Source organism: Mytilus edulis, chromosome 3 (assembly GCF_963676685.1).
Source record: "Mytilus edulis chromosome 3, xbMytEdul2.2, whole genome shotgun sequence".
Classification (NCBI taxonomy): Eukaryota; Metazoa; Mollusca; class Bivalvia; order Mytilida; family Mytilidae; genus Mytilus; species Mytilus edulis.
This window is the reverse complement of record NC_092346.1, coordinates 55,876,396-56,103,656: the sequence shown is the minus strand read 5'-3', so window position 1 is coordinate 56,103,656 and position 227,261 is coordinate 55,876,396. Positions and strand designations below refer to the sequence as shown.

General features: G+C 32.3%; 8 protein-coding genes and 1 long non-coding RNA gene across 19 annotated transcripts; 6 read left to right on the top strand and 3 right to left on the bottom strand.

The window, feature by feature from the left end:
* Positions 1 to 7,895: 7,895 nt before the first annotated feature.
* Positions 7,896 to 11,449, top strand: LOC139514894 (muscarinic acetylcholine receptor M2-like). Its single transcript, XM_071304485.1, has 2 exons — positions 7,896 to 8,898; positions 11,216 to 11,449. Exons 1-2 carry the CDS (start codon positions 7,896 to 7,898, stop codon positions 11,362 to 11,364), a joined length of 1,152 nt encoding a protein of 383 aa, XP_071160586.1. The 3' UTR covers positions 11,365 to 11,449.
* Positions 11,450 to 20,963: 9,514 nt separating this feature from the next.
* On the top strand, positions 20,964 to 22,939 carry LOC139514893 (muscarinic acetylcholine receptor DM1-like). The gene is made up of 2 exons (XM_071304484.1): positions 20,964 to 22,183; positions 22,750 to 22,939. The coding sequence occupies exon 1, from the start codon at positions 21,097 to 21,099 to the stop codon at positions 22,147 to 22,149; it is 1,053 nt and encodes a 350-aa protein (XP_071160585.1). The 5' UTR covers positions 20,964 to 21,096; the 3' UTR covers positions 22,150 to 22,183; positions 22,750 to 22,939.
* Positions 22,940 to 27,314: 4,375 nt separating this feature from the next.
* Positions 27,315 to 90,347, bottom strand: LOC139516906 (uncharacterized). 2 transcript variants are annotated; one of them, XM_071307332.1, is made up of 44 exons: positions 89,986 to 90,347; positions 85,626 to 85,713; positions 84,625 to 84,717; positions 83,422 to 84,084; positions 81,845 to 82,012; positions 79,797 to 79,885; positions 76,830 to 77,005; positions 73,693 to 75,021; positions 73,330 to 73,562; positions 71,514 to 72,478; positions 70,401 to 70,507; positions 69,893 to 69,992; positions 69,249 to 69,367; positions 67,212 to 67,337; positions 66,483 to 66,712; positions 58,917 to 59,038; positions 58,555 to 58,640; positions 58,045 to 58,145; positions 57,538 to 57,630; positions 55,628 to 55,814; positions 54,288 to 55,267; positions 53,713 to 53,943; positions 53,221 to 53,289; positions 51,492 to 51,668; positions 50,972 to 51,067; positions 50,009 to 50,165; positions 49,437 to 49,457; positions 48,050 to 48,190; positions 46,667 to 46,851; positions 44,270 to 44,400; positions 41,026 to 41,239; positions 40,340 to 40,500; positions 37,825 to 38,004; positions 36,831 to 36,996; positions 36,028 to 36,126; positions 35,664 to 35,720; positions 34,730 to 34,876; positions 34,070 to 34,267; positions 33,004 to 33,257; positions 31,865 to 32,039; positions 31,271 to 31,330; positions 30,662 to 30,844; positions 29,405 to 29,455; positions 27,315 to 28,758 (listed from the first exon to the last, which is right to left on the bottom strand). In XM_071307332.1, the coding sequence occupies exons 1-44, from the start codon at positions 90,195 to 90,197 to the stop codon at positions 28,591 to 28,593; spliced, it is 9,588 nt and encodes a 3,195-aa protein (XP_071163433.1). In that variant the 5' UTR covers positions 90,198 to 90,347; the 3' UTR covers positions 27,315 to 28,590. The 2 variants fall into 2 exon arrangements, with proteins under 2 accessions (XP_071163433.1, XP_071163434.1); XM_071307333.1 differs by lacking the exon at positions 49,437 to 49,457.
* Positions 90,348 to 90,372: 25 nt separating this feature from the next.
* On the top strand, positions 90,373 to 106,148 carry LOC139516905 (serine/threonine-protein kinase Nek2-like). Of its 7 annotated transcripts, none has more exons than XR_011663043.1 (10): positions 90,373 to 90,505; positions 94,751 to 94,856; positions 95,428 to 95,645; positions 96,282 to 96,519; positions 97,123 to 97,332; positions 98,123 to 98,294; positions 98,852 to 98,906; positions 100,453 to 100,523; positions 104,293 to 105,191; positions 105,236 to 106,148. XR_011663043.1 is itself a non-coding variant. In XM_071307331.1 (9 exons), the coding sequence occupies exons 2-9, from the start codon at positions 94,758 to 94,760 to the stop codon at positions 104,604 to 104,606; spliced, it is 1,371 nt and encodes a 456-aa protein (XP_071163432.1). In that variant the 5' UTR covers positions 90,373 to 90,505; positions 94,751 to 94,757; the 3' UTR covers positions 104,607 to 106,148. The 7 variants fall into 7 exon arrangements, 5 of the variants coding, with proteins under 5 accessions (XP_071163432.1, XP_071163430.1, XP_071163431.1 ...); XR_011663042.1 differs by having other exon boundaries at positions 90,429 to 90,831; XM_071307331.1 differs by having other exon boundaries at positions 104,299 to 106,148.
* Positions 106,149 to 114,669: 8,521 nt separating this feature from the next.
* Positions 114,670 to 124,546, top strand: LOC139516902 (salivary peroxidase/catechol oxidase-like). The gene is made up of 13 exons (XM_071307325.1): positions 114,670 to 114,873; positions 115,839 to 115,944; positions 116,552 to 116,748; positions 117,684 to 117,848; positions 118,045 to 118,081; positions 118,820 to 118,932; positions 119,912 to 120,016; positions 120,380 to 120,478; positions 121,086 to 121,578; positions 121,810 to 122,025; positions 122,947 to 123,113; positions 123,387 to 123,507; positions 124,280 to 124,546. The coding sequence occupies exons 1-13, from the start codon at positions 114,705 to 114,707 to the stop codon at positions 124,350 to 124,352; spliced, it is 2,061 nt and encodes a 686-aa protein (XP_071163426.1). The 5' UTR covers positions 114,670 to 114,704; the 3' UTR covers positions 124,353 to 124,546.
* Positions 124,547 to 140,645: 16,099 nt separating this feature from the next.
* LOC139516900 (uncharacterized) lies at positions 140,646 to 152,140 on the bottom strand. The gene is made up of 3 exons (XR_011663041.1): positions 152,051 to 152,140; positions 143,952 to 144,138; positions 140,646 to 140,914 (listed from the first exon to the last, which is right to left on the bottom strand). It is a non-coding gene; the product is annotated as an uncharacterized lncRNA (long non-coding RNA).
* Positions 152,141 to 162,731: 10,591 nt separating this feature from the next.
* Positions 162,732 to 175,906, top strand: LOC139516901 (centriolar and ciliogenesis-associated protein HYLS1-like). Of its 3 annotated transcripts, none has more exons than XM_071307322.1 (9): positions 162,732 to 162,886; positions 168,174 to 168,296; positions 168,755 to 168,850; positions 171,125 to 171,201; positions 171,677 to 171,861; positions 172,423 to 172,478; positions 173,136 to 173,218; positions 174,061 to 174,279; positions 175,025 to 175,906. In XM_071307322.1, the coding sequence occupies exons 2-9, from the start codon at positions 168,188 to 168,190 to the stop codon at positions 175,157 to 175,159; spliced, it is 960 nt and encodes a 319-aa protein (XP_071163423.1). In that variant the 5' UTR covers positions 162,732 to 162,886; positions 168,174 to 168,187; the 3' UTR covers positions 175,160 to 175,906. The 3 variants fall into 3 exon arrangements, with proteins under 3 accessions (XP_071163423.1, XP_071163424.1, XP_071163425.1); XM_071307323.1 differs by lacking the exon at positions 162,732 to 162,886 and adding an exon at positions 162,993 to 163,024; XM_071307324.1 differs by lacking the exon at positions 162,732 to 162,886 and adding an exon at positions 162,999 to 163,054.
* Positions 175,907 to 183,644: 7,738 nt separating this feature from the next.
* Positions 183,645 to 197,282, bottom strand: LOC139514363 (large ribosomal subunit protein uL4m-like). Of its 2 annotated transcripts, none has more exons than XM_071303483.1 (9): positions 197,128 to 197,282; positions 195,044 to 195,116; positions 194,628 to 194,805; positions 192,245 to 192,296; positions 191,548 to 191,665; positions 190,157 to 190,314; positions 187,632 to 187,690; positions 184,933 to 185,006; positions 183,645 to 183,801 (listed from the first exon to the last, which is right to left on the bottom strand). In XM_071303483.1, exons 1-9 carry the CDS (start codon positions 197,203 to 197,205, stop codon positions 183,665 to 183,667), a joined length of 927 nt encoding a protein of 308 aa, XP_071159584.1. In that variant the 5' UTR covers positions 197,206 to 197,282; the 3' UTR covers positions 183,645 to 183,664. The 2 variants fall into 2 exon arrangements, with proteins under 2 accessions (XP_071159584.1, XP_071159585.1); XM_071303484.1 differs by lacking the exon at positions 197,128 to 197,282 and adding an exon at positions 196,943 to 196,963.
* Positions 197,283 to 197,367: 85 nt separating this feature from the next.
* Positions 197,368 to 217,963, top strand: LOC139516899 (DNA-directed RNA polymerase II subunit RPB7). Its single transcript, XM_071307321.1, has 8 exons — positions 197,368 to 197,435; positions 202,694 to 202,803; positions 203,478 to 203,637; positions 204,687 to 204,737; positions 205,722 to 205,787; positions 206,380 to 206,451; positions 214,805 to 214,838; positions 217,745 to 217,963. Exons 1-8 carry the CDS (start codon positions 197,424 to 197,426, stop codon positions 217,756 to 217,758), a joined length of 519 nt encoding a protein of 172 aa, XP_071163422.1. The 5' UTR covers positions 197,368 to 197,423; the 3' UTR covers positions 217,759 to 217,963.
* Positions 217,964 to 227,261: the final 9,298 nt, after the last annotated feature.

Here is a 227,261-nt window from a genome sequence, read left to right as displayed (position 1 = left end):
CTACTAAATATTGTCTGCTCTAACAGCTACTGAAGATTTGATGGAAAAAGTATATTTCTTTTAATGTTCCGATATTCATATGCAAGTAGGTAGTAACCAAAAGCCATATGGCTTATGTTAAGACAACTGTAATCAATAGAAACAACAAGAGTAGAACCACACTGAAGAGTACTTTAACCAAAACAAGAGGGTTGATTCAAGTGTGTTGTGGCACTGTTATATTGCTGAAAAATACTGAAAAATTATGTTAAATCAAATTCAGTGATGTCATTATTCAAGAATACTGGAAGATGTTGCTATAAGAAATGGAACGTATCCTTGACACATATATTCTTTAACCTTTAATAAAACCACAGTAGTGTGTAAAACTCAACTTTATCATTTAGAATTCTTGTTTCAACAGCTTCTTTGTAAATCAACCTATATTCAAAACAATTGTAGAATCTGGATGATTTATAGCATGAAATATTGTAAAGAAACCTGTCTATTGAAGATAGATTATTGACCTCTAGATATTTTGTTGCTGTGTCTAGTTGACATACACCCTACATCTCTTTTAAACAATTCTGATTGGTAGCACAAGCCTTGGAATATTATATCAACTTGGAGGAATATAAGTAATTCATATGCAAGAGCTGCTGAATAATTGCTACATAAGAAGGAAAAATCATGATAGGAAAATTAAAGTCATTTATTTTGTTGTTAAGCTAGGTCCTCTGACAACCTTCATTGTCAATTTAGAACAAAGTTTTGTAAACAAGAAATTTATAGAAAATGACCACTTAATTGATATTTATGTCAACACCGAAGTGTTGAATACTGGGTTGGTGATACCCTCGGGGACGAAACGTCCACCAGCAGTGGCATCGACCCAGTGGTGTAAATAGTTATTAAAGGTACCAGGATTATAATTTAGTACGCAAGACGCACGTTTCGTCTACATAACACTCACCATTGACGCTCATATCAAAATATTTATAAAGCCAAACAACTTGTCAAGTACAAAGTTGAAGAGCATTGAGGAACAGTTGTGCCAAATACGGCTAAGGTTATCATGTTTTAAACAGGAAATTTATAGAAAATGACCACATTGTATTGATATTCATGTGACTACTGCCTGGGCTTGTGATTCCCTCGGGGACGAAACGTGCACCAGCAGTGGCATAGACCCAGTGGTGTTAATAGTTATCGAAGGTACCAGGATTATAATTTAGTACGCCAGACGCACGTTTCGTCTACATAAGACTCACCAGTGACGCTCATATCAAAATATTTATAAAGCTAAAACAAGTACAAAGTTAAAGAGCATTGAGGATCCCAAATTCCAAAAGTTGTGCCTAATACGGCTAAAGAAATCATGCCTGGAATAAGAAAATCCTTAGTATTTCGAAAAATTCAAAGTTTTGTTAACAGGAAATTTATAGAAAAAATGACCACATTATCGATATTCATGTCAACACCGAAGTGTTGACTACTTGGCTGGTGATACCCTCGAGGACGAAACGCCCACCAGCAGTGGCATCGACCCAGTGGTGTAAATAGTTATCAAAGGTACCAGAATTATAATTTAGTATGCCAGGCGCGCGTTTTGTCTACATAAGGTGTCAGACCACCAATAAAAAATCCCTATCTGTTCAACCAAATTTTGCAATTTTCACAGCTTTCTAAATATTTTACCTTAAGTTTAACTTCATAGAAACCAGGTATATCCTAATTGTACATGTATCAGCTTTCTAAATGCCAATTTTCACCATACCTTTAAAGCCTTCTAATAAAATAACTGACCATCAAACAGAGGTACTTCAAAACAAAAACCTGGTTTTCTGGAAATCTAAAATTAGTATACTATGGAGCGCATTAATCCTCAATTTTTAATGCAAACTCATAGACAAGTAAATTTTGGCTCAAAATGATCTAGATATATTTCTCTTTCACCAAAAGTTTCATTTCTGCAAATTTTTTGGTTAGTTTAAGTAAACAAGGACATCAAATGCACTATTTTGTGTCAGAGTAGGGCTACTTTTACATACGTTCTAAATTGGAGGGAGTAATTGGTGGTCTGACACCTTAAGACTCATCAGTGACGGTCATATCAAAATATTTATAAAGTCAGACAAGTACAAAGTTGAAGAGCATTGAGGATTCAAAATTCCAAAAAGTTGTGCCAAATACGACTAAAGAAATCATGCCTTGGATAAGAAAATCCTTAGTATTACGAAAAATTTAAAGTTTTGTTAACAGGAAACTTATAGAAAAAATGACCACATTATCGATATTCATGTCAACACCGAAGTGTTGACTACTGGGCTGGTGATACCCTCTGGCACGAAACGTCCACCAGCAGTGGCATCGACCCAGTGGTGTAAATAGTTATCAAAGGTACCAGAATTATAATTTAGTATGCCAGACGCGCGTTTTGTCTACATAAAACTCAGCAGTGACGCTCATATCAAAATATTTATAAAGCCAGACAAGTACAAAGTTGAAGAGAATTGAGGATCCAAAATTCCAAAAAGTTGTGCAAAATACGGCTAAGGTAATCTATGCCTGGGATAAGAAAATCCTTAGCTTTAATATTTATATGTATATATTGAGATAAACACAGATGTGAAGTACCGTACCCGACCAAAGAACAGAAAACAGCGAAAGGCCATGCACCCGGATGCTGGCATGTTTAATTAACCACTAGATGTTGAAAAAAAATCACAACCATCCACAAAATAAGAAAAAAGTAATGGAAGTAATTTTTGGTATCGGTTTGTCATCCAAAATTTCTCAATTGAAGGTCGTTCCAACATTCCGATGATGTCACGTATTTATCTCATATTGGGAACTTCGATTTCGACAAGTGCTTAGGATTTCGGTCACTGTGTTCCAAGACTATTTCACTGGATGGGACATTTCAACGAATTGATGGAACATCTTTAAAAGCGAAATAAATGGAACGTTTTAGCGCCCATCAATAACCCTATTAGCATTAATTTTATACCATTTTAGCGAAATATACAAATAAATATCAATGTCTATTAAGCTATAGATTGTTAGTTTATTTGTACCTTCTTTACAAGATAAAATTGTATAGTAATGACTTTTTATACCCAGGCAACACAATATCTAAATGTCATATCCATTCATATGTAGTATTGAAAGTAAATACTGAATCTCATCTTTGAGGTCTGTGAACTCAACTGTTATCTGTTTTCTCTGGTCTGGTATAAAGCCACCAATATTATAGAGAAGATTACTAAATATAAAGAAAATATTTTGTGAATGGAAATATTTTAATGAAATCATTATACCAGAGACATATATATATATTTCAATACTTAGTCTATTCCATCGTGTATCTTTCCCCGGTATAGTGTAATTTTTCTCTTGGTTTGCATAAACAATATTGATTTTAAAGTTTAAATAAATGGTAGCATTCACCATTTATTTAAACATTAAAATTAATATTGTTTATGCAAACCAAGAGAAAAATAACAATTTACCGGGGAAAATTTAACTTGAACTTTAAATAAAACCAGCAATCTTTACTCTACTAAGTAAGTTTGTCGAGGCAAGGTTTTCATTAAAATTGACAATTGTGTAAAGACGTAGTAATAGTCTTATCTATAATTCTCTAAAATAATTGAATATAATTCTGTTTAATAACATTAACGGTACCAATTTTTCTGCACCAGATGCGCATTTCGACAAATAATGTCTCTTCAGTGATGCTCGTGGCCAAAATATGTAAAATCCAAAGCTTATATAAAAGATGTAGAGCTATAATCCAAAAGTTCCAAAAAAGTATAGCCAAATCCGTGAAAGGAATCAGAGCTTTGCATGAGGGAGATACATTCCTTAATTTATAATATTTTTTAACATTTTGTAACAGCAAACTAACTATTTCTATTGTTTCATTTTAAATTGGCAATTATAGACAGTGCAGACCATTATATTTGTAGTGTTTTGTGCTATTAAGTTGATCTTTCTTTTTAATTACATTCTTATTACAAGTACAGTTCTAGTTCTATTGTTTTACAATACTAGTATAGGGAAAATAAACTCATCATAGATACCAGAATTAAATTTTGTAATTACGCCAGACGCGCGTTTCGTCTACAAAAGACTCATCAGTGACGCTCGAATCCAAAAAGGTTAAAAAGGCCAAATAAAGTACGAAGTTGAAGATCATTGAGGACCAAAATTCCTAAAAGTTTTGCCAAATACAGCTAAGGTAATCTATTTCTGAGTTAGACACTCAAAAGTTTTGTAAACAGTTAATTTATAAATATGACCATATCTATGATAATTCATGTCAGCACAGCATTGCTGACTACTGGGCTGGTGATACCCTCGGGGAATTAAAACTCCACCAGCAGTGGCATCGACCCAGTGGTTGTAAATAAACTCATCATAGATACCAGGATTAAATTTGTAATTACGCCAAACGCGCGTTTCGTCTACAAAAGACTCATTAGTGAAGCTCGAATCCATAAAAGTTAAAAAGGCCAAATAAAGTACGAAGTTGAAGAGCATTGAGAACCTAAATTCCTTAAAGTTTTGCCATATACAGCTAAGTTAATCTATTCCTGAGGTAGAAAAGCCTAAGTATTTCCAAAATTCAAAAGTTTTGTAAACAGTTAATTTATAAATATGACCACATCAATGATAATTCATGTCAGCACAGAAGTGAGACTGAGACTTGATAGCATAATGAAATGATATGATATTGTTCTGATGGAAGATGTTTTCCCTGATAATTCGATTTATCCGGGAGGTGTTTACAGTTCCTGAGATGTTTGATCATAATAAAGTTTTCCTGTTATGTTTGTTTTCACTTCTTGATGCGTTGTAATTGCACAAAAATAGTATACTTTGACTAATGTATATGTATGTTGAGCTCCGTTTACGAATGCGTTTGTATATATTAATGAATACCATCACGGTGTATTATTGAAGCATTTTTTTGTTACTGAAAGGGTTGTAGTGTGATCTATTCTACTTACCGGGTCCTTAATTTGTCCTTATATCGTAATTTTCTCTATCTAACGTTACTATTTATCTTTACCAAAAAAGCTCAACAGATATCAAATGTTCAATTAAATCCCAAATTGGTAACGATCATCATCGGCTGGTCACATAGAAGATAATGGTACAATGTGAGTTACTGTCTAATATTACTTTGATTGTATCGCTGTTGCGCAGTAAGGAAGTAAGGTGGATATACAAGTCAGTCCTTCTTATCGCATTCAAATTTGTGTCGTATCTTAAATTGGAGATTCATGAAACTTGGTTTAAAGACCGCCCCCCCCCCCCCCCCCCCAAAAAAAAAATTAAAATAAAACATCAATTCCCATGAATTAAACAAGTGCATGTGTAACGGGAGTATCGTTAGGTATTGTTATTATATATATGTAACATACAAGTATAAGCAATAACTCACAATATCTTTAGTTCGCACCAAGATTACTGGATGACTGGTGTTATTGCCCTTAAATGACAGTGTTTGATATAATTATGTTTTTTTTTAATCTTACTGTAACAGAAAAAAACCATCAGCAATTCAAGATGTTGAAAACGACTTAAATGAATGAGTCCACCCACTGATACCTTAGGGAGGTTGATTCCCGCAACTGATGATGCCAATGTTAGTAGTCCTGCCTATCATATGTTTGTGCCAAATGGCTGTGTTCTAAAATCAAACTTGATAAGCAATTTGTTTGGCATTGAGTCCCTTATAAAATTCTAAATCTGCATATTATGACTATATCAAAGTATATGATAACAGTATGCTCTATGGCAGCTTACAAGTTCAGTGATTCAAACCATTATTAATATTTTCAATCATTAATACATATATTTCCACAAAAATTAAATAAAATAATTTTTCTTCAAAATTCCCCGCTGCTCTATTCAAATTTATTCTATGACTTATGTAATTGAAAATGAAATTTCAATAACTACTTCAACATATCTATACATTAATTCGCAGGTTACCGCGTGAAATTAATTTCGGTTATCACCATGAGTTCTGAAATGAAAGAGACCTTTTTATACTCATAATTATATTTCACATATTTCAAGATATTTTTTTAATACATTCCGTATATACAAATGGTAGTCACAGATAAAAGACTTTTCATCGGAAATTAAAAAAAAAAAAGTCATTGAAAAACCCGGAATGATTTTCTGTTATTAATGGTCTACAAATCACCATCAACAGATCCATGACGAAGTCGTAAGCTTTTCCAATGTTCGAACACTTATTCTTAAATCTGCCTCTGCTGGTGATGTTTTGTGAGGTCTCAATCCTCCCATAATCCTCTAGCCAATGTAGAATAAACAAACACACCCAAAAATCAGTTTAAAACACACCTTTCCATTCGTTTGATCAGGGACTTTCTATAAGTATAGTATAGAAAGTCCCTGGTTTGATGTGTTTGGGCTTTTTATTTTGCCATTTGATTTGGGACTTTCCGTTTTGAATTTTCCTCGGAGTTCAGTAATTTTGTGATTTTACTTTTTGTAAGCTTTTCAGATTGCAAAAAAAAATACCCAGAACATTGGCAATCATACCACACCTTTTTTCATATATTTTTATTTAAATCAACGGATTGTTATTTTTTTTCAAAAGAATGAAAAGAGAGAGGTCATAGGGTAAACATATATGTAGATAGGAACTAAAGACAAAATGAAGAATATTTTATAAAGAAGACATCCTTAAGATAGCTGAATTCTATGAACCATATATCTCTTTGCGTTTATCCTTTTAAGCATTTCGTGTAGAGGGTTGGTTTTGTATTCATTAACAGCTTGCTTTGACTGTAATTGTTGCGATCGAGGGGTTCCAATGTGCTATAAATTGCATAGAAGATTGATTTTTTTTTATCTTCGTGACCTCAAAGACACCTGTCTTTTTCTTGTGTTTTATGATGTTGTTATCTACACTTATCTATTGTCATGCTGATATTTAATTCATGATATGAATATACTTGAAAATTCTGCAAAGTTTTTTATAATAGAAAATGTAAGTATGTTAGAAAAAATCTTCAAATAGCAGGTTTTATGCAAGGAAGTAGTAGGAATTTCCCAATACATCTCCTCCCTTTTCTCTCCTTTTTTCCTTAAATTCCGTTCAAGTATCGTAAATGACGATTTCATGTCATACATTTATCTCAAATAATGATCAAAGATTGAACCGAGATAAGCCTGTTCGTCAAATCAGGAAACATCAAGTGTTTTATCTCTGATTAAATGAATTAATTTCATGGGCCGATGCCAGATTTGCCTAAAGTGCTCCTTATTTGATAGACTGCAGGCAGTTGACTATATTAATAGATCTTAATAAAACATTTGTCGAGGATAAACTCAATAGATTGTCAAGCTATATGTATTTCCACTATTTTATGCATAGTAGATGCGTATAGAGAATGCAACTTTTAAACTGTTTCTGATACTACAGATAAACATGATGTTGCATTGTGAAAAAAAAAAATAACGTATTACATCATATTTCTATCTCGCCAAGTTTGACAAAAACAGTTTAAATGTTTCTTAAGCTCTCCATGGGACATAGTACATTAGTAATACTCTTCCCAAGTGCTCTTAACATGTCCGTTTTTAATTTCAGATTTTGCATCAATTTCGTATGGCAATATTAATTATTTAGAATCATAACTATTCGATAGAAGAATTTTCATAAACATCAATCTAAAACAAAATCTTCCTTAAATGAATAAAATTAATTATAGACTTTCTTCGATTAGCGAGATGGCATTTAAACTGCCTTAAATGATTTTATCAAACTACATTCATCAGGCCCATGGGAGAGATGAATTTCATAAATACTAGAAGTCTTACATGGAATCTGGACATATTTGGAAGCTGTTCAGTTTGTCGATGGTGAAATGTCAACGTTGAAGTACACATCTACAGAGATGGGCCTGAACGTTTCCACCAGTCTCTGTATAGCAACAAATAACTCATTATGTAATACATTGACGGAGTATGAACAATTTACTAAATTGCAGTTTATTTTAATTGCTATTTTTGCAGGTATTCTTGCGTTCCTAACCCTAGGTGGAAATCTTTTGGTGATGATATCTTTCGGAATTAACAAGAAATTGAGAATACTAAATAACTACTTTTTAGCAAGTTTATCTGTTGCAGACACTGCTATTGGGTTGATATCAATGCCTTTATATACTGTATATGTTGTTCTTGGATATTGGCCGTTCAGTTCTCTGCCATGTGATCTCTGGCTATCAATGGACTATGTCATGAGTAATTCATCAGCGTTACATTTAGTTATCATATGTGTAGACCGATATTTTTCAGTCAAGAGACCATTGACTTACAGAGCTAATAGGACATCTAAAAAAGTTTTAAGAATGATTATTTCCGTTTGGGTCATTTCGAGTTTACTCTGGATACCATTGATTTTTGCAATGCCTTACATAGAAGGCGAGCGTACCGTACCAGAAACTGAATGTTACATTCAATTTCTATATTCAAATGCTTATGTTACCATAACAACTCACATCTTGGCGTTTTGGCTTCCGGTTTTTACTATGCTTGTTTTCTATCAAAGGGTTTACAGTGCTGCATTAGAACATGCTGCCTTTAAGTCGAAATATGCACGTCGAACCGATGCTCCAGCTAACAAAGCTACAAACAACTGTCGCGGCAAACTTGATAGACATGCATCAATTGATAGCACAGTATCTACTATAAGTGGAGTATCTTATAGAAAAGGTGGAATGCTTCCTCCTGACAGAGAAGGCGATAAAGCTGCAAGAACATTGACCGCCATTCTATTAGCATTTATTATAACATGGACACCATATCATGTTAATGTGATTATATCTTGTTTTTGCTCGAACTGTGTACCGAATGCAGTGTACCATTTTGGTATGTACAAATGTAAAAATATAGGATTAAAAGACATAAATTAACCACACACCATTTTAACAATTTTCAGCAATTTCTAACTTGACAGATATTAAACATAATATAAAGCAAATATTTAATACTAATATACTAAACAATGAAAAAGAGTTATCACACTAAGCAAATATTTTAGCTACTCACTATTTGAATGGTACAGTTTGCATTAATTATAATATATACCACGCTATTTACGAGTTAACATATTTAAACGACGCATCCGCAGAATGAGTTCGTTTAAATATGTTCATGAGGAAGGCGTGGTGTATATATTTTGTAACATCATTCAAAAGTGGCCTGATGATTTTTTGGAATATTAAAAAACCAGGAGTGTCGTTTTAGCCCTCTGCTTAGCTCGCGCACGAGAAAATGGATCCTGTTGGGAATACGGCACATCAGACATTTTTTCTGAATTAAACGACTCGGGCTACTCTAAGGCACATTCAATTTGATTTTTTTCGGGGTCTGGGAATTTTTAGAACAAAATGGTCCGGCTCTTTCTTTAGAAAAAAATATTTTCCCCAATGAAATTTATGAAGTCAGTGACGGAATTCCCAGTAAGTAAAAGTCCTTTTTGTTAAAAAAAAACGAAATCCTTCTACCGTGCATTCATTTAACTGCCAATCAGGCATAACAAAGAGGCGGAGTTTCAATCATGGTTTAACACAAAAAAATATCAGTTTAAACCATAGTTCAAGTTCCGCCTATCTACATGAAGTTATAAGGCAAAGTATGTCATGATTCTTTTTAATGGAATAACATATCAATCTTTTATTAAACCATAGTTTTTCAAAAACCGAACTATTAAGCAGATTATCACGTAAAAACTTCAAAGGAAAAATGCCGTATTATGTTACAATTGAATAAAAAAAACATGCTTGTATTTGTTTTAGATTTTTTTAAATTACATCCCAAAATGAAGAGAACTTATAATCTCTGGTATTAACTGCATGATGGTTTGGTTTTGAAATAATTTATATGTCCTTTTTTTTATGAGAATGAGGAAATTTTCGAAATTTAACAAGCTTTTATTCCCTTTTTAATTGTTTTTGATTTAAGCATTATCGGTGAGTCTTTTGTAGACGAAAACGCCTCTTACATACCAAAATATAATCCTGGTATCTGTGGTGAGTTTATTGTTTGATACGTTTTAGTACAATTACAATATTCGTAAAGCTGTTTTTGGTGTACTGTTCTAAATTAATTTTAGTTATTTGTTGTTATTCCGTGGTTAACATGCCGAAATGGACTATTAAATTATTATATTATTTATTTATGTATTTCTCTGTCTTTGATATTCTTGCATTTATTTGTACTGTATTTCCGTCATGCAATGTTGTAATTTTAGCGGTATGTGTACCATTGCCATTAAGCGCAATGTTTGGCTAGCCAGAACCAGGTTAAAGCCACCTTTTTTTCTTAATATGTCCTCTACCAAGTCAGGAATATGGCAGTTGTTATCTAATAGTTTGTTTCTATGTATATGTATGTTGTTTTCCTCTTATTGTTAATGCGGTTCCCTCGGTTTTAGTGTGTAAACCGGATTTGTTTTTCTCTCAATCGATTTATGACTTTTGAACAGTGGTATACTACTGTTGCCTTTATTGTGCAAATTGTTGATGAAAGCTAGATATGACCCCTTGTCCTCGTATTATTTGATTCAGACGTTTAGAATCTTTGTCGACCCTACAGTTTAAATGTTTATAACTCGTACGATATTGACAAAAACATTGAAAACAACACGTTTAATAATTTCTTGCGTCCGAAGCGCTTTTCTGGATTTACCTTCATCAGGAACGCTCAATGCCAAACATTTAAAATCCGAAGATGTATTAGTACCGAAACCGTTGAAGAGCTATATGTCAAAAATACCTAAAATAAATAGCTAAATCCATCTAAAGCTAACTTTGCCTGAGTGAGTTGAAACCTTAGTTTCTTAAAAATTAAAAAAATTATAAACGGACAATTTTAGTAAAGTTTGTTAAATCACGACAGTACCGAAATACTGACTACTGGGGCTGATGATACCCTCGGGTAAGACAAGTGGCGTCACAGACGAACTTATCTGTCAATAGACAACCGGAGCTTGAACCAAATAATGGTCTTGTCCATGCTTTCAGGAAAATGATGAACATTTAGAATTTTGTATCAATGAAAAGCCGATAAGTAAAATGAACTTTTTTTTTAGAAAAAGCGCAATATTAGTTATATTTTAAAAAGGTCTGACAAAAATTTACCTAAACAGTAGTTTTCATTTCATATTTGTTCTTTTCTATTTCAGGTTACTGGCTATGCTACATCAACAGCACAATTAATCCGCTTTTGTATGCCTTATGCAACATGAATTTCCGATGGACATTCATTAGAATTCTGACATGCAACCAAATATATTCTATTAAAAGTGGTATGGTTAGAAATGAAGTTCAATGAGGATCAACTATAATAACTTCTTAATCATAGAACTATACTTTATCGCAGAAAACAATGTTAAGATTCATTGCCATTTAATATAGTACAGCTAACAGTTTTGCAGCTTCAAGAGAGTACTGTCATAGCTTGTTTTAACAATAGAATTGCCTTTTTTCTGCACATTTTATCAAAAACGCACGAAGAGAGCTCAACCATTTGATGTGTTCATGCAAAAAAGAATAAGGAGGAAATTTAACTGTGAAGTGTTTTGTCGAGTGTTGCTAACCTTTCTTCTTTCTTTTCTTTGGTCATTGTGTGGTCAGCCTTCGACATAAGATTTTATTAAGGCTTCAAATTCTTCTGACCTTAATTTTTGATGATAAAAAAACCAGGAGTTAGCGCAGAACATCAATTTGATAGTGTTTAACGATAAACCTATTCTGAGCTAGAATCAGAATTACATCAATTGTAAAATTGGGTATTACCTTACATAGAAAAAAATTATCAATTCAGATGTTTCAGTCCTGTGCGTGATTTCTTTAGTATCATTATAAAGTGGCTGGAAATGGAGTATTGGCGATAAATAATTTATTTAGATCTATTAAGGAACAAATTGGCCGTTTGATGTACAGGAACTTGGTTATAAACGATATATATATTATTTTTAATAATTGTAATTGCATTTGTTTTTTGTATTTCCTGTCTATTTGCATGATTTTTATTCAATTATTAGTTAGTTGTCACCCGATTATTAGTATGTTTTATTATGGCACGGAATCAAGTTCACAATTATTGATTTTAGCATATGCTAAATTAGTTTCAGAATATCCGAACTTCAATGAAGCATATGATGAAATGTTCAGCGCATACACAAATTCTTGTCTGGAAATGAGGTCATAAATATTGAATTTATCATACACTAGCCTAAATTAATTTTAACATATGCTTGATACAATTTAGCATATGCTAAAACTTATTTAGTATAGATATATATTTAAAATGAAATAAGCATGACTTTTTTGTGCTAAAATGAATTTAGCGTATGCTATCCTCAATATTGCATTATATACTGAAAAGTAAAATTACAAAAATATCGAACTCTGAGGAAAATAACAAACGGAAAGTCCTTACATAAGATTGCAAAATCAAAAGCACAAACACTTCAAACGAATGGATAACAACTGTCATATTCTTGACTTGCTACATGCATTTTCTGATGTGGAAAAGGGAAATGCAGTTTAACATGATATGCCAAATTTAAGTAAGCAAATGCTAAAATCAATAATTATGACCTTGAATCTGCGCCATAAAGAATGAAGGTGATGTTTTAGATTCATTTGCCGTTACGGTAGCTAAAAGTGGACACTTGAGCTTGATCATAAACTGAATTTCCATCCTCTTGGTTGATTAAATGGATATTTACACAATGAATTGGATATAAACATAGCATTAATTTTGATGAAAGACCCCTTGTTAAACATCGAAACGAAAGCTAACATGCTGCCTACATCATTCATAGTTTCATGATTTTGTTAAGAGATATCACAATTGGCCAAATCCCAATGGGTATACCAAATACAGAATCAAAGGAGAACATATGATTTAAAAGCATTATATCGAACACATGGTATTCATGAAATGATAAAATTGGTACATTCTTTCAAAATGATGCTATTTTCATTTATAAATGAATGTTATGATAAAAACTCATAACTAAAGTGTGGAAATGTGTGTGTCTCTATTGTGTACCAAAGTGGTTGTTTTACAAATATTTTTGTTTTGATTAAAAAAAAAAACTGTACAAAAATGTAAATGAGCCACAAGGTAACATACATATATATTTTGTTCACATCTATGACTTTGTAGAAAATGTTTTTTTTTAGCTTGTGGAAGTTAAGTAAGGCAACAGTAGTATACCGCTGTCCAAAAGTCATTAATCGATTGACAGAAAACAGATCCAGGTTACAAACTAAAACCAAACGAAACACATCAACTATAAGAGGTAAACAACGAAACAACAGAAATACTGAAATGCAATAAAAACAAACGCCAACATACATAGAAACGGCCTTTTTGTGAACAATTGCCATATTTTTGACTTCGAACTGGACATTTGAAAATAATATGGTGGGTTGAGCCTGATTTTATGGCTAGCCAAACCATCCGCTTAAAAAATATATATCTAAAATCAGGCTCAACCCACCATATTTTCTTCAAATGTCCAGTACGAAGTCAGAAATATGGCAATATATATACGAGTCTAAATTGAAAATTACGTTCAAACCTATGATTGCGTTGGATAAAAACCGCAATTTTCATACGTGTGCATGTAAAACAAATTTCGTTGTAGAAGGGTCTAAATACAGCACAAACAACATTTTCCAAAAGACCAAAAAAGTGAAAAAGTATATTTAAGCAAAACATATATACGTCTGAGCGAGTGACAACTATACAACAGATTTATCCATCGGATCACCAGCAGTGATGGTGATACATGGCTGTGTAAATTATGTATATACAACTTGTCTAAACATCAACCCAACAATGTTAGATCTGTAAATTTGCTTTCGCAAATTTTTGTTTTGTTCTTCCCTCGCCGGGATTCGAACCCATGGTACTGAGATATCGTGACACCTAATCGCCTGCACTGTAGCCGTCCCGCTATACCACACGACCACCTGGGCTTCATAAAAATGAAGCTTCCGGTGGCCGGGTGTTACCTTTCCACGTCAGTTTTAATCTAGCGTCGTACTACAGTACATGATATATAAGGCATGAAGATGTTATTTCAACATCAGCTAAATTATCTATAGTAAAGGATCCTACAAATTAATGTAAGATACAGTCACAGAAAATAATTATATTTATAAGTACGTCTGAGCCAGTGACAACTCTACAACAGATTTATCCATCTGATCTGTTGTAGAGTTGTCACTGGTTCAGACGTACTTAACTCGACTTAACTGAGAATGAGACATATGTGAAATATACCGAAAATACAACATTCAAACCACAAACGATATTAAAGACATAGCACAATATTTAGCCGTACTTACAAAAAAAACCAATCATAACCAAATAAATAAATGTTCGATTGGTATCTTTCGTCCCTCTTCGATGCATAAATACCGAGACACGTATTGTAATTTTAGCGATATAATTTAACATTGCCAAAAAAAAAGCAGGAGGTTTGGCTAGCCCCAAAACCTAGTTCAACCCCAAATGTTTTCATAAACTGTTCTGTATGAAGTGAGGAATATGGCAGTTGTTATCAAATAATTCGTTTCTATAAAATTGAGAATGGAAATGGAAATGTGCCAAAGAGACAACAACCCGACCATAGAAAAAAACAACAGCAGAAGGTCACCAACATGTCTTCAATGTAGCGGGAAATTCCCGCACCCGGAGGGGTCCTTCAACTGGCCCCTAAACAAATATATACTAGTTCAGTGATAATGAACGCCATACTAATTTCCAAATTGTACACAAGAAACTAAAATTAAAATAATACAAGACTAACAAAGGCCAGAGGCTCCTTACTTGGGACAGGCGCAAAAATGCGGCGGGGTTAAACATGTTTGTGAGATCTCAACCCCCCCCCCCCCTATACCTCTAGCCAATGTAGAAAAGTAAACGCATAACAATACGCACATTAAAATTCAGTTCAAGAGAAGTCCGAGTCTGATGTCAGAAGATGTAACCATAGAAAATAAACAAAATGACAATAATACATAAATAACAACAGACTACTAGCAGTTAACTGACATGCCAGCTCCAGACTCCAATTAAACTGACTGAAAAATTATGATTTCATCATATGAACATCAGGCACAATCCTTCCCGTTAGGGGTTTAGTATCATACCATCATAACATATATGAGAAGAACATAACCCGTGTCATGCCAACAACTGGTTTTTGAATAAATGTGTTTAGTTCCGATGCAAAGACCCTATAAGTGAATCAATATTAACGCTAAAAAATATGCAATCTAAATGACCTGACAACAGCATCGTAACTATATCCCTTCTTAATAAGTCTATTCAAAGGTTTTGTTAGTTTTTGAGGTGTATTTTGGCGTTTGTGGTATTCCTTTTATTCCTTTGTTTTCCTCTTTATAGTTAATATGTTTCCCTCGGTTTTAGTTTGTAATCCGGATTTGATTTCTCTCAATTGATTTATGACTTTTGAACAGCGAGTATACTACTGTTGCATTCATTTTACCCTTACATTTATTCCATGCACAAAATGTATTTGATCAATTACTAATAGTACTCTTAAAACAGACCAAAACACAAAAACTCAACTTTAACTAATGAACCAATAAAATGTGGTCAAGATCAGATAATACATGCCAGTACACCTTACATTTGTCCCATACACAAAACATAGCAGACATATTGCTTATAGTACTTGAAAAACACCAAAACAGAAAAGCTGAACATTGAGCAATGAAGATGGAAATGAGGTCAAGGTCTGATCCTAGACTGACATATACACCTAACAATCATTCCATATATAGTTCAGATCCTGCTTAGATACTAGTAGTATAGAAGAAACTAACATAAATCTTGATCACTGATCCATAAAATGAGGTTGCGGTCTGGTGAATCTTGTCTGACACATACGAATAAAGGCAACAGCAGTATACCGCTGTTCAAAACCCGTAAATCTATGGACAAAAAAAAATGGGGTAACAAACTAAAACGCATTAAATATAAGAGGAGAACAACGACACAACATTAAAATGTAACATACGCAGACACGGACTAAGCATTAGACAAAATCCGATGAGAATAACAAATATAACATCAAAACCAAATACATGAATTTGGGATAGAAAAGTACCGTGACACGTCTTATAGTAATGTGAATTCACACTCAAATATAAGAGAAAACAAACGACTCAACGGAAACACAACGTTAAAATGTTACACACAGAAACGAACTATAATATAACAATGGCCATTTTCCTGACTTGGTACAGGACATTATTAAAGATTGTAAATAATCGCTTTATAAAAGGTAAAATTACTTGAATACCGATCTCCGAGGAGAATTCAAAACGGGAAGTCCGTAATCAAATGGCAAAATCAAAAGCTCAAACACGTCAAACGAATGGATACAACTGTCATATTCCTGACTTAGTACAGGCATTTCCTTATGTAGAAAATGGTTGATTAAATTTGGTTTTATAGCTAGCTAAACCTCTCACTTGTATGATAGTCGCATAAAATTCCATTACATTCACGATGTGTGAACAAAACAAAATAGTGATCCTATTACTCATAATAAGCGAGTAATTCACAAAAAACAAATATACCTCTTTCAAGCATTTTTGGAACCATGAAAATGAAGTGGATATATGACAGAAGATTACTTTGTGACCCACGGTTTCTATAAACAAGGTATGAAACATCGAGGTCTACATCACAAGAAGGTAATATCTAAAATTCCTATTTATTTTCAAAATCAGTCTGTTCCTGTTGTATCCTACAATACATAAATACACTCTGACATATGACTGTTCCCACTCACCTTTTAATTACAGATCCTCTCGCCATGTTATTACTGGGGATCTAAACTTAATTCAACATGAAAATCTCCGAAAGGTGATTTCACATGGTCCTAAGTTTATAGAACCCCAACACATCAATTGGAACCATAACTTCAAAATAATTATGGATTCCATTGAGGTATACGCCAGAGCATGGGCTAAACGAGAAGAAGTTGAACTGGACACTTTCTCAGAATGGATCAAAACAATCAGGTCTCTGATAAAACGTCGCTTTCATAAGTTGAAAAATTGTGTGAATGATCGACCAAAATAATGAAATATTGAATTTAGAAATCAGTTCAGAAAAAAAGGAGACAAACAGGTATCAACCAAGTATCATATGTCATATATCAAAATGAACGTAATTAAAATTGTTGCATTGTTGTATATACATTTAGTCGACTCGGAGTCGAAATAATATGAATCCTGATAGGATGACATGTCGCATGTGGACAGTTACCTTTTGAACTAGCAAATTAAGGTAAATGTATCGGTCTAGTATAAAACAGGGTTCATATGCACATCGCACCAATAACCATCTCGTCTTTAATCTCATGTAATATTTGCAACTAGACATTGAAAACATCTCGTCCTTCTCTTTATTTTGAACAACTTTTAGAAAAAATATCAATGAAGTACTATAGTAATCTTGATATTAAGTTGTCACCAAAATCTCTCAATTTGAAGCTCGTACATTCATTCCGATGCTGTATCAATCCCAATAACATTGAAAACTTCGCCATTTCGACAATTGCACGTGATTTCGATCATCTTTTTTTTTTATACTACTGTTTCACTCAGTGTGTGCGAGTGGGGGATGTGTGTGTGTGGGGGGGGCGTGGGGTGATTTTTAAATAATTGATAGGACTTTTTAGCTCCAAATGATAACTCCGGATTTTAGCGTGAATTTTTATATCATTAAAGCGAAATGTTAAATTGTCAATGTCTATATAAGCTATAGCATTACTCTTTACTTAGCTTCCTTACAATATAGATTTGTATATTAATGACTTTAATAACAAGACAGCACAATATTAAAATGCCATATCCATTAAAATATAGTACTAAAAGTAATTACTGAATACAATCAATCATCTCATTTTTGAGGTCTGTAAACTCAACAATAATTGTGTAATAAAAGTCTCATCTATAATTCCCTAAAACAATTGAATAGAAATTGTTCAACTAATTTTATTGTTACATATTTTGTCATTGTTTGTTGAACTCATCATGTGTAGTCGATTAATGTTGTAGTGTTTTATTGTATAAAATTGATATTCCCTTTTTTATTACAATCTTATGTTTATTTCAAATTATATTACCATAACAAAATTAAAAAAAGATAAAAAAAAATCCTTTTTGATTTTTGAAAAATTTGATTTCTTTTTCGGGAGGCGTTTATAATTCCTGATATTTTTCACCATAACACGCTTTTTCAATTTTGTTTGTGTTAAATACTTGATCTTTTATAATTGCACAGTTTTCATTAATATAAGCTGCTTAATTAGAAAATTCGTGAACTTGGACTTATCTTAGATTTTTTTAAATTTAGTTTTTAAAGAATGCAATGCATAGACGAATTATTGAAGCATATTTTGTTTCCGAAAGGGCTAGTGAGCTTGAGAGGTATTCTTATTTCGGTCGTCCTTTGTACGTCTATCGCTTTCCATATGTCTAATGTAATAATAAACATTTATAAAATATCTCCTCAATAATCACCTGTCCAATTAAAAACCAAACTTAGTAACAACCATTCTTGGTCGGTCACATAGAACATAATGGTACAATGTGATTTACTGTCTAAGATCGTCTAATATTACTGATGAAAATCGTAAAAGATAATGAAGATCTGACAGATCAGAAATCTTCCTTTGATTGCATCACTGTTATGAAATTAGGGGTATTTATAAGTCAGCCCTTCTGATTTCTTTAATAATTTGTCGTATTTTTCTTAGAAACTACAAATCGGAGATTTATGAAACTCAGCATCAAGACCTTCCACCTCAAAATCGCATGCATTAAACAAGTGCAGGTGTAACGGGGATATCGTTAGTATTTGTAACATATATGCAATAACTCAAATAACTTTTGTTCGCACCAAGATTCCCGATGACCTTCTAAAGGAGTTATTGCCCTTAAATGACAGTGTTTGATATAATTATGTTTTTTAAGTCTTACTGTAACAGAAAAAAACATCACAATTCAAGATTTTCAAAATGACGAATGAAACCACCAAATGGGACCTTGGAGAGGTTGATTTCGATAAGCAGTTTATTTGCAGTCAAATTCCGTATCCAATGTTATAACTGCAAATTATAATTGTTTCTAAGTATCTGATCACCGTATGTTCTGAGTCCAATGATTTTAATCTTTATTAATATTTTCGATGTAAAAACATATATTTTTCCACGAAAAATTAAATAAAATCTTCTTTCTTTAATATTCCCTGCTGCTCTATTCAAATTTATTCTATGAATTATGTAATTGAAAATGAAATTTCAATAACTACTTCAACATATCTACACATTAATTCGCAGGTTACCGCGTGGATTCAATTTCGGCTACCACCATGAGTTCTGAAATGAAAGAGGCAATCTTTACCAATAAGTCGAACACTTATCCCTAAATCCGCCTCTGTTTGTGATGAATGTGAGATATCAATCCTCCCCTATACCTCTTACCAATATAGAATTAAGAAACACACGGCAATGTGCACAGTAGAACTCAGTTTAAAAAAAAAACACCATTGCAAGATTTTCTGATTGCAAAAACCTACACAGAACATTTCTTTTGTAATTCAGGATCCGTAAGATTGCTGAATTCGATGAACCATATATCTCTATGCGTTTATCCGTTAAGAAATTTCATGTAGATTGTTGATTTTATAACTAATTTACAACTTGCTTCGTCTCGAATTGTGGCGATCAATGGCTTCTCCTGTGCTACAAGATGCATAGAAACTTGATTTTTTTTAAAACATAGCTCTAAGATACCTGTCTTTTCTTATGTTTTATGATGGTATTGGGCTGCATATGTTTTATCTATACTCGTTCGTACTCGTGTTGATATTTAATTCATGTGATAATTATTCTTAAAAACTCGGGGAAACATCTGCAAAGTTTGTTTTAATCAAAAATATAAGTATGTTAGAAAAACTACAAATAACAGCGTTTATGAAATAGTGGGAATTTCAGACAAGACAATTTATTTTCATGAATAATCACTCAATACATCTTTTCCTCTTTTTTTTCTTCTTTTTCGTATAATTCCATGCAAGATTCCTAATGACGATTTCATGTCATACATTAATCTCAACCATGATCGATGTTTGAACCGAAATAAGTGGTCGCATGAAACTTATATGTCAGAGTATCGGACTTTCTAAAAGTGAAACGTTCAACTGATGCAATTTCCATGCTACTGAGTAAAAGCACTATTGGATTCATGACACTTACTAGTGTTTCATGGTCATGCAACCCCCGTTTAAGCAGTGAAAATCAGATTGAACGTCAAATCAGTAAACATCCAATGTTTTATCTTTGACTAAATGAATTAATTTTATGGGCAGATGCCAGATTTCCCTAAAGTGCTCCTTATTTGATAGACTGCAGATAGTTGGTTATGTTGATGGATCTTAATAAAACACCACTCGAGGATAAACTCAACAGATCGTCAAGCAATATGTATTTCCACTATTTTATGCATAGTAGATACGTATAGAGAATGCAATAAAACTGTTTCTGATATTACAGATAAACATGCTGTTTTAATTGTGAAATAAAATTAATAACGGACATCATATTTCTGGCTCGCCAAGTTTGACACACACAGTTTACATGTTTCTTCAGCTCTCCATCGGACAATTCATGTTAGTCACACTCGTACCAGAATGAGATTATCTTAACATGTGCGTTTTTTTAAATTTCAGATGTTCATCCATTTCGTATGGCATTACTAATTTATTAGAATAATTCCTATTCGGTGGAAGACTTTTCATAGACATCAATCCAAAACAAAATTTTCCATAAATGAATAAAATTAATTAAAGAGTTTATTTGATTAAAGAGCTGAATTAAACTGATATAAATGATTTGTTTACCAAACTATGTCCCATGGGAGAGATAAATTTCATAAATACTGGAAGTCTTCCGTGGAATCTGGACATATTTTGATGCTGTTCAGTTAGTCGACGGTGGAAATGTCAACGTTGAAGTACACATCTACAGAGACCGCTGAGCTGGGTGTTTCCAACAGTATTTATATGGAAACAAATAACTCACTAGGTAATAAAACATTGACGGAGTATGAACAATTTACTAAATCGCAGTCTATTTTGATTGCTCTTTTCGCAAGTATTCTTGCGGTCTTAACTCTAGGTGGAAATCTTCTGGTGATGATATCTTTCGGAATTAACAAGAAACTGAGAATACTAAATAACTACTTTTTCGTAAGTCTATCTGTTTCGGATTCAGCTATTGGGTTAATATCAATGCCTTTATATACTGTTTATGTTGTCCTTGGATATTGGCCGTTCAGTTCTCTGCTATGTGATCTCTGGCTATCAATGGACTATGTCATGACTTATTCATCGGCATTACATTTAGTTATCATATGTGTAGACCGATATTTTTCCGTCAAGAAACCATTGACTTACAGAGCTTATAGGACATCTAAAAATGTTTTAAGAATGATTATTTCCGTTTGGGCCATTTCGAGTTTACTCTGGATACCCTTGATTTTTGCAATGCCTTACATAGAAGGCGAGCGTACCGTACCAGAAACTGATTGTTACATTCAATTTCTACATTCAAATGCTTATGTTACCATTACTACTCACGTTTTGGCGTATTGGCTGCCAGTTTTTATCATGATTGCTTTCTATCAAAGGGTTTATAGTGCTGCAATAGAACATGCTGCTTTTAAGTCAAAATATGCATGTCGCGCTCAAATTCCAGATAGCAAAGCAACAAACAATTGTCGCGGCAAACTCGATATACATGCATCAATTAATAGCACAGTTACTACTATAAATGGCATATCTGATAGGAAAGGAGGAAAGCCTCATCATGACAGAGAAGGCGATAAAGCTGCAAGAACATTGACCGCCATTCCATTAGCATTTATTATAACATGGACACCATATTATGACAGAGAAGGCGATAAAGCTGCAAGAACATTGACCGCCATTCCATTAGCATTTATTATAACATGGACACCATATCGTGTTAATGTGATTATATCTTGTTTTTGAACGAACTGTGTACCGAATGCAGTGTATCATATTGGTATGTATAAATGTAAATAGATAAGTTTTTTAAGAAATAATTTGCAATACCTCATTTCAACAATTTTGTAACTTGACAGATACTTAACATAATAAAAAAGCAAATATTTAATACGTATGTACTGAATAATGAAAAGGAGTTATCGCACTAGCTAATGTTATACTAGTAACTAATGTTTATGCATCGTATCAAAGAAAGCATGCTCGTTTTTTTAAAATTTATAGTCATTTTAGTACTGGAAGTTTATCTAAAATTCTAAAAAAAAAACCAAAACAATGTAACATGCTATATCCACAACACAGTTCATCCGCTCTTGTATGCTCTATTCAGCATGTACGTGTTGCATCTCATGTGCGTGTAAGCGTTTTCAATACATCAATAGTTATTTCTGAGTCCTTCTTGTGACCCCAAGTTAACTTTTTCATCATAGGACATTTTTAAGTTTAAAGTGACCACCAAATAACAAAAAGAAACAAAAAATAAAAAAACAAGTTAAATTTAGTTATATTTTAAAACGAGTCTTACAAAAATGCTTTCCTTTTTCATATTTTTTCTTTATATTTCAGCTTACTGGCTATGCTATGTCAACAGCACAATTAATCCGCTCTTGTATGCCCTATGCAACATAAATTTCCGATGGACATTCATTAGAATTCTGACATGCAACAAAATATATTCTGTTAAAAGTGGCATGGTTAAAAATGGAGTTCAATGAAGACAGCTAAAATAAATTCATAATCATGGATTTTTTAGCCAAAAAAAGTCGTCGATTTTAGATACAGACAATATTTTATTGTCTGAACATTTTGACATGTGCTTTCGCAGCACCAATACCTCGTTGTTTGTGTTCGTGTATTCCAAACTGCAGTTTACGGTGTAATGTTTTGTAGACTGTTGTTGTCAATTGTCTTTTTTCTTTAGTCATGGTGTTGTCAGTTTTCGACAAAAGATTTTTGTATAGCCAGTCAAGGTTGTTAAAAACGTCAATCGTTATGGTAAGATCAGCCCTCTATATGTTGTGTACAAGTTATCATTTTGTACAAATTATTATCTTTGTTCAAATTTCAACTTGTATTTTGACTTTGTACAAACTGTAATTTGTACAAAAAGTACATGTTCAAATTACAGTTTGTACAATATATGACTAAAATTCACTTATAACTTGTACAATAATGTATAGAATGGATTTGATATAAAAAAAAAAAACCACATTGATATTAACTTGAAATATGTATTTAATAACCACGAATTAACCTGAATTTAGAAAATACAAAAACACTTTAATTTGTTTGAACATGTGAGAGTATTATGGCATCGGGAAATGCACAACATTTTTTCTTTCTTTTTACATTTACATATTTAAGTGCTGCATCAGAATTCAATAATTACGTAATATCTTCGATATTTCAGTTTGTGCATGATCATACTGAGGAATTGGTTTAATGACACTATCCCCCACAGCAAGTTCTGCTAATTTTCGTTTTGTTTTCTTGGATAGATATTCAGCTTGCATCTGTTGACAAGACAGCGAATGCATCCTAACAAGTATGATTTGTGTTTCAACGGCAGGGTCATCCTGATTGAAACTGGAGCCAATTTCTATCATACTATCAGAACTGTCACTGTGGACAATTCCTATTATATTATCAGAATTTTCACTGGGGCTTACTTCTATAATAGGACCAATTTTTATTATTCTATCAGACTTGACAAACGTCTATTCACACCAATGATTCTTCAGCTTCAACATTCGCTAGTAAGAAAGCCATTAAAACAGATTATCATTGTTTTTTTTCTTCTTCATTAAAATGCAAAGGAAGGCACATCACTTCTTAATGTAAATATGAAAGTGAAAAGATTTTGTGCAATTCCTGATGCCATAATTCACTCACCTGTTCAAATGAATATCATGTTCTTTTTATAACCCTCAGACAGATGTGTTATAAGTATTTATATATGTCCTCTTGTTTTCTTCAAAAGTAATGAATAATTGATTATTTTATGCCTCTTAAGGCAAGTTCAGTTTCATCGTATCAGCCAAATTTTATTGGTGGAGATATCCATAGTACCATGAAGATCCACAGACCTTCTACTTGAAAACTGGCTTTTCCTATTCAATTAAGATAATAGTAAAACACACCTTGACAAAACAAGGTAGAAAATGGTGTATTATAATCAATCTTGTAAGGTTTCAAAAATGATTAACAAGAATGTGTCCCAAGTTCACGGATGCCCCACTCCCACTATAATTTTCTATGTTCAGTAGACCGGGAAATTGTGGTAAAAACTCTTCTTTGGCATTGAAATTAGAAAGATCATATCATAGGGAACATGTGTACTAAGTTTCAAGTTGACTGGACTTCAACTTCATCAAAAACTACCTCGACCAAAAACTTTAACCTGAAGCGGGAAAACGGACGGACGAACGGACTCACAGACCAGAAAACATAATGCCCCTTTACTATCATAGGTGGGGCATAAAAAACAACACCAAAGTAGTATCCATAACAGGTTATAAATATTCTGACATCATTCAATGAAGCATAAGGGCAATTAACAATTTATCAATAAATGGTGATGAATATCTTCCACTTAATCTTAAAAGGTACTATGACCACAATGGGACAGGGTTATGTACTAAAATAATTGCTTACATCCACTTTATTTGAACTTTGGTAATCATACCACATCACCTTATTTTCATAAAATGGTAAGATTATATGCAAAATTTGAGTTCTGGCAAAGAATCAGAAAGAAACTAATGATAGGAAACTACTTTAACTTGTTAGTGTAGTGAGGTGCTCTGTGTTAAGGACTTGTCAATTTGAAATTCAGAATAGCAGTTAACATAATGTTCCACTGTTTCAGTTTCTGCAAGTGCATATCTTCTTTTTCAATTAGATGATACTGATAATTTAAACCACAAGAGACAAGGTGGTCAACATTATCTTTAAATATGACAAAATTCTATTCAGAGGTAAGATTTTTTTTTTTTAAATCACACTGTTTTAAAACAAATACAACAGAACTGATTTTTAAAGTATTTATCTAATCAATCAAAAATAACAATACATGTATTAATACATTACATTAATGCTTCAGCACCATTAAAAAAAAAAAAAAAAAATAAGGTACCTTCACATGATTTTTCTTATAGCAAAATAATAAAGATATCTTGACTTTATGTAAAAATTTCACATAACAATTGTGATTTTATAATCGTTACTTCCAGAAAGAAAATCTTTAAAGTGACCATTTTTTTTTACACTGGAATCACTTACAGTTTATCATCTTGTAACAGAAATTAGCAAAAAGATGTTTTTTTCAAGTCCAAAGGTTGTAATTTACTGTGTCTGAATCTATTAAATGTCTTCTGTGTAATACATTCAAATACATATACTTTAATATTGTACTTGGTTTAAATCATCTCAACAAAAAATAACATACAAATGGCATAACTAACAATTAATTTAATTCAAATCCTTTAGATGATAACATAGTCATGAGTAATAATATCAAATGTATGCCAAAAAATAACTTGATCTGCGACCCCTCATTTTACACTACTTCTACTGCAAAAGTATTTGCAGGTAAGACAAAAAATTAAAACAGCTGTTGTATTTTTGAAGCAAGAAATAGTTTTAAAAATTAAATATCCAGGGTAACTACGTTACGACAGCATAAAAGTACAAAAAAAAAAATATGAAAAGAAAATCTGAATGAAATATATAGAGATTAATACATGGCCTTTTCCATATCAGCCCGAGACGGAGTCGAGGTGCTGATATGGGTCGAGGGATGATACCCAGGCTGATATGGAAAAGGCCATGTATTAATCGCTTCATCATATACTTCCGACAAGAGTTTTATGTAAGGCAAATAAACTAATGCAATAACTAAAACAGTCAAACATTTTATAAAGAAAATTAAAATTATGAATCAAATATACTATAGTTGTCCAACAACAGCATCATTAACTCCTTGTATATTTATGGTAACATTTCCTATAGAGGCATTTTGAAACATTGAAAATTTGGAAGAGTTTTACGATCATTACTACTCCATGTTTGTTGTACTATAAAATGATTCATAATTGTCAATGGCATTTGTTAGCAAGTATTAAACTATCCCCACAAGAGTTCCCGTAAATTTTGACGTCGTTATAAAAATCATCTGACGTCACAATGGAAAAGTAAACAACCGATACCGGAAACACCGGAAGTAACTTGCACGAGAGGCACTGATATGGGTTTTTTGCACGAGAGGCACTTGATATGGGTTATCAGCCCGGGTGGGAAGATATGGCTTATGCACTTCCGCCCATTACACATATGCAAAAGCTATCATATTAATGCTAAGTATATGATAAAAAAATATAAATAAATCTGACATTATTTAATCAGATAGCTTCTGAAAAACAAGAATGTGTCCAAAGTACATGGATGAACCACTCACACTATCATTTTCTATGTGCAGTGGACCGTGAAATTTGGGTCAAATTCTAATTTGGCATTAAAACCAGAAAGAATATATCACAGGGAACATGTGTATTAAGTTTGAAGTTGGACTTGTATAACTTTATCAAAACTACCTTGACAAGAAACTTTAACCCAAAGCAGGACAGACAGACCAACTGATGGATGAACAGATGGTGGGAAGGACGTAGAGGCATAAAAATACAACAACCAAAAGGCAAGGCAATATGATGACTATGCACACAATAACATTCTGTCCATATTTTCATCCTCTTGATCGAAATATTTCGGTTAATTAATAATCTCTTTTCCAATTTCTGCATAAAACTTCTTTCTCATTCAATCATACAAGAATTGAGGTGATTTTTTTCTATTTCATCTTATATGCAAAATATAAATTCATGAAAGTTCACATATTCACTTAATACTTAAAATATGGCACAAAAAGTGAGGGCATTATGATGCTGAATCAGCAAAGACCAAGGCTGGAATGAATAAAAAAAACTTCTAATTCCATAACTGGGGCATTGAAATAATTTTTGCATAAGGATCCTTAAATTTGTTTTAAAATTTCTATAACCTGACTGGTTTACCTGCATTGGCAATTATTAATATCATTTTTTACTGTGTTAAAAAAAATACTAAAACACAGAAGATGGAAAGCCAGCAATGTATTCTATCATAAGGTGTTCAATATATTGTAGAAATAATATTTCCTGTACAATTTTTGTATATGCATAAATCATGACAAGGAACAGCAAAAGGACAAAGAGTCATGAATAACAATGAATATACCTGTAAATCAAATTTGTTTTCTTTTTTCACAAAATAAAAACTAACTGAAAAGCATCTCAAACCTGATTTGATATAATAACATTCTCCAAATCATACATAAACTTTGTAAAATATAACAGATATAAGCACTAACTTTTATACTGAATCTTCTTGATTCTGAAAGCCCTGTTTTGGGTTTAATACAATCAACAAACTTAGCACTAGTTTGTAGTGTATTATTGTATACTGTATATACAATCAACAAATATATCTTTATATTTCTATACTATCTAACAAATACATGTATCTTTTTATAATAGATTTATAGAGATCAGTTTATTAAGAACTATTTTTAAAACAATTAAAACCTTAAATTATTTTTTTCCAGTATAAGCCTTACATTTAATATCAAATTATCTGTGACTCCATAAACAAATTTTCATTGTCCATTAGAAAACAACGAATAAAGTTAAGTAAATTACCTTGGATCAACTGAAGTTCTGATCTTTTTATGTTTACAGCACTTCAGTACATTTATTCGTCTTCCAATGATTGGAAGGAACAATTTGGGTAAAAGTTTCTGGTTTTTGTGGTCATAAAACAAAATAACCTTTCAAACAATTTACACCAGAAGTCTTCCATCTGTTAACAAATTTTCTTCGTATAATATAAACAAGGGTAAACTTAATGCTCCCTCCGCTACGGCTGGGTCATAAAAAACATTTTAGGATCTATAATTGGAAAGAGAACTGCTAAGATTGAAATCAGATAAATCTAAAGTAGATCAACCCGTATTATGTTGTTTCACTTGAGAAGTTTTAATTCAAACAGTAATCAATTTTTCAAAAAGCATCTGTAACAATCTACATAAAACTTGTCAACTGTAATTAAATGGACAAAAGTAGATGAATAGATTCTGTCGAAATACATTGCATAAATTAATTAAAAATCATGCCATAATCATAATACAAAACTATCAATGTAAAATGTATTAATCAATATTATATAACTATACTCAAAACCATTTTATTTTAAATACAGTCTGGTATTCTTAGTTGTAGACTGATATCCGAGCTTAAAACTTGTCAAGAATTCTATATATTTTCTATAACATTGGGATTAACAACCATAAACACAAATAAACCACATGTTAAAAGATCATGTGTTTTTCTTCTGTTCAAGCCATTTATTACATATGTTTTTGACAGCAGTTTGTCCCATCCTCTGAGCAGCTCCTGCTATCCTCTGGACATCCTCTACTCTCTCTGCTTTAACTGCCATTAGATAAGCTGACCTCAGTTTACCACACAGAATATAAGCATTGATCTGTAAAATAAGATGATAAACAATTTATATTTAATTAAATGATACCACAGGCAGGAAAAACCTAACTGCAGAGACACCCTGTGCATGATTACCAAATAGATTGACTGTCATTAATTACATTACTGGTAGTTTTTCCTGTCTATATTATTTAGAGATTGATTTTTTTTTTATAGTAAAAATCAATTTGAATTAGGATTACAATGTATTACTAAACCAATCACAATTAGTTCAAATCACCTTATTCAAATATGGTCATAAAAAACAAATATTTTATATTTCACCTGGGAAGACCCTTGTTGAAACAAAAAAAAAAGATATAATTGACTGATAAACCTACACTTCTCCATAGAAGAAGCAATTTCACCCCCCCCCCCCCCCCACACACACACACAACAAAGCATACAATACATTCCATCTACTCTAACAGACACCCTGTTATATTTTTTTACTAAATTAATTTAAAAGAAATACAGAAAAAAAATGCCTCAAAAGAAATACAGAAAAAAAATGCCTCAAAAGAAATACAGAAAAAAAATGCCTCAAATTGTTGGGCCTCCAGGAGGTGATGCCTTTAGACATCATTGGGGACAAAAGTATAGTAACATTCAGAGTTTAAAAAAATAAAGCTATAACACAAATAAATTACCTTGTGTGAATCTTTTCTCAGAAGTTTAATTAAGTTTTCTGCCTCTTTTGCCTGAAAAACCAAGAATATTATAGTAAACCCGTACAAAGTGACAATTACAACATGGTAATACAAATTCATTATCTTTTTCTTACCAACAATTATTTACAATTTTGTTTCAAGTTTGGAGCGATACTTGAAAAATATCTATGCATATATCATATATCTACATTCATAAGGAGGAATAGGTCCCCTGCTCCCACTTAATCAATTTCTGCAAACAGGATTACAAATATGGGTAAAGGTGACTCAAATAAATAAATACAATATCTGCAAGCATGACTAAAAATTATGCAGAAAACTATTTCAGAAGTGGGAAACCTTAAAAAAACACCTCACAAATGATACGGCTCATTAGTATATATTCTTATATTCCAATTATCAACGGGATATCTGGAAACAGGAAGGATGATAATAGTGGGGAAGATTTGTAATTTTTTAAGAATTTATCCAAGGATTAGCTGTTATTAAGACAATAAGACATGTCTTGCCTGTCAGCATAAAATTCAGAAGGGCAATCTGATAGACAGCAACATTGCTTATTAATTCAATTGCTGGATCATGGTATAGTGGGCAGGGCCTGAAATACCCAACAAACTGAGATGTACAGAAAGTAATATAACTTAATAGAAACATGTTAGTTTATTATAAGTAGTTCTTATCAATCTAACTTTAGCAGAAAACTTAACATTGAAAATTGATAATTAATTTAAAATCACTGAACCATGTCCTAGAGGGCAGGCCCTCACAATAGTTGTCAAACTGATATGTACTAATAGTAATACAACTTCATTAAATTATCAGTGATCTATCAAAAGCAGATCTACCAAACTAACTTAAGCATAAAATTTAACATTGAAAATTGCTAATTAATTCAAAGTCACTGAATCGTGACCTAGGGAGCAGGGCTACAAAATAATCATCAAACTGATATGTACTTATAGTAATGCAATTCTATATTTTTTATACTGAATATCAATGATCAATCCAAAGTAGTTCCTATCAAACTTGAGCAGAAAACTTAACAATTGTTGAAGCCATGGTCATGGTCCTTGGAAAAGCAATCCATATGTCTCACCTTCTGTGACTTTTGTTGCAGGCTAGACAATAATATCAAATTTTATGAAACTCTCATGTTAGCTTTAAGTAAATATAACATAACTATCCTCTCCCCCTCCCCATTAAAAAAATTATTAAAAACATATTTTCTATATGTACCTCATTTGGATTATCAGCCACCACAAGTATACAAGCTCCAATCATTTCATCAATCATGTCATCTTCTCCCATTCCTACCTTCACCAGACAGTCGAGCAGCTGTCTGATGTGATCATATCTCTGATGTTTAGCCATCTCTCTAGCAGTATGTGTATAAATAACTTGTCCTCCAAGATTACATTCCTAAATAAAACAAAGTTCAATATGGAAAATTAATTGATTATGAATAAATTCCCTGCATGGTACTGATATGTTCTCTATTTCACATATTACATGTAAAAGATGTTTTCAGAGAATTTACTTTTATTTCGTACGTGAAATCTTATTTCGTAACCAGATGCTCCACAGGGCGCAGCTTTATATGACCGCAGAGGTCGAACCCTGAACAGTTTTGTTGATGATTTTATGCTAAATAATGATATTTTTTTCCAATCCGTCTCCCAGCCCTTATACCCCCTCCCCCTAAATCTGCCATTGCACCGTTTGTTTTACATGTTCATATACCAAACACAGCTTATATACAAAATATCAAATGTTATTTCATGTGTTGATATACCATAAATACAACATTTCTTAGAGGATCTTTTCAAAATGACCACATGCTTGTACCTTTATAATTCTGAGCCCAAGCTCAAAAGCAGGAGGTATGTCATTGCCACTCAACAGGATCTGTAAATATAAATTAAAAGATATGGTATGAGTGCCAATGAGACAACTATCCATCCAAGTCACAATGTATAAAAAGTTAAAAATTATGGGTCAAAGGATGGCCTTTAATACAGAATGCCTTGGCTCACACCATACATCAAGCTATGAAGAACACCAAAATAACTAAGAGTAAAACAATTCAAAGGTAAGAGTAACCTATACATGTACTCTAGGCCATGTCTTGTACATTTCTTCCCATTTACATTTAACATTTAGAAACCTATATTAGGTCATAAAAGACCTTTGTGTTGTGTAAGAGTGGTCTTTTTCTAATTTTGTGCTATTTTCACATTTCTTGAGCGGTGTATGAAAGATGTTTCTCCTCACTAGTGAAATATCTGTTCTCAGCAAGTATTTAAATATTAAAATTTAATTGTCTCGAGTGGAGATATATTGTTAAACTTCTGTTGCAGTGATGGAATCTATATCTCTTACACCACACAGAGGTCTTTTCTCATAAGTTTATTTAAATTCTGCAATAACTAGTGCTCTTACCATGTTGACAAGGTCTGTCCTTGTTTTATTAGTGCCAAACATTGTAGGTAAGGTTGATGATTTTGAGTTAGCTATATACTTAGTGGCTATAGCTGCAGCATTGGAGTCTGTGTTCTTCAGACAATGATGTAAAAACTTTGTCACTTCTATCTGGATACTAATTGTTTTTAGATGTCTGAAATATATATTTTTGAAAAGTTTACATATACATGTAATACTGTTTTTAACTGATTTGATTTGATTTTTTGGTGTTAAGGGGGTTCGCGGGTATAAATAGATTTTTTTTTCTAATATAGGATTTCGCTATTTTTTTCTATAGATAAACTTTATCCTATCCCTAATAGAAAAATAAAATAAAATATGGGGTCACCGTTCATTTAAGCTCACAATCTGCCTTCGAAAGAAGCATGTATTTCTGTTTAGGTCATTTTTTTCTGTTGAACTAATAGGAGAAAAAAAGGTAATACTGAAATAAAAAAAGAACTAAATTACAGAAATCGCTTAAATTTTATAATAGATTAGTTTAAGTACAGCATATTTGAAAAAAATAATAAAAGTATAGGTCACCGATGAGTTAAAAAAGATATTTCAATTTTAATGCAAAAAAATTGCATTTTTTTCACCAAAGGGAGATAATTTGGAGCTTTTTCATTGATATAAACATTTTTAAAGTCATCTGGGGCCAAAACGAATTGATTTTTTTGGTTGATTTTTGTACCATATCATAAAGTAGCAACTAATAATGTAATAAATAAAATTTGCAATGAAAAAAAAAAAGTTTAAATATTTGCTGACTTTTTTGTACCCTCGAACCTCCTAAACACCAATTTTAGCATCTGGCCCTTTCCTTATGTTTTTCACTATATTTTTTTTTATGAAAGCTGATTTCAAAAGTTTAATTTTTTACCACAAAATAAAGAAAGAAACAATAAATGTTGCATTTACTAAAATTCAATGACTTTATAAAGCTGACTATTGATTGGAAGAAGATGTGACATAACCTTGATATGACCTCCCACTTGTATAAAGGTAATTTCTAGTATCACATGTCAGAGCTAGTGTGACTGATCCTGATTCCTGTATGCATTTGAAAGTGGCACACTTTTTACTATTTGTTTAAGACACTCCCATTAACTTACTTGCCAACTTGTTCCTCAGTCTGGATGAGTACACCTGAGTCAGTGTTAGATTCATTTGACCTTTCCCTTGACCCTGACTTAGGACCTTGAGGTAGAGGTCGACTGACACTTCCCCACTGTGATGGATCCATGTATGACTGAAGATGATTATGAGCTTTATACAGGAATGATATTCTTTCTGCAAGGTCAATGTAACTTTCAGCTCCCCTCTGATAGAAACATGTGATACAAGTCATGGCTGCTCTCACAAAATCCTGAAAATGCATTGATTTTTTTTTTATGACAGTTTTAGCAACATGTTTATTTCAAATTATGCTGAAATATGAATAATCTACAAATTTACTGTTTCAATAACATGTTATTTATGTTAAGACAAAAAAAAACACATTTGTCTGAATGAATAAAGAATGTAGAGTGTACACCTGATAAACAATTTAACCCCAGTCATATTTGCTCTAAATGCTTTGGTTTCAGAAATATTAGCCAAAATCTACATTTTAACCCTATTTTCTATTTTTAGCCATAACGGCCATCTTGGTTGGATGGTCAGGTCACCGGACACATTTTTTTAAACTAGATACCCCAATGATGATTGTGGCCAAGTTTTGTTTAATTTGGCTCAGTAGTTTCAGAGGAGAAGATTTTTGTAAAAGTTTACAGGCGACGGATGATAGACACCAGACGACGTACGACAGACGTCAAGTGATGAAAAAAGCTCACTTGGCCCTTTGGGCCAGGTGAGCTAAAAAGAAGATGTGGTATGATTGCCAATGAGACAACTGTCCACAAGAGACCAAAATGACACAAACATTAACAACTATAGGTCACCGTACGGCCTTCAACAATGAGCAAAGCCCATACTGCATAGTCAGCTATAAAAGGCCCCGATATGACAATGTAAAACAATTCAAACGAGAAAATTAACGGCCTTATTTATATAAAAAAATGACGAAACACATATATGTAACATATAAACAAACGACAAAATCAACTGAGCATTTTGCATGTACCAGTACTTGTTGTAACCTTGTCATTTAGAAAAGAACAAATTTATTGGTTGACATACCTTCATAACTAACTGGAATTCATAAAGAATGTAGTGTAATTTCTGTTTCAATAGATATTTACAGGTAGATTTCAGGTAAAGATTCCATCTTTCCAGAGAAGGGTCTGTCATTACCATCTGGTCTACCAATTTAGCCCATTCTCCACAGCTAATAGCAGGTACCAGTAATGCTTCAACAAACACTTCACTTGAACATTTCTGTAATAAATTTCAAATATGATAATTGTTAGAGGGATACTAACCAACAGCATATAGAATCTTGATATCATCAAGATTTCAACAACCAACACATTGCATAATAAGCCCTTGGATGGCATCTATCATGTAACACATCTTTTCAGAACATAACATACTTTCAATTCTGCCAAAAATATAGTCCAAATAATACCTTCATTTTAATTTTCCATTAAAATCTTGACTGATATTGACCAAGGCAGTTTGAGAAAAAATATAAAATAAGTTCAACACCAAGAATACCAAGACTACCCTTTGTTATATACATCAAATATATTGGGAGTAATATTAGTGATCAAGAAGAGCATTTTGCCCAAAATAATTTAAGAGGCAAAAAGAATAAAAAAAAGAGACAATTTTTTAAAATATGGTATTGCTAAATATTCTGATATAATATATATTGTAAAATGAATAAATAACACATACATGATCCAATATATACTGCACAGCTTTCATCCAGTATCCATTTCTTCTGTAGAAATCTATGATGATATTGAAGGATGCATATGTTTTCAGGTAATACAGACATTCTTTGAATGGAATAGAATCTGTGGCTGTTTCTTCTGTAAAATTCTGAAATAAACCCCCAAAAAAACATGTAATCTTAAAAATATTTTTAAATACTAACCTAACCACTATGGTTTAGTTTTTTCCCTGCTTCATTTATTTGCGTCATTATTCAGTCATTGTGCTACAGTACATGCACATTAGTGGTTAACAGTTTTTATCTTAATTTTACAATTGAAGAACAGTCACAATTAAATAATGTAAAAAAGAAGACAAAAGACTTTCTAATTGGGAATTATTTTCTATTTTCAGAAAAAAGAAAAAAAACAGCAATGAAAAATTCTGTTAAATTTGAGATTGGGATGAAACATTTAGATATTGTGCTATTTTTCTTACTAAACTTCTGGTGGGTAAAGACCATGAATATTAATAATGAATTGTTTCATGTGGATTGTTTGTTTTATTAGACAGATATAACTATTACAAATGAATATCGATACAAATTGTTTGACTAGAAATATGTTCCTTGTAGCTACCATAAATGGACATTGATTTAAAAAAAAAATGAAATACACTTGTCGTTGGTCCATGTCTGTCATATTTATAGTCTACCATACAGTATGGGGTTTTTTCATTGTCGAAGGACATATGATTGCCTATAATTGCTTACATCCACTTTATTTCTACTTTGGTAGATAGTTGTCTCTTTGGCTATCATACCACATCTTTTTATTTTTTATATTATACATTTGCTTTTCCATATTCTTCTGAAAAAAGATCATTTAACTTTTATAAAAGCATTACGTTGAAAGCAAATATGGTCTTTACAGAACAATTTAAAATTTCTACATACCATGGAAGCACTTAAGAGATTTTTCAATGAACCAGGGCTTGACATCAATAACTGAAGCTACAAAACAAATGTTAAAGATCAGAAAATCATCTAGATATACGTAACAAAAAACAACAACAAAATAATTAGCAAAACCATATCTAAAATCCTAACCCTTGATTTACAGTATAAAATTGTTTATTTCTTCTTCATAAAATACTATTCTTTAACTTTTTTTACTTCTCCTGTATTGACTTACTTAAAAGAGGATATTTTTTTTCAAACATTAGTTCTTGAGGGATACTATGTGAAAATGACATAATAGTCACAGAGTCATGCTTATGGTAATGACTTTTTTTATGATCATGAGCAATCAAATATTTACCTCCCCTTGTCCTGTAGATGGCATGGCTTCCAGACAGTCTATAATATCCGTTATAATTTTTGAAGGCTGCAGCTGAATAGCATTTCTATCAGAAGGAGGCTGAAAAATACATATGTATACATAAGTTATAGCTAAAACTATATTTAATAGATCTACAAAAAACATTTCTGTCTCATGTTTGCATTTATACAACAGTATTATACCTTCAGATGAACCTATAAAACTATGTTCTAACTGCAGTGCAAACTCAGTATTATAATTTTCAGCTGTGTACAACCCTCATTAGTAGTCAAGGTCATTAAACATTCCTAGTAGTAGCAGTATTATACTAAAATAAAAAAATAAAAAATGCAAAATAACCACTTAATGCTAGCTATGATCTGTTTGTCATCTAAGATTTATTTCAGTGTCCTTGACTGTGGATCATGTATTTGCCTGTTGTGTTTAGTACTGTTTACCAAATTTGGAATACAATATAATATCTCACAATGTAGTGTGGTTAGAATACACTTTATCACTCTCAACCAGCAATTAGTACCAAATTTGTTTTTATTCAAAAACATAAATTTTCCATTTATAGATTGAAAACAAGGGAAAACTTCTGTTTTGATTACAACAACAAAAAAGAATTGATAAAATTTTCTTTATACACATATAATTCTTACCATTAATTTTGCTTATCCTATGAGTCCAAACTTATGTCGACAAAATCCACACACTCAGTGTTCAACAATGATAACTAGTGAGTACAGTTATTATACAATATCATTTTTTTTAGAAAATCCAGATAACTGGGAATCTACCTTTAAACATCTACTAAATTTTTCCCTGGCTGCCTGTAAATCTCCAGACTGTAGACAATTCATTCCCCATTCTGCCCATACACCTGCTGGATCTAAACCACATTTGGTAGAAACTTCCACTGCTAACTCTAGTCGTTCATCTTTTATTAAATTATCTCTTAACCTCCTAAAATACAGAACAACTGTTTGAATGAAGGCCTCAGAAAATAAGTTTTGTTTAAATATAAATTTGTTTAACCCTTTCCTCCATAATGACGCCTATTGACGCCACCCCTTTACTCCATAATGATGCCTTTTGATGCCTGTGTAGTGCCTCAGTTGAAACATCTTGCCTAATGAAAAATCTGAATCAGACTTGATAAAATTTGTAACTTATATAAAATGGATATTCATGAGAATATCTGACAGGAATTTCATTGATGAAATATTCGTTTTTTCGCAATGCATTGATACTTTAAACCTGATGGTTTATTTTTTTTGGAAAAAATCCTATGCAAATCAAGTACGTAAAAAAGAAAATCCATAGAGGAAAGGGTTAAGAAACCTTAAGCATGAAGTGACTGAAGTTACAAACCTCTCAGGATAACAATTTAAAAGGAGGAAAAATGCATTTATCGACATTAAACCAAAAATAAATAGTGTCCTCAAATAATGATATTTAAACACTCCTTACTTGAATAAGAAATCATATCATCAACAAGTCTTAAATAAACATTACGAACCTTGAAAAAAGAGTCACCAAGAAGGATTCTTTAAAACATTCCTCATCACGTAAGAATGAGGTGGTAAATTTTCAAGAGATTGATTTTTTCTTTAATTACTATGAAAATAAAAATGCTATAATATCTATCATAAATTAATTTCTAAGGAAAATAAGAATCAGGAAAGAAAAAAAACAATTGAAATCTTGCAAACAGGTTTGATCCTTGAAATGGCAAAATCTAAACTCTGCAAAAGTAAAAAAACTTCACGTTGTATTTCAAAGAACATTCACCTTACAATCTCAGGTTTAGTCAGTTCCTGTAATGATGGTAGATCTGTGAAGTTATCTGTTACCAGTATTGACAATAAATCTATTCGACTCTGATAGACATCACACAGTACAATACCATCAGAACCTTTAGTGCTTTTACTGAATGTTATCTTGGCATGGAACAGCAGTGTCTTCATCATACTGAAATATATGATTGGTTAATAAGCATGGGTATAAAATATACAAGTGACAGGATTTCATTGTTTGCACAAAAAACTAGAGGCTCTCAAGAGCCTGTATCGCTCACCTGACTCTACTTGGGTTTTTGAAATCATATAGAAAAAGATAAAATTTGGCTACATTTCCCATAGGGTCTTATGTTAAATAAGTTCCCCCACTGGCAGCCATCTTAGATGTTGGATCTGTGAAAAAGTAACAACACTTGGTCAGCATCTCATAAGGAACATTCATGCTATGTTTGGTTTCATTCCATTTAGTGGTTCTCTATAAGAAGGCATTTGTATGTATTTCCTATAGGGTCCTATGTTAAAACAAGTCCCCTGCTGACGACAACACTTGGTCAGCACACAGGTACTCGTTTCAGAATTTTTTTTCCCTATATACCTTTATATAACACAAAGTACTTAACTCGCGATTTTGAAAAATGAAGTTGACCAAATTCCGTTATATGCCAATTTCTCGGCTGTCAACCCCACTAAAAAACTTGTTATGTCGTAAATCTTAATTGATTTATCTTCACACAGGTGTAAAATACGCCTACTTTTGTTGTTGGAATCATCCGTAACAGTCCTACCCAAGTTGGTCAATCGTAATTATTTCGTCTACCTACACAAAATTGGCAATAAACGTCTCGCAGTAAACGATTGATTATAAAAACTGTTTCAGAAAAAACTGTTATTTTTAGCCTGAATAGAACTTATCCCCCAGTTAGTAAAATTGTATAAGATACCTTGAAAAAAAACCTCACAAGTGTTATTTGTAGTATGTCTAATAAGTTACGAGTTTCCTTTTTTAGAAACAAATTTTCCCATGACGTCAATGTCATTCAGACTCTCTCTTGACTTTACGTATAAAAGTGAAACAAGATCAGATAACTCAGATAATCATTTAGACTTTCCCATAAAATTGACCAATCGGAAACCAAGATATATAAGGAGATGTGACGCGTTTATTGCCAATTCTTCAGCTCTTGGCAAAATTATTACGATTGACATACTTTGGTAGGATTGCTTCGGATGATTCCGACAACAAATGTAGGCATGTTATACACCATTGTAAAGATCAATTTAGATTTACGATATAACAAGTTTTAATGGGGTTGACAGACTAGAAAGCTGCATATAACGGAATTTCGTCACCGCCTGACATTTTTCTAAAATGCAAGTTAAGTACCTTGTGTTAAGGTATACAGGGAAAAAAAATTCTGAGACGAGTGCCTGTGGGTCAGCACCTAATAAGGAGCATTCATTCTATGTTTGGTTTCAATCCATTCAGTGGTTCTCCAAAAGAAGTCAATTGTATGCATTTCCCATAGGGTCCTATTTTAAACTAAGTCCCTCCACTGGCGGCCATCTTGGACAATGGATCGGCTACAAAGTAACAACACTTGGTCAGCACCTCACAAGGAACATTCATGCTATGTTTGGTTTCATTCCATTCAGTGGTTCTCTAAAAGAAGACATTTGTATGTATTTCCCATAGGGTCCTATGTTAAACTAAGTCCACCGCTGGCAGCCATCTTGGATGATGGATCGGCTACAAAGTAACAACACTTAGTCAGCACCTCATAAGAAACATTCATGCTGTGTTTGGTTTCATTTCATTCAGTGGTTCTCTAAAAGAAGTCATTTGTATGTATTTCCCATAGGGTCCTATGTTAAACTAAGTCCCCCGCTGGCGGCCATCTTGGATGATGAATTGGCTACAAAATAACAACACTTGGTCAGCACCTCATAAGGAACATTCATGCCATGTTTGGTTTCATTCCATTCAGTGGTTCTCTAGAAGAAGTTCAAAATGTAAAAAGTTAACGACAGACGATGACGATGGACGACTGACGACGAACGCCAAGTGATGAGAAAAGCTCACTTGGCCCTTCAGGCCAGGTGAGCTAAAAAGCAAGAAACAAAAGTTATGAAAATCCAGCTCTCTCATGTAAACGAGTTACAATACAGTAAAAAATAATTTTCTTGAAATTTAATACAAATTCAAGTTCATAGATTTACTTATTCATTGCTTTTTAAAAGAACAGATATATGTTTCTCAGGTTAGTGTTTCAGTGCAGAGTGCACAACAATAACTATCGGAATTCATAAATTCCCTGTTCAGACTTAAAATACTCTTTATCTGATTTTTTTTACAGAAACTCATTAATTCAAAGAAACTGCTTTGATTAAAGAATGAAGATAAACATTAATTAACATACATTACATACTTTGGAAGCAAGCTCTACACTGCATCTAGTTAGATGAAAAAAACTAGCTAAAAGATTGTAAAAGCTTTCTGGTAACTTTACCTTAGGAGCAGGCTGTAATCCACCTCCGGGTTAGGAATACCAGGAGCTAACTGCTTCAGATGTTTTGATAAATCATCACACATTTCTAACATCAACTTTCCACTTAGTTTAGTATCTCCATGGAGGCCAAGTATAGATAAACATAATGAGGTACTAGGAGCCTGTAATTTTAAAACAAAGTTTGAATGTCAAGTATAGCTTATGTAAATTAAAGCAACATAGTGATTAAATGTTACATGTATCTATGAAAATCAATTATACATAGATTATATCACTGCATTAAGTGGGATTTGATATTTCTTAACTCTTGGCAAATAAATTTTCAAATATTTTAATTTAATTGAGAGTGGTGAAATATCTTATAATCAAAATATTCACACAAATTTTAAATTTCTTTTTCGTTGTTTGTTTAATAAATAAACACAAAAATTGAGATCTGGATTCTTATAAATCAATTTATTTTGCTGCATTATGAAACTGTAAACCATGCGATTTTCGCAACTAGAAAAGATTTGGAATATGTAAAAAATGGTCTTCCTTTTCAAAAATGAATAAACGCATAAGAAAAAGAACAAAATCACAAAAAAAAATCACCACAAAATTGCTAGATAAGGGTTATATTTGAAATAAAACAGCTGCTCAAAATGTTGGTTTACAGTAATGTCACACAACCAGAACATACTGACCTGTTCAAAATAGAAATCTTCTCTTGTAAATTCATTAGCTTCATCCTCATCAGTCTCTAGTTTCCACAGCATCTCTGTGTGTTGTATAGTGTCAGCCATACTAAGGGGCTCTTCTATAACATGTAGTCCAGGACTCATGATTCTAGATAAACTAGACTGTGCAGAGTTATCTCCCCTCTGTTTATACATTTCTTCTTCTACAACTTCCTGAATTCTAATATAACAAATGCACAAAATTAAAGTGACTATATTAGTATTTAAAGTACTGTTGATCCATTCATTTGTGTGGGTACCAATTTTCGTGGATTGAAAAAAAACCTCATTTTCGTGGATATTTGATTTGGTGGTTTTGCCAGTCTGCATACATTTCTATATAACATTTGTAATTCATTAGGCATTGAAATTTGTGGTTCCAAGGTCAACACGAAATCCACGAAAATTGGTATTCAACGAATAATAATGAATCCACAGTATGTTATGACAGCATCTTAGTACTGACCATCGAGCTATTAAATGATACCCAGGGGGAGTAGCAGTCCACCAGCAGTTGAATTTGAGCATTTTCTTTATTGATAAATGTACTAACATTGATTTTATTTTAAGAAGTTTAATAAAACTAAATATGTTATATTCAGGTATAAACACTTATATAAATGGTCTTGCATCCTGTCCATACTTATATTTTGGCATTGTACATGGTCATGCTTTTCTTAGACTGCTTAAGACGTCTTTATATAAATGTCTGAGGTGTACTAATTGGCACTTTAGTCTGAAAGATCATGGGTTATTTATAAATAGAAATTGAGCTTTAAAATAGCTTTCAGTAACAACTGTGAGTACTCTTAGATTAGTTCTATGTGCTTATTGTTAATTATAAGCATATCTAATTAACAGCACAATTTATGATGTAGCCTACTACTTTAAGAAAGTTAGAGCTGGCCTGTATGAAGATAATTAAATTTGTAATTTGTATAGTATTGTCAATTCTCGCATAAAAGTTCTCTCCCAAAAAGTGATGTCTCTACATCTTAAATTATATCTTACAGTCAAACCTGATTATACCGGACCCTGAATAAACCGGTTTTCTGTCCATTCCGGCCGAAAATGAAAGTCCCATGTTTTCCTCTTCAAAGTCTTTGTTAAAATACCCTTAGTATACCGGACCCTGTGTATTCCGAATTCCGGTCTAATTATGAAGTCCCAATACTCTTAATTACATTAATTATTACCTGTCAAAACCGGTTTGTCTAATTAATTTCAATGACCGATATGCAATCAAAACATATTTGTTTATACAATATGGCTTTTCAGGATAATCAATTAGTCAGGTGTTAAACTGTGAACTTACAATCGTACAGGAGTGAGCTGTATTATTTATTAAAACATTATAAACGTGTCAGTTAAACGAAAAAAAACACCGAATATATCTTGGATTGAAATTACGTGTACTTGGATAAACAAATTTAAATTGCAGAGTAAGAAATTTTCATTGTGATTTCGAAATCCTCGATTCCCTGTTGTGAATCTCTAAAGACATGACCTTGATAATGAAAAACACCCAGATGACAACAATCAATGGGTATTGTACACTGTACGACAACGTTTCGATAGTGATGAAATTACGTTTGATTATATTCTGGCTTTTTAATCGGCCATTTTAACATTTCAAATTAATAATCATGGAAGTAAATCGAAACTCTCGTCTCACAATCCAAACAACGCGAGCATTATGATGCAAAGGCAAACAATGAAAAACGAAGTGAAAGTATTTTAATTTATCAGATATAATTCACACAGGTATTTGGGGCATGGACCCCCCTTTTTTGGACCTCACTAAAAGAAAAATTGTTTGGTGTTTTTTTATTTATTTTCAATTTTCTACAATGTATGAACATATATCAAGTCTCAACAATCCATTGCTAGTCGATTGCAATAACTTTTTTACTATCCATACGAGCCCCAAGTGAAAATTAAATTGATTGTTGAGACTTGATATATGTTCATACATTGTAGAAAATTGAAAATAAATAAAAAAACACCAAACAATTTTTTTTTTTAGTGAGGTCCAAAAAAGGGGGGTCCATGCCCCAAATACCTGTGATAATTCACAATCAAAGAGAACTTTTACAGGCAAAATATCGGACGTCACAAGTACTTAACTTCCGGTCAAAACGGAAACCTGAATAAACCGGTTCACTGTCCAAACCGGCCCTCTTTCATAGTCCCGTAGCCGGCCGGTTTATACAGGTTTTACTGTAATTTGTTTTGTTCGAAGTATCTATCTGATGAGTCAAACCTGTTCCAACTGATTATTTATTTCTATGTTGTGCTATTTTATTACTGTTCCAGGTTAGGGGCTGGTTAAGCACTATCAAACATGTTAAACCCTGCCACATTCTTTATATGTGGTTGTCATTGGTTGCTGTATGCCATGTTTACTTTTTGTTAATTGAACTAATATAGATCAGGTTTCTGATTTTTCTCTTTTGAATTGTTTAACATTTTTTTTATACCTAGACTTTTATAGCTTGCTATAGGGTATGGGTTTTAAGCAATAATAGATTCTTTGTCCAGTGGTCTTGTGACAGTTGTCTCACTATCAATCATACCACATTTACCTATTTCTATATGTGAATTACATATGAAAAGAATAAATGAATTCATGTTATTTAACACATGTTCATGTGCCTGTGTCTGGAATCTTGTCTGTTTACTTCTTTACCTAATTAAGTCTTTTAAAGTTTTTGTTGATGTTTAGATTTCTATGACAGTTTCCGTTTATTCAATTATTAACTTTTCTACACTTGTGGCAATTTTGAACTCTTTGTATGGTTGAGTTAATTTCTTACATAAATACTTCATATCCAATAGTATACAGATACAAATGACTAGGTAAAAGGAATTTTGTAGATATCTGTTTTATGAAAATGAGGTGTTTTAATTTGTTCTTAACAATGTAATGTCCAACCACTATCCCAGGTTAGGGGATGGGAGGGCCTCTTCAAACATCTCCTGATTTCTATGTTAATGGATTATAATTACTGTGGGTTCATTGTTATTCAATGGATGCCAATTTTCATGGTTTACATGGGTACAGATGAATCACAAATTCAAATGTTCAACCAGCAAATCTCCATGAAAACGCAAGTTTTCTTCAAACCACTAAAGTTGATACCCACAAAAATAAATGAATAAATGAAAAAAATATTTTAAAGTGATTGTGTAAACAAACAAGCTATCATACCTGTCTCCAAATATTTGTTTGTAACAGTCATCACAAGTTCTCACACTGATATTCTTAACCATAGATTTCTTGGTAGAACATGTGCCACACACCACACGGCCACATCTTCTACAATGATGTCTTCTATTGAACTGTAAATAAAAGGACAAAGGGATAATACCAGTGCATGTCTACAAATGTTGGTAGGCAAAAATGAACCAGATGCTCCGCAGGGTGCAGCTTTATACGACCGCAGAGGTTGAACCCTGAACAGTTGGGGCAAGTATGGACACAACATTCAAGCTGGATTCAGCTCTCAATTTGGATTGTGATTAAATAGTTGACACAGCATAGGTTTCTGACACAGAATGAATGTGGTCTAATGAACTTAAAATTTTTGTTTTGCCTTTGAGCAATTCACTATGCTGTTGAATATTAATCCTCTCAAAAAAATGTTTGAATAAATTTTCTTTTTATTTATGAAATCTGAAATGAAAAAAATTGACCCCCCAATTTTTTTTTCACATCCCCCTTTCCCTTATTTCAAAACTGATCTCAAGTCAAATTTCTAATGAAGTTTGCAACAATAACTACTCATTTAAATACATCATAAAATATTAAAATGTAAAAAAAGTGCTTGTTATTACTGAATGGTAAAGATTGTTTTAATCTATCAGTTGGTAGTAAAAGTGAATATACATTGTATATTGTATAAAACAATGATTTAAGTTGATTCAACTACTATTCTGGACAAATAAAGATAACTCCAATTGAAATCCAATTGGAATTTCTTGCTATTGCACAATATTGTGCAATTAGATATTTCTTGCTATTGTGCAATACTGTGCAATTGAAAATATTTGCTATTGCACAATACTGTGCAATTGAAGATTTCTTGCTATTGCACAATACTGTGCAATTGAAGATTTCTTTCTATTGCTGAATACTGTGCAATTGAAAATTTCTTGCTATTGCACAATACTTAATATAATAATTTTGGATCCTGATATGGACCAACTTGAAAACTGGGCCCATAATCAAAAATCTAAGTACATGTTTAGATTCAGCATATCAAAGAGGCCCAAGAATTTAATTTTTGTTAAAATCAAACTTAGTTTAATTTTGGACCCTTTGGACTTTAATGTAGACCAATTTTAAAACGTGACCAAAAATTTAAGAATCTACATACACAGTTAGATTTGGCATATCAAAGAACCCCAATTATTCAATTTTTGATGAAATCAAACAAAGTTTAATTTTGGACCCCGATTTGGACCAACTTGAAAACTGGGCCAATAATAAAAAATCTAAGTACATTTTTAGATTCAGCATATCAAAGAACCCCAAGGATTCAATTTTTGTTAAAATCAAACTAAGTTTAATTTTGGACCCTTTGGACCTTAATGTAGACCAATTTGAAAACGGGACCAAAAATTAAGAATCTACATACACAGTCAGATTCGGCATATCAAAGAACCCAAATTATTCAATTTTTGATGAAATCAAACAAAGTTTAATTTTGGACCCTTTGGGCCCTTTATTCCTAAACTGTTGGGACCAAAACTCCCAAAATCAATACCAACCTTCCTTTTATGGTCATAAACCTTGTGTTTAAATTTTATAGATTTCTATTTACTTATACTAAAGTTATGGTGCGAAAACCAAGAAAAATGCTTATTTGGGTCCCTTTTTGGACCCTAATTCCTAAACTGTTGGGACCCAAAATCCCAAAATCAATACCAACCTTCCTTTTGTGGTCATCAACATTGTGTTAAAATTTCATTGATTTCTATTTACTTAAACTAAAGTTATTGTGCGAAAACCAAGAATAATGCTTATTTGGGCCCTTTTTTGGCCCCTAATTCCTAAACTGTTGGAACCAAAACTCCCAAAATCAATCCCAACCTTCCTTTTGTGGTCATAAACCTTGTGTTAAAATTTCATAGATTTCTATTCACTTTTACTAAAGTTAGAGTGCGAAAACTAAAAGTATTCGGATGACGACGACGACGACGACGCAGACGACACACCAACGTGATAGCAATATACGACGAAAATTTTTTCAAATTTTGCGGTCGTATAAAAACTTGATATCTGTTGAACTATTTGCCATGGTTAACCACTATCTGACACACTTGTGAAATTCATTATAGTGCTAAACATCTTTACTTGATACAAAATGCACATATCTTAAAAGTTACTTACAATGTTAAGTCCCTTAGCCAAATGAACGCCTGAATGCATAAAGTGACTACCGGTAAGAAAATATCAATCAATCATTCATATAAGAGCACCCATCAAAATCCAGGATAAGTGACATATTTTAATTGTATCAAAAGTTCATGCCATGATGAATAGGAGTTTTTAATTAAAATGAGGGCTTGAAATATTAATGTTAGTATTAGTGGAGCTCCTTACCATGCTGAATCTCTCTACTTTACAGACCATACATGTATCTGTCGAGTTATCTGGTTGCCATTTATCAGGACTTGGTGGTTCTAAGGGCATGACAAATTTAGTAGCATTGAACTTTGACTTCTTTGTGGGTGATATTTTGTTATGTGACATTCCTGATGGTCCACTGATGGAAGCTCTTGGTGAAGCTGAAATATAAAGTGATTATCATATATACATTCAAACAAGTCACCATCTAGAAAAGAAATATTGGATGGATTTTAAACAAGATAACAATCTCTTGATGTAGTGGGTAAATAACAGACATCAGTTATTGCTGCTCTTCATCTCGATGATCAGAGAATGTCTTCAACAATTTGCTAAAGTGCCTTATACCTCCTTAATCTTATTGAAAGATGAAGACACACAAATTAATTATTATCATGAATTTTGTCATCTCTTAACAAAAAAATTCTCCATTCAAACATGAGTGAAAAAATCTTAAATATTTTCAAAAGAAATCCAAACACATAAAATGCATACTATCAAACGTTATTAAAATACTATTAGTATATTTTTTATTTGTATATTGTGTAATTCCATATTATAAACCTTTTTACAAGAAAAAAATGTTTTAGCACTCAACATTTTGTGACTTTTGTAATTTTTTACATGTATTTACAAAAAACACCTATCTTTAAATGGAGAGATTACTCATTGAAACATAATCTATAGTTTATACATTTGTACCATGATATATGCATGAATCTACAGATTGAATAAAGATCTTTCTGAAAGTGATGATGGAAATGTTTAAATAATTTTGTGTCATCTGTCAGGAACTGGTGGAGGAAGCCATTTTGGTAGATCGCCATCTTGGTTTTGTGAGTTGTTTTGGTTTTTCTTTTGTTGACTATTTTGATGTTATGTCTTCACAATGGCTGCTTTCAGGGCCAGATTGGTCAGCTTGGCAGCCCACTAACCAAGATTATGGAGTACTGGTCGAAGAGTCTCGGACGTAGTATTAACGATGACAGGGAGCATAAAAAGGACCACTATCGTGGGACAGTAAAATGGAGATCCGTTATTCAACACCTCGGATACAGCCCTCAGACGTCAGACGACATAACACTCCCCCATCCATAATGGGTTTTGGAGAGTATGCTGACGCGGGTTAAGCGGATAATGCCTGACGCATTCTGACTCTGTACAGCGTTGGATTGGTTTTTGTCATCGAAAGTAGCAAGTCGTTGACCCATCGATCAGTAAACCCTCATCGAAATAGCCGGTAAAGGAGAGCTGACCCAGGACGTCCGTTCAGCTGTAATGACTGAGTAGTGACTGCTGAAAGTGATAACCCTCTCATGGTTTCTTTTAAACTAATTACAATTTTTATCAATTGCTTACCTGATATATCAATGCTCCTCCTCTGGCTTCTGACAGACTCTGAGAAAACCGATGTCTTTGTTGGAGTGGGAGGTAAATCTGATGGTCCGTCTAATCTGTCTGAGGAAGCTGTTGACATCACAGATTGACTTCTGTCTTTCTCTAAATACAAAAATGTTAGAAATTTAAAATAAAACAATATTAAACCCACAGCTGTTTATTTTGTCACTATACATATGATATAAAGTAAAGAGGAAGGAAGATTGATGTGAATGAATATTTTTTGTGCATGTTTACAAATCAAAATAACTGGTAATCTGTCTTACATTTTTACAATTTCTTAAATAAATATGATTATATTACCAGTTTTCTCACATGAAATTTGAATAATTGTTGAATCACTAAAATCTGAATTTAAGTCATATATCAAATCAGAAATTTGAATTCATTTAAAAAAAAATGTTCCCCTACAATTTATACTGTAATTTATTATATAGTAAAAAATGTTTTTCCTTTTATTAATATTGTGAATAGGAAGCTTAACTTGTAGCTGTTGGTAATAATTGGCAAAGCACTAAATAAAAAAATATACTTTTATTTGATAATAAAATTTAGAAAAAAAAAAGAAAAGAAAATGCAAACATTGCATATAATGGCCTTACTAGCAACATCACAAATAGATTTATTATCAGATAACTTTTACATGAAAGACCTTTGATAATAGCTAAGATAAGAATATTTTTTTCAGTTGTGCTACTTTTGGAATCAGTAAAACCAAAAGTTTTTTTATATGACAAAGCAAGTAAATACAGCATATTTTGGCATTATGTATGGCAGACTTATAAGAAAGCTAGATAATTTTTAACTTGCTGCAAGATTTTTAATATGTTTACAGAAATTATTTTAACAATTAAAGCAAATAAATTTGTAAGACAAAGATATGTATTGCCTGCTTTACAAGAAAATCAATAACAATTTAACTTCTTCTCAGAGCCTGAAGTATCCATTAGCTAAGACTTTTAGCTTCTATCTGATAAAACTCATAATACCACTGATCATCAGATTTCAAGTGAACAAAAGGCATGACATACTTTAATGCTATGAAAACTTCTTTAGGTATGATTTCACTATAAAGATTTTTTTGTGCATGCCTTGCCTATTTTGAATAGAGGAAAGATTACATTGAACAGTTTGAACCAAACAGACTACAAAGGATGCACAGTAAGGTTATTTCATTTAATAAATTTAAATGGAAAAATGAAGAAAAATGAGAATTCAATTATGAATGTATGCTGTAGTACTGTAGAAAAGTAATATCTTTGTCTTGCTCTGTGACAGTTGTTCTAACAAATACACAGCTAGTAAAAAGAGATACATGTTTAATAAAGAAGATCATTTTTATACTCACTTCTATATACAAGACAAAACTCTTTGAAAATCAATATAAAATATTTTAAGATTCCAATTAGTTTCATATTATATTAAGTCTACCTTATACCTCTACATACTTGTTAAAGCAAAATTATAGCTCATTTAGCATATACTGTAAAATTTAACCCAGTGACATTAGTGTGCATGCTTTAGCAACAAATTCAAAGACATATATAGTTATCTTTTTTTTTTTTTTTTTTGTTTCAATTCCATTGGTGCCCTTATGCAATTAATTTGGAAATCAAATTGTGAACTGAACAATTTTAATAATCAAATTAATGAACTTGACAATACATTAATACTAAGAAAAGTTTTCATCAATAATGTTTGACATTTACTAGATTTTTTAAAACATCACACTATTCTTTTTTCATCATCTACTGGAATTACATAAATTACTAAATGGAAATTGTGTTCTTGTTATATTGTGTGGTATAAAATACTTCCTATTATAAAAGAATTTTAGTCTACATTTGCAAATTTTCAGTATTCCACACCAATTAGTGAATTGAGTTGTTTCTCTGGTCACAGCAATGAATATAGTTATACCTAAAATAGGGACCACAACAACTGTAAAATCTAAAGCTTTCTTAGCATAAGTTGTAACAAGATTGTTAAATACATCTTTCTTGAGATTAATTGCAGACGTTTCAAAGTTGTCTAGTTCACTTTGGATTGCACTGTAAACCTTCCCAGCCAATTCAATCTACAATGATAATTCAATAGTTATTGAAAATAATTTTTCAACTCTTTATCATATTTTCAAATATGCATCAAAATATATAGATACAAGTTTTTTCCTTTGTTTATTCAGCTGAAATTCTTAATTTTAACAATAGTTTTTTTTCTGTTTTCAAAGAATGTTTTGTTAGAAAATAATATGAACTATTTAGTTGTTAATGTCTGTGTCATTTTGGTCTCTTGGGGACAGTTGTCTCATTGGCAATCATACCACATCTTTTTTTATATTTAATAACAAAATATCACTATTTCAAGATTGAAACTTAACTAACTGACATTTTGATCAGAAATGCCAAATTTCTATGCCAGCCTTCCTCTCAATTATGCTTTTAAATGTAAAAAAAAATGTCTTGACAAATATGTGCTTCCTAAAGGTTGTTATAAACTCATTAAATCCTTTGTTTTCATTAATATATGACTACCAGATAACAACACATTAAGTCGCATCATTGTAAATTTCATTGCTACATAATTCTTAAAGAAGGAAGAAAATCTCTGCTTAAATAATATGAGTATCCATCAGAGCATGCACACTATTGAGAAAAGGTACAATTTGAAATTTTATATTTAAGGAGGTATAAATGTTGCATTAAAAGAGTGTGTGGAATTTTCTTGCTGTGTAGAAGACCCATTGGTAGCCTTCGGCTGTTTTCTGCTCTCTCATCAGATTGTTGGTTCTTTGACACATTCCCCATTTCCCTTTTCAATTTTATGATATTGTATTACAAAATGCTAACATATTGGTAATTAACAAAGTGATATACATGGTACCTTCATATTCATCAAGAGCTGTTCTAGCAGAAGATGTGGAGATTTCACCAGATGGTTGTACCCATTGTGGATGGAAGTGGGTAAACATAGGAGAGCCTTAAAAATATGCAAGTTAATTCAGACAAGTATACAATCAATAATTTTTTAGTTAAATACCTACAAAAGTCAGTACAATATTTGTCCCACAGTCATTAAACTGATCCCTAAATTGGAATACAAATAATTTTTTGTATTGCTTGTTTACTAACACCTGTAATCATGAAATTCTTTGATGAACAATGATGTTAGAATATCTGTTTACTGCAAAGCTCATCTTCAAAATTTAAATTTTAACAATGCTGATGGAAAAAAAAAAGATGACTGGAAATAAAAAATATAACTGAGTGAGCATCGATGTTGGATTGCAGGATACAAATTTTGAAATAAGTAAGTAAATTCACAAAGGACAAATAAAAGTTACTTCCACTTCTATATCTGCTTTAGTAATATTTTATAAAAAGATTACATTTAAATACATTACCTTTGATCCTATTTTGATCAGTTTATATTCTTCTAGTTTTTCCTGAGGTATAGTGAGATATTTCAGCATATAACTGACAATAAACAAGATTTCTCTCTGATTGTTAAGTGATTCCAGCAGTTTATTACAAATCTCAAAACAACTGCTTCCATCTTCTTCCCTCAAATCTTCTAAAATCTTGAAAATATATAAAGTAACTTGTCAAGAAAATGTTCCAAAGTACTGAATACAATGTATCAGGACATCGTGAGTCTTATTTTGGCTATTTTCACTGTAGAAATTTTAACACAAACATTTCACTGTCAATTTAACATTAAGTGCATTGTACAATACCAGGAAATGCAAAAAATGAAGCACAGTAAAGATTACAGTGACCAATCTAAGGCCTAAAATGTGAACAATCAAAGTGCTGGATAGCACCTCAGGGAAGTTTGCAACTGAAGATGTGTATTATTTCAAATATCACAGCTTTGATGTCTTTAACTAAACCATTGTCTCTTCAGTAATTTTCAAAAATCACTTTTTTTTCATATGTTTGTAATATAAAATTTTGATAATTTATATTGCTACCTTAAACTGTAGACCTAAAAAAAAATCAAATACACAGAGAGCGCTGTTAATTCCTTTCTGTGCCTATGCCATGTGAAGGACCTGTGATTTTAGTTTGTTTTTTTTTATTGATTTAGGTCCTTCATATTTGTTTTTAGTAAATTGTTTTGTTACTGATTAACCCGTTACTTTTGTCGTCTGAAAATTGTTCCACATGTTTCATATCAGGGCCTTTTTATAGCTTACTATATGGTATGAGTTTTCCCATTGATGACGACCGTATGCATGGTGGCCTATAGTTGTTAATATATATTACTACTTTGAACTCTTTTGGATAGAATTGGTTCATTTGTCAAAAAATACCATATCCTTTTTTTTTAAAATATATATTACTCCTTTGAACTCTTTTGGATAGAATTGGTTCATTTGCCAAAAAATACCATATCCTTTTTTTTTTGCATCAAAACCTTCCAATCCGGCAAACAATGTACTTCAAAGCCGATATTAACCTATACTCATCCTTGGCGTGAAACATAATTTAAGCCATATGATTATCCGGTATTTAAACATTCCCTTTAACTTGTGTATTAATCAATCAAACCATTATCAATTGTCAAATATCTGACGGCTTATGGTCCAAACATAAGAGCATGTTGCAGAAAATATTTATGAATGAAATGCTGTCTCGCGTAGATTTCTTTTGATTTCTCTTCAGCCCATGACAGATCCGAGAAGTAGATTTTGTGATACTCATTTTCAAAATGTAGTAAAATTCATCTGAATTGTCGGTGAACATTCATTCCTTTTTTATTCAAGCTGTAATCTTTTCAAAAGAGTAGTAACTCAAAATTTCAAAAGCATCTTACTAGAATAGTATTCAAACACTAGTACTACATTATCTCAGGGCAAATGTGATTTGCGATAGTCTGTCTTTAATAACAGAAGTTGAGGCCGATGCCTAAGGAAAGTATTGCTATAAAAAGCTATAGCAAAAGACCAAAAAACTGAATCAAAAATATATTGATAAATGGTCTTATTCTGTCCAATATATCTGCAGTGGCAGTACATCTTCAGTTCTTATTTGTTAAGTTATTTATTTATCTTACTAGTATTTTTTTGGAATCTTTTATAAAATATAGTTCTTTAAATTTAAAATTTACAAAAATATACATATACTTACGAGAAAAGCTTTAGTAGTATCCACAGTTTTCCCATTCAGTAAATATAATAACTGTCTTTCAACAACAGTCTGAAATATTTCAAAACAAGGTGTTATTACTAAATCAGACATTAGGTGGATTACAAGGTTTCACTAATGTTCAGTTTTATTTGTAAGATAGGATTGAAAATATGAAATAGGTAAACCTTTAACAGTATGAAGTTTGAGGAATAAATTCAACAAGTTGATATTCTCTTATAAACAAATACAGCATATAAACTGTACTGGGCATACACTAAAAACAAAGGCTCAACAATTATGAGGTATTACCATTTACCTTTAGAAAAAATGTATAAAATCTTTACTTTTTATTGATAACAACCTTAAATCCACCTAAAATTCTAATACATGTATTAAATGGTAATGGTCCTTCCAACATGAATTATTGTGTGGCATAGCAGGAAATCCAATTTAAAAATTATAACTAAACAGATATTAGCTAATTGAGCATACCATACATTGGTCCTTTTTGAAATTTTTCATATGGCACCACTTTTTAGCTGTTTCGTAATCTTTGGCTTTTAATAATACTGTAAAAACTTCATCAGGGGCAATCACTGTCATTATATTTCTCCAATCATTAAACCTTTCCAAAAAACTGTAGTAGTCTCCCTTATCTCCAGGATGATGGAAGTCAGTGGACATTGACAACTTTACTTGTAAAGTTTTTGCACACTCAGTTATCTGTAAAAAGAATTGCCATATCTATTACAGTAAAATCAGTTTGTTATCTTTTTACTTTTAGGAAAACTAGTAAAAAGTGAATTCATATTAAAAGTATGTGTACAGCTAAATTGCAACTGAAATAACAATAATTCTCTTTGATCAAAGACTTAAACAAAAAGATAACAGTTTGATGCTTCAGGGATTGAAAATACAACCTCCCACACTTGAAAGTCAGTGTCATTGTCAATCTGTTTCTTATATTTCAACTTTTAAAGTTTTTTACACAAAACATTTCTTGCATGGTTTATATGATTATCCCTGTACATGTAATATTCAATTACAGTAACTAGTAGAAAACTCACCCTTATATAAATATTTGTTTCCTTTAGTTTTGTGGCAACTGTTTCTTTTAACTGGTTATCAATATCTACATTATCAAATGAATGAAACAAATCCTGAACTACATCCAATGGAAGCTTTTTATATATCGATAAAAGTATATGACAAGCTTTTGTGCAATCATTGAATCGTTTTAAAGCACTGCAAATCTCATCTGCTACCAATTTGCTTGGAGATGGTGATTGAGAAAGGCGGTGGAATATTATACATTCTAATGATATCTCTGTTAAAGCTGCATACTTTGGATCATTTTGTATTACTGTGGATGGAAAACTATGCAAAATTTCCAAAATTTTCAGCCATTTTGAACCTGTTATTAAAGAATTCAAGACTGATTTAACAACATCTTGGAATGGTTGGCTGCAATGCAGGCAAAGCATACAAGCTTTCAATTTATCGGATATTGAACTAGTGATAAGTTTTAACACTGGATCACGGCTCTTAATTATCTCCTCATCCTGTGAACCAGCAATTGGAACAATATAGTTCAGTAGATGTTGTTTCAGAGAGGGATAACTGTCTGTTAGTTTTTGATAACGGTAACTTCTGATATCAACAAGACTAATTTCAGAAGGTGCCCTTCCTCTTAAATTTTCATCTCCAGAAAAATGATCTTCTGCAAACTGTGGATCAAGGTCATCAAGTTCATCATCACAGACTAAACTAACCAAGGTCGCCACTAGAGGGCATTCTAACTTGACATACTCTAATGTTGCTGGAGTAAGAGAATGTTTTGGAGCATATTTACCAAAACTTTTTGTGCTACTTGTCACTGATTTACTTATAGACAAATCAATATTCTTTGGTAGTGAAGTCATTCTTTTATGTCCTTTTGTAAATATCTGATTTTGTAAGAGATGTGTATTATCAAAAGCAACTAGAAATTCTCCTCTCACTGACTGTTCTTCAACTTTGAATGGTAATTCTTTTCTCCCAGTTTCATCTGAAAGTTATGTTAAATCACTTACTAATAATTATATTTTCAATGTCTTAAATTAATACTTCAGATACAGTATGCTCAGGATTTTAACCTAATTACGGTTCAATATCATTAAAAAAGAGTTGTAAGATTACACAGAGGATATTAGGGATAACTTAGAACTGCTTAATATTATAGGTTTTATTGCCTATGAACCACAAGAAATTTTATTGGATAAATCATTTCCAGATTTATAAATTTTTCTTGAAACTATGATACTACAATTCTATTCCTGTTCTGTCATCATATTGTGTGAAAATTATAGCTGACAGAGTATAAAAGTTAAGAGGGATTTTAATTTCAAAATTTCAATATAATGTATACCAATATTTTCTCCTGAGTATGAATGCACTCTATCTATCTCTAACAATTCCTGGAGTGACGTCTGCTGCTGTCCAGTCATGTGACCTGCTATTATGTGAATAATTCCCTCATTTTCTGCACTAAACTCCTGAACTTGCTGGTGACTAAAATCATGTTTATACCACAATAAGAGCTGAGGAATAGTAACCTGACAAAAAAGAGAATAATATCTATAATACTTATATATGGGTCATTTTCAAAAAATGTTGAATTTTCAGTACACCATGCTATTTTTTTTTTATTGCTAATGGAAATTTAAGTTGTTATGGCTTAAATGAAAGCTTGTTGGATTTGTGATTCAGAACATTAATAATAAACACACCTTACATCTATTTTGATAAGATTAAACTACATTTAAGTCCGATTTTGCGGGTATTTGTGTGCGTACAGTGTCAGAAAACCAAATTTCAAATGATTTTTTTCCGATTTTCTGATCGCCTTGAAATCTGCACAAGGGACTTTTTAAGAACGTTAATAATTACTCTAACGAAAAATCGTAGCTTCTTTTTTATTGTATGTAACATATTATCTACAAACTAAATTCAATCAGCGTACGGGAGGTTCATGTCTATCCTGTTACCGCTACTTAAATCAGTCATTAAATTATTCTCCCTATGAATATTGAATCAGTCAGTGTTGATTTCAAAAGTGCAAAGTAATCTTTACATTTAAAACGCCTCGTTTCTTAAACGACAGTGTAGAGAAAAGATATTTCAAGACATTTAGTGAAAAAAAAAAGAGTGTACTTTTCTTCATGTCTATGCTGTTACCAACAATTTTCATTAATTACACCAACAGTATGCTTTTAAAAAGTGCAAAAACATGATGGTAACCAAATTCACAATAGAAAACCATAATCACTTCACCAAAGGGAGTAGTCATTTCAAAACAGCAATCAAAAACGAAGAAATTTGTCTATCCTGTTATGTCTATCCTGTTACTATGGTTGCTATGGTTACAGGAACAGGATAGACAATTGTAGACAAAAACGTCGTTATTTTTTTTATCTTAACATATAGGTGCAAAACGAATGAAATATTTCATTGTTTGAACTCATCTTAAGTTTATAACGTCTTAATCTTCCCAATTAAGCATTTGCAGGTGCAATACTGACATCGGTAACAGGATAGACAAAAAGGTAACAGGATATACTTTTAAGGAATTTACTTGATGTTGGGTTTATTTGAAAGGATGAAAAAATGCCGAACAATATAAATTGCTATCTTAGACTTGCATTACTGGTGGTAATTTTTACAACCTTTGAAAACAAATTTTATGGGGCATTTTTCAGTACAACCTGGAAAATTGGCAAATAATCTATTATTTTACAGAATGAATATATATAGAAGTGTATTCTTTTGAAAACCATCTAATTGGCTACGTAAAACAAGCTTAACATTTTATCTAAACCTTTTCTTAATAACCCAAAATTTCTTTTGAAAATGGTAACAGGATAGACAAAATATTGTACCACCGATCATAAAATGTTTCAAGAAATTCTTGTTTGACATCATTAAGATTGTATCTTTTAATATGTAGAGGGTCGTTGAAAAAATAACTTTTAATAAATTTTTCAATTTCAAAATTCAACATTTTTTGAAAATGACCCATATATCAAAGTTTTGTCAAAAAAGAATGAATTACATATTTTTTAGATTCACATATTAATGGCAAGTGCAAGGGTCCCTTGCAATCAAGTTTTGTTGGTTCTATCAAAAAAAAAAATTAGTTTGCTGGTGAAATAAACAATGTATACATGAGATGCATGATAGAACATGGTGACAAAGAAGTAAATTGAGACTCAAAATGATCAAATATTTACTTTTATTTCAAAAAAATCTCATGGCTTATGGCAACTGAGGATATCTTACTTTTCTATTGTCTTTGTTAACAGATACACCATCATCAAGGTAACCTCTCATAGCTAACTGTAACTGAGACTTCAGTAATTCTGGTATCAGTATCTACAGCAAACAAATTAAACACATTTAAATAAATGACAGACTCTGAGACATAGATTTTATTATTAACCTATGCATTTCACCCTGAATGTGTCTGTACTATATTTAACCTGGCAATTGTGCACTCAGAATCAAACAATAATAATTTATTACTTCTTGATTTACCGGTATTGATTGATTGTTTTTCAAGCGTAAAAACTTTTTGAGCATATGTTCTTAGCACAATAAAAGTTCACATTAAAGCTGTCACAAATATAAACAAAAATGTGTCCATAGTACACGGATGCCCCATCCGCACTATTATTTCCTATGTTCAGCGGACTGTGAAAATGGGGCAAAAAATCTTATTTGGCATAAAAATTAGAAAGATCATATCATATGCAACATTTAATAAGTTCAAAGATGATATGCACTAACCTGAACTGCAGGTGACAGATTTGTACAGTTGGTGGTTACAAACAGTATTCTAGGGTCTGGAGAGGGAATATATCTGTTCCAAGGATCTTCAATGTCTAGTTCTAGAAAACAAATATATTCCTTAGCATTAATGAGTAAACAAAGTTAAAGATACCACTTAATTAAACATTTTGTACTTTGTTTAGAGAAATGTCGTTTATCAAGAGTCCCAAATTCCTGAAAAATGTTTAGACATAAAACAAAATGTTTGAACTAACACATTTGATAATATTGTATCATAAAGGGAAGATTAGAGGTTGGCAAAATAGTTAAGACCACAGATTCTTGCAAAATTCGGGAAATGTCATTGTGCATTTAATTTTTTTGTAAGTTTTTCATTTAACTGTTTATTATATGGTTTAGTACATACAATTTTTTTTCACTGTTTTGCATTTTATGTTGACTTATTCACAGCAATTTAAACAACTTCTCAATTTCTAAATAATGCTGTCATATTCAAAATATATTTACCTGATATCCTGTTTTCCAGCAGACCATTCCATTTAGATGGGGGTAACAGTCCATTTCTGTTTATCAAATACTTCACATCAAATAAACTAAATTGAAAAATATTGAGTATACTGATATTCTGATATGAACACAATGTGCATATTGATAAGACAATTGTAATAATGTAACTTGCTTTCAAATTTTGCTTTTATTATTATACCACAATTTTTTTTTTTAAATCTCCCATAATTAGTGCTTGTAGATGATTGACCATTCCAAATGCAAACATGAACATTTATATTCACTTTATTGTATTGTTTTGTATTCTGTTCTTATTCCAGTTTCCAACTGAGCAAGGATGTACTAATGAACTTTAAACAAACCTGACAATACCCATCTGACCAAGATGGTAACTGAATATATTGAGATGTAACAGCTGATCAATCAGATTTAAATCTGTAAAACACATAGCTGACTTATCTCCCCCTGTGTCATTGTCTTCTTCCTGTTAAATTACAAGAATAACTACATAACTTTAAAGCTATATAGATTCTACCAAAGCATTGAGTGTTATACGATATTTATCCACTCGAGACAGTTAGATTTTCAAATTTAAAACTCAAGGCTTGCTGAGCTTGCCAAGTGTTTTAAATATTTTTTAACATTTAACTGTTGAGAGTGGATAAATATCGTATTACACCAGATTTGGTGGTGGAATCTGTTTCTCTAATGATTTTCAAACAATATGCAGGCACACTTATTCCTTCTTTCCGAATGATCCACCATCACAATAGAAACTTCAGCGAAAAGCAAGAAAATTCAACGTTATAATCCGATTTTAACCAATCAAAAACTGACATCAAAAGAACCACACTTTGATTATTTTTTTTTGTACCATGGGTGCAGAAAGGGATAAATTGACAAAGAATTAGAGAAACAGTTTTAACTGATCAACTCTTGGTGTATATTAATGAATAATATGTTCATCAATACCAACAAAACTAAATGTTTGGTTATTGTAACAAGTCAGAATTATCAACCCAATCTTTTTAACCAAATTTAGTAATAAATTCAGAAACACTACAAAATTCATCATGTGGGAAATTATTAGGTGTTAAAATTGACAGCATGCTTAGCCGGAAAAATCAAATTGATCAAATTTGTGCTAGCATTTCATCAAGAATATACCTTCTTTCTAAATTAAAGAAATTTTTAGATATTATTGCCAGGAAAGCATATTATAATGGGCATATTCTGCCTCTCATCGATTACTGCTGTATTGTTTGGGGAGAATGTAAAAATGAAGGTATAGTACGAATATTAAAACTTCAAAAAAGAGCAGCAAGATTAATTCTTGATGCAGACCCATTATCCCCAACAGCTCCCTTATTTAAAGAACTTGGATGGATGACAGTAGAAAACAGAATCAAATACCACAAATATTTATTGCTATTTAAATGTATGTGGAAAGAAGTACCACAGTACCTATTTCAAAAGTTTCAACTTATATCTGTCAATAATCCTTATGCCTTAAGGGGTGTTACTCAAGGTAATTTGATACAATACTTGAGACAGTCCCAATATTCAGTCTGAAATGATTGCAACTATTACTCTTAGAATGTATGATTATAATGATTTGTATATTATATCTATTTACTACATGCAATCTGTAACTGTTTTATATCTTTTAATCATGGTATATGTACATTGAACTATTATGTCTATACAATTGTGTTTATATGATGTATGTTTGCTTTTTTCTCTTATTATTATTTTAAACAAGAATGTGTCCAAAGTACACGGATGCCCCACTTGCACTATCCTTTTCCATGTTCCATGGACTGTAAAAATTGGATAATAATCTAATTTGGCATTAAAATTAGAAAGATTATATTATAAGCAACATATGTAATAAGTTTCAAGTTGATTGGACTTCAATTTTATCAAAAACTACCTTGACCAAAAACTTTAACCTGAAACTCCTACTTTCATTTTCTATGTTCAGTGGACCATGAAATTGGGGTCAAAAGTGTAATTGGGCTTTAAAATAAGAAAGATCATATCATAAGCAACAATTGTACTAAGTTTCAATTTGATTGGACTTCAACTTCATCAAAAACTACCTTGACCAAAAACTTTAACCTGAAGTCGGACGAACGAACGGATGGACGAACGAACGAACGAACGAACGAACGGAGCCACAGACCAGAAAACATAATGCCCCGCTACTAACGTAGGTGGGGCAGAAAACATAATGCCCCGCTACTATGGTAGGTGGGGCATAAAAAATATTTTTTTTTACTTGTATTGTATACATGTGTATGAGGGCCTCAGGGAAGATTAGTAATTGTAACTTACTGTGTTTACCCTCTTTAAATAAAGAATTTATTATTATTAGAATCATATTCAAAACAGTGTGGCTGTGGCCATTGATTGACGACCTAAATTATCCCATTGACTGGGACAGATTAGGTGAACGTATGTCTGAAACGACCACTGCTCACTATTTACTTATTATAGAATTTAAACCGTTGGGTCATCAAAGGTTCTTAACGTCTTTAATAATAAAATAATTCGAAAAATTAATCAGGAATAAACTTTATATTTTTTTATTTATATTATTGATATCAATCAAAACATCGTGTTATTTCTGATTATTTTTCGAATAACTTTATTTATGTGTTGAGAACCTTTGGTGACCCCACAGTTTAAGTGTCATTAAAAAGTACATAGTGAGCAGTGGTCGTTACAGACAAACATTCACACAATCTGTCCCAGTCAATGGGATAATTTAGGTCGTCAATCAATAGCCACAGCCACACTGTTTTGAATATGATTCTATTATTATCATCATTATATTATTCAATTATTTAGGGGTCATCCATAATTGTCAACCATTTCCCAAAGTGTACAAAACGTACACTTTTTCAGGCCCCCCACCCTCCCTCAAAAAGTGTACATCAACCATTTTCAGATTTCAAGAGAGGAATCAATCATTCTTAATAAAAAGAAGATCCTGTTTATTATATTTTAGTTTAATATAGAAATTTGCATTGAAAATAAACTAAAACATATCTGACTGTTTTATTTGATGACATCTATCTGTGATGCCTGTGTTTTGTTAGAATAAAGAGTTCAAAGATTAGTGTTTCCCCTATCACACAGTGGTAACTACAATGAAAAAGGGCACCTAGAGCATGCAAAAGATTAACAAAAGGGCACATAAACTATGCTTAGAATCAAAGAAAGGGAAATGCATGGTTATATTGCATTGGTAAAGTATGGACTGACAGTTGCTGATGGAATCAGAGCTCAAGACAGCAATCAATAAAAGTGTTATGTTTAAAACATTTTTAGTTTTTAAATTTCCCGCCTGTATTTCTATTTAATAAAATTAACGGTACATTTTTCTTGCACCAGATGCGCATTTCGACAATACATGTCTCTTCAGTGATGCTCGTGGCCAAAATATTTGAAATCCAAAGCTTATATAAAAGATGAAGAGCTATTATAATCCAAAAGGTCCAAAAAGTATAGCAAAATCCGTGAAAGGAATAAAAGGTCCCTGTAAATATGCCATTCATGGCACTATTATCGTTTATGTATATATACTGTAACGTGTACATATATTGGATAATTTTTAAGGTTAAGGTTCAACTTCATATGGAGGTGCTCCTAATTAAAGGAGGCTTATAATAAGAAAAATAAGTTTACTTCCGTTTTATTGGTTTACTGTTTTGGAATACATTACAAGGAAATTAATCGAAGGACCAGTTTAAAATCTTTTCACAAAATGACGTCTTGTCAAAATCAAAACATTCAAAGAATTTAGTGTTTGAAACTTTCCATCAGTTTTGTGTATCTCCCCCCAAGTGTACGTTTTGTACACTTTGGAAAATGGTTGACAATTATGGATGACCCCTTAAACAAATAAAGGTTCAAAAACACATTTATGACATTATGCGTAGCTTAATTGAGTCTATATTTATAGCCAGTCCAGTTTTATTAGTTCTAATTGAAGGTTAGATACGAAAACATGAAAATCAAAAGCCAATTCCAGACATTATTCTTCATAGTTTATTGTCAACATAGATTATGTCTTCTTCTTTTCTAAACTCTTAATAATAAATGAACCCATTCCGAAATAAGTAAAAAGTTATCTTAATCAGTTTCATATTAAGGTCAAGTAACAGTAAATGAACGCCGTCTAGCGGATTCCGCGAAATATTGTGACGTTACGTCCCTTTGACCAGATTTTGCAATATCAAAATTGCACCCGGTGACTTTTCCATGGGACAACGTCAACGGTCAATTTGACGGAAAGTATGTTACTTCTAGGAGAATGAACTTGTTTTTCTAAAATTAAAAATTGAAAATGAATATGAAAACAGTCATGAAGACAATCTTCATAATGAAAATCTGGTGTTTGACTGGCGTCAGGGACGTAGGGTGGTATAGAGTTTGTACATCTGTCGACCAGTTAAAACAAGTGTGAAAACTGTTGCTCACTACTATTTCTACATAATTGTGATGAGAAAAAACAGTGTGGTCTCGGAAGTATTCTATATGTAGTATGTAAAAACTTTCCTTACAAAAACCCTATATTCACTGGGAAAAGACATCGTCTAGCAGAAAATAAGCAGTTTGGGACATTAATACTAAAGTTAAAACTTAGTATTGTACGGTAAGACTATATATCCCATATCTTGAAAATTATCACACCAGTCGGAACAAGTAAAAATATTTTCAAATTAGAAAAAAGAAAATGAACCACATAAACTGATACTGGTCATAAATTTCGCCGCTGCTGTCAGTCAGTCATAGATGGCACTAAACTATAATACACTTAAATTAATTAACCTTGTTCACGGTTGGAACAATAGTTTAATATTCATACACAGTTTTTAGACTATAACAAATTAAAAATAAACAAAAATGATGTTTCACGATCATTAATCCATCGCTACATTTTGTATTCTAACGTTTTTTTTTGTAATGGTGTTTTCTTTCACATCCGCAATTTCGATGTTAAAAATAGGACACTGGCAAATCTTTAAATAGATACATGTACAATGTATAAATAGTACATGGTTTGAAGATTTATACATGGCAAATTAGTATCCTAATAGTATTGATTCGTATGGTTGTCTCCTCAAAGGAAATTGTTATATCTAATATATAAGGGTAAAAATTAACCAAATAAAAAAAAATGTACCCTAGCTGAAAGTAGCATCTCAAATATAAAATAGAACTGTTCTCAATTCTATTTCACTCATAAAACTTGAAGGTTGAGAACGAGATCATCTCTATATCATACTACTACTATATATACCTACTGAAAAATATGCACAGTGTCACAGACTTTCAGTACCTAAAGTAAAATGTAAATCCCGTAAGTAGTCAGTACTTAAATAAGACAGCAACCAGACAACAACACAAGGCCAAAAGAAAATTAAAAAGGAAAAGACATCTTATGATATGCATTTTTTGGGGGGAGGGGCAGGGGTCCTGATCCCGAAATCCCGGACTTTAAAACATGAAATCCCGTGGTCCCGAATTTATAGAAATTTGAATCCTGCCATCCCGAAATTCGAAAAAAAGAATAGCCAGATCCAGAAAGGATCAATCCCGAAATCCCGTGCTTAAAAACACCCGATCCCTGAGTCCCATTAAAGGCATATTAAACATAAATATGTACATCTGTTTTTATGTCATATCTCAACCTCCGTATGTTTGGTTTCCTTGTTTTCTGGAAAATACACTGTACTACAAAGACTGTGCAATGTCTTGAGAGAAAGCGAAATTCAGAGAGAGAAGCACATTAATTTGTTGTCACATACAATTAGATCTCAAAGGGAGTTGCAGAATAACGGATACTGGTGAATGTCAAAATTGAACAAAAAAGTTTGCAAAATTATAAAGAATAACAAAGGGAAATAAAATAATTATTTAATACAAAATTGTAGACCATGTACAGAATTAAGAAATCATGTAATGATAGAAGAATTTAAAAAAATCGTTAATTGAAGATTTTACAGAATAAGCGTTATATTTAAAGATAAAGAACATTAAGGTCCACACTTCATATGAACCCTTAAAAAATCGTTGGATTCTCTCGGTGTTGCTGGTCAGTAATGAATAAAAAATCACTGGTCAATTTAAAGGTTGTTGTAAGTGATGCAATATATTCTTATTTTCCTATTCCCCTTATGTAACTTCCAGTTTTATTGAAGTTTACATCAATCAAAGCCTTGGTTTAATTTAGTTTCCTGTTATTACTACTCCCCCCCCCTTTATTTGTTGCATGATGTGTATCATGTACTGATTCTATATATACTTCGAGCATACATATGTACATTTATGGAACAATAACCATTTATAGTAAACTTTTTAAAACGTTTTTGTAGACTTGTATACAATAAATTTTATACAGAACAAAAAAGATATTAACAAAGATGTCAGTTTGTCTGCGTGTTTTACTTGTTAACTTGCAGATGTATAAATAACCACACGACACTCTTTCAAGAATTTGTAGAATCATTGATATAATGTTTGTTTATATATGCGATGTTAAGCAGCAGTATATGGACAGAACACGTTCTGTCGTGATATAGTACCAAAACACAAGCTATTACATGTTCCACTGCTAAAGAAACCGTTTTTTTTTTCAAAAGTGGCCAAATCATATATCGGAACGGAGAAAAAGTGTAAACAGGTGACTTACAAGATAGTCTAAGAGATTTATGAATTGGTTACCCAAAAATGACAAAGTTCAACTATCTCTCATTAGAGCAAATGTTAATAAAGATCAAAACCCTGACCACATGCAAACAGACAGCAAAGTGAAAACGTTCTAGGATTCAAACTGTAGATGTTTTGCGGAATAACTATAAAGGGGGATGGACGGACGAAAGGCCAGGCAGACAGACGTACAGGGGTAGTTGAAGGGGCATAAAAAAATAAAGTTTCAATTACATTTCTTATTGCGTCAACTTGTAGACAGTAACCCTGATGATTTCTATTTTTAACTTTTTACCATTTTTGCGTTCATGTACTTACAATGTATTTTTGTCTGAATTAGCAATTGTTTAAGATATGTATCTTTGGCTGTTGTCTGCTCTATGGTCCGGTTGTTGTCGCTTTGACACATTCCCCATTTCCTTTCTCAATTTTATATTGATAATGAACATACATGTATCATACTTTTTACAACGTATAATTTCTTTTTAAAATGTTCCATAAAAGAGGGTCTAATTGGGGTTTACGGAATACAGAATAATGGGCAAAAATTGCAGAATAAAATGCAAAAAAGAAAAAGTGTATAATGGGGTGCTAAAATATAAAGAATATTGGTAATACTAAATAAAAATTAATGATAATTATCCAGACTCTTATGATTAAAAGAATCTATCAATACGAAACACATTATCATCGTGAATAATCATCACGAAGAACGTTGGAAATTATTAGCATGATAACTTGATGTTATGTAATAAAAATTACGACGTCACGAATTTTGATGGTTTTTTTTGCCAAAATAATGGGTTTGCGTCGCTTCTACAGGGAAAACGAAGTCGGTGACCATATTTTTTTTTAGTATTATCTAATTTGTAAGACAAAGAGGAAGAAAATATTAATTTAAAAAAAAATTCTATGGAGCGTTTCACGTGATTTATACTGGAAACCGAAAATTGTAGAAGAAAAATATAGATTTACCCTATATATTTAATGTAATTTAGTACCCTCTCGGACCATTTTAAAAATGGATTTTTCTTGGAAACAAAGTCGGTAACATATACTTTTTTTTTTACATTTTCTGATGTATATTTTCAATATCTAATTGAGTTCTAATTTTTTTTTTAAATCTATGGACTAGTTCATTTACTGATCCTTGACCTTAAACTATATGATAGTTACTGAAACTTTTTTTCTTTTCAAACAATATTTACCAATTTTGTTACAGCATCATCTAACAAGTATAAGCACATATGAATAAACATGAGATTTTGTAAGTTTCCAAAGAATGACACTTTTTCTTCCTTTGATTGAAGTTTATCGAGATCTGCTCCATTCAACTTCTGTGTAGAGCTGATGAGGTCAGCAAACTCTGCTGTCTTTATCATCATTTTTGCACTTGATATTTCAAATATTCCTTTTGCATTGTTCTGCTTAGCAATGTCTGAATAATAAATTCAATCACATTAATACATTATAAAAGGATTTTCTGATCTATAACCATTACTCAGTAAAAAAGAAAAAAAAGTTCTAAATAAGATTATTCTGGTCTTATTATATTGTTGGTTTGGTGTCTCACTGATGTTTACACTGCACTTGCTTTGTTTTATGCCTGTAAATGAATGGAATTATGTAAATTCAGAAATTATTGCGGTTTTTAGTATTGCGAAAAAATACAACAGAGTTGTAAACAAAATAATTTAAACTCGCATTTTGATATATTGTATATGAATTTAACAGGATTTTTCTCAAAATCGTAAAAATTATAATAATACTTTCCATTTTATTTCTTACAGATGAATCATAATCACAAATTTAATCATTCATGTGAACATTTTTTCAAAACTATCCTGTACCCTGGAATGATCAATGCAGCACATCACAATAATCCCTATTGATGGAACATTATAAAGCTGGTCTGTACGCGGATAAACTATACCAACCTTTCATCAGGAATACCAGTTTTGTCATGATTTCTCTAACCACTGGTTCAGGATTACTGACAGTATTTCTTCGCTTGAATGGAACTAGTTGATTCATTACCAAGTGTGACCCTTTTACAGTTACCTCTAGAAATAAAATCAATTTTCATGCATTACAGTACCATCTGGTTACTGGTACTTCTTTTTGTACATAAAATTCAAATTTTAAAATGAGCTTAATTTTGATTCAAAGTGTATACATATTCATGAATAGAGAATGTATTGTTATAATGATATTGATTCATCATTTTTGTCTTTTTTCCTTTAAATTAACTAAACCAGGTGCTCTGCAGGGCGCAGCTTTATACGACAGCAGAAGATAACCCTGAACAGTTGGGGCAAGTATGGACACAACATTCAAGCTTGATACAGCTCTGAATTTTGATTGTGATCAAATTTTTGACATAATATGAGTTTCTGACACAAAAGAAATGTCAAAATCTTACAAATTTATTGCGCAATATTGTACAATTAAAGATTTCTTCTTTTAACTTTTCATAAATTTGGAAATTGAGAAATTTGAAAAAAAAAGAAATGAAAACAACTACCAACCCCCTTTTTTTTTGCAATTAGTCCAAAACCTGACATTTTTTTATACATAAAATACAAGAAGTGTAAGGGAGGTAAATCCGAACATACCCAACAATGTATGTTAAATGTTTTAGAATTACCTCCCTTACACTGCTTTTAAATTGTCTTAATTGTCCATTGACCAGAAATACCTAGTTTTTCCCCTTTTTTGCCCCTTATTCTGAAACATTTTGAGCCATAACCTCCCAAAGTCAATACTAACCATCCCTTCATGGTATGGAAACTTGTGGTTTAATTTCAGAGAGATTCATACACTTAAACATAAGTTATTGTTTGAAAACTACAAAAATGATTATTTTGGGCCCCCTTTTAGGCCCCTAATTACTAAACTATTGGGACCATAATCCCCATAAACAATCTCAACTTTCCTTTAGTGGTATTGAACCTTCTTGCCAAAATTTAAAGAGATCCATGCATGTTATTGTCTGTTAACTAGAAAAATGCTTCTTTTTGGCCCTTTTTTGGCCCCTTATTCCTACATATTCAGGAAAATTAACCACAAACTGAATCCCAGCCTTCCCTGAGTTATATGAAAACTTGTGGTACAATGTCAGAGAGATCCATACAGTTACAAACAAGTTATTGTCTTGAAACTAGAAAAATGCTTGTTTTTGGCCCCTTTTGGGTTCTTAATTCCTAGACTGTTTGCCCAATAACCCCTTAAAATAATTATGGTATTAAACATTGTGGTACAATTTCAGAACAATTGAAATACTAATACACAACTTTTTGTCCTCAAACTAGATAAATGCTGTTTTTGGTCCTTTGGGCCCCTAATTCCTAAACCTTTGGGACCATAACCCCCAAAATCAATCCTAAGCTTCCTTTTGTGGTCATAAACATTGTGTTAAAATTTTATTGATTTCTTTTCACTTATTCAAAAATTATTATCCGGAAACCATTCGTCTTCAGACGACGCTGACGACACCGTCGACGACCTGATACCAATATACGGCCAAAATTTTTTTAATTTTTGCGGTCCTATAAAAATTTAGTTGTATTGAATCAATACATTTTAGGACCACCTCTGGGTGTGAGATTTTCTGGCTGTGTTGAAGACCCATTGTTGGCCTTCGGCTGTTGTCTGCTCTTTGGTCGCATTGTTGTCTCTTTGACATATTCCCCATTTTCATTCTCAATTTTATTTTAATTTGCCTCCAACATGTTGTACCAAAACCAAAGTTTTGTAAAAAGTTAATTTATAATTATGACCATATTAATAATAACTAACTGACTAAGGACAATACAGAAAAACTGACCACTGACAAACATTTGCATTTGGTCTGAGTTTTTGATCAGCATTTATACATTTATACAATTTTGTTTCTGCAATGCTGTCCAATATAAAATGATATTCAAATGCATATTTATATATCAAATAGTGTCAAATGTTCTTATGGTACATACTATTGAGCCTAAACCCTGATGTTAGTGCCGGCAGCTGTTTACTGGGGATCTTTGGACAACAGCTGTGTACTATTATATGATTTAAGTTTAAACTCAGTTTCTTTGCCACTCTTTCTAACCTGAAACAAATTAGAAAACACATAAATTCTGATATGTTTGGCTCAGCCTAATGTAGATGGGAAAAAAAACCACAAAATAAAAGAATCTGATCTATATCCATATTGGTTCTACAGTGTTGGTATCATGATTTATTATGCAAACATGAAACCTGTTTTAATGCTTTTGGAAATGAACCTATACAATAATTGGAGCCAGAAAAAAGTAGTTCTCATTAACTGACAAGTAAAGTTGCAGCTGAACAGTTAAAAAGTTTAATTAAATAGTTCTTTGTTAGTTTTGAATAATAACTCTTCACCATAACAGTGTTATTTTCTTTAAATTTCCATTTAAGTTATCTAAAACATGAGTTATGAAGAATACAATTTTTCTAAGCAAAACATATGCATTATTTGATACATTTACTGTAGATGATCAACTACTTTTGGTAGGCTTTCATTATAATGTTTCAAAAATCAACACTAAGTAATAGGCACAACTTGCCTGACTCAATTTTTACATTGAAGTGTTTTAATAGATAATATTACTTGTATGGTGGTATCTTCTTTGAAAACATCAGTCTTCCTAAAGTAGAGATTGGTCCTTCATCTAACATCTTAAAATAATTCTTTGGTAACACAAAATTTTCTGAAATAATATGACAGTACATAATATTGTAACAATGTTAATAACATTCAATGAAAATAGTACAAACAACAAAGGATATATAAAGCCCCTTATCATCACTAATGATAGGGATTTTTCTTTAAATTTGTATATAATTCCTGACCTGATAAATACTGTAGTGTAGAAGATGTTTATACTGAGATGAGGGGTATTATCAAATAAGGCAGCAACCCAAGGACACAAAACCAAAAACTTCTGTTATATATTTCAACTGTTTATTACTTAATTATATAATAATATGCACAATAACTGTTGGCCGTTTGACAAAGGAATTCTAAGATTCACAGCAGCGGAAATTAAACAAAGTGTGAAAAGATACTGTATACATGTGCAGAACAATTACTGTACAAACAAAATTGACTAACTTACCCTTAGATGTTGCTTCACTCTCTGCTACAACTATAGCTAAACCTTTTAAATGGTCATACAAATTTTGTAAGTAGTCTCTGTTGGTTACATTTTCTTTAGCAGTAGTTCTATCAAGCATACAAAAAAATACATTCCTTTTATTATATTAATTTTAACATATTTCAAAGTTAAAGATTGAGATTGTCATCTTTTTCACTTTTGACAAGTGTCTTGGATTGCCCTGCCCACCTGTCATTTTGAAATTATTGTTTTCCTTTTAAAATAATTAAAACCAACTTTCAAAGGTAATAATTCCTATAAGATTCATCCATATTGAGTTACATATAGATCATATTTATTTGTTTGTAAAAAGATTATCTTTATTTATAACTAAACTTTTCTAAATCAAACAGATTAAAAATCATTTAAAGACAGTAACTCTAAGAGGGTTATTTGACGATATCTGCCAAGTTGATTTATTTTTATATCTTCTTTTTCTTGGCTTATTTTCTGCTTAAAATTTCCCTGTTTTAAGATTCATAAAATAACAAAAAAACTCTAAATATTTGCCAAAAAAAAACAACATTTCAGGGGCAATAACTCCATATTTAGTTCTACCGATTTTTCCATTTTTCTGAAAATTTTGAAGGAAAAAAAATATTGACCTGCTTGTCAATTCTATCCATGAAAGATATTTTGAGATAAAAGCTTTATTTTTAAAATTTACTAAAAATTGACAATTCAGGGGCAATAACTCCTACATCGAATGTCCAATTTTTTTGATAATTTTGCAGATGTTAAACCTGGACTTTACTTTTTACTTTACTCCTTTCTCACTGCTTAGTTTAAGAGATATCAGCTGAAAGTTGCATTTCGAAATATTCTATATTCAGCAACAGTGGCCATGTTTAATGAATTTCAATAAAAAGATACTAAGAAACAAAGTTTGATAACATTAGGCATGATTAGGTAAACAGATAAATGAACTCTAATGGTTTACTTTTATAAATTGTGACTTGGATGGAGAGTTGTCTCATTGGAACTCATACCACATCTTATTATATCTATCTATTGTGATGAGTTTTCTAATTCATTTATAAAAAGCTTTATAAATTTATGTTACTAAGTTCTTACCTTACAAACAAACGATAAAGTCCACCTGGTGGCAAATCATTCTGTAGTACTCCAATCAAGTTCTTCATGGCATTGTGGATAACTGGTTTATCAGAAGGAAATGCATCCCCACTTTTTGAGGGAGATACTCTTGGACTACCTCTTGAATTGGGACTTGAAGGAGATGCTCTCAGACTACCTCTTGAATTAGGACTTGAGTACGGACTAGTCTTCGGAGATTTATGTATCTGCCCTTCTAAAGGAAGTTTCCCATATATCTGAAACACGTGTTCAACTTTATCTATGGAAAATTTCAAATCTGTAAGAAGTTTAGCATACATGTTGGCATTCTCAGAATAGATTGGAATAGTAGCTGTTTTCAGTAAAGCTTGAATGCTGTGTTTATAGAAAGTATGAAGAACATTATTTATACAAAACTGTTTCTGATGTCCATCAAGATCCAAACCAAGTTGAAGTAAAGTTTCGAACTGCTCAGTTATTTCCCATAAATCTTTCAATCGATGTGATACTTTATCTCCTCTCTCTGAATGAGATCTTGTCTTTCTATTATCAGATTTTTCTGACCCATTGTTTGTTCTCCTTGACCTTATAGCATCAATCATGTTATTGCACATTTCCCATGATCTACACCCAGTACATAAAAGGTCAAATAATATCATAGATGGACAGTTCTCTTGTTTAAAACATCTGTCTAACTTAGATGTTTGAACAACCTGACATTTTGGATGAGGTATTTTGGGTAATTTTTGAAGAGATAACAGTTCATCTGCAACACTTGATACAGATACAGTAGCCACACCAGCAGCAGCAACAGAACCTAGTGCTTTCAAACTGAGTTGACCTGGATTGGCTGGTGCCGTCCTTTGTAAACCTAAGTTGAGACTGTGTAACTTTTTAACAGCAGATGTATAACGCTGAGCAAAACTGACTTCAACAGCTTCTGGCCTATCTTCAAGTTTCATCAACTATCAGAAAAAAAATTGTAAAATAAAACAAGCAACATTGTAATTACTTTAAACCATTTAAGCATAAAATCTATTATTGTAACAATAACATGAATCAGCATCAAAACAATACATAGCTTTGAGGGGGGTCTCATTGGGGGGTTCTGATCCCGGATCCCGCTTACTGTTTTGTCAGATTCCTGTATCCCGCTTACACTACCTGTATGTACATTTATATAAGCAATTCTCATTTTTTTTTGTAATTTCCCGTGTCCCGCTAGACTTCATTTCCCGTTTTCATGGCACAATAATTTGACTTTCACATGTCACGCTTATAAAATATCGACAATTCTGCTTCACGCTTAGACCCCAATGAGACCCACTTTGAGCGGATTCCTTTTAAAAGATTATAAATTATTTCTTCTTCCCAGAATGTTCAAGGTAATGCCTTTAAAACTAAAAACACATAAACATTCATCTTCAAAAATCAAGCTAATTTTTTTTTATTGTTTCTTTTCGTCTTTTTTTTTCAAATCATATAAACTTCACAAATATCCCCATTATTTCAGAAAAGAAATCAGGAAATGTTTTGAGTGGAGGTTGTCACTTTGTGTGATTTTCCTTTAAAGTACGAAACAGCAATTTAAAACTATCTCACATTACCTTCAAACAGAGTAATGAAAGAAGTTTTTAAAGTTAATTGCAATTTTCAAGGATTTTTTGTGAGAATATGCTTAACTTAGCCAATATATTAACCCATTCAATATCATAAAGAATCTAGACTGAGAAATGCAAAACTGACCAATACTATATCATGTATATGGCACCTAGTTTTTTCAATAAAAGGCTTGTATTATCTTGAGCACTATTACCTTTGTAACTTGTGATGCCTGATTATAGTTACATCTTTGTACACACATAATCAATAAGGTCTCAGGAGATGACAACATAAGGGAGATAATTCCAGCAGGGAATTTACTTTTGGACAGACTACGACCTCTACTTCTTGACCTTGCTCTCTTAATGACACGTCCACCATCATTTCCACTGTCCCCTGCTTGGGACTCACTCTCAAATGGAGGTAAAGGACTAGGTGTTTTATATACTGAAAAATCAAACAATTTTCATTTGACAAAAATTACAACAAAAGTACATACTATTTTTTCTTCTGCTTCAGTTAATGAACAATTTATATCTATAATTAATTGTATATTCATTGAGATGTTAAAACTTACATTTTTGACTCCTCTCTGATAATCTTCTTTTTCTTTCTTTTTGTCCAATCAAATCTGTACATATTTCTTCTTCATGTATTCCCATAGAAACCACAATTGGTTCCAGCAGAACTTCACCTGGTTCCCTTGGTATTTTCTCATGACAAACTAACTGATATTTCCAATTAGCTTCATGAATATAACGTCTTAATGAGCTTATCCTTGTTTGCAAGGATTCCTTAGTAACGCTACACTGTACAATGTTTGTTAATGGTTCCTCTATAGAAACAATGATTTTATTGCAAGTTTGTTTTTTACTTTTAGGAGACTTTTTTGAAGAACTACTTTTTTCAGAGTATGAGCCTCTAACATGAAACAAGGCTCCTTCCAAATCTAATAATGCATCCTTAAGCATGTCCAGAATATCACGAACCAAATACTCATTGTTCAAAAATCCAACACTGATCAAACCAAGTGAACTATCTGTACTAAACGTACTGTCATTTTCACAAGCACGGTTTTCTAATGGTGGTTCTGTTATTCTATTATTGTACATGCCTTTACTCCTTTTTGAAATTTCAGTTTTGTTTTTGCCCAATTTCTGCAGGTTATCTGAATCTGTAAATCCATTATAATTAGAGGTCATTTTTTTAATCTTATCCACTTTTTTGGGATGTCTTTCCATAAATGGTTCATCATAAGAGCCTGCTATTGAACTTTTAAGCTCATCATTTGTGAGATCAAATACTTTTTTTTCATTTCTTGGGGAAGCAGGCTCTGGTGATGTCAAACTATCTTCAGAAAAAGTACTAATGCGAGAATTCTCTTCTGCATTATTTCTCCTATAATCATCTTCCTTAAAGTCTTCGTCACTATCAAATTCTTCATAAAAAGCTGAGTCCTGAATACATTCATGATTAACAAACAAAAGAGAATAAATATCTTCTATGATTTCTACTCTGTAGGTAAGAGGTTGAAGTTTTGAGAGGTATTCACGAGCCGATATCAATTTTTCAGTAACATTTTTAGTATAAATATTCTGAAAACTTGATTTGATAAATTCACTTGATGTTTTAGACTGAACACTACTGGCATCAGAATTAGAAAGTATACTGTGACTGCGATAGTCTTTTCTCTGAATAGGATTGGTCATTTTACCATCTGAATAATCAATACAGAAATAAATTGCATCCATCACATTCTTTACAGCACAGTAACCGCTAAATATAGATATATCTCTCCAACGCTCAATGTTTATATCTAATGACTGGTCTGTTTCTTTATCAGTAGTTTTTTCCTCTTTGTCCTCTGCAAAGGTCACAGCTTTCAACCTTGATCTTGTCCCTCCTTCTTTAAATATACAAAAAAAAAACTAGAGGCTCTAAAGAGCCTGTGTCGCTCACCTTGGTCTATGTGCATATTAAACAAAGGACACAGATGGATTCATGACAAAATTGTGTTTTGGTGATGGTGATGTGTTTGTAGATCTTACTATTACTGAAGATTCTTGCTACTTACAATTTTCATCTATCTATATAGACTTGGCCCTTTAGATACAGAGGAAAGTATTTTGAAAAAATTTACAAAAATTTACCAAATTAATGAAAATTGTTAAAAAATTATTATAAAGGATAACTCCTTCAGGGGTCAACTGACCATTGTGGTCATGTTGACTTATTATTAGATCTTACTTGAACATTATTGCTGTTTACAGTTTGTCTCTATCTATAATAGTATTCAAAATAATAACCAAAACCGAAAATTTCTTTAAAAATCACCAATTAGGGGGCAGCAACCCAACAACCTGTTGTCCAATTCATCTGAAAAATTTTAAACAGATAGGTATTGACTTGATAAACAAATTAACATTGTCAGATTTGCTCTAAATGCTTTGGTTTCAGAGTTATAAGCCAAAATCTACAGTTTACCCCTATGTTCTATTTTTAGCCATGGTGGCCATCTTGATTGGTTGTCTGGGTACTGCACACATTTTTAAACTAGATAACCTAATAATGATTGTGGATAAATTTGGTTAAATTTGACTCAGCAGTTTCAGAGGAGAAGATTTTTGTAAAAGAAAAATTGTTAAAAATTGACTATAAAGGGCAATAACTCCTTAAAGGGTCAACTGACCATTTTGGTCATGATGACTTATTTTTAGATCTTACTTTGCTTAACATTATTGTTGTTTACAGTTTATCTCTATCCATAATAATATTCAAGATAATAACCCAAAACAGCAAAATTTCCTTAAAATTACTAATTCAGGGGCAGCAACCCAACAACTGGTTGTCCGATTCATCTGAAAATTTCAGGGCAGATAGGTCTTGACCTGATAAACAATTTTACCCAATGTCACATTTGCTCTAAATGCTTTGGGTTTTTGAGTTACAAGCCAAAAAACTGCATTTTACCCCTATGTTCTATTTTTAGCCATGGTGGCCATCTTGGTTGGTTGGCCGGGTCACCATACACATTTTTTAAACTACATACCCCAATGATGATTGTGGCCAAGTTTGGTTTAATTTGGCCTGGTAGTTTCAGAGGAGAAGATTTTTGTAAAAGTTATCGACGACGGACAACGGACGACGGACGCAAAGTGATGGGAAAAGCTCACTTGGCTCTTTGGGCCAGTTGAGCTAAAAATGAGACGAAAGACATATAATCTTCATTGGATTCGCTGAAAGATATATGTAAACAGCTTCAGAAAAGGTATAACTTCAAGCGATTGAAATTCTACATTTAGTCAAATTTTGGGAAAATATGTGACATCTTCCCCCCTCTTTTTGCAAGATTTTAGTGCAAATAAATGCAGATTGTTGCCATGGATACACCCAAAAGAAACTATATTTTACCACTTTATATACTGGATATAAAATCTATGGAAGATTCTGATTACATACATATGCACATATATGACACAAATAGTAAGCTTAATATTGCAAGAAAGCAACGACAAGGGGATGGTAAAATTGAGGAGGGCAAATTTTGATATATTTTCCTAACTGTTTATTGCTACCTAAACATAATTCAATGAAATACAAGAATATTAAGTTCAACAATGTAGTTAATCTCTGATTCTTAATTCTTAATTCTTAAAGCGAAATAATTCAGATACTTTTATATATATTGAACAATTTTTAAATTTCATATCTTACTATTATCATTTTCTAATGGACTTTTCTGGAGAATGTCTAAGACTTCCTGCTGATTGAGAGAGGCAATTCTTGTAGACTGATGAAGTACATACAAGACAGAATGGTTTTCTAACCCTGTAAACATGTCTGCTGCTCTCTGATGCTGATTTGTTAAAGAAACTTCTGCCACAAGTGGTCTGAATAAAAATTAAAATATTATACCAGGTGCTCCGCAGGGCGCAGCTTTATACGACCGCAGAGGTCGAACCCTGAACAGTTGGGGCAAGTATGGACAAAACATTCAAGCATGATACAGCTCTGAATTTGGATTGTGATCAAATTTTTGACATTACATGGTTTTTTTTTACACAAAACAAATGCCAAGATTTTACAAATCAATTAAAGATTTCTTCTTCAAACTTTTTAAATCTAAAATTAAATAGTTGACACAGCATAGGTTTCTGACACAGAATGAATGTGGTCTAATGAACTTAAAAGGTTTTTTTTGCCTTTGAGCAAATCACTATGCTGTTGAATATTAATCCTCTCAAAAAAATGTTTGAAGAAATTTTCTTTTTATTTATGAAATCTGAAATGAGAAAAATTTAACCCCCCCCCCTTTTTTTTCACATCCCCGTTTCCCTTTTTCAAAACTGATATCAATTCAAATTTCTAATGGAGTTTGCAACAATAACTACTCATTTAAATACATCATAAAATATTAAGATGTAAAAAAACTGCTTGTTATCACTGAATGGTAAAGATTATTTAAATTTATCAGTTGGTAGTAAAAAGTGTATATACATTGTATATTGTATATAACAAAGATTTAAGTTGATTCTGGACAAAGAAAGATAACTCCAATTAAAAAAAATTCTTGCTATTGCACAAATAGGATATTTCTTGCTTACTATTCTGGACAAAGAAAGATAACTCTAATTAAAAAAAAATTTGCTATTTCACAATATTGTGCAATTAGATATTTCTTGCCATTGCACAATACTGTGCAATTGAAAAGACTTGCTATTGCACAATACTTAATATAATAATTTTAGATCCTGATTTGGACCAACTTGAAAACTGGGCCCATAATCAAAAATCTAAGTACATGTTTAGATTCAGCATATCAAAGAGGCCCAAGAATTCAATTTTTGTTAAAATCAAACTTAGTTTAATTTTGGACCCTTTGGACTTTAATGTAGAATTTGGAATTTGAAAACAGGACCAAAAATGAAGAATCTACATACACAGTTAGATTTGGCATATCAAAGAACCCCAAGGATTCAATTTTTGATGAAATCAAACAAAGTTTAATTTTGGACCCTTTGGACCTTAATGTAGACCAATTTGAAAACTGGACCAAAAAAACTTCAATAATCAAGAATCTAAGTACATTTTTAGATTCAACATATCAAAGAACCCAACCGATTCATTTTTTGTCAAAATCAAACTAAGTTTAATTTTGGACCCTTTGGACCTTAATGTAGACCAATTTGAAAACGGGACCAAAAGTTGAGAATCTACATATACAGTTAGATTCGGCATATCAAAGAACCCCAATTATTCAATTTTGATGAAATCAAACAAAGTTTAATTTTGGACCCTTTGGGCCCCTTTTTCCTAAACTGTTGGGACCAAAACTCCCAAAATCAATACCAACCTTCCTTTTATGGTCATAAGCCTTGTGTTTAAATTTCATAGATTTGTATTTACTTATACTAACATTATAGTGCGAAAACCAAGAAAAATGCTTATTTGGGTCCCTTTTTGGCCCCTAATTCCTAATCTGTTGGGTCCTAAACTCCCAAAATAAATACCAACCTTCCTTTTGTGGTCATAAACATTGTGTTTAAATTTCATAGATTTCCATTTACTTAACCTAAGGTTATTGTGCAAAAACCAAGAAAAATGCTTATTTGGGCCCTTTATTGGCCCCTTATTCCTAAACTATTGAAACCAAAACTCCCATAATCAATCCCAATCTTTCTTTTGTGGTCATAAACCTTGTGTCAAAATTTCATAGATTTCTATTAACTTAAACTAAAGTTATGGTGCGAAAACCAAGAAAATGCTTATTTGGGCCCTTTTTGGCCCCTTATTCCTAAAATGTTGGGACCAAAACTCCCAAAATCAATACCAACCTTCCTTTTATGGTCATAAACCTTGTGTTAAAATTTCATAGATTTCTATTCACTTTTACTAAAGTTAGAGTGCGAAAACTAAAAGTATTCGGACGCCGGACGACGACGACGACGACGACGACGACGACGACGACGCAGACGCCAACGTGATAGCAATATACGACGAAAATTTTTTCAAAATTTGCGGTCGTATAAAAACCTTATTTAGTTGATATTTAAAGTAAAATAATACTTGTATCATTCTAATGCTTTCATAATTTGTTTTGTAGGCATTAATTACTGTAAATTATCATGATTATTGTGTGCATTAATTATTGCGATTTTTCAAGCATGGACAAAAATACAAGTTAAATTATTGCGATTTCCAAAAAAACTGCGTTCAGATCTATGTTTCAGTTATCAGAACGTGAGTTCTTATTATTGCAACCCATCCAGTCGCATTATTCGCAATAATAAAAAGATCACAATAATTTCTGAATTTACAGTACTTAAGATTGTCTTTACATTCATGAAAATATATACAATGGTTAAATGTTTGGGATTTATGTGAATCAAAATGTTTGAACAGGATGTTATCTTTGTAAAGGCAATTCATTTGGCACTGAAAACAGGATTCATATCGGAATATGATGTGAAGGAATATTTAACTCCTGAGTTGATCAGCCATTTGCTAAATCAATAATCACTAAACCTACAGAACTACTATGTTTAATTAGTCAATTGTAATATACTGCTCTGTCTGAATCAAATAGATCCAAAATATCTGAAAAGGGCTCAATGAGATAGGAAGTGATAAATGTGACAGGGTTAGCATTATTTATCAAAATAAATAAAATTTTAAACATACTTTGTTTTATCCAGACACCATTGTATTAGATCAATTTGATAAGCAAGTTTACTACATCCTGTCTGTAATGCTGGATGAAAGCAGGAGGACTGAAAACATAAACCAACAGAAATAAACTTCATAACAAACAAGTGAAACTGCGAGCTACTGCTCACTGATGATACCCCCGCCGCAAGCGGATAATTTTAATAGTGTAAAAATATACAAGTGTTCGGTAAACAGGAAGTTGTTGAGTCATGAATCTGAAAACGCATTACATGGTAAAGCTGACTTGTATAAATCCAGAAACCAAATTTCAGAAATCCTTGTATAGTAATTCCTGAGAAAAATGTGACGAAAATTTTCAACTTGGCTATCATATGTAAAATCATACAAGTGTTCGGTAAACAGGAAGTTGTCGAGTGATGAATCTGAAAACACATCACACAGTATTGCAGACTTATATAAACCCTGAAACCAAATTTCAGAAATCCTTGTATTGTAGTTCCTGAGAAAAATGTGACAAAAATTTTCAACTTGGTTATCATGTGTAAAATAATACAAGTGTTCGGTAAACAGGAAGTTGTCGAGTGATGAATCTGAAAACCCATCACACGGTATAGCTGACTTATATCAAGTCTGAAACCAAATATCAGTAATCCTGGTAGTGCAGTTACTGAGAAAAATGTGACGAAACATTTTCAACTTGGCTATCAGGTGTAAAAATGATACAAGTGTTCGGTAAACAGGAAGTTGTCGAGGGATGAATCTGAAAACGCATCACACAGTATAGCTGACTTATATCAAGCCTGAAACCAAATTTCAGAAATCCTGGTAGTGTAGTTCCTGAGAAAAATGTGACGAAAAATATTCATGGGACGGACAGACTGACTGACAGACTGACGGACTGATGGACTGACAGAAGGACAGACAGAGGTAAAACAGTATACCCCCCTTTTTTTCAAAGCGGGGGTATAAAAACTGTCAAATTGATAATAGACTTTTCTTACATTTGTGTTTTTGTAAAACAATCGAGAGCCATTACTCCTGAATAGCAAAACCAATCTTGACCTCCTGTCATGAGAAACAACATATAAAAAATTCATGAATTCATAATTTTTTTCACAGAAACAAAATAAAATGAAATTTTTCAATCAATCCATCAATGCTGAAAGAGAAAGTAAAAATCATCAGTTTTTTTTCAAACATGGCCTCTATCTTGTTATCAGTAACAACATAATTTGAAAAATATTGAGCAATCTTTAATTTTGGACTGAAACGACTTTAAATGCCACTTCTCAATCAATCAAGGACATCTGAATGGAAAAAAGTGAAAATCGTCAAGATAAAACATATTGTCATAAGTAAAAACATATAAAAACTTGAAAAAGCATGGATTAAGATTCTTAAGTACCTGTTTATTGCTTGGAAACAGCTACATCCATCTGTCTGCCCATACATCAGCATGCTGTCAACCAGACATGCTACCACATTTAAGTAATCATACACTCTTTTTACATTAAGTTTTTTCTATAATCCATTAGACATCTACACCAAACATTTAAAAAATACTTGCCATTCAACTAAAAAAGACTGTATTTTTTCGTTGTGCTGTCGATCTTTATGATAAACAAACCAACTTGACGTAAAAGAACGGAGCAAACTGATAATGTGACATGCTTTAACTATTTACAATAACGTATTCAAATAGGTTTGTATGATTGTATATGATAACTTTACTTATTTGTATAATATGTATACAAACAATGGCTTATATAACACATTTTAACAACGAATTGTTTGAGTTTCCTTGTTGTGATGATTTTCAGTTTCACAAGTGTGTATTTTCCTGTAAAATGCTTATATTCTGACGTCATCGTTCTATGACATCGGGTAGCTCATTCATAAAAAAGCATATGACATGGGAGTACAATTGGAACTGCCCAAGCAATATATTCATATTTTACCAAGGGTGTGTACTCAAAGCATTTGAAGGAAGTCATGTTAGAATTTACAATAGACTGGCACCAATTCCTCAAAAAGAATTCTTATTTTTGAACAATACTTACCTCTTCACTCCACAATGCATCAAGCAGTTGTTTAGCAGTTTGGCAAGAATGGCAATATGACCAACCATGCAGGAGTAAAAGTGGCTTCAGGGGCTGAAATTCTGCTGGTTCTAATAACATTCTCAATAATTTAAACTGGCCTGTCTTTATCAAAGCTATAGAAGTATCCTGAAATGTATTCAAACGAAATCAAATCAATTGAAGGTTGATTAAAGCCTTATGAATTTTTTAAGCCTCGGTCACACCTTACTGAATAGCACGAAAGGACGCCTAACGGATGAAAATAAATGTTGTCCATTGACAAAATTGTTATCCGTTGGGAGTACGTTGATGTACTGACCGAATAAACGGACTTGTAACGAATGCCTAACGGACACACACCAGAAATGCAAAGTACGAGAAACAGAAACGTACCGGACAGAATGGATGTCGAACGTACATCCAACAGACGAGTACCGCATAAAACGGACACCTAACAGAAGGGTATCGGATAAAACGGATGAACAAGTATACGGAAAAATTAAAGGCGACAATAATAATACATGTAAATCGCATTAATATTCAAAATGTTTCTGTGTAAATGGTTGTTGGTTTGTTCTTCAAAATGCCGCCAAAGGACAATGTCTGGCCTGAATAAGAGCTGCATGATTGTGAAGACGTGCCCTTACTCTAAGACTGATTATGAATTATAAGAATTCATGAACCTTAAGAGATCTGACATACCAATAATTGCCATTTCTGACGCGAAATTTTCAATTGGCATTTATCCGTTTTAGATTCGTTCATCATCCGTTTTATATGTTATACGTCCTTCTCTCATTCGTTCAACATCCGTTTTATCTGTTAAACGTCCGGTAGAAGTCTGTTGGTGAAATTATCTTTCAGACCTCCAAGGGATATGTAACGGACACGTAATGGACGAGTACCGTACAAAATGGACGCCTAACCGACGTTCAACGGACATTTTAGCCGTTAGACGTCCGTTCAAAGTTTTGAACATGCTCAATATTTTCCACCGGACAGAATGGACGTCGACGGATAAATATGCTTCACAGACATGCAACAGATATGGACGGACGTCTAACGGATAAGAACGGACGTTTAACGGACATGAATGGATTGAAAAAAAGTTATCCGTTAGGCATCCGTTCGAGCTATCCGGTAAGTTGTGACTGAGGCTTAAGTACTGAAGCACAGTGTATGTTAGATAGAACAAAAAAAAGTTATATTGTTAATATACTTTTATGAATAAGTATTTTACAAATGTCTAAAACTTAAATATGTCAAGAGTAGTTTATCTTTAAAATTGGATAATTCAATAAATTGATGAAAAGATCTTCTTTTAATAAACGTGCAAAATATCCTTTGGAAAACACTGAGCACAATATCTGACCTAGCAAAAGGTTGTCATGTTGTATTGGATGTAAGATACATACTATCAAAATATATTGTTATGTTAATAAAATGCAGCCATTATTTCGTTTAAGACACTCAAAAATTGATATTGTCTTTCGTGTCATGAATTTTCATCTACACTTTATCTTTTCATAATTATAAAATGCATAAATTACACATACCACAACTATTTTTAAAAAATGCTGCTGTTTCTTTACACACATAAGGAATAGCAATCTCATCTGCTGTTTCTTTTCTCTCTGGTTTACTACTGTTAACAGACATTTTTGTTCTTCAGAAAGTTCATCTCCCTGGTAACTAGCAGTAGTTAAAAAGTATTTTAGTTCAAGGTCATATTCAACCTTGCAAAACTCCTCTGCTAAATATGTATTTTCTCTACCAATGATCACAGATAAAACTTTATGTCTGTCTATTAGATGGTCATCTGTTACAGACAGTTCATAGATTCTAGCAAAGAGCTCTCTAATGGGGAGATAGTTCTGGTACTGCTTACCTTCAGGGTTATATAAAGAGATAATTTTGTACACTTTTTCTACTTTTTCAATATTTTCCTGTTGATTTTTCTGCTGAGAATTAGAAATCTTATCCAAAAGTATGTTGACTGCTTTAATGTATAACCCCTGAAGATTTTCATTGTTTTTCTTGTATTGTGAATGCTTTGAACAAGCATATATTGAACATATGACAGAATGACCTAATAACGGGTTTTCAAAAAGTTTGTCTCTGAGAAATTTTAATAAATCTGTGGTCAGTGATACTGGCTGATCTGTTGATTCATCATCATAATATGTTTTAGACACAGCTCTCTGGTAAAGATACAAGTCCTGGAAAAACATTAAATTATATTGCAATAGATATAAGCATGATAATAATAATATTTTGGCTAAATACAACATAAAGAATCTAACACTCATGGTATATGGAACCATCAAGCTAGAAAGGTGAATAATTAAAATATAGAACCAGTAATCTGCAATCTGCACCTTATCACTAAATGAACACAACTCTAAGATATAAGCTATGACAACCAATGATGAAGTTTGGGGCAGTCACATTTAAAAAAGGAAGGTTTAAACTAGATTTTAGCAGAACTCAAGCTAAATGCTACTCAAGTTCTATTTTTTCCATAGAAATGGCTTTTCATTCATTTTAAAAAATACATGCAGGCTTTATTTTAATCTTACCTTTATAATTTGTTCTGACGCATCGACACAAGCTTCCACTAGCAGGCATATTAAAATTAGGAATGTTTAAACTAGATTTTAGCAGAACTCAAGCTAAATGTTACTCAAGTGCTATTTTTTCCATAGAAATGGCCTTTCATTCATTCAAAAAAATACATGCAGGCTTTATTTTAATCTTACCTTTATAATTTGTTCTGATGCATCTACACAGGCTTCCAATAGAAGGATCCGAAATTCACATGATTTTTCTAGCAGAACATTATCTTTTTCCTCCTGAAAATTATTCAATTGTTTAGTATGGAAATGTCAGTTTGGTTTTTTATACCAATTTTACAGACAAATGTTTAATCTTATTAAGAAAAGATAAAGAAATTCTGTGCAGTTAAGATACTATTACCATCTAAGTAATACATAAAAGTCTATTGTTTTTATTTCATTGGTTTACACAATCATCACATATAAGTTTATAACATACATGTATTTTGAAGCATAACAGTTTGTGTTTGTATAAATCCTTCAAAATGACTTTCATTCATATCATTATTATATTATTGTACAATTTTCCCCCCTCTTTTCATTTTAATTAAAGTCACAATAGACATTTCAATATTTCTTACAGAAAAAGATCTTTTATACAATTGAAAGACACATATATTTTGTTAAGTAATGTATTAAAATGGATAAAACTGCACAATACCTAAAGCTTTGTAGGTGTAAATCTTGATTTTCCTGTTTTAAAACCCTGTTTACCTTAAGCTTCTGTGTGTCCCATTAACATCAAAAGTGAATATCAAATGTGCTATGCAAAAACAGCTAAACTACACAAACCATTAAATGTTGATACAAGTGCCAGCATTTCCATAAATATACAGTTTGTATTTGTGCCGAAGAAAATACAAACAAACACAAACCCTCTGTTAAGATGTATTAAAAAATGAAAACCATGTTAGAAATGGCTGCACAGGTAATAAGTTGTGAAGTAAAGAAATCAATGTTTAAGGCATTAAAGATTTTATGGTTTTTGGCTCAGAAAAAAGAAACCATTTCAATGATTGTGGGAAGCACAAAGGCTAAACAATGTGTAGGTTGGTTTATTCTATTTTATTTTCAATATCAAGATCTATGATCAATATTTGTATATATAATTTTATTAATGTCATGAATGTTTTAAGTATCAATACCTTTTCTTTGTCTTCCAGTAACAATTTATATTCCTGAAGACACAACCAGGACAATTGATGACTAGATCCAATATCATGATTTGCAATGCTGGAAAGAAAGAAAAAAGACATTTTACAAAAGGTAGCACACTTTTTAAATGATAAGGATATTTACCTTTTCAAGATTTCAATTGTATGATTTGGCCATTGATAGAACAGTTTAGAGATCTTTAAATATTGGATTGATGGATGATTATGAGCCAAGAATATCACGAAATGTTTGGAAGTACAAATATATAAACAGAACAGCAATATTATTGTTGTTCTGTATTTTGACAGTTGTTGAAAGAACTTCAATGATCAGCTGTAGGGCAAACACTTAATGCAAGATCAAAAACAAATCTAAGGTAAGGCCACACCGAATTAATCTGTTGTTCTTCAGATTCCTTCTTTGAGTAACAAAAAATAAATTCTCTCCAAACTTTAGTTTTTCATAGGCAAATGATTTTTTTCTTCTAGTGAACATCAATATTTGAAAACAAATTTGAAGGAAACATTAAATTGAAAATAAAATTGAGAATGGAAATGGGGAATGTGTCAAAGAGACAACAACCAAACCAAAGAGCAGATAACAGCCGAAGGCCACCAATGGGTCTTCAATTTAGCGAGAAAATCCCACACCCCAAGGTGTGCTTCAGCTCTGTATTAGGGCATAAACTGCACCTTTATCCTGAGAAACATGTCATTAAAAATCATTAGATTAAAGGGAAAATTCACGATTTTTTACTTATGGTTTAAATATGTTCATTATGACATAATATATATATTCACAAAGTTTTATCGCTATATGTGCAGTAATAAAGGAGAAATTCAATAATTAATGAAAAAATATCAACTACTTCCTGTAGGTCGTGACGTTTTCTCCTGATTTTTGCATGCCGGGATTTAAAATACAATCATTAAAAGTCTTGGTTTTTAATCATATTTTAACGTGATCGTAAGCGCGCCGATGACTTATGCTTTATCTAATAACCATCCGATAATAAGAAGATAAAACGCACAGACGTTCAATTGTACTCATTCGTGAGATAAATTATCTATGTTAAACGTATATATTCGAATTATTTTTGTAGACAACACAAAAAGTTATAAATTTATTTTTAATAAATGCATTTTCGGACTGATAAGGTGAACAAATTAAAGTACAATAATCTGTAAAGACAATATGTTGGTGTACTATTATTGACCTTTTACTATCTCTGCTATGGCTAGGTTTATACGATGTGTGTATTCACGGTTCTGTGGCAATACTCGTAGATGACTTGTTGAAAGGTAAATTGTTATTTGCACTTCAGTATTTAACCACGCCTCTAGGGCACACCTTGCCAGGTGTGACTGTCTATTCGGATCAGTGGTAGCATTTAATACACACATTAAAAATACATATTCAAGTTGGTGACAAATAAAAATTGGTCGCCGTGGAATTATTTAATTATATTTGGTGCTATTATTTATTTGAATTCAAATAAGTTAATTTACTAAGAAATACACAATTTTCGGTTAAAGACGGGAAACTTAATTCATATGTCAGAATGAAATGATATACAAGTCTGGTCCTTGATTTATGTCTCATAAAAAAGGGGGACTTAGAAATTAGAAATAGCTTTACTAAATCATTTTTATTTGTCTTTATTAGGCGAAAAAATGTACGAGAACACTTACATTTAGACTTTTGAAAGCCATGTATTAATTAATATATGAAACTATCTGAAGATAACTCTACCGAAGCGGAATATAATATGTACGAATAAAGAAAAAAATATTTTTGTAATGGAATCGAAAAATTACGAATAGATATTCTTTTCAAGTGTGATAAACGTCAACCAAATTTATTCATAATGGGGAATGTCCTTATTAAAATCTGAGACAACTATAATAATCGTCGTCTCCCAACGTATATATATACTTAAATAACTATTTGATCAACGATGTTTAAAATTAAAAGACAACGAATTTAATGTTATCTTTCCCTATATTTGAATGTTATTATAAGTCTGTTCAACTTGCAAGAATACCCCTAAAGCGGACAAATATCCGACAAGCAGTTTATTCTTTAAATTGCTGTCATTGAATATCAAGAAAGAAAATAAATCCCGAAATTGATACTCAATAGTTTTCCTAGAAAATATTCACATTCCTTGGGGATTATTAGTACATGTACGTCCAGTTGCATATATTTTACATGAATGTTGGAACAATTGTGATGATGACGAATTTCGTCCTTTATTCGAGAACAATTTAATTGATATATAAATATGTGAGTTTACTATGTTCTTAACTTCGATGAACCAAAGCAAGTTATAAATTGACCTGTATTTAAATCAAATTGTTTCTTTTTTTTCTTCTTCTTCTTTTGGTATACAATAGTCTATCGAATTCGTTGATTACATACTGTTGGCATACATGGACTAGTCTATTTACAAAACTTTTACCACAATTTACACAAAATGTATGTTTCTTTCTTATGTTCAATGTATACATGTATACATATTTTAAATTGCGCTACTGACTATAGTTCCGTAACTTTCTACCAGGCGTATGTATACACGAATCGTCGACAAGTGCGCACATTTTTTTAGATCAATAATTCTGGTATGTTCCAATCTGTCCTAAACTATTGACAACGAGTATATATTACATTTTCCCAAATTAACCCTTGGAAAAATATGTAAATAGATTTGTATTTCTTCAATTATTTTTTTTTGTATTATTTTTTTTTTATAAATAATATTCTTTACACCAGAAATGTTATTTATAAACAAGCGTATGAGTTCAGTAATGACTAGTATATTATATCACTTTCGGACACGCAAGACAAAAATGTATATTATACATGCACCTGATAGTTCAAAATGGAAAGTTATAAGTAACGGTCGTGTACACTGATCAATACCTACAGAAGTGAAACGATGCATGAACTTGCAAGCCCGCCGGACAGGAAATCGATTGAATACCTGGACGTGTCACCTTACACCCCTTCCTATACCTTTGGGAGTAATACCTTTAGCCATGCTGGTGATCAGATAAGGGAAGATCCGAATTTATTTAAATAAAGTTTATTACTTGAAAGAATTATGAACGAATTAGATTTTCGAAAACAATTTCCACGGAACACTTATTTATCATTTTATGATTTGAACTTTGACTTTTTAACTAATTACAATATTATCAGTTTAAAAATAACAGACTATATGGTTATTTAAAAATAGAAGACCATTTTCCGTATCAAGTTAGTCAGTCAGATAAAACAACCGTACGATTGACAAGATATCGACACGCAATTACGACTACATCGTTTACTGTAGTTTTGTTCCTTTGTGGTTTATTGACATATCGGGATTTTTCATCGGAGAAGGTGACAAGATGGCGGAGAGTAGAGAACTGATACTCAAAATTTAAAATCGATGGTGATCTCTTATTTAGCGGAATAAAACTTTAATATCTATAAATTTGAGCATTTTTATACAGAATGGACATAATATCAATTTTTGATTTTTTTGCGAAGTTTCCCTTTAAGGGAACATGCATAAATTTCGTAATATTTGAAGATTGAAAGTTGCAAACATATGAGTAGCTATAAGGGTGTCGAAAAACCAATGCAATGCTGGTTACAAAAAGTTTCCAGTACCTTCATCATGTTCATGATCATGATTTAGTCCAAGAAACAAGTGAGTTTATTTTCATTTTCAATTATATATATAATTAGAGATCACAGATATATTGTCTTCAAAAGCAAATAAAAAAAAAAGTTTAAATTTACAAATTGTTTGACAAAATAACAATACATGTATACAAATTTGCAATAAACATGAAAAATACCATATATGTTTTTAATCATTGTTAATTGAAATTATTACACTTGCTGTAATTCCATAGTTAATAGATTTCATTAATATGGGCAAAACATTAAAAATTTGGTTTAACAGGCCCAATAAAAAAGGGAACAGACCATTAGTGCAGAATGCACAAAGGGAAAATACGCAAGTTGAAAGAACAGGCTTGTCCCTCATCTTGTCATACATTTCCACACTGCTCATGTTATCACATCAAAACAAGACGCAGAGTCGATTGTTGGATGATGTCATTTCCGCCAATTGATGATCATCAACTGGTGTAACTCATGCATGGACTCATTATGATTATAAGGGGTTTTCGTTCTAATTAGAATGCATTGAGGCATCACAAGTTCAATTGAAACAGCATGCATTGTAACAATTCATATGACATTCCATAACAGATGATCTGACGATAAAAGAAATCTCAAAATTGGCCTAGGGTTTTCCAGGTTTCATAATTTTGTCATAACTACAGTCATAATTACCTACGATTAAATGGATAATTTATTATATCAGTTAATATTTTCCTGATGTCTGCTCTTAACCAAGCTTTCTCATCATTTAATCTTGCTATACATGAACGTGCTAATTCCCACTGGCCAAGGAAAAGATTGTTGCAAAAACATTTGAAAAGAAGTTTGATTGAATGTTCTGTTTCTTTCCCAACAGGAAAATGAAACTGAGGAGGATCTGCCATTGCTTCTACATTATTTCAAGATTTGGTTTCTGGTTCCTGGTCTATAAAGTGATTATGGGTGTTTGCATCTAATAGTTTGTTTTTCTAAATGTTCGTCTACCATTTTGAGAGTCACATGAGCATCTAACCTTTAACCCTAAATTTTATATCTAACTAATGAAAATCAAGAACAGAAATTCTTCTTCTCCAATCACAACAACGTTTACAGATTGCGGGAACTTCAAACACGGAAGCTGACAGCAATGTATCTGTGCGAACAAAGCTAAGAAATGGTCCACAAAAGTTTACACAGACCCCTCTCCTGAAAGGTTAATGATGGTGATTTCTCTAAATCTTAATTTACTTGCGTAAGGTTAAACTTCTGAAAATTCGTGTCTGGACATGTTCCAAGATCACCGATTCTATTTTGATCTACAGAGTTTGACGGATGTTTACGTTTTTAACCTTTTAGGCTTTTCACGATGTGCCATAAACAATTAGATACACAATCTTCACACTGAAAAAACATGAATGGTACTGAAGATTATGAGTATAAATCAAACATAAAAAAAGTAAAAATGACTCAGGATTTCAAATTTGATGTTGATTTATCAGGTGAAGACCATAATCGTTATTCCAGACATTCAGTAAAGCAGTAAGTTTATCAATCAAAATTAAAAAGTATCCTCCTCAAGCCATACCCCATGAGCAGACTTCTCCAAAAATTCCTTCCCTGGTCTCAAAAATAGGTATTTTTCTTGTATAACAATTAAGGGGCATCGTGACCAAGTGGTCTAAGTAGTTACTACTGTAATCACTAGCCAGTCAACACTAAGGTTGTGAGTTGGGACCCTGCTAGTGCATGTGCACTCGACTCTAATCTTAATTGACTAGGATTGTCAGTTTTCCTATGGAAGGTCTGGTTTTCTCTGGCCACTACAGCTTCCTCCACCAATAAAAACTGACCCTCATAAGATAGCCTTAATGCCTTAATAACTATTCAACAACTGTCTAATGGGTACTCCTACTTCTACCATTTAGCAGCCACCATCAGTAAACTAATTTAGTAATTATTTTTCCACTTTTGGATGCGCATGTAAATTTACTCATTATGAGAGCTTGTAAAAAAATATGATGACATACAATACACCTTATTGTGATTTTTCAATCATTACTGGACATCACAAAGCCAGAAAGGTTCCCATATGATTTCGACATTGTAATACAAAATATCTGACAATGAAAAAGTGAGTTTTGAATGACGTCAAAAGCTCAAGCGGTATTTCTAAATACTAAAATAGCCATAAGATGTATAATTGAGATATATATCTATGTTGAATTTTTTAAACACATTTAGCATAACTTACAGTTACATTTAAGTATTTATTATAAAAGAATTCTTTCACTTTTTTGTGTAAAAATGTATATTCCAATACAAGTTCCTGCAGGCTGATTGAATTTATAAATGATTATAGTTTACATTGTACTTCTGTAGTTTAATTATTAATAGAAAATGAGATGGCTATTACAGCAAAAAAATGAAAGCATGTGTTACTTATTGCATCAACATAGAACAAACTTCAACCATTATTTGTTTATGAAAGAAGATGACGAGATTATTGAGGTTTTTTTCTTCAGCAATACAAGCAAATGTACAAAATATATTTGGTTAACCACCCTATGTAAACAGCGTTGTTTATGAAATATGCCATCACACTTTCTGTGTACTGTACACGAGACCTCTTAACTTCTTGTGGGCCATTTAAATTTTACATGCAGTCATTTTGTGCTGAACTGAAACGTAGTCTATTCACCACAAAGAATTTACATATGCAGGCTTTTACAGCTTGAGGGTTGATCTTGTTATATCAGGCTTAAACATAATGAATACTTTTTTCTTGTCTGCTTGCATAGATAAGGGTATACCATGTATTATCATCATGTATGTAAAATTTAATTTTGAAAAATGATTTCTAAAAATATTTAACATGTATAAGAGGATGCTTTAACAAAAATGTTACAGAATAATATTGGATGCTTTAACAAAAATGTTACAAAATAATATTGGAGCTAATCTAAAAATCTCCAAAAATAAAAAAATAAAAATTAAGGGTTTAAAAATGCCAATAGAATTGTTTATGGGTTAGAATGAAAATTAAGAGTAGGTACTATATTTTTGTAGACGCATGAAACATTTTGATTTAATTTATAATTTTTTTTGCCTAGGCAAATCAGTGTATCTAAAAATAGAGAATCTTCATTCAGCTTGTTTATGATCTATAAAATATTCATATAGGGAATTATGGGTCCAGTATGATTATAACAAAAATCTAGGTACTAGGATTTTTAAGAGCATTTTTTTTTACATTTAGCTATCAGTGAGTCAACACATTTATACTGTGCATCACAGTATGTACTATAAATGTCACTTATCTTGTTACACTTCAGTGCTGATCTCAAAAGAACAAAATGAATCTATTTAATTTTCTAGCAAGTATCACAAAGTGAAAACCACTTTTTTCTCTGTTATATATGTTAACATACAAACTACAAAACAATCTTACCCATCCTGGCAGATGGACAGGGTTTTGTAAACAATACAATTATTTAAATTTGGCCCTACTAAAATTTATTTTCTTCTTCATTCACAGTTTTGTCATTTAATGTGTAATAAGACCTTTAAGTAAATATTTGTGTCTCACAATTGTTTGTGGATTGACCTTTGATGTTAATTATATTATAATTGCTCAAAATTAATCCCTACAGGGCTATCATTATCTTGTTGATAAAATTATGTAATCTAATATACTGGAGTCAAACAATGTGACACCTTATCTAAATCTAGGAAATAAAGGAATATAGCTGAACTGCTTTGCCCTGTAGGAAAACACACAATTTAAATGTCAGCTTGTGAAACACACAAAAATAAGGATGAAAATTTAAAATTTGTAGTGGTGAATCCCAACAGGTGACAAGGGCAGCTTGGGAAATATAAAGGAAATACATTAGTCACTTTGTGTAAAGTAGGATTACCTATAAACAAAATGATTTATTACAACATATAAAATGTTGTAATCAGTCTCAAAGTTATTACAGATTTCATAAACATGTAATTTTGGACATTTCATTGGATTTGCTTTTGAAGGTAAGTTTTCTACATTTTGCATTTAAAAACAAGTTTGATGTACATGTAAATTATTTTGGATTCAAAAAATATATACATGTACATCATGATCATTATACAGTCCTAAATATAAAAATCTGCAAAGGGTCCAATTTAACCATTAGTCAACAGTAAAAAACATACTTTTATTGAATACTTGGTAACAAAATGTTTAAAAAAGTATGCATTTTTTTCTTTTCTCATTATCATGATTATATAAGCAACAACTTAGAAAACAGTCAATCCTAAGGATGAATATACAATCATGTACAGGGTGTTAATCCAAGGTAAAACTAGATGCCTGGGTACTAAACCCTTACACTAATTATTCTTGAAAAGGTAAAATGTACAAAGAAATAAGCAATTAATTAAAGATTATATAAAAGTACCAAATAATTGAAATTTACATAGATAATGAAAGAAAATCGAACAAGCCTTGTAAACAGAGTTAGAATAATTTTATGTTCAAAGATTTGACTCAAATTCTCATATTTGATTTATAACATATTACATACCTGCCAACTTTTCAAAATGCCCATGGGGGTTTTGCGTGCAAGATGGCTGTCCTAGTCCTAAAAAACCTTCAAGGGGGTCTGCATATACATTTTAATGTTGTTTTTTGGCTTCTACATACTTTTATAAGCCTATAGTCATTGTAAAATTATTTGTTTTGTTTAAATTGTGGGCAAAATTGCTCTTTCAAAATTTCAATTTGGGAGCCTCCATGGGGGAAATCCCCCGCAAATAGTGACAGTTGGCAAGTATGACATAATAAAATGTTTATCCAAATTACAAAAAAACGTCTAAAATAAACTTTTAAGAATCCATGGACTATGATATAATATCACGATTTTGAGTGTTAGTCTAGACACCATCTAATTAACCAATTGAGATAAGCTAGCCACCACAAGCAAATGAATTTTTCTAGGTCTGTTTGATTTCGTTTATAAGAAATAAATTAACCTGTATAAGAATGAGTATTTGTGGATCATCTCAGACGGACAGCCAAACCAAATCAAACCCTTTATTTCACTTTCAGTTTTGACATTCTTTTTCCCTATTATAACTGACAATGGCTAGTAGATATGTAACCCATTTCAAGCTGAGGGGTTGAAATGAAGTTCATATGATTGAATCTAGATTCACATGAGGTTGAATTATTCACTTGCAAGTAAAAAATATATCAGAAATGATGCTGTGCTTATTTTGACAAATTTTGGCCAAACAAACTGCTTTTAACGAAATATAATTAAAAATTTTAGTTCTATTAATCATGTTAATACTCATGTTTCTTCAAACAACATGAACGATAAGAATCGTCTTTATTTTTTTTGTCTAATTCATAGCTAATTCTCCTTTAAAAAATAAGATTATCATCCTTCAACAAGCGTTTTCTATTTGTTTTCTCTAGTCAAAAGATGCCTTACAGTACACTGGATGACTTTGAACCTTTGTCAACAATTGGATCTGGATCCTATGGAACTTGCAAGAAAATTAGACGAAAGAAAGATGGCAAGGTAAGTAAATAATCTATGTCTAAAGGAAAGTATTGAATAGAGGCAACAAACCAAGCAAAAAGAAACCCACGACTACCAATTGGTTTTCAATGCAGGAATAAAATCCTGCAATTGGTGGAGGGCTTCAGCTGACCCCAAGCAGATATGTGTTCTAGTTCAAAGAAATGGAAGCCATATAATAAACTTTAAACAAACAAATGAACCAAAATTAGAAGAAAAAAACACCCTAAAAGGGCATATAATGTGATGGAGTTAAACATGATGAATTGTGAGATATCAACCTTCCCCCTATACATTGTACCTATAGCCAATGTGAAATTAACAAACATACAGCAATACAGTTAAGACTATGCATTGTGTCCACTTTATTTTAAATGGACATTCTTCAGAAAATGAAGTCCAATTATTAGCTTGAAAATCAAGTTACTAACGTTATAAACAACAGACTAAACATAGACTTGTATACATTCTTTTACAGCAGAATTTCATAGAAGTTATCCATTTACTCTAGTGTACATTATTGGTTTTTTTCTATTTTTAAAAAGATGTAAACTTTATTCTATGTTTATAGATTTATGCTTGGAAAGAGATGGATTATGGATCCATGACAGAATCAGAAAAACAAATGTTGGTGTCAGAGGTTAACCTTTTACGAGAACTAAAACATAAACATATCGTTAGATACTATGATAGGATCATTGATCGTAGCAACACCACCATTTATATAATCATGGAGTTCTGTGATGGTGGAGACCTGGCAACACTTATATCCAGATGTAGAAAAGATGGGTATGTGTTTCAGAATAATCAGTTATTTTAAAAATTGAATGCAAACAAAATATTTTTTATATGTATATGGAAAAGCAGTGTATGTATTTGAAAATTTAACTGTCTCCAGTGGATAAATATTGTATCATTTTGTGGTGGAATCTGTTTCTCTAATGATTTTTAAAACAATATGCAGGCAAATTTATTTCTCCTTTTCGAATGATCTGCAAAAAGATGTGTTCTTTTTACGTGACATCATCAGGCATGGTCACCTTTATTCATGACGTCACAATAGGAAATTCAGAGGAAAGCCAGAAAATTCGACTCCATAATTGGATTTTAACCAATTAAGAACTGAGATCAAACGAACCACACATTGATTAATTTTTTTATACAATGGGTGCAGAAAGGGATAAATTGACAAAGAATTAGTGAAACTAATTTTCAACATGCAGATGTTGCTTAGAGTAAAATAAACGTAAAACAGTTAAATGGTGTAAGTCAATATCTGCTGACATAATAAGCATGTTATATATATATGAACATGAATCATATTTCAAAATTCATAAATAAAATTCCTTGACAGATGGACAATTTTTAAACAGGGATCTTTTGTTAAAAAAGTTTATAAGTCATTAAGTGTTTAATTTTTTTCAGAATATATATGGAGGAACAATTTGTATGGAAAATGCTCATTCAAATGACTCTAGCTTTGCAAGAATGTCATCGACGCAAAAATGGAAAAGCAGTGCTACATCGTGATTTGAAACCAGCCAATATATTTCTAGACATTGATAAAAATGTCAAGTTAGGAGATTTCGGACTTGCCAGAGTGCTACATCATGAGACAAGTTTTGCTAAAACATATGTTGGAACTCCATATTATATGTCGCCTGTAAGTTTGAGATCAATGAATATGCTGTTCTTTATTAAATTGGCTACTTCGAACTAAGTTTCAAGGCTCATAGGACCATCTTATATGTTCATATGTAATAGGACTATCATAGAGGTTATGTTTATATGTAATAAAGATGTCTTTCAAGTTAAAGGTCTTTTTTGCACATTATACTATAAATTGAAAATCAAATGATATTCCTTTCTAAAGATCTTGTATATATCTATGCCAATGCTAGCCAATTTGTATATATAACTCTAATTTCAAGGAATTTAGAACTTAAAAAATATATACCAATAGCCTTCTCGATGTAGAAATATATTTGATTACATCAATTACAATGTACAAATATGTGAGGTGACGATTGTGATTTCTTAAAAAAACTATCATCATCATGTCACAATAATCATAATGATTAAAACATTGCAAAATTTCTTAATTTACAATATAACAATGAAGATGACTTTAAAAGACTAACATCTAACATGTATGCTCCATAGTCATGATAGTATTTGATGTAATATTACCTTATATAATAGTTGTAAATAAAACTTTTATTTGAGTATGAATTATGTCATAAACCAACATTTTTAATTTTGACAGGAACTTGTGAATAACATGTCATATAACGAAAAGTCAGATATATGGTCGATGGGATGTATGTTATATGAGCTGTGTTCCTTACATCCTCCATTTACTGCCAGTAACCAATCAGAACTCAACAAAAAGATTTGTATGGGAGAGTTCAACAGAATTCCAATCAGATATTCAAGTGATCTCAATGAAGTTATAGCCAAACTACTTAGAGTTGAGGTATAGAATAGCCATTTTATTGTAGATTTTTTTTTGTGGATCGAGGAAAAAAATATAAAGATGTTTTATTTTGTGATTTTTAAAAAATTCAACATACAGAACTTAAAAAAATTTAGTTTTCCACCAACAATTAAATTTGTGGTTCACTTGTACCAGGAGCATATATATTGACAGGTCTTGACACTACCTAATTGTTGCTGATTTCATTGTAGGGTCATAGTTGATAAAGATACGATACAGAAACAGTCATGTGTTAAAAATGTACTCTCTATTATCCTAATAATTTCTGATAATATCAATTAAATGTCATTGAAACTAAGTTTTAAATTAATGCCAGTGTACCGTACTTGTAATCTGTCACTGCAAAATTGTTATAATCACATTCATTTCAGCACATAAAGGTACAGAATGCAAACCCGGTAATAAAAAGATTGTGCTCATGGCATTTCTAAATTCTGTAACCATTATAAAACACATCACATCAAATAAAACACAATTATTTTGGCCACTTTACATAACAAAATATTTCTACTTTATGATAAAACTATTCATTCATGATTAGAATTATGTGGTTAATTTATTGAACAGTTCTGATAGTATTTCAGTCAAACACTGCCTAAACCTATAAATCTTGCATAGTCTCTGAAAGTCTAATATTTTATCAATTTTATGCTATAAAACCTATCAGGTTCATTTCCTGTTAGATATACTGTTCCCAGCTTATACCATTCAATTCTATGAAAATGGATATTACAAAAAAATAATTAAACCCTTTTTTTTCAATCATTAGGTTCATAGAAGACCAGGAATTGAAGGTATTTTACGTGATCAACGAATACAAAGACAACAACAGTTATTAGAAAGACAACTCTCCTCAAGTAGAGAATCAGAATCATCCAAAAGTTCTGAGGATATTGGAGTTAGAGAAAAAAGAGTAGAAGCCAAAGAGAAAGAACTTGAAAGTAAGATAACTTATTGTTTGGGGGAAGAAAAGAAAGGCTTTTCCATGATTCATATGCCTAGTTCAGTCTAGACAAATTTCTATTTTACACAGGATTCAAAACTGAAAAAAGGTTTATTTTCTGTTGTATCAATACACAATGCTTCTTGAAACTTTGTGGCACTTGGCAGCAAGATAAATATTATGCGATAAATTATTGCCTTTCATAATGTTTTTTGCCATTTTATCTTTCAGCACTGGTTAAGCTTTTGGTTAAAGTTCAGGTTTAAAGAATTTTGATACCAATCGATACACAAACTATATTTAACAGGCTGATGAGACCTACAAGTCATGGTTCAGTGATAAAAGTTCATGATTAAAATTATATTAAAGCTTATTAATGTTATTCTTACATGACAACTTTCAAATACTTTGGTTGCATACCAGTGGTAAAATACAAATATACTGTATATCAGCTGATCATCAACTTCATTATTTGTTTAGGCTGTTACATGTACTTGTTTATTCATACATTCAAATTTATTCCCTGAATACATTTTTTATATTTCTTATTTTCAGTTAGAGAAAAAGATATTTCAAGAAAAGAAAAAGAGTTAGAAGAAAAATTAAAAAAGTAACTATGCAGATAGTTTTAAAAAATAGCTAATTTATGTTCCATATTTGTTGTGTCTGCATGGAAATATGTTCATATTTCACATCCAATTTTTTATGGAAATATTCTTTATAAAGCACAAAGGTGTCAGTATTCACCTCAGAAACTTACAAAACCTTTGTATAGACTTATTAAGAAGGGATATAATTACGATACTGTTGTCAAGTCATTAAAGATTGCATATTTTGGCGTTAATATTGAGTCACTGATAAGGTCTTTGCATCGGAACTAAACACATTTATTCTAAAAACAGTTGTTGGCATGACACTGGTTATGTTCTTCTCATATATGTTATGATGGTATGATACTAAACCCCTAACGGGAAGGATTGTGCCTGATGTTCATATGATGAAATCATAATCTTTCAGTCAGTTTAATTGAAGTCTGGAGCTGGCATGTCAGTTAACTGCTAGTAGTCTGTTGTTATTTATGTATTATTGTCATTTTGTTTATTTTCTTTGGTTACATCTTCTGACATCAGACTCGGACTTCTCTTGAACTGAATTTTAATGTGCGTATTTTTATGCGTTTACTTTTCTACATTGGTTAGAGGTATAGGGGGAGGGTTGAGATCTCACAAACATGTTTAACCCCGCCGCAATTTTGCGCCTGTCCCAAGTCAGGAGCCTCTGGCCTTTGTTAGTCTTGTATTATTTTAATTTTAGTTTCTTGTGTACAATTTGGAAATTAGTATGGCGTTCATTATCACTGGACTAGTATATATTTGTTTAGGGGCCAGCTGAAGGACGCCTCCGGGTGCGGGAATTTCTCGCGACATTGAAGACCTGTTGGTGACCCTCTGCTGTTGTTTTTTATTTGGTCGGGTTGTTGTCTCTTTGACACATTCCCCATTTCCATTCTCAATTTTATCATTCAGTGGCCATCTCTAATATGCAAAGTGAACAGTGCTGTTTATAAGCTCCCTGCAAAAATTTCAAGGGTAGCATACATTGGATTCTTTCCATGTTTTTCTGTGCACTCTTCTGTCAGTTAAAAACAAAAACTTTGATAAAAGGGATTAATTTCTAGTAGGACTTTATGACTTTACAATATAACTACCTATACTGAAATGCAAGTTAAGTTTAATTTTCATAATCTTTCTACAGAAATGCACTTTTAATCGTCTATAAATGTTAAAATGGGTTCTTAAATGATAAATTATGTTAAGGACCTTATAATTTTCCAACATACTACCTTCATGAAATTCATGTCATTTCTGTTTCCGTTGATGCAGCAATAACCTGTTGAGAGTTGTGACTCTTGAATTTAGCCAAATTATGAAAGAATAGTTTCTGGATGATAAGCTAGTTCATCTTGAGCTAAGACCTTATTACTGTATAATGTTCCTTTCAACACAGATATATGATTAAAAGTTTAATTGTGACTATTATCACATGTATCATCTAGAGTTATGTCCCATATATTAAGAGCAATTTGTTTTTTTATGATATAGTTGAAAATTGTTGCAAATGTTAAAAATACCTTTATTTTATCATTTCTTTTATAGATTAGACCAACTGATGAAAGAATATAAAAGAAAGGGCAGTTGTATAGATATTAACTCTGCAGGGGATGCAGGTAGGAAAACTGCCCCTCCTGCTCCACTTTCCCCTATAGTCCCACTCCTCAAAGTACCCCCATATCTCATTAGACGTAATTCACCATTCAGATCACCACTGGATAAACTAGACTTTAATAGAGAGGACTATTAGTTTTTGTGCTGTGGCTTTGTGTGTTGCTTTGTATTTTGATTTCTTACTAAGGACTGGTTCATTTTAAGGGAGTTAATACAGTTTTAGAGCAGATAATGCATGGATTAACATTTTTAAATTTCATTGTTTCAAAAATTGTAAATGATTATGTTTAAGTTACTGAATCAAATTGAGATTTTTTTTAAAGGAAAGAGAAAAATTATCTATTAAAATGATCAAAAAATCTATTTCAAATTTTAAATGAAACAAAAAATGTAAAAATTTAGCAGTGTTAAAAAAAAAATCATATATATGGAAAATTACAGAAAAGTTAGAATGTTGAGCCTAATAGTTTTGATAAATTATCACTGTAATGGTTTTTTTTTTATTCTATGAAGTATCCAAGACTATTGTTTCTCTAAATATATCAGAATCATGAAAATTAAAATACAATGTGAAACTGTATTGACTCTCCACATATGATACCCAAGCATGGAACTCATGAACCAAACAATTTAAGCAAATTGTACTGTTTCTATTAAATTTTTTGTCCCCTGAATAACATATTGCAGGGGACATAGTATGATATTTATGAAAAGTTTTAAAGAATCCCCCAAAATTTTGGAGTTCAGACAAAATGAATGCATGGGTAGGGGACATTGTAATTTTGTTCTTTTATTGTTAAAGTTTAACCTATCTATATTCGTGATTATTGAGCACCATCTATGGGATTCATGTATGAACAGTCTTTAAGTAATTGTCTCTGTGTATCTGCTATCTTATTGCTTAATTTACTGCATTGTATATCTTCTGCTAGCATAACTTTGCTTTTGTATGATTTTTACCTTGTAACTGGTTGCCTTTGTGCCATTTGTTTTTTGTTAGCTTTATTAAAATCATTTTTATACAGACATGAGAAATTGAACTCCTAGGATTAATCTTCCTTATATTAACATATCTTGTAAAGCCTGTTTCTAGAGAAATAACATGTAAAAAATAATATTTTAAAGATGAAATCAGTGGAAACCATTGCAGCAAAAAAGATTTTAGAAATTTTTGCCACTTTTGTCATTGTCACTCTTACATTTATCATCATACTTTTTTGTTGCTGCCAAAAGATTAAGCCGTTCCATAGTATGGATATGTCATAATTGTCTAGATTTTTGGAGGCAAATGTTCATAATTTACATTTTTTTCACTAATATTAATGTCTTCAATTATGCAATGAATTAGATTCAAGAGTTGCTACCGTAGGCCAAAAACATTGCATATGTAATGCCTTGACAGAAAATTATATGCTTTTAATTTCTGCTCATTTTGTATAACTTAACTATGCATTATTTCTACTCCTTTTATACTTTTACTACGCATTATTTCTGCTAATTTTGTATATCATTCTACCCATCATCTGAGTTCAACCATTTTGTAATCATCATTGTGTATTTGTATTGCTTTATATCCATAGTGCTTTCATGTGTTTTAAATAATACTGTTTCTAATTCATTACTTTAATAATGTGCCTTATAAATAACATCATCATTATTTGTGGCATTATGTATTGTCTGGTATCATGTATTGTCTGTTTGCTATATACCAAATGGAAGAGCCTTTGTAATATACTTTTTATGATTGAAGTTGAGGGGTTCAAATCCTAATCAATACAAAAATTACAGTCCTTGTGGTGAAATTATATATATAAAGGCCAAGTGTTTGGTATGTGCAATTTTTTGTTATTAATGTCTTTTTTTAGAATCTGACATTTTTAAATAGATCATTTAATGGGAGATAACGCTTCTTTTTTCTAATTTTTTTTATCTTATTTAAATTCCATAAGCAATAAAATCTAACACTAAAATGTATGTTAATTTATATTGTTTATCTAGCAAAGAGTGCTGGAAAATAGATTTGTGAATTACTCTTTAAAATATATAAAATTTTAATTTACTCCTGAAGTTTGATCTTTATTTGTGTACATGGAATTGCTTTTATTCTTGCTGAGATATGATAAAATTGTCAGATTTTAAAGAAGACTGATACTTGATTTGATCTCACCATATGTGTTCTCTCTACATTTGTTTTTGTGCCATTGTGTAATTAATATTTAACCCTGATTGTTATGTACATGTAGTAATATATAGTGTTTGCTAGTCATGAGGATATTGATAAAAATGTGTACTGTTTACTAGGAAATTGTTGAAAAGTAAAATGTCCTTTAATTCAGTGAATTTTTCATAGATTCACATTAAATGAATGAGGAAACAGATAATTGCATAATATATATACATTCCTTTTTAAAACTAAGCGATTCAAGATTCAAGGATTTAAGTAAAAATCAAGGCTTTAATACAAAGTTCTTGTAAGGACTAATTAAACCTAGTAAACAGTATTCTTTTTTCTTTTTTGCACTGCTTGCCAAATGAAAGAGTTCAGGTTGCAGACTAAAATTTATAGATGCATAATTTAATATAGCATTAGTAGCTTTCATTAATATTGAGAGGACATGTTACAAATGTTGATTTATTTATAGTAGTTTATGCAATCTTGTCTGCATGCTGTGGGAATGTTTACAATGATACCATTATATACATGGCTTTGTACATAAAGGAAAGTTAAAATAAAGAAAGGAAATTGATTGAGTCTTACCAATTTTTATCAATATACAAACAATGTACACAAGATGTCCTCTATCACAACATGACTGTTTTGCAAATAACCTCAATATTTTACCTTCACTTTCACAAAGAATAACTAATACTTGTCAAGAAGTAGTTTATTACAACTTTTGATAGCCAGTCATTGTCAAATGATTCTGTCCTCATTTTCCTTGTGCAAGTGGTCAGGATGAGGTCTGCTACCCTCTAACTATACAGGATAGGTTAACAATATTTGGAATGTGATGCTTGTGTGTGATATGTCTTATGATTTGACCTCAATTTCACAGTGGTCTGGTTTAGTTTTCAGTTCCTGTAGATAATAGGTCAACATTGTTTTATATGTGGATTGGTTCCAAGCAATCTCCTTGCAATTTGGGGTCATAAAAAGTTTTTTGGGTCATTTTAGGCATTTAAGTCAGAAATCTATCATACATAATAGGTTGAAAATATCTTGCATGTGAATTCATTAAAAGAACATGAACAAGTGCAACTGACAGATTTCATTCAAAACAGTTGGACTTTCATATTGCTCAGTGGCAGATTTTTCCTGGAAGTTAAGAATAATTTAAGGGAAGAAAAATGTCACATCTTACCACCGATCAAGTATACAATAAAATTTAGGTATGTAATAAAGTATATTGATAGTCTCTTATAAATTATTGCTTACTAGATTAATAAAATGAGAACATTGCATCTTTAAATGAATGCTATTATTTCACTTCGCACAAGTTAAACTAGTAAGAGCTATAAACTGTATAAAACGATTTTTATTATCATATGGCAGCTGTCATGTCCCCTTTCTGTTATCAGTAAATCATAACCAATAAAGATAGAGATCTTTATGGAAGATATCTGACCTTTTTAAACAGCATTCCATCCTAGTTGAACACAGATAAAACGTTCTTAATCTCTAAAAACTATATTAATAATGTTCCAGTTGAACAAAACGTTATCATTTTACATATAATATTTAAGTAAAAATATATAAAATGTGCTTTTTAGTTGCAGATTTGTCAATAGACAATCCACATTCCTCATGCCTATCCAAAGGAAAGAAAGATCCTGATACACCAAAGAAAAAGGTTTCCTTTGATATGTATGGCAAGGAAAATCTACGTCAACGAGATCAGAGAGTTTCAGAGCTATTAACTAAATATAGTGAACCTGAAACCTATGACAGTCTTTATACTCAGGAACTAGTCAAGCGACATGAACTCAAAGACAGATTATTCAAAGCAAAGTTAAAAGCTTTAGAAATAAGAGGACTTGATTATGATGTTCGACCTAAATCTAAAAACTTACTGCACTTTAGATAGCTGTGATATCTAGTTATTTATTTATTTATTATGAAAGGTTGTTCCAAAGAAATTGTTGTATTGATAGGGCTCAATAATTTTTGGTGGTATTTATTTATTTATTTTTATTACAACAAAAATACATTATGTATGATTGGATGGGTTGCCAACTGTCACTTTTTATATTTTGAAACATTTGTTTTCATTATAATTTTTTGTGACAGATTCTGCTAAGATTTCAGCACAATATTGCAAGAATTTAAGAATGGGAAGATTTGGGAGTTTTTCTTTTACCTTTTGAAACAAAAAAGGTTCCACTTAAAGTTAAAAAAAGTCATGTATATTTTGGTGTTGAACAAAGAAAAGATTAATTTTTTGGCTTAGCTGATCCTAAAAATTTCATGGGAAGAAAACAAATTCTATAATACCAATAATCACAACTTTTAATCTGATATCAGGTTTCATTTTAAAATAATAACATATTGTGCTATTTTTCTTGCCTGCGATAAAAGTTGTGGAAAGTGAAACATAGTAGTGATTGCTTTCCAGTGACGACATCAGCAATTGTTTAGTTTTCTGATCAAGTTAGTTTAATAAAAACTACATGTGCTAGATCAAATATATTTTGTATATATTTGCATTACTATCAGTACATATCAGTTTGGCATTGTCCAGTGACTTTCAATTAATGATGCTGGCCATCAGATTTTTTTTTTTTAATTTGATGCTGCCAGGCAAGACATATCCATGTGTCAAGAGTTTATATTTTATATGAAAACATTGTGCTGAGATTTTTATACTTTTTACCAATATCCGTCCTTTTATATTTTTGTTTGATTTACAGCATTAAACCAAATGCTACAATCCCAACATTTTTCAGGAACTTATACATTATCATATTTAACTAAGAAAAACATAAACACATGTAAAATCCTCTTAAAGTTTTATATACATTTTCAGTGAAATGGTATTTAAATTAGATCTTGAACCCTACTAGTTATGATATAAAATTTGAGCATAATTTAAGTTTTCATATTTTTCAAAATTTGGAATCAAACTCCCAGTCTCTTTATAATTGATAAGTTACAAATGGATTTATTAAATAAACCATAGAAATATATATAACTTCTTCTTGTGAACATTATTTGATTCAAACTCATATTTTTAAAGCCAATTAAATAAAAACTTATAATTAATAACATATTTCTTTTATAATTTAATTGATAATATTTAAGTAAGAAAAAATATATTGAAAAGTAGGCTGGGTTAAAATATAACAAATTCATTTAAACAAATCTTTTTTGTTTGTTTTTGTGTGTGGTTTTGGAATATTGCCATATAAAGCTAGGGTAGGTATCAAGGCAAGTTTTATTGTTTGTTGTGTATATGTTTGTTGACTGCCTTGTTACAACTCATAGTGCTAGACAGAATAACACATACATGTACAATGAATAGCTGGACAGGGTGACACATTTTTGTTACATTGTTTTATTTTATATACAAATATTTTTTACAGATTTTTAGCAAACAAAAGTGATAATAAAATTTTTGATTTTTTTCAAACTAGTTTTGATTTTTGTGGCATGAAAGTGGATTGAAGTTGTTTGATTTCCACATCCATGTGAAACTGTATTTGTACTATCAAATTAATTTGACCTTCTTTCCATGATTAATGGGCTGTTTCATGTTTTCTTAGATGGCCTTATCTCAGGTACTGAAGGATTTAGACAATCTCAATTTGTAAGCAGGTTCATTTTAATTATGAACATATTATAAGCTTTATAAGGTGGTACCAAACACCTTGACTAATATTAATTTGGCATGTTTTATTTTTCATAAAATTTTGACAACATGTTTACTTTGATCCTTTGACAAAAATTTGAAACAAACCACTATATCAGAAAAAAGTCATTGGTCAGAAGTTTGGCAAACACTAATATTGATCATTGAAAAGCTTTATATTTCCTTAACAATAGAACATGACTAAACATTCAGCTAATTTTTACAGAGTTATCTCCCTGTAGTGTTATGTACCACCACTGTCTTTAAAGGTAATTTGAGATTTTGTCTTCATAGTGGTGGATCTATAATGGGTGTTCCTGCGGTGGAACTCCCTTTCAAAACTGGATCTATTTGACCCTACATCACTTTGCCGTCTTTTTAAAACTTAAAAAATAAAACTGATGTGCTATATGTTACCAAACTTTACTTAATTGGTAATCTAGATTCAAACATTGTATTCCGGGATTTGATCCAACAAAAAATAAGGCAATCGTTAGCTAAAAAGACGAAAGGATGTATTGCGGTTTTTTGTATTATATCTCAAGCTGTAGAGTAAGTGCAAACGACATTGAATAAAAATAAAAAGCAGGCCAAGGTCATTCTACAGTTTTCAGATAAATTGTACCATCCTCTTAGGAATATGATTGTTATTTGTTGGGGCAAATTTCGGTTTTTGGCCTATCTCAACAACTACAACAAGTTGAGAAAACCAAGGATTTGTATAGTATATACTATACAAATCCTTGAGAAAACTGACGAATGTGGATGTAAAAGTAATCAACAGGTACAGCGGCAATTAAACAATTGACTTTTCCATTTTGGAGTTATTGCCCCTGGAATGTTATTTGTGTTTACCTGGCCATGAGGCTTTGTTAGCTATTGCTATCACCTAGTGTCCATCGTCATCATCCCATTTTCAAAGGTCGTTTGAACTGCTGAGCTTTGGTACTTATTTTAAAACTACATGTATAACCGATATAACCTGTAAAACTGACTAAGATCTATAAAAAAAAGGTTACCATGACCGAAATAATTGATTTATCTCTTATAGGAGTTATATATATTGCTGTTGAATGAAGATTTTCACCTTTTGTGCTGAAACTAGTATGTATGGAGAATCCTTTGATAGGGAAAATGTTCAGCAATATGAGAGCTACAAGTTATTCCAATAGACAACATTTGACCTACAAGTTATTCCAATAAACAAATTATATCTACAAGTTATTCCAATAGACAACATTTGATCTACAAGTTATTCCAATAAACAAATTATATCTACAAGTTATTCCAATAGACAACATTTGATCTACAAGTTATTCCAATAAACAAATTATATCTACAAGTTATTCCAATAGACAACACCGTCAATTTTTCCTATAAAGGAGATATATCCCTTTAAGGATGATATTTACCCATGTTTTGCAGAATTTTGTTTGGTCATCCGCGATTTCTTGCATTCTAGGTCTTCTTTTTCGTCTCTCTTGTTCCTAAAAGTCTGTTGTCAAAACCCACAATTCCGAGACAAACTTTTGAATAAAATTAAGAATGGAAATTGGGGAATATGTCAAAGAGACAACAACCCGACCAAATAGCAGACAACAGTTTTGTCACTATTATAAGTTTATGTGTGCTAATTATTTTTATCCGTGCATGATAAAGGAATCCCAAAAATTACAGCCGATTTCATTGAGTGTGTGTAGGGAAAGGTAGAATCCTTGGTTAGCTTGCTTGTTAGCTGAACCGTGAAGTCAATATTAGATTAGGTAAAATACCCTCCTTTAAGAGTAGACTAGTCCGCCAGATAACCAATCTGTCTGTCTGTAGGACTAGACTACTTCGAAAGGAGGGTAGTATACCTTACCTAATAATGACTTCATGGTTCAACAAACCAAGGATTCTACCTTTCCCTACACACTCAATGAAATCGACTGTAATTGATTCTAGTTATTGAATTATATAATTCGTTATCATGAATTATGTGATTCGTTTTGTCGGATTGAAATCTTTAGGACGAATCTGTGAAATAAGCTTATACATTTGTAATTCGTGAAAACAGAATTTGATATATCGTTATTATAGATTATAATAGTTCGTGATAAAGGGACTAATTTCGTTTTCACAAATTTCGACGAGTAATTTATTCAGCGCTGATCAGTTTTTGTCGGAAAACAAATAAATATTTTGGATTGAAATTTAATTGCCCTTGCACAGATGATACATGTACTTTTTTCCATTTTCATAAAATAATTTCTCCTCCAGAGCATATGCTAAGCGAGAAGAAGTGCAACTGGACACTTTGTCAGAATGGGTCAAAACAATCAGGTCTCTGATAAAACGTCGCATTCATAAGTTGAAAAACTGTGTGAATGATCGACCTAAGTCCATTTTCAGTGACAAAGAGGCTGTGAAATGTCTATCATCTCTTCAAGATAAGTATGTTGTTGTTCCTGCGGACAAAGCTTCAAATAATATTGTCTTTGTATGTAAATCGTATTACTACGAGTGTCTTATAAAAGAATTAGGAATAAATGAACACTCAGGTAATCCCACATACAAAAACATATCATTTGACAAGGATGAGATTTTGGCGAATCATAAGTCCTTCATGGCTTCTATGAACATTGCATTGAACAACAAATCGGAGGACTTACCTTGTTTGTATTGGATACCTAAACTTCACAAAATTCCGTACAAACAACGGTACATTGCCGGCTCATCTGCTTGTTCTACTAAAGAATTGTCCATTAGATTGACTAAAATTCTGTCCGCAGTTAAAGAGGGTCTTCAGATATACTGTGTAACTGTTTACTCACGTAGTGGTATTAACCATATGTGGATTCTGAAAAACTCTAAAGAACTTCTGGATAATTTTAAATCTCGGTCTTTTTCTGAAATTAGTTCTATTAAAACTTTTGATTTTTCAACCTTGTATACAACCATTCCCCATGTGCAATTGAAAACCCGTCTAAAAGAAATAATTCACAATGCTTTTCATCATAAAAATGGTAGCATACGCTATAAATTTATCACTTTGGGATACCATAAGGCATATTTTATTAATAAGGAACAAAAGGGTAAAACATACTACACAGAGGAACAAGTGATCAGTATGCTGGAGTTTCTTATTGACAACATATTTGTTGAATTTGGAGGTAGACTTTTTCAACAAATTGTCGGCATTCCTATGGGAACGAACTGTGCGCCTCTCCTTGCCGACCTCTTCTTATTTTCATATGAATCGGAGTTCCTTCAGACACTTGTCAAAAACAAGAAGATCAAAGAAGCCAGGTTATTTAATTTCACTTTCAGATATATTGATGATGTTCTTTCCATTAACAATCCGAACTTTTCTGATTGGATTCCATTAATATACCCACCAGAACTAGAAATTAAAGAGACCACAGACACGGCTTCCTCTGCCTCATTTTTAGACTTATACCTCGAATTTGACATACACAGTCATCTCAGTACCAGAATCTATGACAAACGAGACGATTTTAATTTTGAAATTATCAATTTCCCCCACCTTAGTAGTAATATACCAACTTCACCTGCATATGGAATATACATTTCCCAACTTATTAGGTATTCAAGAGCTTGCAGCTCCTATTCAGACTTTGTAAAACGTCACCAGTGTCTGAGCAGAAAATTGATGAACCAGGGGTATGTCAAAGAACGTCTCGTCCTTTTTCTAAAAAAGTTCATCGGAAGATACCCAGAACTTGTTGATAAATATTCCGTATCAACTTCACAAATAATACAAGATGGTCTTGAAGTATAGATTTTGCGTACTGACGTTTGTTATCATCTTAATTACGTATTATAGTATTCTTTTATATGTCTTTTTTAGATATTCATTTGAAGTGACTCTGTGGTTACGTAAAACAACATACTTTGAACGGCAAAATTATTTCATTTATTGATATTACTTTTACTTAAGGATCTTGACATACTATGAATGACTAAACTATTTTATTCAATAAGACTACTTTTTCTGTTTAGTCTGTTTTTTATGATATACATTTGACGTGAAACTGTACTTATGTATCCCATCATACTTTGAACCACACCATTATTTTATTTATTATTATTACTTTTACTGTTAAATCTGGTTTTTTGTTATATCTACTTTACGTGAGTCTGCATTTATGTATGCCGTCATACGACAAAATTATTTTTATGTCTACCTGTGCGAATTTCAAACGCGCAATTTTACACCAGTAATGAAAACCTTCTATCATTTATGGGTAGACTTTACATAGATAAATTCAGCCGTATTTGACGTGAAACTGTACTTATGTGTCCCGTCATACTTTGAACCACACCATTATTAGGTCTTTCCACTTTTCTGTGGAAAGACCTATTGTTTTTCTTCTGATTTTTTTTTTTTTTTTTCTTCCGCCTAATTTTGTTCTTCGATAAACATTTGTTTCGCAATATGTCGCTTAGATATTTTGTATATGATATAGAACAGTTTATGCGCTTTTGAAATTTACCCTGCGTAAACGAATACTTTTCTTTGTAGGAGTTATCTCCCCAAACACTGTTTTCCTTGTTAGCGCATCTCCTTCGCAACCGTAAAAGATTATGACAAATTTATTTTACAAAATTGCTCGTTATATCCTTCGCATGATTTGTCCTATTTTGACCGAAGCGATATGACCGCTCCATATGAGAGTTATTTCCCCTTATGCATCTGATATAAGTGATATGAATTTCTATCTTATAAATCATAAGTGATAGAGACCTAGGATCTTTTGATTTGAGGTCCTTGGTCCCAAAAAATGAAAATTAGGTCAAGGTCAAAGGTCAAGGTCATATTCTGATATTTGAATTTGGCTTATTTTCACTTATATCCAAAGACTGTATAAGATATCAACAAATTATTTTTACTAAATTGTTAGTTGCGACATGTCGTAAGATGTAAATTTTGATTGCAAGCGTACGTTGAAGGTAAAAGGGAGTTTTCTCCCCTCTTGTATGTAAAAATACGCGTTTGGTGATATAACTCATTAACTAAATATAATTAAGACCTATGGTCTTTTGATTTGAGGTCCTTGGTTTATGACCTTGAAATTGATCTCAAGGTCATAGCTTAATTTGACATTCTAGATTTTGACCTTTGATTTTATTCTATATGTATACATGATAAATATATACAACTTTTAGAAAAAGGTATCAAACCATTTAACCTTGAAAAAAAACAACCGGAAGTGACCTTTTGTAAACCGGAAGTAGCTATTTTTTTGTACTTTATTAATATAAAAGTATATAGAACCAGATATTTTTGGAATCAGTGTCAAGTAAATATTCAAATATAATCGGAAGTAACATTTTTCAAACCGGAAGTGACAAATTATCTCCCTTATTTAAAAAAAAATGTATGGAAACAATATATTTTTGGAATCAGTTTACTAGGAGCTATCATTTGACGATTGAAATGACATTTTAAACTTAGTTTCACAACTTTTCATATCAAAATACATTATTTTGATGGAAAGACCTGCAATTGTTCTCTGAACAATTGGTTTTTAATTTTATTTATTATTTTTACTGTAAGTCTGTTTTTTGTTATATCTACTTTACGTGAATCTGCATTTATGTATGCCGTCATACGACAAAATTATTTTTATGTCTACCTGTGCGAATTTCAAACGCGCAATTTTACACCAGTAATGAAAACCTTCTTTCATTTATGGGTAGACTTTACATAGATAAATTCAGCCGTATAAGAAAAGCAAAATGAGAATGTTAAATTTGATGTATGCCTTTTTGTGCTACGTTGTTACATTTGTTGTTTATGTAGTGATATTAAGATGATAACACAATATTGACTGTTGTACCCCTATTTTTGACATTTTTACTCTTTGAGTATGTTTGTTTTGTTCATGCATCGTTGACAATGTAATGGAATTTGATGCGACTGTCATACAAGTGAGAGGTTTAGCTAGCTATAAAACCAGGTTCAATCCACCATTTTCTACATTAGAAAATGCCTGTACCAAGTCAGGAATATGACAGTTGTTATCCATTCGTTTGATGTGTTTGGACTTTTGATTTTGCCTTTTGATTTTTGATTTTCCTTTTTGAATTTTCCTCGGAGTTCAGTATTTTTGTGTTTTTACTTTTTTCTCAGAATGAATGTATTCTATAAATGTTTGTTTTCCAAAATGAATGTCCTTTTCCAACCAGATTGTGGTTGGTTGAAGGAACTGTTTTCTAGACACTTAATGTTTTCTTGTTATCATTTAAGGCACCCTACTCAGCTGATACATTGCTTAGTTTGTGATTTTTTTTCTCATAAATCCCATTAATTATTCCGGCTTATTGGATGCAAAAGTGACTGGGCTGCATGGCTTCTGTCTGATTTGATTAATCCAAGGAGAAGGTACATTTTCAGACATATGTAATGAAGTCCTGTATTTCGGATTTGTTTTAAAATAGAAAAGCATTCAACTCATATTGAAATTAGGACTCAGTATTCTTTATAGTATGAAGAAAATTATATAATAGTAAAATACTTTCAACTGAGTTGAGGGGCAAGATCGTGTCAAGAATTGAGTCATTCGAAGAATACAATTGTGAAAGTAAACAACGAGAACCAAAGTTGAATGTCATTGCACAAATTGAATGAATTGTTATCCCTAACACACGAAGTTTATTGATATGACCAAAACAGCCTGACATACAATTTCAAAACCAACTTGTATTGTTTTGTTGTTGGATTTATTCTATATAATACAGATTATATTAAACTATAGAATATCATACTAACGAAAGGATTTATTTTTTTTAAATGTTGACTTTGTTAAATTTTATTTATCTGATATGAGCTACTTCGTGACACTCAGTTCTTTAATCAATTAATTTGATCAATAGTATACTTATAAGTTATTTTTATAAAGATATATATATAGGCTTTTAGTTCTATAAACACACCAGTCCTTTATTTCCTTATTTGGAACATGAATAAAAGGGGATAATACCCCGATATAGATAGCAATCCAACAATACAAATTCAAAAACACATCTAGAGGCCAACATATGTAGTCACACGTTATTTTATGCGGTTTTGTTACACTAAATAATTAAATATCTCACCAATTTTGGAACTAATGGTGACAAAAGTTTTGTTTCGCCTTCGACAGCGATGGTGACGGCGACTGCAGTGTAAACTATTCAGTTGCACAAAGCGGTATATTTCAGAGTTTTCTTAAATAAGAAGACATGCATGGATGTTTCATATTTTGAATACATTTTCCTTAATGATACGAAATTTCATTCTGTCTTATGTCCGATGTCCTTGTCCGGTGTCCTTGACACTGCTTAAAAGGCACTTATGAGAAAAGATAGTATAGAGAATGCAGATTAGTCTTAATTAATAAATGATAAACTACAAGGGTTGACTGGGATATCTAAATATGGTTAAATATGGTCTATCTCTTGACCTCTCGCATCTGTCAAACCCCTGCACAGGATGAGCTTCGTGAAAACTTGTAGCAACGATTGGTCCGGATGGGGACGTAAAATCCGATGCCTCATTCAAAAAGTGTGCCACGTTATCCGCACGCTAAAGAATCTTTACAACAAATATGAGGGGTCCTCAGGTGGCCTGTTGCAAGACTAAATTTCTGGTTCTATCAAACATATTCTCATTTTCTAGTTGCAGACGAAATCTCGCTATGATATCCACAAATTTCGACCAACTTTCGGAACCTACCTATTGCATTTTCTGTATACTTTGTTTTCGTCGCGAATTTGCACGAACTATTTCTTACTGGGCGCTAGGTTAACAGCAAAAAATTAAGATTATATCCCTATTATTGAATAAGACCTGTTAAATTATAAACTCATTAAAGATACCAGGCTTAAAGTTGTGTACTTCATCTACAAAAAAAATCCTATCAGAGACGCCAAATAATGTACGAATTTAAAAAGCATTTTAGACCCAAAATTCCGTTCAAGGATTTCAAAATTCACTTAATGGAATATTTTCCAGGGGTAGATGTCTTTAGTATTTCGCAAAATTCAAAGTTTTGTAAACACTCTAAACATTAAAGTCATTCCCGAATTTAGCAAACTTTTGTCACTGAAGTGAAATACTATACCCCTAAAAATTAACGGATGATAATCTGGGCTTAACTTTTATACAACTAGGGGATTTAATAAGTCTCACCACTAACTCTTTGAACAATTAAACTTTACGTAATCATTGAGTGGGCGAAATATATATATAGTACATATATAAAATAAACCGCATATATATGTAAAAACAATTCCATTTCGCTTTTCATATATTGAGATCATCAAACGGTCTGTTTTGACTAATATTTTATAATGGATGTTCGATTCGGATTCATATTAGTGTTTGTCTTGCTTCTCCAGACTGTGGATGCCGAACTGAAAAAATCGTCATTGACCAAGATAGAAGATGTATTAGAATCAGTATTTTTTGGCAGAAGAAAACTTTCAGAATTTCGTAAACTGAATCCATTAAGTAATAAAGGTATGAATAAGATAATGATTATGATCGGTGCTTTGCTTTTGTGCAAATTGGCATTTCGTTTGTGCCAAAAAAATATTTCATTTGCGCCATAAACCATTTCTCATTGGCGCCAAAAAAGAAACCTTTCATTTGCGCCAATATTACAGGAAAATACATGTAAAAATTAAAAAAAAAATAGATTTAAAAAAAAAGACATTGATAAAGCCAGTTTTTATTTGCATAATTAAACACATTACTCAGAAATCAGTCATTATAAAACCATGCGAGTTATGTTAAACCCTTGTGGATTTTATTTCTATTAGTGTTGTTATTTTAATTGATAATGTTTTCAGGATGCCGATATTTATTTCTTTATCTCAATTTGTAAATTTAAGTTTTGACAATTAGTTTAACTAACCATTGATATGATCAAACCATGCAGTTTATATTTTCCCATTTTATTGATAAGAGTATTTTGTTATTTTGAAATATAAATCGATGCGAAGATATATTTTCCAGTTAATGTAATGCAATAGTTTATTCTTTATTCATACAAGTGTGTTCGTTCCACCGGGAATGGAACCCTACGGATTATAAGTCAATGATTTTTTTGCACAAAAAATAATAAGCCATGAAACGATTATACTTAACAAAGTTCAATTGAAGTGAATGGAGGCAATTATAGACAACCGTACGGCCTTCACAAAGACGTCCAATTTGATTTTGACAATTGCACAACCGATAACAACCCATAGGCGGATCCTGGGGGCCGGCACCCCCTTTCATGGGAAAAATTTGGTTGATTATATAGGGAACCACCGAAGCATGCCTGGAGCGGGCCCCTTTAGGTCAGTCAGTGCGCCCTCCCCTTTATGAAAAGTTCTGGATCCGCCTATGCAACCGAATCACACATTAAAAATCAAAAAGTAACCACAAGTCGAAGAATATCTAGATAAACTGTTTTTATGTAACACGTCTTATTTCAGATGCCAACCTGCAACACCAAATAGCTCCAGTTAAATCTGGTCGTTCACACCAAATGGAGTCAGATGCTATAATTAAACATGAAGCTACAAGACATTTAATGGAAAAGTAAGAAACCTTTCATAATAGTGTATCCTATTTGCGAAATATTAAGAAACAGATAAATAAATAAATCACTGACTGCAAAATTACCAAAGGTCAGTTTATATTGGCTATAAAACTATCATGCCTCCGGGTAAAAAAATAAGAAATATAGGGTTAATATTTCATCTATATATAACGATTTCATAATATATATTTACCAAAGTCATTTTTGTCCATTGTCTAATGAATTATAGAATTTTCAAATAGTTATCAAAGGTACCAGGATTATAATTTAATACGCCAGACGCGCGTTTCGTCTACATAAGACTCATCAGTGACGCTCAGATCAAAATAGTAATCAAGCCAAACAAGTACAAAGTTGAAGAGCATTGAGGACCCAAAATTCCAAAAAGTTGTGCCAAATTCGGTTAAGGTAATCTATTCCTGGGACAAGAAAATCCTTAGTTTCCCCAAAAAATGAAAGTTTTGTAAACAGGAAATTTATAAAAATTACCATATAATTGATATGCATGTCAACACCGAAGTGCTGACTACTGGGCTGGTGATACCCTCGGGGAAGAAACGTCAAATCTATGCCATATTCAAATAATTTTGATTCATTTTCGACCAGAACAGGGAAGACAGCAGCTGAGCTGATGGAAGACGAAGTAATTAATACTGCCTTCAGAGAACTTGTATGTCCCTCATCAACGGTCAGATGCACACCGTCAGAATACAGAACAATGGATGGGTCCTGTAACAATAGGAATAATCCAGAATGGGGCCGGTCCTTTACTGCTCAGAGGAGATTCCTTCAACCGGTTTATGGCAAGTCATAATTTAAATAATACTTTATTTGCGAATTAAACTAAAACCAATTTTGGTTTTATCAAATACATAGATAAAATAAATATAAGAAAAACTCGACCATTATAGTATACATGTTAAAACACAGTTATTACTCTCCTTTCCTCAGTTCTAATGACTCTTTAATAAAAGAAACAACTGTTTTCATGTCATTTAAAAGTCAATGATCTGTACAGTTAAAATCACTTATAGTTATACCTTATCTTATAAATAACAAGAGCCCCAACGATTCTTGTGGTATATTGATATGGTCATCAATCAAAATAGATGTGACTACCGGATTGGCTGTGCGGGATGCATAAAAATATACTGCTTCTGTTGGTCAGAATGTTGACCAACCTTTCAGAGGCAACCTTAGTAAGGAAATAAGTTTTTACCTCATTTTTTCAATCAATTTGTTGAAATAATTTTTCGCATATAACACTTGCCACTGGACGCTATACACACAAAACAATCAATGAAATAATACCAGATATGTTACTGCCATCGTTACCTGTCTAACCTCAGAAAGAGCTCAACCCAGGTTAAAGAAGCGAGTTGGCTTCAATCAGATTGTAATTACAGAATAAATCAACAGTTTATATATTTACTGTCGTGCACATCTTACTATAAGTTCTACAGTAAATCTAAAACTTTTAGACAATAGACAATATTTACTAGCACAAACACATTTACATTAAATGGTTATGTCATACAGAGTTAAAGCTTTGATCCTTTGTTGAGCTCTTTGTTATATGGTTAATTCTTATGAGTGAGTTATCTCCTCAACATCAAGTCCATCTATTTCTTCTGCACGATATATTATTTCTCGCAAAAATAATTAGAAGCAATATTCATGAAAATTACGTTTTTATTTTGTCATTACTTTATCAATATTTTTTTATTGTTGTCTACAGCTCCCGGTGACCTGCCAAGAAATTCAAGAAACCTTCCTTCAGCAAGGAAAATAAGTAACGATATATTCAAAGCCACAGAAACTCTCCATGATAGACAATATTCTGGACTTGTTATGGCATGGGGACAACTCATAGACCATGATATTACTAAAACCCCAACAGCAGGTACGAATTTACACTATAAACAACAACATAATACAACATATTTTTGAATTACTGTAACTTTTACACTGACCAAGCCTATCATAATCCAAATGATAAATAATAGTTTGTACAACAATTAAATATATATTATATATATATATACATACACACACTGACGCATAAACAGATCATCTTGAAATTAATTTTATTCTTTCAGGAGATATTGACTGCTGTGACACAGCAAATGCAAACAAGTAAGTAATACAAGCCATGTTATCAACTAAACTATGAAGCTGTCAACCACATAGCTGGCGACACAATTATAAATTTATCAATTTCATCAGAACTTAATTATAAATGGAAAAACTAATAAGAAGACATTCCTGACAGAATCTGAGTCAAGACTGAAAGACTAGGAAATCGCTAGACGCCCGGCAAAGGGCAGCATTTCCAGTAGATCTTGTACACTTTCTGGTGTTAGATTCTCAGTCTGCATATGATATGTAACAACTGAAAGGATGAGAAAGGAATAGCTCATTCCCTTGTAACGAAACAATACTAAACTAACAACATAATTTTTAGACTTGATGTAGACGTCAACGAGACAGCAAACCAACAACACACACACACTAAAACAACATAGGTTCAGTAATGAATTAAATGTTTACAATAACTGACCGGATAAGTTTTATTTATATCCTGGCGAAGACCGGTCGATAAAACTGCTACCAAGAGATTGTACTTGTTTTTGTCAAGCAAGTCTCGCCATTTTCAGACATGCAGTTATTATCAATCAAAATAGGCGATGAATAGAAAACTGCATGTCCAATTGTCAAACACAGCAACAATCACGTTTCTGCAGTTCACTCATCTTACTATTTAAAAATCAGCTATACTAGAAATGCAAAACAAATACATGTATAAAAAAAAAATAAAGATCTCTGAAAACTTCATTTGTGTGATGCTATTGCATTTGTTTATCTGCTTTACAGTCCAATCTGCTTCCCTATTGACGTACCTGAAGGCGATGAACGTTTTTCAAATTGTCTCAATTTTGTTCGATCAGCAGCAGCAACATCTTCGACAATAAATGGATGTTTGAATGGTATGTACAGTGAATTAACTTCAAAATAAATGTGAATAACCATTACCGGGCTATTCCACACTCCGGCACCGGAGTCTTTCCTGTACTAGGAAGAAGAAGGAAAAATAGAAGATAACATCATAGGCTTTACGTACTGTTAGTGGGTCCTTGATATACTTAGTATTATAAACTTTGCACAGAACGTTGGAAGTCAAACAACACCAAATGCGCTTTCAGAAACCCCAGTTTGCTGTCAATTTTACAGCTTATTTGTTGTTACCTCGATGTTTCCTGAAAAATAAGAAAATATAACTCCAAAGCTTTCCTATACATGCTATATAGCCATTCAAAAGTGTTCACACAAAATATTCATGTGAAATTTTTGTGTACCCATACGTTTAAGTTACAAATCGATACATATATATACATGATACAAAGCAAGAAAACAGAAAATTTATAAAATATACCAATATCGTCATGATTTATTGCCATGGTAACTCCAACCAAATATGTGTTTTGACTTTTAGAATGGTTTTTTGTCTTAATACATTACAACAAATTCAAGATTATGTATAGTCATAATTTGGAATCACCAAATTTCGGACCAAAACTGGCTTTACTGCATCTGCTTCTTTCTCATCTGACAGAAAGTAGATTGAAAGGTCGATTTCATTTGTCGATAAAAACCAGAAGAAATTAGCTCATCTGGTAAGAACGAGTAGCATGAAGAATAGTCCGGGACTGCGCTGAGTGACGGCACATTTTTGGAGGTCCATGGGATCAAGTCTGTCAGATTGCAAGGCAAATTTTGACTACCCTTAAAACTATTTATTTCATTTCATTTTTTTTTAATCAAATTCTTAAACAATGATATTTGTAAAAGAATGTATGTCGAAAACAGCTTGCCTGTGAAGAAAAGAATATTGACATTACAATCGAACCATGCTATGAAGTAAATTTCTTTCAAAATACTTTGAAAGTCTGATCTGAATTTTTACAGATAAAAGAGAACAAATCAATGAACTCACAGCCTTTATAGATGGTGGAATGTTGTATGGGGCATCTGATGACGAACTTTCACTTCTCAGGGATCAAACCAATACATGTACGTTATTTGCCAATTTTTGTATACCACTTCTTGAAATACATTTCCTATTTAGAAAATCTTAAAGTTTTATACACATTTGTTAAGTTTGCCAAGTCGCATTCCTGTTTTCCCCCCTGTGTTTTATCTCAACAAAAACCAGTTTGACCCATGTGTTTCTTTATAAGAATGATAAAAGCACCTGGCCTATATATTTTGAGCGATTTGATAGACAGGACAGGACAAGACAAAACAATATTTTGTCCCAACTCTTACAAAATATTCACATAATTTTACAACTTCACATAATATAATACAAGAGCCACCCTAAGCAGAGTTATGAGAGACTAATAATTGTGCTTCTTTTCCCATATATCTTTATAGATTTGCTGAAAACAAAGGAACCTGGAAACTTACTACCCACTGGAACAAGTTTTTGTCTGATAACAGACGACCAAAATAATGATTATTGCCAGCACGCAGGTTTGTTTATTGGTCTTATGCTATATAACAACATTAGCACATATAATTTCATTAAATCATTTTGAAAATTACATATTTTGAAATGTTATCGCTATTCCAGCGAAAAAAGACTAAAGGATACTTTTCATTTTGCATATAAATCATACTGTTTGCTTTCAAGCTTGAATTGTTTACATTTTGTCTTTTCGGGGCCTTTTGAAGCTTGGTATGCGGTATTGGTTTTGCTGAAGGCAGAACGATGGTATATAGTTTATAAAATCGATGTCATTGGCAATCATACCCCATCATCTTATCCTTATGTTGATATCGATATGTCGTATGTACAGTCTTGATTATTATGAATGTGTACTCTCTTGCTCAGCAGTGTACTCAAATGTTCAGCAAGGTCTAGATCACTCACCGATAGAACACCATCAGCCGACGACAGTAAATTTGATTTGCATTCATTTGGACAAACGCTTAAGTTTTCAGAGACAATTTGATATATGGGAGTGCAAAAATCACTCCCGTTTTATCATAGGCAAGATATGCACCTCCACAATCATTGTTAACGTACATAAATTTGCATTCAAGAAGCTCAAAGTTCTATTTTTTCTTCTTACAATAGGAGATAATAGAGTAAACGTTATTCCAACGCTTGGTGCTGTGCATACTCTATTGGTTAGAGAACACAACAGAATAGCCGAGGGACTAAACAATCTAAATAGACAATGGAGTAACGGCAAGGTGTTTGACGAGACCAGAAAGATTATGGGAGCTATTATTCAGCATGTGACGTACAATGAATGGCTTCCGATAGTCATCGGTGATCAGCACATGGACCAATACAATCTAAAATCTTCCGAAAGAGGCCATGTCAGTTCATACGATTCTAATTTAGATCCTTCTATACGAAACTCATTTGCTGCTGCTGCCCTGAGGTATGCGCATTCTTTGATCATGCCAACACAAGCATACCTCGACAGAACCTACCGGAATGAAGAGAGTTTTAGTCTCGAGACTCAGCAGTTAAATCCACACATGGTTGTTCAAGAAAATGGTAGACGATTGGAGGATCTTGTGAGATGGACCACTTACAAACCATGTATGACATCAGATAGGTAATGATATTGTATGTATATTGATACAAGTATGCAGCGTGAAAATGTCAATATGGTACAATTTTTTTCATTTACTATAAGTACTCAATATTAAATTAAAAATGCTTTTCTGTATAGCTTTTTACTTTTAGAATATTAAATCTTTTTTATCTTAAATTCCTGTTCATTGAATTTGGAACAGTTTCAAGCATTGGTGTACGTCCATTTAATCCTTGTTTCTGGATATTGTAGAATGTTTGAAGATGGAATACGTAATAATTTATTTGGCATATCAGATTTGCCTGCAAGGAATGTGCAACGCGGACGAGACCACGGACTACCTTCTTACAACGAGTTTAGATCATTTTGTGGCTTACCACGGGCTAACAATTTCAACACTGGACGAAATCGTGGTGGGTTACGTGACCATTCCCGAGAAAACGCAAGACTATTGGAACAAACATATCAGTAAGTAAAATAATTAGTTGAATGTTAGTTTAAGTTTCTTGATTAATATATAGTATGATCATTTTACATCAATGTTGTATAAAAAAAATTTACTTGAAGTCAATGTAATGTGTTAGTAAACACTGTTATAAATGAGAAAGGAATTGGTGCTCATCAGAATTTTACACTGTGTTATTTTGTTCAACCACAGAAAAAAAGTACATATTTTGATATTTTCATGTCTATTTTCGGTGTGAGCCAAGGCTCCGTGTTGAAGACCGTACATTGACCTATAATGGTTTACTTTTATAAATTGTTATTTGGATGGAGAGTTGTCTATGTAACAAAATAGACATAAAAAACTCAAAATATGTACCTATTAATAACATGGTTTCCTTAATAAAGTGTTCCTGTTTAAGGAAGCTATATTGACCCAATGGTGCCAACTGGTAAAGTTAAAGTCATCCCTTCGAAAGTTTTACGAATGCCATCACGGGTTTGTTGTGTAAACTCTTCGATTCATAAAGTTTCCTTACCATGAACATTATAATGGTGCCTGACAAAAGCCCTAATGGAAATTTTGAAACAAGGGTTTTAATATACATGTATGTTCTCTATTGGAATTTTTAAAACAAGAAAATACATAGTTTACAACCATAGCATATACACTGGGTATACCACATGACACAATGTATCAATAGTTTAAGCGAAACTTGAATTGATATACACAATTAAAACAGATGCACTGATGAATAACTTTGGAATAACAGATTATATCTTAGATAAAGTATGAACGTGGAAACCTTTATTTGTCAACATTTTTTTTTACCTCAAAACAAACAAAAAAAGATATATTTCATTTTCCTCATACCAATAAACTTTAACAAAATTTCAGGTATTTTTTTGTTTTAAAATTAGTATCAACTTATTTCCTACTTTTAGATCGATTAATGATATAGATCTGTTCGTTGGTGCTATCACAGAAAGACTTGCACCGGGTGCTGACGTTGGTCCAACATTCGCATGCTTGATTGCCAAACAGTTTGATGTGTTAAAGAGAGGTGATTCGTTCTGGTATGAAAACCAAGGACAACAAGGGTTTTCTGAAGGTATTTGTTGATTCTTTTCTGTCAAGATAAAAACCGCAATAACTCATTTAGTTGTATAAAGTTGTATGTTTAATACAGTGTCTGCTCTATGGTCTGGTTGTTGTCTCTTTGACACATTCGCAATTTCCATTCTCAATTTTACAGTAGTTTCTCCTTTTCCCTTTTGTGTGTTTAATTTTGTTTGTATATTAGGTATCTGTGTTGGTTTCATATTAATGGAAGTATTTATATTTTGATTTTAAATGCTATATAACAGTTCATTTTGATTTGCAGCAAAGGTTAATGCCATAAAGAGAGTGAGACTTTCCAGTCTGCTGTGTGAACATTTTGGTTTAGCTACCATCCAGCCTGACCCATTCAAAATAGAAAGAGAAGGGAGATGTCCAGGGTCATCGTAAGTATATTAAGTATCTGGTAACTATAACCAAGGGCCGCGATCCAGCGATTTTAAAAGGGAGAAGGGGTTCCCAACCAAGGAGAAAAAAGGAGGGGGTCCAACTGAATTCCTGGTAACTATAACCATCGTTATGTTGGCGAGTACTTGTTAGTACCAGAGGTGGTGGATTTTGGTCCCATTTAGGATATTTGTTTTGTAATTATAACTCATCTAAAGAAGGCGAATGAGGCGAACGTGTGATACATAAAATTCACCAAATGCGGTGGTAAATTCGTTAACATATTGCACATTTCCTAAACAAGTAAGCTGGCATGATGCAGCAAAAAATGATTTCAGAACCAGTGTACAGCATATAACCTGAATAGAAGGGTACTGCACAATAAAGGTCCAGTTTATAATGCTCTGTCAGCAAAATACTCATTTAGTGTTTAATTGAAAGTATTGCATACAGATGATTCAGTTTCGTTCAGTGTTTTATTGCCATATAAAAAAGTATATACAAATGTCTGGGAAAAAAAGATATCTATGACAATGTGCTTGGTTTCTACAAAATGTATCAGTTATATAAAAACAAATCTTAAACCAATGGAAAAAACCATTTTTTTTTCGGACACTTCTCTTCTTTGAAAATCTGTTTTTCTAGAATTTTTTATTCAAACAATGTATCTAAATAGCACGCCCCTCCCAAAAAGACAATTGTTGATAACTAAAAGTTGAGAGCTTTCATACATTGTAAGTGTAACCAAACATGTATAATTTGTCATTGCAGAGATATAGAAGACAACTGTATGGTTAGATGTTCAGAGATGAGACTCTTAGACTTGAGGCCATGGAGAGTGTAATCGATGGTTCAACAATGATTCTATGTACCAACCTTATCGCAGATGTATTCCTCGTTTTCATTTCATGTATCTACCTCCTACCAGATTCATTACTCATGTATAATAAGTATTTTATTTTAATATTTTTTGTATTTTTTTTTAATAAAGAAGAAAGCGTACTTTAAATTTTTTTAATGTATGCTTTATAAGATTTATACTTCTGATACACACCAAAGAGACAAATATATAGTTGAACCTGAGATCCCGTCAGTTGCGGATCTAGAAATTTTCATAAGAGGGGGCCCACTGACTGCCTAAGGGGAGCCCGATTCCGTCACGCTTCAGTGATTCCCTATATAACCAACCAAAATTTTTCTGAAAATCATGGGCGTCAAGTTGGTTACCTATTCCCTATTCCCTATTCGTTACCTATTCCCTATTCCCTATTCGTTGCCTATTCGTTACCTATTCCCTATTCCCTATTCGTTACCTATTCCCTATTCCCTATTCGTTGCCTATTCGTTACCTATTCCCTATTCCCTATTCGTTACCTATTCGTTACCTATTCCCTATTCCCTATTCGTTACCTATTCCCTATTCCCTATTCGTTGCCTATTCGTTACCTATTCCCTATTCCCTATTCGTTACCTATTCGTTACCTATTCCCTATTCCCTATTCGTTACCTATTCGTTACTTATTTGATTTTTAATATCCTTCCCCCTTTTTAATTATGGCATGGAATAGTTTAATATGGCTGCCGTTACCATGGAAACGGCACAATTGTGAAAAAAATGAGCTTTTGGCTTTTGGTGAACTGTTTGGATATGCTTCAACTCAGAATCATCATATTTTAAAACAATGTAGGTGCCCACTATATACAGGTGTTGGATGATTTTGGCGATCATTGGAACTACTATGTTGCCATGGAAACTACACCAAAATTTTCAAAATTCTAAAAATGCTCAAAACTTCATGAAACTTCACAGTAATGATGAGCAACATTGGAGTTGGAATTTCCAAAATAGGTCTTGTTACCATGGAAACAATGCAAAAAGGTCAAAAATTTCAAAAATAAGAATTTTCCGCAAACTGGATGAAACTTTACAGGAATGGTAACTGGCATAGGCAGAGTTGGATTTTGAAGTTAGAATTTTCAAAATGGCCGCCGTAACCATGGAAACAGCAAAAATATCAAAAATTCAAAATGTTCAAACTTAATGAAACTTTGCAAAAATGTTACTAGACATCTGTAGATGCTCTCTTTGACTTTGGAATTGTCAAAATGGCTGTCGCTCACCTGGTAATAGGGGGAAGGGGTGCCTTCCGTTATTGCTAGCAATTACAAATCTAGTTGTTAATAGTCTTACATATGGTAATAGTTCTGAATTGGTTGAGGTAAAATGATCTTTTTATGACCTATTTATATGTGTTTGTGCTCAACCGATCCTTTTACTTCATGTTCGATACGCATTTGTTTCTTACTTGTTTTTTATACGTTCTACCTTTTAACTGCTTTATGTCCGTATGTTTGAAGATGGATCTTGGTTCGACGGGATGAAATCACCGTGTTAGCGCTTGCGTAAAAACGAAGATGTGGTATGATTGCCAATGAGACAACACTCCACATTAGACCAAAATGACACAGAAATTATCAACTATAGTTCACTGTACGGCCTTCAACAATGAGCATAGCCCAAACCGTGTAGTCACCTATAAAAGGCCCAGACATGACAACCTCATACAATTCAAACAACAAAACTGACGGCCGTATTTCTTATACAAAAAAATAAACGGAAATATGTAACACAAAAACAAACGATAACTACTTAATTTCAGGCTCTTGTCTAGGGACAGGCACATACTTACATAATGTGGTAGAGTTAAACATGTAAGCAGGGTGTACATCGTTTCGGAGCATGCTATTACCTTGTTTAATTCGTTCCATCACTCGCTTATAATTCGCTTATAATACGTGTATCTTACGTTGCACCTTTTAAAACATGATTTTCAATTGTTTTGTTGTCTCTGGTGGAAGATTTGGGCTCTTAGAGGTGATATAACTCTATAAGTGCATTTGTATCCGTTCCAGCGGTCGGATAATACCCTGTTAAATATTCGTTACTAATTCGCTTTTAAAAAGTTTGTTGTACGTTGCACCTTTTAGAAAAGGATTTCCAATTAAATTCATATCTCTGATGGTAACAATGTGTTCTTAGAGATGAAATGACCCCATTAGAGCGCATGTACCCGTTCCAGCGCTCGGTAAATAACCTGTTACCTATTCGTTACTTATTCGCTTTTAATGCGCGGGGTATACGGTGCACCTTGAAATAAATCGTTTTTTAATTGTGTTCAGGTCTCTGGTGGTAAGAATGTGTTCTTAGAGATGAAATGACCCTATTAGCGCGCATGTACCCGTTCCAGCGCTCGGTTAATACCCTGTTACCTATTCGTTACCTATTCGCTTATAATACATATTTTTATACGTTACACCTGTTAGAAAAGGATTTGCAATTATGTCCATGTCTCAGGTGGTAACAATGTGTTCTTAGAGATGAAATGACCCCATTAGAGCGCATGTACCCGTTCCAGCGCTCGGTAAATAACCTGTTACCTATTCGTTACCTATTCGCTTTTAATGCGCGGGGTATACGCTGCACCTTGAAATAAATCGTTTTTTAATTGTGTTCATGTCTGGTAGTAACAATGTGTTCTTAGAGATGAAATGACCCCATTAGAGCGCATGTACCCGTTCCAGCGCTCGGTAAATAACCTGTTACCTATTCGTTACTTATTCGCTTTTAATGCGCGGAGTATACGGTGCACCTTGAAATAAATCGTTTTTTAATTGTGTTCAGGTCTCTGGTGGTAAGAATGTGTTCTTAGAGATGAAATTACCCTATTAGCGCGCATGTACCCGTTCCAGCGCTCGGTTAATACCCTGTTACCTATTCGTTACCTATTCGCTTATAATACATTTTTTTATACGTTTCACCTGTTAGAAAAGGATTTTCAATTATGTCCAGGTCTCAGACGGTAACAATGTGTTCTTAGAGATGAAATGACCCCATTAGAGCGCATGTACCCGTTCCAGCGCTCGGTAAATAACCTGTTACCTATTCGTTACCTATTCGCTTTTAATGCTCGGGGTATACGCTGTAACTTGAAATAAATCGTGTTTTAATTGTGTTCATGTCTGGTGGTAACAATGTGTTCTTAGAGATGAAATGACCCCATTAGAGCGCATGTACCCGTTCCAGCGCTCGGTAAATAACCTGTTACCTATTCGTTACTTATTCGCTTTTAATGCGCGGGGTATACGTGGCACCTTGAAATAAATCGTTTTTTAATTGTGTTCAGGTCTCTGGTGGTAAGAATGTGTTCTTAGAGATGAAATTACCCTATAAGCACATTTACCCGTTCCAGCGCTCGGTTAATACCCTGTTACCTATTCGTTACCTATTCGTTACCTATTCGCTTATAATACATTTTTTTTATACGTTTCACCTGTTAGAAAAGGATTTTCAATTATGTCCATGTCTCAGGTGGTAACAATGTGTTCTTAGAGATGAAATTACCCTATTAGCGCTCATGTACCTGTTCCAGCGCTCGGTTAATACCCTGTTACCTATTCGTTACCTATTCGTTACCTATTCGCTTATAATACATTTTTTTATACGTTGCACCTGTTAGAAAAGGATTTTCAATTATGTCCAGGTCTCAGACGGTAACAATGTGTTCTTAGAGATGAAATGACCCCATTAGAGCGCATGTACCCGTTCCAGCGCTCGGTAAATAACCTGTTACCTATTCGTTACCTATTTGCATTTAATGCGCGGGGTATACGGTGCACCTTGAAATAAATCGTGTTTTAATTGTGTTCATGTCTGGTGGTAACAATGTGTTCTTAGAGATGAAATCACCCTATTAGCGCGCATGTACCCGTTCCAGCGCTCGGTTAATACCCTGTTACCTATTCGTTACCTATTCGTTACCTATTCGCATATAATACATTTTTTTATACGTATCAACTGTTAGAAAAGGATTTTCAATTATGTCCATGTCTCAGGTGGTAACAATGTGTTCTTAGAGATGAAATTACCCTATTAGCGCTCATGTACCCGTTCCACCAGAGACATGAACACAATTAAAAAACGATTTATTTCAAGGTGCAACGTATACCTCGTGCATTCAAAGCAAATAAGGAACGAATAAGAAGCAGGGTATTAACTGAGCGTTGGAACGAGTACATATGCGCTAATAGGGGTATTTCATCTAAAAGAACACATTATTACCACCAGAGATATGAACTGAATTAAAAATCCTTTTCTAAAAGATGCAACGTACAACAAACGTAATATAAGTGAATAGGTTACGAATAGGTAACAGGGTATTTATCGAGCGCTGGAACGGGTACATGCACGCTAATAGGGTCATTTCATCTCTAAGAACACATTGTTACCACCTGAGACATGAACACAATTAAAACACGATTTATTTCAAGTTGCAGCGTATACCCCGCGCATTAAAGGCGAATAGGTAACGAATAGGTAACAAGATTATTTACCGAGCACTGGAACGGGTACATGAGCGCTAATAGGGTAATTTCATCTCTAAGAACACATTGTTACAACCTGAGACAGGGACATAATTGAAAATCCTTTTCTAACAGGTGAAACGTATAAAAAAATGTATTATAAGCGAATAGGTAACGAATAGGTAACGATTGGATAACAGGGTATTAACCGAGCGCTGGAACGGGTACATGCGCGCTAATAGGGTCATTTCATCTCTAAGAACACATTCTTACCACCAGAGACCTGAACACAATTAAAAAACGATTTATTTCAAGGTGCACCGTATACCCCGCGCATTAAAAGCGAATAGGTAATGAATAGGTAACAGGTAATTTACCGAGCGCTGGAACAGGTACATGCGCTCTAATGGGGTCATTTCTTCTCTAAGATCACATTGTTACCACCTGAGACATGGACATAATTGAAAATCCTTTTCTAACAGGTGCAACGTATAAAAAAATGTATTATAAGCGAATAGGTAACGAATAGGTAACGAATAGGTAACAGGGTATTAACCGAGCGCTGGAACGGGTACATGCGCGCTAATAGGGTAATTTCATCTCTAAGAACACATTCTTACCACCAGAGACCTGAACACAATTAAAAAACGATTTATTTCAAGGTGCACCGTATACCCCGCGCATTAAAAGCGAATAAGTAACGAATAGGTAACAGGTTATTTACCGAGCGCTGGAACGGGTACATGCGCTCTAATGGGGTCATTTCATCTCTAAGAACACATTGTTACCATCAGAGATATGAATTTAATTGAAAATCCTTTTCTAAAAGGTGCAACGTACAACAAACGTACTATAAGTGAATAGGTAACGAATAGGTAACAGGGTATTAACCGATCGCTGGAACGAGTACATATGCGCTTATAGGGGTATTTCATCTATAAGAACACATTATTACCACCAGAGATATGAACACAATTGGAAATCCTTTTCTAAAAGGTGCAACGTACAACAAACTTTTTAAAAGCGAATTAGTAACGAATATTTAACAGGGTATTATCCGACCGCTGGAACGGATACAAATGCACTTATAGAGTTATATCACCTCTAAGAGCCCAAATCTTCCACCAGAGACAACAAAACAATTGAAAATCATGTTTTAAAAGGTGCAACGTAAGATACACGTATTATAAGCGAATTATAAGCGAGTGATGGAACGAATTAAACAAGGTAATAGCATGCTCCGAAACGATGTACACCCTGCTTACATGTTTAACTCTACCACATTATGTAAGTATGTGCCTGTCCCTAGACAAGAGCCTGAAATTAAGTAGTTATCGTTTGTTTTTGTGTTACATATTTCCGTTTATTTTTTTGTATATGAAATACGGCCGTCAGTTTTGTTGTTTGAATTGTATGAGGTTGTCATGTCTGGGCCTTTTATAGGTGACTACACGGTTTGGGCTATGCTCATTGTTGAAGGCCGTACAGTGAACTATAGTTGATAATTTCTGTGTCATTTTGGTCTAATGTGGAGTGTTGTCTCATTGGCAATCATACCACATCTTCGTTTTTACGCAAGCGCTAACACGGTGATTTCATCCCGTCGAACCAAGATCCATCTTCAAACATACGGACATAAAGCAGTTAAAAGGTAGAACGTATAAAAAACAAGTAAGGAACAAATGCGTATCGAACATGAAGTAAAAGGATCGGTTGAGCACAAACACATATAAATAGGTCATAAAAAGATCATTTTACCTCAACCAATTCAGAACTATTACCATATGTAAGACTATTAACAACTAGATTTGTAATTGCTAGCAATAACGGAAGGCACCCCTTCCCCCTATTACCAGGTGAGCGACAGCCATTTTGACAATTCCAAAGTCAAAGAGAGCATCTACAGATGTCTAGTAACATTTTTGCAAAGTTTCATTAAGTTTGAACATTTTGAATTTTTGATATTTTTGCTGTTTCCATGGTTACGGCGGCCATTTTGAAAATTCTAACTTCAAAATCCAACTCTGCCTATGCCAGTTACCATTCCTGTAAAGTTTCATCCAGTTTGCGGAAAATTCTTATTTTTGAAATTTTTGACCTTTTTGCATTGTTTCCATGGTAACAAGACCTATTTTGGAAATTCCAACTCCAATGTTGCTCATCATTACTGTGAAGTTTCATGAAGTTTTGAGCATTTTTAGAATTTTGAAAATTTTGGTGTAGTTTCCATGGCAACATAGTAGTTCCAATGATCGCCAAAATCATCCAACACCTGTATATAGTGGGCACCTACATTGTTTTAAAATATGATGATTCTGAGTTGAAGCATATCCAAACAGTTCACCAAAAACCAAAAGCTCATTTTTTTCACAATTGTGCCGTTTCCATGGTAACGGCAGCCATATTAAACTATTCCATGCCATAATTAAAAAGGGGGAAGGATATTAAAAATCAAATAAGTAACGAATAGGTAACGAATAGGGAATAGGGAATAGGTAACGAATAGGTAACGAATAGGGAATAGGGAATAGGTAACGAATAGGCAACGAATAGGGAATAGGGAATAGGTAACGAATAAGTAACGAATAGGGAATAGGGAATAGGTAACGAATAGGTAACGAATAGGCAACGAATAGGGAATAGGGAATAGGTAACGAATAGGGAATAGGGAATAGGTAACCAACTTGACGCCCATCCCTAAATCCGCCTCTGTCCGTATTGCTAAAATATCACACAAAATATTCTGAAAATAAGTTTATGACTGTTTTCCCCTTATATAATTAAAGATATTTCATACCCCTGAGATAAACATTGGCGTTTCTCCCCTAAAAGATAATAAAACACATCATTTAAAGAGAGTGCAATATGAAGGTACTCCACGGTGGACAAAGCGATATCTGTATAGTATACAGATACAGCATAGCGATATCTGTAGGGCTGTATCTGTATAGTAGGACACCCAATTGCAGGATAAAATAAAATCCGAAGTTGAAGACAATGTCATGGCAAAAGAAACGATTAGCGATAACAAGTTAGACATCAGTTCAAGAAACATTACATAAAAAGTAAAAGACTAAGTAACATCACCACTAAATATCGAAAGTGCTAGCAGATTCTACTCCACATGTGGCACCCTTCGTATTGATCATGGCATGGAAGTATTATATTGACAATATAATACTTCCATGATCATGGTAAGCGCAAAGTAGGTGGTAAATCTTATTAGATTACGTCACAATAGAGAAAAAGACAGCGGGATTGTGATTATGACAATTGACACATTTCCCTGGTCATTTGTGAATCAGATATTTTACATATTGGCGCAAAAGAAAATGTTTTTGGTGCAAATGAAATGACAATTGGCGCAAAAGCTAAGCATCGCAAATATGCTCACAAAACATGATGACATGATGGCATCCGTAACCTTTACTACGTCCACTTTACCATTAGGAACATTTCATGTAATTATATATATAGCTTCTTAGTAAACAGTAACTCTCCGTCAAGGAAATCGTGAAGGTCAAGATATGAGGCAGACTTAATTGTTTGATTTCGAGGGGTTCATTTTTTTTTTTACAAAACATGGTTTATCACTTCATGACCAAGATATTGGTTAACGTTGGCCGTTCTTTTGATACAGTTGGATTAAATTTTTTCCATCAATATTTGAGCTTAGAATATAGAATACTATATAGTGAAAGGGTTTTGAGGTCAAACGTATTATACTATTTCAAGAGGAAAGAGACTTAGATTGTATGTACAATCTTTTTTTCCTGATTTACACCACGCCTAAAGTAGGTTTGCTAAAGCAGTCTTTGATTGCTGATCAAAATTGAAGTTATAGTTTGGAAAGAGGTTTCGCGGATTCTTTGGCAGACCCACCAATAACGTTAATTATTTCTATAGACATTAAATTGTAATTTTGGTATACAGTACAGCAAAAGAAGACCTTTATGTCATCTTTGGCTGAAATCCCAAACGAACTTATGGTTGTTCTGGATTTCCTCTTTAATAAAGTGTTTTGGGGGTATCAGTTCAAATTGATTTTTTAATATCCAATTGCGTTATCAAAACAGTTTATGTAATGTGGTTTACACACAAAACGAATTTGTTCGTGTCTTTATCTGGTCAAATGTTAATATAGTAGCTACATTTTGTTTTTCATTGTTTGCATGATTCAAAGGATTTCGTTTCAGCAATGCCCACTCTTTGTTCTTTTTTGTCAAATTAACAAAATATAGATAACCATCAAAAGAACCAAACATGATAACGATTTATGTGCTTGTTTTCACAATCGTATTCAATGGTCAATGGTCAGTTAGCCAACGCTACGCACAAGAAAGAGGACGATAAGCAGATACAAATAATGAATTTTAATACTAATTTGTATTATGTATTATTATTGGGTTGAGAACCCTCCCCATTGGTTGTATTTGCCTGTACGTTATCTTCGGTGATTTTTGTGTTTGTGTATATATATACGACTTACTCAAGTAGAAAGCAAACTTGGCTTTTTTTTATTGGCAAAATATTCTAATATCCAGAACATTGATACCTTGGAATTGAAATCTGTTGTAAAGCTTAAACACAGGCAGGTCAATCAAGCCTAAAATGTGTATACCAATGACCTTATTTTCTTATGGTATGCTCCTCTGGATGAATTCTTGTAGCTAGTGATCATGAATTTCGTTTACTTTTTATTTCACAGCTGAACTCAAGATTTATTGGTGTTTTCCTAACATCCAGTGGCAAACATTACATTGATCTGAACTCCAATGTAAAACTCGAGTCTATGACTTTTAAAGTTTGAGCCAGACTTACTTTATTAATAAACATTGTACAATAACAATTTTATTATCAATTATTTGAAAGTAAGCCATCTGATATCTGATATTTAGTCAAATACATATCAATGTTAATCAACACAAAAAACTATCTCATTCAGTCCCCTTGAGTAACTGGGTGAAAGTGGGATATATCAGCACTGCAAGTCACTTATAAAGTATCTGTGATCTTTAACTTTGATATGATCAATGCAGGTCAATGATGATGTCTCGAGTGATATAAAAAAGAAGATGTGGTATGATTGCCAATGAGACAACTCTCCACACGAGACCAAAATGACACAGAAATCAAAAGCTATAGGTCACTGTACGGCCTTCAACAATGACCAAAGCCCATACCCCATAGTCAGTTATAGAAGGTCCCGAAAACAATTCAACAAGAAAACTAACGGCCTTATTCATATAAAAAATGAACGAAAAACAAATATGTAACACATAAACAAACCACAACCACTGAATTACAAGCTCCTGAGGCACATACATACATAATGGGGATAAATATGTTATCTGGATCCCAACCCTGGGACAGTGGTGTAACAGTACAACATAAGAATCTTTTAAAGAAGTTGTCAAGTACCCTAGATGCATCTTTTTACACATTTATATATATTTAAGCACCTGAATATGATTAAATATAACTCAATGAAGCATAACACAAAGGACAAAATGAACTACTTTTAATGTGCAACTCTCCTACATCCAATGATGCAACTTTGCAATCAGAGGTCGCCGACTATTTGGATATATATAAAAGTTGATGTCCAAGTAGCATAGAGTTCAAACAGTGAACTATAAAATACACGTCATCTATAGCAGGTAGTTAATCATAGCACATAGTTTAATGACTATTGTACATGGTGAACTACTATAAGTCACGTTTTCTTCCAGCAACTACAATGTATCATCATTCTTTCAATTGTAGTTTTGTCTTCTGTATTTTAAATAAGTGACTTTGCTGCTTTTCCATGACTGATTTTTATTTGTGTTATTCCACTGAAGTAATACCTAGACATTAACAATCCCACTCTACAATATTTAAACCTAGAATATAATTCATTACTAAGAACCCAATTTTTCTGGATCTTTTATTGCTGATCATTCTTTCTGTTTTCATTTTTACACTATCTTTCCCCAAAATACAGACAAAACAAGAGGCTGTCACAACGACAGCAAACCGGATTTATTAACATTTATTTGTGTCCTGGCAATATCACAAGAACCATTACTGATGAATGGTGAAAGTGAAAATCGTCAATATCAAATTTGACCTCCATTTTGTCATCAGTATCAACATATTAAAATTTGAAAAGCTTAGATTGAATGGTTCATGAGTAAATGCAACAACGTGAATGGAAACGCCATTTTACGATCTTTCAAGAACCATAACTCCTGAACGGTAAAAGTCAAAATCGTCATTATTGAACTTGACCTCTATTTTGTCATCAGTAACAACATATTAAAATTTCAAAAACTTTGGTTGAATGGTTCATGAGAAAATGCACGGACACGACGGGAAACACCATTTTTCAATCTTTCAAGAACCATAACTCCTGAACGGTAAAAGTCAAAATCGTCATTATTGAACTTGACCTCCATTTTGTCATCAGTAACAGCATATTAAAATTTCGGAAGCTTTGGTAGAACAGTTCATGCGTAAATGCACGGACACGACTGGAAACTCCATTTTTCAATCTTTCAAGAACCATAACTCCTGAACGGTAAAAGTCAAAATCGTCATAATTGAACTTGACCTCCATTCTGTCTTCAGTAACAACATGTTAAAATTTGGGAAGCTTTGGTATAACAGTTCATGCGTAAATGCACGGACACGACTGGAAACTCCATTTTTCAATCTTTCAAGAACCATAACTCCTGAACGGTAAAAGTCAAAATCGCCATTTTTAACTTGACCTTTGTATAGTTGTCAGTAATAACATAATAAAATTTTAAAAGCTTTGGTTGAACAGTTCATGAGTTAATGCGCGGACAACATTTGATTGCCGCCCGCCCGCCCTACATCCCAAAATCAATAACCGACATTTTTGTCACAAAAATCCGGTGAAAAACCCGGTGAAAGTCATCATTATATGGCTTTTGGCCAGGGGAGCTAGAAAGAGGAGGGATGGAGTACTCGGAATAGTAGACTTTACTAGTTCAGCTTTATCAAAAGGTTATGCCATAGTCCCAAGTCAAGAAAGATGAACATTGTTGTTTATATCTAGGTTCATTTAGGTCTTTGATGTTGATAGAGGATGTTTCTTAGTATGTTAAATACACTAAAAATTGTTGTCAAGACATTTAACTAGCAATATTTCTCCACTCCAAACTGTTAAATTACTTTATAAATAATTAAAATTTGACTATTGAGAGTGGAGAAATATCGTAATACACGAGTTACAGTGGTGGAATCTGTTTCTCTAATGATTTTTATCTTTCCTTTTCAAAGATTTGAGGAAAGTTGTGTGACGTCATCAGACATGGTCGCCTTTTTTCATGACGTCACAATAAGAAAATTCAAAAGACAATTAAATTTCAACCAATCGTTTGCCGAGAAGAGATTTTTCACTAGTTAGGAGAAATATTTTTCTCACACCGGTCAGGAAATGTGAAAATAGCACAAAAATTAGAGAAACTAGATATCATTGAGATGGGAGCCATCTCTGTGGGCCCAGCTGTGAATAATGTGCATTAAATCAAAGCGCTGTAAGCGCTGAAGGCAGTTAACCAAAAACCAAGGCAACCGTAATTATGAAAACTGTGGCAATGTTGCCTCAACATTAAACATTCATATATAGAACATTCATGTTTATCTAAGATCATCTAATGATTTATTTATTAAGGCAAATAATTTATATGTTATCAAGGTTTCAAAAGCAATGCATACATCAATGTATATTTTTTATGGTGAGTCTGCAGTGGTACAAATTCCCAATGATTGCAGTTGTTCTACTTGGTAGTTAACCTTGGTTTTATTTGACTGCTAGAAGTTCAATTTGATGTAGTATGAACATGTAATAGTATGAATGGACTGGTTTCCCTGGAAAGAAAACTGAGTTTGTGTTCTATAGTACAAAAGTTATGAGACACGAATCAGACAAATGTTCACTACAACAGGGATCAAAGATGAGGTCTGACTGACTTGCCCATAGACTAGTAAATGTAAATGATTTGTTATTTTGTCCCATACATATAAATATATATAATTTAGGGGTGGGGATCTCAACGGTTTTCAAGTTCTCAAACAGGTAGGGTAGGCAGAGGATTTAGGGGGCAGGGGGCCCGTCCCCCCCCTTTTTGGGAAAAATTTGGTTGCTTTTATAGGGAATCACTGAAGCGTGACTGGAGCGGGCCCCTCTTAGGTCAGTCAGTGGGCCCCACTTATGAAAATTTCTGGATCCGCCACTGGGGGTAGGGTGACCCTAGGGACTTCCCCTACATTTCATTTTATTTGTTATATTGTCCCATACATGAATATATATGGTTTAGGGGTGGGGATCTTATTGGTTTCCAAGTTCTCAAACAGGAAGGGTAGGGTGACCCAAGAGACTCCCCCTATATTTCATTTAATTAGTTATATTGATCCATACATGAATATATATTGTTTTGGTGTGGGGATCTCGACCGTTTCCAAGTTCTCAAACAGGAGGGTTGGGATGACCACAGGGACTTCCCTTATATTTCATTTGATTTGTTATATTGTCCCATACATGAGTATATATGGTTTAGGGGTAAGGATCTTGACCATTTCCAAGTTCTCAAACAGGAGAGTGAACAGTGACCTTAGGGACTCCCCCTATCTTTCATCTGATTTGTTATATTGTCCCATACATGAATATATATGGTTTAGGGATGGGGATCTCGACCATTTTTAAATTCTAAAACAGGAGGGGTGGGGTGACCCCTAGCGACTCTTCCTATATTTCATTTGATTTTTCATATTGTCACAAACATGAATATATATGGTGAAGGGGTGTAGATCTCGACCGTTTCCAAGTTCTCAAACAGGAGGGGGTGGGGTAACTCCAGGGACTCCCCCTATATTTCATTTTTTATTTATTATATTGTCCTATACTTGAATATATGCAGGGGCGGATTCAGACGGGGGAGGGTTGCGGGCTTGCACCCCCTTAAATTTGCAAAGCATGGGTTGTTCTCAACTTAATAAAGAAAATTCCGATAATTTTACCTCAATTTTTTTTTTAGCCTCGCTATGCTCGGCGAAAATTTAAGTTTGCGCCCCTCCTAATCTAAAATCCTGGATCTGCCCCTCATATGGTTTAGGGGTGGGGAGCTCGACCGTTTCCAAGTTATCAAACAGGAGGGGATAGAGTGGCCCAAAGAATGCCACCTATATATCATATGATTTACTTACATTAAGGTATATATAATATAGTTGCATTATTTGTGAAAATAAAGAATGAAACTTTCAGCTACTTTAATTGACCCTTCAAAATTGAGAAAAAAACAAATAACCCCTCGAAATTGCAGTAATATGTTTACACTTTAAAAGCATCTCACATGCATTATCATCATTTATTATTTATAAAGAAAATTTAGACTGTGACCATGAACATGTATATTGTTATACTGTTCCCAGCTGTCACGTTGTATTGGATTTTTAAATTAAAATTTATCAAAAAGTAATTTTTAGTTTCTGAATAAAATATTTTTCTGCTTTTTCTTTCTTTTACATATATCTTTTGGTTTACAATACTAGTGTTTATATTCATTTACCATGCATAGATGTATTTTTTCACCTGCTTGGATTTATTTTGTAAATGATCGTCAAACCCGGAATTACCCTTATCCGCTTCCGGAATCGGATCCGATTTTGTAAAGTTTTGTCTTCATGGCCGCCATTGTTATGTGTTTACAATGTTGTTTTTGTCAATCAGATACGATTTTACTCGAATTTATACAATATTTGTCGGCGATTTTCTGTATAAAGCTAGCGGTTGAACAAAATGAACATCGCCGTCATGAATAATAATGATAAAAATAAGTTTTTAGCTCGTTTAATTGGAGACTTTGGTGAACATGGTGAAAAGGTCTGCAAAGTAATTTCTTATTTTCTTTCAAATGTAAGGCGACTACGTCGGGCGTAGCTAGAAACCAACTATCCTAGTCGAAATTCCGCTTGCAAAAGTGGAAGGTCTCGGACCACCGCTAATTTGCACACCTGCCTCCAAATTGAAAAGCTACGAAAATTTCTTTTTCTAATTTGAAATTGCCGCCAACAGCATGAACAGTTGAATTATATAATAGACTACTGACGTAGTTGTACTACGTATTGATGACAAACAATATTCCTACGACTTTTGTCATTTGGGAAATCTAAACTGCTTGTCTTAAGAGATTTTCGGCGATTGAATATTTCATACAATTGTTCTTTGACATCTTAACTAAAAGCACAAGTCATAATGAACTACACAAGGATTTTTAATAAGCACTACTTCCTATGTGTAACTTTAAAACTTTTGGATAAATCGACGATCATTTAAGGTTTTTCTGGTCATTTTTTTTGTAATCCAGAATAAAAAGTGTTAAAAAAGTGTTCAATTAGTTATATATAACATAGTAACAAGCTAGATAATAACAATGGCAAGTATTTCAGTATTTATTGGGTAGAACACAAATCTAGGGTGATCGCATAATGCAGCTTAACTGCATAAAAATTGTATCTTTACATAGGACATGGGTTTGTCAACTGAAACCAAAGTTTTTTACCTTGACCTTTGACCTAGGAAGTTGCAAATAAATTATGACACACCCTTTGGTGTTGGTTTATATACATGTCAAGTATAAACTTTGAAATGATAACGGTTCTCAAGATATAGAGCTGACACAATCTTTACCATAGGACATGGGGTTGTCAACTGAAACCAGAGTTTTTGACCTTGACCTTTGACCTAGGAAGTTGTACATAAATTATGACATATCCTCTGATATTCGTTTATATACATTTCAGGTATAAACTTTGAAATGATAACGGTTCTCAAGATATAGAGCGGACACGATCTTTACCATAGGACATGGGGTTGTCAACTGAAACCAAAGTTTTTTACCTTGACCTTTGACCTAGGAAGTTGCACATAAATTATGACACACCCTCTGGTGTTGGTTTATATACATGTCAAGTATAAACTTTGAAATGATAACGGTTCTCAAGATATAGAGCTGACACAATCTTTACCATAGGACATGGGGTTGTCAACTGAAACCAGTTTTTGACCTTGACCTTTGACCTAGGAAGTTGTACATAAATTATGACATATCCTCTGATATTCGTTTATATACATTTCAGGTATAAACTTTAAAATGATAACGGTTCTCAAGATATAGAGCGGACACAATCTTTACCATAGGACATGCGGTTGTCAACTGAAACCAAAGTTTTTGACCTTGAACTTTGCCCTAGGCAGTCGTTCATAAATTATGACACACCCTCTGGTGTTGGTTCATATACATATCAAGTATAAACTTTGAAATCATAACGGTTCTCAAGATATAGAGCGGACACGATCTTCACCACAGGACACAGGGTTGTCAACTGAAAGTTTTTTTACCTTGACCTTTGACCTAGGAAGTTGTACATACATCATGACACGCCCTCTGGTGGTGGTTAATAAACATGTAAAGTATAAAGTATGAAATCATAATGGTTGTCTAGATAAAGAGCGGACACAAAGTTAAAGTGTTACGGACAGACTGATCACTATAGGGCGACCCGCCTAAAGGCGGGGCCCTAATATATGTTATTGACTCCTGTGAGTTATTGTTATATATAGATGTCAGCCTTTAGATGTCTTTTAAGTTGTCTAATCAACATAACCCTCAATACACTTTTAACAATATTGTGCCAACAGAAGCATTATGTTGATAGCAGTCACACGCATGCCATAAGAGACATTTTGCAATCCAAAGAAACAAGATTTCTTTTTCACATTACAAAAGTATCATTTTATTTTTAATTTTTCTTTCAACACATAAAAATTACAACTCTTTCGACAAAAAAACATCACCACCTTTCTTCTGGATAAACAGTACGTCCTCCAAATAATTTGCTTTTGTTTTTGAAAAGATTCATGTTATTGTCAACCCTCTCTGTATACCAGTGTCCAAACTTCCATAGTACCATAATTGTTGCTAAACTAGCATAATATCTATAGAATTTAGGATTCAACATGGTGAATTTTTCCATCTGAAAAAAAAGAAGAATAAAAGATTATTCAACAATTAAAATGTAACTCACCAAGGATTAGGACAAGTTTAAGGTTCATACTTGTTATTGATTTTCTAATAAATCCTTTTACAATAAGCAGCTGCAAGAAGAAATCTGTATGGTAAGCCCTTCTTGTTAATATCAAAATGTTGCAAGAAAAAATAGGATATTTCAAAAAGTATTTTAAATAATCATCTGTTCACCAATTCCAAAATTACTTAATTGCACATTATCAATGAAAGCAATCTAAAGTTATGGCAATAGGATGTGTAGTTTCAAAGGAGCTTAGCGTTAATAGAAAACAAGGAACCATTTTTAAACCAATTATGAAAGTTATACTATTCTTCAAATCCCAACAACTGGAAAAAGACAGGTAAATTAATTTATTGTTGATTAATGTCCAGGGACAAATAATTAAAGCATGTCCATTTCATGAAGACAGATATTAGTAAAACAGAGATGAGAGAAAATAACTAAACATAATGTCACTGTACCATATACAAGTTTGTACTTTGGTATAAATTAATTTTGACACAGAAATGGATTGGAAGTGTCAGAAGTTGTTTTTATCTTCATACCTCCAAAAAATATTTTCACATCAAGACAATAAATGATAAAAATATTTTGAGCTGGCAGCTATTCTCTTTTGCATACTTTGTTAATGTTAATTATAAATCAAAATCAAAATGATCTTATCCCAAAAAAAGAAAGTTCATGAAAATGCAGCACAAAAAGTGCCATATTAACCAAATCGAGATGGTACAAGGAAGAGCTGCCCGATTTTTAACAACAACCTATTCTCGAGAACCAGGTACTGTAACCAACATTCTACAGACACTTGGCTGGCCAACACTAGCAACACGAAGACAAGGAGCCAGGCTCATAATCCTTTATAAGATCCTACATGGAGAAGCATCAGTCATTATTCCAGATTACATCAGGAGACCAACTGTAACAACCCAGGCGACAATACCACAGAGACAGGTTTTCCAGAGTCAGCACTTCAACAGATGCCTATAAATACAGTTTCATCCCAAGAACAATTGTTGACTGGAACCAACTACCTGAAAGTGCCATCCAAGCCCTAACAACAGACCCTTCGGGGTCTGTGTGTAGCAATTCCTTGCGTGACTATTGATACCTGATTTTAACCCTGTACAGTTGTTGCAAACATCACATAATTTTATTTGTTTTTGCAGTGGCATAGCTGGGTCATTTTTACGTGTACGCCCGAACCTTGGCGAGGGATATGACAGATGACACCCGCTCATTGTTAAAGCACCTGCTGGTAGTGGGTTCGAAAGGGACTAAGCCCCCGAAAACTATCGAGAACGAGATACCATAATGATTCTTGTCAATAAAAATCATTGATAGCAACATACTTTTGAATCTAAATGGTTAATTTGTTTTGGTTAAATTTTGTAATATGTTAACGTATTCATCGTGTTAAACTGGAAGCTAGCCTAATGGTGATTGGTTTTAGAGAAAACGTCCAAACCAATATTACTTTTAAATAAGTTTAAAGGGTGACGTGAGTGAGCATACAATCGACAAAAGAACCTTTTAATAAACACTAAAAAAAAAATTCTAAGAGGTGCAATATAAAAAATGTTCTGGAACACCTAGGATTTCTTCCCACAAAAAGTGAATCAATTAATCATTCCTTTAAAGGGATTTAAAAAAAATCCAAAATTTTCTTTTTATACTTTCTTCTTGATCTGGGATATTTCACGACAATCTATGAAAGTTTATAATTAGTCATCAAAGGTACCAGGATTATAATTTAGTACGCCAGACACGCGTTTCGTCTACATAAGACTCATCAGTGATGCTCATATCAAAATATATATAAAGCCAAACAAGTACAAAGTTGAAGAGCATTGAGGATCCAAAATTCCAAAAAGTTGTGCCAAATACGGCTAAGGTAATCTATGCCTGGGATAAGAAAATCCTTAGTTTTCGAAAAATTCAAACTTTTGTAAACGGTAAATTTATAAAAATGACCACATTATTGATATTCATGTCAACACCGAAGTGTTGACTACTGGGCTGGTGATACCCTCGGGGACGAAACGTCCACCAGCAGTGGCATCGACCCAGTGGTGTAAATAGTTATCAAAGGTACCAGGATTATAATTTAGTACGCCAGACGCGCGTTTCGTCTACATAAGACTCATCAGTGACGCTCATATCAAAAAATATATAAAGCCAAACAAGTACAAAGTTGAAGAGCATTGAGGATCCAAATTGAGCATGTAAAATAATTAATTGCGTAAAGAAGAGTCCGGCTATCTGTCTATCAGAAAAGAACAGAAAATGAACGAAAACAAATGATTTCAAAATTTTAGCTTTAGACATTAGTCATAGAATAAGCTTCTTCGGCATTTTTATAAAATTCAATGAAGGTTCGACAAGTAGTTAATGTAATTGAGAAATAACAAAATGTAAGCCCAAACTGCGACCACTTATTAATTACAGAAAGAAATACATTTTGTCCTTAAGATACGGGAAAATTAAAGGTATACTTGCATTTTTATTATTGCTCTGAATACTCTTTTATCATAAAAAGTTTCTCACGGTCCAACTCTCGTAAAATTTCACGGAGAGTCATTCAAAAGACTTTATGCACATTCGGAACCAAAATATTGACGCCGCTTTGTCTCGCTTTTGGGACATAAATCACAGGCTCGACAAAAATACAAACAGCATATACAATCCATTGAAAAAAGAAGCACAAGTCTGATGTGCTTTTGATCAGTTTTTCTTATTCTATGTCGAATATTTGTTTTATTTTCAAAATTCAAGTGTACGCCCGGGCGTTTTGACGTAAACGTAGCTACGCGCATGGTTCCTGTAAATACACAAAAGTTTTTGTTATTTTTAACTTGGCGTGTACTGGTTGACACACGCGCACAGTATATCTGCATTATGGAATTTTGGACTGCAGATTAACCACATAGAAGCAGAAATAATGTAGACTATTGAATACTCCCAATATCAAATTCACTGTACTCACTTTCCCCATTTTATTGTGGTACTTCTAAATCTCCTGTCTGCAATGCCTCTAATTTCTTTTTTGCCTTAAATTTACGAGTTCTCTGCAAATCGTTGTAAATAAAATAGAAAACAGTACCAGGGACAGCTATCGATATGAAGTTTCTTTTAAACCACCAGCTATAATGTCTCAAACTCTGTGTGTATCTCTACAATAAGAATAATTAAAAGTTAATTAACTCTGTGTGTATCTCTACAATAAGAATAATTAAAAGTCAATTAAATAATATTGCATGTAATATTGGAATAGAATGATAGAAGGAATACAGATTGATGCACACTAAAGATGATTTTTTTAATAAATAGTAAACATGTAAACATTGATAAACACTTTTAATTGTGTTCTTTTATCATAACAATTGCTGGCAGGTCTTAAAAGATGACCAAAATATCTGATTGGCTGGCTAGCAGTCAAACATTTGATATAATTGCAAAATTTCAGACAAGGGTACAGTATTTCATCTTTAAATTTGTAACAGGAGTTGTTTAATTTGTTTGCATCTGAAATTCAAATCTTTGAAACAATTTGGTGGCAAATGAACTTCAAAATATAGCTTATCATGCTTATGTATGGGTATTGTATTGTATTTTATTTTTGAAATAAATGTAGAATGTGTTGATAGGACTCAGATGATGCCCCTGCTTGCATATCATATAGTTATAAAGGGACATAACTGAAGAACAGTAAAAACCAAGCAAGCAAAATTTGTACTTGATCTGAGTTTTATGGTAACATGTTATGAGTATTGTGTATGAGTCTGTGACTGTCTCATAACATTTGAAACCAGATGCTCTGCAGGGCGCAGCTTTATATGACCGCAGAGGTTGAACCCTGAACAGTTGGGGCAAGTATGGACACAACATTTAAGCTTGATACAACTCTGAATTTGGATTGTGATTAAATAGTTGACTCAACATAGGTTTCTGACACAGAATGAATGTGGTCTAAGAACTTAAACTTAAAACTTAAAAATTTTAAATTGGACATTTACCTATCATAGTTATGGTCCAATATCCAAAATCTAAATACATGGTTAGATTCAGCATATCATAGAACTCCAAGAAATCAATTAATGTTCCATTTTAGACCCTTTATAGACCTCAATGTGGACCAATTTGATATCCGGGCCCAAATATTAAAACACTAAATACATGGTTAGATTCAGCATATTGAAGAACCCCATACATATTCAATTTTTGTTGAAATCAAACAAAATTTCATTTTTGACCCTTTGGACCTTATATTAATGTAGACCAATTTGAAAACGGGAAAATACTGTGCAAATGAATATTTCTTGCTATTGCGCAAAACTGTGCAAATGAATATTTCTTGCTATTGCGCAAAACTGTGAAATTGAAAATTTCTTGCTATTGCGCAATATTGTGCAATTAGATATTTCTTGCTATTGCACAATACTGTGCAATTGAAGTTTTCTTGCTATTGCACAATATTGTGCAATTGAAGATTTCTTGCTATTGGGCAATACTGTGCAATTGAAGATTTCTTGCTATTGCAGAATACTGTGCAATTGAAAATTTCTTGATATTGCTCAATACTTAATATAATAATTTTGGACCCTGATTTGGACCAACTTGAAAACTGGGCCCATAAACAAAAATCTAAGTACATGTTTAGATTCAGCATATCAAAGAACTCCAAGAATTCAGTTTTTGTTAAAATCAAGCTAAGTTTAATTTTGGACCCTTTGGACCTAATTGTAGACCAATTTGAAAATAGGACCAAAAATTAAGAATCTGAATGCAGTTAGATTTGGCATATCAAAGAACCCCAATAATTCATTTTTTGATGAAATCAAACAAAGTTTAATTTTGGACCCTTTTGGACCCTAATTTGTTGGGACCAAAACTCCCAAAATCAATCCAAACCTTTCTTTTGTGGTCATAAACCTTGTGTTGAAATTTCATAGATTTCTATTTACTTTTACTAAAGTTAGAGTGTGAAAACCAAATGTCTCCGGACAACGATGACTACAAACTAACGTGATACCAATATACGACCAAAATTTTTTCAATTTTTGCAGTCGTAAAAAAAAGGCATATAAACTCTAGTCTAGATTGGTAAAAGTGACAACACCAAAATTCAAAAATTTGGTAATAAGCATTATGTAGAAGTTTCATAACATTTGGTTATGGTAAACTTAAGTAAAGAGAACAGAAACAAGACAAGAATGCATCCCTAGTACATGGATACCCCATCCACTTTCATTTTCTTAGTTCAGTGAACTGTGAAAATGGGGTATAAAGTCTAATTTAGCATTAAAATCAGAAAGATCATACTATTCGGAACATGTGAACTAAGTTAAAGTTTCAAGTTGATGTTCAGTGTTCCAGCTAGGCCGTTTTCAGAGGGCGCGGCGCCCGCCCTTTTCCGAGTGGCGCCCTGTGCCCTTTTTACAGTTTCCAGGGCGCCCTGCCTTTTTTGAAGATCGATTGCATATTAATTTGCGTATTGATATGATACGCTAATTACTAAATTTTACCTGGGGAAAAGATTATGACTTTGTTTACCACCCCAAGCTAATCAATGGTTACAACTGGTGTCATAATCTGTTGTTATTCTCAGATCCGGACATCCTGGCATTTACATTTGTCAGGAGGTGATGTCATCCGGAATCCTCTAGATTTTTCATCTATTTGAAGGGGATTACTGATTATTTATATTGCCGATTATTTTTTAAACCAGAGGTTATAGTATGTTAAAAATCAAAATAGAGATATTATATAGTGTCTTTAACAGTATTAAAAGAGTAAAATTACTATATTCAACTGGTTACGATATATATCAATTAAATTAATTTGCAATAAGTCTATGGAAAATCTAGAGGAATCTTATCCGCATCACCTCTCAACATTGTTTACATAACAAAAATGCTAATCATTGATTGGTCAGTTACATGTTGTGATGTCACTGCAGATCTGAGAATAGGTAATCCGTTGATCGGATGGGTCATTATGATCATCCACATTAATTTGTTCAAATAGAATCGGTCAGTCGGCAATTATCTTTGAAGAAATGTGCATACAACAACTTGGGCACAATTTGCGATGTTTACCGTAGTTTCATGGAAGAAACGTAATGACAGAAAGTTGGAAAACCATTATAAACTCGTTGAAGACATTGTTTTACTTGTTTTCTGTAAAATAAACAGAAAATTCAGACGTATTTGTCATTGACTGCCTTCATTTTTGATACGAAAATAACAAAATCATCCGCCATATTGTGATCATATTTACATCATATTTACGTACTGTTTATAATCCTCCAAAGAAGGAGCACACCCGAATAAAGAAAGATAACTCAATCTGATTTTTTTCCTAGCATTAAGTAACCCATTTACATATTCTAAAATGTGTCTCCATACTTCTTGCTTTATAAGAATAAATATGTTTAGGTATTTATTTTGAGTTATGGGAAAAGTTAAAGAGGGTCTTAGTAGCAGTGTTGGTAGGGTGCCTTGGTCATCTTTTTCTGTAGTCTTTATTTTTGATACTATTTTTCACTGTTGCTTTATATCCTAAAATTGTGAATTTACTGAGCACAGCTGTTTTGTGCTGTATTGCCATCAAGCACAGCAGGGGTAGAAAGGTGAAACTGGTAAAATGTGGTAGACCATAGAAACAGTATGAAACAGATCTCCTTTCAAAACATACTGCATATAAAGTTCAACTGTGCCAAGCAATGATAAAAAAACTTGTGTGACAAGCTGCTTGACAAGTTTTTCAGCCTTAAAAGAAGAAAGATAGAGTTCTATATGGGCTAAAGATGTTGTTCTTGTATAACCTGTGATTCAACGAATAAACACAAATGTTTGATTAACATCTTTTATTAAAATATGCCCTTTTCATATTATCATATCGCGCGTTAAATGCCCTTTTTCAGGATTGGCACCCTGCCCTTTTGAAAACCTAGCTGGAACACTGATGTTACATCAACTTCATCAAAAACTACCCCGACCTAACACTTTAATCTGAAAAAGGACAGACAGACGAAGGAACATTTACAAATGCAGAGACCAGAAAACATAATGCCCATAAATGCAGTCAGGATTCTGCTTCGTCAAAAGGATCTCCCCATTACGCCAGTTCATTTTCACAATCGTAGAAATGGAAGCCATTGTAGGGATGACGTGCTACCAATTTTGCTCTTGGAAACTGATAAATTTTTTCACATTGCACCATTACGATCCTGAAATGTCAGTTGTATTTCTAAGACAAATGTATCAACTAGCTAATGAGCATCAGTTATGATCTTGTCTGCATTGATTCAACTTAAAACTATTGTCTGATCAGTTGTCAGGTGGAATTTTCGAATTTTCAAAAACATTTACAGTGTTCCAGCTAGGCTGTTTTCAGAGGGCGCGGCGCCCGCCCTTTTCCGAGTGGCGCCCTGTGCCCTTTTTACAGTTTCCAGGGCGCCCTGCCTTTTTTGAAGATCGATTGCATATTAATTTGCGTATTGATATGATACGCTAATTACTAAATTTTACCTGGGGAAAAGATTATGACTTTGTTTACCACCCCAAGCTAATCAATGGTTACAACTGGTGTCATAATCTGTTGTTATAGGTAATCCGTTTATCGGATGGGTCATTAATGATCATCAACATTAATTCGTTCAAATAGAATCGGTCAGTCGGCAATTATCTTTGAAGAAATGTTAATACAACAACTTGGGCACAATTTGCGATGTTTACCGTAGTTTCATGGAAGAAACGTAATGACAGAAAGTTGGAAAACCATTATAAACTCGTTGAAGACATTGTTTTACTTGTTTTCTGTAAAATAAACAGAAAATTCAGACGTATTTGTCATTGACTGCCTTCATTTTTTATACAAAAATAACAAAATTGGCCGCCATATTGTGATCATATTTACATCATATTTACGTACTGTTTATAATCCTCCAAAGAAGGAGCACACCCGAATAAAGAAAGATAACTCAATCTGATTTTTTTCCTAGTATTGAGTAACCCATTTACATATTCTAAAATGTGTCTCCATACTTCTTGCTTAAGAATAAATATGTTTAGGTATTTATTTTGAGTTATGGGAAAAGTTAAAGAGGGTCTTAGTAGCAGTGTTGGTAGGGTGCCTTGGTCATCTTTTTCTGTATTCTTTATTTTTGATACTATTTTTCACTGTTGCTTTATATCCTAAAATTGTGAATTTACTGAGCACAGCTGTTTTGTGCTGTATTGCCATCAAGCACAGCAGGGGTAGAAAGGTGAAACTGGTAAAATGTGGTAGACCATAGAAACAGTATGAAACAGATCTCCTTTCAAAACATACTGCATATAAAGTTCAACTGTGTCAAGCAATGATAAAAAAAACTTGTGTGACAAGCTGCTTGACAAGTTTTTCAGCCTTAAAAGTAGAAAGATAGAGTTCTATATGGGCTAAAGATGTTGTTCTTGTATAACCTGTGATTCAACGAATAAACACAAATGTTTGATTAACATCTTTTATTAAAATATGCTATTTTCATATTATCATATCGCGCGTTAAATGGCCTTTTTCAGGATTGGCACCCTGCCCTTTTGAAAACCTAGCTGGAACACTGATTTAAAAAAATTCTAATTAAATATTTCGTGAAAGGGCAGACTAGATTTTTTTAGTGGTTGAAGACTATAAACCCTAGTTATCACACACAAAAATTATAATTTTTCGAAGATATGCATTTTCATCATCCAACTTGAAAGACTGTCGTCAAGTACTTTTAGTAAAAAAATAGCTATTCGAACACACCTACTCTGTTTTTGTGATTCATTAGATAGGTATTTTACTTGACCCATATATTTCATCTTTTAGAACTGTGATTTTTTTAAGTTATAAAGTCAACCTGTAGCTTTGATATATAAAATTGACAGAACCTGAAGCGAGACAATGTATGAAATATTCTTGCTTTATACGATATCAAGACAAAATATTCAACTCAAACACACCCATTACATAAAAAGGTGCACTCGATTTTCTCTTTTTGATACTATTGTTACCCATTTTTTGGAATTTTTTCTCGAGTCACACAATGGAAGGGCAGACACGAAAATTACTGAACTAATAGATTGATATGTAAAAAAAATTAAAAAATCGGATGTTAATCATTTTCTCAGGGGTTAAAAAATATTGTAACAGATAACTAGCCCAGGACTTATTGGCAGCAGGATTTTACTAGCCCTGTTCGAAGAACTGCTAGCCCATCAAAATTGACCTGCTAGCCCATGTATGCCTTTCAAATCAGAGTTTGCTGCATAATACATGGTGGGTGTCATGTTTTGAAGGGGACATTATACACCGTTTTAAACTAGTTTATTTTCTGGCAGAGAAAACATGTTTATTGGTTTTATCGTGTAATACAAGTGGTTTAATAATTATATTTTTTGTCCACACATACAAGGGAGACCTTTTATTGGCGTGTTCGGGAAAACACTGGCAATATTCGCAGAACATGGTCTTGGAAATTTCATTCTGGCACCACAGCCGACCTTGCCCAGGGGAATCTTTCTGTCCATGTCACTAGATATGTTCTTTTCCGCTTTTCCCGATCGTATTTTACATTTTTTCTGGATGAATTTTCAGCCTCAATAGTACCCCCCTTCATCTACCGATTTTTTGCTTTGAAACTGACGAAGTTCCTGGGGTGCCCGTTCTAATATATTTTGAAATATTTTGTTGTATTGTTTCGTGCTCAATAGTTGTCCGACAAGACCAATACACAATAAATAAATTTGGTGTATTTATTGTCTTCTGATTGGTTAAAAGTATTAGTTTTATTTTCAATGTTGTCAATTTTTATGGCGACACGCCCACTCGGACATTGTGTATTCATACGCCAACATGTGTGTACGTTGTTATTGTTAATATAAAGAATATAAAAATTTCTTTGAGCCTTATTTTTGATAGAAATTTATTTATAATGAATGGCAATAATTTATTTTGAATTTATTGACCCATAAAATTAATTCAAAATAAATAATAGCCATTCATTAAATAACCGGTACCGTTAATTGAAAATCTCGACAGAAGCAATGTACAATACCCCCTGTTTTGAGAAATCGATTTAGAAAGTGTGAGATATTGCGATCAGTAGATGATACCTGGATACCCTGAGTTACTTGTTCTATTTTTAAAACATGTAACTGTACAACAGGGTTGCGTTCAATATCGTAGCGGCTACGTAGTGCTACATAGATTTTTTGTCTACTGAACAAATAGCTAGCCTTGTAGCAGCTAGGCTAGCTACACGTTCAATAGTCATAAATCTTAGTCCTTAAGCTTAGTAGCAGCTACGAATTTGAACGCAACCCTAGACCTGTACAAACCAGTTCAAATGCTTTGAATCCCGGATGACGTAATTAAAACTAATTGGCTAAGATAGGATAGGGATGAAGGGATTTTCCACTATCTATTTTGGAAACGCCAATAATTTTTTGTTACTAGTCCGTTGGGCATATTGGGTTAACGTTTTGATTGCCCGAGGCGCAAATGATCTAGTCCCGGGCGTCGGGCTAGTGGATTTTTTAACCCCTGTTTTCTACATCCAACTTGAAAGTTACCCATGTCGTTGACTTGAGATCTCATTGTTCTGCTCAACTATGTACTAGATAAATTGAAAACTTATGTAAATGGTGTTTTTAAAATAAAACACTTCGTGATTGAGAAGAAAATTGTAATTTTGTTTGTTTCTATTAACTTTTAAAAAAAATTGTCACTATAGTAAACATTACAGTACACATTTATCGCCTTCTCTAACAAAGAGCTTCGATTCTTTTGTTCTATTTCAACCGGGTTTCCGACTGAATGGGGCATAAAAAATAGCTGGACCTTCCCTATCACTAATCACATCTCTCAGTATACTCATTTCCAAGCATGTTGATTTGTCAGATTTACATAACAAATTAATATGGCCTTTCTGACTCTTTTAATAGCAGTAGAAGTGCATACTTGACATTTAAATTGTTGACTGTGTGCAAAGAAACATATTTCAAATAAAGCTTCACTAAAATTGTGAGTTCACATGAGTTTTTTGAAAGACTAACTTACCGCAACATCCTTGTGGATGTCATTGCCGAACATTCTCTCCGTTTACTTCCGATCAGAAACGGAAACGCCCGAAAACGAATTTTCTATTGTCAGTTCGTCCCATTTATTTTCGTCCTAAGCGATTCGAGCAGCAAGTAAAGTAAGTAAATCTTATTTAGAGTTGGAAAACATTGATATGTACAAACCGGCGAGCATAGTAATCTTGAGTATTGTAAAAATTTTAATTGACTTAATATTTAAAACAACAAACAACAAATAATGTATTATATTCAAATTATAAGTGTAAAGCCAAATTATATCCCTTTGATTGATAAATTGTGCAAATTTGTTCTACCTTTATGAACAATTTATAATTATGGTCAGGTATATATTGATGTCGAGTAATTTACATAGTAGTTAAGGGGACTCTATTCACAAGGTTCTGTGAAATATGGAACGGAAAATATATTCTGGTACATGTACTATCCGCTTAGGGACTTATCATTGTTTACCTTGGAAAAGGGGGGGGGGGGGGGGGGCGAGCTGGTCATTACATATAACATTTCTTGATCCCCCCATAATATTTCACTATTTTTATTTGATCCCCCCAGTAAAAACATTTAAAAAATTTGACCCCCCTCTATTTACATACTTAGATTTTACTGACACCAAAAACACTTGTAATTTCATGAAAATATTGAAAATGAAAACATTTTTGAGGGAAAATGTCTTGAAATAGGGCTCTTCCATATGGCCGTTTCAATGAATATAAGTAGGTAGAGCAAGCCAGTGCTTTTAGTACTTTTTTCTGACTTTTTTCTAATTTTCTATATTGTGTTATAAAAGGAATCTTGATCCTAAGTAACTAAAAAATAACTTTTTGAAACAGTAACAACGACATTATTTGTTAAGAGGAATCTTTTATATGAACGCTGCTTAAACTTAAGCTTTAAGTAAGGCCTTATTGAAACCTCAATTCAGTCGCTTAACTTTTATATGGATAGTTCATGCTTTCAGCTTGAACAATTCAATTACTCATTTATTGTCACATTTCATTCACAAATATGTGAAAGTAACCTTAAAATTTTGAATTATTAGTCTAAAAAGTACAAATTTTGAGGGAGTTAGAGGTACTATAAATGCACCCAAAGGGATCTTGTTATGAAAACAAACGGATACATTGTGGTGTTCTTCATCTCAGAATCATTATCAATGTGTATCAATATTCACTGGGGTAAAGCTGATGACCGTAACTGCATTCACGGTCATCCCAAGATGTCGGATGAAAAAATAGGTCAGTATCTGTATTGTCTGTTACAGTGTTTCTATAACATTTGCGCAGTTGCGGTCATCAGCTTTACCCCAGTGAATATTCAAATGCAGAGTAGACAAATACATGTATTTAATCATTTTTAGGAGAATTTATTGTTGTACACTATGTTTTTCCCAATCTAATTAAAAACCGATCTCTCATCGCTCCTGTTTCTGATATGCCACGCGACATATCCAGAAACAGGAGCGATGAGAGATCGGTTTTTAATTAGATTGTGTTTTTCCATAATGTGGCGTGATTTGTATGTTTGGACAAACATTTGCACAAATCGCTGTAGATTTCGTTTTGATTTATACTTTTAAATTTTATCTCAAACTAATAAGCTGATTAAAATAAAGCTTGGCAGTAAGGCTTGTTAATTTAGTGATCAAAGTGAGTGAAGTACATGTATAACGACCGAATAATTCGGATAATGAAGCTTCAGCTTCCTACATCACCATGCAAAGTCTTGTGATGTCTTACTTTAATAATTGTATATAAATGGTGTTAAAAATATATTTTGATTTGACTGTTGTAAGATCTTGTAATGTTCTTCTAGACATTTTGTCTCTTAAAGTATGTAAAATACTTATTTTCACGTGTATAAAAACTTGACCCCCCCCCCACTTTGAATATATAAAAAAATTTGAACCCCCCTTTTCCACATAAAGAAAAAAACTTGACCCCCCTGTATTTTGACCAGCCCCCCCCCCCCCCCCCCCCCCTTTCCAAGATAAAAGATGATAACGGTCCCTTAAAAAATCTACCTGTGAAATACCATGTCTTGAAAAGAATTACTGTGACAAATTATCGTCAGGATAAAACATCACAGAGGAAGAAATAAACCGTTACATAAGCGCACTCGTTAAAGCACAGATATCCTATTTTAAAATAAAACACATGCATAAAAATAATTCTCTCATGCCATACTCTATGCTCAGTTTAACACGGGTAAGCATTATATTTGTCAATATCTAAAGGAGTAGGTCCGGTAAGGACCGATTTTGGCCTCAAATTTCAGTTTCATCTGACGAAAGATTTTGACCACTTTTTAAACACTTAAGTGTCTATTTCATATGATGCAATTAATTAATTTGAAAGATTTTAACTTATTTAGTCATTAAAAACGATCCGATTCAGGCTCAAATATGAGAAATCTACCAAATATGCGAAAAAATGTCACTTTTCAGATGGTTTTTGTCAAAAACGAAAGTGGCCGCATCCGTGTTCATCCTCAATCTTTATATATGTTATGTATTATCATCAAATACAACTTCCATTTCAATATTTTGGATGAACACGAATGCGGCCACTTTCGTTTTACACGGAAACCGTCTAAAATTTAACTAAAATGCTGGAATTGTGAAGATTTCAGTAATTTAGCATGAATTAATGGTGCTAGATCTCAATATATGTGCATTGTATTGTCAAAAAGAGCCCATATTTATGTAACAGAACCTTTCTACTATCCAATAAATGACTAAAAGTTTACATTTTAACAATTTTGTAAAACTGCTATATTTTGGGGCCAAAAAGGGGTCTTACTGGACCTACTCCTTTACACCAAGTGTTAGTGGGAAAATTGTCATTAAAGGCCAATAACTCCTATAGTTGTCCGAGTCATTTTTTTTTTATAGAACTGTTATTTTGCCGGCACTGGCACTACAGTGATTTTTTTATTTTGTTAAGAGTGAAATTTAATATTTAAGTTTGAAAAGTACTAGAATAAGAAGAATAAGGGCCTCTAATTGACAGATTGACATAACTATTAAAATAGGCACCGTCATCATAAAACGGAATCAAATAATCACTGATATACCGGTAGTTACATAAGAAAACGCGACTAACAATATTTAAGATAAATTCAACCGTTTTCAAAACATCTATCAGTTTTTATACGCCCGGGACGGGACGTATTATGGTATACCGTTGTCCGTCCGTCCGTTCGTCCGTCCGTCCGTCCGTCTGTCCGTCCGTCGTCCACACTTCGGACAATAACTCAAAAACACCTTCACCAATTTCCATGAAACTTAAGTGAATTGTTTATATCTATTGACGTAAGCTCCCTTTCGTTTTGTTTTACTTTCAGATTTTAAGTTTTGGATTTATGGGGCTTTATTCATAAAAAAAGGGGGAATTTTCAACACTTCGGACAATAACTCAAAAAGGCTTTCACCAATGTCCATGAAACTTTGGTGAATTGTTTATATCTATTGATGTAAGCTCCCTTTTGTTTTTTTTTAATTTCAGATTTTAAGTTTTGGATTTATGGGGCTTTATTCATAAAAAAGGGGGGATTTTCAACACTTCGGACAATAACTCAAAAAGGCTTTCACCAATGTACATGAAACTTTGGTGAATTGTTTATATCTATTGATGTAAGCTCCCTTTCGTTTTTTTTAAATTTCAGATTTTAAGTTTTGGATTTATGGGGCTTTATTCATAAATAAAGGGGGATGTTTAACACTACGGACAATAACTCAAAAAGGCTTTCACCAATGTCCATGAAACTTTGGTGAATTGTTTATATCTATTGATGTAAGCTCCCTTTCGTTTTTTTTTAATTTCAGATTTTAGGTTTTGGATTTATGGGGCTTTATTCATAAATAAAGGGGGATTTTTAACACTTCGGACAATTATTCAAAAAGGCTTTCACCAATGTCCATGAAACTTTGGTGAATTGTTTATATCTATTGATGTAAGCTCCCTTTCAATTTTTATAAATTTCAGATTTTAAGTTTTGGATTTATGGGGCTTTATTCATAAAAAAAAGGGGTGATTTTTAACACTTTGGACAATAACTCAAAAAGGCTTTCACCAATGTCCACGAAACTTTAGTGAATTGTTTATATCTATTAATGTAAGCTCCCTTTCAATTTTTATAAATTTCAGATTTTACATTTCCGTGTTATGAATTTTTATGCTGAAAAAAGGGGGATTTTTCCAATTTTGGGACAATAACTAACACTTTCACAAAATTTTATATATGGATGAAAAATTAAGAAAACAAACTCAGTTAAATTTGAGGTAGCCTTAATAGTACCAATTTTTTTGTGCATTTTTATTTATTATTTTTTTTTGGGGGGGGGGGGGGGGTATTTGACAGGGCTCACACTATTTCTAGTTGATCATATAAATTCATTTAAAGCATAAAAGACAAGTTAAAAGAGCAACGGGCGTATCATGCGCCTAAGCGCAGCCCTTTATTTTACTCGGTATCGATCTTAATTCTTATTAAAAATAAAAGTTAAAAATCTTATTGCATCAAGAGTTTGATAAACATTATATAATATGACAAAATCAATCACATTCACGGCTTCAAAAATCTACAATTTTTAAATTAAATTTGCTTTTGAAATAATAGTCAGTTCTTTAAATTGTATGTCAGTTGTAAACAAAATCATAGGTGCTCGAGGACAGTACCCTTGCTGGTCCCCCATAGTCCCTCCCCCTTTATTATTAGAAATCCCCGATTTCTTATAAACATCATTTATTTGTACCATGTGTATACTAATATACTCTATAAAACATCAATGTGCCACTCGAGTATGAAGCGCTATTTTTATTCTAAATATACATGATTACTATCAGGCAATGTGCCACTCGACTATAGAGCGAAGATATTCCGTCTAAATTTATTTTCAAAATAAACAGACAAAACTTGCATTCAACCTCTTTGTTCTAGTTTACAAGACAAAACTTGTCATTTTACCTTTTAGAGTAACAAATTTCTGACTTGGGACACAGGCACATATAGAATGTGGCAGGGTTAAACTAGTTTGCTGGCCCCAAACCCTCCACACAACATAGGACAGTGGTGTAACACTGTCAGTACGTACAACATTATAACACACTTTAAAAATCAGGACTTAACTTATTAGATGGATACAAAGCAACAACAAAATCTAACAAAAAACAAACCTGAGTTAACAACGTTTACATCAAAATTCTAGGAAAGCCACACTAGTAAGGACATAATTGAATATCACAGGAAAAAGAGCCAGTTTGGAGAAATGTGGAAAACGAAAATTTTAACATCCCATTTGATATTCGATATTTAGCAAATTTCGCAGGCAGAGATTTCAGTGCATGATCATCAAGAGGTTTTTTTCAGAAATTTGGAGAAAGCATGGTTTCATTTCTCTACGTCAGCTAGGAATATATTAAGATACCTGTTATTATTATTTTAAGCGGTAGGCCTATATGATAGTTACATGGAATAGTTCAACCATTCTTTTGCAAAATTTAATGTCTTGTGACTGTTCTCCACAGTGGCGGATGCAGGAATTTTCGAAAGGGGGGGTGCTAGCCCAGGGCAAAGGGGGGGTGCAAACATATGTCCCGATTCAAATGCATTGATCGGCCAAAATAAAGGGGGGGTGCGGACCCCCGGAACCCCCCCTCTGGATCCGCCACTGCTCCAGAATCTCCAACATCTCTAAAAAAATTATTTCGAAGTATAAGGTCATCATTAAGTTTAATTTTTGATCATTATCTTTTAAAAAGAGTCAAACTAATTTACAAGATTTTGCCGGGGTCAGTAAAATACTACAGAATTACCACTGTACTGTATTTTTTCCAAATTGTATTGACCAAGTATCTAGAATAAGAATAAAACATTTGTGTGCGTCCAAAACTCTGGGTTTATAGTGACGATCTTGCAAAGGGGGGTTACACTAATGTCCTGACAAAGTCCTGACAGAAATGTAAATGCCTAATACTTTTTTGTTATTGGGAGGATTTACTTGAAATTTGAAATCAAGCAAGATGAGAACTTATATTTAATAAATAAAATTAAAAAAATAAAAAAAAAAATAATTTAAGACTTAGAAAACTTGACCTGACCAACTTGACCTCGAAAATACTATTGTCCTGACAATGTCCTGACAGAAATGTAAATGCCTAATACTTTTTTGTTATTGGAAGGATTTACTTGAAATTTGGAATCAAGCAAGATGAGAACTTATATTTAATAAATAAAATTAAACAAAATAAAAAAAATAATTTAAGACTTAAAAAACTTGACCTGACCAACTTGACCTCGAAAATACTATTGTCCTGACAATGTCCTGACAGAAATGTAAATGCCTAATACTTTTTTGTTATTGGAAGGATTTACTTGAAATTTGGAATCAAGCAAGATGAGAACTTATATTTAATAAATAAAATTAAAAAAAATAAAAAAAATAATTTAAGACTTAAAAAACTTGACCTGACCAACTTGACCTCGAAAATACTATTGTCCTGACAATGTCCTGACAGAAATGTAAATGCCTAATACTTTTTTGTTATTGGAAGGATTTACTTGAAATTTGAAATCAAGCAAGATGAGAACTTATATTTAATAAATAAAATAAAAAAAAATAAAAAAAATAATTTAAGACTTAAAAAACTTGACCTGACCAACTTGACCTCGAAAATACTATTGTCCTGACAATGTCCTGACAGAAATGTAAATGCCTAATACTTTTTTGTTATTGGAAGGATTTACTTGAAATTTGAAATCAAGCAAGATGAGAACTTATATTTAAAAAAAAATAAAAAAAATAAAAAATAAATAATTTAAGACTTAGAAAACTTGACCTGACCAACTTGACCTCGAAAATACTATAGTCCAGACCGATATGAAACGGCTAAAACATAATTTATTATTGACAGGATAGACTTCAAATTCGATACCAAGGAAGATTAAATCATTTATTACAAAAATATAAGAAGAAAAAAAAGAAAAAAAATATTTTAAGAGTTAGAAAACTTGACCTGACCAACCACGTCCAACCGTGACAAATGTCATGACCGATATAAAACTGGTAATTTAATTCTCAAATTCGGTCGGATTGACTTAAAATTTGACACAAGACAAGAGAGTAACATTGAGTAAATACTCATTTGAAAAAAAATAGGGGGGAAATACTTTAAGGGTAAAAAAAAACTTGACCTGACGAACATCGACTTTGTTGTGAATAAATGACCGATATAAAAGTGCTAATACTTGCAACATTGTTGGTATGATTGAGTTCTTAATTGAAACCAAGTCAAATTGTAACGTTTTTATTTTTATACTTGCTGCAATAAATTGGAAACAAAATGTTTCAAAGGAAATAAATACTTGACTTAACCCCTTAAACTTAATACACAAACAACAACATTTTTAGTTCTTACCTTATATTGTAATTGAATTTATATATTTCCTATCCATAAAATACAACATCCAAAGCAAATAAATTTTGTTAAATGAAAAGATAGGGGAAATATGAGTTGCTGAGTGGCTGTGAGTATTGTTTACCCCTTTGTAACACAAATCTACTTAATTTGATTAATAATTCAGATTGACTAATGAAACTAATTATTGAATTATTAACCTCAATTAAAAACTATAAAAATGTATAGTGATTAGCTACCTACCTACTGATTTTAATAACTAAGTTAATTGAAAGTTTTCTTTTTCTTCTTGGTGCAATAACTAATCTAAAAAATGTATTAAAATAAAGGCAAAGGAAGGTGACAAGAATCAATAAAATTAAAACACACCTACATTAATTACTATAATCATAATTTGGAATGTTTTCTTTACAATCAATAAATTTTGTTTTATCTAGTTATTGAGTGATTATACATGTCATATAAAAGCAGGAAATGGGCTTCGTTTTGTTTGAAAAGGATGTGTATACAAGCATATACATTAATATTATATTGGAATCACAAAGAAATACAATAAATTAACACACAATTTTCTCTTACTGAAAAATGATTCAATCAAATTAAGTTCCAACAGAACAATTAAGTCACAAATACCTACCTATACAATAAAATAAACAATACACAATAATAATTTCAATAAAATACACAATACCTTTAACAAGTACAATACAAAGAATAATTATATTACAATACATAATACAACACAATATACAATACAACACAATATACAATACAACACAATACACTATACAACACAATACACTATACAACACAATATACAATACAACACAATATACAATACAACACAATACACTATATAACACAATACACTATACAACACAATACACTATACAACACAATACACTATACAACACAATACACTATACAACACAATACACTATACAACACAATACACTATACAACACAATACACTATACAACACAAACTTAAATACAGAATACACAATATAAATTTGAATTACAATACAATACACATGGTGTATCTTGACTGATGAATGTCCGAAATTTTCTGTCCAACACTGTTTATCTTCATCGAAAAGAGGCGCTAAACCTGTTGGTTGTAATCAAGATATAAGTGGGAATTGTTTCGCTATTATATTCATGCTCACATTTATAATTTCGGAACATAGCCATGAATTATTTTCCAACATAAGTTTGTGTTCTGAATTTAAACTGGCTACCCAAGGTGTATGGTTTGAACTCTTAGCGTTTGTTGCTAATTTTCGCTTTTTCATCGGAAGTCGGCAGGTACCCTTCGGTGACACAGACGGCGATATTAGCTGTATTTCATCCTCATCCTCTAAAAATCGCAATTTCTTTCCCTTTTTAGGTGTTTCACAAGTGTTCGTATCCTGTTCCTTACATTTCAATTTAACTTTTTTCTTCGATTTAGGTGTTTCCGTTGTGGACGATTGTTTTCCTGGTGTTTCTGGCATATCTATATTTTCCACTATTTCCGAATTTTGCGCTGGTATAACTTCGGTGTTATAATCAGTCTTAATGATAGCACAAGTTCAAGTTCATAATTTAATTAATTGGATTAACAAATAGGTTATTAATCTAATCATCACAAGCCCCTAATCAGATTAACTAATACAGCAATAAGAGAATGTTAACATGAATAAACAATACTCACATTCAGCAACTGGGACTGGGCCTAACACTTTTCTTTCCTTCATTTCAACTGTATCTCTCGTGTTCAATGTCGTTTTTAATATTATTGTGATCGGATATTTTAATTTCACTAATTTAAGGTAAGAGGTTAACAAGTTAGAAAATTTATCAAGTCCTACAGTGGTCAGGTCAATATTATTTACCCTTGCAATAATTGTTCACTTTTTTTCTTTTAGTCATTTAAAAATTTAATAAGATAATGATAGTTTTCAAACTTAAAGACATTTATTTAAGTAATTAACATTATGATAGTCATTCTATTTTTTAAAGATACATGCCTTTTTTCGGTGAATAGCCTATGTTGGTCAGGTCAAGTTTTTTGGTCTTTTCAACATTTTTTTTCTTTTTATTTCTTTTAATTTCTTTGTTAAATGTTGCAAACTTCTTTACTACTCAATTTGAATTCATTCATTACAATAACAAAATAGATAGAATCATTTTTATATCGATCCGGACATGAGTCGCGGCAAATGTGTAGTTGGTCAGGTCAAGTTTTCTAACTCTTAAAATTATTTTTTAAATTTTTTTTTCTTATAATTTTGTAATAAATGTTTTAATCTTCCTTGGTATCGAATTTGAAGTCTATCCTGTCAATAATAAATTATTTTTTAGCCGTTTCATATCGGTCAGGACAATAGTATTTTCGAGGTCAAGTTGGTCAGGTCAAGTTTTCTAAGTCTTAAATTATTTTTTTTTCATTTTTTTTATTTTATTTAATATGTGGCAGGCATTACCTGTAAATGGGGACGAAGTCTGTATGAATTATTTTTTTGTAACTTAAATATTTGTTAAAAAAAAAAGTAACGTTTCCGATTTTGGTTCTGTTGTTAGGGATTTTAGTTGTGACGTTATTTAAATTATGACGTCATATGCAATGTAAACAAAGAAACGCGATCATCAGGTAACGCTTTTTCATATCAAGGAATTATTAAAAATGAAATTGGTATTGCGCGTTCCTTTCTATTTTATACTAGACTGATAAACTATATATTTTACTCAAAGTTTCATACAAACGAGACCGGAAAAAGAAAGTACATTGTACATTTCTGCGCATGTCCGGGATTTCAAAACATGACATAGAAAAAATTGAACGATTTTGAGTTCATTAGTACAATGAAAAATTCGGGAAATTTTCCCAAATTTTTTTTTTTATTGAATTTTCTACTGTTATTGGGGACTTCGTCCCCATATTAATATAAGTTCTCATCTTGCTTGATTTCAAATTTCAAGTAAATCCTTCCAATAACAAAAAAGTATTAGGCATTTACATTTCCGTCAGGACTTTGTCAGGACATTGTCAGGACATTAGTGTAACCCTGCAAAGGGACGAGTTTGAGCCAAGTAAAATACGGAAATGGTCGAATGATTATATTCCTTATAACCTTAAAAATCATGAGAATAAAATTATATTTATTAATCAAATGGATCACATCCTCTTTAATATTGATAAAAATAAAAATAAATTTCTATTAAAGAATAACATAATTCCCAGAATGACTGCATTTAGAAAAACTTGCTCTAAGTTTGCCCTGTCGCTTAAGGCATTATTGATTTGTTTACAAATGGAGATTCGGTCGTACTTTTGAATCACAGATTTTTAGAAAATTTACACAGAAACACAGTTAACTAGTTTTAGTATATGAATTAACGGTAATTAACTATTTTTATAAAAAGTATTGCATTTTATCTTAGGAAACTAAAGTTGAAAAGGAAACTAAAGCGGTTGTCCAATAATTCTATAGTCTTAGAACAAGCTCGTGCATGTTTTCCTTGCAAATGAACGTATTGGTATGTTATTGATCTGAATATTTTTATAAGGTTTGAACAGTCATAACTATTGAAATGATAATGTTTATTTCTGGTATTGCAAAGATAAGATTACTGGTTTGTTATAAACTTATATGATACTAAATTGACAATTTTTCTGAAAAAATAAAATTGGTCGGTTTATCTTGATTGCATACCATGTCTCAACCTTGAACATTAATAGATTGTATGTGTGTGTCAAGATTAATAACTTGCATTCAATTCTCCATCCAAGTCACAATGTTAAAAAAGAGTAAATAACTATAGGTCAAAGTACGGCCTTCAACATGGAGCAACACCTATGAACCACACCACTAAATGGCAACCATTGAACAATAGGTTCATACAAATGTAGCAGGATTAATTGTTTAAACAGATGCAAACCCTCACCATAACCTGAAATAGTAGTGAACCACTACAACACAAGATGACTGGTTATACAATGTATGATTGCATTTCGTGTGCCAGAAAAAAACTATAGCTGTACATTGGTGACTGATGTCACATGCTCAACAATGATGTCATTTAATGTATGGTGTGATATGTACATGTATACCCGAATGATGTCAGTGTTCCAGCTAGGTCGTTTTCAGAGGGCGCGGCGCCCACCCTTTTTTCAGTTGCGCTCTGTGCCCTTTTTAAAGATTTCTAAGCGCCCTGTGCCTTTTTCGTTGCGCCCTGCCCTTTTTGAGATCGACGATGTTTGATTTTGTTCATTTTGTCGTATGATCCGCCATTACAGATTAGTATGAAATTCAAAACAGTGTAGCTGTGGCCATTGATTGACACATTAAAATCATTCATTGACTGGAACAATTTAGGTGAACGTTTGTATGTAACGACCAATGCTCACTATGTACTTTTTAAAGACACTTAAACTATGGGGTCACCAAAGGTTCTCAACACCTAAATAAAGTAATTCGAAAAATTAATCAGAAATAACACGATATTTTGATTTATATCAATTATATAAATCAAAACACAAAGGTTATTCCTGATTAATCTTACGAATTATTTTATAATTAAAGGCGTTAAGAAACCCTTGTTGACCCCACAGTTTAAATGTCTATCGTAGGTACGTCATGAACAGTGGTTGTTACAGACAACGTTCACGTAAATTGTCCCAGCCAATAGATGATTTTGATGGGTCAATCAATGGCCACAGCTACACTGTTTTGAATTTCATACTAATGCGTCCTTGTCAACATTAAAAAGTTAAAAATAGATTTACCTGTGTGTCGATAACAGCTGATCAGTGTATACGTAATATGTATGTAATACTAGAATCTATTAATTAACAGTGATTTTAACTCATTAAATAAAAACTATATAACATTCTGAGTTTGTTTTTCTTGTCTTATTTACAATCTCAATGCCTAAGCGTGAACGACGATTGAAAGAGGAAAGTAAACAAATTAAAGTGACGAACAGAAGTTTAGTCGACTTTTTTAGCACTACGTGAGTTTGTTATATTTTTAATTTTTAATAGTAACTTTTTCCATTTGATTGAAATTGATTCCACTGAAATATAATTATTTTAAAAACTCTTGTGTAAAGACGATACTTGAAAAAAATAACTGGATATCTGTTTTTTTTTAATTTTAAATTACTTCTTGGAAAAGACGATAACAGGAAAATATACTTTATAAAAGATATTTTTTTCAGAAATAGTAATGGAAGTAGTGAAAATGAAAGTCCCTTTTGGACACCTCAATGTTAGATGAAGTACCAGAAACATATGCCCTATCTGAAATATTGGAGCTGTCAACACATTTTGAAATAGATGATGACATTCTAACAAATGAATGGACATCATTTTGTGAACTTATAGGGGAAAAAAGCAGTCAAGATAGAACAATCATGGCTTGTATCAAGTTTTTATTAAACAGTAAATTAGGGTTAACTACACTCTACCCTAACATGATTAAGCTACTCAGCACAGCTGCTGTGTTGCCTTTGAGCACAGCAGAGGTAGAGAGAGTATTCTCTCAAGTTAAACTGGTTAAGTGTGACCACAGGAATAGGATGAAGCAGGATACATTACAAAACATTTTGCATGTGAAACTTAATTGTGACAAGCAATGTTTTGATAAATTGTGTGACAAGGTGTTTGACAATTTCTTCAGTGCTAAAGATAGAAAGATAAAGTTCTATCTAGGTTAATGTCATTGTGTTTGTGATTGTATATATATGTTACCTATAATCAAAGGAATAAAACAATGTGGTCCGAGTACACAGTTATTTCGTAGTGCATTTCTTTTAGACAATAAATGAAAATTAAAAAAAACCCACCTGCGCTTTCTCAATAATATTTTTACAGTGTGTTGTACTACTTTTGGGACAAATTATATCAAAATTATAGAAAACTTCATCAGCTCTAACTCAAAATATGGACAATCTTATGTTAAGGGGGTCTTGAAATCTTTTGACAGCTTCCGAAGTGCTAATTTTTGACCTTTTTCAGCTGGACCTAATCACTACTTTACATTAATATTTATGACCCAACTTTTTTTACAGTGTCATTTCACCCCCCAACTTGCTATATGAGGCATAAAACATGGAGAAATAAATTTGGAAGGGGTATAACAAAAATTGGCAAGTAACACACTGTCCACACTAAGGACTATATTCGTGGACAACGAAAATCAAAGGACGATAACTGTGTACTCGGACCTAATAGGATAGAAAAAGTTGACCAATCTTAATAAAACTTGGTTTGACTAAAGCTTAATATATTACAAGACTGCTTACAAAGTTTCATAGCAATAGGCTATATATTATAGACAATATGATTAATTCTATATTCAACTTTGCGTGTTAAATTTAGACGTTAAAATTGAGAAATTTCAACTATCAACATTTGGGGCTTATAAAATTTAAATATTGCAAAAAAATACTTTTAAAATGCCTTAATATATAATATATCATGTATTTAAAGCAATAGAGTACTCATTTGTTATATCAGACTTAGCATAATTTTTCAAAAGTCAAATTTATATGAGCCTGTGCCTAAAAATGGAGGTTTTCCAATGAAGCGGGCCTTACATGAAGATGTAATATTTTCCAGCAATTTTAAGTTTGTGAAGCTTTTTGATTATAAATAATCCTTACATATGTACTTAATGTACTTTAAATGGAAAGAAAACTTACAAATAACATATCATATTAGTTTAAAAGGGTCTTTGGCCAAGTAAGACTAAAATTAATTTAGGGTCAATTTAGGCCGTAGCACATATTTACATTTAAAAATGCATATTGAAGTTATAGGAAATAAAAATTTGTGTCTTTTCTATCATTTCTATACTCAGGTGACATGATACAATAAATCTGAGCACAAAAAGGCTCTTACATTCAACTTTTTTAGTAGACAGTATGGTCTGATACAAAGATTTTTCACTTTTTAGTGAAAAACTTGCATGCAATTTTAGTCTCAACAGGCTTATATTTGAACCACATGCTATCCTACAGAGGTAAAGAAAGATATTATGTGAAATGAAACAGGTACAAAAGACATTGTTAAGTGCTTTTTATACAAATTTATTGAGGTATTTATTATGGACTTCAACTTTTATGTGCCATGCTCCTCACATTTAACTTGATCCAAACAGGGCGTTATACGAGGGTCATTTATACAACACATTTTGCTCATATTTTCTGAGATAATCTTCTTTTCTGTAGATTCAGAGTTCACAAATGAGTAATAAAACTGGATTAAAGCATAGAAACACAAAAATTGACACATGAAAACATGTCAGATAGAAAGTCAGAATGCCACTTATGCATCAAAATTGAAAAAGCTATGAAATGCTTATTTTGACCATATAATGCCAAAATTGGTCATTTTTGCAGAAATTCTATCAAATAAAAGTTTAAATCCTTTAGTTTTATGCTATTTGACAAATTGGCACCATCAAATCATTCAGGGAAGTTGCCAAAGTACAGATTCTATATTTCCTGATTTCACCTCTTAGGTCCGAGTACACAGTTATTTCGTAGTGCATTTCTTTTAGACAATAAATGAAAATTAAAAAAAACCCACCTGCGCTTTCTCAATAATATTTTTACAGTGTGTTGTACTACTTTTGGGACAAATTATATCAAAATTATAGAAAACTTCATCAGCTCTAACTCAAAATATGGACAATCTTATGTTAAGGGGGTCTTGAAATCTTTTGACAGCTTCCGAAGTGCTAATTTTTGACCTTTTTCAGCTGGACCTAATCACTACTTTACATTAATATTTATGACCCAACTTTTTTTACAGTGTCATTTCACCCCCCAACTTGCTATATGAGGCATAAAACATGGAGAAATAAATTTGGAAGGGGTATAACAAAAATTGGCAAGTAACACACTGTCCACACTAAGGACTATATTCGTGGACAACGAAAATCAAAGGACGATAACTGTGTACTCGGACCATGTTTGGTTTACATCTTTATTAAAACATGCCTTTTTCAAATGATCTTTCACGCGTTAAATGTGCCCTTTTCAGAATTGACACCCTGCCCTTTTGAAATCCTAGCTGGAACACTGGATGTTATATTCATATTGGCAGATTGGGGACCAACTGTTTAATCTTTAATTTTATTAGACTGCTGAGAAACATGTAATGCCAGGATGAAAATCTTGCTTATATATACTAATACATAGACAAAGCACAGCCGTTGTGGACACATGTGTCCATCTGGCAGCAATAGGTATAAAATGTCAAATCTTGAATTTTATTCCGAAGGGTGCTGAATTTCAAAGTGTCCGCCTTGGCTTGAATTTTGAAAAAGTGTTGTCTATGCATGTTCTATGTGGTCATTGAAGAAATTCTGTTGGTAGTTACAAAATGTAGGCTAGATGTTGTATGTCTTATTTTATGCAAGCGGAGAGTTTAAATCAAGGATTAGTTACACTTTTTTGTTAAAATTAACTGTAGCTTTGAAATGAATAGATGGATTTACATTGAATAAAATTTATCATACACTGTCACAATAGTTGCTTTTAAGCATAATTTTTTTGATCCCCCAGCTGTCTGCCTGTTAATGAAATTTTGAGCATTTTTTCTTATATATAAGTTACAAATGTACACATGGTACATTGTACAAGTACATGATAAAAATTAAATTTGACCATTTTTCAGTGTTTATTACAAAGATGGATGAGGAAGAGGATGTAAATTTTACTGATGATGAGATAAGGGATGAACTATCAAAGTTAGGTTATGGAAATGTCCCACATCAAAGATTTGAAGAATTCAAAACAGGTTAGTATTAAAAACCTTGAACATGAACAGATACATGAATATAATACTGCATATTTCTATCGTAATCTTGTTTTTTAAATTACAGTCATAGTGGTATCAAACACCTTGACTAAAATTAATTTAGCTCGTTTAATTTTCATAAAATTTTTGACAAAATATTTACTTAATCATGTTAATAGACCATTTGACAAAAAGAAAAAAAAAATCTTGAACCACTCACTTTGTTGGAAAAAATTTATTGGATATATAGCAGTTTGACAAACACTAATTTTGATCATTGAGAAGCATATTATTTAATTAGCAATACAATGTGTTTAAAATGTTGAGGTGATTTTTACAGAGTTATCTCCCTGTAGCATTGTGTAATGTTATGTACCACCTTAAGATTTGTTGATCACATTATTTTATCTTGAACATAATTCAGAATAGATAGTAAGAAAGATTTAAATTTTTTACAGACTTGAGATCCCTTATAAAACATGAACGGAGTAAATTGTCTTCTCAGAATACAAGTATGTCTTCATATATAGCTGATACAACTGGGTCTGTTGCAGGTATGTACATTGTAGCTTTGACTTGCATTGACCATTCTCTTAGTTGTTTATAAAAAAACTAAGCATTAATTTAAAGGGTTATATATCTATATAAATGGACCTTCAGTATTTTTTTTATGATGTTGCATTGCTGATTAATCAAAAATTAATCACACAACATGGTCTATATCTTCATTTATTCATACAAATGCATTTGCCATTTTTGTAAAAATAATTTTTGATCAAAAGTAATTCTATAATGATACATGTATTAAAAACCTTGGTACATTGTATTTTGAAAACAGTGTTTAAAGTTTTTTTGTGATTATGAAGCCATTGAGCTAGTTATGAAATTGATATTAGGCTTAAATTAAAATATTGTTTGTTTGCAGTTTACCGACCGACCCTTGAAAATCCTCCCGACTGTGAAAATTTTATTGCCTTAAATTTGAAGAATTTTTTTTTAATACTTCTATTGACGCGATCCGGACTTTGGGTCCTTTCCGGAAATGATTTAAAGTCTGGGTCAATTACGCATTTCAAGTTCGGTTTTTCTTAGCTTCCCGTCAAGCGTTCATGTGACCATTTAATGATAAAGCACATGGAAATTGTTTACAGGTATCCATGAAGTCACGGAGGAGTACTTTACGCTGTCGTCTCATGTCAATTTTAAGACAAATAACAAACAAAAAAGTTTATTAGTAAACTGTTTATACAGATTCAGGCACATGTAATGATGTGTGATGATATCATTGACGATGATGCAGCGGATATTCATAACTGACACGATAACCATTCTGTCTCAAACAAATCGGGTACAGAATCTGTGGAGCCTGACTTTATTGAACCAATTTCAGTTGTTAAATAATTCGACAGCAGCTTGAAGTATGGCATATTTTCTACAAATCGTTGTGAAGACGACAAAGATAAAACCACTCCTCCGTGACTTAAATCTTCATGGATATCTGTAAACACACCTGTACGGAGGAAGGCCTCATTTGAAATGTTAATGGATATAGATCATGCCAAATCAATAAGAAGCAACCCTAACTACACAAAGATGTAGAGAAAATGAATGGTTAGCTTGAAAAATAAATATACTCTCTCTTTATTAAATCTATCTTCGATTGCAATGAGTATGCTCCTTTAGGATAAGGGGGGCTGCCCCACTCATTGCAATTATTCTCTTTCTTACAATATTAAGTATACCCAAACTGTGTGGCCTGTGTGAACTCAATTAAAACATCTCCTTAGGAGCTATTCTGCCAATTTTTTTATGCATTAAAAACATTTCAGTACAGACCATTTACTTTTAATGGGGTGCTATGGATTTCACCCCAAACTTTAGATTTCTTTGGTTTTCATTAAAGCATGGCAAAAATATAACCTTATCACATATAATTAAATATTGTTAGAAATATGAAAACAGTTGAATGTCTTAAAACTTTTTTTTCAAGTTGCCTTTTTTTCAATTGAGGAAGATTCAATGGTTATTTTTTTTTTATTAAAAATACACTCTTTAATACATTGTCTTATAAATCTTTAATATCTACATTTTTCTAATAAAAATACTCTACTCATGAAAACATTCTAGTCAAGAAGCATATGTCTGAATATATTTCTTTAAAACAGTTCTAGTCATAATGACATTCCTTGTTCCAGTATTTAATAATTATACCATATGTTATGTCATAAATTGGATAATGACACTATGTTAAAGTTTCAGTTTTGGTTAAAAAGTTTTTTATCTGAAAATGCCTGTTCATTTGATGTTGATTTTCAGCATGTCCAGTGCTTGTTGTTTTAAAATGTTTTTTTTCTTCACAAGAAACTTGGTTTAGTGTAACTGCTTGTTTAAACTGTATTTCGGCTGATAAAATAAAATACTTTTCCTACCTACCGACCCTTCAGTCTGAAGGTACAGTCGGAAAACTGCAAACAAACATATTTTTAAGGTTGGCCTTATACATGTTATAGATAGTTAATCAGGATGATTTAAAGATATGAAAATATTTTAATGATGTTATATGTATCTCAAAAAGAGGCAGTCCCTATTAATATGTATAATTAAAGCAACTTATGTTGCATTATGGTAAATTAGTCCTTTAAAACTGTCAAGTTAATTCATGTTCTGATTCATTTAAAAAAAAACAAGTCACTTTTTCTACTTCTATATGTGTAATATGAAATAGTTGTTTTTGTTTGGTTTTTATACAACTTAAAAAAAAAGGAATGTTGCAAAAATTATTAAGATATAAAGTGACCTTGGTGACAAATGCTTTTTTTAATGAACAGGTATTCCATCCAGAAGAAGACATCCATTAGAAGAAACTCAAGTCTCACATGATGCACCTGGTTTCTTGGAATACAGGGTAAGAAATATGGCTTTGACAATTAATTTTTAGATCCATTTCGGTCATAAAGCTACATAACAGTTATGCGTACCCAGTACACATGTTTATCTTACCTCCTATACTTTTCTACGAATATGATTGGTTAAAAGCGTCCGCGTGCAAACAGTGTATATTTGATATTAGGTTAGTAGGGAGGCGGGGCTTATTTCATACAGGGTTAGTAGTGGAGTTACGTCCCTTTATATTCCATATTAGGTAAGAAGGGAGGCAGGGCTTATTTCATACACAGTTCGTAATGGTGTTACGTCCCTTAATAAAACCAAAACGGTACTGAGAAAAAATCTTAAAGGTTTCAACAGCCGAAGAAATTGATACATAAAAAACTAATTATGATTAGTATCACATATTTAAATTTTTCTGCAAAGGAAAATAACAAAAATGTAGATAGCAAAATGAAAGTAAAGAACCAATGTTTTTAAAATTTCTATTACAGGGAACATCAAATATAGGGAAAGAAAACCGATATGCTGACAGTCATAGAAAGCCATACGTAACAGATCCAGCCAGAGGAAACTTTTGTTTGTATGACAGTACTACAGATACATCACAGATACAAATCAGAGATGATATCTCAGAAACAGATTCAGAAAGGAGACTAGTCAAAAGAAAAGTTCTCAGGTGATACATTTCATATGTTTAAATATTGTTTCTTTATAAAAGAGTGAATTTAATGGGAGAGAACCACTTTATAAAAAAGTTGATGTCTAAATTCATGCTAAAAATAAGAAAATGCAGGACTATTTAGAAAAATAATGTTTTCTTAGATATATAAAACATATAAAAGGTATACATTATCATATGGAAGCTGTTAATTTGGAGGATTATTTGTTAAAATGAATTTAAGAAATCATAAGTAAGATGCAAATTATACAGAAAAAAGAGACTAAAATAGTAATTGTCTTACATAATTTGATAAATATTAATGTTCATATACTTGGACCTTGGTATATAGTATAAAAAGTTCTGTAATTTATAAACAATTGCATACAAATCTATTGTCATATGTCCAAAAATAAAATTATGAGCAAGAAATAGAATAACTCACCAATTATAAATAACAATAAATATTTACATTTTGTATCTGATAACAATGGAATATTACAGCCACTAAAGCACTAAATGCATGTTATTGTGTCACCATTCATTCCATTCAATTAATGTTTATTTATGTATATTCAGGAAAAAGAAAGATGGTTCAAAGGTTATTGATGAATCTGTAACAGAAAGTGAAGCAGGTATGTAAACAGGAACAATCCAAAAGTAGCTATTCTTTTTTGATAAGTCAAGTGCATGTGTGAAATAACCTTCAATGGAATAATGTCTTACTTTCAATATTTACCTAACACCTATTTATGAAAAATCATATGTTTGTTAAATATTGTAAAAAAAATCTGGAAAGTTACTAAGACACAGAAAATCTTTTATGTTCTTTCTATGAGTCAAAATTACAATGCTTTATCTACCATAGCATCTGTAATATCTAAATAAGCAAATCATATCACATCTGCCTTTTATGTGAATAAGTCACCAAAGTTATTAAATGAATGCTTTACACAAGTGTGCAAGTTGGGCTTTAAAAGATATATTTGTTGTTTATGTATATTTCAAATATCAGAGATGTTCAGTGGCGGATCCAGAACTTTTCATAAGGGTGACCTGCTCCAGTCATGCTTCAGTGATTCCCTATATAATCAACCAAATTTTTCCCATGAAAAAGGGGGGGGGGGCTCCAGTCATGCTTCAGTGATTCCCTTTATAATCAACCACGAAAAGGGGGGGGGGGGGCTGGATCTGCCTATGATGTTGAAAGCTAGAATAGTCAATACTGCAAAAAAAATAGAAGTTTTTAAAATACATATGTTTATTGACTGTATATTATCATACTGCTGTAGGTAGTTTATCAGATATCCATGACAGATTAAAGGAACTTGGAATCAGAGATGATGAAAGAAGATGTCAATCAGCCAGAAGTGAGGTACATATTTCATTTATGGTTTGATAAGAGCTGAATAAGATTATGAACTGTGTAATGAGGGATAACTTTAATTATTCCTTTACAGTCAGTAAACTGAATTTTAAGTTTTTATTTAACATTGGTCAATCTTTAAAGCTGATGTAGGGAATTTTAGTCAGGTATGAAAGACATGAAAGAGTCAGAATTTCAATGATATAAGACATGTATAGAGAATCATCGTATAAAGTGTTGTCAAATTTGCCATATGATTTGTTTCTATAAGTTGAATTCCTTGGTATTCATATGGTCCAGTTATTGATTCTGATAATAGTTTCTGCTGGTTGATCTGTTTTAGGTGGTAAAAATGATTACTATTTAACCATCATTTTACCATATAGCTGTTGTAGTATTCATCTTAACTTGATAATTTTTTTCTGTTGTTATCTTAAGTCATCATCACTATATGATGGATATGTCATAAGTGTATCAACTTGCCATTGTTATCATGTGGATATGTTGACTTTTAAAGTGTTGAAGATATCAACATCTAAGAAAGTCTTTCTTGGACATTTATAATTTTAGCATGTTCAATTTCAAGATATAGTAAACCTTGCCCATGATACAATAGAGTGCTTATAATATAGGCACCACGATTTTGTCTAACACATAGATCAATTCATCAAGTTCTAAGAATTTTTAAGAAACAAAAAAAATGAAAACTTTCTAGGATTTGCTCAATCTAATTATAATTAAATCTCTGCACTTGCTAATTTTGTTGTATTCTTGGTCTCTATTATTTTCAAAACAAGATAATATAGATATTTTTGTACCAATTTATATAAAGTCTTAGCTTTGTTTTCTAGCCTCCTTACAGACTTGCTCCTGATGATCCTAGACCTGCATCAGTCATCCTTCGAGCACCAGATCAAACCAAACAACTGAGAAAGTCAGACCCTGTAGCAAGATACCAACAGTTCAGACAGTCATGGTCTCATCAAAGGGCTCCTGGAGAGAAGAAACATAACAATTTACGATGGAATGTTAGAGAACAGATGCTATCACAAGATCAAGTCATAGAAAAGGTAAAAAGACACATGTGTACTTTATGAACAGACTGGATTCACTAATTTAAGTGGATACCAATTTTCGTGGTTTAGAGAAAACCTTTTTTTTGTGGACACTTGATTTCATGCCATTCTATGATTACAAGCCTTTAGGCAATTTACACTTTTAAAATTAAACTTTTAAATTTGTTTTTTCTTCATATAATTATCTGAAATTTACAAAATAGGTATTCAACATATAAAAAGGAACCCACATTACATCAAATAAAATGTAAGATAGGGTTGAATCCACAATTGAAACGGATTGTGGAAGGCATATCTTGCAGTAATCGCCACGTTTTTCAATTGCTTTGAACCTTCATGAACTTTACTGCTTGTTTTGAAACTAAGACACTTTTGAAAATTTGTTATTTTTTTGTGTACAAACAGAGTTTTTTTTAAAAGAAAAGTCTGAAAAGTACTTACATTAGACCTATGGTTGTGCACATTTGGCAATGTAGTTGTACTGCCACACTGAAGAATAGGATATTTTGTCAAATTTTCTCAACAACTACACACATTTAGAAAAAGTTTCATGTGTATTTTCCATAAAATATAATCTTGATTGGTTCAATGATTACCTTTATTGTTATAAAGGTTAGGACTTTATATGAGTATTAGCACTAAATAACAAGTAACATAACCAATATTTATGTATTGAGTATTGGATCTATTCATTTTAGTATTTTTGTTGACATAACAAGTTTATCATTTTATTTTGTAGAGGTCTCAGCGAGTATTTGTTCCTAACAAGTATGTTGTACCAACAGATAAACATAGAAAATCACTACGATGGAATATCAGAACGGACTTAGCTCATGGACAAATGCCACCACATGGTTTTTATCATGAATGTTGACGTAAAACTATTTGATTATTTGGCTTCATTTCATTCGTTTTGGACCATGAAATTAAAGCCTTTCTGAAGTGCTCATCAAAATTGGAGATTCATGAACAAAACACCTGTAGATTGTGAAACGAATGGATTCAATTACATGGCTATGAAAAATGATATACTTCATGTTATTGTATATGTAAAAAACAGGGTGTATCATAAATGTTCTTCAATATTTTTACTTTATTTATCTTAGTTATAGATGAAATGTTGTCAGCTTAAAATCTTCTGAAATATACATATTGAATTAAGAAAATAGAAAGGCATTTTATTCAAGGTGTTATAGAAAGGGATGTTACACAAGAGTAAACTGATGATACAATATTTTGTATATTTATATATATGCAGATTTAATTCGGATTATGTTGCATTGATTTGCAAAATCATGCTCAATTTGTTTTCTTCAGACAGCAACCAAAATTGTATTAGAGGATTACATGGAGATTTGGGTAAAGCTTAATTAGAAAGCAACCCGATGACATAAAAACATAATTTTCAGGTACTACCTTTATGTAGCATGCTACAAAATGAAAATAAAGTTGCTTTGGTTGATTGATGCTTGTCCTTAGTTAAATGATGCATTTGTCTTAAGAAACTTAATTTATATATTTGCTTAATCAATTGTAATGTAAATAGTATTTATTTAATAGTATATTTTTATTGTAGAATGAAAAAAATGTAGAAAATATTAAAATAATAGAAATTCTGCAATTTATTATGTTTTTATTTCCAACAGTTATATTTGGTATGTAAAAATTGAGCCTATCACTGAACAATTCTGAACAGTACTGTCCTCCGAAAGTCATGTGAACCTCTTCTTAAACCATCAGTTAAATCTTCTTCCCAAAATATTCAATCAGAGTGTTATAATTTCATAGTTTCAGACCAAAAGAACTTACTTGAAAGAATATGCTTTGATCCAAGTAAATGCAAAATTATATAAAATTTTACCAATGACTACATAACATTACTCTGATTTACTATTGATTCGGAAAGTAAGGAAAAGTAAACATTAGAAAGTTAAGAAAAGAAAATATCTCTGGACATACATCATAATTTTGTATTACATGTATTTTATCACAACTTATGTTCATCTTCCTTTGCTGGGCAATTTATTTAGCATTTGTTTGATGGTCTCTTTAGATATTTTATCTAATTTATTTATTGGAATCCAATCAATACATAAGTTATTGTTTGTTGTAATTATTGGTATAGAGATCTAGAGTGTACCATGGTTCTTGCCTAATATAAATTCTTTAAATCCTATTGGAACCTCTTGGTCAAGATTAAGAACCTCAATAGAGGCATTTTTCTGTTCATTCTGGATTATTACCTTGTATTTGTTCTGAAAATATCATAAACATGTATTGATTCCATATCCTTGTTTTCACCAATTAGTAGCGAGTTGTCAAATGGACACATCAGATGAAATGCATCACATATCTAATGGTATTTAGTTTTATATGTATTTTTCCCAAATATTGTTTTTACAAGTTTTAAAACGATGAAAATAAAAAGTCATTACTAACAAAGTTATGGGTTTTGAGTATAAGTTCCCACATACATGTCCACAGTCAGAAGCTAAGAAATACAGCCAAATTATTTGGTGTGCATGTACTCTTTCTACTTTCAATCTTTCACTTCTTATAGTTGTTCTTTGTTTCTTGGTTAGTTTATGAGTTCAGTGGCACTATTTTCAAAACAAGAGCCAAGTTTTGTAAATTATTTATCATTTCCTTTCTTTGTACTTGAATCATAAAATTTCTTTTGCTTGTTCATATATAAAGGTCCTGAGTTGATGTCCAGCACATTGCTCTCTTAATACTGTTTTCTCTAATGATTAAATAATAGATTTTCTTTTTTTTGTTGAATGAAAATCTCCTTTGATAGTCTTCCACATTACACAAAGATAACAATTTTATTACCACCATATTTTGATTCATTCAGTAAGCTGATAAAGGTTATGACCCTCAAACTTATCCAATCATCTTCTGTGATCACTGGCAACCACACAATGGGTTTGTAAAGGGATAATTTGCCATACAATTAGAGAAAAATGTTTTTTCACTTTCCCATTTGAAGACATCAATGTGCCTTTGTGTATGTTTTTATGTTTAAAGAATGTTCCTTCAGTTATTAAAATGTTGATGCACATTTCTACTGTTGGCATATTAGTTTCTATAAGTCATTTGTCTATCCATGCGCTTAAATTATCATACTCATGATAAAGTCAACCCTTCAATGAAGGAAAACATTATGTTTTTTGTCCGGGCCATAATTTTTTTATACCCTGCTGTAGTGGATGGGGCAGTAATTGTTACCCATGTACGTCTATCCCTCCCGAACATCCCGAAAATTGGTTTCTGTTCACTAACTTTAGTTTGCCTCTGTCAAATACTATAAAACGTATACACAAATGCATATTGCCACAGAACACAGATCAAGTTCGAAATTCGGTGGTGTCACTTTTACTGTTCTTGAATTATCCCCCTATATAAGCATACAATTTTCTGAATTTTTCCTTTTCGTTCTCCAACTTTAGTTTCCCTCAACCAAATGTTACAGTTTTAACTAATCTTTCATCTGTATATGGAAGTTCACTCATGCATATTGACAAGCAGTGGCATCTGTGGCCCATAGACACATTCTTTACTTATTTTTTTATCTTTTCCCATTTGATTATGAGTTTTTTGCATTCAGGTGCTCGTATGAATACAATGTTAACCAAATTATGCTGAAACTATATGCTCTCTCGGATACAGGTTGAAATTTTCATTTATTTTATTACTAAATTCAAAATATGTATTTCTAGCAAGAGATGTATACTTTTAAACTGTAAGAACACTATCAACTAATTTCCACTTTTTGTGTTATATATATTTTTACGTTTCTTCTTTCAATAACTTTGAATTTCTAAGAATTTTATGCGACTGAGGTTAAGCTATCTATAAAACGACGTCTAATCTACCATTTTTTAAAGCAATTGCTTTTATGCCGTCGCGTATGGCCATCTTTGTGACCCAGATCAGAGACTCCGCCCAGATCAAGCCATAGTATTTTGCTAAACAGGCTCCTGGTCAGTCATTCTTTAACACCTATGTATGTTTTCTAATGCAATACATAGCTTGAAACTTTAAAAAAAAGTTAGTGGATTTAAGAAGTTTCAGAATATGTTCTTGTAGATGTATTTTTGTATTTAAAGGGTCAACCGTTTGACTATCAAATAACATAGAAGTCCGAGTGACAAAAAGTACATTTTTATAAATGCGATTCCGTTTTCCGCCGTTCGTACGATGTTTCAACAAAATATGGATTCATTTCAGTTGTTGATTTAGTATTGAAAATTTAACTGAATTATCTCCTAATAAATACGGTTTTTTATGTTTAATTTGTGTTTCTTTAAGAGGTCAGGTGCTCTTGTTCATTCATAAAATTATCGTTCATTCATACATTTATCGTAAAATCAAAATCACTACACAGGTTAATGCGTAGTGTCAAATTATTACCTGTAATCTAAAAATAGACAAACTTTATTTGCGCAAATAATTTAGCGGAACGAAACCCTTGTTGAAAACACATAACAATAAGTTCGTTTTCCTTTTCTGTCAAAACTCCGTAATATTTATCGATCACCTTACTAATGAAATGGACCCGTCCAAACGTAGTAGATGCCATGTCGGTCTAGATGAAGAGATTTTTACAATTTGGAATTTTCTAGTTTATTAATACATAGATTGAAAAAAAGTACGTCTTTTTAAATATCATGATCAAAACTGGGTTTGCATAACAAATGTCAGATGGAACCATTATCCTCTTCTTTTCAGTGAACAAGTCTACTACGTTTGTTGACACTCGACGGTCCACCGTGTTAGCAATTTTATTTCACATGTTTTCGAAATATTGAAGATCATTTTTCGCAATGTTTCCTGAAAATTGATAAATATCAAAGCAACGTAGAGCTGTTTGTTGTTGTTCGTATAATAAAATTGAGAATGGAAATGGGGAATTTGTCAAAAAGACAACAACCCGACCATAGAAAAACATACAACAGCAGAATTAAGGTCACCAACAGGTCTTCAATGCAGCGAAAAATTCCCGCACCCTGAGGCGTCCTTCAGCTGGCCCCTATACAATATATACTAGTTCAGTGATAACGATTTAATGTCATGTTTGTCTGTGATGACCCCCCTTTTCGGGATTGCATGAGAATTGTAGTTATCTCGTACCCACATGCACTTGTTTCTATCCATAGGAAGGTCGACTATCCATATAAAACTATTTATATGGATAATCGACCTTCCTATGGATAGAAACAAGTGCCTGTGCTCGTACCGCATCAGAAGGACACATATCAACTGAGCAATAATGTTTGGAACTTAGTTTTAAAAATGATGACAAAGTAACATTATGAAAATATTTTTATTAAGCTGAAATATACATTTATTCTTTACATGTTTATATGTCTTGTAAGATATTTTATTTCTTTCACGTTTTTTAACATTTGCGTCTGGAAAGTTGAAATATTTTAACTTAATCATTTGTGTTAATGGTTAAATATAAATTAATAATGAAAATTGTTAAAATTAAATCAATAAAGGAAATTATTGCCAAGGAAGTTACAAACACTACCAGGGGATAATCCATGATGATTTCTTTTTTGAGTTATGTTTCAGCACATGTATATTTGACCCCAACTTTAGCCTGGTAATTAACTGTGTTGTCTCCTTGTGAAATATAAAACATATTAAAAATGACTTTCTGCTAAAGTCTTTTATTTATATAAAGTTAAAACCTTCTTACTTTTAACTAGATAACACTCATGTCAGGTTTAATTCTTGTATATATGTGGATGAAAAATAAAAGTCCCCAAACATTAACATGGCAGCAATTGCTTTTACAGCCTTTAAGGCTTTGATTACATAAGAAAATGCCTGTACCAAGTTAGGAGATCATATATGAGAAGAACATAACCCGTGTCATGCCAATAACTGGTTTTTGAATGAAAGTGTTTAGTTCCGATGCAAAGACCCTATAAGTATATCAATATTAACGCCAAAATATGCAATCTTTAATGACCTGACATCAGTATCGTAACTGTATCCCTCCTTAATAAGTTTTGTTAGTTTCTGAGGTGAATACTGACATTTTTGTGCTTTATAAAGAATATTTCCATAAAAAATTGGATGTAAAATACCTGAACGTATAAGAAGTCTGTATGTTGAGCTATAAATACGAATGATGTCATTGTACCGATGATAAAATTTAGTAAATGCTTTGACTAGTTTGTGATATCGAAAACCCTGGTGTAATTATTTTCCAGTTGATCAATGAAGCCAAGACCACTCAAACTATGACAGAAATACATGTACGCCTAACAATCATATATACACATATAGTTAACCTTTTGTTAAAAATTTCTTTGAAATGCAACTTTACATGAAAAGAGTGGTTGTAGTTTGTTGCTGTGTTACATATATGTGTTCATTGTTTTATACATAGTTATTTTTCTTGTTAGTTTGTCATTTAGGGATCTTAATAGCTGACTGCGTTATTGGCATTGCTCAATTGTTGAAGACTATACAGTAATCTATAGTTGTTAATATTGTGTCATTTGGACTTTTGTGAAGAGTTGTCTCATTGACAATCATACCATAATTTAGTATTATAATAATTGTCGGAAAATGAACCATGAACATGAGGTCAAGGTCAGATGAACTCTGCCAGATAGAATTATACATCTTACACGTAGGGTGCCACATGGAGAGCAGGATCTGCTTACCCTCCCGGAGCACCTGAGATCAACCCTAGTTTCTGGTGGGATTCGTGTTGCTTATTCTTTAGTTTTCTATGTTGTGTCATATGAACTATTGTTTGTCTGTCTGTCTTTTTCATTTTTAGCCATGGTGTTGTCAGTTTATTTTCGATTTATGAGTTGGACTGTCCCTCTTATATCTTTCGTCCCTCTTTTATAATCAATCTATGCACCAAACATAGTTTCCTATTAATAATAGCATCTTAGAGATTGATCTAACATGAAACCCAGAGCTTTTATCAATGAACCATGGAAATAAAGTCAAGTACATCCAACAATCATACATACACCTAAAGTTGACATATTGTTAAAAGTATCTTAGAAATTCAATATACAATGGAAACTTACCAGTCAAAAAATGCACCATGAAATTCAGGTTAAGGTCAGATGAACTCTCCAAGACATAATCGTAAACCTTACAATCAATCTATATATCATTCTTTTTAATAAATAAGGCTGTTAGTTTTCTCGTTTGAATTGTTTTACATTGTCATTTCGGGGCCTTTTATAGCCGACTATGTGGTATGGGCTTTGCTCATTGTTGAAGGCCATACGGTTTAGTTTAAACGTATTTATTTATAGTGGATTGGGAAACAAGGCCATACGGTGACCTATTGTTAATTTCTGTCATTTTGGTCTCTTGTGGAGAGTTGTCTCATTGGCAATCATACCACATTTTTTTTTATATACCTTACATAGTTTCTTGTTGATTGTAGCATCTTGGAGAGAGAACTTTTATCAATGAACCATGGATACGAGGTCAAGGTCAGATGAACTGTGGCAGACAATATATGCATCTTGCAATCTTTCCATACACTAAAGAGAAGTTGATTTATATCTGTGAAATAATGATGAACAAACCAGTGGCAGATCTAGAAATTTTTGTAAGCAGGGTCACCCGACTGCCTAAGAGGGGGCCCACTCCGGTCATACTTCAGTAATTCCATATATTATCAATCAAATTTTTCCCAGAAAAGGGGGCCCCCATCTAACTCCGCCTCTGAAAACCATGACAATCAGTTAAAGATTATGAACCCTTCCAGACACAAATTTACACCTTAACTAGAGGCTCTAAAGAGCCTGTGTCGCTCACCTTGGTCTATGTGCATATTAAACAAAGGACACATATGGATTCATGACAAAATTGTGTTTTGGTGATGGTGATCTGTTTGTAGATCTTACTTTTCTGAACTTTCTTGCTACTCACAATTATCTCTATCTATATAGACTTGGCCCTTTAGATACAGATACTGACCATTGTGGTCATGTTGACTTATCATTATATCATTATTGCTGTTTACAGTTTATCTCTATCTATAATAGTATTCAAGGCAATAACCAAAAACGTCAAAATTTCTTTAAAAATTACCAATTGGGGGGTGGGGGGTTGAGGGGCAGCAACCCAACAACCAGTTGTCCAATTCATCTGAAAATTTCAGGGCATATAGATATTGACTTGATAAAGAATTTAACCCCTTGTCAGATTTGCTCTAAATGCTTTGGTTTCAGAGTTATAAGCCAAAATCTACATTTTACCCCTAGGGTCTATTTTTAGCCATGGTAGCCATCTTTGGCTGGTAAACTAGATACCCCAAAGGTGATTGTGGCCAAGTTTGGTTAAATTTAGCCCTGCAGTTTCAGAGGAGTAGATTTTTGTAAAAGTTAACGACGGATGACTACGACGACGGAGAGGGATGACAGGCGCCAAGTGATGAGAAAAGCTCACTTGGCCCTTTGGGCCAGGTAAGGTAAAAATCAATCCGTACAACTTGTATAGTTTCCCTTTTGCTGATAATATCTTAGAAACAAACCTATTGACCTATAATGGTTTACTTTTAAAAATTGTTATTTGGATGGAGAGTTGTCTCATTGGCACTCATACCACATCTTCCTATATCTACAAACCACAAAAGTATTTAAGAAACAAACCAAACCACAAAATATTTTAATCAGTGAACCATGAAAATGACTTTAAGGTCAATTGAATCCTGACAGATGGATATGTGCACCTCCAATCATTCCATACAACTAATTAACTTGACCAATTGTTTAAAGTAACCAAGAAAAACACCATATCATAAAACTTAATGTTTACCAATGAACCATGAAAATGAGGACAATGTGAAATGAGCCCTCTAAGACAGAATTGTGTCTTAAAAACAGTTATAACAAGGAAGCTTAAAATCGACTAATGAACTATAAAAATAAGGTCAAGGTTATATCAAACCTGGTCTATGAAAAGATACATGACATTATCATCCCGCACACAAAATATAGTTGAACTATCATATAGTATCTGAGAAAAGGACATACCCATGAAAAAATATTAGTACTAATGCTCATAGTAAAAGACATATGGACTCAAGTCACTCAACCTTAAAAACTTAACTTTGTTCCAAGAAAACACGAGGTCAATCTCATCCAACTTAAAAAATATTCTTATATACTGGACGGCAAATTGAATTTGTGTTTAATGGCATGTCCTTCAGAATATCTTCGGAAGAGGTCCAGATTCATTTTCACCAGAAGATATTCTGCAGATGCACAGAATAGAGCAAAACAAAAGGGACCTTGAAATATTCTATCAAAAAGGAATAACTTTTTAATAAATATGTAAATTAAATGAAACAAAAAAAATATGACAAACACATGGTAATTTATTCATTATATTCAAATTTAACATCTTCCTTTTGAGCACTATATAATATTTGTAAAAGTTTGCTTTCTATTTTTTCCACAGCAGCTAATGTTAATACCAGGGTCTCGTGTTTCAGCATACTGTACACATTTAAACCTACAAAATAAAAATTAAATTAAATTGATTTCAATGATGTAGTAAATATCTACACTATTTTACACAAGCAGAAATGTTGTGCATGTTTTACTGATTATGATTTCATTTATGTTGAATTTCACACTCAAGGTTTTACTACAGAAGGGTATGAAATAAACTGAATATCACCACTAATGCTGGACAATTAGATCAAAGTCAGTTGAAATCTACTGCAGAGGATTTCTCTTACAATCCTTCCATAACCAAATATAGTTGACTCATTGCTTAAAAAATCTCAATAACAGATCCAACATATATTTAGTAAGAGAGAACATTACAATATCCTCATTCACAAATGATATAATCGGAACTAACATACCATATACTGGCATAGCATTAAAATGGAGTAAAAGTGAATCTTAACAAAAACTAATATACCATATACTGACATAGCATTAAAATGAGGTAAAAATGAATCTTAACAGAAACTTACATACCATATACTGGCATAGTATTAAAATGAGGTAAATGTGAATCCTTACATGAACTAACATACCAAATACTGGCATAGCATTCAAAAGAGGTAAATATGAATCTTAAAATGAATTAACAAAGTAAACATACCAAATACTGGCATAGCATTAAAATGAGGTAAAAGTGAATCTGAACATAAACTAACATACCATATACTGGCATAGCATTAAAATGAGGTAAAAGTGAATCTTAACAGGTAGTAACATACCATATACTGGCAAAGCATTAAAATGAGGTAAAAGTGAATCTTAACAGGTAGTAACATACCATATACTGGAATAGCATTAAAATGAGGTAAAAGTGAATCTTAACATGAAATAACATACCATATACTGGCATAGCATTAAAATGAGGTAAAAGTGAATCTGATCATAAACTAACATACCATATACTGGCATAGCATTAAAATGAGGTAAAAGTGAATCTTAACAGCTTGTAACATACCATATACTGGCAAAGCATTAAAATGAGGTAAAAGTGAATCTTAACAGGTAGTAACATACCATATACTGGCATAGCATTAAAATGAGGTAAAAGTGAATCTTAACATGAAATAACATACCATATACTGGCATAGCATTAAAATGAGGTAAAAGTGAATCTTAACATAAAACATACCATATACTGGCATAGCATTGAAGTGAGGTATTTGGTTTACTGCTAAAGAGAAATTCCTGGGCATTATATCAGAACTGAAATAAAAAGAGAAGAATTTTTGTTATTGTCATGCAGCTGAAAAGCCATGTATATCTACATTTGAAAACAAAAAATAATGTACTGTGTAATATTCCCAACATATACACATTCAGGTATTGAAGAAAATATATATACCGATCTGTTCCAAAAGAAATCCTTCATGCAAAACCCTAGTAACAATCGAATGATTCACTAATTCGAGAAATTAACAGATTCAACAACAAAGTTTACAAACTGAAATCTTTTGGACTACTAAGTCTTGCTTCTTTAGTGTGTACATGGTAATGGTACTCCACAGAAAAATTGATTTGCATAAATGATAGCACACATTACAATTTTACATAAACTTTGTGTAAGTCTAATTTTTTTTAAAAATAATCTGTCCTAGCTATGTTGATACTCCTAATATGTTTTGTCCACTAGGGGTGTTCAATAATCAAAGTGATGGATATCACTCATGGAAAGATTAGAAGAGTAGTTTGAATTATTTCATATTAAGGTATGGTGGGGGAAAATGAACATTTATAAAGCACTATTGCTGAAAATTGCATTTACAGCAGGTCTTTCGAAGAAAACTTGCTTTTCCAGTATGAGGATAAAATGAGCTCAAATTAAATACTATGGGTCTCTTAATTTGCACTATTTTATTTAAACTGCAGTTTATATCTTATCGAAATTATGTTGCCGGTTCTGAAGATGTTTCAAAAAACAAAAAATGCAAAAATTCTTCTAGTAAATGTTACCAACTATCCTTGTAACACATAAATCTGGACCAACAGCTTTTAAAACTTTAAAGTGTCAACAACAAAAAATTGAAAAATGTTGTTTTGGGGTATTTTGTAAGTTGAAACAGAGGTTATATGGCATTGAAGATTAAAAGTTTTAGAGTGCCTATTGATTAATTTTTAAAGTATTTTTCAACACAGGGCATTGAAAAACTTATGTTATTGAAATGTGGATTCTTTCTTGATTGCAAAAATATATATTCACTTCTAAAATAGACTTAATGATTGATGGAAAATAAACTAATAAACAATGGTTTGTTATAATTAAAAGTTTTAAAATTTTTAAACTGTTTCAAGCCAATTCCTGATAAAAAAAATTGTACTAATTTAATTGTTGATTAATTACAGGTGATCATTGGAAATTTATCAAGTAAATTATAGGCCTTACTTAAATACCTTTCATTTACTCATATTTATATTCATATTTAATTTTTTTTTAAGATCTTGTTAATCCATTAATCATTTATCTTTCAGATATAATTTACAGAATCACTTTATGTAATGTAGATCAAAAGTAATTGGCAATAAATAAATCTATCATCCTTATAAATACCAAACATCTAATATACACATTTGTGTATTCAATTATGAGGTCAAATACTTGTGTATTAAGAATTATATGTATATTGAGTGTTCTGTATAATTATGTAAGACTGAGATTGATAGGTAATATTAATGTGGTCAATTTGATTAGCAGTTTAGGAGGTGGGGCATTGTAATTTAAGGTTCACCTTGTCTCTGATTGTTTACTGATAATGACAGTTGTCAATCATACTAGTTGAATCAGTACCCAGTTACCTAATCAAAATGTTTTTCAAAAAGCCTGCACATCAACACACCTTAATGACATACATTTTTGAATGAACTGCTCCAATAAAATACCCAGTTTTTTTCAGTTTATATGTGTAGTATGTCCACATAAATGAGAACCATAGGGAACTATATTTCAGTGTGAATACATTTAGTAACAGTAGCTAACCTGTCCTGTTGTTAGTGAGGCCGGTGCCTAAGTAAAGATTTAGAACAAGTTCTAATCTTTCCAAAAACATACATGGGCCCCAGGGAAGGCATTTTGGAAATTTAAACTACTAGTATTTCTATTTTATACTGATTTATTGTGCATTTTGCTCTGTGTTTGTTTATTTCACACTGTCTAAAGATATAGGGTGAGGATTGATATATCATAAACATGTTTCAACCTATTGCATTTTTATGCCTGTCCCAAGTAAGAACATTTGGTCTTTGTTAGTATTATGTTTTTTTTTAAATTTTGATTCATTTTTATGTTTTAGAGTTGTGTGACGTCCATATTTGATGAACTGGTATACATTATTTTTTACAGACTAGCTGAAGACTGTCTCTGAATGCAGGATTTTTCAGTTGTGTTGACAAACCATCGATGACCTTTGGCTGTTTTCTGCTATTTGGTTGGGTTGTTGTCTCTTTGACACATTCTCCATTTCCATTCTCATTTTCTATACATAGATCAATGTCAAATACTTTTTTTTGTATTATAAAACGGTAGAGATATTTTAAAATTGACTCTTTTTCTATTTTCTAAGTTTCTTTACTGGGTACCATGTATGTTTAAATGGAACCGTCCTTACAATGCAGATCCAAAATAAGATTATGACATTATTTTATTTTGGATGCAAGTCAACACAGAGTATCTGGAATATTCTTCACCAAAAAATATACTAGCTTTTTCGAAAGTGTAAAAAATAACCCATTACAATTAAGCTATATTTTGTCAAAAGTCAAAGTACTACATCACTACAAAATATATCCAATAAAAATTCCATATAATCTGATTCTTTTATTGTAAACCAAACTCACTCATCAACAAAAAGCGTAGAGAAGCCCCAAAACCTGACATCTATCAAGTCTTCTAAAAACTGAAATACAAATCATATACATTTCTTAAATCTACATTTTAAAAATCACATTTGTACTACATTTCCAGATCACGCATTTTAAAAATGGAAAAATCAATGTTTAGTTCTATGTTGTTTTATTTTTATATCTTTTGAAAATACATGTGTCTCTTTATTTTTTTATTTTTTTTTCAGTATCATTGGCAATTATAAATAAATCATCTACTTATTTTGAACAGAATACAAAGGGGACAATGAGATAAAGCAGTACGTTTTGAAGAATATAGGTGACCTAATTATTTCTCAATAAATCTGTTGATAGACCATTAATATTTGGTATGCTTTTTTACATCAATGATCTATTAGCCTTTTTTGAAACAAAAACTAAAGCAATGTATGACACCCACTTCTTATTCCCCAATTGGGTGTTTAAAAGGTATTTCTAATTCAATGACTGGCTATAGAACTTAGTATATTTGAACATTCTATATTAACTCTGACCTAGTTTAGGGTTATTTGCATTCTCCCTTTTTTACTTAGTTGTAGGAAATAAATAGAATAATAAGCAATAACAAAATTTGCAAGGGACATAATTCAAAAATGCAACAGATTAAAATCTAGGAAAAGGATCAAGGGACATAATTCAGTAGTGCAACACATAACCATTATAAGTAATTGAGATCAAGGGACATAATTCAGTAGAGCAACACACAACCATTAAGTAAATGGTATCAAGGGACATAATACAGAAGAGCAACACATAACCATTAAGTAACTGGGATCAATGGACATAATTCAGTAGTTCAACAAATAAAAATTAAGTAACATGGATCAAAGAACATAATTCAGTTGTGCAACCCATAAACAATTAGAAACTGGGGTCAAGGGGCATAATTCAGTAGTGCACCACATAAAAATTAAGTAACTGGGATCAATGGACATAATATAGTTGTGCATCACATAAACATTAGTAACTGGGATCAAGGGACATAATTCAGTAATTCAACTCATCAACAAATAGTAACTAGGATCAAGGGACATAATTTAGTAGTGCAACACACAAACATTCAGTAACTGGGATCAAGGGACATAATTCAGCAGTGCAAAACACAAACATTCTGTAAATCAGAATTAAATTCCTGTTAATATTATGAAAATAAACTTCATAATACTATATTCAGTTTATACATCATTGAAACTAAACTTTCAGGTTCAATCTAACAGCATCACATGCTACCTTATCAACAAAGATTTCATTTACAAAATCCCAGAATGTACAAACATAAGAAACTAAACCATGGCTTCCAAAACGGTCATATATTGCGGACATTTGTATAATGTTTGGTAAAAGTCCGGCTGGGCAAAGCATGAAACGGTCATCTACTTTTTAGTATTGAAGGCTTTCTTAAGAGATGGTCATTTTAACATAATTCACGATCTTTTTGACCCAACCTTTTGCCTTTAACAGCCGGAAATTTCTGGTCATAAAAGTGACATGATGATTAATTACTATCAAAACACCCCCTACTTTAATACTTTCTAATTTTAATCAAGGCTAATTAGTTGTTGGACAGCTGAAATCTACCTGTTTAGGTGACAGGTAAAATATTTTCAGTACAGGACATCGTATAAATTGATTGGTCTATTCTGAGATTACTATAACATAGTAATCTCAGGTCTATTTAAAGTTATTTTCTTACATTTTAGCAGTTTATATCTAATTGATTTAGTCAAAGAGATTAAAATTATAAGAAAAACGTTTATAAACATGATTTGATGTAAAATTCATAAAGGTTTTATATGAAAAATCGTCAGAACTACGTTGTATGAACTAGAAGATGTGTGCGCAGGTGGGAAATTTAATTATGCACCCTACATTTCTTCAAAAATGCTAAAATTATCATTGGTACCTGTATCTCATGTTAATTTCAAGTATTTTGTTGAAGAAATAACATGGAAGGAAAGAGCTTCTTCACTCAGTCGTTAAAGTTTTTGGTCAAGGTAGTTTTTGATGAAGCTGAAGTCCAATCAACTTGAAACTTAGTACACTTATTGCTTATGATATTATCTTTCTAATTTTAAAGCCAAATTAGACTTTTGACCCCAATTTCATGGTCCACTGAACATAGAAAAGGAAAGTGGGAGTTTCAGGTTAAAGTTTTTGGTCAAGGTAGTTTTTAATGAAATTGAAGTCCAATCAACTTGAAACTTAGTACATATGTTCCCTTTAGTATAATCTTTCTAATTTTAATGTCAAATTAGATTATTACCCAATTTCACGGTCCATGGAACATGGAAAAGGATAGTGCAAGTGGGGCATCCGTGTACTTTGGACACATTCTTGTTTAAATCTAATGTCAATCATTGGGATGGCCATCTGATAACCATAATTGCCTTTTGTGACTTAGTCTTAATCGATTAAAATCGGATCAGATATATATGTCCAGCTGGCTCAAATATTTTTTGGAAGCCTTGTACTAAACCCACCTGGTGATCAGCCTTTGGTATTTCTAAGGAGTCAACTATAATCAGTTTGTTCTGAGCATACTTAGCAGATAATGCACAACACAGTCCATGGACTCTTTTCGTCTTTGGTAACATATAGAAAAAAGACTTTGGACCACGAGGACCAAGTGCTTTTCCACCTAAAATTGAATAAGTCATATGATATTACATTGGAATTGCAAATGTGTGAAATTTTAATCTAAATAACTTTCATCAATTCTAACATAATGTACAAATATCATAAGAAATGGTCAAAGTAAGTTAAAATAAACCTACTTGATACAATTATATGTGAAATAAATAACTAATGCATTTATTATATATATTGTTATGATATCAATTCTTTATTTTTTATATCTTTTAATGCAAAATCCTTATCTGACAATGACTAATGTTTAAGTTGTAATTCTTATATAAATTGATTTTTGAGTTTAATAATTTCTATATTTAGTTGTTATTGGATTTAAACTAGCTTTCAGAAACTGTGAGTACTCCTCAGATCTGTTCTTTGTGTATTTATTGTTATATATGTGCTTTGTATCTATCTCATGAGATAAGCCCTTTCAAACTGATTTTTATAGTTTGGTCTCCTGTTGTGTTATAACATGGCTGTCACAGATTTTGAGGAAGGGTTTTGTTTCCAAAAAGTTGCTTTTCACCATCTGATATATTTATTTTACAAAAAAAAAAAACAAGCCTTATATTTTTGTTTTATCATAGTTGTAAAAATCACACAATTGTTTTCAAGGACAATGTACGATAAGGTCTGTTTTTGCCCCCCCCCCCCTAATTTTCTCATTTTTCAATTGTTTGGAAAGCTACCTATTGTGTTAAAACATTCCCTGATGTTTGAAGTTTGTTTGGATGAACTTTATAAACTCTAATTTCACAACTGGGTGAGGTGAGGGAGGTTAACTTTCTGTTATTATTCACATATTGTAATTATTATTAATTTTGCCGCTTATTTTACAACAAATTGTTATTTTTTAGTGCCTGCGCCAACGTGACCCAGGAATTTTTTAATTCCAATGTCATGAGAATTGATTTTGCTGTCTAAATCTCCAAACTTTTTCTTTGTCACGTAGGCGCACGATATTCAATTTAAAGAAACAATGGCCAAAAATCATTATTTTCCTTCTTTTGGTGTTTTTGGTGCCCTTTAACCCCCCTAACCTCAACCATTTTCTAAAATTAACAGTTTTGAAGATCATCCAAACAAACTTCAAACCTAATGGAATATTTTAACATGATAAGTAGTTTTCCAAAGAAAAGTTTAGAAAATGAGAAAAAAGGGGGGCCAAAAATGGGCCTTATCGTACCTTGTACTTTATGACTTCCTGTATTTGGAAAAGATGCTAAATATCTGAACTTACCTTTATAATATATAGGTGACCTGATGCTACCCTGCCTAGCTCTACCAGTCTTTTTCTGTGGATGGGGCTTTTTACCACCACCAGGCATTTCTGCTCTGCTTCTTGCAAATGAATAATCCTAAAGAGAAATGGTGATAAGCTTTCTATCTTGATGGGCATTTTATGTCTTTTATCCTATTAAATCCTTTTAAAATGTTAACTTGCCTGTCCAAAGTCAGAAACTTATTCTGCAGATATTGTTGTTATTTCTTACTGCTTTTTGTTTAATTGCTGATCATTGCAGAACTTTTTTTGAGGTTTCTGTTGAATTCATTCACAAGTTGTCTGAATTCAGTGGTGGTAATACAGACAGCTGTCTATCACAGTCTATGTGTTGCCTCCACCTTTCTCCCATAAAAACATTAAAAATATAAAGAGCAAGATGAAATATTATATATTATTATCTTATTGTTGTGATATTGTTTTCAGTTGAAAATATGATAACACAATGATACCTGGATGTCTCTGCTGCTAAGCTAACAGCAATTTCTTAAACAGTGCAAAGTAATGGTCATTACTATATGTATAGGCATGTTTGAAAATAATACAGCCTGTATCAATCACTTGGTAGTCAAGTTGATTGTCAGACCCTTATAATACATTGTAATTATCTATTTGTTATTCACATATATACTTTTTTGGACTAGTCTATACTTACTATGAATCTATACTTTCTTTGCCAGTCTACATTGTTATGAAGTATATCAATTCTGTAAAAACATACAAGGTTAAAACTGTTTGATTTCATGCATAACTTAAGAACTGAACATGCTGAATGGAGATACACATAATCAAATAGAATATCTCATATCATATGGATTCATAACAGTTTTATTTACTATAGAAGTTTCAAAATACTTTCTATTTAAGCATACATATTTATTCATGAGATACCTTATTTTATTCCCAAATGTCACTTCTTAAGCTGAGTGTTCTTGCATAGAAGAATTTATATGTAAAATTGAGAATGGAAATGGGGAATGTGTCAAAGAGACAACAACCCGACCATAGAAAAAACAACAGCAGAAGGTCACCAACAGGTCTTCAATGTAGCGAGAAATTCCCGCACCCGGAGTTGTCCTTCAGCTGGCCCCTAAACAAACATATACTAGTTCAGTGATAATGAACACCAACTAATTTCCAATTTGTACACAAGAAACTAAAATTAAAATAATACAAGACTAACAAAGGCCAGAGGCTCCTGACTTTGGACAGGCGCAAAAATGTGGTGGGGTTAAACATGTTTATGAGATCTCAACCCTCCCCCTATACCTCCAGTCAATGTAGAAAAGTAAACGCATAACAATACGCACATTTAAAATTCAGTTCAAGAGAAGTCTGAGTCTGATGTCAGAAGATGTAATCAAAAAAAATAAACAAAATGACAATAATACATGAATAACAACAGACTACTAGCAGTTAACTGACATGCGGCGATGCCAGCTCCAGACTTCAATTAAACTGATTGAAAGATTATGATTTCATCATATGAATATCAGGCACAATCCTTCCTGTTAGGGGTTTAGTATCATACCATCCTAACATATATGAGAAGAACATAACCCATGTCATGCCAACAACTGGTTTTTGAATAAATGTGTTTAGTTCCAATGCAAAGACCCTATAAGTGAATCAATATTAACGCCAAAAGATGCAATCTTTAATGACCTGACAACAGTATAGTAACTATATCCCTTCTTAATAAGTCTATTTAAAGGTTTTGTTAGTTTCTGAGGTGAATACTGACATTTTTGTGCTTTATAAAGAATATTTCCATAAAAAATTGGATGTGAAATACCTGAACGTATAAGAAGTCTGCATGTTGAGCTATATTTACGAATGATGTCCTTAAATCGATGATAAAATTTAGTAAATGTTTTGACTAGTTTGTGATATCAAAAACCCTGGTGTGATAATTTTTCAGTAATACATAAATTTCTCTCGTTAAAATCTAAAACATTGTTACATACACGAGCGAATCGTACAAGTTGAGATATATAAACACAGTAAGATGGTGACAAGGGAACGTCACCATCTAAAAATGGATAATTAACGATTAAGCTTTCTGTTAGTGATATAGATATCAAGATCGAGGAAAGGGCAGTGGTCATTGTTAGTATTAGTTTTATTTAAAGTAAGTTCAACAGGATAAATTTCTTTAGTATACATACTGAAGTCGTCATTATTGAAAGCCAAAATATCATCCAAATATCTATAAGTATTATTAAATTTGTTTATCAGATGTTGTTTCGATGGGTCTTTGCTGATTTTTGTCATAAATTGTAACTCATAGCAATACAAAAACAGGTCCGCAACAAGTCGTCAAGTGGTGCACAGTTAGTCCCCATTGATATTTCGATAACCTGACAATATACGGAATCTCCAAAGCGAACAAAAATGTTTTCTATGTACATTGATGTATGACAAAAAAATACTTGGTTTTGTACAATTTGGATACACTGAAAATCTAGGTATAATGCCTGGTTCATGATACAATTATGACATATTGGTAAATATATAAATTCAGATTAGATGAGAAAATCTAGCTTATTTGAAAAGCATAGTTTAGTTGGTTATTATGAAATAATTTAGTTTTAGATGTAAGGCGTCTTCTGATGCTGATGTTGTTTATCAGTTCATAATTTTGTCATATGACCCTGACGTCATCAACGTTTTTTCATGGTTTATTCTGGTTTAAAATGGAATTTAGAATTAAATTTTAAGAAATGACTGTAATATTTTTTGTCTTTTCGAAATAACATAAAAAAATGTGTTGCACACTTTAAAATAACCCCTATGCGGGTTATTCAGTGTGCACCACATTTTAATGTTATTTCTTCATAGACAGAAAAAATATTACAGTTATTCCTTAAATATTTTTTCAAAAATTTACTGTAATGACATTCCTCTTTAATATATTTCAGAAACTAAATATTACTGTTTCTAAGTTAAAGTATCTTGTTTCAGTTTCAAATCATTTTTGACTCATTAAGGCCAAAAGCATAACATAAAACTTTGGAAACTCTATTTAACTTGGATACCTTGGATAGGTGCCAAATATTTTTGGATGTAGATCTACAATACCAAGCTTTTCATCTTCCAGTGTTGCCATTGTATCTAACCATGCTTGTTTGGATGGCAGATGCTCAGATGGATATTCCAGTTGTCTTGATGTAACAATTGGCAATGGTGGTCTATCTGGTACATAAAGGTGTGGATCTGTCATAAAAAGTGTATACATAGATTTAATGTGTGGCAAACATAAAGGTGACACAATTGGGATTTTTTGGTTTCCCTCAATGAAATACTTTTAAAGATGGATTACAAAAAATTCTAGCAAAAGGATGTCATCTAAAGTCAACAATGATCATGATGATGTAAGGCTTATAAATAAGTATGCCAGACATGTATAAAAATTTTTGTAAAATACACAATTCTAACAAACCGACATAATTACCTGATGCTGTTTCTAACTCTCCTGTAACATCTGTTTTGTCTTCTGCCCTCAAACTTCCTGTTGTTGTCACATTCTGTTAAAACCAAATGTGATAATTATCATTAGTTAGAATCATGTGATGCACACAGGCTAGGTCCAAATCCATTTGCAAACTATTGTTATTTATCATAAAGAAACATAGAAATCAAACATGTCAAATATGAAAAATTGTTCAAATCTTGAAAAACAACTGAAGGAGTGAAATATCACTGGTGATATTACTGTTTGATTTTAGGCTAAGTTTTAGTAATTACTCATGATTATATAAAATTTCCTTTTCCTATTGTGAAGCTCAGTGTTCATACTCTGTACCTGGATGTGACCATTTGTAAAGGGGCGCAGGACATATTAGCGAAAAAATTAAAACTACTAGGGGACATTTGAGTGCCAACACAGTGTTCCAGCTAGGTTTTCAAAAGGGCAGGGTGCCAATCCTGAAAAAGGGCATTTAACGCGCGATATGATAATATGAAAAGGGCATATTTTAATAAAAGATGTTAATCAAACATTTGTGTTTATTCGTTGAATCACAGGTTATACAAGAACAACATCTTTAGCCCATATAGAACTCTATCTTTCTACTTTTAAGGCTGAAAAACTTGTCAAGCAGCTTGTCACACAAGTTTTTTTATCATTGCTTGGCACAGTTGAACTTTATATGCAGTATGTTTTGAAAGGAGATCTGTTTCATACTGTTGCTATGGTCTACCACATTTTACCAGTTTCACTTTTCTACCCCTGCTGTGCTTGATGGCAATACAGCACAAAACAGCTGTGCTCAGTAAATTCACAATTTTAGGATATATAGCAACAGTGAAAAATAGTATCAAAAATAAAACAGTAAAACAAAAATACCGAACTCAAATTCAAAATTCATAATCAGGAAGTCTTTACATTTAAATAAAAATGAGAATGGAAAAAACTGACAAAATTAAACCCTATCAATCAACGTGTACAGAACAAGTGAAAAACAACTGCATTTCCTGAATTTGTACTGACATTTTCCATAGCTACATTTTGCTAACCCCTCCCCCCCACCATTACTGTAAGTGTCCTGACAAGAGTACAACCGAAGTAACAGGACATCAAAATCATAAATGAAAAAAAGTGTGTTTGTTATAGTGGTCCTTTTGACTTTAGCCACCACTTTCTTAGATTGAACTATGTCTGTGTAAGGTATTTCGTAAGTATACCTCACCGAACTTAATTTCTTAGAACTAATATGTAGATTGTACATGGGCACATTAGTTCTTAAGAGAGGGGAGGGTTAAAGTGGTCACTTTGTTTACTTATTAATTAAACCATTTCTTTAAGAAAATTGGTTAAAGTCAGTATTATTTATTGTTCCTTTACTATTTCTCCTGAGACCGGTCATGTAAATATTCTTGTCAGGACTTCCGGTTTCTTTCACATGCCTGACATCGCGGCCAGGCTTAATGTCTGAAGGAACAATAAAAATGGCGTCACTCATCAGGTTCAGGGCAGTCTAAAGCTCAGAATTTGAAATGAGCTCATACTTGGACTATCGCTTTAGGAACTGTTACAATTTTTAAAAGCGATAATTATTTGAGACCTCTGAAAAATCACCATAAGGATATTTTAAAGATCACTGTAATATTTTAACCAGTTTGGTGCTAACGGTAGCTGAAAATGGTCTCCTGAAGGTAAAAGGCATTACTGCCCTCACGGAAACGAACTCCAGCTGAACAGTTGAAATCCTATGTGCTATTATGGCATCGAGAAGCAGGATACAGGATTCTCACTAAACAATAAGCGGGATCCGTGATCATACACCCTCTGAAGTGCAGCTCCATTATGATAAGTGGAGCAAGGTCAAGGGCTATGTCCTTGAACACACACCCTCATAAGTGCAGCTTCATTATGATTAGTGGAGCAAGGCCAAGGGCTATGAGCCTATGTCGGACGTCCTTGAAGTTGAAGAACACAACCCCCTTTTCGTGTGACTGACAGCCTCTCAGAATCTACAATAAGGTCTTCTGTTATGTAAATTGAAAGGTCTTCTGTTATGTAATTGAATATCTTACACGTGCTGCAGTAAATGTAAACAAATTCTTAAAATTTTGGCTATTAAGTCTACAAAATATATGCTTTGAACAAAACATTTTTAGTCCAATGTGATTATTTTTTCCTGGTACAGATGTTATGGTTGTAATGTTGAGCACGACAAAAACAGAATTTCTGCTTTAAAACCAGTTTGACTTTACTGGTTTACGAATTATTTTATATTAATTTGGCTTAATTTGTTATAGTGGTCCTTATTTCTTTGGGTACCAGAAAAAGGGGAGATAATTTTACATCGATTGTGAAATTTCAGCAAACAATGTTTTTTCATGTAAGCTCGTAATTCTACACAAACTCTCCCTCTTTACTCGTTTAAATATAAAACTTTCGTTTTGTATTCATGCTTTAAACTTTAAAAAGTGTTGTTAACTAATAAACTATGTGATATGAAGCCACAGGCACTTGCATTTGACTTGTTTCTATCCATAAATTATTCATTAATCAGGTTGGGAACCCTCTATATGGTGATTATACCTGTATAGAGGGATAATCCTTCTATAGAGGGGTAAAATTAGTCCTCTATAGAGGGGTATTTTTGTTTAGACTGGATTTAAATCAAAATAGGGCAGAACGGCATTCTCTACTTATTATGGCAGTAACCTGGAACAGTTGATGCACCAATTGATGTAATTAATTTAATATGCACATGCCCAGTTTGATGCTTATCTGATTAAATATAAAATCTATTGTTCACCATGATTGAAAGCTGTGATGATCAGGTAAATTCTACTCACTTATGCCTCACTGAACAGAATTTCTATTGTTAGATTTAACATGAAATTTAAAGGTCAACTATTCCTTTTGTTCTTGATCAGGTGTTCAGATAGGTTTACAATAGATTGCAAGTTTTGTCACTTTAGCAGAAAACTGGTTATCCCAATTTTTAGTAAAGTGCATATGTTGATTCATATAATGCTAGAGATTATAGCCAATATAACTAGAAAATGCCATTCTGCCCTAATTTGCTTTAAATCAGGTGCAAACAAAAATACCCCTCTTTAGAGGGATAATTTTATCCCTCTAAAGAAGGATTATCCCTCTGTAGAGGTATAATCACCATACAGGGGGTTTGTTCCCAACCTGTTAATTGGAAGACCCACTAAAACAGTAAAAGTCTATCAACGTTTTTTTACGAGTAAATATACGTTGATACTGGGTCTTCCAATGGATAGAAACAAGTGCCTGTGTAGGAAGCTGTGAACATGACTAAGACTAGTCCAAATAATAGTCCGAGATTACTCTGACGTCCAACGGCTGTTTTGCCCGACAAGCTGGGGCCGTGGGACGTCAGAGCTCATTCCATATCAAAAAGTGGATATTTGCCCACCCAAAATAGATGCGCTGCTTCATCGCTTCTGATGCCGACTGACGGCCTTGGAATTATATAAATCGGGCATCAATCTTCATTTTTCATTTATCTCTTCATTTATGTAAGTTTCACCTACCTGCCAACCTTTATTTTTCCATATTTTAACAGTTTTCACAGTGACCCATCGATTTCGGCATTTTGCCTCTCATGTTTAAAGATTATCACGTGACCACGAGAAAACAGTGATGATTTATGCAAATGACCATAATGTAACACCTCGTTCATTTACGATGCAAGTTATCTAAATATCCGAGAGCTTCCGATTGTAACGTGGTCGGAACTAAATGCTTCATACCGATCTCCTGTAAAGGAGGTGAAAAATCGTGGTTGGCTACTAAATGTTAAACATTGATATTTGCATATTTTGAGTCTCGAGACCACGAACTCTCTCGTAACTTGACGTCCATTTGAAAGTAAAAGTCAAAATGCCGAAATCGATGGGTCACTGTGAAAACTGTTAAGATATGGAAAAATAAAGGTTGGCAGGTAGTGAAACTTACATAAATGAAGAGATAAATGAAAAATGAACAGATTGATGCCCAATTTATATAATTCCAAGGCCGTCAGTCGGCATCAGAAGCGACGAAGTAGCGCATCTATTTTGGGTGGGCAAATATCCACTTTTTGATATGGGACGAGCTCTGACGTCCCACGGCCCCAGCTTGTCTGGCAAAACAGCTGTTGGACGTCAGAGTAATCTCGGACTATCCAAATAATTATGACGTCTGGCAAGGCTATTTTAACTTTTTTCTGGGACGCTTTCCTAGATTAAGACCATCAATTATTTTTTAGCACATATACAAATGGAAGCAGGACAAATTGCCCCACTGGCAAAACGCCCCACACCAAATCGCACCACTTTTTCACCAACTCGCACCAAGGTTTTCATAGGTATTGAAGTGGGACAGGGACATAGGTATACAACGGGATTGCATCTTTTTTCATAAGTGGGGCGAGTTGGCACTAATAAATTCATTGTGGTTTATCTATTTGTCCCAAGTGGGGCTAGTTGGCAAACCTTATTTCAGCGGGATTTCAACCCTTTTCATAAGTGGGGTATGTTGTTCAACCTTTATGCAATGGGATTTTACCCTTTTTCATAAGTGAGGCGATTTTTTATAAAGTGGGGCAAGTTTGTGAAAAAGTGGGGCGATTAGGAGTGGGGCGATTTGCCAGTGGGGCGATTTGTCATGGATTCATACAAATTATGACATTCAAAAATCTTAAGTAATTATAATGAAAAATAATGGATGGTACCAGTAGGATTCGAACCCTCAATCTCACCAGGTCTTCAACACTCTTGAAAAATCATGGATGGTACCAGCAGGATTCAAACCCTCAATCTCACCAGGTCTTAACACTCTTCCCCCTTTTCTTTTTTCGGGCTGCATACCATCCATCCGAACAACTTTCAGGTCTTGAGGTCAATATAATGCCACAACTGTTCTATTTGTGCTGGATTTTTTCATCCTGAGACATCTGCTCGGAAATATCTGGCCAGATCCACCTTCAAACGTAGATATCACAGTCATCTTATGACCAGCATGTCATCCATCATGACCATATCAAACTGCCAGGCACCTACATGAGTGGGGTAACAGGAATGACCAGATAACACTGTTATTATCCGAATAACACTTGAAATTTTAATATTAGCACATATTGGTGACTTTTAAACATTAAATATTACATCCAACATGGCGTCCATTGCGATTTCCGTAGTCATCATGTTGGATGTACACACTAAATTTAAAAAGATCTTTATGAACTTATATGCTTTCTGTAAATCATTTTTATGACCATATATTGAGTTAAAAAAAGTCGTCAAAAACATACGCTTTTTATTATAGCAAGCCCTGTCGTTTTTTGTTGACCAACAGCAAACACCCTCTGTCTCAATACTCTCAATATGGTCATTAAACAACAACTCGTTTTTGAATGTTTTGGTTACATTCATGTTTTACATCATAATTATATTTGCATCTTGCTATAGCACCAACCCTATTATACTTTCAATAGATATAAGAAGATTAGGTATGAGTGCCAATGAGACTTAGTACTCTCCATCAAAGTAAAAATTTATAAAAGAAAACCATTATAATATAGGTCAAGGTACGGCCCTCAAGACAGAGCTTTGGCTCACGCCGAACAACAAGCTATAAAGGACCCCAAAAATTACTAGTGTAAAACCATTCAAACGGGAAAACCAAAGGTCTAATGATTCTAATCTATATTAAAACAAAAAACGAGAAACACTTATGAACCACATAAACAGAGAACCACAGAACACTGTTTGAGTTTTAATTTTATTCTGTACTCATAATACTTAAAATTTGTGTTGCATACATTTGTACCAATACATTTGCTTAATTTCATTGGGACTACAAACCATTGCCTTGAAAGCAAAGTAAATTTGGTGTAGGTATCACCAGCGGCATGAAGAACTCATCACAAGAGGGTTTCATATGAAATAAAATTTTAAAAATAAAATCCTCCCACCCGCCCCATTAAAAAAAAAAACTGGATGAAAATCTACTTATTAATTTTAGTTGGCCTCACTACACTGAGTACAGATCTAGTATGAATTTTTGGGGTGTCACTTTAACCATTCTAGAGTTCTGCCCCTTTACAAACGAAAAATTAATAGATGTTTTGTTTCTGTTCTTTAACTTTAGTTTGCTTGAACCAATGCCATTGAACTTACTCCTTTGCACCAACTGTTCAAGGTTTGACCTCTGTGTTTGTATCAGGCTGCACTCAGCAAAGCATTTTATTGGCAATTATTAAAACATCTTAATAGATTTTTAGATATAATTGAAGGATTACAAATTATTTAAGGATTATAAAAAAAATATTACCATAAGAAGAAATATAAGTAAGTTACTTATCTTTGACTGAATACATCAATTTTTGACTATGAATGATTATGGAAAACATTTTGTCTTAGGCCATAAAAAAGAATAGGCTTGTTTGCCCAAACCCTACCTACCCAGAAAAAAGCTGCCTTCTCAAATTCTTTAATTGTCCTGATTTGAAGAAGTTTTTTTTAATCAGATAGGCATAAACACCCGATACTTCAATTTCTTTTTTTGAAAAAAAAAAGAATATGCCTACCTACCTACCCACTGTCTCAACCTCTGGGTAGGGTTTGGGCAAACCAAAATATTTTTTAATTGTGGCCTTATGAGCTTTGTCTGGTGTTGTAGATAGAAAATCAGTCGTAGATTATCCTTACAAAACTCAATGTACTTTAATAGACATATTTTATTGTTCTTTAACTACATACAAATGAATGAGACACAAATTTTACAACTTAGTAATGTCTTCTTTGTTTGTATAATTTACAGAACAATAAAATATGTTGAAACAATTAGAGTACATTGTACTCTTATGTTGTGATTGATAAGAAAGAAAAAAAAAACAAATTCAATAGTAAAGTAAAGTATTAATTGACTGTTCAAATGTATCAAGATTTTTTCCAATGTTTGTTATATTTTTTAGTCCTTTGTAAGTTGTTTCTGCTTTAAAGCTTAAGTCATTTGCACTGTTACAGTATACTGCTTGAGTATTCATTAATATACAATCTAATACAGCTTTGAATGTGTATAGAAATATGAATGTTTAAAGACATCCCTGTATATATATACTAAACGTTACACATTAGTTGAACTATGGCCACATGTGTATTTGTCATTTGGATGGCAGTGAAATTTTAATCCAAATGTTAGTCAAATGTTTTTCCACTGAAATCTTTGCACAGAATGGTTATTACACATGTACTTTTGAAAAGTAATCCTTGTATGATTGGAAAAGATAAATCCTTCTTAAACATGAACTTTAAGTACAAGGAAGTCTTGATAAATTATACACTTGAGATCGCAGACGACCCTAAGCTTCCACATCAATTGAAGTAGATAAGTCGTCACTTTAATCCAGATTAGAAATGAAATCAATAAATACAGTAGAGATAAGGATTTGACTCCAAACCATCACAGTTTGATTTTGCTGTTTACCAAAATTGTGACAAATTCAATGCATGCATATTTAATGTTTATTTTCATATACTAAATTAAGTGAAATTTTCAGTCTCATTTAAAACAAAGTTATGGACATGTATTTATGATATAAGGTTATTGAAGTTATTTTTCCATCTATTTCAGGTTTCTCTGGAACATGAGATCCTACTTCATCCCCGATATTTTGGTCCTAATTTATTGAATATCGTGAAACAGAAACTGTTTACAGAAGTGGAAGGAACATGTACAGGAAAGTATGCATATTTGTTTGTTTTAAAAGCTTTTTATTTAAGGTTCCATAAGTTCTTACTCTTTGAAACACATTGTACATGTATAAAAATAAGAAGATGTGGTGTGATTACCAATGAGACAACCCTCCTGAATGCCTTTATGATATAGAAGTTGACAACTGTAGATCATAGTCAACTCAACTCTGTAATTACTTTTGGCAAATAATGCTCATCAGCACATGACCTTCAACAATGAACCAAACCCATACAGAGTAAGCTACTTTTTAATATCATATTTTACCATACTTTTTAGAAATTTTCAGTTGTTTGGCTCATAAATGTTTGATTTAGATTTTGGAATCTTTAATTTTTATTTGCAAGCCTCAAGCATCACTAGTATAATTCAATGAGGATCTTTTACATTGAAACATATCATTAATTTAAATCAAATATTTTGAGAAAGGAATGATTTTAAGGGAAAAGGAGTTATGTAAAGTTTTTATCAGAGTGTAGGAAGTCTTATGGTATTACGAAGACTCAAATCTACTTTGGTGGGAAAATTCAGGATAATTATTTTATTGATGATGGGTGTTTGATATGTAAAAAAATACTATTTCAAACAGTTTAACCTGAATGACTTTACTATTGTATCCCACAAATGATTTTGAATCCCCTGTATATATTAAGTAATATTGTAGGTATGGCTTTGTAATAGCAGTTACAACAATAGACAACATTGGAGCAGGCTTAATACAGCCCAGTAGAGGATTTGTTGTTTACCCTGTCAAATATAAAGCAATTGTATTTAGACCATTCAAAGGAGAGGTTTTAGATGCTGTAGTTACCCAAGTAAACAAGGTAAGTAAGAAATGGATAAATATAAAGCTTTTTGGATAGTGTTCAAATCATGCACAGGAGGTCTGTAAACTGTGGCCATTGCTAAGGCTTTTAAAATTAATAAAGAAAATATTGATAATTTGTTGTTCAGATTACTGGAAAAAATAAGTGAAAAAAGACAAAACAAAGACTATTCTGTATGATAGGTTGAGGTTTTTTAAGTTTTCATCTTTTATACAGTAAGGCATGTTGGATTGTAGTTGCATAAAAAATTTGGAAACCCACTGAAAATTAGGATACAATGGATGGGGACAAAAATTTAGCCTTGCAACAGTCGCCAAAGAACATCAACATTCTGACCTGATCAAAGAATCTCTCAAAGTGCATAGGATATTATCAAAGGGGCCTAGATGTTCAGATTTCAACTGAACATTGTAACTTTGTTTGTTTGTTTGTTTGTTTGTATAAAAAAAGAAGATGTGGTATGATTGCCAATGAGACAACTCTCCACAAGAGACCAAAATGACACAGAAATTAACAATTATAGGTCACATGACAGCCTTCAACAATGAGCAAAGTCCATACCACATAGTCATGATCAGCTATAAAAGTTTAGTTAAAACATGGTGATAGTATTTAAAAAAAAAATATTATAATTGACATGATACAGACTTTTGATTTGTGCTATTTCATAATCATTGGGCTGCAAAATTCAGAACATAAATCAAGTATTTATGATTGTAATTATTTGAAAAGGAACAATAATAGGAGATTTATAACTGTTATGCAATTTAAATCTTCTAAATGGTACAATAGAATACTACTGCTGAAAATTAAGAATGAGTTCTTATTAGTTATTGCATTGTGCATCCTGTAAAATTAATAAAATTTTGCACTTTAATTTCTGAATTTACAGACCTGTTTGCTAATCCCTAAGTTATGAAGATTGATAATGTTTGCCAAAAAAAGAAAATACCCATAAATGTTAAGTCTTATTAAACTATACTTGCAGATATTTATTTAGTCAGACATATATGAATGATAAGCTGCAAGATTTAAAATTATTTCAGGTTGGTTTGTTTACAGAGATAGGACCACTGTCATGCTTTATCTCCAGACATGTAAGTATCTTAATAGAATTTACATAAATTGATTGTTTTTTAAAGCCACTTTTTGCATTATTGTGATATTTCATGGACGTCAATTTCAACTGATGGAGGAAGCCAGAGTGCTTGGAGAGAGCCACTGACCTTTGGTAGGAAAACTGAAAATCCTAGTCAATGAAGTTTTGATTTGAGTGCACCTGCCAATTGTGCAGGATTTGAAATCACAACCTCAGCGTTAACAAACTAGTGACTACTTAGACTACTCTGCCACTCTGAGGAGCCAAAATAAATTGATGCTATTTGAGTAGAATGTTGAATTATGAGTGTATTTTACTTTTAAAAATCATGAAAATTTCATATTTGGTGAAATTAAGAAAATTCCAGTTATAGAACTGAGAATGGAAACAGGGAATGTCTCAAAGAGACATTTCAGTGTGTGCAATCATGTCCTACAAATCAGGAAAATTTATACCATCAACACAAGTAGTGGTTAAAAGTGCAGGTATCATAAACTGCAGATAGTATATATTATTGTTTGGGAGACATTTAAAATCACAAAACTGACTGACCAAATACCCTTTTTTCTATCAGCTGATCAAATTCATTGAAATGATCACAAAATGCTATTTGAAAAATGTTTACTTAATTTGATCAGCTGGAACAGAATGATTAGAAAAGTGTTATCAAAGTCTGACCTCTTTTCCACACAAGTTATTTTCATTTCTACAGCTGTCAGTCATTTCAAATAATCTCTATATCAATCTGAATAGAACTGATCAGTTGCAAATAAATTTGTTTATATAATGATGAAATAGTTTGCTCTGAAAATGTTTTGATGGAAGAAAAATTACAAGAAACAGTTTATTTGCATATTAACTATTGTTTAAAACCAATATTAAGAATTTTTTTACATGAAAAATATTCCTGTTGCCCAACTTTTATAAATATTGTATTTAAAAATGAAAGACTAATTATATTAATAACAATTGTATTTTTCAGTCAATTCCTGCAGACATGGAGTTTGATCCCAATTCTAACCCTCCCTGTTATAAGACAAAAGATGAGGTTAGTAGATCATTTAAAAACTCTCACATCTATTCTTTAATACTTGCATTTGAATTTTTACAAGGGTAGCAATTTATTGAAGACATGCAAATAATATAAATTACTATTTGCATACTGTGGATTCATTATTATTAATGTCGATGAGATTACATGTATTTGGCCTCATACAAGCCATGGTCTATTGACTTTGAAACTTTTGCCTAGTTTACATATGTATGAGATTGTGGTAAGGTCAGTTTAAGGTGAACCATGAGTGGTAGATAAGTGTATTTTATTTGCAAATATATATTAGCATTGGCACATTTCATTTTCACAGGGAGTATTAGGCCCCAGCTGCTGAGTCATGATCTATAGACTTTAAAATGGAGAATGGAAATGTAGGTTTTGCATAGTTCGCCTGTTAAATTTTGTGGTTAGATCAGTTTAAGATGAACACACTAATTTTCTGTCAATGATATTTGGTATGCAGATTTAATGGCATTTACAAGTCTCATATGTGTTAACAGTTTATTGTGTAATTTGGTTGCTTTGTCATTGACAAATAAATCACATTTCTTTCATTCATACAAATAAATTGACTTCTTTATTTCAGGATGTTGTAATACAACAAGATGATGAAATCAGAGTGAAGATTGTAGGAACAAGAGTGGATGCTAAAGATATAGTAAGTTATCAACATTTCTATATGTCCATAAAAGGTTAGGCTTTGTTCATAAACATTGTCAGTAAAGTCTCAAGAGACATGGCCTTATAAAACAGACTGTGGTCGTAAATAGTGTCAGTAAGGCCCAAAAAGACAGGCTTTGATCATAAACAGAGTTCTCACTAAGGTGAGTCCATGTTTCCTGGACTAGTGAAAATCTTTCTGAACTCACCATTTTCAAAACTGGTGAGTCCAAAGATGTATCAAGATTGAAATATTTTGTATAAAATGAACACACATAACATCATTTTATAGCAAAAGATTAAAAGATCATCATTTTATAGAAAAAGATTAAAAGTAATCTGAATTAAATGTCATTTCATTGCTTTATTAGGTCATGCAGACTAAAATAATACATTATATAACAATAAAATATCTTCTTCTTACTGTTGGACAAAAATAACAAGTTCCTGGACTCACCTTCAAAAATCCTTAGTGAGAATCCTGATATGTACCTTGACAGTATGGTCTTAAGAAACAAGTTTTGATTGTAAACATAGTCAGTCAGGGCTTACAAGACTGGTTTTGTTAGGAAACAGAATCATTATGGCCATAGGAGACAAGCTTGGATCATAATCTTTGGCAGTATGACCTTAAAAGAAAGGCTTCATGTTTGAAACAATGTCATGAGCCTGTAATTCAGTGGTTGTCATTGGTTTATGTGTTATATATTTGTTTTTCATTCAATTTCTTTACATAAGTTAGGCCGTTAGTTTTCTTGTTTGAATTGTTTTACATTGTCATTTTGTTGCCTTTTATAGCTGACTATGCAGTATGGGGTTTTGCTCATATTTGAAGGCTGTTCAGTGACCTATAGTTGTTAATTTCTGTGTCATTTGGTCTCTTGTGGAGAGTTATCTCATTGGTAGTCATACCACATCTTCTTTTTTTATATTAACATGGCCTTATGAGACAGACTTTGGTTGTAAACTTTACCAATATGGCTTAATAAGCAACATGCTTTGATTGAAACCGTTGTCAAATTGGCATAAGAATAGAGTGTCAGTATGGCCTTAGACAGGCTTAGATTATAAATGTTGTCAGCATGCGCTTGAAGTACAGGTGTGTATTGTAAATTTTGCCTTAAGAGACACACTTTTATAACTAAAATTATCAGTATAGTCTCCTTCCATAACATTGTCAGTATGAGAGACAAGCTTTGATCATTTGCATTGTCAGTATGACCAAATGAGATACACATTAGTCGTAAAACACAGACACTTGTTTTGGGAATAAGAGAATGTAATTTTATAGCTATCAGTGCACATTTTTTTTCTCTGTCTGATTGTAATGGCTAACTATGAAAAAAATAACAGCCTATCATTTTATCCATAATAAACAGACTTTTGAAAAAATGCTTTTAATTGCATTAGTATACCCTATGACTGGTTAGTTTCTCTGTATAACTCTACTTTTTCTCTGTGTTAAATTTGGCTGATACTGGTGGTTACTATATAAAAATAAAAAGAGTTGTATGATTGAGAATGAGACAAAAGACCAAATGACATAGAAATAAACAACTATAGGTCACCATACTGTCTTTAACAATGAGCAAAGCCCATATCGCATAGTCAGCTATAAAAGGCCCTGAAATTACAAATGTAAAAGAATTTCAGATTTTTAGTTTTGTTCTTTGAAATAAACAGCAAATATTTTATACAGATATTTTCTTTTGAATATATATAACAATATTTCCCCTACACTTTTGACACAACTACCGGTAAACTTATTCTGTTAAGTATTTTGATGAATTAAACAGCTTAGAACTGGAATATTATTGACATATTTGTTGACAATTATGATTAAAGGTCATAAAGTCAGACATAAATCTAAAATTTTAGGTATAGCTTAAAAGTTATATGAAATATATATTTTTGCGTAGCAGATGTATCTCCTTACTTTTACTTATTGGAAAATTAATATTCAATTCTATTTGAATGAAATAAAATTTTGTAATGTCAATAACATTTTCTAGTACATTGAAGTATGAATTAAAACATAATTTAAGAGCAAATTTATTTTTTCATTTTGGTATTTGCCAAAGACAATAAAATTTTCACATTCTTTTGACCTTTTTTAACTCATAAAAATTGACACTGACAAAAAATAATAATTCATTTGAGTATATTGTGACATTATTTGTATTCAATTGATATATAATTTTGAGGATTTCAATAAAGAAAATAAATCAATCCCTATAGATTTACTGTCACTAATTAAAAAAATCAGATTTTCTTAAAAGACATATATCTGTGGATGTAGTAGAGAATGTTGGATACTAATTTGTATCTTGGGATTTTGAAGATTGAGATAATCCTCCTAAAAGTTCTTATAACTGTATTTCCCTGAGGGTTCTTTAAACATTTCAAGAAAATCTTTTATCAGGGTCAAAATGAATTCAATGTTTGAATTCATTACACAAAAAACCTTTCATATGCTTGTCAAAATTTGAAATAAAAGAGCAATGTTTTCATCTCAAAGTCTAAGAGGGCTCCAGGATGAATTGGCCCATAGTATGACTGGTCTGAGGAGTTATGAGATTGACAAAAACTTGTCTATGCATTGAACACACACAGATGCAGGATAATAACAGTTAACTTTAATTATTTAAAGAATTTGTTTCCCTTCCCTCATCAAAGAATCTGTAAGTTTTGATGATTTGTTGGGAGGTTTGTGTACAATGTTTTAACACACTGTAACAATGAAACTATATTATTTTCCTATGTTATGAAATGTTTACAATCTCGACGAGGTATAAAACTGGAAAAATTTCAGGGAGATTCAAGTTATGTCTCTCCGGCATTTTTATGCCCCACCTACGATATTAGAGGGGCATTATGTTTTCTGGTCTGTACGTCCGTCCGTCTGTTCGTTCTTCTGTTCGTCCGTATGTCTGCTCGTCCCGCTTCAGGTTAAAGTTTTTGGTCAAGGTAGTTTTTGATGAAGTTGAAGTCCAATCAACTTGAAACTTGATACACATGCTCCTTATGATATGATCTTTCTAATTTTAATGCCAAATAAGAGTTTTTACCCCAATTTCACGGTCCACTGAACATAGAAAATGATAGTGTGAGTGGGGCATCCGTGTACTGGGGACACATTCTTGTTACATCGTGCATTAGTTAATGTTAAGTTTTTGTGATTAGGTCTGTTTCTCAGTTGCTATATATAACCAATATGGTTGTGAGGAATACATATCTCTTTGACATGCTTAAACTGGCCTTAAACTCATTTTCATAGTTCTAAGGTCAACATTAAGTATTCATAGTCTGTCAAAGTCTGGCATGGTTCATTAGAATTTGGAACATTTTCATTGTTCATTGTTCAATGTTAAGTTTCTGAAGAGCAGAAAACAGCCCAAGGTCACCAATGGGTCTTCAACACGGCAAGATAATCCTGAAAGAAGAGGCATGCTTCATCTAGTTACTAAAAAAAGTGTATGCTAGTTCAGCGAAAAAAGAACATCACCATAAAAAAAGTTTATTTTTAAAGTGGTGTGGCAATATGAGAGAGTGAAACATACCAGCTCATATTGATAACAGATTATCAGGTGTATAGAGTTTGCTTCAAATTGAAGTCTCAACATGTATAAGTACCGGGCCACTTCCACTTGTATTTTTCTCCATCTGATGAGTTAAGCCTTTTTTCAACTGATTTTTATACGACCGCAAAAATGGTCATATATTGGTATCATGTTGGCGTAGTTGTCTGCGTCGTCGTTGTCGTCGTCCGAAAACTTTAGTTTTTGCACTCTAACTTTATAGTAAAAGTGAATAGAAATCTATGAAATATTAACACAAGGTTTATAACCACAAAAGGAAGGTTGGGATTGGTTTTAGGAGTTTTGGTCCCAACATTTTAGGAATTAGGGGCCAAAAAGGGCCCAAATAAGCATTTTCTTGGTTTTCGCACTATAACTTTAGTTTAAGTCAATAGAAATCTATGAAATTTTGACACAAGGTTTATAACCACAAAAGGAAGGTTGGGATTGATTTTGGGAGTTTTTGTTTCAACAGTTTAGGAATAAGGGGCCAAAAAAGGGCCCAAATAAGCATTATTCTTGGTTTTCACACAATAACTTTAGTATAAGTAAATAGAAATCAATGAAATTTAAACACAAGGTTTATGACCACAAAAGAAAGGTTAGGATTGATTTTGGGAGTTTATGGTCCCAACAGTTTAGGAATAAGGGGCCAAAAAAGGGCCCAAATAAGCATTATTCTTGGTTTTCGCAAAATAACTTTAGTATAAGTAAATAGAAATCAATGAAATTTAAACACAAGGTTTATGACCACAAAAGGAAGGTTAGGATTGATTTTGGGAGTTTATGGTCCCAACAGTTTAGGAATAAGGGGCCCAAAGAGTCCAAAATTAAACTTTGTTTGATTTCATCAAAAATTGAATAATTGGGGTTCTTCAGACTTTGATATGCCGAATCTAACTGTGTATGTAGATTCTTAATTTTTGGTCTACATTAAGGTCCAAAGGGTCCAAAATTAAACTTAGTTTGATTTTAACAAACATTGAATCCTTGGGGTTCTTTGATATGCTGAATCTAAAAATGTACTTAGATTTTTTATTATTGGCCCAGTCTTCAAGTTGGTCCAAATTGGGGTCCAAAATTAAACTTTGTTTGATTTCATCAAAAATTGAATAATTGGGGTTCTTTGATATGCCAAATCTAACTGTGTATGTAGATTCTTAATTTTTGGTCCCGTTTTCAAATTGGTCTACATTAAAGTCCAAAGGGTCCAAAATTAAACTAAGTTTGATTTTAACAAAAATTGAATTCTTGGGCTTCTTTGATATGCTGAATCTAAACATGTACTTAGATTTTTGATTATGGGCCCAGTTTTCAAGTTGATCCAAATTAGGATCCAAAATAATTATATTAAGTATTAATTTAGTAGCAAGAAATTTTCAATTGCACAGTATTCAGCAATAGCAAGAAATCTTCAATTGCACAGTATTGTACAATAGCAAGAAATTTTCAATTGCACAGTATTGCGCAATAGCAAGAAATATCTAATTGTGCAATATTGCGTAATAGCAAGAAATTTTCAATTAGAGTTATCTTTCTTTGTCCAGAATAGTAGTTGTATCAACTTAAATCATTGGTTTATACAAACAATGTATATTCACTTTTACTACCAACTGATAAATTGAAACAATCTTTACCATTCAGTGATAACAAGCACATTTTTTACATTTTAATATTTTATGATGTATTTAAATGAGTAATTATTGCTAGGGGTCATTAGAAATTTGAATTGAGATCAGTTTTAGAATAAGAGAAAAAATTGGGGGGGGGGGGGGGGGGGGGGGGGGGGGTGTAAATTTTTCTCATTTCAGATTTCATAAATGAGAGGATAATATTCAACAGCATAGTGAATTGCTCAAAGGCAAAACAAAAATTTTAAGTTCATTAGACCACATTCATTCTGTGTCAGAAACCTATGCTGTGTCAACTATTTAATCACAATCCAAATTTAGAGCTGAATCCAGCTTGAATGTTGTGTCCATACTTGCCCCAACCTTTCAGGGTTCAACCTCTGCGGTCGTATAAAGCTGCGCCCTGCGGAACATCTGGTTAAAGTTCGTTCTTATGTTGTACTGATATACCACTGTCCCAGGTTAGGGGAGGTTTGGGATCCCACTAACATGTTTAACCCTGCCACATTATTTATGTATGTGCCTGTCCCAAGTCAGGAGCCAGTAATTCAGTGGTTGTTGTTTGTTTATGTGTTACATATTTGTTTTCATTCAATTTTTTTTACATAAATAAGGCCGTTAGTTTTCTCGTTTGAATTGTTTTACATTGTCTTATCGGGGCCTTTTATAGCTGACTATGCGGTATGGACTTTGCTCATTGTTGAAGGCCGTACGGTGACCTATAGTTGTTAATGTCTGTGTCATTTTGGTCTTTTGTGGATAGTTGTCTCATTGGTAATCATACCACATCTTCTTTTTTATATGAAAGAAAATAACAAATTCATCATTTACACAACTAAAGAAATTATTTTCTATCTAAGAATATTAGGTCTGATTTTTAACACTTTAAGTGGTAGTAGAAATTAATGATTTATAAAATCATTCCCAGAACCACCTCTTTTATGTTATGATGTGTGTGCAGGAGAAGATTTTCTAACACTTTATTGTCTAGACAACCTCCCAACATGCTAAGAAATGTTAATGATTCTTGGATAGCATGATAAATCCAAATAATTCTACATTTTTTCCTGAAAGAAACTAATAACAATAGATTCAGACATGATTATAATGTGAAGAAAATTTAAGAAACTTTAAGATGACAATTTAGTTCATTGAATGACCGTTTATTTGAAGTATGTTGGACACATTTACAAAGTCTTAGTGATTTTGTCTCAGATTTTATCGGATTAGTTTTGTGAAATGAGAATGTGGGCACAAAATAAATTAAACAAGTTCTCAAGTCACCAAATATGCATTACTGGTTCCCTTGAGATAAACATGATAAATCTCTGACTGCATTAGGGGTATATTTTTTTTTGAGTATCAGCTGTTGGTGTTCGTAACTTTCTTTTATTTAAATGTCTTGTTTGTTTAAAGTACATATTTATTTGATTTCATTGTTTTACATTAAATAGGCATGACTTGTCACTTAATGTCAGTTTAAAGTTTTTCACTTGAAACTGGTATCTCATATAAAAGTAATTTGGTTGAAAGTTTTTTGTCCCTTGTCCAATGCCTTGACGGGGACATAAAAATACCTGTCAGACATCCATCTGAATTGTCTTGTTACTGCTCTCACTTGAACAATTCTTGCCAGATTATTATGAAACTTATATATCACATGCTAAAATCAGCAATGTCTTGGACAAGTAAGAAAATCAGTGCTGATCAATAATTTTTAAAACAGTTATGTGCTTTGGAAACATTATATGGAAAATAGCATTGTTTGCTCTCTCATGTGTACAATCTTCACTTGCTAGAATTGCATTGTTTGCTCTCTCATGTGTACAATCTTCACTTGCCAGAATTGCATTGTTTGCTCTCTCATGTGTACAATCTTCACTTGCCAGAATTGCATTGTTTGCTCTCTCATGTGTACAATCATCACTTGCGAGAATTGCATTGTTTGCTCTCTCATGTGTACAATCTTCACTTGCCAGAATTGCATTGTTTGCTCTCTCATGTGTACAATCAGCACTTGCCAGAATTGCATTGTTTGCTCTCTCATGTGTACAATCAGCACTTGCCAGAATTGCATTGTTTGCTCTCTCATGTGTACAATCTTCACTTGCCAGAATTGCATTGTTTGCTCTCTCATGTGTACAATCTTCACTTGCCAGAATTGCATTGTTTGCTCTCTCATGTGTACAATCTTCACTTGCCAGAATTGCATTGTTTGCTCTCTCATGTGTACAATCATCACTTGCCAGAATTGCATTGTTTGCTCTCTCATGTGTACAATCTTCACTTGCCAGAATTGCATTGTTTGCTCTCTCATGTGTACAATCATCACTTGCCAGAATTGCATTGTTTGCTCTCTCATGTGTACAATCTTCACTTGCCAGAATTGCATTGTTTGCTCTCTCATGTGTACAATCAGCACTTGCCAGAATTTAAGAAACTTGAATTATAGGTTTATTTATGAATTTCTTTGACATGTTCAGAAATCAGTGCTGATCAGAAATATTCAAAAGATTTATGCTTCTTGGAAATATTTATTATATGGAAAATTGTCTCATTAAAGCTCTAGTATGTACAATTCTTGCTAGTTATTGCACTTGGGCATGTTGGACCTTGGATAGATAAAACATGTGCAACAATGGACCTCTGTTCTTTTATCAGAATTATTATAAAAATTGGGTAAATGTTTTGTAAATAAAGTTGAACCTGTTCTATATTTAAAAAATTACTACTGTCAGGTTGGAAGTGGCCAGCAAGGATTTAAAAGTAAAGTTAACCTTGTTGATAACTAGATGTCAATTAATACTGTTCAAATGCTTTGTGAATTAATATGCTGTAAAGCAAGCATATGAAAATCAGATTATGCTTAAGCCTTTATCTTAAAATAGCTCTGAAAAGTAGATGTAAAACAAGTAAATATTAGTAATTCATATATCTGTATAAGAACTTGTTAAATACATCGAAATGATCGTATCAACATTTAAGTTGATTTATGTCTCATAGAGAAATCAAGGGAAAACGTGTTGTATATTTGTGAAAATTGATATGATGTCAATATTACATAGCTTGCATAAAGAATGAGTCTTTTTTGTAGTGAACTTTTTTTGACATCAATCTTATTTATGTATTTGTTTTGTTTCAGTTTGCCATCGGAACATTAATGGATGATTACTTAGGTATGTTGATACATTTACTTGTCTCTTGGAATTGAGAAATTATGGTATTTCAGGCAAATGCACATGAACTATACAATGAATAACTGTGAAAATCTTTTATAAACTTTTAAGTTAGATATACCATACATACTAGCCATTGTCATGATTGTTAATGATTGCAAGTGCTTAGTATAGATTTTCAAATAATCTGGCATTTTAAAAGAAGTTGACAATATTTTCTTAATGTTCAGAATTATTTTTTTTGAAATTTGATCAAGATTTGTATAATATATTATTAGTAAGTTAGTATGTCAAATTGTTTATATTCAACCTCAAGATTTTTTTTCTCAAATACGGTAATTGTTTTTATTGCTTATTTATTATCTCTTCTTGTCTTCCATTCAAATTGCAAGAACTAGTAAAATAAATCTGGGTCATATAAAAGTGTTGAATGCCTGATATTTATGTAATACTACTATATGAAAGCTGACTAAAATTGTATCATAGCATTAACATTAAAGATAGTTATAAATCACAAGTTGACATTACTATAAATGTCACACATCAGACGCAGGCGAATTAAGATAGAAAATTTACTCAGAGGTGTTCTAAATAGTTCTTAAGAATTGACCTAAAGGTGTTCCTAATGGCTTTGGAACAAAAAATTACATCATTAAAGCTTTCAGATTGTCAGAACTATGTTTATATCTCCTTTGAGAGCTATAAAACTTTGTGTTTTATATGTAATGATTAGAAGATTTTACTGACTGGAGCCGTGCCTTTGAGCAAACTTTGAAATGGTGCAATCATAGGCAAATGGATATTGGTTCAGTGCAGAAACCTAAAAGCTATTGTTCCAAATTTTACATAGCTGTTATTTTGAAATGCTGTAAAAGAAGATTTTAATTACTTTTTCATTGAAAGGGGCATTAGCTTTATATGAGATACAATTTATTTTTCTTCAAAACATGATTTTTTTTTTTGTTCAATCAATAATGAAAGAAAAATAGTGAAATGATGATTCACTTTTTAAATCCAGTTTTGTTGTAATATAAAGTGTCCATATAAAGCAAGTGTCCTGTTAGATTACATTGCAAATGTCTGTGTCTAAGCATATGATACTGGAAATGTCAATTTGAAAGCAAATTATACTTGAAGTGTCCATTTGATAGTGTTCATCAAGTGAATTATTTCAAAGACATTTAATTATATAAGATTACTTAACTTTATCCTGATAGACACAGCACAGAATAATCACTATCTTGTAAAAAAAGTTTTAATTTATTTTTTTGAACAATGCCATTTGTAATCGTGGTAAAGTCAATCACTTAAAGAAACGTTAAATTGTCATGCTTCATCATAAATCAATGTTAGACAGAAAAGTTAAAGATGCAATTTCAAACTAATCGTTAAATCAAAGTTAAGAAAACGTATCTTCTCTATTGGTGAATGTTGCTTTAATTATTGATAATAGTCTGCACTTTATTTCAGATCTTTTCTATTTTAAATAGATTTTCACTTGAAATGAAAGTTACTGTACTTTTATGGTATTAGACAAAAGATAACATGAAAAAGAATACCATATAGAGTCTGGTTTTATTTGTTAATGTTAGAGTTGACTTTCTAGTTATTAATCAACTGACATTGTGAAGACCTTTGTCTGGCCAGATTAATTGTCCTGATATCTAAGTCAAGCCAGATTGCCAATATTTATTGAATGATTTACCACCATGGTTAATGATTCATTACACTTTACTAAGTACCAAATCTTAATTTTGTCTCTAAGAATCTCACCACTATCTCTACTGCAATAAGATACCATATTTCAATAGTATATATTTTATTTTTATAAATAAGTGTATGAGTAGATATTAGTTCGGTTTTATAAGTGTTGTCATTTAGGGCCATTAGTTGTTATTGGATTATATAGATGGTACCATCTTGCAGGATAATCCAAGGTACCATCTTGCAGGATAAACCAAGGTACCATCTTGCAGGATAAACCAAGGTACCATCTTGCAGGATAAACCAAGGTACTATCTTGCAGGATAAACCAAGGTACTATCTTGCAGGATAAACCAAGGTACTATCTTGCAGGATAATCCAAGGTACCATCTTGCAGGATAATCCAAGGTACCATCTTGCAGGATAAACCAAGGTACCATCTTGCAGGATAATCCAAGGTACCATCTTGCAGGATAAACCAAGGTACCATCTTGCAGGATAAACCAAGGTACCATCTTGCAGGATAATCCAAGGTACTATCTTGCAGGATAAACCAAGGTACCATCTTGCAGGATAATCCAAGGTACCATCTTGCAGGATAAACCAAGGTACCATCTTGCAGGATAATCCAAGGTACCATCTTGCAGGATAAACCAAGGTACCATCTTGCAGGATAAACCAAGGTACCATCTTGCAGGATAATCCAAGGTACCATCTTGCAGGATAAACCAAGGTACCATCTTGCAGGATAAACCAAGGTACCATCTTGCAGGATAAACCAAGGTACCATCTTGCAGGATAATCCAAGGTACCATCTTGCAGGATAAACCAAGGTACCATCTTGCAGGATAATCCAAGGTACCATCTTGCAGGATAAACCAAGGTACCATCTTGCAGGATAAACCAAGGTACCATCTTGCAGGATAATCCAAGGTACCATCTTGCAGGATAAACCAACATATAAAATTTTTAAAAATGCAGCAAACTTCTGTCAGGTGAAATACTTAACAAATGTTAATACAGATCAGAAGCCTTCTCAATAGAACAGGTCTCATTGCTATATTCTGGTGTCAAGGAAAGGATGGACTAGTGTTTTTTCATCATTTGCATTGTTAAACCAGATATTTTGAAGTATTTTGAAGCTTGCAAAACTTTTTTTTCTAATTTATGAATTGTTTTTAAAAAGTATTTTTTTATTTCAGGTCTGTGTAGTTGAGGATGTTTTTTATGTTAAGATGTGTGTCCAGAATAGGCAGCTACCACTGTTGACAGAGGGAGGAATCCTGAGATCTATTCATGTGTATAATGTATATAATGTTAACATTACCGAAGAACAATTTTGTACAGCCATTATTACTGTTTTAAAAAACTAAAGTAATACGCCTTGTCCAGTCAGGACAAAAATAAAGCTTTTAAAACAGTCTTATTCACTTTACATTGCTATGAGTCTATCTGAAAATTTTGTATGAATTTATGATATACTTCCTGCTTTGGTAGTAACTTTCCCAGTATATGCATGAGATTTGTCTCAAAAGCAATTTTATTCACTATTTTTGGTTATAAAGGTGTGTATAATACCATGTTAGCTGACATTACGTTTAACTCTGAGTTTCCCTGAATATTAAATCCAGATATTTAAATTGGACAATTCCTGGTTTAACTTTAAAGCTATCAAAAATAAGTAACAACAAAATGTAGGCCAAGTTTTATTGCAATATTAAACTTGACAATTTGAAAATTTATAAGCCATTTAGAAATTGGAAAACCCATCACATTTTTAATTCTAGATAATAGCTTGAATGTGGACATGATATAGGACATTTCATGTGTATTAGGGACAGAAAAAATATAAGGAAGTTCTGTTATAAGAAAATGTTGTCCTAAGATCTCTTTCTATAGTGATTTGGATGGTTTGAAAATTATAGTTAATGAGTTAAACGTTAAACTTTGCATGTTAATTCCCAATAAAGATTAAGCATTCATTTGAAAATAAAAATATGAAAATTAAAAAAAACCTTAAAAAGCCATGGCTTTGAAGTATTAAGGAGTTCTGAGATAAATCTTGTTTAATGATTTAGATTACACATTGCATGTTCAATGCAAGTAAAAGAAGTAAGGCCACAAAGGGTCAGAACTTTATAAAAACACAAAATTGAAATTGTAGCACCATTTATTTGCAAAGATATCTATATGCCCCATTTATGGGCATTATATTCCTTCTCTGTGCGTCTGTTCGTCTGTTGGTTGGTTCATCTGTCAGTCTGGCCTGCTTCAGGTTAAAGTTTTTGGTTGAGGTAGTTTTTGATGAAGTTACAAAGTCCAATCAACTTGAAACTTAGTATACATGTTCCTTATGATATGATCTTTCTAATTTTAATGCCAAAATTTGAGTTTTTACCCCATTTTCACGTTTTACTGAATATTGAAAATGATGATGCAGATGGGGCATCCGTGCACTAGGGACACATTCTTGTTATCTATTACATTGATTGCTAAAAAAATATTTTTTTGTCATTAAGTGACCAACTTTTTTCAGTTGATTTCTAAAGAAAAAGTAACAACTGTTTGGGTTCGAAATTATAAGGATTATATGTATTTTAAAAGGCATTAATTCAGCTTGTGAATTTTTCAGGAATATTCCGAGCATAAAGCCTGAGGAGGCGTATGTGGGTTAAAAATATAAAGAACGTAATAACAAAAGCAGCATATCAAAGTCTTCACCTAAAATTAATTTTATAAGTTCAGATTTATACCATTTGTAAGTTAATTAACCCATTTTACATGGGGTTCGTGTTGCTTATTCTTTATTTTTTTATGTTTTGTCATATGTACTATTGTTTTTCTGTTTGTCTTTTTCATTTTTAGCCATGGCATAGTCAGTTTATTTTCGATTTATAAGTGACGGTCTCTCTGGTATCTTTCATCCCTCTGTTACACACCAATATCCTCTAGAAAAAAGTGTTTGATATATAGTTCAGATATCATATATGAAAATTGTTTGTAAAAAAAAAATGGTTTGCAAGAGATATTTTAGAGAGCACAATGTCAGTTATCTCTCTGTTCACCTGACTGTGGGGCCACAACCAACAGTTTCTGAATACGTTTCAAATGATTAATTGAAAAGAGAGAAGCATATTCGTTTTGAGTTCAATAGGTCTAAAATGAAGGTCACTGTACATATATATTTATATTGGTTTTCAATGCAATAGAGTTTCTTTGCTGGTTAAAAATGTACTTAATAGAAAGAAGGAAACACATCCAAAAACATTTTCTTAAGGTCAAAGGTCAGTGGTCAATGTATAACTGCTAAAATTAACTGAAGAACTAGGGTCCATTTTAAAGACAAATACAAAAAGTAAAATCACAAAAATACTGAACTAGGTAATTTCAAAAAGAAAAGTCCCTAATCGAATGACAATATCAAAAGCTCAAACACATCAAAGAATGGTTAACAACTGTTATATTCCTCACTTTGTACAGGCATTTTCTTATGTAGAAACTAGTAGATTGAAGCTGGTTTTATAGCTAGCTTAATCTCTGGTTTGTAAGACAGTTGAATCAAATTCTATTATATATACAACTATGTAAGAACAAGACAAACATACATAAAACAAAAATGTCAAAAATAGGGGTACAGCAGTCAACATTGTGTTATAATACCTATAAAAATAAACAAATATCCAACAAAGAGGCACACAAAGGCATATAGAAGCACATTAGCAAAATTTAAGACGAATAAAAAATGAACCATAGCACATTACACAATGACGAGCCACGTCATATGTATCAAAGAAACACAAAAAGGCATCTAGACCAATCACATTATCAAAAATGAAAGACAAGAATACAAAAATTATCATAAAACAATAACAATGACGGAATTTCAAAGTACAGAGCCACGTCGATATGTATCAAACAAACTCAACAGCAAAAGTAATATTCATAAAGACCAATAAAACAATACTATTATAAAACACGTTATTAAGGTGATTAAAAACAAGCTGTTACAGAATATTTATAAACAAGGTCTTTGTACCTTCAGTTGAACTTTTTTTAGAAAAAGGACGAGAAGTTCTTTGCAACTCCTGGTTCATCAACATTCTGCTCAGACACTGGTGACGTTTTACAAAGTCTTGAGAAGGAGCTGCAAGCTCTTGAATACCAAATTAATTGGGAAATGTATATCCCATATGCAGATGAAGTTGATATATTGCTACTAAGGTGGCGGAAACTGATAATTTAAAAATTATAATCGTCTCGTTTGTCTAACTTAGATAGACAAATTAAGTGCAATGAAAACTCAGTTTAAACACTAATATTATAAAGATGTATATGCAGCCTGCTGATTCTTGGAAATAATTTATTACATGTGAAGTAAGTTTTATATTAAGATTTAAAAGCTTCAATGTTGAAGAATTGTTAGAGAAAACATATTTGACAATAATGATTTGACTGATGCGCGCCTCTGTGTCAATACGTACATAAAAAACCGGTTTTTTTCTAAAGTTAACATTGATTGGTTAAATATTTCTCAGTCATGTCCTGCGTTTGAATTTGTTTGTTAACTTTTTGGTCATTAATGTTTGTCTCTAATATTTAATTAACTGTGCATTTGTATTCAGATATCGCAGATCAAATTTATTCGTTCATTGTTTAATCATACGTTTTTTGATTCAGTTAAGTCTGCCAATTGATATTTTATCGTATGTTTTTCTTTGTTGTGATGTTATGCTATTGTTTTAGAAAAAGGGAGAAGGTTTGGATCCATTAAAACGTTTAATCCCGCTGCAAATGTTTGCACCTGTCCTAAGTCAGGAATCTGATGTACAGTAGTTGTCGTTTGTTTATGTAATATATACGTGTTTCTCGTTTCTCGTTTTGTTTATATAGATTAGACCGTTGGTTTTCCCGTTTGAATGGTTTTACACTAGTAATTTTGGGGCCCTTTATAGCTTGTTGTTCGGTGTGCGCCAAAGCTCCGTGTTGAAGGCCGTACTTTAACCTATAATGGTTTACTTTTTATACGACCGCAAAATTTGAAAAAATTTTCGTCGTATATTGCTATCACGTTGGCGTCGGCGTCGTCGTCGTCGTCGTCGTCCTGCGTCCGAATACTTTTAGTTTTCGCACTCTAACTTTAGTAAAAGTGAATGGAAATCTATGAAATTTTAACACAAGGTTTATGACCACAAAAGGAAGGTTGGTATTGATTTTGGGAGTTTTGGTCCCAACATTTTAGGAATTAGGGGCCAAAAAGGGCCCAAATAAGCATTTTCTTGGTTTTCGCACTATAACTTTAGTTTAAGTTAATAGAAATCTATGAAATTTTGACACAAGGTTTATGACCACAAAAGAACGGTTGGGATTGATTTTGGGAGTTTTGGTTTCAACAGTTGAGGAATTAGGGGCCAAAAAAGGGCCCAAATAAGCATTATTCTTGGTTTTAGCACAATAACTTTAGTTTAAGTAAATAGAAATCAATGAAATTTAAACACAATGTTAATGACTACAAAAGGAAGGTTGGTATTGATTTTGGGAGTTTAGGTCCCAACAGTTTAGGAATTAGGGGCCAAAAAGGGACCCAAATAAGCATTTTTCTTGGTTTTCGGACCATAACGTTAGTATAAGTAAATAGAAATCTATGAAATTTAAACACAAGGTTTATGACCATAAAAGGAAGGTTGGTATTGATTTTGGGAGTTTTGGTCCCAACAGAATAAGGGGCCCAAAGGGTCCAAAATTAAACTTTGTTTGATTTCATCAAAATTGAATAATTGGGGTTCTTTGATATGCCGAATCTAACTGTCATGACTGTGTATGTAGATTCTTAACCTTTGGTCCCCTTTTCAAATTGGTCTACATTAAGGTCCAAAGGGTCCAAAATTAAACTTAGTTTGATTTTGACAAAAAATGAATCAGTTAGGTTCTTTGATATGCTGAATCTAAAAATGTACTTAGATTCTTGATTATTGGCCCAGTTTTCAAGTTGGTCCAAATCGGGGTCCAAAATTAAACTTTGTTTGATTTCATCAAAAATTGAATAAATGGGGTTCTTTGATATACCAAATCTAACTGTGTATGTAGATTCTTCATTTTTGGTCCTGTTTTTAAATTGGTCTACACTAAAGTCCAAAGGGTCCAAAATTAAACTTAGTCTGATTTTAACAAAAATTGAAATCTTGGGGTTCTTTGATATGCTGAATCCAAAAATGTACTTAGATTTTTTATTATGGGCCCAGTTTTCAAGTTGGTCCAAATCAGGATCCAAAATTATTATATTAAGTATTGTGCAATAGCAAGTCTTTTCAATTGCACAGTATTGCGCAATGGCAAGAAATATCTAATTGCACAATATTGTGAAATAGCAAATTTTTTTTTAATTAGAGTTATCTTTCTTTGTCCAGAATAGTAAGCAAGAAATATCTAATTGCAAAATATTGTGCAATAGCAAGATTTTTTTTAATTGGAGTTATCTTTCTTTGTCCAGAATCAACTTAAATCTTTGTTATATACAATATACAATGTATATTCACTTTTTACTACCAACTGATAAATTAAAATAATCTTTACCATTCAGTGATAACAAGCAGTTTTTTTACATCTTATTATTTTATGATGTATTTAAATGAGTAGTTATTGTTGCAAACTCCATTAGAAATTTTAATTGAGATTAGTTTTGGAATAAGGGAAAGGGGAATGTGATTAAAAAAATTGGGTTCAATTTTTCTCATTTGAAATTTCATAAATAAAAAAGAAAATTTCTTCAAACATTTTTTTGAGAGGATTAATATTCAACAACATAGTGAATTGCTCTAAGAGAAAACAAAAATTTTAAGTTCATTAGAACACATTCATTCTGTGTCAGAAACCTATGCTGTGTCAACTATTTAATCACAATCCAAATTTAGAGCTGAATCCAGCTTGAATGTTGTGTCCATACTTGCCCCAACTGTTCAGGGTTCAACCTATGCGGTCGTATAAAGCTACGCCCTGCGGAGCATCTGGTTAAATTGTTATTTGTATGGAGAGTTGTCTCATTGGCACTCACACCACATCTTCCTATATCTATTTTATTAGTATTAACTTGCTTAGCTGAGGATCATGTGTTTTCAAACATGACTTTTGAGTTTTATCTGGATTAAACTGATTCTTATTTAAGCTTTAATTCAAATAAGAACCACCCTGTTAGCAGTCGCTTTATTACTAATTAGGTTGACAATCGAAATTTTGAAATATTTCAGCCCGTTGTTGGCCTCTTATAGTTCTTCGATTTTAGTTTGTGTCCCTGATATGTTCGGGTTGTTGTCTCTTTGACACATTCCCCATTTCCATTCTCAATTTTATCTTTCAATGGATTTATGATTTTTATAGAGCGGTATACTACCGTTGCCTTTTTTTGTTTATATTAATGAATAACTTCAGTTTCCTATTAGATTTCAAAATGTCAAACATTATCTGCATTTACCCAAAAATTTAAATCACAAAAATACTGAACTCAGAGAAAAATTCAAAAAGAAAAGTCCCTAATCAAATGGCAAAATCAAAAGCTCAAACACTCCAAACGAATGGATAGCAACTGTCATACTCCTGACTTGGTACAGGCATTTTCTTATGTAGAAAATGGTGGATGAAACCTGCTTTTATAGCTAGCTAAACCTCTGTCTTGTACGACAGTCGCATCAAATTCCATTATATTGACAACGATGCGTGAACAAAACAAACAGATATAATAGGTAAAAATTTAAAAAAAATAGGGATACAGCAGTCAACATTGTGTTATCTTAATCACTACAAAAACAAAACGTAGTACCAAGGTGTAGAAAAGGGAAACCAAAGCAATCTATTCCTTTTATGATGACGTCAGACGAACATTAAATTAGAAATGAACAAAAGGTAAAATATAAACCAAATCGAAGTAAAAAACGAAAGCACCATGACAAAAAAAAAAAGGACGGTATGGATACATGTGCTTTAAATCATTACTCATTATACTGAATATTTAACGACATTAACTCCACCGACAACAACTCTTAAGAGGGTAAGACGCTTCTATCCCACTAATACCATCTGTTGCGCTCCTACAAACAAAACAAGATAAAAACGAATCTAAACAAAAACATGGACGAACTAGGGTGGTCAGGAAAGTTTGCAGGCCCGACGCCATCATGGTGTCCATAGCGTTATAAAGTTGCGTATACATAAATCTAAAAAAGGAGGTCGTAATATTGAAGTCACGGTAAAAAGAGGTCGTAATATTGAAGTCACTGTAAAAAACACATCTACAATATTTGTGTCGCCTACTCATTACAAGTTTAACAATTCATGATGACGAACAAGTCTGTGATTACAGGAGCAAGGTTTCAGTTCGTTCCAGTTAAAATATGAGCAGAATGGCAACATGACATTACAAATAGGTAACATAAAACGAACTATAACCATTGCTTTTTTTAAACGAAAACATTAAAAAGTCAAAAATTCAAATGTATGCAGTCGTTGCAATTGCTTAAACAATAAGATATATTCTATCAGCGTTGTCAGATATAGATTCTTAGAATTTAAAGGTTTACTCCAAAATCTTCAATCACAATATTTAAACTTTTGCAGTAATACTAACCCATTTGACATTTCGTCTCTTTACACTTATTTTCCCCTAAACTTTATTGAAAGACTCATTCTCCAAAAATTGAAACGTGGATACAATTTTTTTTAGGTTATATGAAAAATCTGAATTTTTTGAAGAACTGCACTAATTCCAACAACTAATGCACCGTAGAAGTACCGTCAAAATGATGGCCATTTATTGAGTGACAACATGTTTGATTATAGTTTGGTGGATCAATATTTGAGCAGACATCCGGTATTAAAATGAGAACCGACTACTGTCCGACTTGTTTTGTTCTCACATGTAGCAGACTTATAGAACCTTCTCAAAGACAAAGAAACATCCTGCAAAGTTCTTCAATTTCACCTGCAAATATATTGTTGATGCTCCTTCACCGAATAACTATTTCAATGAGTGCTTAGTGAAATCTCATAAATTCATGTGAACGTGGGAGTAAGTATACAATCGAAAGTAGGAGGTCTGTTTCATAAATTGATATCTTCTTTGATCGATATTGACACAGACGAAGAACTTCAAACTAGAATATATGACAAATGTGATGATTCAAACTATTAAATTGTCAACTTCCGATTTCTAAGCAGTAACACACCATGTGCACGATAGTATGACGTTTACTTATCTCAGTTAAAACAGTACGCTCCTGCATGTCTACTAAGTACGGATTTCATGAACAGGATTTTCATGACAAAAAACGGCCCTAACTGATATAACGAGGAAGTACGACTGAAATCGACAAGGCATAAGTTTTACGATCACTATCACGATCACGATTAGGTTGACTGATACTATTATTCGATATCGCAACGTACTAGCGATCGATATGTTTTCGCAGTCTAAGGAGAAGAAGGCACCACATACCAAAAGGATATTCAAAGTCGAAAACAAACTGACTGCCATGGCAAAAAATGAAAATAACAGTACACAAAACATATCATGGCAAATTAAAGACGGAACAATACGAACCCAAACAGAAACCACGGGTGATGTATCTGTGACCAGGGAAAAGCAGCTTCGTTTACTATTTTGGACTTTAATATAAAATTCTCAATTTTGATATTTCAGACTTTAATTCTCTGTGTTATATAATTTATTTTATTTTATCATTTCGTTTCTATTTACATTTCATATCCAGGACTTAAATTAAACATGCTTTGTTATGCAATTTAATTCTTAGTTTGGACATTGAGTGACACGTTTCAATCTGTTAGCTAATTAGTGACATTTTACCTTATTCATAATGTATGTTCTTAATTGTCATAATCAGATTATCATTTAATATCTATTCTTCAAGTTCTAAAAATAGTTTAATCTTTGTCAGTGAATAATATTACTCAAATTAACTGTTATTTGTTATGTCTATACTTGTTAATTCAATTGTGTATAAATACTTGTTTATAATTTCTATAAGCAAGATTTGGACTCAGGACTTTACACTGAACACAGTCCATCTGTAATAAAAGTATTTAGTATTCCATGCTGAATTATTGGTTTATTCATCGCTAGTTCCAAAGTCTCAGTAGTTAGGTTTCACCAGTATTCAGAGTTCCCATTGCTATTCAGAGCAATCATTCATTGTGTGATCAGGTGCATCACACAGTTTCAGTAACAAGAGGCCATTCAGTCAGGCTCTTGTTGCACACCCGACAAGTCACCCTTGTTTCCCCGGTGACATATCGCGGCGATCTTCCGTATACAGTCGTTTAATCTGTAATTTACCGACTGTGTCATTTTCGCAATTGTGACCAGATTTGATCGAGTGTAAATTTGCAAAACGTTCGATGCATGCATACAAGGAGACGTTTGCGCTCTTCCTTTTGGAGTTCATGCGGTTCCTTCAGCTTTTGCTTGGTGTCATGTTTTAATTTGATTTACATAGTTTGTACATCAGTAAACTACTATGTCAGCAGGGAATTATATTTAGTGCTGCACGCTTACGACAATTATATTAATATTAAACATATCAAAAGCAGATATTTACAAAAATTGTCGATATCGTCGATTAAATATGCATATTTAGCCTCTGCAGTGTTTGCATACATTTTATTAATTAATTAACAATCAATATTCTATGAACTAGATGGAAAATAGAACTGATA

Bases quoted from the DNA above. Each gene is read 5' to 3' on its own strand.
- LOC139514894 (XM_071304485.1), top strand. From the start codon at position 7,896: ATGTCAACGTTGAAGTACACATCTACAGAGATGGGCCTGAACGTTTCC. The intron at 8,899-11,215 runs GTATGTACAAAT...TTTCTATTTCAG, and splicing joins GAATGCAGTGTACCATTTTG to GTTACTGGCTATGCTACATC.
- LOC139514893 (XM_071304484.1), top strand. From the start codon at position 21,097: ATGTCAACGTTGAAGTACACATCTACAGAGACCGCTGAGCTGGGTGTT.
- LOC139516906 (XM_071307332.1), bottom strand. From the start codon at position 90,197: ATGGCAGATCCTCCTCAGTTTCATTTTCCTGTTGGGAAAGAAACAGAA. The intron at 58,146-58,554 runs GTAAATATATTT...TTTGTTTTCTAG, and splicing joins GCTGGAAAACAGGATATCAG to AACTAGACATTGAAGATCCT. The intron at 46,852-48,049 runs GTAAGCAATTGA...TTTATATTTCAG, and splicing joins GAGGAGCATTGATATATCAG to CTTCACCAAGAGCTTCCATC.
- LOC139516905 (XM_071307328.1), top strand. From the start codon at position 90,704: ATGAATGGTACTGAAGATTATGAGTATAAATCAAACATAAAAAAAGTA. The intron at 97,333-98,122 runs GTATAGAATAGC...TTCAATCATTAG, and splicing joins CCAAACTACTTAGAGTTGAG to GTTCATAGAAGACCAGGAAT. The intron at 100,524-104,292 runs GTAGGAAAACTG...TGTGCTTTTTAG, and splicing joins TAACTCTGCAGGGGATGCAG to TTGCAGATTTGTCAATAGAC.
- LOC139516902 (XM_071307325.1), top strand. From the start codon at position 114,705: ATGGATGTTCGATTCGGATTCATATTAGTGTTTGTCTTGCTTCTCCAG. The intron at 114,874-115,838 runs GTATGAATAAGA...GTCTTATTTCAG, and splicing joins GAATCCATTAAGTAATAAAG to ATGCCAACCTGCAACACCAA. The intron at 120,479-121,085 runs GTTTGTTTATTG...TTCTTACAATAG, and splicing joins TGATTATTGCCAGCACGCAG to GAGATAATAGAGTAAACGTT.
- LOC139516901 (XM_071307322.1), top strand. From the start codon at position 168,188: ATGGATGAGGAAGAGGATGTAAATTTTACTGATGATGAGATAAGGGAT. The intron at 171,202-171,676 runs GTAAGAAATATG...TTTCTATTACAG, and splicing joins CTGGTTTCTTGGAATACAGG to GGAACATCAAATATAGGGAA. The intron at 173,219-174,060 runs GTACATATTTCA...TTTGTTTTCTAG, and splicing joins GTCAATCAGCCAGAAGTGAG to CCTCCTTACAGACTTGCTCC.
- LOC139514363 (XM_071303483.1), bottom strand. From the start codon at position 197,205: ATGTTTTGTTCAAAGCATATATTTTGTAGACTTAATAGCCAAAATTTT. The intron at 187,691-190,156 runs GTGGGTTTAGTA...TTTGTATTTCAG, and splicing joins TACCAAAGGCTGATCACCAG to TTTTTAGAAGACTTGATAGA. The intron at 183,802-184,932 runs GTATGTTTTATG...TTTATTTTGTAG, and splicing joins CAATGCTATGCCAGTATATG to GTTTAAATGTGTACAGTATG.
- LOC139516899 (XM_071307321.1), top strand. The intron at 202,804-203,477 runs GTATGCATATTT...GTAATATTGTAG, and splicing joins GAAGGAACATGTACAGGAAA to GTATGGCTTTGTAATAGCAG. The intron at 205,788-206,379 runs GTTAGTAGATCA...TCTTTATTTCAG, and splicing joins GTTATAAGACAAAAGATGAG to GATGTTGTAATACAACAAGA.